Raw genomic sequence first — 288,358 nt, forward strand, 5'->3', positions numbered from 1 at the left:
CAACTTGATATATTTGGAGTGTACAGATCGGGAAAGGGTAGCACTGATGCGGATTCGGAATTATTTGATAGGATAGTCAGCTATGTGGGAAACGACATGGAAAGAAATGTGATTGTAGCGGGAGATCTGAATTTGCCAGATGTAAATTGGGAAGGAAATGCGAACGGCAGGAAGCATGACCAACAAATGGCAAATAAGTTAATATGGGAAGGACAGCTGATTCAGAAAGTGATGGAACCAACCAGAGGGAAAAATATCCTGGATGTGGTGCTGATAAAACCAGATGAGCTCTATAGGGAAATTGAAGTAATAGATGGTATTAGTGATCATGAAGCTGTTTTTGTGGTAGTTAAAAATAAATGCGATAGAAAGGAAGGTCTTAAAAGTAGGACTGTTAGGCAGTACCCTATGGCTGATCAAGCAGGTATGAGGCATTTTCTAAAAAGTAACTACGATCGGTGGAAAACGGTAAATAAAAATGTAAACAGACTCTGGAATGGGTTTAAAGAAATTGTTGAGGAATGCGAAAACAGGTTTTTACCTTTAAGGGTGGTAAGGAATGGTAAAGACCCACCTTATTATAATAGAGAAATAAAGAGACTAAGAAGGAGGTGCAGACTGGAAAGAAATAGAGTTAGAAATGGCTGTGGAAGTAAGGAGAAATTGAAGGAACTTACTAGAAAATTGAATCTAGCAAAGAAGGCAGCTAAGGATAACATGATGGCAAGCTTAATTGGCAGTCATACAAATTTTAGTGAAAAATGGAAGGGAATGTATAGGTATTTTAAGGCTGAAACAGGTTCCAAGAAGGACATTCCAGGAATAATTAATGAACAAGGGGAGTGTGTATGTGAGGATCTTCAAAAGGCAGAAGTATTCAGTCAGCAGTATGTAAAGATTGTTGGTCACAAGGATAATGTCGAGATAGAGGAAGAGACTAAGGCCAAAGAAGTAATGAAATTTACATATGATAACAATGACATTTACAATAAGATACAAAATTTGAAAACTAGAAAAGCGGCTGGAATTGATCAGATTTCTGGGGATATACTAAAGACAATGGGTTGGGATATAGTACCATATCTGAAGTACTTATTTGATTATTGTTTGGTCGGAGGAGCTATACCAGATGAATGGAGAGTTGCTATAGTAGCCCCTGTGTATAAAGGAAAAGGCGATAGACATAAAGCTGAAAGTTACAGGCCAGTAAGTTTGACATGCATTGTATGTAAGCTTTGGGAAGGCATTCTTTCTGATTATATTAGACATGTATGTGAAATTAATAACTGGTTCGATAGAAGGCAATTCGGTTTTAGGAAAGGTTATTCCACTGAAGCTCAACTTGTAGGATTCCAGCAAGATATAGCAGATATCTTGGATTCTGGAGGTCAAATGGACTGTATCGCTATTGACATGTCTAAAGCATTTGATAGGGTGGATCATGGGAGACTACTGGCAAAAATGAGTGCAATTGGACTAGACAAAAGAGTGACTGAATGGGTTGCTATATTTCTAGAAAATAGATCTCAGAGAGTTAGAGTAGGTGAAGCTTTGTCTGACCCTGTAATAGTTGAGCGGGGAGTTCCTCAGGGCAGTGTTATCGGACCTTTATGTTTTCTTATATATATAAATGTAATGAGTAAAGGAGTGGAATCGAGGTAAGGCTTTTTGCGGATGGTGTTATTCTCTATACAGTGATAAATAAGTTACAAGATTGTGAGCAACTGCAACGTGACCTCGAAAATGTTGTGAGATGGACAGCAGGCAATGGTATGTTGATAAACGGGGCTAAAAGTCAGGTTGTGAGTTTCACAAATAGGAAAAGTCCTCTCAGTTTTAATTACTGCGTTGATGGGGTTAAATTTCCTTTTGGGGATCATTGTAAGTATCTAGGTGTTAATATAAGGAAAGATCTTCACTGGGGTAATCACATAAATGGGATTGTAAATAAAGGGTACCGATCTCTGCACATGGTTATGAGAGTGTTTAGGGGTTGTAGTAAGGATGTAAAGGAGAGTGCATATAAGTCTCTGGTAAGACCCCAACTAGAGTATGGTTCCAGTGTATGGGACCCCCACCAGGATTACCTGATTCAAGAACTGGAGAAAAACCAAAGAAAAGCAGCTCGATTTGTTCTGGGTGATTTCCGACAAAAGAGTAGCGTTACAAAAATGTTGCAATGTTTGGGTTGGGAAGAATTGAGAGAAAGAAGAAGAGCTGCTCGACTAAGTGGTATGTTCCGATCTGTCAGCGGAGAGATGGCGTGGAATGATATGAGTAGACGAATAGGTTTGAATGGCGTTTATAAAAGTAGGAAAGATCACAATATGAAGATAAAGTTGGAATTCAAGAGGACAAGCTGGGGCAAATATTCATTTATAGGAAGGGGAGTTAGGGATTGGAATAACTTATCAAGGGAGATGTTCAATAAATTTTCAATTTCTTTGAAATCATTTCGGAAAAGGCTAGGAAAGCAACAGATAGGGAATCTGCCACCTGGGCGACTGCCCTAAATGCAGATCAGTATTGATTGATTGATTGACATGGAAAGTCGTCGTGAGCTGACACCGTTCGAACGGGGTATGGTGGTCGGTGCCGGACGGATGGGAAGTGCGATTTCGGTACTGGTGCGGGAATTCGGCTTCACAGGATCAATCGTGTCCAGGATGTATCGTGAATGGTTGAATGCGGGTGTCACCGTCCACAAGAGACGAACGACCGGCCGTCCAGTCACCCTTGATGACCGTGACTGGCGACATCTGAGACGCATTGTCAATAGTGACCGACGGGCAACCGTGCAACAAATCATGGCTCAGTTCAACACAGGCCGTGCTAGACACGTCTCCCAGTGGGCAATCCGTAGGAATATGGGTTCTATGGGGGTATGGAAGCCGGCGCCGCACACGGGTGCCACTGTTAACCCAACGTCATCGGGCACAACGAATCGCATTTGTCGCCAGTCATCAGGGATGGACTCTGGAACTATGGCGTAACGGGATATGGTCGGACGAATCACGATTTCAACTGCACCATGCTGATAGGAGGCACCGTGTATAGCGCAGACCACATGAAGCGATGGATCCCGCCTACCTCGAAGGTGTGGTCCAGCGCGCTGGTGTGTCTGTTATGGTTTGGGGTGCATTTTCCTGGTATGGAATGGGTCCCCTAGTTGTTCTGGAAGAGGTTTTGATGGTACGCTGTGTGTTGAGCTGCTCGGAGACAACCTCCACCCATTTGTGTCCTTCCAGCGCCCAGACGGTTCTTCAGTGTTTCAAGATGATAACGCGCCGCCACATCGCTTCCACGTCGCCCGGGAATGGTTCCAGGAACATGCAGCGGAGGTGCAACGACTGCCATGGCCACCCAGGAGCCCCGGTATGAACCCTATCGAGCATATCTGGGATGTCCTGGAACGCAGGCTCCGTGCCATGGATCCTGCAGCCACGAACAGACTAGCATTGGCGGCTGCTCTGCAAACGATTTGGTGTCAGCTGCGTCCAGAGGACTACCAGGGACTTGTCGACTCACTTCCACTGCGTCTCACTGCAGTTCGCAGGGCCAGAGGAGGCCGCACACGCTATTAGGTGACTATCCCATGACATTTGCTAAGTCAGTGTAGTCTATGAATTGGCTATTAGAAAAGTTTAGTCTAGGGGAAATATTGTAACAGACGCGTCGAGATTCAAGGATTCCTTGGATTTACCTATTAGTATTCCTGTGTACGGAGAAAAGGAAGATGATGACGCTTTATCCACGATCACCGCCGATATTGCTGACCTTGCTTCTGCCTTGAGTTGAACCCTCCGGTAACCAGCTTAAATGCGTTCAGGCCAGATTCTTTCATTTGTATGATAGCGTAGGGGATCTATTGTCTCTTAAAATCAGTGATGAATACTCTAGTATGGCTAACTCCCTGGCTGAACGTATTTCTAAACTGTCTAATAAAGTTGCCCAGATCTGCGATTGGGAAGAGTGACTACAGTATGCTGCCCCATTAAATCTCAATACGGAAGAGGAACTGAACAACTCGTCAGATTGTGGGAATCAGTCGAGCAACAATAAGCTTCTGCCCCACCCGAACAAATTGAAAACTCTGTTGGTAATCCACAGCATCTTCCGCCATTTTTCATTAGTAATGCTGCCTTCGAAACTCCTCGACATTTGCCGCCATCTCCGGTCATATCGGCAGGCTTTAGCAGCTTACTCCCCCCTTTAGCTTAAGGAGATTTTGAAATTTTCCGTGAATTCCACCAATTATGTAAGAGTAGTCTTAAGATTTCTAGTAGAATTTCAGGACCATGCCTTATGTTTGTCCTCTCACATTCACAAATCCTTACGCAGTTGGTGTTCTATCAGATAAGATCGGAAGGGAGTTCAATTGAAACATTTCATGCTAACTTGTTGGCGAACTTCATTCCTGCGAGCGCTCCATCATCTCTGATTCCGAAATATTACTTCCGGGTTCGAAGGCTAGATGAAAATCTATCTGACTTTATACAAGGCATTACGTTTTACAGTAGAGTTTTCGTCTTGTATTATTCCGAAGGTCAAATTGTACAGACTATCGCTGAAGGGATTTCGCCATCTTATAGTTCACATTTATGTTTTGCGACCCGTCCGCAAACGTTTACGAAACTTGAGGCTATATCCGTGTTTGCGGAATGAGCAAGATATGCAGATTCTCTCCGAGTCCCTCGTGAACCACCACCTTGTTCTAATTTTTCTCGGCCACAACCTCACCTAACTTTCACGCAACGCAAATATTACGCGTGTTGTTCGAGGCACCAGCTAATCGATAAGTGTCCTCTATTAAAAAACCAACCGATCTATAAATCTTCTCTGGGATGTTAGAAATATGGGTCATTCACACACATGGGTAAGAACTGTAACTCATCAAGTACAACACCTACGTGTTCTACCAACAGCAACTCAATTTGACTAAACTACCTGGCTGAGTCCTCTTCCCTAGGCTCAGCCCAGTTTAAACCTGAGAGTACTATGTCACATAATCAGGAAGCAGACTGTCTGAGACCATTTTTGAGGGTCCTAAAGAATACCTGAAAATTGCCTCCGATACTCCAGGATTTGTTCCGTTCCTCAGAGTTGAGATAAAGTGCGAACCGTTTACGGCCCTTTTAGATTCCGGAAGTATTGTGTCCATAATTTGGTATTCCAAGTTGAAGTACTGTTGTAAATTTCCTGAATATGTTTCTTCTTCTGTAAAATATGTTTCGGCTAATTCTTCTGCCCTAGAAATTTTAGGATTCGTATTTCAAAATTTAAGAGGAAATCTAGGTTATACGAGGGTTGGGGCAAAACTCATGGCAACTACTTTTTTCTTGAAGATACCAGTCCGGATGGAAAGTGTGACATATACAGAGGAGAGGACAAGGTGTTATCTACATGTGTGGACAACGAATAGCACTCAAATATCGTAACACACAAATTTATTACGGTAGTATACAGGGCATTATGGCCTTCCTGGTGCAAAATAATGACAACACAGTACACATAAAGTTGACATGACAAACCTGGGCCTAAGGACCCTCAAAGTAGTCCCCTGCTACTGACAGCACTAGTGCCAACGATGTGGGAGGCGCTGAATACCATCTGCCTCAGCATTTGTGAATCGGGTCACCTGTTGGCGCACAGATTTAGCAATGTCCTCTCGTGTTGCAAACCGCCTACCGCATAGTGGTTCCTTAATCTTTCGAATGAGATCAAATTCACAGGGCGAAATGTCGGGAGAGTACGGAGGGTGCTCCAATTCTTCCCATCCCCAATGTCGTAGTAGCTGCCCTACACACTCTACTTTATGTGGTTTTGCATTGTCGAGCAGATTGTCCACAAGATCCGAACGTTTCTCCCGAACGCTACGTCGCACCAGGAAGTCCCTGAAGTACTGTGCGGTCACTGTTCTGCCATGTGGAACAATGACACCCCTGATGTCATACTCGAAGATCACCATCAACTTGACTCGTGAACGATTCTGACGGACCTTCTGTCTCCTTGGTGATCCAGCAAGTCGCCACTCCGCGGACTGATGTTTCAGTTCTGGTTCGTATGTCCTGACCCAAAATTCATCGATGGCGATTACACTGTGCAACAGCGAAAAAACATTTTTTCAGAAAATTACGTGTACTTTATGTACTTCTGCCTCCTGAATTAAAAAATGACGCTGAAAATATCGTGTCGTCCACAGTTTTGGCACAAAACGTATACTTTGTTAATAATGATACCCCATATTGAAGTAGTACATATATATATCAGGTGGCCCTGAACGCCGTACTTCAGGCCCCGCATGCACAAATGATGAATGGGATGTCTACCAACTGATTTTCACAGGGGAACTACTGCCAGCGGGCAGGTTACGTAAGAATATGAAGATATAAGGAACAGAGTGTCGCTTGCAGCATGTTACTCAGCGCTACTGGTCTTAGTAAATATCGTTTTCGACCGCATTGTTCTAGACCGGTGTTTGCTACAGCCGCACTATATTTGGTGTCTGCATATCGGCAATGGCTAGTGTGCTCAGCAGCGGTGAATACACAGACATTATTTTAAGCTGGACAACCTGGTCGGAGTGCAACAGAAACTCCAAACAGACGTAAGCCTTCTACACACATATTTCGCCGAACAGTATTAGGTTTTGTTCCACGCAATCAACTCTTTTATCAAGTTGAATGTCTACACGTGTATAGATTAGTAACTTATCAGATTCCATTTACTGCATCTTTGGCGTGTCTTCAAACAGTAGCGGCGATTAGGGGGTGGGGACAGTCCCTCCCACCCCCACTTTGTACAGTAAATATTACATTTTATTCCACTTTAGCCAGCTGGAACTAGGAATTATTTTAGAAAAGCTATTTTTGCAAGCCTTTTTGTCTTATATGCTAAATCTTTCCTTTATTGTATAGCGCTACGGCAAGTAGTGGAGACTTTGCATGTGCTGTGAGGGAGGGTAGTAGGGGTACATATTTTTTGCTGAGGTCGTGGCCACTGAGTTATAATTTAGGAACGTTGGTATTAGCTACCGTTGAAATACGATTACAACTGAATTTGTTTACGTCGCATCGACATAGATAGGATTTATGGCGAACGGTGAGACAGGAAAGGACTACGCGTGGAAAGGAAGCGACCGTAGCCTTAAATAGGGTACAGCCCCAGCATTCGCCTGGTGTGAAAATGCGAAACCACGGAAAACCATCTTCGGGGCTGCTGACAGTGGGATTCGAAACTACTATCCCCCGAGTGCTAGCTCAGAGCAGTGCGTCCGTAATCCCACGGCTACCTCGCCCGGTATAATTAAATAGAAGTACGGCATGATTATGCAATTAAAATCATTTAGTATTTGAATACTCACTAAGAAACTAACAGACACCAAAGAGGCTGCCAGACTGATTAATGCGCGCGGCAAATGGGTGAATTATAACTCAGTGGCCACGACGTTGGCAAAACAATATGTACCCCTACTACCCTTCCTCACAGCACATGCAAAGTCTCCACTACTTGCCGTCGTGCTATACAAATTGGTTATCCGCGACGAAAAGAAAATAAACGAAGGAATTGACAGATAAGATAGCAAGGTTTTTACAAACAGCTTTTTAAAAATAGTTCCTAGTTCCAGCTGGCTAAAGTGGAATAAAAATGTAATGTTTACCCCCACAAAGTTGGGATGGGGCGAGAATGTCCGTTACAGTTTGTAGACACGCCAAATATGCAGAGAAGGAAATCTAATAACTTATTAATTTATACACGTGCAGATATTCCACTCGATGGGAGAGTTGATTGTATGAATCAAAAACTAATACCGTTCGGGGAAATACGTGTGTAGAATTCATACGCTTGTTTGGAGCTTCTGGTGCATTCCGATTAGATTGTCCAGATTAAAACAATGTGTATTTGTCGCTGCTGAACACACTATCCATTGCCGATATGCAGACAGCAAATATAGTGCGGCTAAACCATACACCAACCTAGAAATATGCGGTGGAAAACGATATTTACTAATACAAGGTGTGCATTATAGACTTGTAGCGCTGAGTAACATGGTGCGAGCGACACTCCGTTCCTTATCTCTTCATATTCTGACGTAACCTGCCCGCTGGCAGTAGTTCCCCTGTGAAAATCGGTAGGTAGACATCCCATTCATCATTTGTGCATGCGGGGCATTTATAAGTAGAAAGTACGGGGTTCGAGAGCCACCTGGCATATATGGCACAAGAATCATGCTGAACTGGAATACAAGTTTAAACCAACAACATATAGAAATATGCACACATTGAACAAATGCATACGGAGAATATGGTAAAAACATGCATTAACGTAGTTAATTCCGTGCTTTCTGAGTTGTCATGGCGTGGCCTCTTCTTTTCCTCTTATGGGGCATTTCTATGTGCACACGGTGAAGCATCCAGGAGTAGTCGCCCATCATCCGAACATCCCAAGTTCCTTAGTATCATAGTTCCATGTCCTTTATATCCTGATGCAATCTTTACCTTGGTCCTCACTTGCAGCGCCCCGGTTTGGGTGTTTAAAAGTCAAGGTGAGAATGTAAAAAATGTCACTGCAAACTCATTGAGCATCCCAGCATTTTCAACTTCGTCAGCATGTTCTCCACTATGTCGACATACTCTGGGCTGCGATTGTTTCCCAGGAAGTTTTGAACCACACACTTAAAGGCAGTCCAGGTTCTCGCTCCATGGCATTCATTGAATTAAGAAAACTTCATCTAGCATTACTCTCCGAATATCGGGACCATTGAACAGCTTAGCATCTGACAGGTTCGGGATCTTGTTACATATATATTTGGAATGGTTTGACAAACTGCTTCATTATGCCCAGTTTGAGGTGCAGAGGTGACACTTTCCAGTAGAGGGTCGCACTTGATATTTTTGTCCCCTGGAACCAATTCCAACGTCAGGGCCACTGTTTTTGCATCCAATGTTTGTCGCGAGCACGACTGCCCCATTCACAGATGAAACAAGGAAACGTGGTATATCCGGTCTGTTGTCCACACACCATCCAATTGTGATTCTCATAAGCACCTTCATGTTTCCTTCAGGTGCACAGAATGGTCGACTGGTATTGAGGCATGCATATTACCATTGTGCAGCAGAACTGCCTTCAAGATGAAGTCTCCAGTCACCGGGTGCGTAAGTCTATCAGCTCAATCTTGTCTCGCATATGTTCAAGTTCCTGTCCTACTGAGTTCAACTTGTTCTGGTTTTTCTGGCTAATTACTGCCCAAACTCAATGCTAGCTCCCAATTATTGATTGTTGGCCCTTGCTGTCTCTCGGTCGGTCATAATCATTTTCTTCAAATCTTTCCCTTTTTCAGCTACTTCTTCCTATATATCCACTCTCAGTTGCTTCTCCATCTCCATCACATTTTTCTCGATTTCCCGTTACTTTCCTTTGATTCTGATTTCTATTTTATCCTCGGGTCTTCTGCTGAGCATTCGCGATCTGAGTACTTATTTCAGCTGACATGTTCTCGAAGAGAGTCTCTGCATCTTCAGACAATTTATTAATAGTGCTCCGATTTAACCCTATCTTGGTTCGAGCTTCACCCAATCTTGAAGTCAATTTTTGTAACCGCTTGTCCGTGCTTGAAGTATTATCCTCCACCCTGCTTTCTAATTCCTCAACAGAATCATGTATCTAGCCGTTTCTCTAATATCTCCATGCCTCCTGTTTTAATTGTGCTCTCACTTCCTCTGCCCTTTCAGCTGTCTTATTCATGCGTTCGCTTAACTCCACATTCCTTTCCGCTACGTGCTTAAATTGTTCATCCTTTCGTTCCCGCAATTCCTCTCCTAACATTCCTACTGCTGGATCCATATGCAGCTGCTAAGTCCATTCGCGCCAACAAATCGGCTAACGTCGCTGACATTGCTAACGCTCTCCATGCTCCTGACCTATACGTAACATCGCATTTCCATGTACTATCATTAATTTTAATATTCAGGCTTCTATTATCCTACGTTAATCACACAATCAGCAAACAATGTGGCTCAATAACTCTCCACCTAGAAGCGTTCTACTGGACCAGACTTATAACATCGCGATACCATCATAGAGAATATATCGTGACAAAATACTTTAGAAAAGAGCTTTACTAATTTTTATAGTGCCAAATATTTTATACAAAATCTCTAAATTTCACAAATTTTGGGGTCAAAGTTAGGTGCTAGACAACAGCACATGACCATGTTTACATTATATTTCCGGCTTGAGGTCCGAGCAGAGGTTTATCAGCCCCACACCTTTAATATAAACGTAACGATCGGCATATAATTAACATGTGACTGAGGTCATCTCGCGTATCTAACCTTACTCTACAAACATAGCTTTCTAAGATACTTGCAACACTAATTTGTTATGCAAGACAAATTCTAGGCTGTGTCTGTGCCAATTCATACCTGAAGGATACGTCATCGTCCACCTTTACCTCATACTGAGAAATCATTTCATTGTTCCCAAACTCCAATGGACGCCTTGCTTATCGGCTACATATTCCTAATTTCTCCTAACACTAGACTCCATACCCAACGTTATCTTATGTATTTACAGATCATTCCTAAACACACGATTTCAATCCAAATATCATCCTTTTATGTCCGCATGCTAACACATGTATACTCGAACGTAGGACTAAACGTTAGGCTGCCCGGTTTGAAGTTATCTATACCTACATTACATTTGAATGCCTGGCATGTTGCCAACTAACAACTGCAAATGTCTGGCCCCTGGGTACCAACTGTGGTCATCCCAGACATCGAACCAACATCCTAACATCTGTCCACCATACAATTGGCCATGAATACCAGACTGCCACACATGCATTGGGTACTACAATAACATACACTACCATGGACACAAATCACGCCCAATGACGTCAAATTGGCCCTAACACGTACGCGATCATAATACAAAAACAGTCCGCACTTATGGGTGATACGATAGATAATATAGCCCAAACTTGCCTACCCAAAATAAAATGGCCACACGTATAGGGCGTCATGTCCTTAAATCTGACTAACTCAGGGGGATGGTAGAGCGCGCGGTACTCTCCAAAACTCTAAATAAACTTATACAAAAGAGTATATGGGCAGGAGATATGGAAGCATATCTTGAAATAAGAAATCATGTAAAGGGGTAGAACGGATTTATTGGTCCAAAACATAAATATGGTCCATAATAATTTCAAAATAAAAAAATATAATTCAAATATTGACCACAAAACAACCTAAAACTGCGATATGCGCAGGAATGAAATTACTTAACCACAAACAAAATCTAGACCAAAGCGGTAACGACACGAAAAACAAGGTTACAACATTTATTTACATGCAAATTTTTTATCCGTCTTACGTATTAATTTATAGTTGCGTCAGATAAGTAATAACATCCAATTTTGTCTGGGGCCAGCGACGTGCAATATCCATCTCACTACATTTACATTTCGACATACACGGACACAAATAAAGAAGCTTTTTGGCACAAGGAGGCTCCCTTATCTGTATGAGTTCGTACGTTTACGCAAAACTTACACCAGGCAGAACTGGTTACCAAAAGAATTCAGCTATCGAGTTGATATACCCAAAATAAAACAATGCAGGACAAATAACAATCAAACACACATACATAGCACACGCGAAAAGAACACACCTGTGGACAAATACACACATACAATCATGTACATGAAAGAGATATCGGGGATCGAACCCGACGTCAGCTGGCTATGTAGGTTTGCGCCTGAGAACAGACAAAACTGGTCGAACACTCTCACTCTCTCCGTACTTCGGTCGATCAGCTGTTGTGGAATCATGCACGGAAGTTGATAACTCGGGGAAGCATAACGGGCTCTCATTAAACGAGGAAACAATATTCACTCAGCGGTCGCTTTGTTAAGCAACTCCTCAGCTGGCTAATTATCGCATATTCAGACATGGCTCCCAGCAAGCACACGGCTTACCTTTCCTAATCACTCATAGTTGGCCCTCAAAAACATCACTCTGGCATTTCCAGCCTTTCACTTTGCATATCCCTGGTTCTATCCCGTGCTTGTTCCCTGACTTGCCTTCTTGCAAATACAGATGATCCTCCTATGTCCCAATGTTAGACACATAGTCACAGCACATCTTGTAGTAGCAGAAAATAATATAATCAACATCCACAGAAGGATACCTGAATAAAATTTACTTTAAACTGTCGTAATTTTTACCTAAGCAGAGGGCGTATAGCCAGGTTGAATTTTAAGGAACTCTATCCGATAATCTCTATGAAAATGACATGAAATATATCAGAATGCACTAAGCATGCAAATAAATTAACTACGACACTCCTAACATTTTCCCTCTTTCCCATCTATCTACAATATACATACACATCGCCTGGGCTACAACATGCACACCATCCCCAGCCAAATGAACTTGAACTATACTCTTGCCAAAGTGGCTGACATTTAATTACTCAAAACATTTTGAAAATTTTCATATCCTAATATATTAGCCTTTGCGGAACATGCTAACAACTACCTGTCATTCACCACGGGTTACATATCCGCAGTGCCACCTCTGCTCAGCTCATCGTGACCGGGGTGAGCGAAGGTTGACTGGTCCTGGCGTCGACTGCACGTACCGCCATGGTGTCTCCTTCACGTCCGTGGAAAAGTCAGTAGCGATGCTGTGGATTAAGGTCTCCTCTTCACCGCTTTGCGTGTACGAGTACACAATTGACTTAGCCTACGCGCAAGTGATCGCCCATCATCATTAGTCTTTCAAAACGGCTCAGAATAAGCGAAACGCCCACGAGTTGTACATGTCTCGCGAGAGTGTACTCTGGTTACTATTTGAATAGTACTTTCATTTCACTCGCAGGTCTCGAGATGTTACAAATCTCAGATTAATGAAGATATTACATTCGCACGGTACCAAACCGCACTTGGTATTTCAAAGTATTGAATTTGAAATAATACTAGGATATAAGTAACTATCCTTTGAAAGTATTGCTAGAGATAAGCAAAATGTTAATTACAAATGCGCACATAGCCTGTAACTGACATTGATCAATGCAAAGAAATATCACTCACGCACAACGTGAAATTAACACAAAATACTTCTGGCAAATAGGGCCGCTTCCCCCACCATGGGAGTTTAAATGGACACGCAGCCCCTTTGTAGCATCCAGTGATTCCTCTAGTAACAGAGGGGATGGCTTGCTAACGGCTCTCCTTCAGTCCAAAGGGTTTTCAGTTCAAATAAGTTTAATATCAGCGCGCTCAAGTAACCATTACTTTTACATACAAGTGAATGATAAATATACCCCCAATTTCTTATTTACTCGGACCTGTGGAATTTTAGCTACGTGGCGAATATTTCTCTATAAATTCAGAGATCCCTGTCCTGCGAAGATAAAGTTGGTCATCCTAAATTTCTTGTCTTGGGGTTCCCGACGTTCAAATGTTTTCTCCTCCTAGATCGCATCGATGGAATTTGAAAGGTGAAGTGGGTTCGGCTGGCCTAGATACCTAGCCAACAGCTCGATTTGAATTTGAAAAGTTCGCTGCTTTCTGAAAAACTACAGGGTGTGCCGCGCCTACATCGGCGTTCAACGGACTCCCTGACTTCATAACCAGCTCGTTGCGTATGTAGAAAAAGATGTTTCCACAGTGTTATAGCTCAATATGTTCCAGCATACACTTCACCCAATCAACGTGCACATGATGTAGGCCTACTATACCGTGGGTTTAAAACACCTCTAGAACCCAAGAGGGAACATTTGAGAAGAGGGTGACATAAAATCATAATGGAAAACAATCAATATTGGTGTCGAATCCAAAGTTTTCTCTGTTGAGATGAATAGTGAAAATCCGGTTGTCTTATAAGTCAAAGTTCAGACGCCATCGGCGCAGAGACTTGAGAACAGATGCAGAAGAATATCGTAAATGGCTAAGGGTGTGGATGTACGTATGTTCCGGCATATTACTCAACTAATCTCGGTACATATGACTTACTATCTGAGAAAATACTGAGGATACAGGACTCTCATAGAAATGCTAGACGAGGGTTTGAAATGTAGAAGTTTTCAAAAATCTGTGGTGAATTCATAGTTTTAGGGTCGCCAGGCTGATTGGCGATAGTCCCGGTGGATACATACAGTCATAACTTACTTATGTTATTTATATGAATAAATCATCTATTTCTCAGATGATCTGGGCTTCGAGAAGAACGACGATTAACTAAATACTAAACAATGTCAATCTAAACTTAGGCACATAACAAAAATAAAAATCTACAAAAGTTTTCGTACAATATCATCGTCACGATAACGAAATACACAAAACTTCACCTCAGACATGTCACCACAAATCATAAGTCAACATTTAAAAGAGTGCTCATAATATTACGACGCTTTCATTCATATATACACCTATAAAAAACCCTCTTTACTAAACACACCAAGAGCCTGCACCGCAGTAAAACATAGACGAGAGCGTATATGTGAAGGGTACGTTACTCTACAAAATATTGCGAAAGGTTATAAAAATTTTGAATAGTAAAGTTTCAAATAGCATTACAACATCACTTTATCAACAGGAGCCTGTATTGTATAAATGAATTGCAAATCAGAATGTCCACTTTTTATTCTTAGATAAATGATAATATATATTTTTATTAAATAAGGAGAACCGCATGACAAATGTCAAGTTCTATAGAAAATAAAAACAATTTCATATTGAAATGACATGTCAGCAAATGGCAGAATATCAAGCACAGAATGATCAGCAGACCAACTAAATGATTCGCCGAGGAGGAAAGCAATCCCAAATCAACGTATGTTAATTTGCAAAGTGCTCAATATAAAATTTTACATTTTCTCAGTTAAGGTAGTCCCCTCATTTTTTATTAGTAATACAATTTATTTGCTGAACATAACAGGCATCCGCCCAAATACATGTTCCCATTCAAACCAAATATTAAATTAAAATGAAATGAAATAAAATAAATTAAAATTCCAAATCTACTATGTGGGCACTCACATGGACGGAAACCATGTCTAATGGGAGCTCCACCCCTATGACTCTAAATATCTTAAGTTAATCGTGTGACCCGTCACATAGGCGGTAACCAATCCACACCTACAGCTACTGACCGGGTGTTCTGTTCTGAGGATAAAAAGGAACCACTCTCCCCGGAACAATATGTCCGGCCCCCATGCAGTTGTTAGAGTTAGATCTTCACCATTCTGTCTGGCAGCAGGTCACACGGGTACTGGCGCCCAGTTCCACATGCACCCTCTCTCTCTCTCTCTCTCTCTCTCTCCTTTCTTAACCTCCACCTACTAACACTTGTCAACCACACTAGGGATATGACCGCTCTATCCTTCCCTCTAATGACGTTCCCTCCACCCTCCCCTTCTTACAATACAAAAATTAATAAATACAAAACAATACAATAAACAAAAAGAAAAGATGTATATTGAATCTACTGTGTGGTCACTCACATGTTAGCGCCATCCCTATAACTAACTTACTCTAAACTGCTAGCTTATTAAATGACACCTCACACCAGCCACCATGCGAGGTGCGATCCCTAAAACTACTGCCCGTCCGTGTTCGCAATGCCCAAAATAATAATAATAATAATAATAATAATAATAATAATAATAATAATAATAATAATAATAATAATAATGATTTAATATAACTGTTAAAATTATATACAATAGAACTGATGACAATAATTGAATAAATAATTGAATACCCTACAATCCAGTCCTAAGTAAATCGAATATAGCCTTTCTCCATCCTTAAATACTACACGCAGCAATTATACCAGGTCATTGCTGCAAAATCCGTCGACATCACATTTCAACATTTTCGGCACATGTCCTTCCTTGTCTGCTCAGCTATTGAGTTCGCATTTCTTGTCCACTGACCTACTTACTACTGGATGAATTCCAGTGCAGTGTTTGTCAACAGTTACATAATAACCTGCCGTATCACGATTGATAAGGCCTCCTACTGTTGCAAAATCTAGACAGCTTCCTAACGTAATTCATTACATTCACCTTCCTTTCTTCCAAGACTTCCATACACCTCTAACTTTACATCCCTTACACATCCACTTATTCATCCTATGTGTTCTCTTTCATCTTTCTCTCACAAGATTTTTTAATCGCACATAAGTACCTGTTCAACTCTCCACCATCTTCCCATTGCCTAATAATCCACATTAAATTATTCTGCTCATCCCCTTTTCCTAATAATTCACGATGTTTGGGACTCAATAAACTATTCCTTATCTTACTTGTTTCTTTACAATTACTGATTAAGTGAAAATTGTCTCATACTACCCACATAGTACACATATTGTCTTATCTCTACCCTTTAACCAAACCTTATTCTTGTGTAGTAACATCAACCACCATACCAACCCACCCCTGTTTAACCTATAAACATACCTGATATTTATCCCAATTACTTCCACTAATTAAAAAAACTAAAGGAACTTCTTAGCCTAATTTCTTCTAATAAGTTCTGCCTAATCCTCCTCGAAGGCACCTTCATCCCCCTGGCATATGACTTCGTCCACACCTCCGCCCACATGTACCCCAAGCCTACCTTTAGCCAGCTTCCCTTATACATGTTGCTTGTACGCAGCTTGCAACACATTCCCGCCTTCTTCCCTCTTCAATATCGTCCAATATTTAACTATTCTTTTCACAAACTCAACTACCGTTTCTTCCCTACACCTTAATTCAACCCCTGCATTCGCTGTGCACTGAGGGAGCCGCATCACCGACTTACCAACATTACCAATAATTTGTCTTAAGTCCACTCTTTTTTGATTCAACCCCCACACTTCTGCCCCATATATTACCCTACCGAATATAACCGACTTGAAACTAACCTCAAGGTCTTATAGCTAATACACGGATATTTAGCCAACAAGTTTTTGACTGAGGCTAGGGCGGCCACCCCCTTGCTTCTCGCTCTTCTAATTTGATCCTCCCAAGTCCCTTTCCCGTTAATAATCACTCCTGAATATTCCAACTTACTTACTTGTTCTAATCCATCTTCCTGCACCATCCAATTCCCACCATTCTTCCTTCCTTTGTGTGCCTGCGCAACTAGCACTTTAGATTTGTTCTAGCTAATTTTCAAGGCCCATTTCTTCAAGAAATCCGACACTGCTTTTATGCTCTTCTGCATCCCACCTGCCGTTAGAGCCATCAATATCACATCATCTGCAAAGATCAGTCCCGGTATCACCAACCCATTAATCACCGGCACGGACCTGTTGTTCCTCTGTGTCCATCCAAGATATCGTTAATAAATAAAATAAACAATAAAGGCGCTAATTTACACCCACCTTAGAATCTATGGGTCTGCTCAACCTGTCGTCTCCCAATTTTACACAGCACCTGACCACCTTATACATCGCCTCATCTGCTCGTATCATCTTTTCTGAGACCCACAACCAACCCAATATTTCTAATAGAGCCGCTATATTTACCTTATCAAAAGCCTTTCCAAAGTCAATTGCCGCTACATTCACCTTACCTCTTGACAAAACCTCTAAAACATTCTTCACTATCATTATATTGTCCACTGTTCTTTTCTTTTTATATATCCCCCTTGGTAATCTGACAATACTCCCTTTCTTTCGGCCCATTCACTTAACCTGTTCGCTAACACCCCTGTATAAATTTTACATAAGGAATCTAACAGATATATACCTCTATAATTATTCATACAGTTTTTGCTACCGATTTCCTTATGCATTGGACATACAATTCCAGTTTCCCACTCCTTAGGGTACTTCCACTCATCAAAAATCTTATTGAATAATTTTACTATGCCTTCTATCATTGCCCCATTTTTGCTAATTTCTTTCCAAATTTATTTTTGATACCATTGCAACCCACGCCGACCTGCCCTTGATCCCTCTTATCACTCCAATAGTTTCTTCTCTTGTAATTTCTCTGTCTAGTTCGTATATTGCGACTCTTCTATTCCTCCCAATTGCTTCTTCTCCCATCTCACTCAAACATTCCTCCCCTTTCTCCCCGAGTAATTCACTGAAGTAGCTCACCCACTGTACATCCTCAATACACGTTTCCTCTAATCTCCTTCCACCCTTATTTATTCTGTTTATCCTTTCCCAAACTTTTTGAATACTGTTCAACCTACATATTTTATTTATCGCTTCACTTTTTCCTTCTATCCACGCCTTTTTCATCTCACAAATTTTCTTTTTGTAATATTTCCTTATCTTACAGAATGCCTCTCTTTCTGCGCTCCCACCTGTTTTCGTATACTCTCCTAACGCTCCCAGCACCCTCTTTCGCATTCCTTCACTCTCTCTTTTAAACCATTCTTCTCCCTCTTTCTTTTTTCTCCTTCTACCTTTTTCAGTCTGAGCTATCCTCTTTATTGGATGTAGCAGCAATTCCAAGGCTTATTCAATATTATTTTCCTCCAACGCCCCATCCCATTCATATTGTAGTAAGTGTAATTCTTCTTTTGCTACCATATCCCAATACCGTTCCACCATGTCCATTTTTACTTAGTATATCCACTCCCTAGTTCATCCTTCATCTAACGTATTTCTTTGTATCCTTCTCCTCCGCGTTTTTAACAGCACCCACACTGGGAAATGGTGCGATTCAATCCAGTATCCTACTTTCACCCTTACAATATCCTCTAACACTCCTTCCGAGCTCAAAACTATATCAATCACACTACCTCCCTGCTCTGAAACATAGGTCAATTTCCCCGTTCTGTCACCCTCCTTCCATCCATTCAGAATATATAAATTCCCCGCTGCGCACATCTCTAAGAGCTTCTCCCCATAGCTGTTTATGATTTTATCCTCACTTCTTCTACTTTTCAACAATCGCCTCCCTTCTTCCCTACTATATACTGTGCTCTGTTCTCCTATTCTCGCGTTCCAATCTCCAAATAGCAACATGTTTTCTTCTTCTGAAAACTTCTCTCTTATCATACTAATATCCATACACAGCTCTACAAAGGGATGTTTATTTGTATATACGGAACTTCTAGGATGGCAATACACGAAAGCTAGACATATTTTCTTCATCCTTCCCTCTACCCACCCCATATAAAATCTAATCCAGAGAGCTTCTTGCATGTCTGTCTCGATATCCTCTACTAGTTCACTAATTTCTTCCTTGATTAGTACTACTATTCCTCCTGCGGCGCAATCCTTATTCCTCTCCTTTCTTCTATATCTATATTTAACCACAAACCCCTTCCCTGTTTCCAGTCACGTCTCCAAAGGTGCCACATTATCAAAACGTTCTACTACACCCATAACCTTTTCGTTTCCTAATTTGCTTAATAACTAATCAATATTCACACATCCTCTTTTCCAATACAGTTATAAATTCTCCTCCCTCCCTTCCAAATTTCCTCCCTTATTCTTACTCCTTGTAGCTCTACTCCCCTCACTTTCTGTTTCCATTCCTCCTTTTTAAACATTTTTTGCCGTTCCATGCCCTCCACATTCTCCATTCCGTTACACACTTTACCCCACAAGTCTCTTAGGCTCCTACTTCTTCCTCTGTTCATAACAGCTTTACCTTTGTGTCGATCACTCTTCTCACCTCCTTTCTTGTTCTCTAAACCACTGCACTCCGCTCCCACCAGTTCTTGCAGCTCTCCCTTACTCACCCCTTCACTGCTCAGTTCTACTGTATACACACTGCATTGTCCACTTCCACCTGGGTTGGTCTCCACTCTTTCCCCCACTTTATCCCTAGTTGTTTCTGCTTCCTTCCTTCTTGAACTACCATCACTCCCACCTCGGTACTGGCGTGTTCGTCTATCTCTTTCAGTATCGACACCATGTGCTCTCTAACCCATCTTCAATTCGTCACCATTAGTCTCTGACCTCTTCTGCCGGCTTTTAGCCCTTGCTAATTCGCTCTCCAAAGATGCCTGTTCAATATCTTCATAGTTTCACCACCTTCTTTTCACCCATACCTTCCGACCCTCTAAATTGTTGCCACTTCTTAACACAATTTCTGCCATTAGGGTAGAGAAAGACTTTACCTTAACAGGTCACCATCATTTAGCCTTGAACCGCTCTCTACATCGTCTATGTTAGCTACACTGAAATGTATCTCCATCCTATTCTGTATGACCTCTACCAATATGACTGTGTCAATCTTGCCCTCCTTCTCACCTTCTTGCACACGATATATAAATATAGCTTCCTTCATTCTCTCCTGACTATGCCCCTCTGCTTCCTTTTTGCTCTTCATGACCTCCTCTTCTAGATGTTTTACCCTTGCTCTTAATAACACTATTTCTTTCTCGTTGTTACACGTGCTGTTATTCGACTCTTCAGTCTTTGTTTCTAACCATTTCTTCATGTTCCCTATCTCATTTCTCTAATCTTCCATCATGTCCTTGCACCTTATCCCATTGGCAATTTTCTTGTATTACTTCCCTCACTAACACCTTAAGTGCTGCCAAATCTTCAACGCTGAATTTGCCACTGGTATCTGGGCCTGGGATTAATTCCGCCCGCCCCGTGACCAGTAGCACATCTAACATTGCTATCAGCACCGCTTCTTCCACCTCTTCTCTTATTACCAGTCCATTCTTGAACTCCTTCCACTGCTTCCACTACCACCTCCCAATGGAGGCCCACCATGTTCACGGCACGCATTGCGCAATGCCACCTCGCTCCTCCCTTGCTCAAGCTGGACTGTATTCCCGTCATTTGGAAACTGTTATATGCCTACTGGGGGCAGCAACTTTGGAGCACAACTTGAGTTACAACACCAGATGCTATAACAACTACATCAAATTGAGCCTAAATTTGGAAATAATTCCATCAGTATCGCATTCAAAAATGTGACGTCTCAAATTAACTTGTGCCGTATTTCAGCTTAAATCTATTCCACACACTCCTTTAACAAAACAAATCTTTTCTACATGGGTGTAGCTTATTTTGTAATGGTCACCTTCAGGTAAAGTTAACACATGCGTTAAAAAAAATGTACTAGTCGCGCAAACGTATTCTTGCACCATTGAAAACATTATAGTCTCTCCATAATCAGTGAACGTGTGTTCCTGGACATAAACGTTTAGAGAAAAATTACTACTACACAGAGCAAATGCTAAGTCTTTCCCTGAAAGTTAAAATATTATCATTAATTTGAGAATACTTCTACAGACCGAAAATTAGCGCGGCCTTTGACCTTGGTGAGATAAGATATGGCTTTCGAGACGGTACTTGCGTGAAAACGTACAACTGCACAGAGCACAGTGGTAGGGCCTTTCCTCCGAGTGAAGTAGCATGTGTGCTTTTAGTGGACCTCTCAGAGAAAACTTCTTACCGCACTGCGCACAACAGTATGGCCTTTCGCCGCTGTGTGTATGCATATGAGTACGTAGATAGCTGCGAAGGGCAAATGTGCTGTTACATACATCACAGCGGTGCGGCTTCTCTCCGGAGTGAATAAGTAAATGCGTTTTGAGAGTCGCCCTGATAGCAAACGTCTTGTTACAGATATCACAAGAATACGGCCTTTTTGCAGAGTGAGTTATCATATGGGTTCGGAGGTGAACTCCTTGGGTAAAAGTCGCACTGCAGACGTCACAACGGTGTGGCTTCTCAGCAGAGTGGGTCAAGATATGTGTCCGAAGGTGTGTTCGCAGAGTAAATTTTTTATCGCATATGTTACATCGGTGATCCTTTTTTCCAGAATGTATTAATAAGTGGGTTCTGAGGTGACTCCTTTGAACAAATGTAGCATTGCAAGTATCACATTGATAGGGCCTTTCTCCACTATGAAGGAGAATATGTGCCTTCAGAGTCGAGCTTAATGAAAACGTACTGTTACAAATATGACAACGGTGTGCCCTTTTTGTGGAGTGAGTTACCATGTGCGTCCTTAGGGAGTTGCTATACACAAAGGTGGCACCACAAACAGTACAACAATGTGGCCTATCACCGGAGTGTTTCAAGATATGTAGTCTCAGTTGAGATTTTACCGAATACCTGTTATTACATACATTACATTGGTATGGTTTTTGCCCGGAGTGGGTAAACATATGTATTTTTAAAGACTTCTTGCATGATAATGTCTTACTACAGACTGTACAACGGTGAACGGTTTTATCCATATGAAGTTGGATATGGCTCTTCAGGGGCCCTTTTCGTTTGAATGTCTTACTGCATGTATCACATTTATACACCGGTCCCTTGATCAATTTTTCACCATTCTCCTCACTGAAATTATAAATAATTGTTTACAATATCTGAGGACCAACAAATTATTAGAAGGAAAAACAGGTATCAGTATCTTATTAGAATGAATCTGCATTTTCTTAACATCTTTTAGACAGTGTAATATTCTTATAACTGTTACACAAATCAATGTGTTGGTTTGCTTGCACCTTTCACATAAACTCTCTACATTGACACAACTTAGCATAATCAGCAATATTTCCTTGCAAGTCCTTTCATGCTAATTAGGTGGAGTCAAGTGAACAATTTACGCAGTAAAGGAAAATTCATCATTAAATGTTGTTACAGCAGCGTTTTTCCAGTTCGCTCAACAACTTTGCATAAATATCAAAATACTAAGACCCATCTAACTGGCTTCTATAATACCTAATTTTTTGGCCCATTATGGGATATATTCAATTTTCCAGCTAGCTCATTCCTGGTTGCCAGCTTTTTGCCCCAGTGTGCAAAAAAGTGCTCTATATCAACTCATGGCCAGGCAGAAATCAATTTTTGAAAATGAGACAGTCTCTCAAGGTGCATTGGAATTTCCCATGGCTCCATGTTGCCTATGCAGTGGCCTCTATGGTCTGCACTATCCACAGAGCTTGGTTGGTGTACTATTTACCAACCGATGGACCGAAATTAGCACACTGGGGTGAAATGTGGCAACCAGGAATAACGTAGCTGCATAATTTGTAATGTCCAACAATGTGCCAACTATATTGGTATTATGAATTTACTCAATCAGGACAAATATATCAGGTTCCCTGTGGGAATCAAAATCTATATTACATAATTAACTTTTATCAACTAACATTTTTACGAAATGTTCTATCATGTATCGTAACAGACTTTTAAAATAGCTTGTACCAAATAGTAAATTGGGCACTTATATGGATTTAAAATCTTCCTGCAGCATCTTCAGGCAGTCATGGAGTCCAACGGTGATGACAGGGTTATCTGGGAGGCAACAACCACTACACTACCCTATAGTGAAAGAAAGTAGTTACATTTGGCTACGTTACAATTTAGGATATGCTTGAGCTTCATGATAATCCAATAGGTTCTAGAAAAAATCATTTATCACAAATCAATGGTAACCCACTGGATATAATAACCCAAAAATGAAATAATTTGGTTATCACTCCCAAAAGAGTAAATAATACAAATTCAGCCGAGTGAAAAGTAAACCCACGAAACAAAAGGGGTTAAATTTGTCACGAGGAACAAGGATAATAAACTCGATAGAAATCGAGTGACCAACAATGCATACAAAAGGGGTGGGGAGGAATTATACAGTTTTGAGAAGTCCCAGGGAAGTAAGGTATCTGGAGTGAAGGCAAATATTTAGAGATACGAAGTATTTAATGCCTTAGAAAAATACCTTCTCTACTGGTATAGTATCTATCGTTTCAAGTAAACAAATAGGAACATTGAGTTCCAAAAACATGGGAAGTAAGTACCAATATAAATATAACAATATAATAAGAGTAGGGCCAGAATTCAGGTTTCAAATGACCAACATGATTCAATAACAACGGGAGTTTATTATCAGACTTATTCAATATAATAAAGAAAGAGATAACAGATAGTATTTTCACAAGTGATATTCCATAATGAAAAGACCTAGGTAAGAAACTCAATATATAAACCCTAATCTACAAGATCGAAATAAGTTGACACAAGGGATATTATAGAGACTGCCAGTAACAAGACTAGAATTAAAGGTGAGTTGATCGCTGAAACAATCGACTGAGAGACAGCTAGGAGCAGTTATAAGATTCGATTATTCACGTAGAAGCAGAAATAATAGCAAAAAGGGAAACAGTAAGAAAAAGAGGGAGTATGACTTCCTTAATTTGATGCCTGAAAGTGAAAGCAAAGAACGACTAGAAGAAAACGTGAACCAGACCCAAGACACAGCAGCGAAGATCAGAGCGTCATAAGCAATAAGTATGCTCCTTTGTAAAAGAACAGACTTTTTCAAGAAACCCAACAAAATGACTTATGTGAAAAAGTGACATCGTCTTCCCTCTCTTACTTGTCATTTAAAGGTAGAGAGGGCTGAAGGTCCAAATTCACTTCCATATCAGTAGTGAGAATACAATCGTTATACAATATTAGCCTTGAATATGAAATTTACAATCGTTGGGTACAGTATGGGAAGAAACAAAATGAACAAACAGTTCACGAATGAAAAGTGCTACGTGCTCACTCGATATCCAAGGAAGGTTAAGATGTCCTTGCGAAAATAAGGAAGTGAAGCGTTTGTTAGATGCTATTTCATATAATTACTCAAGGTAAATGAAGATATAGTGTCTCACATATGAAAGGTGTAACTTTAACCAGTCACCAAGGTGAAGACTTTCTCGGAGAACGCGAGAATTTTTGGACGAATCACGGTGAAATAGTTAGGTCAGAGCACTTAGTATTACACTGTTTCTTGGGCTTTTAGAACAGTCAATCCATGAGCTATCCTAATAGGGATGTATAGAACTAGCACCGATAGAGCGCAGTGCTGTTGTACTGGGTAAGCGCAAGGCGCGCTTCATTTGTCTCCTGTGTACTCATGCCGCTAATATCCACGAATTTAAGTTGTTTAAATTGTTATTTTCGTGACTATGCCGAGCTATTGCAGTGTTCCTCTTTGTAAAAATCAGGGAGGCTCGTTTTCGTTTCATCAGTTTCCACAAAATAAAGAAATGAGGAAGAAATGGTTACATACTATTAGAAGGAAACATTTCAGTGAGAAGAATCTGACCGAAAATATTAAAGTGTGTTCCCATCATTTTCAACCCGGAGACTTCACGAAAACTTTGTTGGGTAAGTGCGACTTACGAACGGAAATAATTCGTATTTTCTACCTATAAAGTGATTAGGCATTTCGATAACAACCACAGAATTTTTGTTTCTATTTAAAGGTGAGAGAGCAAGATTAAAACCGGGCGCTGTTCCATCGCTTTTTCCATGGACCACGAACACAACAAAAAGAAGGAAGAGGCCATACACAAGAAAATCGCCGGATTACTACGATAAGCTTACAATATTGGAATCTTCAGAAATCATCCCCATTGAAGTACGGGAAGAAATCGTGAATATACCCGAAGAAGTGAATGTAACATCTGTGACTCCCATTTTCATAGACGTCAGTACTCAGACAAATACTACAGGTAATTTGGTTGTTGAGCAAATAATGAATAATCCTGATGCCGTATTGCTTTATACAGGGTTTGCAGACGTCCAACATTTTAATTTGGTGTTTGCTGTTTTGGGAGAAAACAGATACAATTTACAGATATTCCCTCTTGAACCCAGACTGTGTTTCTTATTGACAGTTATGAAGCTAAGGACTAACAAATCTGACCAGGAACTAGGCCTTAACTTTGGAATCCATAAAACTACTGTTGGAAGAATATTTAATGTTTGGATTAATTTCATGTACTGCCAATTTAAAGAGTTGAACATATGGCCTGATAGAGAAACTGTCCTTGAAAACAGCCCCCTTGCTTTTAGACAGAAATACCCCTCGACTAGAGTAATAATTGATGCAACTGAGATTACAATAGCAAAACCTAAGAACCCTACAGCACAGCAAGCTACATTTTCTACATACAAAAATGCAAACACAACAAAGGTATTAATAGGTATAAATCCATCTGGTTTCATAAGTTTCATATCTGATGCATATGGTGGGGCAATATCAGATAGGCAGTTATTTATCAGATCAGGAATGTTGGATCTCTTGGAAGAAGGAGATTCAGTTATGGCAGATAGGGGGTTCAACATTCAGGATCTGTTATGCACTAAAGGTGTAACATTAAATATCCCACCATTTCTGAAAGGCAAAAGGCAGTTTACTCCATCAGAAAACATTGAAACAAGGAGGATAGCCTCTAAAAGAATACACATAGAACGGGCTATAGGACTTGCTAAAACATACAAAATACTGCAGTCAAAATTGCATGTCAGTAAAATTCGTCTTTCAGGGAGGATAATATTTGTATGTTTTATGTTATGCAATTTCAGGAAAACCATTATGTCAGGTTAGGATGACTGGAACAAAATATTCATGGTAAAACTTGTCTAATTTTGCCACCATTTCATGAATGAAAATGTCATCTCTCTCTATTTCCAACACTAGCATGTCAACAGCAGTGTACACAACAAAGCTACAATAATGTCTGCCTATAACAAACAGCTGGCCTTGCACTTGGAAGTAATGGTTGTGATTTTTCTTGAGTATCACTGCACCACTGCTCTCACCCAAGTATGGAACACATTTGATTGAAATAGCTTCATTTTTATTACTTGGCAACCCTTTAAGTTCCAAGACTCTATCCTGTCCAATTAATCCATCACAAGATGCTGCCAGATAATGTCTGACAGGATGAATAATGAGGCCACACTTTTGGACTACATGGCCTGTTAGCTGAGAATATATGTTCCTTGCTGAGTCTTCCATTTGAAGTCCCCATTTCATATCACTGGAGCAAAACAAACTTCCCTTGAATTAGGATTTTGCTAGGGCTTTAGGTGTTTTTGAGTGACAGATTTTCCCAAAATTACTTGCTGTCAAACGATATTTCCTCTCTTTGAACCATAGACTTTGCTGGGATTGTTGTCTAGTATTTTCCTCAATTTTCTTCCTTTCCTCATCATTGACTCTTACAAGATTTTCAGCTTGTGTCGCACATGGATCCACACCATAATGGTGGTCATGAATGACATCAAAGCAGCTGGCCTGTTCTTTTTTTAGAGCAAAAGAAAAAGCAAGCTTATGTTGGGAACTTTTCACAATACCTTCAACATATTGCTGATATCCAGGCTGATTAACTCCTGACAATGGCCTAACATCATGGCAGGGTTCCTGGAAAACTTGTTCCAAGGGCAAACATTCCACTTTCATAGGGCTAACTGGCCTCAACCGTTTGGAAGGGGGATGGTGAAAAGTTTGTAAATTTTGGGTGCATGTTTCTGAACACTGAACAATACCAGTCTTGGAGAAGTGCTCTAATGCATAGCTTACAGCAGCAATATGCTTACAACATGCCTTGGGGCCTGCTCCAGCAACACATTCACATTCTGCTCCTATAATGTCACCAGGTACTCCTAAAATAAGCTTCACATTATAGCTCTTATGTTTTGTGTACTCGGATTTCACAGCACTACATATTAGAATTTCATCCGATTGAAAAAAACATTTTATAAACAAAACAAACTTTTCACTGAAAAGTCTGTATCCAGCATCACACAATGATTTGTAGTTGGAAACAGGTGCTCCATCTATTTCCGATTTTCTAAATACAAAATAATCCATCAAATGCACATTTGTGATGGTGATCTTCACCTTATGGCTGATAGTCAATTCTTCAAAGGAACCGGTACTAGGAAACTGAAGAAATTCACATGCCTTTGGTGGTGGACAAGGCTGTATCTGCAGTTTCATGTAAGCCATCAACCTAAAAAAATACGTGAATTGAAGACTATATGCAAGTAGAGTAAATGCGTATTTAAATCTCTATTTATGGTTTAAGTCTTGTGGAGGTATATTTATATATTTCTCAATGTACAATAATCAAGTAATTGTATTCTTTAGGAAAAGGCATGCTGACTCCTATTTATTATTTAGATAATAAAGCGTGTTAGAATTTTGTAATTACCGCTGTACTAATTCTTCCTTCCTCCCGCTAGTTTTAGCGTCTCTGGTCCGTAGCTCATTTTGCAGCTGTTTAACGCTTAAACGCTGAAAATCGTCCATAATATACTAGGGGATATACCTGTACAAATAATTAATATAGTCTTGGAGTAAAATTAGAGAATATATAGTAGGCTTTAGCTTAGGAAACTCGGTCACAATCTGTATATTTCTCGCAGCTGACTGGGAGAAACATAAGACGATCGCCTTGCGCTTACCCAGTAGTACACGAGCGCTATCTGGCGCGAACTTTCTCCGCCTACATCCCTATTCCTATGAAAATGTACTTGCCTTAAGATATTTTGATTCAAAGAGAACTCATATGTGATCTATAAACAAGATGAAATGAATTTGTATTGTAGAGAACTTTGTTGATCAGCGTTTGCAGAGTTCTCTTCGGCCTACAAGTGGTACAGCTCTGCACTCCGACTAAAACAAACAAGAAGAGGACGGGAGGCCAAGGCCATACCACTGCATTCGAGTGAAAGAGAGGTCTGTCTCCAAAGTCGGCTGACCTGAGAATTTGTTTCCGTGCTTGCCCATTCCCATGCACTAAGGACAGTTACTAGTATAGGTCAAGGCCACCAACCGCCTCCTTTCTAAACTTCGCATTGAGCGAAATAAATCTCCCTGACCTGAGAGACGCCATTACCATCTAGGAGGCCCGACAACCCCTTCAGGGAATGAAAACAAAGGCTCGGCTGGATGGCAGCAACTCATTCCTGAGTTTTGAGGACAAAGTCCCACCCTCCTTGATGCGGTCCCTCAGTCTATGGTATGAACACCACATTATATACTGCAGCCATGTAAGACAGGCTATGAGTGTCGGGTGGTCTGACGTAATAAGAACATGGGACATATGCTTCCAGACGGTTCAGAAGGTGGAACATAACTTGTCAAGGAGGCGAAGAAATGTTGCAATATGGGATAGCACACAAACCTCGCATGACGTAAATGATACATGAGCTGGATGTACGAGTATCAAGTATGACTTAGTGTTACCGCACATGAACGTACCATTTGTTGGTCATTTTCGCTGTTTTTCTAAATCTATGTTATATGTTGTTCTTACCTTAATTACTTTTTCGGTCTGGCTACTTTTCATTAATTGATTACAAGTTTCCTTCGACGTGCAATCATGTCACAGGCTAAACGAACTCTGTTCGTATATTTTCCTTCCCTTCTTTGCTGTCCTACGTCATTCCTTCTTTGTTTTTGATTGGTTGCAGCACCTTAACATGACTGCTTACGTCACTGGCAACTTTTCTCTTGATTGGTACCGAAAGTGTATCCTTCCACGCTTTCTTGTCCTTTCATTGGTTCCTTTCGTTATTTGCATTTAGTATTTGTTATATTTATTAATTGTAAATTTTTTAAGATATTCTTTCAGGGCTCCCTTTTTCTTACTATTTTGTTATTTTTTGTTAAGATTTCCATGCACAGTTTGTAAATTACTTCTGTTAGTTTTACAGCACTATGTTGCGTCCCATTTGGAATCTTCCTTAGTGTTATTTAAGGGACAAGCCTATGGGAATGCTTTGCCATCGCCTTCTCATTTCGGGTCTGGCCGGAATCGCCGCTGGTGCTCTACAGCAGCTCCTATGCTGCACTTTCATTAGCAACATATTCGCTGCACGCATGGAATAGCTACTTTTCGTCACCGTGCACCTCGCTGCAGTCCACTCGAGGTCATTCACCTCGCCTTCTTCGCTCATGTGTGGTGCGCTCCAAGCATGACTTTCAACCAGCGGAGCTGCAGTGATGTGGCCCTTGTCGGCCTTGTGTTTTCCACTTGGATATGAAAATAATACCAGCCTAGAGTTTGGTCTTTTTGCAGCAAGATCTACTGAATGTTTTAATGACCATTTTAGCTAGTTGTGTCTATACACACATTTTATCCATAGTTCGGCTGGTTCGTCTACAAGAGTTACTAACTGCAGCTCTCCAATGAATAATCAAGTTACTGGACAAAAGGTCTCTTTTTCTTTGAACCTATTACTCCCCGGCGGACTATTGTGTACTAAAATTAAATTAAAGAACTGTTGCGCTACAGTATAAAATTTTCAAATCAAAAGTTCCTACATTTAACCTTGTTATTTTGATAGCTTTAATCTTACTAATTGTTCATAATTATTCAACTTAATTCGGTCTGGTTTTTAACCAGCCTTCAAAGTAATTCAATTATTCAGAGATTGTATTCTGATTTTCGCAGCTGTCGTAAGACAACAGTCTTACTTAATTGCCTTTTATACGCACAGCTTGTGGCAACTTTTTTGCTCAAGGCCAAGTGCTGAAATATAATGTTAAAAAAAACATTAATTATTGTTAAAATTTTCCTAGTTCTTGTTATTTCTACATCATTTATATAATAAATTTTGTAACTGCTTATTTCCTTTCCTTTTTCCCGAGAAACCTTGGAAACCCCCTCCGGCTTTTCCACTGTTTTCTCCAACCACCATTACGTCCGATGTGTAATCAACAATTTTGAAATTTCAAATCAGTTACAATAATTGTTAAATATACCGAGATGGCCACTCCAGCAACTATCATTTAGACAATTACTGTCTTTGATTCAAGGTGGTACTTTATTCGGAAAGCCAACAGTACCCCATAGATGAAAATTCCGTCTGCGTCAACATCTTCAGTCTGCAAATTCAAAGTAGGACTAACGATCTTCCCACTACCGATGTAGGCTTATCTGTGATATCAGCCTTCTGGCTGTTGTCAGAATACAAGATTCTAGGGACTTCTCCGCAGAAGATGAATCCCTTCTCCTTCCAGACGTTGGTAATGACTTTGTTTATACTGATGTGCTTTCATATTGACTTTGCTGTACCGGAGTACAACGTGGGTGGAATCAGGATACACATATGAAATAAGGAGGAATGTCTGTTGTGAGGTGGGCATTTAAAGGAAGAGATAAAGGCTAAAAGTCTGGTATAAATTCCATGGATGAAACTCTATGTATAACCCAGCTCCGGTGAAGCGGTGATAGGATGAACATTGGCTAACTGGGAGCCATAGAGGGTAAGGGAAACAGGAGTCAACCAAGGTGGCGATTGTTAAGACTCAGTCTTTCATGGTTTGATGAGAAAAGGTGTGGAAATAAACGAGGCCACAAAGCTGCTTAGTTAATTCACAGAAGCTTGCAGACTTAATTCTGTAAATGAATACTTACGATACTTAATAAGGTATTTTTGCTAGTGGCTTCACATCGCACCGACAGGGATAGGTCTTATGGAGACGGTGGGATAGGAAAGGCCTAAGAGTTGGATGGAAGCAGCCGTGGCCTTACTTAACTTACAGCCCCAGCATTTGCCTGGTGTGAAATGGTAAACCACGGAAAACCATCTTCAGGGCTGCCGACAGTGGGATTCGAGCCCACTATCTCCCGGACGCAAATACACAGCCGGGCGCCGCTAACCGCACGTCCAACTCGCCCGGTTTATAAGGATTTGATGCTATTTGAGTTACATCAACACGGTTACTTGAATTGATGAAACTCAAGTAAATACCTGTTAAATAACATTTTTAACATCCCTTCAATTTATTGTGCAAAATTTTCAGTGTGATAATCAGAATTATGTCCCACATGAATTCGCAGACACGCCACAAAGCAATGACACGGAGTTTTTCTATTTTAACCCTTCCCAAATCCTCGAGCAGAAGATCTATATTTAATAATCCAAATTTCTCAAATTTTCCAGATGATGCCGAACTACTGCCTTAGACTGATACATGGTTGTAATTTCAGTTTTGTCAGGTAATGAGTTTGTTTCAGAAGTAACTATTAGAATATGCTAGCAGAGAGTTGCAAGAGACCAGCGTGTCCTGTGTTTCTAAGTCATTAGAAAACATGAGAAATGAAGGAGAAAGTGACTAATGATAATGACGATTACGATAATATATTTGTTGAAGGTTCGAAAAAGAGAGTGAGAAGCAGAATTGTAGAAAATTGATATATTAAATGAAGCAAGCTGGGGAAGAGCTGTTGGACAGGTCGGAGTCCTCCTAGCATCTATCCACTGTATATGAACTTTCTTTAGCTTTTCTTCACACTCTTATCAGCTTCCACATATTCCTTTTGTGCTGCGGCTTTTCTTGTCTTGATTTACACATACTAATCTTTGCCTTAACTAGCTTCTTAGCCTCCATTTTTTTCCAAGTACCATCCGACATCCATTCCTTTTTTGAGATAATTGTGAAATACAAGTACCTTCCCACCAACTTCAAAATACGTGTCCTTAACTTCCTTCCACGATAATTCAACATCCATCATAGGTTCTGGTTCAACAGCAAGAGCTTCAAGGCGGTTTCTTAACCCTGTCTGGAATTCTTTCCTGTTGTCTTCATCTTGCAGTTTAACTAAATCAAATTTCTTGTTTTGCCTTTCGAATTTCCTTCCACTTGCCAAAATTTTCATTCTAAACTCTGCAACTACCAAGTGATGATCACTTCCAATATCTGCCCCTCTTTTATTTCTCACATCAGTCATCGACATTCTAAACTTTCTACTTACGGCGATGTGATCCATCTGGTTTTCCGTAACATGATCGGGCGACACCCATGCAATCTTATGGCACAGTTTATGAGGGAATAGTGTGCCCCCACTACCAAATCATGGCTAGCACAGAAATCAATGAAAAGTTCCCCATTTTCGTTACAGTCACCAACTTCACGCATTCTCATAACTTGTTCCAGCCCCTCATATTTAGAACCAACCTTTACATTTAAATCACCCATCACAATAATAATGTCCCTCTTTCCCATTCTCTTAATAGTCTCATTTAGCTGGCAGTAGAATTCTTCACTTTTCCCAATCTCTGACATATCTGTGGGAGCTTAACACTGGATCACGGTCACATTGCGAATCCGGGTCTTGACTAGAGCTGTCATCAGTCTTTCTGAGATGGGTTTCCAATCGAGAAGGCTCCTCACTGCGGGTTCATTAAATAAACAGAGTAGCATTACAAAAATGTTGCAAAGTTTGGGCTGCAAAGACTTGGGAGAAAGGACACGAGCTGCTCGACTATGTGGTATGTTACATGTTACAAACCCTCCGTCCACCTCCTCTTCTCCATTACACTCCTCTTCCATAACTCCACATCTTCAACAGCCAATAGCGCGCAAGCTCAACGCTCCGCCTATTTCCGTTCATCCATCACACCCCCCTCCTGCAGTTCCACACAGATACAACACACGCCATTCAAACTTCACTCGTTCCGAGACCATACAGGCAACTAGTTCATACCGCAAAAACCGAGAACGTAAGTAATTGAATTTATATCAATTCCCTTAATTTAACCGTTTTTCCTCTAAACTCCTTACCTTTTTATTCTCCTTTTCATTACAGATTCTGCACTATATTTCTTCAATAGTCAATCCACATTAAAAACTACAGCCAACATGTAAGAATGTTCCCATTTAACCATCGTTATACGACCTGACAAAATCTGTACTGCGGCACTTATTAGTTAACTTCTCACAGCTCCTTCAACAAAAATACAGAGACCGCGATATCACTTCGTAAAATATGAGATTAATGGATTGATTGGACACAACTTTATAATCTACATGTGCCATACTACAGTTTCATTACGACTTTTCAACGAGAGAGGTTTTATGTTGTCTTGAGTGGCTATTGGATTCTATTAACCTTTTCCTCTCCATTTAAAATCAGGTTGCTTCCAGCCGAATTTCACGAACCTTGATACGGCAAATTTAGCCATAGACTTTCTTATTATTTATTTGGTTAAAGCCTAGTTTGTTCAGTTTTATAAGATCATTTTAAGATTGCTGATGTAATTATCGTACCAACTCCCATTTCTTCGCAAACATTTTAAATGATATTTTAATTGTTAATTGTCATTTAAGAATTCATGATTGCACATATTGTATAATATTCATTCTAATTTTTATTCTCATTTTATATTTTTTTCTTATATGGACCATCAGGATCCTTTTATCTTTAGGATGAGTGTGGAAAGGCTGATGATGCCCTTTTAAAGGGCGAAACATGTCCCTTTAGACCTTAGTTTAATAGGATGTTAAGTCCTAACTTTGCAAATATCATTTGTATTGAATACGTTGACTAATAAAATTTTAATAATCTTAAATTTAAGTGGTATGTTCCGAGCTGTCAGTGGAGGGATGGTGTGGGAGGACATCAGTAGACGAATACGTTTGAATGGTGTCTTTAAAGTAGGAAGATCACAATATGAAGATAAAGTTGGAATTCAAGAGGACAAATTGGGGCAAATATTCGTTTATAGGAATGGGAGTTAGGGATTGGAATAACTTACTAAGGGAGATGTTCAATAAATTTCCAGTTTCTTTGCAATCATTTAAGAAAAGGCTAGGAAACAAGAGATACAGAATTTGCCACCTGGGCGACTGCCGTAAATGCAGATCAGTAGTGATTGATTGATTGACTGATTAATTGATTGATTGATTGATTGTTTGATTGATTGATTGATTGATTGATTGATTGATTGATTGATAACAATCGTACACCTTCTCTATGTATTGCATCCTCCCCCATTTGCCCAGAATAAAGGATTGTGCGCTTACTTTGTGTATTATTGGCGGTATGAAAGGTTTAATAATTTTAAGAACGAGAATACTCTGGAGCAAATAGTTGTAGATTATATTAGATACGATGAATAAATGATGCCATATGATGCAGCACCAGTGGAAAAATAAACATTTTCTCTGGCTGCTGACAGGTTATATGAAGAAACCCAACTTTTGAAATATATTGAACAACCTTAGACATATTGGTACACATTTCTTCAATAAACTTATATCAAGAAATCGATTTAACCTACTCTTTAAACGTAAGAGAGAGCTTAGTACAGCGGTAATTGGCATTTGGTCACTCAGTCGTTCTTGGATCAGCGATAAGGTGGGCAACCCTCAACAACGAATAACAATTGTCAATGACGTTATTCGTTGCGTGTCAGATGAACATTTAGAGGAAGTTGAGGATCAAAGTTAAGAGAAAAAAAGAGAATGGGAGTAAAGACGGATAACCAGAACAAAAACAATTCCCTTTAAATAATTAGGCGAGGAGGAACGACAAGAACAGCCGAGCTGAATGGATCCTGCCTCAGTCCGGTGGTATTCGAAAACGCTCAAATACGCCAGCTTCGCGTCGGTAGATTTAATGGCATGTACAATAACTCCTGCGGGACAAAATTCCGGCACCTCGGCATCTCCGAAACCGTAAAAGCAGCTGTTCGTCGGACGTAAATTGAATAACACTTATTTGTTAAACTTGCGAAGTAACATTTTATGAGTTACTGCATAAAGTTGGACTTTTGATACAAAAGACAGATACATGCATAGTGCATTTTAGTATCCCAAGTGCACTCGTTCTGAACATATTCACGAAAGAATTTCAGAAAGTTATCCTCTGCCCATGTGGCAATTTTTCTCACCAATTAGAAAGAACGATCAAAAGAAAAACAAACTCACAGCGATGATCAACACCGTAACTTCACCCAGAATTTTATAACTTGACTAAATTGCACCTGTTGATAAGTAGCAAGTGCAGTGCTATCCCCACTACCCCAATATGTGCGCGCGCAGCTTGTGAAAGGTATACTTGAAAGGAAAAATAGACAGGATTCAACTTGACTAAGTTGTTACTTTATCATTTACTTCCCACATTCCACTAAATTAACAGTTCACATGCTACAAGTCACTTAAAATTAAGTTAAATTTTTTGTTACTACTACTGAATTACTCTCTGTATGTAAAGAGACTTTTACAGAAGAAAAGTTTTAAAAAAAGTTGATTAGGGAAGACATTAGTGGTTAACTTCCCCTTCATTATACTGCCAATCTTTCAAATGAGAAGGCAACATGGATGACATCTATACACAAAGATAATATTCATCCGGTAGGCAAGCACATCATTTGTAAAATTAAAAACAAAACTTACTCTATTGTTTCTGTCTGTCCTCGAGCTTGTGACCTTGCTGTAACACCTTTTCTGTGGGCGCGGGAAGATTCACGAGTTCGATGTCGAACTTCAGGTTCACGTTCTTCTCTTTGACTGGAACAAACATTAGTAAATTCTGAACCAGAGGGCCTTAAACAGGGTAGATATTCAGCAGCACCTATTTACTCCAACCTACAGTTTATGAAATAAAGTGAAAACATGCCCCCTGACAAGTTCTTGTGTGGCTATATGTCTTGAAATACGTATTCGTTGCTGACGAACCAGCAAGAAGGAGGTAATATTGAATGAACGCATAGAATTGTGGCTAACGCTCAGTGTTCATCAGAAACTAGGTTGACACTGGCAGGTACCACAGACTTCTCCGTATCTGCAGTGGCTGACGGCCAACTATTCGGAGGTTCAAACATGTCCAGGAAGAATACACCTATAACTTTTTGTCAACCCCATGAGGTGAGACAATTTGAAACTGAATTTGGAAAAGATCAAAAAATGTAGGAACACCTGAAGCATTGCGTCCGACCACGGAGGATGGAATTAAGAAAGATAAGCCCAAGTTCGTAGATCTATAATGATGATTGGACCAAGCTATTTGAGATTCTGAAGGATGCAGAACGAAACATTACTTACAATCTGTACAAAAAGAACACTACAATTTACATATGTTGCTAACCTCACGGCGACACAACGAATCAAAGAGCAAGCACACACAACTGTTCCTCCACTATGCTCCTTGAGAAGAGTTTTAAATTATGGACATCGTAATTCATGCAAGTCAATAGTTACAACATGTTGTAGATACTCACGCAACCATTCCTTTATTTAGCAACAAAAATGACCTGCATTTGACAAATGGACGTTCATGACCATACTTAGAAAGGCATAAGGTACTCCTTTTCTTCCCACTGCGGTCCTAATTTTTATCAACTATGTCTGATTTTTTCTTCATCTATTTAACTCCACAGTCGCTCAGATCCGAGACCTTGAAGTACCTCCTATATAGTCGCCATCGTGTCTAGTTAGGTTATGCTTCTACACTTGGATATACAAATAATGTTGAGGACTTGGAGCTGAACTTGGAACAATATGGCGGCTATAAGGCTGAATAAATATGCTCTTAGCCCTCAAGTTTGATACCCGTGCTAACTGCAGGCCTAATCTTACGCAGACCACGCATTAACAACATTTAACCTAACAGAACATGGAGATGAACTAGGAACAAGATTGCGAATATAAGGCTTGATCTGGATGCTTTTAGAGTTCAAGTTCGATACCTGGGCTAACTGCAGTTCAGGACGGAATTCCGTCACTTCGGCGACTCTAAAACGTATTCAGTAGGATGTAAAGCCCATATCGTTTTTAACAGTTGACCCAAACAGTGATCGAGTCTGGGACTCCCTTGAACAAGAGAAGAATGACTGCAGGATTAAATTCCGGCACTTAAGTATTTCTAAAACCAATTAATAGGACATGAAGGCAATAACATCATTAATAATATTAGACTCAAAGCAGAGATCGAGTCAGAGGGCACCCTTGAACAAAATTAACAATAGTCAAAATATCTAAACAGCACAACTAATGAAGAACGGTCACCAAAATAGGAACTCTCTTAGACTGAAGCTCAACATAACCAGGATATCGAACGCTAGCTTTTTCTTGGACCGAAGACTCGTGCAACCTAACAGGTCAATACGCTACAGAAAAAAAGGAATGCTGAGAAAAGTATTATGAAGCGAACAATGTCACGTATCAGCAGAATTGTTTCTGTAAGCAGCGAGGGTTACTGACCTAGGAAGAATGTGTGAATGTAGTTGAACGTAGGCTGATTGTAATAACTACACCAGCTCGGACATAACTTTACACTCTAGGCTTAACCGCACGCTGACCATGGATTAACCTAACGGTTCACCATCACCACACGAGCTTAGCGGCTAAACGTTGTACTAACATGGGTAGGGGAATGGTGTAAGACCTAATGCATATGCTTTATTCATACGGGCATAATGCTGAAAGGCGATCTTAGGTCTTGGAGCTGAGCGACCGCAGAAATAGCAAAAGACCTAAATGTCGAAAGGGAAGAACGGCTAAATGATTAAAGAGGAGAAGGACAAACAGGCTAAATGGAAAAAGGGCAGAAGGACAAAAGGGCAAAATGGAGTGAACTATGGTCTAGGGCTTAGTGCTAAACATGGAACAAGATGGTGCCACGGGAGCCAGAGGATGGTGTAAGGTTTAATATATCTGCGTTATTCATAGGGACATAACTTTAGAAAGTAATGCTACTTCAAGGTCTTGAATCTTAGCAGCTGCAGGGTCAAAGACGCTAGTATCTGAGCTGATGCATAACGCGCGGTTGTTTTTCAGTTTTCGGAACATTAAATATTTGAATTTAACATTTTCGAGCTTATAGACTTGAACTCTGTAGACTTATATGATTGTAAATAAAGGGAACAGATCTCTGCACATGGTTTTGAGGGTATTTAGGGGTTTTAGTAAGGATGTAATGGAAAGGGCATACACGCCTTTCGAATGACCACAACTAGAGTATGGTTCCAGTGTATGGGACCCTCACAAGGATTATTTCATTCAAGATGTGGAAAAAATCCAAAGAAATCAAGCTCGATTTGCTCTGGACAATTTCCGACAAAAGAGCAGCGTTGCAAAAATGTTGCAAAGTATGGGCTGGGAAGACTTGGGAGAAAGGAGACGAGCTGCTTGACTTAGTGGTATGTTCCGAGCTGTCAGTGGAGAGAATGATATGAGTAGACGAATAAGTCTAAGTTGTGTCTTTAAAAGTAGATTTTTTTGCTAGGGGCTTTACGTCGCGCCGACGCAGATAGGCTTATGGCGACGATGGGATAGGAAAGGCCTAGGAGTTGGAAGGAAGCGGCCGTGGCCTTAATTAAGGTACAGCCCGAGCATTTGTCTGGTGTGAAAATGGGGAAACCATGGAAAACCATCTTCAGGGCTGCCGATAGTGGGATTCGAACCTACTATCTCCCGGATGCAAACTCACAGCCGCGCGCCTCTACGCGCACGGCCAACTCGCCCGGTTTTAAAAGTAGAAAAGATCTCAATTTGAAGATAAAGTTCGAATTCAAGAGGACAAATTGGGGCAAATATTCGTTCATAGGAATGGGAGTTAAGGATTGGAATAACTTACGAAGGGAGATGTTCAACAAATTTACAACTTATTTGCAATCATTTAAGAAAAAGCTAGGAAAACAACAGATAGGGTACCTGCCACCTGGGCGACTGCCCTAAGTGCAGATCAGTATTGAATGATTGATTGATTGATTGAATCTGATGATGTTCTTTCAAGAAAGAGACATACACTGACTGACAGAGCAAATGCAACACCAAGAAGGAGTGGTCAGAACTTTATGCCAATTGCAGGGTAGACTGACGTCACTGAGGTATGCTCATGATGTGAAATGCGCAGCTGTGCTGCGCACGTAGCGAACGATAAATGGGACACGGCGTTGGCGAATGGCCCACTTCGTACCATGATTTCTCAGCCGACAGTCATTGTAGAACGTGTTGTCGTGTGCCACAGGACACGTGTATAGCTAAGAATGCCAGGCCGCCGTCAACGGAGGCATTTCCAGAAGACAGACGACTTTACGAGGGGTATGGTGATCGGGCTGAGAAGGGCAGGTTGGTCGCTTCGTCAAATCGCAGCCGATACCCATAGGGATGTGTCCACGGTGCAGCGCCTGTGGCGAAGATGGTTGGCGCAGGGACATGTGGCACGTGCGAGGGGTCCAGGCGCAGCCCGAGTGACGTCAGCACGCGAGGATCGGCGCATCCGCCGCCAAGCGGTGGCAGCCCAGCACGCCACGTCAACCGCCATTCTTCAGCATGTACAAGACACCCTGGCTGTTCCAATATCGACCAGAACAATTTCCCGTCGATTGGTTGAAGGAGGCCTGCACTCCCGGCGTCCGCTCAGAAGACTACCATTGACTCCACAGCATAGACGTGCACGCCTGGCACGGTGCCGGGCTAGAGCGACTTGGATGAGGGAATGGCGGAACGTCGTGTTCTCCGATGAGTCACGCTTCTGTTCTGTCAGTGATAGTCACCGCAGACGAGTGTGGCGTCGGCGTGGAGAAAGGTCAAATCCGGCAGTAACTGTGGAGCGCCCTACCGCTAGACAACGCGGCATCATGGTTTTTGGCGCTATTGCGTATGATTTCACGTCACCTCTAGTGCGTATTCAAGGCACGTTAAATGCCCACCGCTACGTGCAGCATGTGCTGTGGCCGGTGGCACTCCCGTACCTTCAGGGGCTGCCCAATGCTCTGTTTCAGCAGGATAATGCCCGCCCACACACTGCTCGCATCTCCCAACAGGCTCTACGAGGTGTACAGATGCTTCCGTGGCCAGCGTACTCTCCGGATCTCTCACCAATCGAACACGTGTGGGATCTCATTGGACGCCGTTTGCAAACTCTGCCCCAGCCTCGTACGGACGACCAACTGTGGCAAATGGTTGACAGAGAATGGAGAACCATCCCTCAGGACACCATCCGCACTCTTATTGACTCTGTACCTCGACGTGTTTCTGCGTGCATCGCCGCTCGCGGTGGTCCTACATCCTACTGAGTCGATGCCATGCGCATTGTGTGACCTGCATATCGGTTTGAAATAAACATCAATTATTCGTCCGTGCCGTCTCTGTTTTTTCCCCAACTTTCATCCCTTTCGAACCACTCCTTCTTGGTGTTGCATTTGCTCTGTCAGTCAATGTATTATCGTATTTTAATATAGTTGAATATTTTCCCAATTTGTCCTCTTGAATTCCATTGACCTTTCACAACCCACGCCCCCCGCCCTGGCTAGGCCAACGACACGCTGTACTTTACCATTAGGTGTATTATTTTAGTGCTGCCCTTATTATTACAGGCAGCGCGCGGGGCTACGATTTTTTAAAATATCGCCTTCTATGCTCCAGTGGAGAGTAAACAGGAATTCATTAAGATGAATTCCAAATTTCAAGCGAATAAGTACTTAAGGTAAATAAACATAAAGGTTTATACTTCTCTGAATATCTTAGTGTGATTTGACAGAATCTGATGATGTTTATTTAAGAATGAAATGTTTCATTCCATTTTAATTGTTGTCTTGTTTTAGGTATAATGCTGTTACCATACGTGATCTTGGAGGTAGTTTATAAATATATCACTCGAAAGTAGTTTCAGCAGGGTGAACAACCTAACAAAAATAAATTAACTGAGTCCAAACTGAGTCGTACGAGTATTACGAACATCTTATAATAGACAACGTATTTAGTGATGCGTCACCAGTTGTTAATTTACATTCAATCAGAATAGTTCATAAGTAGTGCTGGTAATTTTGTAATGAATTCTTACTTACCCTCTTTGACGCCTGGGAGATTTTACTGCTGTTCTCTTTACTGGCGATACGTCTACAACTTGGAGGGTGTCACCAGGATCGCTACCAGCATCTGACCTGGAAACAACACTCCTTCGTTAGATTTTATGAACGTAACTTTCTGGTATGAAAATTATATGACTGTAAGGTGTAATTCGAATAATTATGAAGACAAGACCTTTGGAGAAGTAATGATAGTTTACTAAATTTTAAATCGCAATTAATGGCGCATTGGAATAATTAAAAATATAGGGGCATGTTCACTCAAATCATAAGGACATTGAGAACACCAACACGTCATTCCGAGGTCAGTAAATCTCTGGAATAGCAATAAAAATGGGTGTATAATAACGGCCGACAAATATTAGCTTCGGTGCTGAATACATGCAATTAGCAATCGGCAGTACAATACGAGTGAAAAACAGTTTCTGGGAACATTAATGTAAATTTTATACATGTATGCCACGAAGTTATGCATTCTTAAGGGGAGGTATGACTGAATTTTCCATATTTTGAGCCACAAACTCGGTTTTCCTATTTGTTATACAACATAGCCCCATTCTTCCTCTTTTAGAAAATTTTATATTTTAGTAATTCCGGCTTGTTTAAAGCTTTAGAAGCCATTTCATATGAGCCCGCAGAACATTTAAAAGCCCAGAACAACACCCACTTCTCCTATAACGGCATAATGATAGTTCACTGTGTGTTTTTCGCTCGACATTAAAGTCTTTCGCGGCGTATTTGCCGTAGAAGTACACTTCGGCATGCTGATTACGTAATCAATACAATTACGTTATGTTAGGAAATATTGTAATAATAATAATAATAATAATAATAATCGTATGGCCTCAGTAATTTGAACTGACGGAGGGAATGTTGTACCTCTTCCAAATAGTACTCAATTTATATCTGCCACACATGTATACTTTGATAGTTTAAATATAATATGTATTTGTGTTATTTACATTTAGGAATTCGTGTTTGTGTTAATCGTAGTAGTACAAGCATGGCTGCCTTGTTTGTTTATATTTTACTAACGTGCAGAAGTAACATGTGGTTTCAATTCAGCGAGTGATATATCTAAACTAGTGATTTTTCACTGATGTATTTCATCTTAATTCCTTTCTAAATGTGTGGGGTATTGCAATAAAACAGCACAGAACACCCGTGGAACCACAATCAGGAGGCCTGGCGTCACTGAACTAAGCATAAACAAACCAAGCATGTTCCTCGTGGTCTACTGCACCGTGTGCTCGCTGCCATCTTACTACGCCAGTCATCTTCTATTCGGCTTACTGCTACCCAAGCTACCAGCCATGCATGTATAGAGATCAGTGTTGCACACAGATCATCAATCCGGTTGATTAGTCCTAGCTACTAGACTGACTGATCCCTCGGTGAAGCTGGTCGCGTTCCCCTCCAGTCTCCCGTGGAATTCCGCAAGGCTCTCTTTAATCACCTTCGGGCCTAGGTGTCCTGTATTGCCGGTTAGGTTTGAGGGGGGTGAAGGTGTGGTGAGAGGTCTGTTCGAATTAATCTATCTTCTACCACATGAAGGACGGTCCGTCTCATGTTCACAACATCCCCCTTGATGGTCGAAATCCGGTTTTTTAACATTACTTCAAGGGCAGAAATACGGCTCCCACAATATAAGGCTTAAAAGAATGTTATTAGACTTCAAGTCCGATACCCGGGCTAACTATAGGCCTTACGTTACGCTGACCACGCGTTAACATAAATTAACCTCCGGGGAGAGGAGCTGAACTTGTAACAAGATTGCGGCTATAAGGATAATGTGTATGCATTTAGACTACATGTTCGATATCCGGGCTACCTGCAGGCTTAAAGTTAAGCTGGCCACGCGATAACGTAATTTAACTTTCCAGGACTTGGAGCTAAAGTAGGAACATGATGGCGACTATAAAGCTTAATGCGTATGCTATTAAACTTCATCGATACCCAGGCTAACTGCAGGCCTAAGGTTACGCTGAGCAAGTATTAACCTATCAAATCAAATCAAAATCTCTTTATTTGCAAATGAGATGTCTACCTTGGTGGCAAATGGTACACTAAAATACATTATTGTCCAGCACTAAATTTTAAATTAACAAGAGAAGATTTTCCTAGAACACAAGAATATACAATTTACGCTAACATTTTTTCTATTAAACTCACAGCTCATCCTTAATAAATTTATATTGTTTACAAAATTCTACTTATAATATCTCCTGTACTTACAAACATAGTCAACTCATATACAGTATATGAAATAACTTCTAATAATACTATACAACTGGTATGATATTCAATTTAACATTACATTTATTTACTTGTTTATTTTTTACCCATTTTGGAACCTAAGTAGCATAACGACCTGCTGCGTCTCAACCAGAGCCCCTTTTGCCACCACTTTTCAGAGTTTCTGAAGGGCCTTCACAGCTACCGTACTGATTCCAGGGCCCTCGAAGTCCCCACTGTACTTCACCCCTACAGTCAGTCCCCTACTTGGGCTGCCCAAACTCCATAGAACAGGGGATGGAATTAATTTAATCACAATTTTATTTACAATATCCTGCACTGGTCGAATGCCCTCTAACATTTAACTTATTTTCTCTGTTGCTGTTTATTCTCTTCTTGAATATCTGTACAGATTATGGAAAAGGATCAAGCACTACCCCTGGTAAACTGTTCCACTCCTTCATGCCCTTCCCAATGAATGAAAATTTACCCCAATCGCTTCTGCTGACATTCCTTCTAATTTTATACTTGTGGTCAGTTCTGCCGATACGATATAATTATTTTCCAACTGAAGCCTCTCATGGATTTCTCCCCATGCTTCTTCTCCTGTATATCCTCTATATAATCCTATAAGTCTAGTTTTCTCCCTTCTCTTACTTAAAGTGTCCCACCCAAGTTCCTCTAACATTTCTGTAACACTACTTTTTCTCCTGAAATCCCCTGTTACAAACCTTGCTGCTTTCCTCTGCACACCATCTAGTTCTTTTATTAGGTATTCTTGGTGAGGATCCCAAACACTGTTTGCATATTCCAATAATGGACAAACCATACTTAAGTAACTTTTTTCTTTTAATTCTTTGTTGCATCCTTTAAGTAGCCTTATTTTGACATGTAATGATCTGTATGCTTTCCCAACAATGTCATCCACATGACCCTTCCAGTGCAAATTACTTTCAAATCTCACACCTAAGTATTTGCACTTGCCATCTTTTGGGATAACTACCTCATCCAAAGTATACTCAAAGTCCTGTTTGTTAATGTTGTAACAGTTGATTTGCCTCCATTAACCTTCATATTATTTTCTTCAACCCAATGTTGGATACTCTCAAGGTCCCTTTGTAATTCTGAACAATGCTCAATGTTATTTATTTCCCTATAAACAATTATGTCATCTGCATACAATCTTACATTTGATGTTATATTGTTCCCTAAATCACTTGCGTATATTAAGAAAAGTAACAGACCGATTATACTACCCTGTGCAATTCTCTTCAAAACTTTCCCTTCCAGTGATATATTATTTCCTACTTTCTCTTTCTGAACCCTTGAATTTAGAAATGTTCTTATCCAACATATAACCCTTACGTCCAATCCTATTCCCTCCAATTTCTTGAATAGTATTCCATGTTCCACTCTCTCGAAGGCTTTGGAAAGATCTATGGCTATGCAATCCAACTGGCCTGCTGAATGCAACTGATCTGATATGTCATGCTGATATCCCACCAGTTGTGCCTCACAGGAAAATTTCTTTCCAAATCCATACTGGCTTCTCATGAACCAATTTTTATCATCACATATCCCTCTGATGTACTTTGCTATTAAACTCTCCAGTATTTTAAAAACTATACTGGTCAGGCTGATTGCTCTGTAGTTCTCTGGTTTCCTTTTATCACCCTTTCCTTTATAAATTGGTATTATTATAGATTCCATCCATTCCTTTGGTATTACACTATTATTTATGACATATTGACCCCATTGTCTTGAATACCTCCCCAGTAATTTGATCACTTCCTGCTGCTTTTCCTTGCTGAAGCAGTTGGATTTCTCTGAAAATATATTCATTTGTGAAGGAGGAGCTTCTTGTTTCTGTATGTGTCTCTCCCTCTCTATATTCTGTTATGGTTTCCAACTCCTGACAATCTTCTACTGAATCTTTGAATTCTCTACTAAATAGATTTGCTTTCTGAGTATCTGTTAAATAGTGTTCACCCCTTCTCCAACCATTGTAGGAATTTGGATTCCTTTTCCTTTTTGATTCCTAATATATGAATACAGCTTTCTCCATTTCCCTTTGTGGTCATTACCCTCTTGAAGTATGCCATTCATATAACTTTTGCTTCCTTTTTCACTATTCAGTTCCCTCATTAGCTGTTTTCTAGTTTCTCTAGTCTCCCTACCCTCTTTGATTTTCCTGTTTACTATTCTACATTTTCTTTTTAATTTTCTTATTGCCCTTGTATGATAAACAGGGTCTGAGGACATTTTTACCCTTCTTAACAGGTACAAATCTCTTCTCTCTTTCCCAAATGATTCCTTAAATTTAGCCCAAAGTGTATCCACATTACTCCCTTCACTTATCCAACAACTGAATTGTGAGTTAAGGTATGTCTCAAATTCATTAACTTAAGTTTTTCTGTATAATTTCTTGTCTTGTATAACCTTCTTATTAAGCATTTTTGGTATGAGTCCTACATCCATTATTACAGCCTTATGGTCTCCTATTCCTTCAATTACCTCAGTTTTACCAACAACTTCCCATGGTTTAACCAAGAATACATCTAGTAAGTTATTCAGACAAGTCAGTTCTTGTACTACTTGTGTAAATCCGCCCTCCCAAATTAAATTATTTGCCTGTTTCTGTTCATCGGCTTCACTTGCAGCTCCATTCCATTCAACTTCAGGCAAGTTTAGATCTCCCCCAATTATTACCGTATCATTATTATTGTTTTTATGAGTTTAATCTATTATTTTCTCAAATATTTCCACGTCACTTTCCTCTCTTCCAGGCCCATATGTTCCTATAATTCTCACCTCCTTCATATTAGCAGAAACTAATTTTAACCGTAATATTTCATCCCTTTCATCTGTAAACCATTCATGTGTACAATAAGTTGCCTTCACCAGAATAAACACCCCCGTCCTCCCATTTTATATCCTCGGTCTCTACGATAGACTGTGTACCCTTCTGGAAATATTTCTCTATTACCCACCCCTTCTCTCAACCATGATTCCACTCCTATCACCACATCAGTCTCATAAGATTCCATCAATGTACCGAATTTTAATTGTTTATTTACTACACTATGACAGTTTACCAAGAGCAATCTCAGGATCCCTTCCTCCCTAAAACTTAACTGTTGCGATTGGGTAACATTTGACTCATTTGAGAACTTTCCTGGAACCCAGATCCTTGTACAAAGATCTTGATTTAAGGATCTGGGTTTTCTGGCAATTTCCCTGTAAGTGCCAGTTTAGAGGTATGAGTTTTCTGAAGTGCAGATTTGTTTGCAAATCTCTGTTGATAATTGTAGCAATTTGTCTACAGAGAGTAGCTTTTCCGTTACCATTCAGATGTAACCCATGCCTAGTGAACATTTGCCTGCCAAGACCTGAAGTATCTACTATAAGGACGTTTCTAAAACCCTTACATAATCTCTTGATTTTTATGTTTATATCATGTACAGCTTTGTTCACACACGAGTCCTCTAAACGGTCATCCCTGGGTGGCACATTAACTACAATTAATTTTGAGTCAGGTAGTTCGGATATCTTACCGCTGAGGGTCATAATTAGTTCCTCACCTTCATTTGCAGCATTTCAGTTTCTCTTGCTGCTGACAGGTTTTATGAAGAAACCCAACTTTTGAAATATATTGAACAACCTCAGACATATTGGTACACATTTCTTCAATAAACTTATATCAAGAAATCGATTTAACCTACTCTTTAAACGTAAGAGAGCGGTAAATGGCATTTGGTCACTCAGTCGTTCTTGGATCAGCGATAAGGTGGACAACCATCAACAACGAGTAACACTTGTCAATGACGTTATTCGTTGCGTGCCAGAGGAAGTTGAGAATTAGATAAGAGAATGGGAGTAAAGATGTATAACCGGGATTAATAATCTCGCAGCAAGATTGAGGAGGAACGACAGGAACAGCCGAGCTGAATGGATCCTGCCTCAGTCCGGTGGTATTCGAAAATGCTCAAATACGCCAGCCTCGTGCCTGTAGACTTAATGGCACGTACAATAATTCCAGCGGGACAAAATTCCGGCACCTCGGCATCTCCGAAACCGTAAAAGCAGCTGTTCGTCGGACGTAAATTGAATAACACTTATTTGTTAAACTTGCGAAGTAACATTTTATGAGTTACTGCATAAAGTTGAACTTTTGATACAAAAGACAGATACATGCATAGTGCATTTTAGTATCCCAAGTGCACTCGTTCTGAACATATTCACGAAAGAATTTCAGAAAGTTATCCTCTGCCCATGTGGCAATTTTTCTCACCAATTAGAAAGAACGATCAAAAGAAAAACAAACTCACAGCGATGATCAACACCGTAACTTCACCCAGAATTTTATAACTTGACTAAATTGCACCTGTTGATAAGTAGCAAGTGCAGTGCTATCCCCACTACCCCAATATGTGCGCGCGCAGCTTGTGAAAGGTATACTTGAAAGGAAAAATAGACAGGATTCAACTTGACTAAGTTGTTACTTTATCATTTACTTACCACTTTCCACTAAATTAACAGTTCACATGCTACTTAAAATTAAGTTAAAATTTTTGTTACTACCTACTGAATTACTCTCTGTATGTAAAGAGACTTTTACAGAAGAAAAGTAAAAAAAAAAGTTGATTAGGGAAGACATTAGTGGTTAACTTCCCCTTCATTATACTGCCAATCTTTCAAATGAGAAGGCAACATGGATGACATCTATACACAAAGATAATATTCATCAGGTAGGCAAGCACATCATTTGTAAAATTAAAAACAAAACTTACTCTATTGTTTCTGTCTGTCCTCGAGCTTGTGACCTTGCTGTAACACCTTTTCTGTGGGCGCGGGAGGATTCACGAGTTCGATGTCGAACTTCAGGTTCACGTTCTTCTCTTTGACTGGAACAAACATTAGTAAATTCTGAACCAGAGGGCCTTAAACAGGGTAGATATTCAGCAGCACCTATTTACTCCAACCTACAGTTTATGAAGTAAAGTGAAAACATGCCCCCTGACAAGTTCTTGTGTGGCTATATGTCTTGAAATACGTATTCGTTGCTGACGAACCAGCAAGAAGGAGGTAATATTGAATGAACGCATAGAATTGTGGCTAACGCTCAGTGTTCATCAGAAACTAGGTTGACACTGGCAGGTACCACAGACTTCTCCGTATCTGCAGTGGCTGACGGCCAACTATTCGGAGTTTCAAACATAGAGTTGTAGAGGTAGCATTGGCGCCACCGTCTATGGGAGAGCTCAGTCCGCTGTACTCATCAATGTAAATGGGGGACTTACATGTAAATATTCTCAGATACTACAGTATAAAGCCCAAACAGCATGGATACTGGACTAAATGCGTGATAAAAGAGGACGCTGTTAAGGTCCAGTTAAGTAACACAAAATCAATTTACTGTTCGCATTAGGTCTTCTAAAAACATACGTTTAGAACGAGGGCACGTATATTTCGTTATTTTTTGTGTAAATGACCAGGAATTTGGTGTAATTCTGCCCTCCCTCGCACGAAGCCGATCAGCGAGTTTTTAGGCCTAAAAACGTTGGCGAGATTTTGGGATAACGTAGACGAAGTATTATCATCGCCTGCTTAGACCCTACCTTTCTGAGCCCAAGTTGGCAGGTTCGAGCCTGGTTCAGTCCGGTGATACTTGAAGGTGCTCGAATATGTCAAACCTTGTAGATAAACTTAACGGCACATGAATGAACTCCAGTGGGAAAGACAGCGTCTCCGAAAACCGTACAAGTACTTAGTAGGACGTAAGGCCATTATTATTATTATTATTATTATTATTATTATTATTATTATTATTATTATTATGTAAAAGGAAATCATCCTGGTGGTGTTGCAAACAGCCAAGCTCATGGGGAGGAGGAAAATGATGTTGGTGAAATTATGCTTGAGGAAGTGGAAAGGATAGTAAATAAACTCCATTGTCATAAGGCAGCAGGAATAGATGAAATTAGACCTGAAATGGTGAAGTATAGTGGGAAGGCAGGGATGAGATGGCTTCATAGACTAGTAAAATTAGCGTGGAGTGTTGGTAAGGTACCTTCAGATTGGACAAAAGCAGTAACTGCACCTATCTATAAGCAAGGGAAAGGGAAGGATTGCAATAACTATCGAAGTATCTCATTGATTAGTATACCAGGCAAAGTATTCACTGGCATCTTGGATGGGAGGGTGCGATCATTGGTTGAGAGGAAGTTGGATGAAAACCAGTGTCGTTTCAGACCATGGAGAGGCTGTCAGGATCAGATTTTCAGTATGCGCCAGGTAATTGAAAAATGCTACGAGAGGAATAGGCAGTTGTGTTTATGTTTCGTAGATCTAGAGAAAGCATATGACAGGGTACCGAGGGAAAAGCTGTTCGCCATACTGGGGGACTATGGAATTAAAGGTAGATGATTAAAATCAAACAAAGGCAATTGGGCTTCAGTGAGAATTGATGGTAGAATGAGTTCTTGGTTCAGGGTACTTACAGGGGTTAGACAAGGCTGTAATCTTTCACCTTTGCTGTTCGTAATTTACATGGATCATCTGCTGAAAGGTATAAAATGGCAGGGAGGGATTCAGTTAGGTGGAAATGTAGTAAGCAGTTTGGCCTATGCTGACGACTTGGTCTTAATGGCAGATTGTGCCGAAAGCCTGCAGTGTAATATCTTGGAACTTGAAAATAGGTGCAATGAGTATGGTATGAAAATTAGCCTCTCGAAGACTAAATTGATGTCAGTAGGTAAGAAATTCAACAGAATTGAATGTCAGATTGGTGATACAAAGCTAGAACAGGTCGATAATTTCAAGTATTTAGGTTGTGTGTTCTCCCAGGATGGTAATATCGTAAGTGAGATTGAATCAAGGTGTAGTATAGCTAACGCAGTGAGCTCGCAGTTGCGATCAGCAGTATTCTGTAAGAAGGAAGTCAGCTCCCAGACGAAACTATCTTTACATCGGTCTGTTTTCAGACCAACTTTGCTTTACGGGAGCGAAAGCTGGGTGGACTCAGGATATCTTATTCATACGTTAGAAGTAACAGACATGAAAGTAGCAAGAATGATTGCTGGTACAAACAGGTGGGAACAATGGCAGGAGGGTACTCGAAATGAGGAGATAACGGCTAATTTAGGAATGAACTCGATGGATGAAGCTGTACGCATAAACGGGCTTCGGTGGTGGGATCATGTGAGACGAATGGAGGAGGATAGATTACCTAGGAGAATAATGGACTCTGTTATGGAGGGTAAGAGAAGTAGAGGGAGACCAAGACGACGATGGTTAGACTCGGTTTCTAACGATTTAAAGGTAAGAGGTATAGAACTAAATAAGGCCACAACACTAGTTGAAAATCGAGGATTGTGGCGACGTTTAGTAAATTCTCAGAGGCTTGCAGACTGAACGCTGAAAGGCATAACAGTCTATAATGATAATGTATGTATGTATGTTATTATTATTATTATTATTATTATTATTATTATTATTATTATTATTATTATTATTATTATAAAACGCGATTACAATTGAAAATATGACACTCGGTTGTGGTTTCAGCCTATTATGGAGTTTTTATTTAGCTTTGCCTGAAATGTATGATTTGCTTTAAGATTTTAAAAGATTGTAAAATGATTTCCGGTAATGGAAAGGGAGAGTGGTAAATTATATGAATGAAGAGAAATACATACAATTTGCTTTACATCGCACCGACACAGATAGGTCTTATGGGGACTATGGGACAGGAAAGGGCTAGAAATGGGAAGGAAACTACTGTGGCCTTAATTAAGATACAGCCCCAGCATTTGCCTGGTGTAAAATTTGGAAACTATCTTCAGGGATGCCGACAGTGGTGTTCAAACCCACTATCTCTTGAATGCAAGCTGACAGCTACGTGACCTAAAGCCTGAAGCCACTTGCACATGGCCATACAGTGAAAGGAAAATATCACCTCTTATATTTCCTAAAACATTAATTCAGTTTTGAAGGAAAGTTCCAAAGAATTTCATTCACCCCTCCAGGGGAATCAGTCGCGAAGTCAGCCCAAGTATACCAATTCACATGACAATAAGTGTCACGCAAATTATTATTTTATTCGCACGGAAATGAATTTCAAGGAAAATATCTGTGATATTACACGCCATTGCCCTTTATGAACCTCTCTATGCAGCCATAAGCTGCACAGGAGACTGGCATTTTCCTTTATAGAAGTATATACTTCAATTTATCGGGAAGCTCCAGCAGTGACAGCGCCAAACAATCCAGCTTTTGCCAAACAGCGCGCTTGTTCAACTTCGCACGCGATTGCAGCGACAATGCTACCTCTAACTATATGGGCTCAAACACGTCCAGGAAGAATACACCTATAACTTTTTGTCAAACCCATGAGGTGGGACAATTTGAAACTGAATTTGTAAAAGATCAAAAAATGTAAGAACACCTGAAGTATTGCGTCCGACTACGGAGGATGGAATTAAGAAAGATAAGCCCAAGTTCGTAGATCTATAAGATGATTGGACCAAGCTATTTGAGATTCTGAAGGCTGAAGTACGAAACATTACTTACAATCTGTACAAAAAGAACACTACAATTTACATATGTTGCTAACCTCACGGCGACACAACGAATCAAAGAGCAAGCACACACAACTGCTCCTCCACTATGCTCCTTGAGAAGAGTTTTAAATTATGGACATCGTAATTCATGCAAGTCAATAGTTACAACATGTTGTAGATACTCACGCAACCATTCCTTTATTTAGCAACAAAAATGACTTGCATTTGACAAATGGACGTTCATGACCATACCTATAAAGGCATAAGGTACTCCTTTTCTTCCCACTGCGGTCCTAATTTTTATCAACTATGTCTGATTTTTTCTTCATCTATTTAACTCCACAGTCGCTCAGATCCGAGACCTTGAAGTACCTCCTATATAGTCGCCATCGTGTCTAGTTAGGTTATGCTTCTACACTTGGATATACAAATAATGTTGAGGACTTGGAGCTGAACTTGGAACAATATGGCGGCTATAAGGCTGAATAAATATGCTCTTAGCCCTCAAGTTTGATACCCGTGCTAACTGCAGGCCTAATCTTACGCAGACCACGCATTAACAACATTTAACCTAACAGAACATGGAGATGAACTAGGAACAAGATTGCGAATATAAGGCTTGATCTGGATGCTTTTAGAGTTCAAGTTCGATACCCGGGCTAACTGCAGTTCAGGACGGAATTCCGTCACTTCGGCGACTCTAAAACGTATTCAGTAGGACGTAAAGCCCATATCGTTTTTAACAGTTGACCCAAACAGTGATCGAGTCTGGGACTCCCTTGAACAAGAGAAGAATGACTGCAGGATTAAATTCCGGCACTTAAGTATTTCTAAAACCAATTAATAGGACATGAAGTCAATAACATCATTAATAATATTAGACTCAAAGCAGAGATCGAGTCAGAGGGCACCCTTGAACAAAATTAACAATAGTCAAAATATCTAAACAGCACAACTAATGAAGAACGGTCACCAAAATAGGAACTCTCTTAGACTGAAGCTCAACATAACCAGGATATCGAACGCTAGCTTTTTCTTGGACCGAAGACTCGTGCAACCTAACAGGTCAATACGCTACAGAAAAAAAGGAATGCTGAGAAAAGTATTATGAAGCGAACAATGTCACGTATCAGCAGAATTGTTTCTGTAAGCAGCGAGGGTTACTGACCTAGGAAGAATGTGTGAATGTAGTTGAACGTAGGCTGATTGTAATAACTACACCAGCTCGGACATAACTTTACACTCTAGGCTTAACCGCACGCTGACCATGGATTAACCTAACGGTTCACCATCACCACACGAGCTTAGCGGCTAAACGTTGTACTAACATGGGTAGGGGAATGGTGTAAGACCTAATGCATATGCTTTATTCATACGGGCATAATGCTGTAAGGCGATCTTAGGTCTTGGAGCTGAGCGACCGCAGAAATAGCAAAAGACCTAAATGTCGAAAGGGAAGAACGGCTAAATGATTAAAGAGGAGAAGGACAAACAGGCTAAATGGAAAAAGGGCAGAAGGACAAAAGGGCAAAATGGAGTGAACTATGGTCTAGGGCTTAGTGCTAAACATGGAACAAGATGGTGCCACGGGAGCCGGAGGATGGTGTAAGGTTTAATATATCTGCGTTATTCATAGGGACATAACTTTAGAAAGTAATGCTACTTCAAGGTCTTGAATCTTAGCAGCTGCAGGGTCAAAGACGCTAGTATCTGAGCTGATGCATAACGCGCGGTTGTTTTTCAGTTTTCGGAACATTAAATATTTGAATTTAACATTTTCGAGCTTATAGACTTGAACTCTGTAGACTTATATGATTGTAAATAAAGGGTACAGATCTCTGCACATGGTTTTGAGGGTATTTAGGGGTTGTAGTAGGGATGTAAAGGAGAGGACATACACGTCTCTCGTAGGACCGCAACTAGAATATGGTTCCAGTGTATGGGACCCTCACAAGGATTATTTCATTCAAGATGTGGAAAAAATCCAAAGAAATGAAGCTTGATTTGTTCTGTGCGACTTCCGAAAATACAGCAGGGTTGCAAAAATGTTGCAAAGTAAGGGCTGGGAAGACTTGGGAGAGAGGAGATGAGCTGCTCGACTTAGTGGTATATTCCGAGCTGTCAGTGGAGAGATGGGGTGGAATGACATCAGTAGAGGAATAAGTCTAAGTTGTTTCTTTAAAAGTAGGATGATCACAATATGAAGATAAAGTTCGCATTCAAGAGGACAAATTGGGGCAAATATTCGTTTATAGGAAGGGGAGTTAAGGATTGGAATAACTTACCAAGGGAGATGTTCAACAAATTTCCAATTTATTTGCAATAATTTAAGAAAAAGCTAGGAAAAGAACAGATAGGGTACCTGCCACCTGGAAGACTGCCCTAAATGCAGATCTGTATTGATTGATAGATAGAATCTGATGATGATCCTTCAAGAAAGAGACATATTATTGTATTTTCATTAAGTTGAATATTTTCCCAATTTGTCCTCTTGAATTCCAACTTTATCTCCATAGTGTGATCTTTCCTACATTGAAAGGGGCCACTCAAACTTATTCGTCTACTAATGCCATTCTACTCCATCTCCCAGCTGACAGTTCGGAACGTACCACTTATTCGGGTATCTCGTCTTCTTTCTCGCAGTTCTTCCCAGCGGAAACTTTGCAAAATTTTCGTAACGCTATTCTTTTGTCGCAAATCACCCAACCGGGCGAGTTGGCCGTGCGCGTAGAGGCGCGCGGCTGTGAGCTTGCATCCGGCAGATAGTAGGTTCGAATCCCACTATCAGCAGCCCTGAAGATGGTTTTCCGTAGTTTCCCCATTATCACACCAGGCAAATGCTGGGGCTGTACCTTAATTAAGGCCACGGCCGCTTCCTTCCAACTCCTAGGCCTTTCCTATCCCATCGTCGCCATGAGACCTATCTGTGTCGGCGCGACGTAAAGCCCCTAGCAAATCACCCAGAACAAATCCAGCTGCATTTCTTTGGATTGTTTCCAGAATCCTGCTGATGGTCCCATACACTCTAAATGGGGTCTTACCAGAGACTTATATGCCCTCTCCTTTACATCCTTACTACAATCCCTAAATACCATCATAACCATGTGCAGAGATCTGTACCCTTTATTTACAATCCCTTTTTCCAATCTCTCACAAATATTTAGAAATGCATAAGTAATTTATGTTTAATTATTTTTAAATAATAGAAACATGAAGTCTAAAACTCATCTTAATGGAGTCCTGTTTCTCTCCACTCAACATGGAATGCGATGTGCTGAAACACCGTCGCTATGTCATTGGCTAGCAAGTCCATTGACCTTTCACTACCCACGCCCCCCGCCCTGGCTGTACTTTACCATTAGGTGTATTATTTTAGTGCTGCCCTTATTATTACTGGCACCGCGCGGGGCTACGATTTTTTAAAATATCGCCTTCTATGCTCCAGTGGAGAGTAAACAGGAATTCATTAAGATAAATTCCAAATTTCAAGCGAATAAGTACTTAAGGTAAATGAACATAAAGGTTTATACTTCTCTGAATATCTTAGTGTGATTTGACAGAATCTGATGATGTTTATTTAAAAATCAAATGTTTCGTTCTAATTTAATTGTTGTTTTTGTTTTAGGTATAATGCTGTTACCATACGTGATCTTGGCGGTAGTTTATAAATATATCACTCGAAAGTAATTTCAGCAGGGTGAACAACCTAACAAAAATAAATTAACTGAGTCCAAACTGAGTAGTACGAGTATTACGAACATCTTATAGTAGACAACGTATTTAGTGATGCCACACTAGTTGTTAATTCACATTCCATCAGAACAGTTCGTAAGTACGATACTATTAGTAACCTTGTAATGAATTCTTACTTACCCTTTTTGACGCGTGGGAGATTGTACTGCTGTTTTCTTTACTGGCGATACGTCTACAACTCGGAGGGCGTCATCAGAATCGCTACCAGCATCTGACCTGGAAACAACACTTCGTTAGATTTTATGAACTAACTTTCGGGTATCAAAATTATATGACTGTAAGGTGTAATTCGAATAGTTATGAAGGTAGGACCTTTGGAGTATTTAATAATGACTACAACATGAAATACAACATGGTTGAAAGTAGTGAGCTAGGCCGGTCTCATTTCCACTCACGCTCACCAATTACAGCGGTCGATATTTTCGTTAAGTCTTAGTACAGTCTGAGGAACTGTAAATTATTCTTCCCTGTTAGAGCTTTTACGGAATGTAAATGTTTCGTATTGTACCAGGAAGGCATAGGCCCTGGCACATACGAGCTATACATTTTATTTTATAATCATATAATTCAGTTCCGATGCATGAACAGCTGTGTGAGAGAATGTTCTGCGCTACGCGAGGGAGAACGCAAGTCAGGCTAGGTCAAGTGACGTCACCGCCGCCTGTAGCTTACCTCTCCTACGGAATTTTCTCGATTATTTTTATAAACGTTTTAACGCGTGGGCCGATTAACACGAGACCAACGCAGAATTGTAGCTAATGTTCTGGAATTAAACCCCTGCAAATTTTAAGTCAATCCGTCCAGTGGTTTCCGAAATATGACAATTTAAAATTTGGAAGGAATCCTCGCCCCTTCGTCACCTGATTCCAAGCGCTGCTCGCCAGACCTGAATAAATAGGCCACCGGGCCAAGGCCATAACTCTGTGTGCACAGTGTGTGCAGAAAGTATGCTCCGTCGCGATTCGCGAGGACATAATCGTTGCCGCACTCGAACCCTGTTGAAGTAGTACAAGAACGTCGTACCGTACGTAAAGTTTCTGCCGCGCCGCGACGACGGTAAAATTCTAGGCGTTTCTCAAGCTGAATTATCGTAATATGATACTTGTAAATTTATTATCCGAGTAAAGCTATAATTGGAAGTGAGAATTGATGTGTCCTATATTTTACTGACCAGTATACGACATTGCGAACTTTACTAATTTCACATAATTCTGAACTGTGATAATATTTTAAGTCATTGCGTGTGGTAAACTGAAAAGACCTTTTCGATCAATCTAAAACATATTTCTCTTACGATAATCTATCAGTGAACTGTGTGAGACTTTATTTCACTCGACATTCGTCCCATAGCAGGGCTAGAACTGACTATTTTTCTTGTGCACTTCCTCGATTCTCCGATCATCACTGTGAGAAACCCAGTGAACATTAAGGACTTTTTATGACTATATTAAGTAGTACAGACTAGTGTCGTGTAAATCCAGGCATAAAATCGCCTTAACCTGTGAATAATATTATTTCACAGATGGTGGTAGAGACTGCTATAAATCACATTTTTCAAGTGCTTATGGACTGTGTTCATTACTTTACAATCGAATCTCATACATAATTAGTGACAATTGTGAACTGTGTTAAATCTCAAAACCATGAACTGTGTGTTTTCCGTAGTATGGACTGTGAGTTCTAATTCAACACCGCAAAATTAATATAATAATAGAACTGTGCATTACAACTTATGTCAGTGTATAGTAATAATATCCGTGATATTTGTGAATTCAATAGTGCCAATTGAACTTCCCGTGTTCCGACATTACCTCCAAGAACAACGGAAATCTTGGCAAAGTGCTACGAGATCCTGCTACATCGAACGTCGCTTCCAACGAGGGATTTACGTGGTTTCTTCAGTTATGGTACCCATCGAGGGACGTCGACGAGGGAGACTGACGAGGTATCTTCACTGAACGCCGCCGGTGCTGAGTTCGAGCCTTGGCCGCACTCTGCGGAATGTTCCAGACACCAAGTCGCCGTACAGCATAACTCCACCATTTGTAAGCAGATCTTCTCGTATTCTGAGTGCGTAATCACAACTGACTGACTTTTTACAAAGCACTTAGTCTAGTACAGTGCTCTTAAAGTGCTTCGTGTGAATATCAACTCATAACTTATCATCATTTAACCTCCTCAGACCCACTGTCCCCTATATGGGACATTTAATTTTGTAATATCCTTGTTATTGTTTCTACTTCCACTGTTGTGTTCTTGCATTGTTGCCTTTCTGAAGAATGCAGCTCTGTAACACAAAAGTATTTTAGCACCAAATATTAACCATTGTTGGATGGTAACATACTCAATTCAGAAGAAATGTCTGGTAGCCGAACATGTGCTGCAAGCAGAGGTAAATATCACATTTTCTCTATTTCACACTATTGAATATTTACTTATGGCAACACAAATCACTCTATTAGTTTTGGTGTAATATACGTAGGCAGCAATATAATTGATACTAAATCTTACTTTGGATCTAGTACATGTTAAGTTTTGATGTCCCCTATAGGGGACATTGGGTCTTGGGCGTAGTTAATGTACTGATCATTGTTTCTTTGTTCTGTGTCTAGTTGGAGAGAATTGTGGGCTATGAGCAGTGTGTATGTATGTGGGATGTGTGTGTGATAACCCCATTTATTATAATATTTTATCACAAGTTTCGTTGTTCATTAGGCTTGTCGGAAAAGGACATCATTGAAACTCTCAATGGTGATATATCAGATTATGTAATTTAATTTCCGGGTTGAACCGTGTTGTAGTTGTATTCACATCACGTACAGTTTGCCGACGTTTCGAATACATTGCAGTATTCTTTGTCAAGGCGACTGAAATACCCCTACTCGATCCGAGGTAATCAGTCTCCCAGGCAGAGTTACACTACTAGAGTGGCCTTCATCTTGGCCTTTTATATCCTAGCCTATCTGGCTGACGTAAGCCCTGGCTGTCTCGCGAGAATTCTGGAAATTATGCCTCACAGTCAGGTAGTGGGAACTTGCCTGCGCTGTTATGTAATGGAGTTGCGGCCCGTGTGTTTATGTTGTGGTCTGTATGTCTTAAACTATGAATGATGGGCATCCAAGAATTACTGATTTTATATCCTTCTTCTAAATTTATGTTGTTCGGATGTTTCTTGATTTCGATAGCCTCGCGGATTTTCCTTTCCAGATTCCAAGGGATAGCTGCTAGGATCTTGGTCTTGTCAAATGATATTCCGTGCCTAGTTTCGTAGGAATGCTTGGCTACTGCTGAAATATCTGTGTTTTGGTTCTTGGTGTGACGGATATGTTCTTTTAGGCGGGTGGAGATCAGACGTTTTGTCTCACCTACATAACAAGCTCCGCAGCTACATTCAATGTGATACACTCCAGGGGTCTGTAATTCTATTGTGTCTTTTACTGGTGGCAGATAACGGGCTAGCTTACGGTGAGGTTTATAGATAGTTTTTATGTTGTATTTGTCCAGTATCTTGCCGATCCTGTCTGTAGTGTTTTTAATGTATGACAGAATCGCTGTTTTCTGGCGCGTCAGTTCTTCTTTCCCGTTGTTTTCTCCTGCGGCGGCCTTTTTTTTTCTCTTCTGATTTTTTAAGGACTCGTCGGATGTTATTGAGCGAGTAGCCATTTTTCCTGAGGGTTCTCGTGAGGTGTTCTTTCTCTTCCTCGAGGTGCTCTGCGTCAGATATCGCTATGGCCCTGTTCACTAGTGATGTTAGGACAGCCTGCTTTTGTGATGGGTGATGATGAGACGAGGCGTGTAGGTACCTGTCTGTGTGAGTGGGTTTCCTGAATACTGCGCGACTCAGCGTCTCATTGGGGTTGCGTATTACTAGCACATCCAGGAACGGTAGTTTTCCGTCTACTTCTATTTCATTGTGAACTGAATATTTACGTGTATGGAGTTGAGATGGTCGAGAAATAGCTGTAGGTTATTGCTCCTGTGAGGCCAGATTACGAATGTGTCGTCCACAAAGTGGAGAAAACATTTCAGTTTCAGGGCAGATGTAGCTAAGGCTTTCTGTTCGAAGTGTTCCATATATATGTTTGCTATTACTGGAGAGAGTGGCGACCCCATCGCGGCCCCTTCTGTCTGTTCGTAGAACTCCCCGTTGAAATAGAAATAAGTGGCGCTAAGGCATTCTTTAGCTAGTGTTGACAGGTCTTCTGGAAGTTTCTGGGCTAATAGCGGAAATACTTCTGTTAGCGGCACCTTGGTGAAAAGTGACGTGACGTCAAAACTTACTAATAAGTCCGTACTATCAACTGATTGGTCCTTAAGGAGCTGGATGAAATGTCGGGAGTCCTTCACGTAGGTTTCAGTGTTTCCTGTATATGGCTGAAGTAGTCCAGCTAGGTAACGGGCGATATCGTGCGTGGGTGAGCCTATAGCGCTCACGATAGGTCGCAGAGGTATGCCTTCTTTGTGGATTTTAGGAAGGCCATACAATTTTGGAGGTATCGGGTCCGAGGATATCAGTTTCTTCTGTATTTCGGCTGGGATACTGGATTTTTTTTACTAGTGTGTGGAGTTTGTTCTTAATGCGGTTGGTAGGGTTCCTAATTTTCCTGTATGTAGAATCGGTGAGTAATTGTTCTATTTTCCGAGTGTAGTCTGTGCGTGTCATTATCACCGTAGCGTTGCCTTTATCTGCGGGTAGGATAATTGTTTCCGTATCTTGACGTAGTGTTTCTAGGGCATGAATTTCTTCTTTGATCAAATTGGATGGCGGCGGCTTTGTGGTTCTCAGTAGACATGATATATCCTGTCTGATCTCCTCTGCAGATTCGGTGGGAAGGTGCCGGATTGCAATTTCAACTTTGCTAATTATTTCTTCCACCGGTATACTATTCGGAGCTACTGCGTAGTTGAGTCCTTTTTTCAAGACCGAGGTAGTAGGTTCACTGAGTGGCTTGTCTGTGAGGTTAACTATCACACTCTTCTCCAGTGGGACAGGTGGTTTCGGTTTCTGTTTTTGTAAGAGGCGGTTGAATTTCTTGTTTTGCTTGGCAGAGGCTAGTTCCAGTGTACGCTGGGATTGTGTGTTGCTAATGCTGTCTAACGTGGTCCAGTCATTGAGCGACAAAGTGCTGGCAAGTTGCAGGTGGAGATGAAATAATTTATTGTTGAGGTAGTCCAGAGTCTGTCTTGTGTCACTGATCCGTTCTCTGAGGAGTTTTATGCTGGCTTCCTGAAGAATACGGTCTCTCCGTCGGTTGTTGGTGTGATATTTCAGTCTCACACATGCTGGTATAATGCTGTTGTCCCTGCAGCGTTTCAGAAAGGCGAGTCGAGCCAGGTAGTTACTCATTTTCTTTCGAAGGTTGTCGAACTGCCTAGCAGCTTTGAGAATATCCTCCCCGTAAAGGTTTCGTATCTTAGAAGTGAAGCTTCCACGGTGTGAATAATTATTTAATTTAATTTCCAGGTTGAACCGCGTTGTACTTGTCTGCACATCACGTACAGTTTGCCGACGATTCGAATACATTGCCGTATTCTTTGTCAAGGCGACTGAAGTACCCCTACTCGATCCGAGGTAATCAGTCTCCCAGGCAGAAATTACACTACTAGAGTGGCCTTGATCTTGGCCTTTTATATCCTAGAAGTAGAATAAAAACTACCGTTCCTGGATGTGCTAGTAATACGCAACCCAAATGGGACGCTAAGTCGCGCAGTATACGGGAAACCCACTCACACAGACAGGTACCTACACGCCTCGTCTCATCATCACCCATCACAAAAGCAGGCTGTCCTAACATCACTGGTGAAGAGGGCCATAGCGAAATCAGACACAGAGCACCTCGAGGAAGAGAAAGAACACCTCACGAGAACCCTTAGGAAAAATGGCTACTCGCTCAATAACATCCGACGAGTCCTTAAAAAATCAGAAGAGAAAAAAAAAGGCCGCCGCAGGAGAAAACAACGGGAAAGAAGAACTGACCCGCCAGAAAACAGCGATACTGCCATACATTAAAAACACTACAGAGAGGATCGGCAAGATACTGGACAAATACAACATAAAAACTATCTATAAACCTCACCGTAAGCTAGCCCGTTATCTGCCACCAGTAAAAGACACAATAGAATTACAGGCCCCTGGAGTGTATCACATTGAATGCAGCTGCGGAGCTTGTTATGTAGGTGAGACAAAACGTCTGACCTCCACCCGCCTAAAAGAACATATCCGTCACACCAAGAACCAAAACACAGATATTTCAGCAGTAGCCAAGCATTCCTACGAAACTAGGCACGGAATATCATTTGACAAGACCAAGATCCTAGCAGCTATCCCTTGGAATCTGGAAAGGAAAATCCGCGAGGCTATCGAAATCAAGAAACATCCGAACAACATAAATTTAGAAGAAGGATATAAAATCAGTAATTCTTGGATGCCCATCATTCATAGTTTAAGACATACAGACCACAACATAAACACACGGGCCGCAACTCCATTACATAACAGCGCAGGCAAGTTCCCACTACCTGACTGTGAGGCATAATTTCCAGAATTCTCGCGAGACAGCCAGGGCTTACGTCAGCCAGATAGGCTAGGATATAAAAGGCCAAGATGAAGGCCACTCTAGTAGTGTAAATTTCTGCCTGGGAGACTGATTACCTCGGATCGAGTAGGGGTATTTCAGTCGCCTTGACAAAGAATACTGCAAAGTATTCGAAATGTCGGCAAACTGTACGTGATGTGAATACAACTACAACACGTTTCAACCCGGAAATTAAATTACATAATTCTTCACACCGTGGAAGCTTCACTTATAAGATGTGATATATCAGACTTTGATATTTCGGATGGTGAAGATTATGGGGAAACAGATCTTACACTGCAACCACTTCAAGAGTCAGACTCAACTTCCAGTGAAAAAGAGCATGAAGAAGGTGAGGATGGTGAAACTCAAACTCACGACATCTCTTACGCTAAAAAAACACAGCGGGCTCGTTGGAAGCATACTGGCGATTTTGAACCTCTTCCTCCTGCTCCAGAGTATCAGCCAGATGTTCATCCATATCGAAAGCAATTACCCTTGGATTATGTCTTGAAATATCTTCCACTAGAATTTTATGAACTTGTGAGCGGGAAGACTATTCATCGCTATCATGTGAAGACGGGAAAACTACTGAATTCAACTCCACAGGAAATAAAAAATTTATTTGGAATTGTTATAACCATGTCGTACCTGCGATACCCACAAATGCGAATGTATTGGTTCAGTCGCACGAAGGTTTACGCAACTGCAGATAAAATGCCCCGAAACAGGTTCTTGCTTCTAAGGAACAACCTCAAAATTGTTGATGACGATTCTGTTTCTGAGAATGACAGAAGTAAAGAAATATTTTGGAAGGTGAGGCCCATGCTGAATTTTGTGAGAGAAGGCTGCCTGAAAAATTCCAGTAGTGCAACTGTTTCTGTGGATGAACAGATCGTACCATTTCATGGACATGTCAGCATGAGGCAATATGTTCGTGGCAAACCAAATCCTTGCGGATTAAAAGTTTTCCTTGCTTGTTCTCCAGATGGACTGCCGTTAGACTTTTTCTTGTATGATGGTAAAGGTGATTCAGTTTTTAATGATGATACTTTAGAAACAGAAACACTTGGAATAGGTGAAAAAGCTGTGATGCGTCTCACAACAACTCTCAGTGAAGGATCTACAGTCTACATAGATCGCAATTTTACATCAATTCCCCTTCTAGACCTTCTACATTCAGAAAGGAAACTGCAAGCAACGGGAACAATTCAGAATAACCGAATTCCTGAAGGAGCTCATCTGAAGACAGATAAGCAGATGAAACAGGAAGGTAGAGGAACAACAGATCAAGTGGTACGGAGCGATGGACAAGTGGCAATTGTGAAGCGGCTTGACAATAAATCTGTAACCTTGGCGTCCAAAAAGAAGCTTCGGAACCATCTGATGAGTGTCTCTGTTGGTGTAAAAAAGAAAAAAGGTATATCAAAGTCAACCGACCATTGATAGTGAAGAATTATAATTGCCAAATGCGTGGTGTTGACCTCTCCGACAGAATAATTGCATTCCATAGGATTATGAACAGGACAAGAAAGTGGACTGTTAGACTTATTATGCATACGTTGGACTTCGCAATTGCGGCAGGGTGGATTGAAATGTGAAGGGATGAAACAGCCAGGGAAACTCCTAAGAAGAACAAATATGGATTTTCGGACTTCAAGAAGTACGTTGCTGATAGACTTCTGCATTGTGAAAATGAGTTACAAATTGTTTCGGATGACACCAGTGAGGAAGAGAGAAACCAGGAAATGAACAGCAAAAGAAGAAAAGTTGTTCCACACCCATCCCCTCAACCATTAAGGAAAAGTGTGCTGCACATGCCCGAAATCGTGGACACTAAAGAACACAGATGCCGCCTGCCAACTTGCCAGAGCAAGAAAGCGGGGATAATGTGTACTACTTGCAAGGTTCATTTGTGTTTGGTTACAGGACGAAACTGTTTCAAGCAGTATCATGAAAAGCAGTGAAAGGCCAGTGTGATTGTTAGATAGAACGTAACCATGTAACAACCTTTAGGAAGAAAATGGTGATTATTGATTAACAATTGGAATTCATAGCTTAAAGCCCAATGTCCCCTATAGGGGACATGCCATTTTTCTGTCAAAAATATTTCAGACATCCATAATACATGTTTTATTGTTGTTTCATACACTAAATGGAAATAAATATCGAATAACTACTTTTAATTATATTTCCAATTGTCTGTGGGTCTGAGGAGGTTAAAAGAAGTTCATATTTTGTTATAAATTCCTTTTCAAAGTCATTAATTAATTGAATTCACTTTACCTAGATGAACTTTAGGGTTTTCAAGTGCTTTATTATTTTCACCTTTCAATTCAACACGAACTGTAGAGACATACAGCAAATGATCAAATATTTTATTTAATTTTTCATGACACTGTGTGTTCATTTTATGCTCTGAAAATTAGAAAGACTGTAGGTCAGCACCATAAATGATGAACTGATAATATCCAAGGTGCTAAGTGATATGTTTGTGTTGGCATTTAAATTTGATGAACTGTAGGTTGTACATGATCTATGAAAGAGTAATAATTATTTTGGACATTCTCAAGCAAATTGACGTCACAGAAGATCGTAACATAAATCTTTTATTTTGCATTTTTTTTGGCAAATATTAGCTAGAAATTCGAGTTTGCAATTGCAATGTGATATATCTGTGGATATTGTTAATAAATTTTACGAAAAAGATTTACCATCTATTATTCGCCCTCCGTCTCTGTACCTGCTCCAAAATAAACCGAACTCTACCCGAGATCTTTCCCATGCTTTAGCCCCACAATCATTTCCCGGTGCAGTATGTATAGATAGCAGCCTCCTGAAAGTCAACAATACACTAACATTTAAAATATTTAAGAGAAAGTGTATTCGTTTCACAACAGATAATGAGAGGTTCTATTGAGTGACAGAGGAGTTCTACTCCTCATAGGAACAAGACAGAGTAACTCAATGTACTTCTACTGGTAGAACAGATTTACGTCCCTCGACTACGCCTACATGGAAAGACGCTTACTGTGTATGAGTACAATGTGTATATCGCCGAGAATATTCAACTTAAGGTGACGTTTCATGTCTCAATTGGCAGAAAAAAGAAGAGGCTACCGATTAAAGAAGTGTGAAAATCTAACGTACTTATCATGAAACAGCGCTTCAAAGTGACGTCACACACATACTCCGCTGTAAGATGGCGCTGTGCTGAATCAAGCGCTCACTTGGAGGTAGATTTTCTCAAACTTTAATCTGAACGTTATGCCAAGCAACTATCCCAGCACATTGGGAAATTCTTTACAGGTCCTACTTTTACTCAATCCAGAACTCTGGAGGTATGTCTCTTATTTCTCCCATTAAAGACGGACAGTCTGCACACATTCCAAGTGTACCACGCTCTATTCAATAATGTTTATTATCCACGTTATATTTGTCTTTAACTTCACATACGTAAGTATATGACAATCTGCGGCCATTAAAATAGAGAAGGTCCACCCGGAAAAAAGACATTTCATATCACAAACAATTGTCGTGATGCGTACTGCTCCATAGTGTGGGTTACTGTCGTCACGTCCTAGGGTTTGAACCATGGACCTAGGGGACTAGTAAATAGCCCTGAGAGATGGGATGCCAGTTGATATGGAATATAACTTCCAAGTCGTTGGCTTACTAGTACATAGGCAGATTCTAAACTGTTACAGTGATGATCCTCACTGGGAGTAAGGCAGGAGAAGAGATAAACAAAGAACTAGGGAATTGTAAATGCGTGAGATCCGGGACCTTTAAATCAGTACAGAAATAGGTTATGTTTAGACAAGATGAGCAACAAGTCCCGATGACGTTGTGTGTTCCAAGTCCATAATACATAGAATCGAAGCACGGTGAAGTCCGTGTTAATTGTAGCAGCCTGCAATGTAAATCTTACTAGCAGCTGTGTTCGAGTACACGACCAGGCAGCGTCCTGACGACGTCGGTATCCCTAATCATAAACGTTCTTGGAACGTCTTCACATGTTCTGATCTCCTAATACTATCCATCTTACCAATTCACCTCCAAGCATTCAGTCGGGCCAGCACTCCTGTCACCGGACCACACTATACTCGACATAAGTGCCTAGTCCCTGAGTACGCTGAGTAATCCAGACTCAGATAGGGGTCCTATAGCCACCAACCGACACTTTCAAGGAGGAAGTGTCTAAGTTCATATTACAGCAGTATTCCACCACCCTCCCAACCACAAAGAAAGAAAATGCCACAGTTATTACATCACCCCACCAAGTACTGAGGTTGGTAAGGTCAGCCAGTTAGGAGGATTAGGCTGCCGAATTAGCCCAGTGTATACGCGTTAGATCCTTAAAGTTAGTCTCATAAAAACAATGTATAGCGGCCATCAAGACTCAGGAACACTAACGCAACTCTCCTGAGTTAGTCCCGTAAGAGGCAATGTATCCGCATTGGCCTCTTGATAACAACTTTGGTGCATTAGGTGTTTATGATATTCGGGTAAAAGGAGACAGCGAGGAAGAGTTGTTAAATGTACCTAACATGTGTTAGAATATAGTTTGAAATGCGATTCTTCTTCCGCAACGTAGTTTCTATCAGGAACGTAAATGTGCGAGTAATATGGGTAGATTTAACAGCTGCAGAAATAAGGACGACAGTGTATTTACCGTGTGAACATGAAGTTAATGTATTTTATGAAGCACTGAAAGCCATGATCATCAGGACAAGAGTGCTTTGTTCTAGATATTTACCGTGTGTTTCACAACATAACAACGGACTTATACATGATATTTACAGGTAATAATAAATGATATACTATTCATTACGTGTTCTTACTTTGAATAATGTCCTATTAATCAAGATACAGCGGAAGTATCGTGATATACTCTCGCATGTTCTGTTACAAAAGACAGATCATACAGTACACAAATAATGAATGATGGATCACGATTTATACCAAATAAACTCCCTAAAGAAGAGATTGTCATACATAACTACATAGATAATAATAATAATAATAATAATAATAATAATAATAATAATAATAATAATAAAATAACACCTACTAACCGAGCTGGATATTTTTACTATTTACGCATAGGTTTATAGAACCGGCTCCAAGTTATACTAGTCCATTGCACACTTGCATAAATATCCCCTCCCATAGCTTGAAGCGATTTCAACAGTCTATCACACTCGTCGTTGTAGGTTATACCTTCTCTCCTCATCGATATCGCTGAATGCGTTCTCCTCCTCTTGACCGGATCGTAGCCTCTCCTCCAGGTGGACCAGGCTTAATCTGTATGCGCAGCGGTCGGGTGACTCGTCGCAATTCTGATGCGTGCACCTTGACAGAAGGGTTGGTCCTTACTAAGAAGACACCATGGCCCAGCTGCTTATCGACCTCGGCGGGACCAAACCACTTTGGTGCCAGACCTGCGTAAAACCCTCCAATCTTATTACTGACTGGGTGGTTACGTCAATGTACTTGTTGACCTGGTACGAAGACCTGGGTCTCTTCGACTTCTCGAGCCTTGGCCTGAGTAAGGGATCTCTTCTCGGCCAACGTTTGCTTGTCCTTGATGTCCTACATCTGCTTATGCTGCCGCTCTGCTGGGGAAACAGCAGCATCAGCTTGACCACAAGTGAGTGCTGAACTAATCTACCAATCCGCGGTGCCCTATAGCTGTCGACCGCTGGGGAATAGCCAGTGACACGGTTGATGCGTCGTCACAGGGCAAAGAGTGTCTGCGCTACCTGAAGGACCCACAGTCGAGGTTTCTTTTCCATTAGGAGTTCTTTGTTCCGTCGTTCCGTTGGATTGGCCCTTAGGTTTTAGATAGGGGTGGTCCAGTGTTCCAAACCCTATTCAGTCATCATTTGTTGCCACTTCCTTGACATGATCTGACACGCGTAGTCTGATAGAATGCAGCGGCTGACTACCTCATCCTTCAGCAGGCAGGTTATGCGTCCCGTCGTGGCTTCTGGTTTCGAAGAGGCTACAATCCACCTTGTGAAATGGTCGGTGATTACAAGGAGTCTTGTTTTACCCCTTGGTGTTCAAGGGCAAGGACCCATCAAGTATAGGGCTATGACCTCTTCATCGCTGACACATCATTGCGAGTCCGGAGAAATCCATCGTGACAGGCGACCCTTAGACGTCTGCCTTTTCCCAAAACGACTTCATGGGCAACACAATTTAAGATCACCTTGTATTCTACCAAAAAAGCATGACCTAATATAATGTCAGGTATTAGGTTCTGAATCATTGCAACGTCAATTTCAATAGGTAGGTCCATCCATTTAGTGGTTATGTTATTCTGTCCTTGGATGGAATAGGTTACACTGTTAGCTGCTCCCATCACATTTCCGAGATGGCTAGACTTCATAGGCGACAATAATCTGGCAAGAGTCCCATTTACTAATGAGTGGCCTGCTTGGCTGTCGAGTATGGCTGAATAATTCTCATTGCCTATCCTCCAGATGATAGCTGGGCGAGGTTGGTCCGTTCTGCGCACAATCTGACCAATCCCTCTCCTACTTGCCCAGGGCTGCTTGTTTGTCTGGTCTTGATGCGCTTTCCTTTCCCGGTCCAACCCCACTCAATCTGGAATAGGCCGGACCTTGTTTTCTGACCCCAAAGTGGGGCATGTGTTCTTCAGGCGTCCCGTTCTTCCACACTGGTAGCATTTCCTAAACGAGCCGGTCTCTTCCGTGGCTTTACTCCTTTGTCCTTCCTGCAATTCGGCGATGATCGCACGCAGATCTTCAAGGATCTCCACTAGGGGTCTAATCTTGTCGTGGAATGGCTCTACGATGCCTGGTACGACCTCGTTCTCGTTTGCTTCAGGCTGCAGCCGAATAAAGAGTTTGAACTTGTGTAGGACGAACGCGCTACATCTCAAGACGATAGGTTGTGCAACAGTCAGAAGCTTCTTTTTCGCAGAGCTTAGGAATTAATCCTACCAAGGAATTCCCTCTTGAAGTCAGTCCAGTTTAGTTTCAATCCCTCCAAGTTGCAGCCTGCCCCCTTAACTGCGGTTTGAGGAGTTGAACGAAGATTAGTCCTCGATAGTAGACTGGCCGATCCCTCAGTGAAGCTGATTGCGTTCTCCTCCAGTCTCCCGTGGAATTCCGGGAGGCTCTCTTTAATCACCTTCGGGCCTATGTGTCCTGTATTGCCGGTTAGGTTTGAGGGAGTAGAAGGTGTGGTGAGAGGTCCTTCTACCACGTGAAGGACGGTGTCTCTCATGTTCTCAACATCTCCCTTCTAACGTGCCTTCAAGGGTAGAAATACGGGAATTCTTCCACCTCGATGAAAAACCTTTCGAGATCTTTACAGTTTTTAATGAGGTCTCCTTGTAGCTATGTCTTCAAAGATCTCTTAGTGCCGTTCGTCGGAAGATTTCTTTTGCGAGTTCGCCTTGAATTTCCCTCAACGGCAGGGATACGGCTTCCAAAATTTCCTTCGACGGGAGAAATTCTCCTCTGAATCTGTTGTTTGATGTCGGAAACCTGGATTTCCACCATCCCCCTGAGGTTCGAGATGCCCCCTTCCAGTTGGCTTACCCTACTATCGACCTGATCAACCTGCCCCAGTTTTAACGTAATGTCCTATATCTGCTGCGTTAAGTGGTTGGTGACGTGGCTAATTTCCGAATTGATCTGCGAAATGTGATCATTTACAATGGAAACTTTCGATTTTAGGCACTGTCCTACTTTGAAAAACTGCGTGTACACTTGAGATATTTGCCCGGTTAAAACTGTATTATTTTTAGAAGTTTATTCGGAAATATTTCCATTTACTTTCGAAATGTCGGGAATCTGCTTCTTTAACGCGGAATTAACTTGTGAAATCTGTTCTATTCAGGTTTAACTTTGTGTCTAATTCATGCTCATTATGTTGGATCATACTGTGGTCATATTTACCCCATCTTCCGATGATGTGTCCGGTTGTTCTTCCACCTCGATGAAAAACCTTTCGAGATCTTTACAGTTTTTAATGAGGTCTCCTTGTAGCTTAGTCTTCAAAGATCTCCTAGTGCCGTTCGTCGGAAGATTTCCTTTTGCGAGTTCGCCTTGAAGTTGTTTTATAGACACATTTTCCAGTGTCACTTTCATTTTATTCTGATTTCCACTTACACTTTTATTCACTACCGAAAATTAATCTCACGTCCTGTCACGTTCTCCACTTGTTGTCAATCAATCAATCAATCAATCAATCAATCAATCAATCAATCAATCAATCAATCAATCAATCAATCAATCAATCAATCAATCAATCAATCAATCAATCAATCAATCAATCAATCAATCAATCAATCACTCACTCAATCAATCAATCAAACAAACAATCAATCAATCGATCAATCAATACTCATCTGCATCTAGGGCATTCGCCGAGGTGGCAGATTCCCTATCTGTTGTTCTAGCCTATTCTTAAACGATTTGAAAGAAATTGGAAATTTATTGAACATCTTCCTTGGTAAGTTATTCCAATCCCTAATTCCCTTTCCAATAAACGAATATTTGACCCAATTTGTCCTCTTGAATTCCAACTTTATTCTCATAAAGTGATCTCTTCTTCTTTCAAAGCCCAAACCCAAACCAAACCCCATGGCACTACAGCCCTTGAAGGGCCTTGGCCTACCAAGCGACCGCTGCTCAGCCCGAAGGCCTGCAGGTTACGAGGTGTCGTGTGGTCAGCACGACGAATCCTCACGGCCGTTATTCTTGGCTTTCTAGACCGGGTCTTCTTTCAAAGACGCACTCAAAACTTATTCGTCTAGTAATGTCATTCCACGCCTACTCTCCGCTGACAGTTCGGGACATACCACTTAGTCCAGCAGCTCGTCGCCTTTCTCCCAAGTATTCTCAGCCCAAATTTTGCAACATTTTTGTAACGCTACTCTTTTGTCGTAAATCATCCAGAATAAATCTAGCTGCTTTTCTTTACATTTTGTCGGTTCTTGAATCAACTAATCCTGGTAAGGATCCCATACACTGGAACCATACTTCAGTTGGGTCTTACCAGAGACTTATATGCCCTCTCATTGACATCCTTACTACAACCCCTAAACACTCTCATAACCATGTGCACAGATCTGTATCCTTTATTTACAATCCCATTTATGTGATTACCCCAATGAAGATCTTCCCTTATATTAACACCTAGATACTTACAATGATTCCCAAAAGGAACTTTCAGCCCATCAACGCAGTAATTAAAACTCAGAGGACTTTTCCAATTTGTGAAACTCACAACGTGAATTTTAACCCCGTTTATCAACATACCATTGCCTGCTGTCCATCTCACAACATTTTCGAGATCACGTTGCAGTTGTTCACAATCTTGTAACATATTTATTACTCTATATAGAATAACATCATCTGCAAAAAGCCTTACCGCAGATAGCAGTTGTTTACACTTATCATATATATATATATATATATAAGAATACATACAGGTCCAATAATACTGTCCTGCAGAAATCCCCTCTTAAATAATACAGGGTCAGATAAAGCTTCGCCTACTCTAATTCCCCGAGATCTATTTTCTGGAAATATAGCAACCCATTCAGTCACTCTTTTGTCTAGTCCAATTGCACTCATTTTTGCCAGTCGTCTCCCATGATCCACCCTATCAAATGCTTTAGACAGGTCAATCGCAATACAGTCCATTTGACCTCCTGAATTGAAGATATCTGCTATATCTTGCTGGAACCCTACAAGCTGAGCTTCAGTCGAATAACCTTTCCAAAAACCGAACTGCCTTCTATCGAGCGAGTTATTAATTTTGCAATCATGTCTAATATTATCAGAAAGAATGTCTTCCCAAAGCTTACATACAATGCATGTCAAACTGACTGGCCTGTAATTTTCAGCTTTATGTCTATCACCCTTTCCTTTATAGCAGCAACTCTCCATTCATTTGGTATAGCTACTTCTACCAAACAATAATCAAATAAGTACTTCAGATATGGTACTATATCTCAACCCATTGTCTTCAGTATATCACCAGAAATCTTATCAATTCCAGCCGCTTTTCTAGTTTTCAACTTTTGTATCTTATTGTAAATGTCATTGTTATCATATGTAAATTTTAATACTTCTTTAGCCTTAGTCTCTTAGTCTATCTGGACATTTTCCTTGTAACCAACAATCTTTACATACTGCTGACTGAATACTTCTGCATTTTTGAAGATCCTCACATACACACTCCCCTTGTTCATTAATTATTCCTGGAATGTCCTTTTTGAACCTGTTTCTGCCTTGAAGTACCTATACATACTCTTCCATTTTTCAATAAAATTGTATGACCACCAGTTATGCTTGCCATCATGTTATCCTTAGCTGCCTTCTTTGCTAGATTCAATTTCCTAGTAAGTTCTTTCAATTTCTTCTTACTTCCACGGCCATTACTAACACTTTTCCTTTCAAATCTGCATCTCCTTCCTAGTCTCTTTATTTCTCTATTATAAACAGGTGGGTCTTTACCATTCCTTACCACCTTTAAAGGTACAACCTTTTTACACATTCGTCAACAATTGGATTAAAACCATTCCAGAGTCTGTTTACATTTTTATTTACCGTTTTCCACCGATCATAGTTACTTTTTAAAAACTGCCTCATGCCTGCATTATCAGCCATATGGTCTGCCTAATAGTTCTACTTTTAAGACCTTCCTTTCTAACACATTTATTTTTAACTACGACATAAACAGCTTCATGATCACTAATACCATCTATTACTTCAGTTTCTCTATAGAGCTCATCTGGTTTAACCAGCACCACATCCTGGACATTCTTCTTTCTAGTAGGTTCCATCACTTTCTGAATTAGCTGTCCTTGCCATATTAGGTTATTTCCCATTTGTTGGTCGTGCCTCCTGTCGTTCGTATTTCCTTCCCAATTGACATTTGGTAAATTCAGATCTCCCGCTACAATCACATTCCTTTCCATGTCGTTTCCCACATAGCTGAAATTATCTTATCAAATAATTCTGAATCCGTGTCAGCGCGACCCATTCCTAGTCTGTACACTCCAAAGACATCAAGTTGCCTATTATCTTTAGAAATCAGCCTTACACCTAGAATTTCATGTTTCTCATCTTTAACTTCTTCGTAACTTACAAATTCCTCTTTCACTAGAATAAATACTCCCCTTCCCACCATTCCTATCCTTTCTCTACGATACACTCTCCAGTTCCGTGAGAAAATTTCTGCATCCATTATATCATTTCGCAGCCATGGCTCAATTCCTATTACAATATCTGGTAAATATATATTTATTAAATTACTTAACTCTATTCCTTTCTTTACAATACTTCTAGAGTTCAACTCCAACATTTTTATGTCAGCCCTACTTGATTCCCAGTTCCCTGTTCCCTCACCACCGATCCTTGGACAACCCCGTTTCCCTGAATGTACCTCCCTATTACCCTTCCAAACGAATTTCCTAACTTATACATACCACTGTGGTTTAAATGAAGGCCATCTGAGCGCAGATCCCCATCTCCTACCCAGCCATTAGGATCTAGAAATTTCACTCCCAGTTTTCCACATACCCACTCCATAGTCTCATTTCAATCCCCAATCAGCCTACAGTTAGTATCCCTCCGACACAGTATTCCACTAATAACAATCTCCGCTTTCTTAAACTGCACCCGTGCTGCATTTACCAGATCCCAGACATCACCAACTATATTGGTACTTATATCAACTTGCCTTACGTTGTTGGTACCAACGTGAAACACTACCACATTTTCCTTCCCCTCCTCCCTCTCTACTACTTTCCTCAACATTTGCCTCAACCTAATTCCTGGATAACACTCTACGCTGGTTCCCTTTCCTCCACACACTTTCCCCACATATCTAACGATGAAATCCCCCATTACCAGAGCCTCAAACCTACCCATCTCATTTGATCCCCTCCCCTCCTCGTCAGCCCTATCTTCTCTCACTGCTGCAGAAGCTACTTCCTCCTCCCCTCTCTCCCTCCCATGACCCTTTTCCTATGCCCTACTCTACATTTCCCTTTCCTTCCTTTTCCCTTTCTCCTACTCTCACAAATCTCAGCAACAATTCCCTGTCCCTCATCTTCCCTCTGTTTTTATACCTGGAGTGATTCGTACCGATTTCGCACAGACACCTGTCCTGAATTCCGATCCTGAAAAGAGCTTGTAGCCTCCAATCTCGTTCCCCTTAGAACATTAGACCATCGGTCTTCTACAACTCCCCCACTTACCTTCCTCTCGCTGTTGTACACCTACCATAACCTATACATTGTTTGAAGGAGGCCTATCTTCATTCCTGTCTTCTGTGAGAATCCTAATTATCTCCCTCAAACTCTCCAACTCTTCCCTCATACCCTTCGATGCCTCGCCACACCCATAGTCCCTACGCTTGCACTCCTTAGTCATTCCTTACGGAAAAGATGAAAGTAAAAGGAAAAATAAAATAACTTATGTTCAAATAAATTAATGGAGGGATATACTGTCTGGGATAGTACTCAACGATCACCCACCACAATAAGGTAATTAATATACGACTACACTACAATACTACTTAGTCAAACTCTATTATTATCCTAGAACACCCTAACAGAATAAAAACTGGTGTTAATTACTGAATACCGAAAGGAATACACAGGAATTACACAATTATAAACTGTAATTAAGCTTATCCTAATTACAACAACAGGATTTTAGTCAGAGAGTTTCTACGGATACCTCTACTACACTGGTACAATACAAATATTTTACAATAATAAAATAAACACGCTAAATTCTAATAGGATATTACTTATATACTACTGTACAGTACACTACAATAAGTTTAAACTACGTTCAGACGTATCCTAATTACAATACCGGTGCCGTATGTCACTAGTAAGCACAAACAGAAATGAAAATTGCCAATTTGCAATTCCCAAGAACTACTGTACTCAAAGATTATGAACAAAGCTAAATGCTTAGAGAGGTTATTATTAGTACTATGCTCTAATAGATTCACAAAGAAGATACACACGAATATAGCAGGCAAGATACGGTACTATCTAAATATACTGTATCTACACTACAATTCTCAGCTGTAATGTCACTACTCCCAATTTCTACAAACAAGCACTAAACACCAATATATAAATGGAACACACAATAGGTTTTAACTACTTTATCACTACAATAATGCAAGAGCTCTCTCAACAGGCAGCCGTTCACAAACGCATGCAACAATGCCTTCCCTATTCACAAAGAGCACACATGAGATTCTGCCACTTGTGTACAGCTTCATACACATTAAGAGTTGCTGAGCTCAATCGACTGGACATTAGCATGTCTACCAACTACTGAACACAACATAACCACTATATGAGTTCACAGACATGACTAACTATTCGCACTAACATTCCAACTCAACAAACCAAGACCGTTCTTTTATATACTTTGCCTGTCCGGAAAGTATGACACAACATGCTTTCTCGTATCTCCTCGAGTCTCCAGTATCCTATAACAAATGAACAGTAGAACATTCTGTAAAGCTCGAGACAACGGTTCAATGATGTGCAGCTAATTACGTGTTGTTACATTAAATAAACATAACCTCACACAAAGCATATAATACACCATAAGGCAACGATTTTTACCATACCAAATAAAGTGCGTACTGACAATCTGTCATACAAAACTACGTAAATAATAATAATAATAATAATAATAATAATAATAATAATAATAATAATAATAATAATAATAATAATAATAATAATAACAGACCTAAACAACTTCATAAACCGAATTACGGGCGTATATAGCCACACCTCACAAGTCATAATAATAATAAACATAACAATAGCACCTACGAATCGAGCGCGATATTTTCATTATTTACCCATAGGTTTAGAGAATTGCTTCCAAGTTATACTAGTCTATTACACACTCGCATAAACTGTTAGTTGACAGGTTTTCTTTAAACAAGGTAACACCTTTTGAGGAAGCTGACAGACCTTTAAGTAATTGTCTTATTTCCTTAGGATCGGAAAGACCATTTTCGGAATTGAATAAGCTGACACAAGGTGAAAAGTGCAGATTTTGCAGGCAGCTATTACTCTTCCCAGAGAGATGCGTACTTCCTAAAATGTAAGAGTTTGTATTTATTTGTAGAGTCACAAGGTCGCTGATCAGTTGTTGAGCAGCCGACTTCGAATTGAACAAATCTGTTAGGAATGTGCGGGTATTCCGGGGATTTTTCGATGATGAAGATCTGTGTCTCATCTGCAGTAAAGTAAATATCTCTAGACCTGGAATAGAAAAAAATACAATTTGTCTGCAGATGAATGAGTGGGCCATATGAATAAACATGGAAGAAATACTCATGAACAAAAATAGAAGTAAAATCATGTGCTTAGAGCAAACGTAGGAGTACAAGAATTTCCTCGTCTTGGTATGCATATAATGATTAGCTTCTACTTGCAAGCAAATTCATCCTGGAGAAAAGTAAATGGTTCACCGGTGCATATGTTAAAACTAGTCAAGAGTATCACTATAGAGTGTGTGAGGAAAATATAAGAGGACGTGTGCTACACGTCACTCCACAGCAGCAGATGGCTACTGCATGACGTGTGCTACACGTTACTCCACAGCAGCAGACAGCTACTGCATAACGTGTGCTACACGTTACTCTACAGCAGCAGACAGCTACTGCATAACGTGTGCTACACGTCACTCCACAACAGCAGACAGATACTGCATAACGTGTGCTACACGTCACTCCACAGCAGCAGACAGCTACTGCATCACGTGTGCTACACGTTACTACACAGCAGCAGACGGATACTGCATAACGTGTGCTACACGTCACTCCACAGCAGCAGACAGATACTGCATAACGTGTGCTACACGTCACTCCACAGCAGCACACGGATACTACATGACGTGTGCTACACGTCACTACACAGCAGCAGACGGATACTGCATGACGTGTGCTACACGTCACTACACAGCAGCCGACAGCTACTGCATGACGTGTGCTACACGTCACTACACAGCAGCCGACAGCTACTGCATAACGTGTGCTACACGTCACTACACAGCAGCAGACAGCTACTGCATAACGTGTGCTACATGTCACTACAGAGCAGCAGACAGATACTGCATGACGTGTGCTACACGTCACTACACAGCAGCAGACAGCTACTGCATAACGTGTGCTACATGTCACTACAGAGCAGCAGACAGACACTGCATGACGTGTGCTACACGTCACTCCACAGCAGCAGACAGATACAGCATGACGTGTGCTACACGTCACTCCACAGCAGCAGACAGATACAGCATGACGTGTGCTACACGTCACTACACAGCATCAGACAGCTACTGCATAACGTGTGCTACACGTTACTCTACAGCAGCAGACAGCTACTGCATGACGTGTGCTACACGTCACTACACAGCAGCAGACAGCTACTGCATAACGTGTGCTACACGTCACTCCACAGCAGCAGACAGATACTGCATGACGTGTGTTACACGTCACTCTACAGCAGCAGACGGGTACTGCATGGCGTGTGCTACACGTCACTCTACAGCAGCAGACGGGTACTGCATGACGTGTGTTACACGTCACTCTACAGCAGCAGACGGGTACTGCATGACGTGTGCTACACGACACTCCACAGCAGCAGACGGGTACTGCATGGCGTGTGCTACACGTCACTCCACAGCAGCAGACAGATACTGCATGGCGTGTGCTACACGTCACTACACAGCAGCAGATGGCTACTGCATAACGTGTGCTACACGTCACTCCACAGCAGCAGACAGATACTGCATAACGTGTGTTACACGTCACTGCACAGCAGCAGATGGCTACTGCATGACGTGTGCTACACGTCACTCTACAGCAGCAGACGGGTACTGCATGGCGTGTGCTACACGTCACTCCACAGCAGCAGACGGATAGAGCATGACGTGTGCTACACGTCACTCTACAGCAGCAGACAGATACTGCATGACGTGTGCTACGCGTCACTCCACAGCAGCAGACGGATACTGCATGACGTGTGCTACACGTCACTCTACAGCAGCAGACAGATACTGCATGACGTGTGCTACACGTCACTCTACAGCAGCAGACGGATACTGTATGACGTGTACTACACGTCACTCCACAGCAGCAGACAGATACTGCATGCCGTGTGCTACACGTCACTCCACAGCAGCAGACGGATACTGCATGACGTGTGCTACGCGTCACTCCACAGCAGCAGACAGCTACTGCATGACGTGTGCTACACGTCACTCCACAGCAGCAGACGGATACTGCATGACGTGTCTTACACGTCACTCCACAGCAGCCCCTTACTTCCAGACATATTACAAATTGAGGAGTTTTTATTATAACGGCAGGAAACTTCCCTACAACCAATCAAAATTGGATTGTGCAGCTATCATTATAATGACGGGACCCTTTTCCTACTGCCAGCCAGCTTACTGCAGTCACAGCAAGTTGGTGAGTTTCCATCAAAATAGCAGGTCACTATGCCTAATGCAGTCAGATTTTATATGAGTACGTTTGTTAATAATGACGGGAACGCTTGCCTATAGCCAAACACAATCGGGTAAGGGGAGTTTTGAACAAAACTGCATGCTCCCTTGCCTTCTGTAAGCCAAATCGAGAAGTGAATTATTCATTACAATGGTAGGCCTCGCTTATTAATGCCAGTTACTCAGGAATTGGAGAAGGACCCTTTCCTACTGCCAGTCAAAGTCGGTTATGTAAGTACTGATTAAAATAGCAGACACACCCTTTATAGATCGCTACAAAGTCGACATCAGTGAATATATATATATATAGTTAGACCTACGAAAGTATGTGCTTGTTTACAATATGCAAACCTTCATTTACAGATTAACTGCTGCTAAACGGTACATCATATCGAGAAAGGATTGTACCATAAGCCGCCGGATTTAGCGGCCTAAATTGCTCGTCTTATGATATCTCATCTATTCATGGGTCAGATTGAGTTAGAAACGTGGAATAGGGTGAAATTTGTGTAAGATTATCTCACATTGCATTGCTTTTCGGATAATTAAGTGACGGCTACATACATCGCATTTGGCTCACATATGGCTACTGGGTGGACCAATTTTCGTGTAGAGTATGATGATTCTATCTTTCCTATAAGTGATGGAAGGTATGAATTATGTATGTGAAAAGTCCAAATTTACTTAACATCGATTAAACAGAAAAATCAAACGTGTAAAAGGGATAGAAATACGATAAGTAGTATAATAGGGGGATTCGGCCGCCTCCTCCTCCGCCCGCGGCGCGGGAAATTTGAATTCTGGCGGGAAATTTGAATTTTGGCGGGAGATTTGAATTTTGGCGCGAGATTTGAATTTGTAAACAAAGCCACGTGCTTTTTGACAGCTGTCATCGACAACAACGCATCGCTAACCTCACTGCTGCCATCTTGACGGGCCTAAACCTCACTAGTGCCAACTTAACCTAACTAGCATGAGGTAAACAAAGCCACGTGTTTTTTGACAGCCACGTGCTTTTTGACAGACAACAACGCATCGCTAACCTCAGTACTGCCATTTTGACGGGCCTAAACCTCAGTAGTGCCAACTTAAAATAACTAGCGCGAGATGAACAAAGCCACGTGCTTTTTGACAGCCACGTGCTTTTTTGACAGCTGTCATCCGCCATCTTTAAACCACAGAGCACTGTGCTGCCCTCTTTATCGTAGTAGATGTAAAATTCGTCACCTGTCATCGGCAGTGCTGCCATCTTGACGGGCCTAAACCTTAGTGGTACCAACTTAACCTAACTAGTGCGTGGTAAACAAAGCCACGTGCTTTATGACAGCCACGTGCTTTTTTGACAGCTGTCATCCGATATCTTTAAACTACAGAGCACTGTGCAGCCCTCTTAAGATGTAAAATTCGTCACCTGTCATCGGCAGTGCTGCCATCTTGGCGGGCCTAAACCTTAGTGCTACCAACTTAACCTCACTAGCGTGAGATAAACAAATCCACGTGCAGCTGTCATCCGCCATCTTTAATCTATAGAGCACAGTGCTGCCCTCTTTAGCCACATACCTTTGAAATGTGGTGGCGGATAATTTGAAAAATGCTTTTTGACAGCAGCCATCTTTGAGCACCGTGCTGCCCTCTTAAACAAACTCACGAGCTTTTTTCTGACAGCTATCATCCGCCATCTTGGACCACAAACCTCAGTGCTGCACTCTTTAGCTAGATACCTTTGAAATGTGGTGGCGGCAATTTGAAAAATTCTACATTCTCTTGTTTGGAAACAAACCCAGGCGCTTTTTTGACAGCTATCATCCGCCATCTTTAGTCCAGAGAGCACCGTGCTGCCCTCTTTAGCTACTTACCTTTGAAATGTGGTGGCGGCAAATTCCACGTGCTCTTGTTTGGAAACAAAGCTATGTGCTTTTTTGACAGCTGACATCCGTCATCTTTAATCTATAGAGCACAGTGCTGCCCTCTTTATCGTAGTAGATGTAAATTCGTCACAGCTGTCATCGGCAGTGCTGCCATCTTGGCGGGCCTAAACCTTAGTGCTACCAACTTAACCTCACTAGCGTGAGATAAACAAATCCACGTGCAGCTGTCATCCACCATCTTTAATCCATAGAGCACAGTGGTGCCGTCTGTAGCTACATACCTTTGAAATGTGGTGGCGGATAATTTGAAAAATGCTTTTTGATAGCAGCCATCTTTGAGCACCGTGCTGCCCTCTTTAGCTAGATACCTGCGGTGGCAGGCAATTCCACATGACAGCAGCCATCTTTAATCAAGAGGGCACCGTGCTGCCCTCTATGTGGTGGCGGCAATTTGAAAAATTCTACATGCTCTTGTTTGGAAACAAACTCACGTGCTTTTTTCTGACAGCTGTCATCCGCCATCTTGCATCACAAACCTCAGTGCTGCGCTCTTTAGCTAGATACCTTTGAAATGTGGTGGCGGCAATTTGAAAAAATTCTATGTGCTCTTGTTTAGTAAACAAAGCCACGTGCTTTCTTTGACAGCTGTCATCCACCATCTTTAATCAATAGAGCACTGTGCTGCTATCATGCGGGCAATTTCGTCGGCTGTCATCCGCCATCTTTAATCTACAGAGCACCGTGCTGCTCTCTGTAGTAGCGGGCAATTTGAAAAGTTCTGTTAGCTGTCATCCGCCATCTTTAATCAAGAGAGCACCGTGCTGCCATCGTTGGCTAGATACCTTTGAAATGTGGTGGCGGCAAATTGAAAAATTCCACGTGCTCTTGTTTAGTAAACAAACTCACGCGCTTTTTTGTCAGCTGTCATCCGCCATCTTTAATATATAGAGCTCAGTGCTACACTCTTTAGGTACATGCCTTTGAAATATGGTGGCGGATAATTTAAAAAGAAAAATTCTACATCAGCCATCTCTCAACGCTAATTGCACAAGATGGTGGCTATACATGACTCCTCAAAGGTGCTTATGCAAGATGACCGCTATACATAGGTTCTTATGAGATGCCCTTGGGATGCTTGCGCAAGATGGCGGTTATACAAGGCTCCTTATGAGACGCCCTAGAGATGCTTGCGCAAGATGTTGGTTGCTCTTATGAGGCGGCTTAAGGGTCCTTGCACAAGATGACGAGAGACGCCCTAAGGCTGCTTGCGCAAGATGGCAGACGCAAGATGGCGGCTATACACGACTCCTTATGAGACGCCTTAAGGGTGCTAGCGCAAGATAGCTGCTGCTCTTAGCTTAGAGACTAACGTGTCGTGCAAGTTCGATTCATTAAATTTGGGGCTTAAATGCATAATGTTAAATATCTCGAAAACGGTGCATCGTAGAGCAAAACGGACAAAATTTTTCTACCCAATACCTCGGTTAGCAGTATGGGGAACAAGTAAAACATAGTCTAATGATGAGATCAACGGTTCGGTTCTAACTTGGGCCCTTTGGCATTAGCTCTGTTTCAGCTTGTAATGAAGCAAGTCTTCGTAACATGATCAGGTCTAGCTATGGTAGAGAGTATAACGTACCGTGCAGGTTCGATTCATTACATTTGGGGCTTAAATGCAAAATGTTAAATATCTCGAAAACGGACAAAATTTTTCCACCTGATACCTAGGTGTGCAGTATCAGGAACAAGAAAAAAACGTAGCCTAATGATGAGATCAACGGTTCGATTCCTACTTAGGCCCTTTGGCATTGGCAGCTATCTATTTCTATAAGATGGCGGCTATACATAGCTTCTTATGAGACAGCTTAAGAGCGCTTGCACAAGATGGCTGCTGCTCTTATGAGACGCCCTAGGGGTGCTTGCGGGAGGTAGTAGCGACAAGACGATGACTATACACAGCTGCTTATGATACGACCTAGACGTGCTTACACAAGATGGTGGCTGCTCTGATGAAGAAAGCTAGCTTTGCATCGTGCAGGTATTTTTACAGCACTAAACCTCATACCTTTGAAATGTGGTGGCGGGTAATTTGAAAAATTCGACGTGCTTTTTCTTCACAGCGGCTATCTTTAGACAATAGCGGCTATACATAAGCTGTTAAGGCCTCCTCTTATGTCAAGGCATAGCTCTATCGAACAAGTTTAAACCTGCATCGGAATAGCTAGAGTAAGCACGTGCTGCAGTGATGACGTCATTAAGCATGTTTAGACTTGCAAATCACAGAAGAAACGTAACAAGGCTGGAATCGAAAACTGCACTCTATGCCGTTAACTTTATCATGTGATCGGAACATTGATTGAAGTGTTTAGAACACTAAATAAGTAGAACCGAACACTGTACTCGATACAACATGTCAGGGGATATCTTTGTTGTAAGAAGATTAGTTTACCGCACATTCCTTGGCTAAAGGGCTAATGGGCTAAAGGGCTAATGGGCAAAAGGGCTAAAGGGCTAAAGGGCTAATGGGCTAAAGGGCTAAAGGAGCAACAACCTCATCGATCGCTATCAGCAAGAACGCTTGTACTTTGTTAAGTGTAGAAAATTAATCTTTATTTGTAAATGGTTTCATGTTCAGAACAAGGAAAGGAACCTAGGGGTTACGTCTTACCTAATAAAATCCCCGAGGTGCGATGAGTTACGTTTTTCGAACTAGTGTTTGGAACACTGAACTTTTCAACATGATAGCAGAGAGTGTAGCAATGTTCCGTTGTTGGATTATAAATTCCGCGCTACAACATGCATAAGGTAGCAGCCCTTGAGGTTTACTGCCGTAAAGATTACAAGAGTGAGGTTAACAATGTTCCGTTGTTGGATTTTAAATTCCGCGCTATAACATGCATAAGGTGGCAGCCTTGAGGTTTACCGCCATAAAGATGACAGCAGTGAGGTTAGCGACGCTCTATTGTCCTTCAAAGTCAGGTTAGGGTTCGTCAAGAAGACAGCTGTCAAAAAAGCACGTGGCTATGTTTACCAAACAAGAGCACGTTGCTGTGACGTCACGGTCACGTAGTATGCTGCCCCAGCATGCAAAGTTCAATGTCTACACCTACGTAGTAAACATTCTGCTATGTTCACAAGATTTTTTACACATAACTATTCTTTATGCTTTAAGTTCATGCACATAGGCTATGCTAAGATAGCAGCACAAACACAAGCGAACTTTGTACATTCTAATGGAATAAGTTTAATACTGCGTGCATCATGGATACATGATGTGTACACGCATTTAAACATGGCTATACTTAATGCTGCTGCTTTGTTTACAAGATTTTTATACATTGCTATTCTTTATGCTCTAAGTTCGCGCACACACAAGCGATAGTCGTACGCTCTGGCAGGAGAAGTTTAGTACGATATTCGATACATACATTATCGATAGGTGATATGTACACGCTTTAGAACATAGCTCTTCTTTGTGCTTTAAGTTCGAGCATATGGGTTAGGGATACACACAAGCGATTGCTACATGCTCTAGCGGAAGAAGTCTAGTATGATAGTCGATGCATGTAAAATCGATAGGTTATGCTAAGATAGCAGCACACTTACACGATTTTAGCACAATCTAGTGGAAAAAGTTTAGTATGATAGTCGTTTCATGCAAAATCATTAGGTAATGTGTACACGCTTTGAAACAAGGCTATTATTTGTACTTTAAGTTCATGCGTACATGTTATGCTAAGATAGCAGCACAATCTAGCGCAAGAAGTTTAGTACGATATTTGATGCATGCAAAATCGATAGGTGACGTGTACACGCTTTAAAACATGGTCCTTCTTTGTACTTTAAGTTCATGCGTATAGGTTAGGCTAAGATAGCAGTACAATCTAGCGGAAGAAGTTTAGTACGAGAGTCGATGCTTGCAAAATCGATAGGTAATGTGTACACGCTTTGAGACATACAGTAGCTATTCTTTGTACTTTAAGTTCATGCGTCTTAGTTATGCTAAGATAGCAGCACAATCTACCTGCAGAAGTTTAGTACGAGACTCGATACATGCAAATTCGATAGTTGGTGTGTACACGCTTTGAAACATGACTATTCATTGTACTTTAAGTTCATGGGTATAGGTTATGCTAAGATAGCAGCACAATCTAGCGGAAGAAATTTAGTACGAGATTCGATGCATGCAAAATCAATAAGTAATGTGTACACGCTTTGAAACATGGCTATTCTTTGTACTTTAAGTTCATGGGTATAGGTTATGCTAAGATAGCAGCACAACCTAGCGGAAGAAGTTTAGTACGATATTTGTTGCATGCAAAGTCGATAGGTGATGTGTACACACTTTGAAACATAGCTATTCTTTTTACTTTAAGGTCACGCGTATAGGTTATGCTAAGATAGCAGCACAATCTAGCGGAAGAAGTTTAGTACGAGAGTCGACGCATGCAAAATCGATAATTAATGTGTACACGCTTTGAAACATGGCTATTCTTTGTACTTTAATTTTATGGGTATAGGTTATGCTAAGATAGCAGCACGATCTAGCGGATGAAGTTTAGTTCGATGGTCGATGCATGTAAAATCGACAGGTGATGTGTACACGCTTTGAAACATGGCTATTCATACTGCTGCTCTGTCCCCAAGACTTTTAAGCATAGCTAATCCTAATGCTGCTCTTAACGACGCCGAGCTAAGGATTGATTACGTGACCGTGACGTCACGACCACGTGCTCTTGTTTGGTAAACATAGCCACGTGCTTTTTTAACAGCTGTCTTCTTGACGAACCCTAACCTCACCTTGAAGGACAATAGAGCGTCGCTAACCTCACTGCTGTCATCTTTATGGCGGTAAACCTCAAGGCTGCCACCTTATGCATGTTATAGCGCGGAATTTAAAATCCAACAACGGAACATTGTTAACCTCACTCTTGTCATCTTTACGGCAGTAAACCTCAAGGGCTGCCACCTTATGCATGTTGTAGCGCGGAATTTATAATCCAACAACAGAACATTGCTAAACTCTCTGCTATCATCCTGAAAAGTTCAGTGTTCCAAACACTAGTTCGAAAAACGTAACTCATCGCACCTCGGGGATTTTATTAGGTAAGACGTAACCCCTAGGTTCCATTCCTTGTTCTGAACATGAAACCATTTACAAATAAAGATTAATTTTCTACACTTAACAAAGTACAAGCGTTCTTGCTGATAGCGATCGATGAGGTTGTTGCTCCTTTAGCCCTTTAGCCCTTTTGCCCATTAGCCCTTTAGCCCATTAGCCCTTTAGCCAAGGAATGTGCGGTAAACTAATCTTCTTATAACAAAGATACCCCCTGACATGTTCTAAACACATGTTGTATCGAGTACAGTGTTCGGTTCTACTTATTTAGTGTTCTAAACACTTCAATCAATGTTCCGATCACATGATAAAGTTAACGGCATAGGGTGCAGTTTTCGATTCCAGCCTTGTTACGTTTCTTCTGTGATTTGCAAGTCTAAACATGCTTAATGACGTCATCACTGCAGCACGTGCTTACTCTAGCTATTCCGATGCAGGTTTAAACTTGTTCGATAGAGCTATGCCTTGACATAAGAGGAGGCCTTAACAGCTTATGTATAGCCGCTATTGTCTAAAGATAGCCGCTGTGAAGAAAAAGCACGTCGAATTTTTCAAATTACCCGCCACCACATTTCAAAGGTATGAGGTTTAGTGCTGTAAAAATACCTGCACGATGCAAAGCTAGCTTTCTTCATCAGAGCAGCCACCATCTTGTGTAAGCACGTCTAGGCCGTATCATAAGCAGCTGTGTATAGTCATCGTCTTGTCGCTGCTACCTCCCGCAAGCACCCCTAGGGCGTCTCATAAGAGCAGCAGCCATCTTGTTCAAGCGCTCTTAAGCTGTCTCATAAGAAGCTATGTATAGCCGCCATCTTATAGAAATAGATAGCTGCCAATGCCAAAGGGCCTAAGTAGGAATCGAACCGTTGATCTCATCATTAGGCTACGTTTTTTTCTTGTTCCTGATACTGCAAACCTAGGTATCAGGTGGAAAAAATTTGTCCGTTTTCGAGATATTTAACATTTTGCATTTAAGCCCCAAATGTAATGAATCGAACCTGCACGGTACGTTATACTCTCTACCATAGCTAGACCTGATCATGTTACGAAGACTTGCTTCATTACAAGCTGAAACAGAGCTAATGCCAAAGGGCCTAAGTTAGAACCGAACCGTTGATCTCATCATTAGACTATGTTTTACTTGTTCCCCATACTGCTAACCGAGGTATTGGGTAGAAAAATGTTGTCCGTTTTGCTCTACGATGCACCGTTTTCGAGATATTTAACATTATGCATTTAAACCCCAAATTTAATGAATCGAACTAGCACGACACGTTAGCCTCTAAGCTAAGAGCAGCAGCTATCTTGCGCAAGCACCCTTAAGGCGTCTCATGAGGAGTCGTGTATAGCCGCCATCTTGCGTCCGCCATCTTGCGCAAGCATCCTTAGGGCGTCTCTCGTCATCTTGTGCAAGGACCCTTAAGCCGCCTCATAAGAGCAACCAACATCTTGCGCAAGCATCTCTAGGGCGTCTCATAAGGAGCCTTGTATAACCGCCATCTTGCGCAAGCATCCCAAGGGCATCTCATAAGAACCTATGTATAGCGGTCATCTTGCATAAGCACCTTTGAGGAGTCATGTATAGCCACCATCTTGTGCAATTAGCGTTGAGAGATGGCTGATGTAGAATTTTTCTTTTTAAATTATCCGCCACCATATTTCAAAGGTATGTACCTAAAGAGTGTAGCACTGAGCTCTATAGATTAAAGATGGCGGATGACAGCTGACAAAAAGCGCGTGAGTTTGTTTACTAAACAAGAGCACGTGGAATTTTTCAATTTGCCGCCACCACATTTCAAAGGTATCTAGCCAACGATGGCAGCACGGTGCTCTCTTGATTAAAGATGGCGGATGACAGCTAACAGAACTTTTCAAATTGCCCGCTACTACAGAGAGCAGCACGGTGCTCTGTAGATTAAAGATGGCGGATGACAGCTGACGAAATTGCCCGCATGATAGCTGCACAGTGCTCTATTGATTAAAGATGGTGGATGACAGCTGTCAAAGAAAGCACGTGGCTTTGTTTACTAAACAAGAGCACATAGAATTTTTTCAAATTGCCGCCACCACATTTCAAAGGTATCTAGCTAAAGAGCGCAGCACTGAGGTTTGTGATGCAAGATGGCGGATGACAGCTGTCAGAAAAAAGCACGTGAGTTTGTTTCCAAACAAGAGCATGTAGAACTTTTCAAATTGCCGCCACCACATAGAGGGCAGCACGGTGCCCTCTTGATTAAAGATGGCTGCTGTCATGTGGAATTGCCTGCCACCGCAGGTATCTAGCTAAAGAGGGCAGCACGGTGCTCAAAGATGGCTGCTATCAAAAAGCATTTTTCAAATTATCCGCCACCACATTTCAAAGGTAAGTAGCTAAAGAGGGCACCACTGTGCTCTATGGATTAAAGATGGTGGATGACAGCTGTCAAAAAAGCACGTGGATTTGTTTATCTCGCGCTAGTGAGGTTAAGTTGGTAGCACTAAGGTTTAGGCCCGTTAAGATGGCAGCACTGCGGATGACAGCTGTGACGAATTTACATCTACTACGATAAAGAGGGCAGCACTGTGCTCTATAGATTAAAGATGACGGATGTCAGCTGTCAAAAAAGCACATAGCTTTGTTTCCAAACAGGAGCACGTGGAATTTGCCGCCACCACATTTCAAAGGTAAGCAGCTAAAGAGGGCAGCACGGTGCTCTCTGGACTAAAGATGGCGGATGATAGCTGTCAAAAAAGCGCCTGGGTTTGTTTCCAAACAAGAGAATGTAGAATTTTTCAAATTGCCGCCACCACATTTCAAAGGTATCTAGCTAAAGAGTGCAGCACTGAGGTTTGTGATGCAAGATGGCGGATGATAGCTGTCAGAGAAAAGCACGTGAATTTGTTTAAGAGGGCATCACGGTGCTCAAAGATGGCTGCTGTCAAAAAGCATTTTTCAAATTATCCGCCACCACATTTCAAAGGTAAGTAGCTAAAGAGGGCAGCACTGTGCTCTATAGATTAAAGATGGCGGATGACAGCTGCACGTGGATTTGTTTATCTCACGCTAGTGAGGTTAAGTTGGTAGCACTAAGGTTTAGGCCCGCCAAGATGGCAGCACTGCCGATGACAGGTGACGAATTTTACATCTAAAGAGGGCAGCACAATGCTCTGTAGTTTAAGGATGGCGGATGACAGCTGTCAAAAAAGCACGTGGCTGTCAAAAAGCACGTGGCTTTGTTTACCACGCACTAGTTAGGTTAAGTTGGTACCACTAAGGTTTAGGCCCGTCAAGATGGCAGCACTGCCGATGACAGGTGACGAATTTTACATCTACTACGATAAAGAGGGCAGCACAGTGCTCTGTGGTTTAAAGATGGCGGATGACAGCTGTCAAAAAAGCACGTGGCTGTCAAAAAGCACGTGGCTTTGTTTATCTCGCGCTAGTTAGGTTAAGTTGGCACTACGAGGTTTAGGCCCGTCAAGATGGCAGTGCTGAGGTTAGCGATGCGTTGTTGTCTGTCAAAAAGCACGTGGCTGTCAAAAAACACGTGGCTTTGTTTACCTCATGCTAGTTAGGTTAAGTTGGCACTAGTGAGGTTTAGGCCCGTCAAGATGGCAGCAATGAGGTTAGCGATGCGTTGTTGTCGATGACAGCTGTCAAAAAGCACGTGGCTTTGTTTACAAATTCAAATCTCGCGCCCAAATTCAAATCTCCCGCCAAAATTCAAATTTCCCGCCAGAAATCAAATTTACCGCGCCGCGGGCGGAGGAGGAGGCGGCCGAATCCCCCTATTATACTACTACGATAAAAAGTCGTAAGGCCAAGGTTGTAGATCAATCCAAATTGAACGGGGATTGTGCCATCCGTTATGTGATAATACTTCCGGAAGGTCTGCACCATCATTCAAATTGCCTCCATATTTCGATATTCTTCGGGATAAAAAGGAAAAAATTTAGAGATCTTGGATGTTTTCCGTCGGTTACAGGCTAAAACGTATAATTTTACCAAATTTCAATATCCTTCTTCGACTGGCAGATTATGCCGCAATCTGGGTTTGCGGTGAGGAGTGTAAAAATTAGGACTTTCAAGAAATTAAACCAAATAAATATGCAGATGGTCATTATTACCCCTTAAACGTGTAGCTATACGAAAATTTCGCGAAAATAGTCAATGTACAGGCACACAGTCGTTGTGATTTTATTTACATAGATAGATAAGGAACCTGCTCCACGTATAACACCTTTTGGGCTATATCCGCTGGACTTAACCTGAAAAACGGACCGTTTATGATATCTCCTTTATTAATCCTTCTGTCGAAAAAATGCACATGAAAAAAGTTTTAGAAATGGATTTCCATCAAGTTTGGTCGATTTCCACTAAGGTTGGTCTTGTACTGTATATATTGTGTAAGAGTAAAATCACCATTTCGGTTCCCTATAAACCGCCAGTCCATTCCGGGAACATGAAATGTTATTGACGATTAACACCTAACTTTGGACAGGTGGATGTTAATGTAAAGTTTCAAACATCTTCAGTAGTTTTCAAGTTGTAAAAAATACGCTTTACACGCACCCGCTCTTCAATCAATCAATCAATCAATCAATCAATCAATCAATCAATCAATCAATCAATCAATCAATCAATCAATCAATCAATACTCATCTGCATTTAGAACAGTCGCCCAGGTGGCAGATTCCTTATCTGTTGCTTTCCTAGCCTTTTCCTAAATGATTTCAAAGAAATTGGAAATTTATTGAACGTCTCCCTTGGTAAGTTATTCCAATCCTTAACTCCCCTTCCTATAAATGAATATTTGCCCCAGTTTGTCCTCTTGAATTCCAACTTTATCTTCATATTGTGATCTTTCCTACTTTTATAAACGCCACTCTAACTTATTCGTCTACTAATGTCATTCCACGCCATCTCTCCGCTGACAGCTCGGAACATACCACTTAGTCGAGCAGCTCTTCTTCTTTCTCTCATTTCTTCCCAACCCAAATACTGCAACATTTTTGTAACACTACTCTTTTGTCGGAAATCACCCGGAGCTAATCGAGCTGCTTTTCTTTGGATTTTTTCCAGTTCTTGAATCAGGTAATCCTGGTGAGGGTCCCATACACTGGAACCATACTCTAGTTGGGGTCTTACCACAGACTTATATGCCCTCTCTTTCACATTCTTACTACAACACCTAAACACCCTCATAACCATGTGCAGAGATCTGTAGCCTTTATTTACTATCCCAGTTATGTGATTACCCCAATGAAGATCTTTCCTTGTATTAACCCGCCAGTGCACGGGTCACAAAAATTTACATGAGTAAACGGGTTGGGTCTCACAGACCCATCCAGTACTCATTCTCTCCTATTGATGATTAACACTGACTTAACATTCTCTAACTGCTGCAAATTTACACACAATATTTTATTTGATCACAAAATTCAGGACTTACCAAGTCAAAATTTATGATATCGTCATGACCTAATCTGCACGATCCCAAAAGTTCACTGGAACATTCACATTTCAGCTTTACATTCACTGGGCACAAATACGGAGTGTTCAAGACACATTAACTTTCTGCACAAACAGCACGAGTATCGGTCTTTCTGTCTCTACAGTATGCACGACGTCCTCTCTAATTTTCTGTATTTTCACATCCTGTTTCTGCCGTCAACCCAGATATCCTTCTTGCAGTATCAAGAATGCTCTTAGGAAGATATCTTGAGACAGCTCTTTCCCTTATTTGTTCTTCAGTTAGAAGAAACAAGAGTTTCTTCAAAAAATTTATTCTGTTCCTAGCGTCTGGAGAGTTAGGGTTGTTGACTCTTAATATTAAATATGTGTTAAAGCCTGCAATATTCAGAAATGCATAGAAGACCACCATTGTCCAACGTCTGGTGTTTCGGGCCGACCTTTCGTCGACACAGCCTACACCACCCTTAGCTGAATTATAGAATGTGAATATTTCAGCCTTCCTCTTTCCTCCTGTACTTTCCTCAGTTTTATCATCTCTGTGCATCGACAACAGGAAAACAACAATTCTTCCTTTATTTGGAACATAGGAAACCAACGTCATGTCCTCTTGGAACCCAAATAAACTCCTGTGAAATTTTCGTTTTGCAGCTACAACAAAGCTTATGGGCAACTCTCTCTTATTTTTATGAACAGCACAGACCAGTGTAGTATTATGTTTATGCTTCATTTTTTTGACAATAGGGTACGAGGTAAACCAGTTGTCAACCGTCAAATCACGTCCACTTTCGGACACAGGGATGCACATTCTCTCTACAACCACAGTAAATTTCATCATCTGATAATGGTTCCTCCAATAAAGCGGCAACTCATTATATATCAAGTGGATTGCTGACATCATAACACTCCTTTTTCTTAGACCTACGATGAAACGAACTCATTAGCCCAGCCCAACCCAGTTTCAGTGTCACATCTGTACTAAAAATCCAAGTAACTAAGGTGAAAGAGAGCCAGGCTAGCTAAATCACGGATTTGGACAAGCCGGTGAGATATAATCACCCTATAATCTTCTTTGTGTACACGGTTAAAATTGAAAGACTAAAATGCTTGTGATAAAAAACTTACATGACTGCACGGGTTGGGTCTCACAGGCCCACAGAGCACTTTAACTTACCAGTGTCCACGTTCTAAAGCAATCACTTCCATGTTTGTCTGCAGGAATACTACACCGGTGAAAACAGGAAGGTAGGAGAAGCCGGAAGTATGCAGCTATCACCGTCTATCAGAAAATGTTGGAAATACCAGTGCCGCCCGTGCATTGGCGGGTTAACACCTAGATACTTACAATGATCCCCAAATGGAACTTTCACCCCATCAATGCAGTAATTAAAACTGAGAGGATTTTTCCTATTTGTGAAACTCACAACCTGACTTTTAACCCCGTTTATCAACACACCATTGCCTGCTGTCCATCTCACAATATTTTCGAGGTCACGTTGCAGTTGCTCACAACATTGTAACTTATTTATCACTGTATAGAGAATAACATCATCCGCAAAAGGCCTTACCTCCGATTCCACTCCTTTACCCGTATCATTTATATATATAAGAAAACATAAAGGTCCGATAATACTGCCTTGAGGACTTCCCCTCTTAATTATTACCGGGTCAGATAAAGCTTCATCTACTCTAATTCTCTGAGATCTATTTTCTAGAACTTTAGCAACCCATTCAGTCACTCTTTTGTCTCGTCCAGTTGCACTCTTTTTTGCCAGTAGTCTCCCATGGCCCACCCTATCAAATGCTTTAGACAGCTCAATAGCAATACAGTCCATTTGACCTCCAGAATCCAAGATATCTGCAATAACTTGCTGGAATCTTACAAGTTGAGCTTCAGTGGAATAACTTTACTTAAACCGAACTGCCTTTTATCGAAACAGTTATTAATTTCACAAACATGTCTAATATAATCAGAAAGAATGCCTTCCCAAATCTTACATACAATGCATGTCAAACTTACTGGCCTGTAATTTTCAGATTTACGTCTATTACAACTTGCTGGAATCCTACAAGTTGAGCTTCAGTGGAATAACTTTACTTAAACCGAACTGCCTTTTATCGAACCAGTTATTAATTTCACAAACATGTCCAATATAATCAGAAAGAATGCCTTCCCAAATCTTACATACAATGCATGTCAAACTTACTGGCCTGTAATTTTCAGATTTACGTCTATCACCCTTTCCTTTATACACAGGGGCTACTATAACAACTCTCCATTCATCTGGTATGGCTCCTTCGGCCAAACAATAATCAAATAAGTACTTCAGATATGGTACTATATCCCAACCCATTGTCTTTATTATATCCCCAGAAATCTGATCAATACCAGCCGCTTTTCTAGTTTTCAACTTTTGTATCTTATTGTAAATGTCATTGTTATCATACGTAAATTTTGTTACTTCTTTGGCCTTAGTCTCTTCCTCTATCTCGACATTATCCTTGTAACCAACAATCTTTATATACTGCTGACTGAATACTTCTGCCTTTTGAAGATCCTCACATACACACTCCCCTTGTTCATTAATTATTCCTGGAATGTCCTTCTTGGAACCTGTTTCTGCCTTAAAATACCTATACATACCCTTCCATTTTTCACTAAAATTTGTATGACTGCCAATTATGCTTGCCATCATGTTATCCTTAGCTGCCTTCTTTGCTAGATTTAATTTTCTAGTAAGTTCCTTCAGTTTCTCCTTACTTCCACAGCCATTTCTAACTCTATTTCTTTCCAGCCTGCACCTCCTTCTTAGTCTCTTTATTTCTCTATTATAATAAGGTGAGTTAAGTCCGGTGGGACTTGTACCGGTAAACAGTCGTTTAATGATATCTCCCTTATTAATCCTCGTATTGAAATGATGCACATGAGGAAAAAGGCTTAGAAATTAATTTCCATTAAGGCAGGTAAATTTACATTAAGTTTGGTTGTGTATATTTTGAGGGAATACAAAATCACAGTTTAGATTTCGTATAATCCCCCAGTCAATTCAGGGATTTAGAAACAATATTTTCCCTAAAACCTACCAAAGGACAGGTGGATTCTAAATATCAAGTTTGGTGGAAATATATCCAATAGTTTCCAAGTTATAGACAAGCAGACAAACAAACAAACAAACAGACAGACAGACACCAAAACTGTATATATGCAGATGGTCATTATTACACCTGAAACGGATAACTGTACGGTAATTTTGCCAAAATTGTCAATGTACGGACACACTCTAGAAGGGCAGACCTTTATTTCGATAGTTACTGCTTTGAAACTGTGTGACCTATCCATAAACGGACTTCACCATCAGACGCCCCTTTCAGTGCTCTACATGGTTGGTTCTATGACATCTTTCTGTATCTCCTATATTTATGGGTTAGATTGAGTTAGAGTCATTGAAAGGGGTGAAATTTTGTACAATTTTCACATACTACTTTATATTTTTGATACTCATGTGACAGCTACAATCATAAAATTTGGCTATAACATGGCCAATGGTCATGTCAATGTGCGTGCCGAATGTCATGATTCTACCTTTCCTATAAGTGTGCCAAGTGATAACATATACATGTAAAAGTACAAAATCAACTTGAAATCGAGAAATACAGCTGTATTTAACGTATTAGGGATAGAAATACGACGAAAAGTCATAGGACAAAAGTTGTAGATCTCTCAAAAATAAAACGCCATTTGCTTTCTGACTTGTGATACGACTTACTGATTAGCCATCAATTACCCCGAAACGAAGGTCTGCACCGTCGTTAAAATTGCATCCATATTTCGGAATTTTCCTGGGCCAAAAGTTGTACATTTGCATAGCTTCGAATATTTCCTCAAAGAAAAGAGTGTCCAGCATTTGGGATTAGCACTCGCATACATACGTGGTAATTAAGGAAGAAAATAATACAGTTTAGTAAGTTGAAATTAATAGAAAATGGATTATAACTGAGGACATCCGGATGACGACAAATATGTAAATACCAAGTGAATGTATTGGAAAATCAAATATTCCTCAATAAATTATGCCGGTGTGAATTATGGATATAAGAAAGAGGTAATCGGGGAGAAATTTAGGCGCAGGGATTCTTAGGTAATCAGATAAGAAGATGAATATTTGTGTTATTACTTAAGCTATTAGAGGACGGTTATAACCTCCAATGATATTCTGCCAATATCCCGCAGAATGGCCGACTGACGACTCTCTTGCTTTCTACCCAAGGAACAACCACGAATTTAAAAGCATGATGAGTAAAATGGCAATACGTTACTTCCCTGCTGGCAAGCAGTCAGAGACGTTGCTATGGTAACCTGTAGGTTCGTTGTCGGTCTGTCGGTCACTCAATGCACAGCATGGTATCGGCAGAAAATAGTAAATTTCTCCGTCATTTGAAGAGTAAGGTAAATAATGAACATAACGAAAGTTGTTTATAATGAAGAGACCTTTCACATACGGTCCACAGAGTTCACAGAAAATCAATAGTATAAGAGAAAATGGAGGAAAACCGTTGTGGTTTTCCTATAAAACCTCTGTCTTTCCAACGATTTTAAAATGATATGCACATTGAAACATTCCTCGGGATGAGTATACTCTAAATATGAAGTTTGATTGAGATCTATCCAGCCGTTTTGACGTGATGGTGGAACAGACGAACAAACAAACAGACACGAAAATTAAAAAAAACACCGATTCGGGCTTGAGTTGACCTAAAACGGATAAATATTTGAATTTTTTTTCAAAACAAAAGGAATTACAGACAGTGGACCCCCTACAACTTTATTTATAAGATTGTGATCTTTCCTACTATTAAAGACACCATCCAAACTTATTCGTCTAGTGATGTCCTCCCACGCCATCTCTCCACTGACAGCTCGGAACATACCACTTAGTCGAGCAGCTCGTCTCCTTTGTCCCAAGTCTTTCCAGCACAAAGTTTGCAAACATTTTTGTAACGCTACTCTTTTGTCGAAAATCGCCCAGAACAAATCGAGCTGCTTTTCCTTGGATTTTTTCCAGTTCCTGAATCAAGTAATACTGGTAAGTGTCCCATACACTGGAACCATACTCTAGTTGGGGTCTTACCAGAGACAAATAAGCTCTCTCCTTTACATACCTACTACAACCCCGCATTCAGGAGATAGTGGGTTCGAACCCCACTGTCGGCAGCCCTGAAGGTGGTTTTCCGTAGTTTCCCATTTTCACACCAGGCAAATGCTGGGGCTGTACCTTAATTAAGGCCACGGCTGCTTCCTTCCCAGTCCTAGGCCTTTCCTCTCCCATCGTCACCATAAGACCTATCTGTGTCGGTGCGACGTAAAGCCAATAGCAAAAATAATACTACAACCCCTTAATACTCTCATAACCATGTGCAGAGATCTGTACCCTTTATTAACAATCATATTTATGTGATCACCCCAATGAATATCGTTGCTTATATTAATACCCAGGTATTTACAATGATCCCCAAAGGGAACTTTCACCCCATCAACGCAGTAATTAAAACTGAGAGGACTTTTCCTATTTGTGAAATTCACAGGCTGACATTTATCCCCGTTTTATCATCATATCATTGCTTACCGTCCAACTCACAACATTATCGAGGTCATTTTGCAGTTGCTCACAATCTTATAACTTTAGAAAATCAGAGATCAAATATTACCTCATAAGCAAGGAATAAAATCATATAAATGGCAAGTTTACAAAGATACTTGTCGTGTGGTGTGAGTAGGTAATGATGAATTATGCCTTCAGCTTCCATGTGCAGGCCTCTTACGTCAACGCCATCTGGCTGCCTGCTTATGAAATCCGATGTTCCATTTCACTTCAGACCTACTAGATGACGGAGTGACTTGAATCTCTGTTGGGTGTCTGTGGCTGAGTTGTGTTGGGTAAACGCAAAATGTCTCCCAGATATCTTTCTCATCCCTCACTGTTGATCGGATCTTTTATCCACTCTCAAAAATCCTACCACCTCTGTTAGTTTTGAACCTGTGATCACGGGATCCAGAGGGTGACACACCACCACTGGTCCAGAAAGGGTAAGTGTTGGGGCTTACAGTTTAACTTTACTTGTCTACGAAGGAGCTTGTTTATGGGTGTACAACTAAATTGTACTTACGTGTTTTCTACTTTGACATGAGGGACCAGTTCTTCTATGATTAATTCCTTCTTAATGTCTGTGGTAGGCTGTAAATAAGGAAGGTAGTAAATTAAGAAGTGTTAGGAAGTAACAATACACAAATAAGTAGGAAAAATCACAAGATAAGTTTCTTAGTAGCATAAAAACTATTATTAATTTACCTTCCAATGTGAAAATATAAGTAATGGAGAGGAAGTTACAAGTCATAATTACACAGAGAAATCAACACACAATAGGATATACATAATGATATGAAGAGAGAGGGACAAGGACGATCTCCACATCTAGTCTTCCCTATTTCTATGTGCTGACATGAGGAACATTCACTTCATGAGTGCTCATCTACTCCTCCTTGTAAGCTTATTATACACTGAAAATTTGAACTTCTTCCTTACCATGGACGTGAGCACTGCTAGATTCTAAATCTCATTGAGCTCTAATAGATAAATAGAGGTAGCACTGCATAATGGGAAACTATGACGACAGAGTTTGTGGTCCACCACGACAGTCAATATACGTCTGTTTCTTTCTTACTCGTGTCTTGCATATTATAACCTTTCAATGGATTTCGGATAGAAAATAAAAGAACCACTGAAGGTTGTGATATTACAGAAGTTGACGGACATCATGTAAAAGCATACGTCCAGTCGGTTTACGTCCAGACATATGGATAACTTGAAACAACTTGCTCAACTGAGTAATAAACTTAATACAAAGGGAATATATAGGAACGTACAAGCTCAGAACTCTGTGGTGTCTATGTAATGTACGTCCAGAAATCTGATGTCGAAGTACAAGCAATTAATGTTAAATGAAAATGTTACATTCGAAGGGAGAGTAAAATGATTCTTTACATATGACGTTTAGTTCCAATAATGGTACGTACAGAACTACAGAGGCCATGGATACATGTCAAGTTCCACTTCATCTGCGCTGGTTATGCATTATCTAACTAATGTAAACATCTATGAGTAATCGAGAATTCGCTTATGAAACAATCGATTGGAACATACTGTAGTTCAAGACGACGTGAAATTATAAAGCGCGTTCCTTTATCAGAGTTCCCATTTGTGAGAGTGTCTTGTGTCAAAGGTAGAGTTCCTCAAACGTCAAAAATATATAAAAGTAGGTTACGTGGATACAGAAAATGTTAAATATCGACGTCCTTGATTGCATAAAACAACAAACAGAACTGCTCTTTATTATAAAACAAAAGGAAACTCAATACCTTGGACATTTATGAAGAGCAAATTATAACAGTTATTACAGCTAATTACTGAAGGAAAGATACATGGGAAAAAGTCCATTGAGTGAGGGAGAAATCCATATGAAGATGGCAAGGATGTACTGTGCATCAGATAAGTCTGTTCACCCTGCATTGTTAAGATCGCCAACCTCCTCTCGGAGACCGTGACTGTCCAGAGACTCTCCAGCTCCTGACATGGTGCACTCTCTTTGCAAGAGTATGGCCTAAACTACTACATATTCACCTCCTATCCCAAGTGCTAAAACATCAGATGAGCTCAGTCAGCATTACAAGGTTCAGCATATCAATCTTCCGTAAGCTCTAAAAACAACATCAGTGTACGATAATGCACATCTCCTGGTACACAACAAGGTGAAACATGCATGCCTTCAACAAGAAACAAAGATCTGAGGGAGGATTTCATTCTTTTGAGAACAAAATAATACAATATTAAGCTTTCAGCAACTCCTGTGCAACATCACATCCACAAAGTAGCAGGACATAGTTTTTTAAAGAGGTTTTCTCCATCAAGTTATTATAACTGAATTATGCCACACTTACCACTGGTATGGGTTCTTGAAACGCTAAGACATGGAAATAATGCCCTACAAGAGGTCTACCAATATGAGCCTGGTGTCTTCCAGCACCTTTAATACCTCCTGGTTGACCACGGCCTTTTATGTGCCAGTAAATCCACCAATATGAGTCTGGTGTGTTTGAGCACCTATAATATTTCCAAGCTGATCAGGGACTGAAAGTGTCAACCCCCTATAACATGAGCAAGAGATAACTTATGTGCCAGGAAAGCTACCAATATGAGCCTGGTGCCTTTCAGCAGCTCTAATACCTCCAGGTTGATCAGGGACTCAATGTGCCAACCATTTACAACACGATCAAGACGTATTTCATGAGCCAGTAAATCTACCAATATGAGCCTGGTGCCTTTCAGCAGCTCTAATACCTCCAAGTTGATCAGGGACTGAATGTGCCAACCATTTACAACACGATCAAGACATATTTCATGAGCCAGTAAATCTAAAGATATGAGCCTGGTGCCTTTCAGCAGCTCTAATACCTCCAGGTTGATCAGGGACTCAATGTGCCAACCATTTACAACACGATCAAGACGTATTTCATGAGCCAGTAAATCTACCAATATGAGCCTGGTGCCTTTCAGCAGCTCTAATACCTCCAAGTTGATCAGGGACTCAATGTGCCAACCATTTACAACACGATCCAGACATATTTCATGAGCCAGTAAATCTAACAATATGAGCCTGGTGCCTAAAAGCAGCTCTAATACCTCCAAGCTGATCAGGGACTGAATGTACCAACCATTTACAACACGATCAAGACGTATTTCATGAGCCAGTAAATCTACCAATATGAGCCTGGTGCCTTTCAGCAGCTCTAATACCTCCAGGTTGATCAGGGACTGAATGTGCCAACCATTTACTACACGATCAAGACGTATTTCATGAGCCAGTAAATCTACCAATATGAGCCTGGTGCCTTTCAGCAGCTCTAATACCTCCAGGTTGATCAGGGACTGAATGTGCCAAACCTCCACAACACGACCAAGAGGTCTCTTATCTGCCAGTAAATCTACAAATATGAGGATGGTGTGTTTGAGCACCTTTAATACCTCCAGATTGATCAGGGACTGAATGTGCCTACACGATCAAGACATATTTTATATGCCAGTAAATCTACCAATACGAGGCTTGTGTGTTTGAGCACCTTTAATACCTCCAGATTGATCATGGACTGAATGTGCCAACCCTCTACATCATGAGAATGATGTCTTTTATGTGCCAGTAAATCTACCAATATGAGGCTAGTATATTTGGATATCTTTAATACCTCCAGTTTGATCAGGGATTGAATGAGGCCAACCCTCTACAACTAGAACTACTTCTTGTGCAATTCCATAATAATAAATTAAGTTTACAGATATGATGATGCAGAATAACACACTTACTCAAAATTCTGCATTTCCACAATTTATGTAATGATATAAATAATTTTATGCCAATTTGAGATTAGTATAATAAGCTAGTATTTTCTCAGGTACACGGAGAAGCATGTTTTAGGTTTAAAATCGCAAAACTAATTTCCTTTTGCCTCTGCAGTGCTCGGAGTTTCCTGTTAAACATGATTTGCCGTTGCTTTGTTTATAGTCTGCCTTTCCACGTCTAATATGTTGAACATCAACATTTTCCACGAACATGGTGTTGTTCTTCCATCGATATGAATACACTGGTTAAGCTGTCGGCCTTTTGTCATGCTAATTTCAGCCCAAGAAACATAACCATGCTAAAATGTACAGGTACACGTAGAGTTATGTGACCAGCCAAGCTTAATCAACTGCTAACTCTTAAATTCTAACCACTGTATAGAATGATAACTTACAAGTGAAGTATTTCCTGTTTCCTGAAGACGTACAGGTTCCCGCTCGTTCCCTGCTTCCAACTCCATTTCACAAAGTTATAGACGGAGCAGGGATGTACAACACTTGCACTGACCTTGTGCTGAAACATGAACGAAAAACATTTCATTACTGTTATTGTTGTTTGAGTCAATACTGTAGACTTGGCTGAAAGTTGGTATTATTTAATGTCAAGAATTTCATTACTTGTTCCGTATTGAATCGAAATTTACAGTTATGGAAAAGGATAAGGTTTCCGCATGTTCAATACAATAAAATAGTGAAATTGTTAAAATATCACATATTCATTATCTGTCATTTGGGGCCAGTTTTGGCACCTTTCTGTGCCATCATCAGCTTAGGAAATTGTTGCAAGCGTTTCTTATGAGCTACATGAATTACTTGTACCAGTGTAAGAACATGCTAAGTTGTAAATTTTACATTTGCATATATGACTTAAAATCTGTATGAAAATGCAGAGATTAAATCAATCCTTGTGGGATAATAGACTCATCATAAAACATTTATTTACACTTTTAAGCTCTTTTGTATTACCGATTTGTTGTAACTATTACAAAACTAATGATATCACCCAGTGTTAAAATCTTTCTTTAGGGCAAAACTCAGACAGTTATAAATTATGCACCTTTTCATCTCATTGAGCCCAAAAACTATGGATTTGACACTATTGTCGATTATGATCACATCTCACTCTCTCACCCCCAACTCCCATGAGGTAAGTCTTCTGATAGCAAGTCGTATGTGTATCAAGTTCGGTTGAAGTCACTCCAGTAGTCCTCAAAACTATGAATTCGTCACTAACATCGGTCGTTTTTAGTTACAATTATATTTCTTTCCCTCCCCTGGGAGCTTTAGGGGTGTCTTGCCACAGCAGAATTTTTCGCAGATAGTTATATTCGTACCAAATTAAGTCAACAGCCATGCTGGAAAATATACACATAAATTCATAATCTCGGTCATTTTTGTCATTTTATGTTTCCACGCTTTCTCACCCCCTATGCCAAAGGAAGCTGAACTTGGACTTTAAAAATATCCATAGTGTCAATATTGATGTCAGCTACCCCGAAAACTATGGATTCAAGACTATTTTCGATTATATTTATATCTCACTTCCCCCTCGCCCCCACCCTAAAGTGGCCGAAAATTGACTTAAAAAATCTGAAGAGCCACTATTCATCTCAGCGACCCCTAAAACTATGGATTTGATACTATCTTCGATTATATTTATACCTAGCCCTCTGACCCCCCACCTAAAGGTGCTAGGGATGACTTAAACCCCACAGTGTTCGTCTCCAGATAGTAAGTCATAAGTCTAACAAGTTTGGTTGAAATTGCTCAATTGGTTTAGGAGAAGATGTGTCATTCACTCACGTACATCCATTTTTATACAGTAGTAACATTTGCTCTTTGGTAATTTTACTTCAGTTTGTTTCAGTACTATTTTTTGTGTGCTCCCCGTCGCGCAATTCACCGAATATAAGGAGCTTACCCATCTTGTCTCCGGGTCTATCCATCGAACTGATGGCTAGTCTCTCTCTCGGCGCTTGCCGGACTTGACCTTCACTCTTCGGGCTTGCTAACTAGGCATGCGGCCCAACCCACAACTCTACCTTGACAGATGCTTCAAGGACTTAACATGAATTACAAGATATTGTTTGCCTTATCTACATTTCCTATCAAGGCTTGCTGATTTGTAATGACCTGCGGCAAGAAGAGTTTGATCAAGCACATTTATCTACTTTCTTCAATATAAAATCATACCCTTTAGGGATTAAATCAATGGTTATGGATCACTAGTGATTCCTTTTGATGGCCTTTGCCATTCTTTCAGAATTATGTAGGCTTGGCCTATTTACTTCTTAACTAGTGTTACTATTTGAATTCAGAATGTATTAGGCTGTGCCTATGTTATTTGCGTTTCAATGGGTATTATCCATTATTGTTGTTGGAAATGATAAGAATGAATTGGACTGTGCTCATTTTCCAATCTTATCTTCTAAACTTTCACAGGTACATGATTACATACTTACATTCCTCTAATTCATTTCAGTTCCGAGCTTTAAATAACACTGTAAGCTAACCTGATGTTTTGGTATGTTAAGTTACAGGTTTAACTCCTATTATTCATGTGATAATTGCCTTTGATGGCTCATGTTAAATTAAATTGCACCTTCTCTGGCTTTAAATGTCAGGCTTAGCCTCTATTAATGAATTTATTCATTTTCCTATATGAAATGGTCTTTTAACGCCTCAGATTACTGTTATTAATCTGTGGTTCAAATCTTCGTTCCAATTTTCCAATCCTATTCACAATCACTGGGTGGACAACCATTCCTTACCGTGAAGGAATTCTGGCTCGAATCCTTAACAAATCCCTCCATTAACAATTAGCCAAAATGAAATGATTCTTTTGAAGTTCTGAATTTTATAAAGCTCTACATTTTTCATCCTTTCCTAAAATGGAACACTGCTATATTTTTGTTTCACAGCGCATTTACTTGGTGGTTTCATTTCCTTGAACACTGTGATAAAGGGTATTGTGCCACGCTTTCTTTAGACAGGTTAGGAAGCAGCTTGCTAGTCGACACCAGTACACTGACCTGCCTTGAACACTGTGATAAAGGGTATTGTACCACGCTTTCTTTAGACAGGTTAGGAAGCAGCTTGCCAGTCGACACCACCACACTGACCTGCCGTGAACACTGTGATAAAGGGTACTGTGCCACGCTTTCTTTAGGCAGGTTAGGAAGCAGCTTGCTAGTCGACACCACCACACTGACCTGCCTTGAACACTGTGATAAAAGGTATTGTGCCACGCTTTCTTTAGACAGGTTAGGAAGCAGCTTGCTAGTCGACACCACCACACTGACCTGCCTTGAACACTGTGATAAAGGGTATTGTGCCACGCTTCCTTTAGGCAGGTTAGGAAGCAGCTTGCTAGTCGACACCACCACACTGACCTGCCTTGAACATTGTGATAAAGGGTATTGTGCCACGCTTTCTTTAGACAGGTTAGGAAGCAGCTTGCTAGTCGACACCACCACACTGACCTGCCTTGAACACTGAGATAAAGGGTATTGTACCACGCTTTCTTTAGACAGGTTAGGAAGCAGCTTGCTAGTCGACACCACCACACTGACCTGCCTTGAACACTGTGATAAAGGGTTTTGTACCACGCTTTCTTTAGACAGGTTAGGAAGCAGCTTGCTAGTCGACACCACCACACTGACCTGCCTTGAACACTGTGATAAAGGGTATTGTACCACGCTTTCTTTAGACGGGTTAGGAAGCAGCTTGCTAGTCGACACCACCACACTGACCTGCCTTGAACACTGTGATAAAGGGTATTGTGCCACGCTTTCTTTAGGCAGGTTAGGAAGCAGCTTGCTAGTCGACACCACCACACTGACCTGCCTTGAACACTGTGATAAAGGGTATTGTGCCACGCTTTCTTTAGACAGGTTAGGAAGCACCTTGCTAGTCGACACCACCACACTGACCTGCCTTGAACACTGTGATAAAGGGTATTGTGCCACGCTTTCTTTAGGCAGGTTAGGAAGCAGCTTGCTAGTCGACACCACCACACTGACCTGCCTTGAACTGACTGGGGATTTATACGAAACCGAAACCGTGATTTTGCACTCCCACAAAATATACGCAACCACTCTTAATGGAAATCTACCTGCCTTAATGGAAATTAAATTATAAACCTTTTTTTCTCGTTTGCATCATTTCGATACGAGAATTAATAAGGGAGATATCGTTAACGGTACGTTTTTCGGTACAAGTCCCACCGGATTTAACTCAAGAGCGGGTGCGTGGTAAGCTTATTTCTTACAACTTGAAAACTAATGAAAATATTTGAATCAAACTTTATATTTAGCAGCCACCTGTCCAAAGGTAGGTTTTAAAGGTCAATAACATTTCATGTTCCCGGAATGGACGGACGGTTTATAGGGAACTGAAATGGTGATTTTACTCTTCCACAATATATACAGTACAAGACCAAGCTAATTGGATATCGACCCAACTTCATGGAAATCCATTTCTAAAACTTTTTATTTTCATGTGCATTTTTTTCGACAGGAGGATTAATAAGGGAGATATCATGAATGGTAGGTTTTGCAGGTTAAATGCAGCGGACATAGCCCAAAATGTGTTGTACGTGGAGCAGATTCCTTACTATCTACATAAATAAAATCGTAACGATTGTGTGCCTGTACATTGACTATTTTTCGAAATTTTCGTTCAGCTACTCGTTTAAGGGGTAATAATGACCTTCTGCATATTTTTTTGGTTTTGTTTCCTGAAAGTCCTAATTTTTACCCTCCTCGCCCAAAATCCAGATTGCGGCATAATCTGCCAGACGAACAAGAAAATTGAAATTTGACAAAAGTTATACGTTTTAGCCTGTAACGGTCCGAAAATTTCCAAAATCATTAATTTTTTCACTTTTTATCCCCGAAGAATATCGAAATATGGAGGCAATTTTAAAGATGGCGCAGACCTTCGGGAAGTCCTATCACATAGCGGATGGCACAATCTCCGTTCAATTTGGAGTGATCTACAACCTTGGTCTTATGACTTTTTGTAGTATCTGTATCCCTTCTACGTTTGATTTTTCTATATTTCTCGATGTTACGTAAAGTTGGACTTTTCACATGCATAATTAATACTTTCAATCATCACACTTTACACGAAAAGTAGCCCACCTAGTAGCCATATGTGAGCCAAATGCTATGTATGTCGCTGTCACATTATTATCCGAAATGGAACGCAATGTGAGATAATCTTACAAACAATTTACCATATTCGATGTTTCTAACTCAATCTGACCCATGAATAGATGATATATCTTAGGACCAGCCATTTAGGCTGGTAAATCCTGCGTCTTATGGTACAATCCTTTTGTCGATATGACGTACCGTTTAGCAGCAGTTAATCTGTAAATGAAGGTCTGCAATATTTTAAACATGCATATACATTCGTATGTCCATCTATATATTCACTGATGTCGATTTGCAGCGATCGAGGAAGGGTGTGTCTGCTATTGTAATCAGTACTCCCCACACCGAATTTGACTGGCAGTAGGAATGGGGTCCTTCTCCAACTCCTGTGTAACTGGCATTAGTAAGGAAGGTTTACCTTTGTTACCTTTGTAATGAATAATTCACTTCTCGATTTGACTTACAGAAGACAAGAGAGCATGCAGTTTTGTTTACAACGCCCCTACCCGATTATGTTCAGCTGTAGGCAAGGGTGCACGCCATTATAAACAAATGTACTCACATAAAATCTGACCGTATTAGGCATAGTGGCCTGCTACTTTGATCGAAACTCACCAACTTGGGGTGGCTGCAGTAAGCTGGCTGTCAGTAGAAAAAGCGTCTTGGCATTATAATGATAGCTGCACAATTCAATTTAGACAGGTAGTAGGGAAGTTGCGTGCCATTATAATAAAAACTCCTTAACTGTAATCTGTCTGTAAGTAGGAAAGGGAGCCTGCCATTTTAACGAAAACTCCCCAAATTGACTGTGACCGCGTAGTAGGTAATGGGGCCTGCAATTATAAAGTAAACTTCCCAACTCGATTGTGAATGGCAGTAGGCAAGTGAACCTGCCGTTGTCATCACAAATCCGTAACAAACACTTTACATTGGAAACAATGTATAGGGACCTCCCCATGCTGTTTCTCGGATAACGCTAAGAGCCATGCAATTTTAAAACAACCTTATTTACTGCATGTACAGTATTAACTTCGATATTCGAATACAATGTAGAATACCATTGCGAAGCACGGGTACATTTGCTAGTATAAGATATGTTTACAAAATTAATAACTGGTTTGATAGAAGACAGTTCAGGTTTAGGGAAGGTTATTCCACTGAAGCTCAACTTGTAGGAATCCATCAAGATATAGCAGATATCCTGGATTCAGTAGGCCAAATGCACTGTATCATAATTGTCCTATCGAAGGCATTTGATAGGGTTGATCATGGGAGAAACGAAAATGAAAACCTACAACCTCTTTTCCAGTCATTGACCAGGTCAGGGATGGAATGATTGAAGCCCTCATCTTGCGGCGAGGATATGAATTATGCCGGCTGCCGAGGCCTGTCGCACTTCTCTGGGGGCAACGATTAATAACTGACAGATGAAATGAAATGACAGTGGAGTGTGTTGCTGGAATGAAAGATGACAGGGAAAACCGGAGTATCCGGAGAATAACATGCCCCCCAACGCTTCCTCCAGCAGAAATCTCACATGGAGTGACCGGGATTTGAATGACGGAATCCAGCGGTGAAAGGCCGACGCGCTGCTGCCTGAGCCACGGAGGCAGATCATGGGAGACTACCGGCAAAAAAATAGCCTATATATATCAATGATATGTGTAATGAAGTGGAATTATAGATGAGGCTGTTTGCAGATGATGTTATTCTATACAGAGTAATAAATAAGTTACAAGATTGTGATCTACTACAAAATTACCTCGAATGTTGTGAGATGGACAGTAGGCAATGGTATGAGGATAAATAGGGTTGAAAGTCAGGTTGGAGTTTCACTAATAGGACAACTCCTCTCAGATTTAATTACTGCGTTGATGGGGTGAAAGTTAATTTTGGGGATCATTATAAGCATCTAGGTGTTAATATAAAGAAAGGCCTTCATTGGGGTAATCACATAAATAGATTGTAAATAATGGGTACATATCTCTGCACATGGTTATAAGGATATTTAGGTGTTGTAGTAAGGTTGTAAAGGAGAGGGCATATAGGCCTAAATCTCTGGTAAGACCCCAAGTAGAGTATGGCTCCAGCATATGGGACCCTCACCACCAGGATTACCTGATTCAAGAACTGGAAAATATGCAAAGAAAAGCAGCTCGATTTGTTTTGATTTTCGACAAAAGTGTAGTGTTACAAAGATGTTGCGAACTTCAGGCTGGGAAGACTTGGGAGAAAGGAGACGCGCTGCTCGACTAAGTGGTATATTCCGAGCTGTCAGTTGAGAGATGGCATAGAATGACATCAGTAGACGTATAAGTTAGAGTGGTGTCATTGAAAGCAGGAAAGTTCCAATATGGAAGATAAAGATGGAATTCAAGAAGACAAATTGGGGCAAATATTCGTTTCTAGGAACTGGAGTTGGTGACTGGAATAACTTACCAAGGGAGATGTTCAATAAATTTCCAATTTCCTTGCCATCATTTAAGAAAAGGCTAGGAAAACAAAAGATAGGGAATCTGCCACGTGCGAGGCTGCCCTAAATACAGATCAATAGTGACTGATTGATTGATTGACTGCCCCTTTTGACATTTAAAATGAATATATACTATTTATTACTATTAGGAATGCTCTCTGGGTAATATTTAATGTAGATAGCCAACAACAGCCCCAAAAAATGATATATTTACTGTTGTTCTTTTGTATGAAATTATGTACTGAACAATTAAGCTTACCTGATTTCTTATGAGGTCACGTAAGGTGTGAAGTTCTTGGTTGACATCTGGGAGCCTAAAACAGTAAATGTCTTAGACTCGAACTTTATCAGCAGTGTATCAAAAGGCTGTGGTCACAATAGAAAATGAAAGGAATCACATTTACTTGATAAAATCTGAGAAAAATAGCAAAACCCTCGGAATAAAAATGCGGATATTCTCGCGCCATGCGATGCCAACCACTTCAAAAGCAAGCCCGAAAAGGTCAATAGCCCTTCTCATCTTAGTGTGCGCATATCGCCACCTCGTCCATGCTGCGGCGTGAGGCCAACATCACGATCAGAAATATGTTCTGAGAGGTTAGGAGGAGAATTGTCAAAAAATTACATTCGGAAAGGCCTCGAAATCAGAACATGATAGGTACCGGTACAATGCTTGGCTGTTGTGGTTAGGCGTAAATTACAGTACAAACGTGGACATAAATGGGTATCGGTAATAAGACGGAAATCCTTAAAACCGAAAGGGACCTACGATAGGATACAACCTCATTACAATCGTATTTTTGGAAGTATTGCATCCCCGTGAGTGCACTAGGTATATTTGTTTAATGTGAATTCTTTATTATAATGTAAGGGACAAATCAAGTTACTACATCATATTGGAATTAATAGCTGAAAGGTAACCCTAGTTGTCCATAAGGACGTGTAGCCTAATTTCAAATACTAATGCGACGGACATCTACAATAAACACTCCATAAGATTCACAAACAGCTGTAAAATACTGTATTTACCATGCTTGGTGAACTTTTGACTGAAATAGGTCTACATCAAAGCAATGCCCATGCTGATGCGGATTCGGAATTATTTGATAGGATAGTCAGCTATGTGGGAAACGACATGGAAAGAAATGTGATTGTAGCGGGAGATCTGAATTTGCCAGATGTCAATTGGGAAGGAAATGCGAACGACAGGAAGCATGACCAACAAATGGCAAATAAGTTAATATGGGAAGGACAGCTGATTCAGAAAGTGATGGAACCAACCAGAGGGAAAAATATTTTGGATGTGGTGCTGATAGAACCAGATGAGCTCTATAGGGAAACTGAAGTAATAGATGGTATTAGTGATCATGAAGCTGTTTTTGTGGTAGTTAAAAATAAATGTGATAGAAAGGAAGGTCTTAAAAGTAGGACTGTTAGGCAGTACCATATGGCTGATAAAGCAGGTATGAGGCAGTATCTAAAAAGTAACTATGATCGGTGGAAAACGGTAAATAAATATGTAAACAGACTCTGGTTTAAAGAAATTGTTGAGGAATGCGAAAACAGGTTTGTACCTTTAAAGTTGGTAAGGAGTGGTAAAGACCCACCTTATTATAACAGAGAAATAAAGAGACTAAGAAGGAGGTGCAGACTGGAAAGAAATAGAGTTAGAAATGGCTTTGGAAGTAAGGAGAAATTGAAGGAACTTACTAGAAAATTGAATCTAGCAAAGAAGGCAGTAAGGATAACATGATGGCAAGCATAATTGGCAGTCATACAAATTTTAGTGAAAAATGGAAGGGTATGTATAGGTATTTTAAGGCAGAAACAGGTTCCAAGAAGGACATTCCAGGAATAATTAATGAACAAGGGGAGTGTGTATGTGAGGATCTTCAAAAGGCAGAAGTATTCAGTCAGCAGTATATAAAGATTGTTGGTTACAAGGATAATGTCGAGATAGAGGAAGAGACTAAGGCCAAAGAAGTAACAAAATTTACGTATGATAACAATGACATCTACAATAAGATACAAAAGTTGAAAACTAGAAAAGCGGCTGGTATTGATCAGATTTCTGGGGATATACTAACGACAATGGGTTGGGAAATAGTACCATATCTGAAGTACTTATTTGATTATTGTTTGGCCGAAGGAGCCATACCAGATGAATGGAGAGTTGCTATAGTAGCCCCTGTGTATAAAGGAAAGGGTGATAGACATAAAGCTGAAAATTACAGGCCAGTAAGTTTGACATGCGTTGTATGTAAGCTTCGGGAAGGCATTCTTTCTGATTATATTAGACATGTTTGTGAAATTAATAACTGGTTCGATAGAAGGCAATTCGGTTTTAGGAAAGGTTATTCCACTGAAACTCAACTTGTAGGATTCCAGCAAGATATAGCAGATATCTTGGATTCTGGAGGTCAAATGGACTGTATCGCGATTGACATGTCTAAAGCATTTGATAGGGTGGATCATGGGAGATTACTGGCAAAAATGAGTGCAATTGGACTAGACAAAAGAGTGACTGAATGGGTTGCTATATTTCTAGAAAATAGATCTCAGAGAGTTAGAGTAGGTGAAGCTTTGTCTGACCCTGTAATAGTTGAAAGGGGAGTTCCTCAGGGCAGTGTTATCGGACCTTTATGTTTTCTTATATATATAAATGATATGAGTAAAGGAGTGGAATCGGAGGTAAGGCTTTTTGCGGATGATGTTATTCTCTATAGAGTGATAAATAAGTTACAAGATTGTGAGCAACTGCAACGTGACCTCGAAAATATTGTGAGATGGACAGCAGGCAATGGTATGTTGATAAACGGGGCTAAAAGTCAGGTTGTGAGTTTTACAAATAGGAAAAGTCCTCTCAGTTTTAATTACTGCGTTGATGGGGTGAAAGTTCCTTTTGGGGATCATTGTAAGTATCTAGATGTTAATATAAGGAAAGATCTTCACTGGGGTAATCACATAAATGGGATTGTAAATAAAGGGTACCGATCTCTGCACATGGTTATGAGGGTGTTTAGGGGTTGTAGTAAGGATGTAAAGGAGAGTGCATATAAGTCTCTGGTAAGACCCCAACTAGAGTATGGTTCCAGTGTACGGGACCCTCACCAGGATTACCTGATTCAAGAACTGGAAAAAATCCAAAGTAAAGCAGCTCGATTTGTTCTGGGTGATTTCCGACAAAAGAGTAGCGTTACAAAAATGTTGCAATGTTTGGGTTGGGAAGAATTGAGAGAAAGAAGAAGAGCTGCACGACTAAGTGGTATGTTCCGAGCTGTCAGCGGAGAGATGGCGTGGAATGACATTAGTAGACGAATAGGTTTGAATGGCGTCTATAAAAGTAGGAAAGATCACAATATGAAGATAAAGTTGGAATTCAAGAGGACAAACTGGGGCAAATATTCATTTATAGGAAGGGGAGTTAGGGATTGGAATAACTTACCAAGGGAGATGTTCAATAAATTTCCAATTTCTTTGAAATCATTTAGGAAAAGGCTAGGAAAGCAACAGATAGGGAATCTGCCACCTGGGCGACTGCCCTAAATGCAGATCGTATTGATTGATTGATTGATTGATTGATTGATTTTCACAAGAAACAAAGAGTGTCACATAGCCTACAGGACCATTATGAAAGAAAAGAACGGAAGTTTCATAACTCAGTAAACCATACACCACCAAACAGTTGGCAACAAAATTTAACTCTCAATGGCAAAAGATAAACAGGTAGCAATAAGTTTTCTCTTATCATAAGTTGGAAAAATTCACAATACAGTAGGGTCAGCTGCAGATCAATTGGTACTGGTTGTAGTACGTATCCGTATATGTTGCAAGAGTCTTTTGTTGCTTCAAACTGCCTAGCTATGGGGTTGTTATGACCACAATGACTCCTACTGTCACTAAAAAGCACTTCCAAGTCATCCTGATTATGTTTATAAGTGAGCAGAAAATGGATCTTCAGTTGTGGCATGTTCAAAATTGAGTCACACTCTCCTAAGACAGACTATAGACACACAATCAAACCTACGAAACGAGTTTTCCTAGAGTACCGTACTTCACTAGATGAACACTAACACCCATCTCCTGCAATGATTGTACATATTCAATAACCTCCTGTATATAGGCCCTCGTTCTCTACTTTCAATGGTTTCTATCATCCCTTTGAATGAAGATTACACTGTTCAAGATGGCAAATATATTGTTCATAAGCCTAACAAATTGTACATTTTCCTCACGCCCTTGAGGAAATGTAAATCTTTGTCACAAGATGTCAAGGCACATGTAACAATTTTACACTTTCTCTCAATGTTTCTGTGGTGAGCTTTATTTTCATGGGTTCTTTCTCCCAGTAAATGTGCCATCTGGTAAATTTTGTCCCGAGATAAAGACCCTCGCTGATCTGAAGTTTCCCTAGCTCTTCGAAATACCTCCAATCTACGACATTCACCGATGGCAGAAGTTCCCTTAGCCCCTGAAGTATTAATGACTAATTTTATACTATGGCAAGCATCTAGAGGAATAAACACTTAAAGGTCATTTCAGGGATTTACAGACAAGTTCACCATATTATTTTCATCAAAAGAAGCACCCAGACAATGGGCCATGGATAAATTAGAAGCAGCATCATAAAAAGTAAGTGACACAATAATTGCATTTAGGTCATTTAAAAATTTTAGGCACTCAATAAGTTTGCTCACTCCAAGCCACTTAAACCATTAATAAATAAAAACTAGAAATTTGCAGTGTCCATTTAGTGAGACCACCATAAACACTAAAGCCTCCCTTGCATCGGGTAAATACTGATCCACGATATCATTACTACAATTTACATGAACAAGAAAGCATTTTCCAACAATCAATCAATCAATCAATCAATCAATACTGATCTGCGCCCGGCTCCATGGCTAAATGGTTAGCGTGCTGGCCTTTGATCGCAGGTGTCCCGGGTTCGATTCCCGGCACGGTCGGGAATTTTAACCATCATTGGTTAATTTCTCTGGCATGGGGCTGGGTATATGTGTCGTCATCATCATCATTTCATCCTCATCATGACGCGCAGGTCGCCTACGGGAGTCAAGTAGAAAGACCTGCACCAGGCGAGCCGAACATGTCCTCGGACACTCCCGACACTAAAAGCCATACGCTTTTTCATTTTTTACTAATCTGCATTTAGAGCAGTCGCCCTGGTGGCAGATTCCCTATCTGTTGCTTTCCTAGCCTTTTCCTAAATGATTTCAAAGAAATTGGAAATTTATTGAACGTCTCCCTTGGTAAGTTATTCCAATCCCTAACTCCCCTTCCTATAAATGAATATTTGCCCCAGTTTGTCCTCTTGAATTCCAACTTTATCTTCATATTGTGATCTTTCCTACTTTTATAAACGCCACTCAGATTTATTCGTCTACTAATGCCATTCCACGCCATCTCTCCGCTGACAGCTCGGAACATATCACTTATGATACAGTTTTTTAATAATTTTGTTAATTACCACCTATTCAATACAATAAAAACGTAATATAAACATATTTATTAAGAAGTTGATATGGTACATGTTTCGCTCCTTTTTCGTGAGCATCATCAGCCAATTATTATTTACTTAAGGTTATATAAGATTTTGAAACAATTCTTTTGGATTAAGATTATGCCTGAAAACCTGATTGACAAATGTTATAATATTTTACAAGTCATATAACAATAAAATTATGACCTTAAGTTAAAACATGTTTCTCTAAAATTTATTTAAGCCTAACATTTTTTTGACGAAACTCATCTGGTGAGCATCCTTTAAAATTATTTAAAAAAGAAAAACCTTTTGAGATATGGCTAATTGTAATAATTCTATGTTGCTTAACTTGTATGATTGTCGTTGAAATTTCGTTAAATATATTGACAATTTTCTGCAGTTGAAAATTGTCTATGTTATGGACATTTATCTTGTTCTCGTTGTTGCTGGAGTAACAATTGTACAAAATGTATTGGCATTAATTTTATGTTGTCAATACGAGAATATTGTTCATGAACGAACTTGTTGATGAATGAACACTTTCTAATGTGATGTAGAATTTGAATTGTTCTCGGATGTTCCAAAATGGGCTTGTTGGTATATTTTTCTTTATGCTTGTATTATATAATACAAGGAGTGCAAACAGAACAACAAGTAGTTCTCAAGAAGCTAGGAGTAATACTAGACAATTACGCAGCACTTTTTCGAGCCACCTTGTCTTATTCATCGCCCCAGTCTAGGGTGTGGTTGTGAGGGGAGGCGGAGGTTGCCGCTTTCGTCATCGAGTTGTCCTCCATCTCAAGGTAATGGCACTCATGGTTAACTAAGTAAATGTGTTTGACAGCTAGCTTGAGGGGAAGGTTTCAAATCTGTATAAAGTACAATTTTCCTAATTTCAAATGTCGAACTAGTCAAAGAAACTTAGCAGTAATCAGGGAAGAGAGAGAGTGTGTGATACCCTCTCGAAACCCCTTCAATTAAATTTTGAGGTGACTATGTTTTTGTACGTGCCTGCTGTCATTTCTTGATGGATACAGTACGTTTGCAACCATCTCTTGGCACAGGCCAGAGTAAAGTGTAGCTTCCACCCAAATTCCAGTCAACATCCATGGCTGTGACTATATGGAAGCTGCTGGGGTATGGATGGTGCTGAGTAATGACATTCCGAGCTCGACTACTGCATCAGAGTGTTATGAAAGGTGCTGCTCATAGGGTCAGTCATGCTGCAATAGTACTTTCTGACCCAGTGAGGAAAGCAATGGCAAACTACCTCACTCCTCTTCTTGCCTAGTACTCCTCATTTTGGTGCTGCCATTGGTCTTTGGGGTTTCCGTATAACAGCATAAACTTTGGCGATGCTATTTGAGGATCGAACCAGCCTCTGGGTTGATGACTTAACAGAGAGACAGATGTTTTTGTAACCGTTTTCTATTTATAATCTGGTGATTAAATATTCTATCTAGTCGGCTCAGTAGTATAGGGTTAGCCTGTGTATTTTCGGCCCAGAAGCTCAAATGGGGTTTTAAGCTGTTAAGGGCACCCGGAAGGGGTGAAATCGAAATATTTTTTTGCAGTTTTATATACCTATGACTTTCTTCTTTCGAATACTTGTTGTTTCAGACCTCTGCGACGTTTGAAAGGGTGTTAATTTTTATATTATCTGGAGTGCTGCAGAACTGATGTGACATAACATTACTTTCCACTTGTCAGCGGTGACAAAGACTCTGTTGAATGTGTTCATGTTTCAGAATGTGGTCATTTTCTGCGAGAGGATATTACCTGTGCTGCAGGAAAGTACAACTTTCAATTGTTGGCCAACCTGGACGGCAGAACGATTGAGAACATAACTTATTGTTTGTTTTGGCGGCTTCTTTTACAGTGTTCAGCTGCTTTTTTTTCGGTTGGTTTCATACATTGAACAAGAAGCCTAGACATAGTAATGGGATTTTCTAGCTGCGAAAGAATGTGGGAAAGAGGAAAATCACTGTTATTTTTCCGAACATTACAAGTGAGTGTGCAAATGTGTGTTCCCCAACTGACTACAAAAAAGATGCAGAATGAACAACCACAGCACGGTTTGTGTCCAAAAGAAGAGGACACGTGGTGCAAATACCATAAAAATTAAGGAAACTGCGACCACGACCACAAGCACAGTCTCAGGTATGCAGTCGTGGAATCCATAAGGCCAGTCTTCAGAGACTTATCCTATGAAAAACTCCTACAGAAATGCCTTCTCGGTAAAGCCCAAAACCCTAACGAGTGCTTAAATAACTTGATCTGGACTCGCATACCCAAGAGAGTATTTGTGAGTATAAAAACACTCCACTTTGCTGTTTATGAAGCCGTGGCAACGTACAATGGGGGCAATATCTCGAAGAGCGAAGTTCTACAAAGACTTAATACACCTCCAGGGCACAACACTGAAACAAATGTCAATTACAGATAAGGAAAGAGAAAGGAAAGCAGACGCAGCAGAAAGGTATCTGGTGAAGCTCGGAAGACAGAAGAAAAGAAGTGTAAATAGAAGATTACAAGATGGAAGAGAACCCAGATGATCCTCTGTATGAAGGTGGACTTTGAGGCTCGTTTTCTGAAAAGTAGTTTTTTCTGTATCTAAGGAACATTTATTCGCAGTCCATTGAACGTTCATTAACCAAACTTGTAGGTCGTATGTAAATAAATCATTCTACGTATTTTAACAAGAGATTTTTAATATCAATGGTACAATATCTGAATTATGGAACAAAATGTCTCATTTTAAAACCTAAAATTTTGATGTTCACTTAAAAAGGTATATTTTAAAAAAACAGAAGATATTACAAAATGATGTCGTCTAACTACGTGCGAGGTTCTAATAAATATATGTATAAAAATGAATTTCCTTGGTTCATAACTTTATGAGAAAATGTTCCTTAAAAACGCCCATTTTAACATTGCAAACATGGCCCCTTCCGGGTGCCCTTTTGCAAAGTTCAAGGAGTGCAAGTGTCCACCTCGTGTAACTTTATCCTGTTGCTTTCCACAAAGGCCCGGTAGAATGGGTACTCAATACCCCTGTAAAATTCTATTTTTATAAATATGTCAGACTGTTGAGCATCGAAGATAGTTATACGGATTTGTTAAATGTAGGTTGTGCCTAGGAAGGCCTTGAAAGTGTACAATTTGTAGAGCAAAGATGCTCTGGTTACCACTGTAAAAGTTGAATATTGCCTTTAGAAGGTTTGGAGCGCAGTCTGCTAGAGAGTGAAGATGCTCTCCTTGCAGCGTCAGTGCTCATGAAGAGCTTAAAGTTCACACTTGTTAATTGACTGTTACTCGATTTTCTAAAATTGTTACCCAATCTTATGACCTAATTTTTCTAGAGTCTTATTTCTGAAAAAAAAAAAGAAAAGAAAAAGTCTTAAATCAATCTTCTGATTTTCTTATCTTGACCCATTCATGCCCGAACCTTCTTTCCCCTCTGTAAACCACGGAATCCGCGTAAAAATTATAATAATTAATGAAGACTCGTAACATCGACCGTATTGGCGAAGTTTGACAAGTATAAAGTGCGGAGCGACAAAACTTAACTAAATCTCTAAAACCAGTGATGATAATCAAAATGGCATTGTTTGAATGATCTTTAGAAAGCATGACCCTGACTTTGAAACGTCGACGAACGTGAGCATGTGAAGTCCCGGATGATAACAATCAAGATAATAATAATAGAGACAGTACTCCACTTGCAGTACGTGCGAAGGAAACCACGGACGGCACATACGAGCATAGTGAACAGCCTTCCCGTACGTTATTGTCGTACAGATAAGCTTTGAGTTGACGAGCTATTCCTGGCGTGCTCGTCAATCTGGATGTGTATGCTAGGGTCTGTCCCTCCAATTAGTTCCCCTTTTAGATACGATAACATTTCCAAGGTGAGGATTCGGCCTATCGGAATGTAAATACCTGGAGGTGACTCATCACATGGAATGTGAAAATTACGGTAATCCAAGTTCACGTCTCCTCATAGGACTGTCAGTGGTGCAATCTCCACTCATATGGATGTCGGTTCGATCCCGAGAGATCAGCTGGTCAGACTCATATAATGTTATCCACGCCATCAGAGATGGAACAAAAACACATGTACTGCTTTAAGAATGGACATTGTAACGTGTGAAACTGTCATTAATTGAAATTTTGCCACATGACGTTAATAAATTGCTCCTTATTGCAATTTCAAAAGGAATCACTTGTCATAGTTTTTTATTGCAGTTAGTTAAGTATGCCCATGGAATTTAAATTGTCACTTCCCAGTCCTAGTGTGGAGTTCGCTAATCTGTGTATATGAATGAGCCTTCCGCTAACTTAATTTGCATGTCCCCTTCATCCCTGTGTTCATTTGAGCACCGATATTCACATTATGATTTATTCTGACATCTATTAAAGAACCGGACACCCCTCAGATTAATGCTGGCCTGCGAGTCACGGGTGCAATAAACTTAGGACACCACGAGAGACAGTGCTAAGATTTATATTATAAAACCGGGCAGCTCTCCATATCCCCCGCCTACCCGGCATGGGGTAAGTTCACCCCAGACTTTAAAAGTAGATCCAAATTCAATGCCACACACACACACACACACACACACACACACACACGCGCGATTCAGTTCAATCATGGTACACGCTGTACTCCAGTCTTTACAGTGTGTGTTCAATCCGCCAGTGCGCGCCGGTGTGCTTTGTATCCAAATGACCATGGCAATGTGACGCAACGCGACTAATATGGTACTACGACATGTGAATGGGGGACTATAAACTATTATTCTTATTGCTGTTGTTCGGAATACTGACTATAACTAAACTTGATCCAATGAGTGCCACACGTACACCGAACTATATGAATTTCTTGCGTAATTAGTCTGCAAAGTGCGGAGCCGTCTTAAGGGAAGTCATACACTAGCCATGCATTGCTACTTACAACGTGACAAAAATATAGCTAAACCTATATTATTTCCAATAGGACATTGAAACTTATTATGGTGGTATATTACATCCTAATCTATTGTTTGATAGAGCACAAATCAAAATGTAATATAAAGTAGCCGCACTATTAAATAATATATTTAATAAAATTATTAACCACACGATATAATAAGAAACCTGATAACTCTTTAAATATGAGCTTAATTGTAGTGTTCTTTCTTTTGAATTGAAACTCACAGAATATTATAGAGGTTGGACAGAGATGGCTTCTCTTAGTGCTTTCAAATTAATTTGGCAGATCTTAAAACTATATGTATATAATTTTTACATTTTTGTGACCAATTTATATCATTATATTAAGCCTTCATTTTGTCTCAGTTCCAGTATTTTAGTTCAACGTCTATAGAATTCATATTTGAACAACCGTGCAAGGTTTCATTTAGATCAACCAAATGGTTCTTGTGATATTATGTTTTTTGTTTAAAAATGTAAGTTTTCAGGAGAATTCAGGTAAAGTTGTATCTGACTTTTCGAACCAGAGTACACCTTACAAGGCTCCATTGGCATATATTATACCCTTTGTCTAGGTGTTCTTCTAGTTTTCTTCCCATCTGAGTCTGCCTAGACCTCCTAGCCTAAAAAGTCGAGTTTCTTACATTTTTCCATCTAAATTTTCCCTTCCCTCGTCGAATTTTCATACAACTTCCACAGTATTCTTTCCACATTTGATATCCAATGTTCCAGAACTTGTAGGCTACTGCTGGCTCCATCATTAAAACTGGGCAATGCACTGCGGTTTGCTATTTCAACAATTTTATTACCATTGTATTACGTTTTAAGGCATATGGATCAACTTTATTGTTGAATGACTCATTTGCATTTTGATTTCTCCATATTAGACATCTTCCCAGTAACTCGGTTTTGCTACGACGCTTAAAAACAGGCCTTATATGCCCATTGTAGGTGGGTGCTTGTAAGTATTAACTTTCCCCTCAGATTCAGCTCGTCGATAGTTACACCAAGATTCTGAGCACTTGGGACAAAAGGAGACCAGCACTCTGTCCCATTTTTCTTCTCTGATGCACTAGGCATAGTCATTACCTCAGTAATAACATCACCATTATTACTCCTCTCTCGATTGAAAAAGCGATTATCAGCAAATCTCCTCTTTTTTCAACCTTAACATTCATAATCTCAGGACTGCTTTTCCGAGAGATTACGGCGTGATCTATTTGGAACTCGTCAATGGTTGGGATAGGAGATCGCCATGTTGTCTGCTTTCCGGGAAGATGGCGAAATTGGCTTGGGATGATCTGCAAGTTATGGTTTTCGCAAATGGTGACAAAATCTAGTGACGTTTTGATTGGTTATTTTGTGGGCAGGAGAGTTTCTTGTACTTTTGTTCTCGGCCAAGTTGGGCATTAAGATATCCTATAAGAAGTTTCACATGGTGTTCGGGAATTTTGGCGAGTTTTCATCCAGTAGATCCCACAAGTTATTCACTTCGTACGTATCAGATCTGTTCTTGTCATTTTGTGGGAGCTTGTGCGCTGAACCATGCTGGGCTCAAGAAAAATGGAACAACTTGCCAAATGTAACAAGACTTAACGTGGTCCTAGATGGCCCCAACATATATAATACTCGTGAATTCACTATTTTTAAATACTTGTGAATATTATCACTTAACTCTCTATCATTCTCAAGTTTACTCTACGTAAACAATTCTGTACCTATATACGCTTGTTGTAAGTATCTGATAGAATCTGAGGATGTTCCTGTAGGAGGAGACAAGTGTGTATTTTTACAGGTACGCTTACAGTGCTGTGTGTTTGAATGACTGGAAGGTTTCATGTTACACCAAACATACTATAGATAATACTGGACTCTTCCGCACTAAACTGCGAGACATGTTGACAATGGCGCACCTGGCGGCGCGACCTGAAACGTCAGGTGGTAAGATTGAAAGTACACAAGCTCAATGTTAAAACTGTTAGTACTAAATAATTACGTTTGCGTTGTTCTCCTGCGAAAGTTGAATGTTAACGCTGATAGAAATAATTAAACTCAATAAAGATTTCGTTTTGTCCGAATTCTTCGCTGAATTTTCAGCGTTGAGGCCTTCTGTTCAGAAGGTCACGGATTCGATTCCTGGGAGGATCGGAGATTTTAGTCGCGTGTAATTAATTCTCCTGGTTCGGGGACTTGGTGTTTGTGTTTGTTCCAACACAGATAACACACTACACTTCCGACCACCACAGAAACATGCAATGACGATTAAAGTCCTCGCACTTCTAGGTGCCAGAATGTTATCTCCCTAAAATAGGCTCTCAAATACTTTCTAAAATATTTAAAGCATTTTCAATTATACGTATCATAGGCAACAATTAAAATACCACGTTTATTTTCCTAAATTAATAATAACTCGTTAGTTGAAACGTAAAACAAGTTTCACTCACCTCTTTGCTGCAAACGTCACTGAATATAATTTTATCATCCCATCTGAAATGGGGACACTCATGTAACTTTTTAATTAAAGGCGACCTTTAACCTGAAGCTTTCCGCATAATTCCCACACTGAACAAACGGGAATACCGAAATGTTCTCACAGAATGAAATGGAGTTTTTCAGTGGATACTGTCTCCAGCCTCGTGACAAAGTACAGAAGTGTTCGCTGCGGGAGGTTCTTATGGCTGTCCGGGGTGTGTGCGTTACAGCTTTCCGACTTTAAGATTTTGTTCAAGATATTGAAAACCAGTCAGCAAATATTACATTTTCTCGGAATATATTAAAAGCCTGTTTGTCCGATTTTAGGGATGAAAGTAGGAATTATAGGATTATAGGCAAATTTTGGTTCTAACGTCAATTCAAGCACCTTTAGGCACTACAGAACAACCGTTCCTAGATTATAAATACATGAAACGTGTAAATAAAACTTTATCTTAAGTTCTTGGCTTCAAGAACAAAATAGGCTTTTCGTTAAAATTCGAGGTTTGCTGATTATATCCCTAGATAAGGGTTGGCGTGAGGAAGGGCATCCGGCCGTAGAAAAGGGCCACATCCACATATGCCACACAGCTCGCACCCAAGACCCCACAGATCTGGGAAAGGTGGTAGAAAAAGAATTTTTGTCCTATGTATTTTATTTTGTCTTCATGTAATTAATCTGAGATAAGAATAATTGTCAACTAAATGTTATAACCAATGTGATGTGTGCACTAACATTTTACAATATTGGGATTTATTTACAATGTTTTGTCTCGCGGAGAGCAGAAGAAATACTTCAAATTATTGCAGCCAAAAACAGCATAAACGTTACCAAACATGGTTCTGTGCTTGCATGATTGTAATTCCAAAAACTCTTGTCACCGGATGAATTGAATTTTCACGAACATCTTCTTCTTAACGAAAATCCAAGATCAAAATTTCACACTGCATAAGCTGATTGGTATTTCTACTTCACTAAGTTTTGAGGTCGTCCCGTTAGGTGCACTGGCAATCAATGTCTTGCGATATCTCTCAAAGTGTCACGTATTTGGTTACACCATGTAACAAGAGTCATAATAGAAAGGCTTGATCTAAGGGTAAGGGAGTTCAGTACACAAAAAGAAAGGTATAGGCCAAAAAAATCAAGAAAATACCGGGCTGAGTGAGTCATACGGTTGGGGCGCTGGTACCGATGAGGAAGCTCAATCAGCCGAGTTTCCGTCTTTAGAGAAGACCCATTTAAAAATCAGGTGAAGGAATAAAATACCACTACCTTTCTTGGGTTATTTGGAGTTCCATGACGACATGGCCTCAATTCTCACCTCGGTTACCACTGCACTCTGTATGAGGGTATAGCACACAGAGCGTAGCCAATGGAGAAACATCAGGAGCTTCGAAGGTTGCAGGTTTGCCATGTCGTACCATGGAGAGCTGCTAGCAGATTATGGTAAGGTTTGCTGATTCACAGCTATGATAGCCGAAGTGGTATGAGATTTTCTGTCAAATCGGGCTGAAACATCACTGACTGCGGGACATTCGCCCCATGTGAAGAACGCGCAATTTCATGGTTCTTCGGTAGCGTGTTTTTAGTATGCGATGAGGCAAGTACGAGGTGTTCGCTGATTCTTGAAAAAGGGCCAGTTCAACACGTCGCTTTATTAATGAAGTCTTGTTTCTGGATCCCATACGCGAACCTTAGGGCTTCTTTTCAGTGCTATGAATAACTTTTCTGCAGTGTGAATATTGCTGGTAGTAGGGGAGCAAAGAGAGTTCTATATCCACCACATTGACTGCGCTTCGGCCGCCGCCGCCACCACACGCTCTCGGAAGAGGCCTCCACAGCATTGACTGCGCTGGCTAAGACTGCATGCTTAACCTCAAACCCGCCATATTGGAGGAGCTTAACCTAACTTTTTACGCGCAAGAGAGCAAGCCTAACCACACTTTTACGGCCAGATGCCCTTCCCGACGCTATCATGAGTAGTAGAGCAATGGGTATTCTCGAGACGTTATTTTGAATAGTAGGGCAATGGATATTTACATAAAAGAGCACGCCTAACTGCATGGAGGAGTCTAACCTAAGTTTTACGGCAGGATGCCCTTCCCGACGCAATTGCACAATATGGCGGCTATAGACAGCTCCTTATGAGACGGCCTAGGGGCGTTTGCACAAGATGGCTGATGCTCATATGAGAAGCCCTAGGGCCGCTTGCGCAAAATGGCTGCTGCCTAATTCTACAAGATGGAGGCTATACACCGTTCTATATGAGACTGCTTAAGGGCGCTTGCGCAAGATGGCGGCTATCTAATTGCACAAGATTGCTGCTGCTCTTATGAGACGTCCTAGGGATGCTTGCGCAAGATGGCGGCTATACATGGGCTCTTATTAAGAAAGCTAGCTTAGAGGCTACTGCACAAGATGGGGCTATACACAGCTCCTTGTGAGACGGTCTTGAGGTACTCGCAAAAGATGGCTGCTATACATAGGCTCTTATGAGATACCCAAGAGACTCTTGCGCAAGATGGCGGCTATACGCAGGTTCTTATGAAGAAAGCTAGCTTAGAGGCTACTCCACAAGATGGCGGCTGCTGTTATGAAGATCCTTAAGCATGCGGTGGGGGGCAATTTTAAAATCCACGTGCTCTTGTTTGTAAACAAAGCCATGTGCTTTTTGACAGTGGCCATCTTTAATAAGCAGAGCAACGTGCTAACATCTTTAGCTACTACCTTAGAAAATGAGGTGGCGGGTAACTTGAAAAATTCACGTGCTTTTTTGACAGCTGACAGCTACCATCCTTAATCAACAGAGCACCGTGCTGCTATCTTTACAACACTAAACCTGACGGCTACAACCTTAGGCACGTGGTGGCGGGTAATTTTAAATTCCACGTGCTCTTGTTTGTAAACAGACCCACGTGCTTTATGACATCTGATAAACTGACAGCAGACAACTTTAATCAACAGAGCACCCTGTTGCCATCTTTAGCTACTACCTTTGAAATGTGGCGGCGGGCAATTTGAAAAATTCCACGCAGTTTTTTGACGGCTGTCAGCCACTATCTATAACTTTATCCACATGGCTTGTTGCTATCTTGACGGAAGTAAACTTTATAGCGCGGGACTTAGCCGCGCCACAAGCAAGCAAGCTGCCCTTCTCAACTTACTACGATCTTATAGCAAGCTGCCCTTCTCAACATACTATTAACTTAAAAACCAAGATGCTGTTAGAGGTGCCAACTATGGACGATTCCACAAGATAGCGGCTGTACATGAGCTTTTATGAGACGCCTAGCGAACGATTGCGCAAGATGGCAGCTATACAAAGGATCTTATGGAGAAAGCTGGCTTAGAGGCTACTGCGTAAGATTGCGGCTGCTGTTATGAAGAAATCTAGCTTAGAGGCTACTGCACAAGATGGCGGCTATACATAGGCTGTTATGACCTCCTCCTCCTCCTCAACCTCTGTCAAAAGATGGCTCTATCGAACAAGTTTAAACATGCATCGCGAAGGTAAGAGTGTGCACGTGTTTTTAACCTGCAGCGATTACGTCATCAGAGTTGTGCATGTTTAGACTTGCAGATCACAAAAGAAGTGATTGAAACATAACAAGACTAGAATCGAACACTGTACTCGATGTCGATCTCTTCCTCCTCCTACAGAACGCTAGTGCTATAATAAATACACTCCTTACATTTATGTCCCTAGCAGTCGAACAAATTATCGGAATAACATGTAACTTGAAATTTAAGTTCAGAAATATACTATTTGGATCTGTTGGCATGTGTTACACGCATGTAGCTTGTGCAGGAGAGGGCTACTAAGCAAGATGATTGCAAAATGCTGTAGCTAAAATTAATCGTGCTACACACATGATAGGGAATGGGACCAAGATGTCACGTCTTAACAGAAGGGCAAAAGGATAAAAGGATGAAAGAAATCTTCCTCCTCCTCCTCTCCTCCTCCTAGGGCTAAGTAGCTAAAGGGCTAATGGGCTGATAGGCTAAAGGGCTAACGGGCTAAAGGGTAATAATAATGTTACTTGTTTTACGTCCCGCTAACCACTTTTTAAGGTCTTCGGAGACGACGAGGTGCCGGAATTTAGACCCGCAGGAGTTCTTTTACGTGCCAGTAAATCTACCGACACGGGGCTGTCGTATTCGAGCACCTTCAAATACCACCGGACTGAGACAGGATCGAACCTGCCAAGTTGGGGTTAGAAGACCAGCGCCTTAACCGTCTGAGCCACTCAGCCAGGCACGGGCTAAAGGGCTAATGGGCAAGACGGCTAATGGGCTAAAGGGCTCCTCCCCTTCTTCGTACCCTCCTCCTAGGGCTAAAGGGCTAAAGGCAAAAAGGCTACTCCTCATTTCCTACCTTGCCGGGACCTCCTCGTTAGCAGGAGTTAGTACATTTTTGACAGCAGCAACCCCCTCATCGATTGTTATCCGCAAGGACGTTTCTACTTTGTTAGATGTAGCAAATTAATCTCTATTGTAAATGGTTTATCTCTTCTAACTTACGACTCGAGACGATGTGTAACTTCTCCTAGCCAGCGGAACGATAGAAATAGGGTAGAGATGCACTTCCTTATAAAACATGAATCACTAATATTGATGTTATTAGAGCGAACAAGCTGTACGATATGAATCCACAGCAACATAGTAGGACGATATCGACACTTACATCAGATGTTTAGAACACACTATGTTTAAAATCATCTATGAAATATAGAATTAAACGTTACATTTCTCTTAAAACAATAATCACTACTACTACGATTAACATTCAGTTTGAACCGACTATCTTACGATCCGGAGGCTAACACGTCGCCATCCTTACAGTTTAAACTTGATTACAGCTAAGATACAACTTCTATTATTTGCCTGGTGTGACTCGAATCAGCGCGCTCCAAGCTGATAGCTACATGCAGTAGCATGTGGATAAACGGTAACACGATAATCACTGCTTACTGTTACTCTGCATCGTAAAACTAAACAAGATGCATCCAGTTTTCGAAGGCGTTGACGTGTAAATTATTAGCACTGCACAGTAGAAACACACACACCTGCTTGAGAAAAGGAAAATGACAGGTCTGCATTTAACACACACACAACATTCAAAGTAAATATTTGCATGCAGCGAGCTTGCTGACTCGCGAACGGAAATAAGCATTAAAATACTAATGACACAGCAGTGTGCGTCGACTGCATGTCGTGGCTTATAGAGGAACATTGTACCGAATTAAGATAACGTAGATTTTAAGTTGCCCGCTACCACATGCCTAAGGCGGCAACAGTGAGGTTTAGCCCGTTAAGATGCCTACACTGATGTTTGCGATGTTCTGCTGTTTAAAATTCCGTGCCCGCGTAGTTAAAGATGGCAGCTGTTAGCTGATAAAAATGCACATGGATGTTAAATTCAGCGCTACGACGGTGCATAAGATGGCAGCAATGAGGTTTAGCGTCGTGAGGATAGCAGCAGTGAGGTTAGCGATTCTCTATTGTCCTTAAAAGTGAGATTAGGGTCCGTCAAGATGAGAGCTGTCAAAAAACACGTGGCTTTGTTTACAAACAAGAGCACGTGGTGATGACGTCACGGTTCAGTGGTATGCTGCGTCGGCACGCGAAATTTAAAATCCACGCCCAACGTAGTTAGAACTCGTTAAAAGCACAACGATTTTTAAATTCTGTACTCTACGTCGTTAAGAGTTGCATTAGGAATAGCTAAGTATGACCTATGCGCACGAACTTAAAGCACAAAGAATAGCAATGTTTAAAAATCTCCCGAACATAGCAGCAATAATAATACCAATGTTTGAAAGAGTGTACACATCACGTATCGTTGATGCATGCATCGACTATTGTACTAAACTTCTTCCTCCAGAGCATGCAGCAACCGGATGTGTGTGCTGCTATCTTAGCATGACCTATGTGCATGAACGTAACGACGTAGGCGGAAAATTTAACATCTATGAGCTTTTTGACGAGTTCTAACCACGTCGGTGTGGATTTTAAACTTAGGGTGCTGACGCAGCATACCACTGAACCGTGACGTCATCACCACGTGCTCGTGTTTGTGAACAAGGCCACGTGGTTTTTTGACAGCTGTCATCTTGACGGAACCTAACCTCACTTTTAAGAACAACAGAGCATCGCTAACCTCACTGCTGCCTTCTTCACGACGCTAAACCTCATTGCTGCCATCTTATGCACCGTCGCAGCGCGGAATTTAACATCCATGTGCATTCTTATCACCTAACAGCTGCCATCTTTAACTACGCGGGCACGGAATTTTAAACAGCAGAACATCGCAAACATCAGTGTAGGCATCTTAACGGGCTAAACCACACTGTTGCCGCCTTAGGCATGTGGTAGCGGGCAACTTAAAATCTACGTTATCTTAATTCGGTACAATGTTCCTCTATAAGCCACGACATGCAGTCGACGCACACTGCTGTGTCATTAGTATTTTAATGCTTATTTCCGTTCGCGAGTCAGCAAGCTCGCTGCATGCAAATATTTACTTTGAATGTTGTGTGTGTGTTAAATGCAGACCTGTCATTTTCCTTTTCTCAAGCAAGTGTGTGTGTTTCTACTGTGCAGTGCTAATAATTTACACGTCAACGCCTTCGAAAACTGGATGCATCTTGTTTAGTTTTACGATGCAGAGTAACAGTAAGCAGTGATTATCGTGTTACCGTTTATCCACATGCTACTGCATGTAGCTATCAGCTTGGAGCGCGCTGATTCGAGTCACACCAGGCAAATAATAGAAGTTGTATCTTAGCTGTAATCAAGTTTAAACTGTAAGGATGGCGACGTGTTAGCCTCCCGATCGTAAGATAGTCGGTTCAAACTGAATGTTAATCGTAGTAGTAGTGATTATTGTTTTAAGAGAAATGTAACGTTTAATTCTATATTTCAGAGATCGATTTTAAACATAGTGTGTTCTAAACATCTGATGTTCCGATATCGTCCTACTATGTAGCTGTGTGTTCGATACGTAGTATCACATAGCTTGTGCGCGCTAATCGCATCAATAGTAGTGATTATTGTTTTATAAGGAAGTGCATCTCTACCCTATGTCTATCGTTCCGCTGGCTAGGAGAAGTTACACATCGTCTCGAGTCGTTAGAAGAGATAAACCATTTACCGATAGAGTTTAATTTGCAACATCTAACAAAGTAGAAGCGTTCTTGCAGATAACAATCGATGAGTGTGTCGCTTCTCTCAAAAATGTACCAACTTCAGGTAACTCTTTCTGGGAGGAGAAGACATTTTGCCCATTAGCCCTAGGAGGAGGAGGAGTAGGAAGGTGCGGTAAGGAGGGGAGCCCTTTAGCCCTTTGAGGAAGAGTAGGAGGAGGGTGCGGTAAGAAGAGGAGGAGCCTTTAGCCTATTAGCCCTCTAGCCCATTAGCTACTTAGCCCTAGGAGAAGAGGGGGAGGAAGATTTCTTTCATCCTTTTGCCCCGAGGAAGATTTCTTTCATCCTTTTGCCCTTCTGTTAAGACGTGACCTCTTGGTCCCATTCCCTATCATGTGTGTAGCACGATTATTTTTAGGTATAGCATTTTGCAATCATCTTGCTTAGTAGCCCTCTCCTGCACAAGCTGCATGCTTGTAACACGTGCTAACAGATTCAAATAGTATATTTACGAACTGAAATTTTAGGTTACAAGCTATTCCGATAATTTGTTCGACTGCTAGGGACATAAATGTAAGGAGTGTATTTATTATAGCACTAGCGTTCTGTAGGAGGAGGAAGAGATCGACATCGAGTACAGTGTTCGATTCTAGTCTTGTTATGTTTCAATCACTTCTTTTGTGATCTGCAAATCTAAACATGCACAACTCTGATGACGTAATCGCTGCAGGTTAAAAACACGTGCACACTCTTACCTTCGCGATGCATGTTTAAACTTGTTCGATAGAGCCATCCTTTGACAGAGGTTGAGGAGGAGGAGGTCATAACAGCCTATGTATAGCCGCCATCTTGTGCAGTAGCCTCTAAGCTAGATTTCTTCATAACAGCAGGCGCAATCTTGTGCAGTAGCCTCTAAGCCAGCTTTCTCCATAAGATCCTTTGTATAGCCGCCATCTTGCGCAATCGTCCCCCAGGTCGTCTCATAAGAGCTCATGTACAGCCGCCATCTTGTGCAATCGTCCATAGTCGGCATCTCTAACAGCATCTTGGTTTTAAAACTAAGTTAATAGTATGTTCAGAAGGGCAGCTTGGTAAGTATGTTGAGAAGGACAGCTTGCTTGCTTGTGGCGTGGCTAAGTCCCGCGCTATAAAGTTTACTTCCGTCAAGATAGCAATAAGCCATGAGGATACAGTTAAAGATAGCGGCTGACAGCCGTCAAAAAGCGCGTGGAATGTTTTCAAATTGCCCGCCACTACATGCCTAAGGTTGCAGGCATGTGGATGTACACCCTGTCACCACTGAAGTTTTGTTGTTTAAAGATGGTCGATGACAGCTCTCGAAAGAGCACGTGGAATATTTCAGATTGCCAGCTACCACATTTCAAAGGTAGTAGCTTAAGATGGCAGCACGGTGCTCTGTTGATTAAAGATGGCGGCTGTCAAGAACCACCTGGCTTTGTTTAAAAACACGAGCACGTGGAATTTCAAATTGCCCTCCACCGCATGCATAAGGATCTTCATAAGAGCAGTCGCCATTTGTGCAGTAGCCTCTAAGCTAGCTTTCTTAATAAGAGCCCATGTATAGCCGCCATCTTGCGCAAACATTCCTAGGGCGTATCATAAGAGCCGCAGCCATCTTGTGCAATTAGATAGCCGCCATCTTGCGCAAACATCCCTAGGGAATCTCATAAGAGCAACAGCCATCTTGCGCAAGCGCCCCTTGGCCGTCTCATAAGGAGCTGTGTATAGCCGCAATCTTGTGCAGTAGGTGTCTGGAAGGGCATCCGCCCATAAATCTGAACTTGGGCTCCTCGATGCGGTTAAGCGTGCTCTCTTATGCGAATCTCCATTGCCCTACTACTCAAAATAACGTCTCGAGAATACCCATTGCCCTACTAATCAAGATACCGTCGGGAAGGGCTTGCTGAGGTTAGGCTTGCTGTCTCGCATAAGAAGTTGCGTTAAGCCACACCAAGATGGCGGATGTGAGGTTATGCTCGCTCTCTTAGGCGTTAGGAAGGGCACCCAGCCGTAAATCTGAGGTTAGGCTCCTACATGAGGTTAGGCTTGCTGTCTTGCGCGTAAAGTGTTAGGTTAAGCCTCTCCAAGATGGCGGATGTGAGGTTAAACATGCAGTCTTAGGCAGCGCAGTCAATGCGGTTCATATAGAACTCTCCTTGCTCTCCTGCTGCTGGACAAAGATTGTCATCTTCCCGGGACGATACAAATCTCGCTACTGGACTTCAATGCAGGCGGAAATGTCTTATCGCTTACAATTTACAAATTAATCTGGATACCACTGCATGAGCTTGAGATCCTCCGTGGCTGAGGTGGAAGTGCGTCGGTCTCTCACCGCTAGGTTCCTTGGTTGAAATCCCGGTCACTCACTCCATGTGAGAATTATGCTGGACAAAGCGGAGACGGGACAGGTTTTTCTCCGGGTACTTCCATCAACACTCTCCAATATCATTTCACCAGTCAGTCAAAGGAGTGCGACAGGCTTTTGCAGCCGGCACAATTCCTATTCTTGCCGTAAGATGGGGCTACATTCATTCCATCCGTGACCCGGCCACCGACAGGAAAACAGGTTGTAGGTTTTCGTTTTAATCTCTACGCGAGTGTGAGGTAACGGAACAGCTCTATGAGGACGACTGTGTATTACTTTGAGCTCTAGCCTGACGTACCGATATAATTCGCGTAGTGAGTGAGCTTATTGAAAACTGAGTGTCATAGCGCGTACTCGTTTGGAGGTAAGAGAACTTCGGGGGTAGAACGCCAACATAACAAGCAGAGGTTGATTCCACTAAAGTAATATACATACATACATACATACATACATACATACATACATACATACATACATACATACATACATACATTATCATTATACACTGTTATGCCTTTCAGCGTTCAGTCTGCAAGCCTCTGTGAATTTAATAAACGTCGCCACAATCCTCGATTTGCAACTAGTGTTGTGGCCTCATTTAGTTCTATTCCTCTTATCTTTAAATCGTTAGAAACCGAGTCTAGCCATCGTCGTCTTGGTCTCCCTCTACTTCTCTTACCCTCCATAGCAGAGTCCATTATTCTCCTAGGTAACCTATCCTCCTCAATTCGCCTCACATGACCCCACCACCGAAGCCGGTTTATGCGTACAGCTTCGTCCATCGAGTTCATTCCTAAATTAGCCTTCATCTCCTCTTTCCGAGTACCCTCCCGTCATTGTTCCCACCTGTTTGTACCAGCAATCATTCTTGCTACTTTCATGTCTGTTACTTCTAACTTATGAATAAGATATCCTGAGTCCACCCAGCTTTCGCTCCCGTAAAGCAAAGTTGGTCTGAAAACAGACCGATGTAAAGATAGTTTCGTCTGGGAGCTGACTTCCTTCTTACAGAATACTGTTGATCGCAGCTGCGAGCTCACTGCATTAGCTTCACGACACCTTGATTCAATCTCAATTAATATATTACCATCCTGGGAGAACACACAACCTAAATACTTGAAATTATCGACCTGTTCTAGCTTTGTATCTCCAATCTGACATTCAATTCTGTTGAATTTCTTACCTACTGACATCAATTTAGTCTTCGAGAGGCTAATTTTCATACCATACTCATTGCACCTATTTTCAAGTTCCACGACATTAGACTGTAGGCTTTCGGCACAATCTGCCATTAAGACCAAGTCGTCAGCATAGGCCAGACTGCTTACTACATTTCCACCTAACTGAATCCCTCCCTGCCATTTTATACCTTTCAGCAGATGATCCATGTAAACTACAAACAGCAAAGGTGAAAGATTACAGCCTTGTCTAACCCCTGTAAGTACCCTGAACCAAGAACTCATTCTACCATCAATTCTCACCGAAGCCCAATTGTCAACATAAATGCCTTTGATTGCTTTTAATAATCTGCCTTTAATTCCATAGTCCCCCAGTATGGCGAACATCTTTTCCCTCGGTACCCTGTCATATGCTTTCTCTAGATCTACGAAACATAAACACAACTGCCTATTCCTCTCGTAGCATTTCTCAATTACCTGGCGCATACTAAAAATCTGATCCTGACAGCCTCTCTGTGGTCTGAAACCACACTGGTTTTCATCCAGCTTACTCTCAACGACTGATCGCACCCTCCCTTCCAGGATGCCAGTCAATACTTTGCCTGGTATACTAATCAGTGAGATACCTCGATAGTTGTTGCAATCCTTCCTGTTCCCTTGTTTATAGATAGGTGCGATTACTGCTTTTGCCCAATCTGAAGGTACCTTACCAACACTACATGCTAATTTTACTACTCTATGAAGCCATTTTATCCCTACCTTCCCACTATACTTCACCATTTCAGGTCTAATTTCGTCTATTCCTGCTGCCTTATGACAATGGAGTTTATTTACTATCCTTTCCACTTCCTCAAGCATAATTTCACCAAAATCATTTTCCTCCTCACCATGAGCCTGCTGTTTCCAACACCACCAGGATGATTTCCTTTTACATTGAGATGTTCAAAATATTCCCTCCACCTCTCCAGTGATTCCCTGGGATCTATTATGAGTTCACCTGAATTACTCAAAACACTGTTCATTTCCTTTTTCCCTCCCTTCCTAAGATTCTTTATTACTGTCCAGAAAGGTTTCCCTGCTGCTTGACCTAGACTTTCCAGGTTGTTACCAAAATCTTCCCACGACTTCTTTTTGGATTCAACAACTATTTGTTTTGCTCTGTTTCTTTCATCTACATACAACTCCCTGTCTGCCTCGGCCCTTGTTTGGAGCCATTTATGATAAGCCTTCTTTTTACGTTTACAAGCTGCTCTCACTTCATCATTCCACCAAGAAGTTCGCCTTTTCCCATCTTTACACACAGTTGTTCCTAGGCATTCCCTTGCTGTTTCTACTACAGCATCCCTGTATGTCACCCATTCACTTTCTATATACTGAACCTGCTTACTGTCTACTGTTCGAAACTTCTCACTAAGCATATCAATGTACTTCTGTCTAATTTCCTCGTCCTGGAGATTTTCTACCCTTATTCGTTTGCAGACAGATTTCACTTTCACTACCTTAGGCCTAGAGATACTTAGTTCACTACAGATCAGATAGTGGTCTGTATCATCGAAAAATCCCCGGAAAACTCGTACATTCCTAACAGATTTCCTGAATTCGAAGTCTGTTAAGATATATTCTATTATGGATCTGGTACCCCTAGCCTCCCATGTGTAGCGGTGAATAGCCTTATGCTTGAAGAATGTATTCGTAACAGCTAAACCCATACTAGCACAGAAGTCCAGCAAACGCTTCCCATTCCCATTAGCTTCCATATCTTCCCCACATTTACCAATCACCCTTTCGTATCCTTCAGTTCTATTCCCAACTCTCGCATTGAAATCGCCCATTAGCACTATTCTATCCTTGCTGTTGACCCTGACCACGATGTCACTCAATGCTTCATAAAACTTGTCAACTTCATCCTCATCTGCACCCTCACATGGCGAAAACACGGACACAATTCTAGTCCGAATTCCTCCAACTGACAAATCTACCCACATTATTCGCTCATTTACGTGCCTAACAGAAACTATGTTCCGTGCAATGGTATTCCTGATAAAGAGCCCTACCCCAGACTCTGCCCTTCCCTTTCTAACACCCGTCAAGTACACTTTGTAATCTCCTATCTCTTCCTCGTTATCTCCCCTTACCCGAATATCACTTACTCCTAGCACATCCAGATGCATCCTCTTTGCTGACTCAGCCAGTTCTACTTTCTTTCTTCCATAAGCCCCATTGATATTGATAGCTCCCCATCGAATTCCATTTCGTTCGCCAAGTTGTTTCCAAGGAGTCCCTCGCCTGTCAAATGGGAGTGGGACTCCGTTACTCCCATAGGTCCGAGGCTTGCTTAAAATGTTCTGAGCTCGGTCGATTCATGAAGCAGGATGCTACCCTACTTGCACATAGTTCAAGTGAGGATCTCTCCTCTAACGGGTTATGGACCACCGGTGGATTGTATAGTCCTAGCCGCCTGAGCACAAGGAGGGCCAGGACTCAGAATATGTCCGAGATGCCCACTCCCATTCGATAGCAACTGGTATCCCGACTCTCAGAACCACTTACTAGGCCACTCAGCCGTTGCCCATGGTTCACGAACTAGGACGTCACTACAGTAATCCACAAACATGAATAAAGTAATAGTGGTAGAGAAAAATCAGCCAGATGTGGAGTATTCCGAGTCATAGCAAATTGACCTAAGGTGGTGATTCCTGCTCTGGGAATAACAAGCGCTTCTTCCTTGGTGCAATTCTTGCATTCATGTATTAAATGGCAGCACTGTTCGAAGAATAAAAGAGGGGTCCAGTGAACCTGCAGTATTATGACTCAATCCCTGAAGTGGTGTGAATATTAAAATAGGCTACAGATGGAATGATACTCAGCGAGTCAAACGGACTTCCTAGAGTTTTTGCAATGGTAAGGGCTCTAGGCTTTTTTGCTCTAATAGCTTCATAACCTTGAGTATGTGTTCCACAGATAGCTGTCTGTGACATGGATGATCCAGCGTCTCCTAGTTTCGAATGGAAATGAGTTACATCTCCAAGGCGAGAATCCCGTCGTTAACAGTAAATGTGACCACGCCGTGTTCGCGATGCAAGACAACGGTTGTGATCAAAGAGTATATTAGGTTTTTGTCATGTGCGGAGTAACGCTTCCTACTCTGGCTGTCTTTTTTCCTAAGTGTAGGAATATGCAATAATCTCTGTTACATCACCTGTGAAGAAAACACGTTTTATTCATTACATCCCTTATTACACTCTCTAATGGTTTTCGAATAAAAGCTATTGTGATAATGTCAAGCAAGTGGAGCAATGATCTATGTTGCCCGACATACTTATTTATAATGCAAATCAACTTCTCTACAAATAAAAGCACAGTCCTGGTGACATTAGCGAAACCAATCTACCAAGTCTGACTTCGAATGACTTTCGACACGTATACGGGAAAAAAGATTTCCTGAATACATGAGTAAGGAATGCTTCTGAAAGCTAATCTCATATTTCACGGTCGTACAACACAATGCAAAAAAAAGACAAGCTATTTCAATAAGCAAATGTCACCTACGAAAGATTTGAAAAGCATTTGTGTCTCGCAGAAAATATTCGATGGTTCAACACTTAACTGAAATCTTCCCCTTCATGAATCACACTGTTACGTATATTACTGCTTCACACAAGCAAAAGGCAGGCTTTCATTACTTAACACATTTTCAAAAATACAGCTAAGGACAGATTTTTAATGGGTGTATTCTCATTATTTCCAAAATCTTACGTCGTACTGAAGTATATCCCCAAAGCGAATCCTTTTTTAAATGAAAGACAGGCCCTGTTCATAGCGCACGAAATCGAGTGGACTTAGAGGATCGACGAATTTGTAAAGCGAATTACTGAAAATCGAGCAAGAGAAACTTACTTAAAATGTGTCCGCACTTTTTTATTCTCCACTTGAATATTTTTTAAAAACGGAATATATAAATTACCCTCCTCCTGTGGGCTGTATACGTCTTCAAAGCTTGTCCGCCAAACCGGATGCAGTATAGTATAACACTTCTGCCTCCAGAGCGAGATACAACGTGGGTATTAAGATGGAGTTAGAAGCAGTATCAGTGCATACTGAGTAAGGTTACGACCTTCGTCCACGGTGAGTCCCCTGGTGGCGTTTAAGACCCCCACTTCTCGAAAATGTACTATTGTATACCGAACAACGAAAGGGCCTTTGTCCGTAGTGAGTTTTCAGGTGATATTCAAGATATCCCTTTCTAGCAAATTTACTATCGCAAACAGAACAATCGTATGGCCTGTGCTCAGAGTGACTACGTAAATTAATTACACGTTTTTGTTTCATAACAAATGCATCGTTGCATACAGAACATTGGAAGGAGAATCCTGCAGAGTGATTTTCCAAGTGACTTCGAAGATCTGCCTTCCTAATAAATCTACTGTAGCATACAGAACAGGCAAAAGGCCTCTCTTCAGAATGAAGACTCATGTGACTTATTAGCTCCTTCAATGTGTAGAATTCATCGCCACATACAGAACAAACTGAATTCATTACCCTAGAATGAACCCTCATGTGACTTGTAAGGTAATCGCTCCTGCTATACTATCCTCCACAAACAGAACACTGGAACGATCTCTTTTGATTATGAATTAGCATATGTCTCTGAAGATAAGAGTTTCGAGTAAACTATTTATTACACACGGTACTTTTAAAGGTACTCAGTCCAGAATGAGCCCTCATGTGCCTCTTGATTTCACCCTTCCACTTAAATTTACTATCACTTACAGCACACCAAAAGTAACTTTCCGCGGAGTGAACCAGAGCGTGTATTTCAAGTTTCTGCTTACTTAAACACGTATATTCGCATTCTGTACAAGTTAATGTTTTCTGTAAGGTTTCACGGTGGGCTTTTTGAACAGGAGAATCACTGAATGTTTTGCACTGCTCGGTCTCCGTGTAAAGTGCGGTTGCGAATTGGATGTTAGATGCGTTCTGGGTGTAAATGTTTTGTTACTATTTGAAAGGCACGCCCGTCGTCCAGTATCAGTTAGCGAGTGACGATTCAGATGAATTTTCTTTTTCATAATCTTATCCCACGAGAGCACCGGACGATTATTCAATACTCCAATACCCTCCACACTAGAATAAAGAGAAAACACTTTATCATTTCAGACGAACAGAGTACGGAACCACAGATTCAATCAATATAAGTACCAGTAACTTTGCTACATACTGCTCAAAAACTTGGAAGAACAAGGTATTTTTAAACTTAAACATTTTGTATAAACAAGAGCGGTGTCACCATCGAGTACAGGCACATGAAGTAACACGGAAACACTTCAGTGCCCGTTATGGCTTTCATTTGCCTGTATGACTGCAGGACATCTAAAAGGCATGTTTCTCAATAGCCGACGAACATCCAACTGGGTGACGTTCTCCCATTCTTTGACCGGAATATCATCACATTTGGGTGGCTCTTGGACGCTGATGGACTTGTCGTTCCAGCTGGTACTATTAGTGTTCGATGGGAATAAGATCGGTACTGCTAACGGTCCAATCCATGATTTGTATCCAGATTTCCTAGAGGGCAGTACTGGTGGCAGGTGTTGCATTCCCTCTTGTTCCAGGACAAACTTAACCCTGCATTGAGCATACAAATGTGACTCCTACGTTCGTGCCTGATGACGTCGATGTCCATTCGGCCTTCAAGAAAATGCGACCACAAACCATGTACACATCCTGGATTTCTGTCTGTATTCAACCATATCAAGCAGCGATCCCAGGACCAGATTTTGGACGTAATCACTGAACTAAAGATACTTCACAGGTTGCGATCTGTGAGGCTTCATCGGGGACGACACAGTTTCCGCTAACGTTGCGAACAGAGGGGAATGCGGACAGCCGGGAAAGACTAGGCAATATATACTGGCAGAGCAAATGTCATGGGATAGCGGAGCACTGTTGCGCATGTGCGTTGTCTGCGCACCACACGCCTCCTGTGCCAGCGGCAGTTGTATAGGATACCTTGTGAGCAGTAGCTGCGCATATGACAGGTGTAACGTGGAACGTCGTCGTGAGCTGACACCGTTCGAAAGGGGTATGGTGGTCGGTGCCCGACGGATGGGAAGTGCGATTTCGAATGTGGTGCGGGAATTCGGCTTCACACGATCAACCGTGTTCAGGTTGTTTCGCGGATGGTTGAAAGGGGGTGTCACCGTCCACAAGAGACGAACGACCGGCCGTCCAGCCACCCTCGATGACCATGATCGGCAACATCTGAGACGGATAGTCAATAGTGACAGACTGGCAACCGTGCAACAAATCACGGCTCAATTCAACACAGGCCGTGCTAGACACGTCTCCCATTGGACAATCCGCAGGAACATGTGTTCTATGGGGTATGGGAGCCGGCGCCGCACACGGGTTCCACTGTTAACCCAACGTTATCGGGTATAACGACGCGCATTCGTGGCCAGTCACCAGGGATGGACACTGAAACAATGGCGTAACGGGATATGGTCGGACGAATTACGATTTCAAGTGCAACATGCCGATGGGAGGCACAGTGTATGGCGCAGACCACATGAAGCGATGGATCCCGCCTGCCTCGAAGGTGTGGTCCAGGGCGCTGGTGTCTCTGTTACGGCCTGGGCTGCATTTTTCTGGTTCAGAATGGGCCCCCTACTTGTTCTGGAAGAAACTTTGAATAGTATGCGGTATATTGAGCTGTTCGGAGACCATCTCCACCCATTTTTGGCTTTCCAGCGCCCAGACGGTTCTGCGGTGTTTCAAGATGATAACGCGCCGCCACATCGCTCCCACGTCATCCGAGAATGGTTCCAGGAACATACAGCGGAGGTCCAACGACTGCCATTGCCACCCACGAGCCCCGATATGAACCCTATCGAGCATATTATCTGGGACATCCTGGAACGCAGGCTCCGTGCCATGGATTATGCACCCACGAACAGACTATCATTGACGGCCGCTCTGCAAACGATTTGGTACCAGCTGCGTCCAGAGGACCACCAGAGATTTGTCGACTCACTTCCACGGCGTCTCGCTGCAGTTCGCAGGGCCAGAGGAGGCCCCACACGCTATTAGGTGACAATCCCACGACATTTGCTAAGTCACTGTATTTTCAAATATAGACGCGCTGCAGTTATACTCGGGGGGGGGGGGGAAACAATAACCAACTGCTGAACAGCAAAGATGACGAGATATAGCGCTGGAATTCCCAGTCCTAGGAGTTAAGGTGTTCAGTTAAATGGAGCACGGAACCACATGGTCGCATTGATTATGACATGAACAGTAGTTTATATTTCACATAAATTAATACCTTTTACTTGTCCTTTGCTTTAGATCAATTAAGATTTTATCCCCTACATCGATATAGTCCTCATTCAGATATATGTTGACCCACGGTTACTAGACTAGACGGTAGGGGTCACGCGCAGGCTCGCTTTGGCTGGTGAGGTCATATGGCCTCCACTGCCGAACTTGCAGTGGGCAAGACCCATTGTAATTGTGCGTTTCTGTTAATGATTTGCTTGTTTTTATTTAAGCACTTGATTAATATTTTTCAATTTTGTCAAATATAATTGCCAGTTGTTATGTGTAGATAATTATGTTGTAATTTATTTCAGTATTTTTCAGAACATTACAAGTAATGTAATAACACTGCTTAACACGAACAATTCTATTAGCTTTCTCAGTACTAAATCATCTTTCGCCACGCAAATAAAGTATTTACGTTTCGTTTTTCGTATTTTCTAATCCAGTGATTTTAGAACGATTTTAAACGCATTTTTATTTCTAAAACTGCTTACTAAAAATAAAGAAACATGGCCAATCGCACGGGATGCTTTTTACCGCAGTTTTGGCGGATTTTTAGTATTAAGTAGTATTGTAAAAACCTAACATTATATTATTGTATAAGTAATTATTTATAAATGTGTATTGGCCGGTGGAATGTTGGAGAAAAGCCCCTGAAGAAACGTCAACCTCTTCCAACATGCCAGGGTCACTCGTTTTTAGGGGAAAGAGACTTTCCATGGTGAAAATTAATTTGAATAATTTGTCAAGAGCATGATTTTGTTGTTCTACACAACTCCCATAGGCACATAGCTGTTTGTACCACACACGTGGACACGGGAGTTTAGTAAGTCAAATCCTTTATTAATAGTGATTACAGTCTCTCCTACATATCTGAGCTCTGGAAAGTTGTGGCATATTGCTTTACCCACAGTCAGTGATAACAATTCAGCGGCTTTCCAAACATTTTACCTCTCCGTTCCAGTCACAAGAATATGCTTCATTGAAAGAGTATGCTCATATTGCAGGTCTTCGCCCTCGCTTTGCATTTCAATTAATTTTGTAAATGCTTCTTTTGTAACAGATTGCCCACTTTTCAGTTGATATCCTTCCGCAGTAATTCAAGTGCATGAGGCACATCGCAAGAAAACCACATGTTACGTTCTTTACTTGATGGGTTTTCCAACAAGGGTTTGTCCAACGAAATACTCAGATCAGTCATACATTTCCTACTTGAAGGTCCCATGTCACATACAACTGCTCTGGCTTTAAATGCAGTGGTTTCTACGACTTGAATTACTTCTACTAACAGTTCTCCTGACATCGCCGTATCAAAGTTGTAGTAGATAGGTTGTATCCACTTTTGAGCTAAACTTCTCATTACAATGCATTGGACATTATCGTGGGATCCTCTAATCATTTCTTCATTTTACCGGGCGAGTTGGCTGTGTGGTTGGGGTGCGTGGCTCTGAGCTTGCATCCGGGAGATAGTGGGTTCGAATCCCACTGTCGGCAGTCCTGAAGACGGTTTCCCGTGGTTTCCCATTTTCGCACCAGGCAAATGCTGGGGCTGTACCTTAATTAAGGCCACGCCCGCTTCCTTCCCATTCCTAAGCCTTTCCTCTCCCCCATCGTCGCCATAAGACCTGTCTGTGTCGGTGCGACGTAAAGCAAATAGAAAAAATATATATAGAGCGTAAGGTGACTGCCTTAGTAATGTCCTCAGATGACCACCATGAGCTTCTGCCGTTTGCTAACGCTTGCTTTTGACTTTTAGGAAAAGTACCCTCAAAAACTTGAACATTACTTTTTAATGTTATTATCTCGGTATTAGCTACACTAAGACGGACCTGAAGATCCTTATTTTGCTGTTTTAAGTTACAGTTTCCTAGTCTGACTCCAATTCTGCAGTCACATCAACAATTTTCTCATCACAGAAACATTGATGTTTACTTTTGTTATGTAATTCCTTCCTGAAGATAGCTTTATTAACATTTTCTGCTTCAATTGGTGCCTGCAATCGTAAAATTTGCCTATCTCCTTACGATCATTTCGCTTTTGTGCACTTTTGTGCCCTTATTTCACGATCTTTAGTGGACTGACACGCTAAATCATTACCTACTACTCAGTGGCAAATATAAATGTGGTACTGCGTCACGCCTTAAGTCACGTCTAATTGGAAGGTTTAATAACTCACTCTTCAAGTTCCTTATGTAGTCCGAGCCGTCAAAGTGTACAGAGCATACACGAGCATTTTCAACAGTAAACGAATCAGCCCGTTTACAGGCATTAATCCACTTTAATTTAATGCCACTGTTCTTTGGAAAACGATGACATTTCATGTATAAGTCCTTCTGGTGTCTGAGCGACAGCACAACACACCATGGCACAGCGCAGAAAGATTAAACTCTTACACTGTTACGAAGGTAAACACCATCAGTAGACTAATGGAACTCTGCTTGGTTTAGCGAACATGGGTACAGCGTGACGCCAGGAGGCGTGGCCTGCTACTGCGCACCCAACTGATGACCCCTACCTTCTAGTCTAGTAACCGTGTGTTGACCCTTTCCAGTCCATCTAGAGTAAGTGAGATTCAGAGGGCGGTTCGGGCGGTCCACGACTCTGACGCTAAAGGGCTTAGCCATGCAAAATTAGGACGGGTAGTTGGCGACCAAAGTGGTGAACAGTAAAATGTCTTTCCTTACGGGAACGGCCACACTCAGACACACACAACTTGAAGACTATGGAATGGCAAAGACAATGAAAAAGCTCGTAGAAATATAGAGCAATATTCCGGGTAAATAAATTGGATAAAGTTAATTAAGAAAGCCTAAATTCAAACCTATACAGGGTGACTAAAAATAAATCACGGAAATAGTAAGAGGATATAAACCTGAAATACAAAAAATATTTCTAACATTTTTTATTCCGCCAAGTAAGAGCTTACCGGAAGATCAACAAATAATCTATGTTCAGTCGTGAGAAACTTCTGTGTCAGCCTATGCAGCTGTATTGCGAAGTGCGGCACCAAGTGTCGCTCACCCACGTGGAACCTTGAGAGCAGCATCTTGTCATCATGGACGGATAACATAGCGCCTTTGTTCTGTTTACTTTGCGCTAAGGTATCCTGAACACACTAGCGTACAAATATGAAATCTTATTTTTCTTCTTCTACTTCTCCTACCGCTTTTCCCGCACATGTGGGTTACCGGTGTACAAAAATTTAAATCGTAGTAGTAAAACTCCTCCCGTTTGCATTTGTTTTATGAAGCATACCGGTAAACACAGTACTTTTCGTGCATGTCGGTGTGGGCCACGCTACAAAATAATTATGGAAATGAATACCCGCGTAAGTAAATATTGCAATGACATGTATTAAATGCTAAGTTTAGAACAGATATACGCTAATGACACTAACGTTATCATTGTGTTTCGGTAGGTATTCATCAGTATTGTGCACCACCGTTAATGGTAATCATCTTCTTTACGTTATTTATACTTCCTGACGTAACAGGCTGGGCATGTCCAGCTCGAATTAATAGTCAATCAAAATAAATCACTCCTGATCTGCATTTAGCGCAGTCGCCAAGGTGGCCGATACCCCGTTGTTTTCCTGGTCTGTTCTAAAATGACTGCAAAGAAATTGGAAACTTATTGAGCATCTCCCTTGGTAAGTTATTCCAATCCCTAACCCCCCTTCCTATAAACGAATATTTGCCCCAATTTGTCCTCTTGAATTCTAAATTTATTTTCATATTTCCTACTTTTACAGACACCACTCAAACGCATTCATCTACTGATGTCCTCCCACACCACCTCTCCACTGACAGCTCGGAACATACCACTTAGTCAAGAAGCTCGTCTCCTTTCTCCCAAGTCTTCCCAGCCGAAACTTTGCAACATTTTTGTAACGCTACTCTTTTGTCGGTAATCGCCCAGAACAAATCGAGCTTCTTTTCTTTGGATTTTTTTCCAGTTCCTTAATCAAGGAATCCTGGCGAGGATCCCATACACAGGAAACATACTCTAGTTGAGGTCTTACCAGAGACTTAAATGCCCTCTCCTGTACATCCTAACTACAACCCCTAAATACCCTCATAAACATGTGCAGAGATCTGTACCCTTTAATTACCATCACACTTATGTGATTGCCCGAATGAAGAATTCTCCTTAAATTAATACCTAGGTATTTTGAATGATCCCCACAGGAAACTTTCACCCCATCAACGCAATAATTAAAAGTGAGAGGATTTTTCCCATTCGTGAAACTCACAGCCTGGCATTTATCCCCGTTTATCATCATACCATTGCCTACCGTCCATCGCACAACATCATCGGGGTCATTTTGCAGTTGCTCACACTCTTGTAACTTATTTATTACTCTGTACAGAATAACATCATTTGCAAAACGCCTTATCCCTGATTCCACTTCTTTACACATATCATTGATATATATATATATATATATAAGAAAACATAAAGGTCCAATAATACTGCCTTGAGGAATTCCCCACTTAATTATTTCAGGGACAGATAAAGCTTCGCCTACTCTAATTTTCTGAGTTCTCTTTTCTAGAAACAGAGCCAACAATTCAGTCATTCATTTGTCAAGTCCAATTGCACTCGTTTTAGCCAGTAGTCTCCCATGATCTACCCTATCAAATACCTTAGACAGGTCAACAGCGATACAATCCAATCGACCTCCTGAATCCTGGATATCTGCTACATCTTGCTGGAATCCTACAGGTTGAGCTTCAGTGGAATAACCTTTCCTGAACCCAAACTGCCTTCCATCAAACTAGTTATTAATTTCGCAAACACGTCTTATATAATCAGAAAGAATGCCTTCCCAAAGCTTACATACAATGCGTGTCAAACTTACTGGCCTGTAATTTTCAGCTTCATGTCTATCACCTGTTCCTTTATACACAGGGGCTACTATAGGAACTCTCCATTAATTTGGTATAGTTCCTTCATGCAAACAATAACCAAATAAGTACTTCAGATATGGTATTACATCCCAACCCACTGCCTTTAGTATATCCCCCGAAACCTTATCAATTCCAGCTGCTTTTCTAGTTTTCAACTTTTATATCTTCCTGCAAATATCATCCCTGTCATAGATACATTTTAATAGTTCTTTAGTATTAGTCACCTTCCCTATCTGGATATTATCCTTGTAACCAACTATCTTTACATACTGCTGACTGAATATTTCTGCATTTTGAAGATCCTTGCACACATTCCCCTTGTTCATTAATGATTGCTGGAATATCTTTCTTGGAACCTGTTTCTGCCTTAAAGTACCTATAAATACTATTCCACATTTCACTAAAATTTGTACGACCACCAATTATGCTTGCCATCATGTTATCCATAACTGACTTCTTTGCTAGATTCAATTTCCTAGTAAGGTCCTTCAATTTCTCCTTATTTCCAAAGCCATTTCTAACTATTTCTTTCCAACCTGCACCTCTTTCCTAGTCTCCTTAACTCTGTGTTATAATATAGTGGATCTTTACAATTTCATACCACCCTTAAAGGCACAAACCTGTTTCCACATTCCTCAACAATTGCTTTAAACCCATCCCTGAGTGTGTTTACATTTTTATTTACCGTTTTCCACCGATCATACTTACTTTTTAAACCTTCCTCATGCCTGTTATATCAGCCAAATGGTACTGCCTAACAGTCCTAATTTTAATCTCTTCCTTTCATTCACATTTATTTTAACTACCACAAAAAGCTTCTTGGTCACTAATACCATCTATTACTTCGGTTTCTGTATAGAGCTCATCTGGTTTTACCAGCACCATATCAGGAATATTCTACCCTCTAGTTGGTTCCATCACTTTCTGAATCAGTTGTCCTTCCCATATTAACTTATTTGCCATTTGTTGGTCATGCTTCCTGTAGTTCGCATTACCTTCCCAATTGGCATTTGGTAAATTAAGATCACCCCCTACAATCACGTTCCTTTCCTTATCGTTTCCCACATAGCTGATTATCTTATCAAATATTTCTGATTCAGCGCCTGCGCTACCCTTTTCTGGTCTGTACACTCCAAAGACATTAAGTTGCCTATTATATTTAGGGAGGAGCCTTACACCCAGAATTTCATGTTTTTCATCCTTAACTTTTTCGTAGCTTACAAATTATTTTTTCACCAGAATGAATACTCCCCCGCCTACCATTCCTGCCCTACCTGTACGATACACCTCCAGTTCCGTGAGAAAATTTCTGCATCCATCATATCATTTCATGGCTATGATTCAACTCCTATTACAATATCCGGTAAGTGTATATCTATTAAATTACTTAATTATATTCCTTTGTTTTTACAATACTTCTACAGTGAAGCACTAAAATGTTTTATGTCATCCCTAGTTGATTTCCAGTTCCTGTTCTCTTAACACCTCTCCCTAGGCCACCCCGTTTCCCTGAATATATCTCCCTATAACCCTTCTAAACTAATTTCCTAACTTATATGTACCACTGCGGTTTAATGAAGTCCATCTGAGCGCAGATCCCTATCTCCTACTCACCCATTAGGGTCTAGAAATTTCACTCCCAGTTTCCCACATACCCACTCCATAGTCTCATTTAAATCTCTAATCACCCTCCAGTCAGTATCCCTCCTGTACAGTATTCCAATAACAATCTCCTCTTCCTTAAACTTCACCCGTGCTGCATTGACCAGGTCCCACACATCCCCAACTATGTTGGTTCTTATGCCTGCTTGTCTTACGTTGTTAGTACGAACGTGAAACACTACCACCTACTCCTTTCCTTCCTCCTTCTCTTCTACTTTCCTCAACATCTGCCTTAACCGAATTCCTGGACAACACTCTACCCTGGTTTCCTTTCCTGCACACACTTTCCCGACATGTCTAACGATGGAATCCCTCATGATCAGAGCCTCGACCCTACCCAGCTCATTTGATTCCCTCTCCTCCTGGTCAGCCCTATCTTTCCTGACAGCTGAGAAGTTACTTTCTCCTCCATTTTCTCTAACCCATGACCCTGTTCCACATGTCATTACCTATCCACTACTCCACATGTCCCTTTCCTATTTCTTCCCTTTCTCCTATGTCCATGCTTCTCAGCAACAGTTCCCTGTTCCTCATCATCCCTCGGTTGTTTTTTTTCTAGTTGCTTTACGTCGCACCGACATGGATACGTCTTATGGCGACGATGGGGCAGGAAAGGGCTAGAAGTGCGAAGGAAGCGGCCGTGGCCTCAATTAAGGTACAGCCCCAGCATTTGCCTGGTGTGAAAATGGGAAACCACGGAAAACCATTCTCAGGGCTGCCGACAGTGGGGTTCGAACCTACTATCTCCCGAATACTGGATACTGGCCGCACTTAAGCGACTGCAACTATCGAGCTCGGTTCGGTTGTTCTATCTGCAGTGAATCGTACCGATTTCTCCCAGACACCTGTCCTGAATTCTCATTCTGAATGGAGCCCTTAGCCCGCAATCTCCTTCCCCTTAAAACATCAGACTACCAGTCTTCTACAATTCCCCCCTTTCCTTCCCATCCCCCTTTTACATCTAGTGTATCCTGTACATTGTTTGAGGGAGGCCTACTTTCCTTTCTCTCCTCTGAGATGATCCTAATTATCTCCCTCAATCTCTCCAACTCCTCCCTCTTACTCCTTAATGCCTGGCCATACAACAGTTCCTACACTTGCGGTTCTTAGCTATCTTTACTGAATTATGAAAAGAAAAGGAAAAGTAAGGTAACTTATTCTGTGCAAAATAAAAACGAAAGGAAAGAAATATTGTGTGGTTGTTCACAAAGATCACACGACAAAAAGTTTATTAACATAGGCTACTGTGTTATATTGCTGTTAGGGAAGATATGTTTAGTGATAATTGAATTCAGTGAATTGTTTATGTGTAATACATAATGCGACCATTAATATTTTATTTCACTGATTGCAGTGCGTTTCACACGGTAACGGAACAAACGTGTTGAGTCACGTTACTGTGTTGATAGCCAACTCCCGTCGTGTTGAGTCACGTTACTGTGTTGATAGCCAACTTCCGTCGTGTTGAGTCACGTTACTGTGTTGCTAGCCAACTCCCGTCGTGTTGAGTCACGTTACTGTGTTGCTAGCCAACTCCCGTCGTGTTGAGTCACGTTACTGTGTTGATAGCCAACTCCCGTCGTGTTGAGTCACGTTACTGTGTTGATAGCCAACTCCCGTCGTGTTGAGTCACGTTACTGTGTTGATAGCCAACTCCCGTCGTGTTGAGTCACGTTACTGTGTTGATAGCCAACTCCCGTCGTGTTGAGTCACGTTACTGTGTTGATAGCCAACTCCCGTCGTGTTGAGTCACGTTACTGTGTTGCTAGCCAACTCCGTCCCCTACACGTGCTGAGTCACTGTGTTGATAGACAACTCCCGTCCCCTACACGTGTAGAGTCACGCAATGCACACTACTGTACTGCACAGCTCATGTCTGCACTTAGTAGGATTGTGATCATTTTTGCGTGCCATGCGGACGTCAAGTCGAGTTCCAGGACAACAGTACTGGGAACTAGGAAGGTGAAGGAAGAACATCAACAAACTTATTTATGTAACCATTCCCAGCATGCTTCCTCACATTTTTCTGCGACAGCTTGCTTACTATTTTCGCAGCGATGATAAGTGTTTATAAGCGAAGACAACTCGTTAGTTTTAGGTCCGTGATACAGTTTAATGAGTTAACATATACGGCACTGTCTCACTGAAAGTCTTCTAGCTAAACTCACCTGTTCATGATATAAACTACATGTTTGAAGCTCTGGCAAAACAGGATCTTGAGTCCACTCACGAGGCACCTTATCCCAGGTCTTCCTTACTGCATTCGCAGCTACATTGAGCAAAAATGCCTTTGGTAATGCATTCAACACTTTTTCAGTAAAATTATTTAGTGTCTTTTTGCAAGCCTAAAATTTTTACGATTGCCTTTTCAACTGCGCTATCCTTAACATCAGATATAATTTACAAGGTGTGTTTACACTAACGTCATTTTGACATTGTATTTTACAGATGTTGTTCACCTCCCGGCGTGAACTGTGACACAACCAATCATACGTGACGAGAACTGTTTCTCCAGCAGGCTCCTTGGGACATCCTAATTCATTCGTGTCGATATGTTGTTGGTAGATACTCACGCAACCATTCGTTCTTTCACATTCCTTTAAAGAAACAAGATCTGCTCTTGATAAATGTGCGATAAGGCAGTCCTTTCTCCTCCCACTGCAGGCCTACTGAGTCTGCTTTTTGTCATCATCTGTTTGCAAACAGTAAGAGAAAGGTGTGCTAAATATTAAACTGACGAGTTTTGGCACCCACAATAGAGTGCAATCCAACACAGCCAGCTCACTAGCTTGTGATGTCATTATCTACAATCAGCTCACTAGCTTGTCATGTCATTATCTACAATCAGCTCACTAGCTTGTGATGTCATTATCTACAATCAGCTCACTACCTTGTGATGTCATTATCTACAATCAGCTCACTAGCTTGTGATGTCATTATCTACAATCAGCTCACTACCTTGTGATGTCATTATCTACAATCTGCTCACTAGCTTGTGATGTCATTATCTACAATCAGCTCACTACCTTGTGATGTCATCATCTACAATCAGCTCACTACCTTGTGATGTCATTATCTACAATCAGCTCACTACCTTGTGATGTCATTATCTACAATCAGCTCACTAGCTTGTGATGTCATTATCTACAATCAGCTCACTACCTTGTGATGTCATTATCTACAATCTGCTCACTAGCTTGTCATGTCATTATCTACAATCAGCTCACTACCTTGTGATGTCATTATCTACAATCAGCTCACTACCTTGTGATGTCATTATCTACAATCAGCTCACTAGCTTGTGAGGTCATTATCTACAATCTGCTCACTAGCTTGTAGAGTCATTATCTACAATCAGCTCAATACCTTGTCATGTCATTATCTACAATCAGCTCACTACCTTGTGATGTCATTATCTACAATCTGCTCACTAGCTTGTGATGTCATTATCTACAATCAGCTCACTAGCTTGTGATGTCATTATCTACAATCAGCTCACTAGCTTGTGATGTCATTATCTACAATCAGCTCACTAGCTTGTGATGTCATTATCTACAATCAGCTCACTAACTTGTGATGTCATTATCTACAATCAGCTCACTAGCTTGTGATGTCATTATCTACAATCTGCTCACTAGCTTGTAGAGTCATTATCTACAATCTGCTCACTAGCTTGTGATGTCATTATCTACAATCAGCTCACTAGCTTGTGATGTCATTATCTACAATCAGCTCACTACCTTGTGATGTCATTATCTACAATCAGCTCACTACCTTGTGATGTCATTATCTACAATCAGCTCAATAGCTTGTGATGTCATTATCTACAATCAGCTCACTAGCTTGTGATGTCATTATCTACAATCTGCTCACTAGCTTGTGATGTCATTATCTACAATCTGCTCACTAGTTTGTGATGTCATTATCTACAATCAGCTCACTAGCTTGTGATGTCATTATCTACAATCAGCTCACTACCTTGTGATGTCATTATCTACAATCAGCTCACTAGCTTGTGATGTCATTATCTACAATCAGCTCACTAGCTTGTGATGTCATTATCTACAATCAGCTCACTAGCTTGTCATGTCATTATCTACAATCAGCTCACTAGCTTGTCATGTCATTATCTACAATCTGCTCGCTAGCTTGTGATGTCATTATCTACAATCTGCTCACTAGCTTGTGATGTCATTATCTACAATCAGCTCACTAGCTTGTCATGTCATTATCTACAATCAGCTCACTAGCTTGTGATGTCATTATCTACAATCAGCTCACTAGCTTGTCATGTCATTATCCACAATCAGCTCACCAGCTTGTGATGTCATTATCTACAATCTGCTCACTAGCTTGTGATGTCATTATCTACAATCAGCTCACTAGCTTGTCATGTCATTATCTACAATCTGCTCGCTAGCTTGTGATGTCATTATCTACAATCAGCTCACTACCTTGTGATGTCATTATCTACAATCAGCTCACTAGCTTGTGATGTCATTATCTACAATCAGCTCACTAGCTTGTGATGTCATTATCTACAATCAGCTCACTACCTTGTGATGTCATTATCTACAATCTGCTCACTAGCTTGTAGAGTCATTATCTACAATCAGCTCACTAGCTTGTGATGTCATTATCTACAATCTGCTCACTAGCTTGTGATGTCATTATCTACAATCAGCTCACTACCTTGTGATGTCATCATCTACAATCAGCTCACTACCTTGTGATGTCATTATCTACAATCAGCTCACTAGCTTGTGATGTCATTATCTACAATCAGCTCACTACCTTGTGATGTCATTATCTACAATCTGCTCACTAGCTTGTGATGTCATTATCTACAATCAGCTCACTACCTTGTGATGTCATCATCTACAATCAGCTCACTAGCTTGTGATGTCATTATCTACAATCAGCTCACTAGCTTGTGATGTCATTATCTACAATCAGCTCACTACCTTGTGATGTCATTATCTACAATCTGCTCACTAGCTTGTGATGTCATTATCTACAATCAGCTCACTACCTTGTGATGTCATCATCTACAATCAGCTCACTACCTTGTGATGTCATTATCTACAATCAGCTCACTACCTTGTGATGTCATTATCTACAATCAGCTCACTAGCTTGTGATGTCATTATCTACAATCAGCTCACTACCTTGTGATGTCATTATCTACAATCTGCTCACTAGCTTGTCATGTCATTATCTACAATCAGCTCACTACCTTGTGATGTCATTATCTACAATCAGCTCACTACCTTGTGATGTCATTATCTACAATCAGCTCACTAGCTTGTGAGGTCATTATCTACAATCTGCTCACTAGCTTGTAGAGTCATTATCTACAATCCCTTGTCATGTCATTATCTACAATCAGCTCACTACCTTGTGATGTCATTATCTACAATCTGCTCACTAGCTTGTGATGTCATTATCTACAATCAGCTCACTAGCTTGTGATGTCATTATCTACAATCAGCTCACTAGCTTGTGATGTCATTATCTACAATCAGCTCACTAGCTTGTGATGTCATTATCTACAATCAGCTCACTACCTTGTGATGTCATTATCTACAATCAGCTCACTAGCTTGTGATGTCATTATCTACAATCTGCTCACTAGCTTGTAGAGTCATTATCTACAATCTGCTCACTAGCTTGTGATGTCATTATCTACAATCAGCTCACTAGCTTGTGATGTCATTATCTACAATCAGCTCACTACCTTGTGATGTCATTATCTACAATCAGCTCACTACCTTGTGATGTCATTATCTACAATCAGCTCAATAGCTTGTGATGTCATTATCTACAATCAGCTCACTAGCTTGTGATGTCATTATCTACAATCTGCTCACTAGCTTGTGATGTCATTATCTACAATCTGCTCACTAGTTTGTGATGTCATTATCTACAATCAGCTCACTAGCTTGTGATGTCATTATCTACAATCAGCTCACTACCTTGTGATGTCATTATCTACAATCAGCTCACTAGCTTGTGATGTCATTATCTACAATCAGCTCACTAGCTTGTGATGTCATTATCTACAATCAGCTCACTAGCTTGTCATGTCATTATCTACAATCAGCTCACTAGCTTGTCATGTCATTATCTACAATCTGCTCGCTAGCTTGTGATGTCATTATCTACAATCTGCTCACTAGCTTGTGATGTCATTATCTACAATCAGCTCACTAGCTTGTCATGTCATTATCTACAATCAGCTCACTAGCTTGTGATGTCATTATCTACAATCAGCTCACTAGCTTGTCATGTCATTATCCACAATCAGCTCACCAGCTTGTGATGTCATTATCTACAATCTGCTCACTAGCTTGTGATGTCATTATCTACAATCAGCTCACTAGCTTGTCATGTCATTATCTACAATCTGCTCGCTAGCTTGTGATGTCATTATCTACAATCAGCTCACTACCTTGTGATGTCATTATCTACAATCAGCTCACTAGCTTGTGATGTCATTATCTACAATCAGCTCACTAGCTTGTGATGTCATTATCTACAATCAGCTCACTAGCTTGTGATGTCATTATCTACAATCTGCTCACTAGTTTGTGATGTCATTATCTACAATCAGCTCACTACCTTGTGATGTCATTATCTACAATCTGCTCACTAGCTTGTGATGTCATTATCTACAATCAGCTCACTAGCTTGTCATGTCATTATCTACAATGTGCTCGCTAGCTTGTGATGTCATTATCTACAATCTGCTCAATAGCTTGTGATGTCATTATCTACAATCAGCTCACTAGCTTGTCATGTCATTATCTACAATCAGCTCACTAGCTTGTGATGTCATTATCTACAATCAGCTCACTAGCTTGTGATGTCATTATCTACAATCTGCTCACTAGCTTGTAGAGTCGTTATCTACAATCTGCTCACTAGCTTGTGATGTCATTATCTACAATCAGCTCACTAGCTTGTGATGTCATTATCTACAATCTGCTCACTAGCTTGTAGAGTCATTATCTACAATCAGCTCACTAGCTTGTGATGTCATTATCTACAATCTGCTCGCTAGCTTGTGATGTCATTATCTACAATCAGCTCACTACCTTGTGATGTCATTATCTACAATCAGCTCACTAGCTTGTGATGTCATTATCTACAATCTGCTCACTAGCTTGTAGAGTCATGATCTACAATCTGCTCACTAGCTTGTCATGTCATTATCTACAATCAGCTCACTAGCTTGTGATGTCATTATCTACAATCAGCTCACTACCTTGTGATGTCATTATCTACAATCAGCTCACTAGCTTGTGAGGTCATTATCTACAATCTGCTCACTAGCTTGTAGAGTCATTATCTACAATCCCTTGTCATGTCATTATCTACAATCAGCTCACTACCTTGTGATGTCATTATCTACAATCTGCTCACTAGCTTGTGATGTCATTATCTACAATCAGCTCACTAGCTTGTGATGTCATTATCTACAATCAGCTCACTAGCTTGTGATGTCATTATCTACAATCAGCTCACTAGCTTGTGATGTCATTATCTACAATCAGCTCACTACCTTGTGATGTCATTATCTACAATCAGCTCACTAGCTTGTGATGTCATTATCTACAATCTGCTCACTAGCTTGTAGAGTCATTATCTACAATCTGCTCACTAGCTTGTGATGTCATTATCTACAATCAGCTCACTAGCTTGTGATGTCATTATCTACAATCAGCTCACTACCTTGTGATGTCATTATCTACAATCAGCTCACTACCTTGTGATGTCATTATCTACAATCAGCTCAATAGCTTGTGATGTCATTATCTACAATCAGCTCACTAGCTTGTGATGTCATTATCTACAATCTGCTCACTAGCTTGTGATGTCATTATCTACAATCTGCTCACTAGTTTGTGATGTCATTATCTACAATCAGCTCACTAGCTTGTGATGTCATTATCTACAATCAGCTCACTACCTTGTGATGTCATTATCTACAATCAGCTCACTAGCTTGTGATGTCATTATCTACAATCAGCTCACTAGCTTGTGATGTCATTATCTACAATCAGCTCACTAGCTTGTCATGTCATTATCTACAATCAGCTCACTAGCTTGTCATGTCATTATCTACAATCTGCTCGCTAGCTTGTGATGTCATTATCTACAATCTGCTCACTAGCTTGTGATGTCATTATCTACAATCAGCTCACTAGCTTGTCATGTCATTATCTACAATCAGCTCACTAGCTTGTGATGCCATTATCTACAATCAGCTCACTAGCTTGTCATGTCATTATCCACAATCAGCTCACCAGCTTGTGATGTCATTATCTACAATCTGCTCACTAGCTTGTGATGTCATTATCTACAATCAGCTCACTAGCTTGTCATGTCATTATCTACAATCTGCTCGCTAGCTTGTGATGTCATTATCTACAATCAGCTCACTACCTTGTGATGTCATTATCTACAATCAGCTCACTAGCTTGTGATGTCATTATCTACAATCAGCTCACTAGCTTGTGATGTCATTATCTACAATCAGCTCACTAGCTTGTGATGTCATTATCTACAATCTGCTCACTAGTTTGTGATGTCATTATCTACAATCAGCTCACTACCTTGTGATGTCATTATCTACAATCTGCTCACTAGCTTGTGATGTCATTATCTACAATCAGCTCACTAGCTTGTCATGTCATTATCTACAATGTGCTCGCTAGCTTGTGATGTCATTATCTACAATCTGCTCAATAGCTTGTGATGTCATTATCTACAATCAGCTCACTAGCTTGTCATGTCATTATCTACAATCAGCTCACTAGCTTGTGATGTCATTATCTACAATCAGCTCACTAGCTTGTGATGTCATTATCTACAATCTGCTCACTAGCTTGTAGAGTCGTTATCTACAATCTGCTCACTAGCTTGTGATGTCATTATCTACAATCAGCTCACTAGCTTGTGATGTCATTATCTACAATCTGCTCACTAGCTTGTAGAGTCATTATCTACAATCAGCTCACTAGCTTGTGATGTCATTATCTACAATCTGCTCGCTAGCTTGTGATGTCATTATCTACAATCAGCTCACTACCTTGTGATGTCATTATCTACAATCAGCTCACTAGCTTGTGATGTCATTATCTACAATCTGCTCACTAGCTTGTAGAGTCATTATCTACAATCTGCTCACTAGCTTGTCATGTCATTATCTACAATCAGCTCACTAGCTTGTGATGTCATTATCTACAATCACCTCACTAGCTTGTGATGTCATTATCTACAATCAGCTCACTAGCTTGTGATGTCATTATCTACAATCAGCTCAATAACTTGTGATGTCATTATCTACAATCATCTCACTAGCTTGTGATGTCATTATCTACAATCTGCTCACCAGCTTGTAGAGTCATTATCTACAATCTGCTCACTAGCTTGTCATGTCATTGTCTACAATCAGCTCACTACCTTGTGATGTCATTATCTACAATCAGCTCACTACATTGTGATGTCATTATCTACAATCAGCTCACTAGCTTGTGATGTCATTATCTACAATCAGCTCACTACCTTGTGATGTCATTATCTACAATCTGCTCACTAGCTTGTAGAGTCATTATCTACAATCTGCTCACTAGCTTGTCATGTCATTATCTACAATCAGCTCACTAGCTTGTGATGTCATTATCTACAATCAGCTCACTAGTTTGTGATGTCATTATCTACAATCAGCTCACTAGCTTGTGATGTCATTATCTACAATCAGCTCACTACCTAGTGATGTCATTATCTACAATCAGCTCACTAGCTTGTGATGTCATTATCTACAATCTGCTCACTAGCTTGTAGAGTCATTATCTACAATCAGCTCACTAGTTTGTGATGTCATTATCTACAATCAGCTCACTAGCTTGTGATGTCATTATCTACAATCAGCTCACTACCTTGTGATGTCATTATCTACAATCAGCTCACTAGCTTGTGATGTCATTATCTACAATCTGCTCACTAGCTTGTAGAGTCATTATCTACAATCTGCTCACTAGCTTGTGATGTCATTATCTACAATCTGCTCACTAGCTTGTAGAGTCATTATCTACAATCTGCTCACTAGCTTGTCATGTCATTATCTACAATCAGCTCACTACCTTGTGATGTCATTATCTACAATCAGCTCACTAGCTTGTGATGTCATTATCTACAATCAGCTCACTAGCTTGTCATGTCATTATCTACAATCAGCTCACTAGCTTGTCATGTCATTATCTACAATCTGCTCGCTAGCTTGTGATGTCATTATCTACAATCTGCTCACTAGCTTGTGATGTCATTATCTACAATCAGCTCACTAGCTTGTCATGTCATTATCTACAATCAGCTCACTAGCTTGTGATGTCATTATCTACAATCAGCTCACTAGCTTGTCATGTCATTATCCACAATCAGCTCACCAGCTTGTGATGTCATTATCTACAATCTGCTCACTAGCTTGTGATGTCATTATCTACAATCAGCTCACTAGCTTGTCATGTCATTATCTACAATCTGCTCGCTAGCTTGTGATGTCATTATCTACAATCAGCTCACTACCTTGTGATGTCATTATCTACAATCAGCTCACTAGCTTGTGATGTCATTATCTACAATCAGCTCACTAGCTTGTGATGTCATTATCTACAATCAGCTCACTACCTTGTGATGTCATTATCTACAATCTGCTCACTAGCTTGTAGAGTCATTATCTACAATCAGCTCACTAGCTTGTGATGTCATTATCTACAATCAGCTCACTAGCTTGTGAGGTCATGATCTACAATCTGCTCACTAGCTTGTAGAGTCATTATCTACAATCAGCTCAATACCTTGTCATGTCATTATCTACAATCAGCTCACTACCTTGTGATGTCATTATCTACAATCTGCTCACTAGCTTGTGATGTCATTATCTACAATCAGCTCACTAGCTTGTGATGTCATTATCTACAATCAGCTCACTAGCTTGTGATGTCATTATCTACAATCTGCTCACTAGCTTGTAGAGTCATTATCTACAATCAGCTCACTACCTTGTGATGTCATTATCTACAATCAGCTCACTAGCTTGTGATGTCATTATCTACAATCTGCTCACTAGCTTGTAGAGTCATTATCTACAATCTGCTCACTAGCTTGTGATGTCATTATCTAAAATCAGCTCACTAGCTTGTGATGTCATTATCTACAATCAGCTCACTACCTTGTGATGTCATTATCTACAATCAGCTCACTACCTTGTGATGTCATTATCTACAATCAGCTCAATAGCTTGTGATGTCATTATCTACAATCAGCTCACTAGCTTGTGATGTCATTATCTACAATCTGCTCACTAGCTTGTGATGTCATTATCTACAATCTGCTCACTAGTTTGTGATGTCATTATCTACAATCTGCTCACTAGCTTGTGATGTCATTATCTACAATCAGCTCACTACCTTGTGATGTCATTATCTACAATCTGCTCGCTAGCTTGTGATGTCATTATCTACAATCAGCTCACTACCTTGTGATGTCATTATCTACAATCAGCTCACTAGCTTGTGATGTCGTTATCTACAATCAGCTCACTAGCTTGTGATGTCATTATCTACAATCAGCTCACTAGCTTGTGATGTCATTATCTACAATCTGCTCACTAGTTTGTGATGTCATTATCTACAATCAGCTCACTACCTTGTGATGTCATTATCTACAATCTGCTCACTAGCTTGTGATGTCATTATCTACAATCAGCTCACTAGCTTGTCATGTCATTATCTACAATGTGCTCGCTAGCTTGTGATGTCATTATCTACAATCTGCTCACTAGCTTGTGATGTCATTATCTACAATCAGCTCACTAGCTTGTCATGTCATTATCTACAATCAGCTCACTAGCTTGTGATGTCATTATCTACAATCAGCTCACTAGCTTGTGATGTCATTATCTACAATCTGCTCACTAGCTTGTAGAGTCGTTATCTACAATCTGCTCACTAGCTTGTGATGTCATTATCTACAATCAGCTCACTAGCTTGTGATGTCATTATCTACAATCTGCTCACTAGCTTGTAGAGTCATTATCTACAATCAGCTCACTAGCTTGTGATGTCATTATCTACAATCTGCTCGCTAGCTTGTGATGTCATTATCTACAATCAGCTCACTACCTTGTGATGTCATTATCTACAATCAGCTCACTAGCTTGTGATGTCATTATCTACAATCTGCTCACTAGCTTGTAGAGTCATTATCTACAATCTGCTCACTAGCTTGTCATGTCATTATCTACAATCAGCTCACTAGCTTGTGATGTCATTATCTACAATCACCTCACTAGCTTGTGATGTCATTATCTACAATCAGCTCACTAGCTTGTGATGTCATTATCTACAATCAGCTCAATACCTTGTGATGTCATTATCTACAATCATCTCACTAGCTTGTGATGTCATTATCTACAATCTGCTCACCAGCTTGTAGAGTCATTATCTACAATCTGCTCACTAGCTTGTCATGTCATTGTCTACAATCAGCTCACTACCTTGTGATGTCATTATCTACAATCAGCTCACTACATTGTGATGTCATTATCTACAATCAGCTCACTAGCTTGTGATGTCATTATCTACAATCAGCTCACTACCTTGTGATGTCATTATCTACAATCTGCTCACTAGCTTGTAGAGTCATTATCTACAATCTGCTCACTAGCTTGTCATGTCATTATCTACAATCAGCTCACTAGCTTGTGATGTCATTATCTACAATCAGCTCACTAGCTTGTGATGTCATTATCTACAATCAGCTCACTAGCTTGTGATGTCATTATCTACAATCAGCTCACTACCTAGTGATGTCATTATCTACAATCAGCTCACTAGCTTGTGATGTCATTATCTACAATCTGCTCACTAGCTTGTAGAGTCATTATCTACAATCAGCTCACTAGTTTGTGATGTCATTATCTACAATCAGCTCACTAGCTTGTGATGTCATTATCTACAATCAGCTCACTACCTTGTGATGTCATTATCTACAATCAGCTCACTAGCTTGTGATGTCATTATCTACAATCTGCTCACTAGCTTGTAGAGTCATTATCTACAATCTGCTCACTAGCTTGTGATGTCATTATCTACAATCAGCTCACTAGCTTGTGATGTCATTATCTACAATCTGCTCACTACCTTGTGATGTCATTATCTACAATCAGCTCACTAGCTTGTGATGTCATTATCTACAATCTGCTCGCTAGCTTGTGATGTCATTATCTACAATCAGCTCACTACCGTGTGATGTCATTATCTACAATCAGCTCACAAGCTTGTGATGTCATTATCTACAATCTGCTCACTAGCTTGTAGAGTCATTATCTACAATCTGCTCACTAGCTTGTCATGTCATTATCTACAATCAGCTCACTACCTTGTGATGCCATTATCTACAATCACCTCACTAGCTTGTGATGTCATTATCTACAATCAGCTCACTAGCTTGTGATGTCATTATCTACAATCAGCTCACTACCTTGTGATGTCATTATCTACAATCAGCTCACTACCTTGTGATGTCATTATCTACAATCAGCTCACTAGCTTGTGATGTCATTATCTACAATCAGCTCACTACCTTGTGATGTCATTATCTACAATCCGCTCACTAGCTTGTAGAGTCATTATCTACAATCTGCTCACTAGCTTGTCATGTCATTATCTACAATCAGCTCACTAGCTTGTGATGTCATTATCTACAATCAGCTCACTAGCTTGTGATGTCATTATCTACAATCAGCTCACTAGCTTGTGATGTCATTATCTACAATCAGCTCACTAGCTTGTGATGTCATTATCTACAATCTGCTCAATAGCTTGTAGAGTCATTATCTACAATCTGCTCACTAGCTTGTGATGTCATTATCTACAATCAGCTCACTAGCTTGTGATGTCATTATCTACAATCTGCTCACTAACTTGTAGAGTCATTATCTACAATCAGCTCACTAGCTTGTGATGTCATTATCTACAATCTGCTCGCTAGCTTGTGATGTCATTATCTACAATCAGCTCACTACCTTGTGATGTCATTATCTACAATCAGCTCACTAGCTTGTGATGTCATTATCTACAATCTGCTCACTAGCTTGTAGAGTCATTATCTACAATCTGCTCACTAGCTTGTCATGTCATTATCTACAATCAGCTCACTACCTTGTGATGTCATTATCTTCAATCACCTCACTAGCTTGTGATGTCATTATCTACAATCAGCTCACTAGCTTGTGATGTCATTATCTACAATCAGCTCACTACCTTGTGATGTCATTATCTACAATCAGCTCACTACCTTGTGATGTCATTATCTACAATCTGCTCACTAGCTTGTAGAGTCATTATCTACAATCAGCTCACTAGCTTGTGATGTCATTATCTACAATCTGCTCACTAGCTTGTGATGTCATTATCTACAATCAGCTCACTACCTTGTGATGTCATCATCTACAATCAGCTCACTACCTTGTGATGTCATTATCTACAATCAGCTCACTAGCTTGTGATGTCATTATCTACAATCAGCTCACTACCTTGTGATGTCATTATCTACAATCTGCTCACTAGCTTGTGATGTCATTAATTACAATCAGCTCACTACCTTGTGATGTCATCATCTACAATCAGCTCACTAGCTTGTGATGTCATTATCTACAATCAGCTCACTAGCTTGTGATGTCATTATCTACAATCAGCTCACTACCTTGTGATGTCATTATCTACAATCTGCTCACTAGCTTGTGATATCATTATCTACAATCAGCTCACTACCTTGTGATGTCATCATCTACAATCAGCTCACTACCTTGTGATGTCATTATCTACAATCAGCTCACTACCTTGTGATGTCATTATCTACAATCAGCTCACTAGCTTGTGATGTCATTATCTACAATCAGCTCACTACCTTGTGATGTCATTATCTACAATCTGCTCACTAGCTTGTCATGTCATTATCTACAATCAGCTCACTACCTTGTGATGTCATTATCTACAATCAGCTCACTACCTTGTGATGTCATTATCTACAATCAGCTCACTAGCTTGTGAGGTCATTATCTACAATCTGCTCACTAGCTTGTAGAGTCATTATCTACAATCAGCTCAATACCTTGTCATGTCATTATCTACAATCAGCTCACTACCTTGTGATGTCATTATCTACAATCTGCTCACTAGCTTGTGATGTCATTATCTACAATCAGCTCACTAGCTTGTGATGTCATTATCTACAAGCAGCTCACTAGCTTGTGATGTCATTATCTACAATCAGCTCACTAGCTTGTGATGTCATTATCTACAATCAGCTCACTACCTTGTGATGTCATTATCTACAATCAGCTCACTAGCTTGTGATGTCATTATCTACAATCTGCTCACTAGCTTGTAGAGTCATTATCTACAATCTGCTCACTAGCTTGTGATGTCATTATCTACAATCAGCTCACTAGCTTGTGATGTCATTATCTACAATCAGCTCACTACCTTGTGATGTCATTATCTACAATCAGCTCACTACCTTGTGATGTCATTATCTACAATCAGCTCAATAGCTTGTGATGTCATTATCTACAATCAGCTCACTAGCTTGTGATGTCATTATCTACAATCTGCTCACTAGCTTGTGATGTCATTATCTACAATCTGCTCACTAGTTTGTGATGTCATTATCTACAATCAGCTCACTAGCTTGTGATGTCATTATCTACAATCAGCTCACTACCTTGTGATGTCATTATCTACAATCAGCTCACTAGCTTGTGATGTCATTATCTACAATCAGCTCACTAGCTTGTGATGTCATTATCTACAATCAGCTCACTAGCTTGTCATGTCATTATCTACAATCAGCTCACTAGCTTGTCATGTCATTATCTACAATCTGCTCGCTAGCTTGTGATGTCATTATCTACAATCTGCTCACTAGCTTGTGATGTCATTATCTACAATCAGCTCACTAGCTTGTCATGTCATTATCTACAATCAGCTCACTAGCTTGTGATGTCATTATCTACAATCAGCTCACTAGCTTGTCATGTCATTATCCACAATCAGCTCACCAGCTTGTGATGTCATTATCTACAATCTGCTCACTAGCTTGTGATGTCATTATCTACAATCAGCTCACTAGCTTGTCATGTCATTATCTACAATCTGCTCGCTAGCTTGTGATGTCATTATCTACAATCAGCTCGCTACCTTGTGATGTCATTATCTACAATCAGCTCACTAGCTTGTGATGTCATTATCTACAATCAACTCACTAGCTTGTGATGTCATTATCTACAATCAGCTCACTAGCTTGTGATGTCATTATCTACAATCTGCTCACTAGTTTGTGATGTCATTATCTACAATCAGCTCACTACCTTGTGATGTCATTATCTACAATCTGCTCACTAGCTTGTGATGTCATTATCTACAATCAGCTCACTAGCTTGTCATGTCATTATCTACAATGTGCTCGCTAGCTTGTGATGTCATTATCTATAATCTGCTCACTAGCTTGTGATGTCATTATCTACAATCAGCTCACTAGCTTGTCATGTCATTATCTACAATCAGCTCACTAGCTTGTGATGTCATTATCTACAATCAGCTCACTAGCTTGTGATGTCATTATCTACAATCTGCTCACTAGCTTGTAGAGTCGTTATCTACAATCTGCTCACTAGCTTGTGATGTCATTATCTACAATCAGCTCACTAGCTTGTGATGTCATTATCTACAATCTGCTCACTAGCTTGTAGAGTCATTATCTACAATCAGCTCACTAGCTTGTGATGTCATTATCTACAATCTGCTCGCTAGCTTGTGATGTCATTATCTACAATCAGCTCACTACCTTGTGATGTCATTATCTACAATCAGCTCACTAGCTTGTGATGTCATTATCTACAATCTGCTCACTAGCTTGTAGAGTCATTATCTACAATCTGCTCACTAGCTTGTCATGTCATTATCTACAATCAGCTCACTAGCTTGTGATGTCATTATCTACAATCACCTCACTAGCTTGTGATGTCATTATCTACAATCAGCTCACTAGCTTGTGATGTCATTATCTACAATCAGCTCAATACCTTGTGATGTCATTATCTACAATCATCTCACTAGCTTGTGATGTCATTATCTACAATCTGCTCACCAGCTTGTAGAGTCATTATCTACAATCTGCTCACTAGCTTGTCATGTCATTGTCTACAATCAGCTCACTACCTTGTGATGTCATTATCTACAATCAGCTCACTACATTGTGATGTCATTATCTACAATCAGCTCACTAGCTTGTGATGTCATTATCTACAATCAGCTCACTACCTTGTGATGTCATTATCTACAATCTGCTCACTAGCTTGTAGAGTCATTATCTACAATCTGCTCACTAGCTTGTCATGTCATTATCTACAATCAGCTCACTAGCTTGTGATGTCATTATCTACAATCAGCTCACTAGCTTGTGATGTCATTATCTACAATCAGCTCACTAGCTTGTGATGTCATTATCTACAATCAGCTCACTATCTAGTGATGCCATTATCTACAATCAGCTCACTAGTTTGTGATGTCATTATCTACAATCTGCTCACTAGCTTGTAGAGTCATTATCTACAATCAGCTCACTAGTTTGTGATGTCATTATCTACAATCAGCTCACTAGCTTGTGATGTCATTATCTACAATCAGCTCACTACCTTGTGATGTCATTATCTACAATCAGCTCACTAGCTTGTGATGTCATTATCTACAATCTGCTCACTAGCTTGTAGAGTCATTATCTACAATCTGCTCACTAGCTTGTGATGTCATTATCTACAATCAGCTCACTAGCTTGTGATGTCATTATCTACAATCTGCTCACTACCTTGTGATGTCATTATCTACAATCAGCTCACTAGCTTGTGATGTCATTATCTACAATCTGCTCGCTAGCTTGTGATGTCATTATCTACAATCAGCTCACTACCTTGTGATGTCATTATCTACAATCAGCTCACTAGCTTGTGATGTCATTATCTACAATCTGCTCACTAGCTTGTAGAGTCATTATCTACAATCTGCTCACTAGCTTGTCATGTCATTATCTACAATCAGCTCACAACCTTGTGATGCCATTATCTACAATCACCTCACTAGCTTGTGATGTCATTATCTACAATCAGCTCACTAGCTTGTGATGTCATTATCTACAATCAGCTCACTACCTTGTGATGTCATTATCTACAATCAGCTCACTACCTTGTGATGTCATTATCTACAATCAGCTCACTAGCTTGTGATGTCATTATCTACAATCAGCTCACTACCTTGTGATGTCATTATCTACAATCCGCTCACTAGCTTGTGATGTCATTATCTACAATCTGCTCACTAGTTTGTGATGTCATTATCTACAATCTGCTCAATAGCTTGTGATGTCATTATCTACAATCAGCTCACTAGCTTGTGATGTCATTATCTACAATCTGCTCAATAGCTTGTAGAGTCATTATCTACAATCTGCTCACTAGCTTGTGATGTCATTATCTACAATCAGCTCACTAGCTTGTGATGTCATTATCTACAATCTGCTCACTAACTTGTAGAGTCATTATCTACAATCAGCTCACTAGCTTTGATGTCATTATCTACAATCTGCTCGCTAGCTTGTGATGTCATTATCTACAATCAGCTCACTACCTTGTGATGTCATTATCTACAATCAGCTCACTAGCTTGTGATGTCATTATCTACAATCTGCTCACTAGCTTGTAGAGTCATTATCTACAATCTGCTCACTAGCTTGTCATGTCATTATCTACAATCAGCTCACTACCTTGTGATGTCATTATCTTCAATCACCTCACTACCTTGTGATGTCATTATCTACAATCAGCTCACTAGCTTGTGATGTCATTATCTACAATCAGCTCACTACCTTGTGATGTCATTATCTACAATCAGCTCACTAGCTTGTGATGTCATTATCTACAATCTGCTCACTAGCTTGTAGAGTCATGATCTACAATCTGCTCACTAGCTTGTCATGTCATTATCTACAATCAGCTCACTACCTTGTGATGTCATTATCTACAATCAGCTCACTAGCTTGTGATGTCATTATCTACAATCAGCTCACTAGCTTGTGATGTCATTATCTACAATCAGCTCACTACCTTGTGATGTCATTATCTACAATCTGCTCACTAGCTTGTAGAGTCATTATCTACAATCTGCTCACTATCTTGTCATGTCATTATCTACAATCAGCTCACTAGTTTGTGATGTCATTATCTACAATCAGCTCACTAGCTTGTGATGTTATTATCTACAATCAGCTCACTAGCTTGTGATGTCATTATCTACAATCAGCTCACTACGTAGTGATGTCATTATCTACAATCAGCTCACTAGCTTGTGATGTCATTATCTACAATCTGCTCACTAGCTTGTAGAGTCATTATCTACAATCAGCTCACTAGTTTGTGATGTCATTATCTACAATCAGCTCACTAGCTTGTGATGTCATTATCTACAATCTGCTCACTAGTTTGTGATGTCATTATCTACAATCAGCTCACGAGCTTGTGATGTCATTATCTACAATCAGCTCACTACCTTGTGATGTCATTATCTACAATCTGCTCACTAGCTTGTGATGTCATTATCTACAATCAGCTCACTAGCTTGTGATGTCATTATCTACAATCTGCTCACTAGCTTGTGATGTCATTATCTACAATCAGCTCACTACCTTGTGATGTCATTATCTACAATCAGCTCACTACCTTGTGATGTCATTATCTACAATCTGCTCACTAGTTTGTGATGTCATTATCTACAATCAGCTCACTAGCTTGTGATGTCATTATCTACAATCAGCTCACTACCGTGTGATGTCATTATCTACAATCTGCTCACTAGCTTGTGATGTCATTATCTACAATCAGCTCACTAGCTTGTGATGTCATTATCTACAATCAGCTCACTACCTTGTGATGTCATTATCTTCAATCTGCTCACTAGTTTGTGATGTCATTATCTACAATCAGCTCACTAGCTTGTGATGTCATTATCTACAATCAGCTCACTACCTTGTGATGTCATTATCTACAATCAGCTCACTAGCTTGTGATGTCATTATCTACAATCTGCTCAATAGCTTGTAGAGTCATTATCTACAATCTGCTCACTAGCTTGTGATGTCATTATCTACAATCAGCTCACTAGCTTGTGATGTCATTATCTACAATCTGCTCACTAACTTGTAGAGTCATTATCTACAATCAGCTCACTAGCTTGTGATGTCATTATCTACAATCTGCTCGCTAGCTTGTGATGTCATTATCTACAATCAGCTCACTACCTTGTGATGTCATTATCTACAATCAGCTCACTAGCTTGTGATGTCATTATCTACAATCTGCTCACTAGCTTGTAGAGTCATTATCTACAATCTGCTCACTAGCTTGTGATGTCATTATCTACAATCAGCTCACTAGCTTGTGATGTCATTATCTACAATCTGCTCACTAGCTTGTAGAGTAATTATCTACAATCAGCTCACTAGCTTGTGATGTCATTATCTACAATCTGCTCGCTAGCTTGTGATGTCATTATCTACAATCAGCTCACTACCTTGTGATGTCATTATCTACAATCAGCTCACTAGCTTGTGATGTCATTATCTACAATCTGCTCACTTGCTTGTAGAGTCATTATCTACAATCTGCTCACTAGCTTGTCATGTCATTATCTACAATCAGCTCACTACCTTGTGATGTCATTATCTACAATCAGCTCACTAGCTTGTGATGTCATTATCTACAATCAGCTCACTAGCTTGTGATGTCATTATCTACAATCAGCTCACTACCTTGTGATGTCATTATCTACAATCAGCTCACTAGCTTGTGATGTCATTATCTACAATCTGCTCACTAGCTTGTAGAGTCATTATCTACAATCTGCTCACTAGCTTGTCATGTCATTATCTACAATCAGCTCACTACCTTGTGATGTCATTATCTACAATCAGCTCACTACCTTGTGATGTCATTATCTACAATCAGCTCACTAGCTAGTGATGTCATTATCTACAATCAGCTCACTACATTGTGATGTCATTATCTACAATCAGCTCACTACCTTGTGATGTCATTATCGACAATCAGCTCACTAGCTTGTGATGTCATTATCTACAATCAGCTCACTAGCTTGTGATGTCATTATCTACAATCAGCTCACTACCTTGTGATGTCATTATCTACAATCAGCTCACTAGCTTGTGATGTCATGATCTACAATCTGCTCACTAGCTTGTAGAGTCATTATCTACAATCTGCTCACTAGCTTGTCATGTCATTATCTACAATCAGCTCACTAGCTTGTGATGTCATTATCTACAATCAGCTCACTAGCTTGTGATGTCATTATCTACAATCAGCTCACTAGCTTGTGATGTCATTATCTACAATCTGCTCACTAGCTTGTGATGTCATTATCTACAATCAGTTCACTAGTTTGTGATGTCATTATCTACAATCAGCTCACTAGCTTGTGATGTCATTATCTACAATCAGCTCACTACCTTGTGATGTCATTATCTACAATCAGCTCACTAGCTAGTGATGTCATTATCTACAATCTGCTCAATAGCTTGTAGAGTCATTATCTACAATCTGCTCACTAGCTTGTGATGTCATTATCTACAATCAGCTCACTAGCTTGTGATGTCATTATCTACAATCTGCTCACTAACTTGTAGAGTCATTATCTACAATCAGCTCACGAGCTTGTGATGTCATTATCTACAATCTGCTCGCTAGCTTGTGATGTCATTATCTACAATCAGCTCACTACCTTGTGATGTCATTATCTACAATCAGCTCACTAGCTTGTGATGTCATTATCTACAATCTGCTCACTAGCTTGTAGAGTCATTATCTACAATCTGCTCACTAGCTTGTCATGTCATTATCTACAATCAGCTCACTACCTTGTGATGTCATTATCTTCAATCACCTCACTAGCTTGTGATGTCATTATCTACAATCAGCTCACTAGCTTGTGATGTCATTATCTACAATCAGCTCACTACCTTGTGATGTCATTATCTACAATCAGCTCACTAGCTTGTGATGTCATTATCTACAATCTGCTCACTAGCTTGTAGAGTCATGATCTACAATCTGCTCACTAGCTTGTCATGTCATTATCTACAATCAGCTCACTACCTTGTGATGTCATTATCTACAATCAGCTCACTAGCTTGTGATGTCATTATCTACAATCAGCTCACTAGCTTGTGATGTCATTATCTACAATCAGCTCACTACCTTGTGATGTCATTATCTACAATCTGCTCACTAGCTTGGAGAGTCATGATCTACAATCTGCTCACTATCTTGTCATGTCATTATCTACAATCAGCTCACTAGTTTGTGATGTCATTATCTACAATCAGCTCACTAGCTTGTGATGTTATTATCTACAATCAGCTCACTAGCTTGTGATGTCATTATCTACAATCAGCTCACTACGTAGTGATGTCATTATCTACAATCAGCTCACTAGCTTGTGATGTCATTATCTACAATCTGCTCACTAGCTTGTAGAGTCATTATCTACAATCAGCTCACTAGTTTGTGATGTCATTATCTACAATCAGCTCACTAGCTTGTGATGTCATTATCTACAATCTGCTCACTAGTTTGTGATGTCATTATCTACAATCAGCTCACGAGCTTGTGATGTCATTATCTACAATCAGCTCACTACCTTGTGATGTCATTATCTACAATCTGCTCACTAGCTTGTGATGTCATTATCTACAATCAGCTCACTACCTTGTGATGTCATTATCTACAATCTGCTCACTAGCTTGTGATGTCATGATCTACAATCAGCTCACTACCTTGTGATGTCATTATCTACAATCAGCTCACTACCTTGTGATGTCATTATCTACAATCTGCTCACTAGTTTGTGATGTCATTATCTACAATCAGCTCACTAGCTTGTGATGTCATTATCTACAATCAGCTCACTACCGTGTGATGTCATTATCTACAATCTGCTCACTAGCTTGTGATGTCATTATCTACAATCAGCTCACTAGCTTGTGATGTCATTATCTACAATCAGCTCACTAGCTTGTGATGTCATTATCTTCAATCTGCTCACTAGCTTGTGATGTCATTATCTACATTCAGCTCACTACCTTGTGATGTCATTATCTACAATCAGCTCACTAGCTTGTGATGTCATTATCTACAATCAGCTCACTAGCTTGTGATGTCATTATCTACAATCAGCTCACTAGCTTGTGATGTCATTATCTACAATCAGCTCACTACCTTGTGATGTCATTATCTACAATCACCTCACTAGCTTGTGATGCCATTATCTACAATCTGCTCACTAGCTTGTAGAGTCATTATCTACAATCTGCTCACTAGCTTGTGATGTCATTATCTACAATCAGCTCACTACCTTGTGATGTCATTATCTACAACCTGCTCACTAGCTTGTGATGTCATTATCTACAATCTGCTCACTAGTTTGTGATGTCATTATCTACAATCTGCTCACTAGTTTATGATGTCATTATCTACAATCAGCTCACTAAATTGTGATGTCATTATCTACAATCAGCTCACTAGCTTGTGATGTCATAATCTACAATCAGCTCACTAGCTTGTGATGTCATTATCTACAATCAGCTCACTAGCTTGTGATGTCATTATCTACAATCTGCTCACTAGCTTGTGATGTCATTATCTACAATCTGCTCACTAGTTTGTGATGTCATTATCTACAATCAGCTCACTACCTTGTGATGTCATTATCTACAATCTGCTCACTACCTTGTGATGTCATTATCTACAATCAGCTCACTACCTTGTGATGTCATTATCTACAATCTGCTCACTAGTTTGTGATGTCATTATCTACAATCTGCTCACTAGTTTGTGATGTCATTATCTACAATGTGCTCACTAGTCTGTGATGTCATTATCTACAATCAGCTCACTACCTTGTGATGTCATTATCTACAATCTGCTCACCAGCTTGTGATGTCATTATCTACAATCAGCTCACTAGCTTGTCATGTCATTATCTACAATCTGCTCGCTAGCTTGTGATGTCATTATCTACAATCTGCTCACTAGCTTGTGATGTCATTATCTACAATCAGCTCACTAGCTTGTCATGTCATTATCTACAATCAGCTCACTACCTTGTGATGTCATTATCTACAATCAGCTCACTAGCTTGTGATGTCATTATCTACAATCTGCTCACTAGCTTGTAGAGTCATTATCTACAATCTGCTCACTAGCTTGTGATGTCATTATCTACAATCAGCTCACTAGCTTGTGATGTCATTATCTACAATCTGCTCACTAGCTTGTAGAGTAATTATCTACAATCAGCTCACTAGCTTGTGATGTCATTATCTACAATCTGCTCGCTAGCTTGTGATGTCATTATCTACAATCAGCTCACTACCTTGTGATGTCATTATCTACAATCAGCTCACTAGCTTGTGATGTCATTATCTACAATCTGCTCACTTGCTTGTAGAGTCATTATCTACAATCTGCTCACTAGCTTGTCATGTCATTATCTACAATCAGCTCACTACCTTGTGATGTCATTATCTACAATCAGCTCACTAGCTTGTGATGTCATTATCTACAATCAGCTCACTAGCTTGTGATGTCATTATCTACAATCAGCTCACTACCTTGTGATGTCATTATCTACAATCAGCTCACTAGCTTGTGATGTCATTATCTACAATCTGCTCACTAGCTTGTAGAAGCATTATCTACAATCTGCTCACTAGCTTGTCATGTCATTATCTACAATCTGCTCACTAGCTTGTAGAGTCATTATCTACAATCAGCTCACTAGCTTGTGATGTCATTATCTACAATCAGCTCACTACCTTGTGATGTCATTATCTACAATCAGCTCACTACCTTGTGATGTCATTATCTACAATCAGCTCACTAGCTAGTGATGTCATTATCTACAATCAGCTCACTACATTGTGATGTCATTATCTACAATCAGCTCACTACCTTGTGATGTCATTATCGACAATCAGCTCACTAGCTTGTGATGTCATTATCTACAATCAGCTCACTAGCTTGTGATGTCATTATCTACAATCAGCTCACTACCTTGTGATGTCATTATCTACAATCAGCTCACTAGCTTGTGATGTCATTATCTACAATCTGCTCACTAGCTTGTAGAGTCATTATCTACAATCTGCTCACTAGCTTGTCGTGTCATTATCTACAATCAGCTCACTAGCTTGTGATGTCATTATCTACAATCAGCTCACTAGCTTGTGATGTCATTATCTACAATCAGCTCACTAGCTTGTGATGTCATTATCTACAATCTGCTCACTAGCTTGTGATGTCATTATCTACAATCAGCTCACTAGTTTGTGATGTCATTATCTACAATCAGCTCACTAGCTTGTGATGTCATTATCTACAATCAGCTCACTACCTTGTGATGTCATTATCTACAATCAGCTCACTAGCTTGTGATGTCATTATCTACAATCTGCTCAATAGCTTGTAGAGTCATTATCTACAATCTGCTCACTAGCTTGTGATGTCATTATCTACAATCAGCTCACTAGCTTGTGATGTCATTATCTACAATCTGCTCACTAACTTGTAGAGTCATTATCTACAATCAGCTCACTAGCTTGTGATGTCATTATCTACAATCTGCTCGCTAGCTTGTGATGTCATTATCTACAATCAGCTCACTACCTTGTGATGTCATTATCTACAATCAGCTCACTAGCTTGTGATGTCATTATCTACAATCTGCTCACTAGCTTGTAGAGTCATTATCTACAATCTGCTCACTAGCTTGTCATGTCATTATCTACAATCAGCTCACTACCTTGTGATGTCATTATCTTCAATCACCTCACTAGCTTGTGATGTCATTATCTACAATCAGCTCACTAGCTTGTGATGTCATTATCTACAATCAGCTCACTACCTTGTGATGTCATTATCTACAATCAGCTCACTAGCTTGTGATGTCATTATCTACAATCTGCTCACTAGCTTGTAGAGTCATGATCTACAATCTGCTCACTAGCTTGTCATGTCATTATCTACAATCAGCTCACTACCTTGTGATGTCATTATCTACAATCAGCTCACTAGCTTGTGATGTCATTATCTACAATCAGCTCACTAGCTTGTGATGTCATTATCTACAATCAGCTCACTACCTTGTGATGTCATTATCTACAATCTGCTCACTAGCTTGTAGAGTCATTATCTACAATCTGCTCACTATCTTGTCATGTCATTATCTACAATCAGCTCACTAGTTTGTGATGTCATTATCTACAATCAGCTCACTAGCTTGTGATGTTATTATCTACAATCAGCTCACTAGCTTGTGATGTCATTATCTACAATCAGCTCACTACGTAGTGATGTCATTATCTACAATCAGCTCACTAGCTTGTGATGTCATTATCTACAATCTGCTCACTAGCTTGTAGAGTCATTATCTACAATCAGCTCACTAGTTTGTGATGTCATTATCTACAATCAGCTCACTAGCTTGTGATGTCATTATCTACAATCTGCTCACTAGTTTGTGATGTCATTATCTACAATCAGCTCACGAGCTTGTGATGTCATTATCTACAATCAGCTCACTACCTTGTGATGTCATTATCTACAATCTGCTCACTAGCTTGTGATGTCATTATCTACAATCAGCTCACTAGCTTGTGATGTCATTATCTACAATCTGCTCACTAGCTTGTGATGTCATTATCTACAATCAGCTCACTACCTTGTGATGTCATTATCTACAATCAGCTCACTACCTTGTGATGTCATTATCTACAATCTGCTCACTAGTTTGTGATGTCATTATCTACAATCAGCTCACTAGCTTGTGATGTCATTATCTACAATCAGCTCACTACCGTGTGATGTCATTATCTACAATCTGCTCACTAGCTTGTGATGTCATTATCTACAATCAGCTCACTAGCTTGTGATGTCATTATCTACAATCAGCTCACTAGCTTGTGATGTCATTATCTTCAATCTGCTCACTAGTTTGTGATGTCATTATCTACAATCAGCTCACTAGCTTGTGATGTCATTATCTACAATCAGCTCACTACCTTGTGATGTCATTATCTACAATCAGCTCACTAGCTTGTGATGTCATTATCTACAATCTGCTCAATAGCTTGTAGAGTCATTATCTACAATCTGCTCACTAGCTTGTGATGTCATTATCTACAATCAGCTCACTAGCTTGTGATGTCATTATCTACAATCTGCTCACTAACTTGTAGAGTCATTATCTACAATCAGCTCACTAGCTTGTGATGTCATTATCTACAATCTGCTCGCTAGCTTGTGATGTCATTATCTACAATCAGCTCACTACCTTGTGATGTCATTATCTACAATCAGCTCACTAGCTTGTGATGTCATTATCTACAATCTGCTCACTAGCTTGTAGAGTCATTATCTACAATCTGCTCACTAGCTTGTGATGTCATTATCTACAATCAGCTCACTAGCTTGTGATGTCATTATCTACAATCTGCTCACTAGCTTGTAGAGTAATTATCTACAATCAGCTCACTAGCTTGTGATGTCATTATCTACAATCTGCTCGCTAGCTTGTGATGTCATTATCTACATTCAGCTCACTACCTTGTGATGTCATTATCTACAATCAGCTCACTAGCTTGTGATGTCATTATCTACAATCTGCTCACTTGCTTGTAGAGTCATTATCTACAATCTGCTCACTAGCTTGTCATGTCATTATCTACAATCAGCTCACTACCTTGTGATGTCATTATCTACAATCAGCTCACTAGCTTGTGATGTCATTATCTACAATCAGCTCACTAGCTTGTGATGTCATTATCTACAATCAGCTCACTACCTTGTGATGTCATTATCTACAATCAGCTCACTAGCTTGTGATGTCATTATCTACAATCTGCTCACTAGCTTGTAGAGTCATTAGCTACAATCTGCTCACTAGCTTGTCATGTCATTATCTACAATCAGCTCACTAGCTTGTGATGTCATTATCTACAATCAGCTCACTACCTTGTGATGTCATTATCTACAATCAGCTCACTAGCTTGTGATGTCATTATCTACAATCAGCTCACTACCTTGTGATGTCATTATCGACAATCAGCTCACTAGCTTGTGATGTCATTATCTACAATCAGCTCACTAGCTTGTGATGTCATTATCTACAATCAGCTCACTACCTTGTGATGTCATTATCTACAATCAGCTCACTAGCTTGTGATGTCATTATCTACAATCTGCTCACTAGCTTGTAGAGTCATTATCTACAATCTGCTCACTAGCTTGTCATGTCATTATCTACAATCAGCTCACTAGCTTGTGATGTCATTATCTACAATCAGCTCACTAGCTTGTGATGTCATTATCTACAATCAGCTCACTAGCTTGTGATGTCATTATCTACAATCTGCTCACTAGCTTGTGATGTCATTATCTACAATCAGCTCACTAGTTTGTGATGTCATTATCTACAATCAGCTCCCTAGCTTGTGATGTCATTATCTACAATCAGCTCACTACCTTGTGATGTCATTATCTACAATCAGCTCACTAGCTTGTGATGTCATTATCTACAATCTGCTCAATAGCTTGTAGAGTCATTATCTACAATCTGCTCACTAGCTTGTGATGTCATTATCTACAATCAGCTCACTAGCTTGTGATGTCATTATCTACAATCTGCTCACTAACTTGTAGAGTCATTATCTACAATCAGCTCACTAGCTTGTGATGTCATTATCTACAATCTGCTCGCTAGCTTGTGATGTCATTATCTACAATCAGCTCACTACCTTGTGATGTCATTATCTACAATCAGCTCACTAGCTTGTGATGTCATTATCTACAATCTGCTCACTAGCTTGTAGAGTCATTATCTACAATCTGCTCACTAGCTTGTCATGTCATTATCTACAATCAGCTCACTACCTTGTGATGTCATTATCTTCAATCACCTCACTAGCTTGTGATGTCATTATCTACAATCAGCTCACTAGCTTGTGATGTCATTATCTACAATCAGCTCACTACCTTGTGATGTCATTATCTACAATCAGCTCACTAGCTTGTGATGGCATTATCTACAATCTGCTCACTAGCTTGTAGAGTCATGATCTACAATCTGCTCACTAGCTTGTGATGTCATTATCTACAATCAGCTCACTACCTTGTGATGTCATTATCTACAATCAGCTCACTAGCTTGTGATGTCATTATCTACAATCAGCTCACTAGCTTGTGATGTCATTATCTACAATCAGCTCACTACCTTGTGATGTCATTATCTACAATCTGCTCACTAGCTTGTAGAGTCATTATCTACAATCTGCTCACTATCTTGTCATGTCATTATCTACAATCAGCTCACTAGTTTGTGATGTCATTATTTACAATCAGCTCACTAGCTTGTGATGTTATTATCTACAATCAGCTCACTAGCTTGTGATGTCATTATCTACAATCAGCTCACTACGTAGTGATGTCATTATCTACAATCAGCTCACTAGCTTGTGATGTCATTATCTACAATCTTCTCACTAGCTTGTAGAGTCATTATCTACAATCAGCTCACTAGTTTGTGATGTCATTATCTACAATCAGCTCACTAGCTTGTGATGTCATTATCTACAATCTGCTCACTAGTTTGTGATGTCATTATCTACAATCAGCTCACGAGCTTGTGATGTCATTATCTACAATCAGCTCACTACCTTGTGATGTCATTATCTACAATCTGCTCACTAGCTTGTGATGTCATTATCTACAATCAGCTCACTAGCTTGTGATGTCATTATCTACAATCTGCTCACTAGCTTGTGATGTCATTATCTACAATCAGCTCACTACCTTGTGATGTCATTATCTACAATCAGCTCACTACCTTGTGATGTCATTATCTACAATCTGCTCACTAGTTTGTGATGTCATTATCTACAATCAGCTCACTAGCTTGTGATGTCATTATCTACAATCAGCTCACTACCGTGTGATGTCATTATCTACAATCTGCTCACTAGCTTGTGATGTCATTATCTACAATCAGCTCACTAGCTTGTGATGTCATTATCTACAATCAGCTCACTAGCTTGTGATGTCATTATCTTCAATCTGCTCACTAGCTTGTGATGTCATTATCTGCAATCAGCTCACTACCTTGTGATGTCATTATCTACAATCAGCTCACTAGCTTGTGATGTCATTATCTACAATCAGCTCACTAGCTTGTGATGTCATTATCTACAATCAGCTCACTAGCTTGTGATGTCATTATCTACAATCAGCTCACTAGCTTGTGATGTCATTATCTACAATCAGCTCACTACCTTGTGATGTCATTATCTACAATCACCTCACTAGCTTGTGATGTCATTATCTACAATCTGCTCACTAGCTTGTAGAGTCATTATCTACAATCTGCTCACTAGCTTGTGATGTCATTATCTACAATCAGCTCACTACCTTGTGATGTCATTATCTACAACCTGCTCACTAGCTTGTGATGTCATTATCTGCAATCTGCTCACTAGTTTGTGATGTCATTATCTACAATTTGCTCACTAGTTTATGATGTCATTATCTACAATCAGCTCACTAAATTGTGATGTCATTATCTACAATCAGCTCACTAGCTTGTGATGTCATAATCTACAATCAGCTCACTAGCTTGTAGAGTCATTATCTACAATCTGCTCACTAGCTTGTGATGTCATTATCTACAATCAGCTCACTAGCTTGTGATGTCATTATCTACAATCTGCTCACTAACTTGTAGAGTCATTATCTACAATCAGCTCACGAGCTTGTGATGTCATTATCTACAATCTGCTCGCTAGCTTGTGATGTCATTATCTACAATCAGCTCACTACCTTGTGATGTCATTATCTACAATCAGCTCACTAGCTTGTGATGTCATTATCTACAATCTGCTCACTAGCTTGTAGAGTCATTATCTACAATCTGCTCACTAGCTTGTCATGTCATTATCTACAATCAGCTCACTACCTTGTGATGTCATTATCTTCAATCACCTCACTAGCTTGTGATGTCATTATCTACAATCAGCTCACTAGCTTGTGATGTCATTATCTACAATCAGCTCACTACCTTGTGATGTCATTATCTACAATCAGCTCACTAGCTTGTGATGTCATTATCTACAATCTGCTCACTAGCTTGTAGAGTCATGATCTACAATCTGCTCACTAGCTTGTCATGTCATTATCTACAATCAGCTCACTACCTTGTGATGTCATTATCTACAATCAGCTCACTAGCTTGTGATGTCATTATCTACAATCAGCTCACTAGCTTGTGATGTCATTATCTACAATCAGCTCACTACCTTGTGATGTCATTATCTACAATCTGCTCACTAGCTTGGAGAGTCATGATCTACAATCTGCTCACTATCTTGTCATGTCATTATCTACAATCAGCTCACTAGTTTGTGATGTCATTATCTACAATCAGCTCACTAGCTTGTGATGTTATTATCTACAATCAGCTCACTAGCTTGTGATGTCATTATCTACAATCAGCTCACTACGTAGTGATGTCATTATCTACAATCAGCTCACTAGCTTGTGATGTCATTATCTACAATCTGCTCACTAGCTTGTAGAGTCATTATCTACAATCAGCTCACTAGTTTGTGATGTCATTATCTACAATCAGCTCACTAGCTTGTGATGTCATTATCTACAATCTGCTCACTAGTTTGTGATGTCATTATCTACAATCAGCTCACGAGCTTGTGATGTCATTATCTACAATCAGCTCACTAGCTTGTGATGTCATTATCTACAATCTGCTCACTAGCTTGTGATGTCATTATCTACAATCAGCTCACTAGCTTGTGATGTCATTATCTACAATCTGCTCACTAGCTTGTGATGTCATGATCTACAATCAGCTCACTACCTTGTGATGTCATTATCTACAATCAGCTCACTACCTTGTGATGTCATTATCTACAATCTGCTCACTAGTTTGTGATGTCATTATCTACAATCAGCTCACTAGCTTGTGATGTCATTATCTACAATCAGCTCACTACCGTGTGATGTCATTATCTACAATCTGCTCACTAGCTTGTGATGTCATTATCTACAATCAGCTCACTAGCTTGTGATGTCATTATCTACAATCAGCTCACTAGCTTGTGATGTCATTATCTTCAATCTGCTCACTAGCTTGTGATGTCATTATCTACATTCAGCTCACTACCTTGTGATGTCATTATCTACAATCAGCTCACTAGCTTGTGATGTCATTATCTACAATCAGCTCACTAGCTTGTGATGTCATTATCTACAATCAGCTCACTAGCTTGTGATGTCATTATCTACAATCAGCTCACTAGCTTGTGATGTCATTATCTACAATCAGCTCACTACCTTGTGATGTCATTATCTACAATCACCTCACTAGCTTGTGATGCCATTATCTACAATCTGCTCACTAGCTTGTAGAGTCATTATCTACAATCTGCTCACTAGCTTGTGATGTCATTATCTACAATCAGCTCACTACCTTGTGATGTCATTATCTACAACCTGCTCACTAGCTTGTGATGTCATTATCTACAATCTGCTCACTAGTTTGTGATGTCATTATCTACAATCTGCTCACTAGTTTATGATGTCATTATCTACAATCAGCTCACTAAATTGTGATGTCATTATCTACAATCAGCTCACTAGCTTGTGATGTCATAATCTACAATCAGCTCACTAGCTTGTGATGTCATTATCTACAATCAGCTCACTAGCTTGTGATGTCATTATCTACAATCTGCTCACTAGCTTGTGATGTCATTATCTACAATCTGCTCACTAGTTTGTGATGTCATTATCTACAATCAGCTCACTACCTTGTGATGTCATTATCTACAATCTGCTCACTACCTTGTGATGTCATTATCTACAATCAGCTCACTACCTTGTGATGTCATTATCTACAATCTGCTCACTAGTTTGTGATGTCATTATCTACAATCTGCTCACTAGTTTGTGATGTCATTATCTACAATGTGCTCACTAGTCTGTGATGTCATTATCTACAATCAGCTCACTACCTTGTGATGTCATTATCTACAATCTGCTCACCAGCTTGTGATGTCATTATCTACAATCAGCTCACTAGCTTGTCATGTCATTATCTACAATCTGCTCGCTAGCTTGTGATGTCATTATCTACAATCTGCTCACTAGCTTGTGATGTCATTATCTACAATCAGCTCACTAGCTTGTCATGTCATTATCTACAATCAGCTCACTACCTTGTGATGTCATTATCTACAATCAGCTCACTAGCTTGTGATGTCATTATCTACAATCTGCTCACTAGCTTGTAGAGCCATTATCTACAATCTGCTCACTAGCTTGTGATGTCATTATCTACAATCAGCTCACTAGCTTGTGATGTCATTATCTACAATCTGCTCACTAGCTTGTAGAGTAATTATCTACAATCAGCTCACTAGCTTGTGATGTCATTATCTACAATCTGCTCGCTAGCTTGTGATGTCATTATCTACAATCAGCTCACTACCTTGTGATGTCATTATCTACAATCAGCTCACTAGCTTGTGATGTCATTATCTACAATCTGCTCACTTGCTTGTAGAGTCATTATCTACAATCTGCTCACTAGCTTGTCATGTCATTATCTACAATCAGCTCACTACCTTGTGATGTCATTATCTACAATCAGCTCACTAGCTTGTGATGTCATTATCTACAATCAGCTCACTAGCTTGTGATGTCATTATCTACAATCAGCTCACTACCTTGTGATGTCATTATCTACAATCAGCTCACTAGCTTGTGATGTCATTATCTACAATCTGCTCACTAGCTTGTAGAAGCATTATCTACAATCTGCTCACTAGCTTGTCATGTCATTATCTACAATCAGCTCACTACCTTGTGATGTCATTATCTACAATCAGCTCACTACCTTGTGATGTCATTATCTACAATCAGCTCACTAGCTAGTGATGTCATTATCTACAATCAGCTCACTACATTGTGATGTCATTATCTACAATCAGCTCACTACCTTGTGATGTCATTATCGACAATCAGCTCACTAGCTTGTGATGTCATTATCTACAATCAGCTCACTAGCTTGTGATGTCATTATCTACAATCAGCTCACTACCTTGTGATGTCATTATCTACAATCAGCTCACTAGCTTGTGATGTCATTATCTACAATCTGCTCACTAGCTTGTAGAGTCATTATCTACAATCTGCTCACTAGCTTGTCGTGTCATTATCTACAATCAGCTCACTAGCTTGTGATGTCATTATCTACAATCAGCTCACTAGCTTGTGATGTCATTATCTACAATCAGCTCACTAGCTTGTGATGTCATTATCTACAATCTGCTCACTAGCTTGTGATGTCATTATCTACAATCAGCTCACTAGTTTGTGATGTCATTATCTACAATCAGCTCACTAGCTTGTGATGTCATTATCTACAATCAGCTCACTACCTTGTGATGTCATTATCTACAATCAGCTCACTAGCTTGTGATGTCATTATCTACAATCTGCTCAATAGCTTGTAGAGTCATTATCTACAATCTGCTCACTAGCTTGTGATGTCATTATCTACAATCAGCTCACTAGCTTGTGATGTCATTATCTACAATCTGCTCACTAACTTGTAGAGTCATTATCTACAATCAGCTCACTAGCTTGTGATGTCATTATCTACAATCTGCTCGCTAGCTTGTGATGTCATTATCTACAATCAGCTCACTACCTTGTGATGTCATTATCTACAATCAGCTCACTAGCTTGTGATGTCATTATCTACAATCTGCTCACTAGCTTGTAGAGTCATTATCTACAATCTGCTCACTAGCTTGTCATGTCATTATCTACAATCAGCTCACTACCTTGTGATGTCATTATCTTCAATCACCTCACTAGCTTGTGATGTCATTATCTACAATCAGCTCACTAGCTTGTGATGTCATTATCTACAATCAGCTCACTACCTTGTGATGTCATTATCTACAATCAGCTCACTAGCTTGTGATGTCATTATCTACAATCTGCTCACTAGCTTGTAGAGTCATGATCTACAATCTGCTCACTAGCTTGTCATGTCATTATCTACAATCAGCTCACTACCTTGTGATGTCATTATCTACAATCAGCTCACTAGCTTGTGATGTCATTATCTACAATCAGCTCACTAGCTTGTGATGTCATTATCTACAATCAGCTCACTACCTTGTGATGTCATTATCTACAATCTGCTCACTAGCTTGTAGAGTCATTATCTACAATCTGCTCACTATCTTGTCATGTCATTATCTACAATCAGCTCACTAGTTTGTGATGTCATTATCTACAATCAGCTCACTAGCTTGTGATGTTATTATCTACAATCAGCTCACTAGCTTGTGATGTCATTATCTACAATCAGCTCACTACGTAGTGATGTCATTATCTACAATCAGCTCACTAGCTTGTGATGTCATTATCTACAATCTGCTCACTAGCTTGTAGAGTCATTATCTACAATCAGCTCACTAGTTTGTGATGTCATTATCTACAATCAGCTCACTAGCTTGTGATGTCATTATCTACAATCTGCTCACTAGTTTGTGATGTCATTATCTACAATCAGCTCACGAGCTTGTGATGTCATTATCTACAATCAGCTCACTACCTTGTGATGTCATTATCTACAATCTGCTCACTAGCTTGTGATGTCATTATCTACAATCAGCTCACTAGCTTGTGATGTCATTATCTACAATCTGCTCACTAGCTTGTGATGTCATTATCTACAATCAGCTCACTACCTTGTGATGTCATTATCTACAATCAGCTCACTACCTTGTGATGTCATTATCTACAATCTGCTCACTAGTTTGTGATGTCATTATCTACAATCAGCTCACTAGCTTGTGATGTCATTATCTACAATCAGCTCACTACCGTGTGATGTCATTATCTACAATCTGCTCACTAGCTTGTGATGTCATTATCTACAATCAGCTCACTAGCTTGTGATGTCATTATCTACAATCAGCTCACTAGCTTGTGATGTCATTATCTTCAATCTGCTCACTAGTTTGTGATGTCATTATCTACAATCAGCTCACTACCTTGTCATGTCATTATCTACAATCAGCTCACTACCTTGTGATGTCATTATCTACAATCTGCTCACTAACTTGTAGAGTCATTATCTACAATCAGCTCACTAGCTTGTGATGTCATTATCTACAATCTGCTCGCTAGCTTGTGATGTCATTATCTACAATCAGCTCACTACCTTGTGATGTCATTATCTACAATCAGCTCACTAGCTTGTGATGTCATTATCTACAATCTGCTCACTAGCTTGTAGAGTCATTATCTACAATCTGCTCACTAGCTTGTGATGTCATTATCTACAATCAGCTCACTAGCTTGTGATGTCATTATCTACAATCTGCTCACTAGCTTGTAGAGTAATTATCTACAATCAGCTCACTAGCTTGTGATGTCATTATCTACAATCTGCTCGCTAGCTTGTGATGTCATTATCTACAATCAGCTCACTACCTTGTGATGTCATTATCTACAATCAGCTCACTAGCTTGTGATGTCATTATCTACAATCTGCTCACTTGCTTGTAGAGTCATTATCTACAATCTGCTCACTAGCTTGTCATGTCATTATCTACAATCAGCTCACTACCTTGTGATGTCATTATCTACAATCAGCTCACTAGCTTGTGATGTCATTATCTACAATCAGCTCACTACCTTGTGATGTCATTATCTACAATCAGCTCACTACCTTGTGATGTCATTATCTACAATCAGCTCACTAGCTTGTGATGTCATTATCTACAATCTGCTCACTAGCTTGTAGAGTCATTAGCTACAATCTGCTCACTAGCTTGTCATGTCATTATCTACAATCAGCTCACTAGCTTGTGATGTCATTATCTACAATCAGCTCACTACCTTGTGATGTCATTATCTACAATCAGCTCACTAGCTTGTGATGTCATTATCTACAATCAGCTCACTACCTTGTGATGTCATTATCGACAATCAGCTCACTAGCTTGTGATGTCATTATCTACAATCAGCTCACTAGCTTGTGATGTCATTATCTACAATCAGCTCACTACCTTGTGATGTCATTATCTACAATCAGCTCACTAGCTTGTGATGTCATTATCTACAATCTGCTCACTAGCTTGTAGAGTCATTATCTACAATCTGCTCACTAGCTTGTCATGTCATTATCTACAATCAGCTCACTAGCTTGTGATGTCATTATCTACAATCAGCTCACTAGCTTGTGATGTCATTATCTACAATCAGCTCACTAGCTTGTGATGTCATTATCTACAATCTGCTCACTAGCTTGTGATGTCATTATCTACAATCAGCTCACTAGTTTGTGATGTCATTATCTACAATCAGCTCCCTAGCTTGTGATGTCATTATCTACAATCAGCTCACTACCTTGTGATGTCATTATCTACAATCAGCTCACTAGCTTGTGATGTCATTATCTACAATCTGCTCAATAGCTTGTAGAGTCATTATCTACAATCTGCTCACTAGCTTGTGATGTCATTATCTACAATCAGCTCACTAGCTTGTGATGTCATTATCTACAATCTGCTCACTAACTTGTAGAGTTATTATCTACAATCAGCTCACTAGCTTGTGATGTCATTATCTACAATCTGCTCGCTAGCTTGTGATGTCATTATCTACAATCAGCTCACTACCTTGTGATGTCATTATCTACAATCAGCTCACTAGCTTGTGATGTCATTATCTACAATCTGCTCACTAGCTTGTAGAGTCATTATCTACAATCTGCTCACTAGCTTGTCATGTCATTATCTACAATCAGCTCACTACCTTGTGATGTCATTATCTTCAATCACCTCACTAGCTTGTGATGTCATTATCTACAATCAGCTCACTAGCTTGTGATGTCATTATCTACAATCAGCTCACTACCTTGTGATGTCATTATCTACAATCAGCTCACTAGCTTGTGATGGCATTATCTACAATCTGCTCACTAGCTTGTAGAGTCATGATCTACAATCTGCTCACTAGCTTGTGATGTCATTATCTACAATCAGCTCACTACCTTGTGATGTCATTATCTACAATCAGCTCACTAGCTTGTGATGTCATTATCTACAATCAGCTCACTAGCTTGTGATGTCATTATCTACAATCAGCTCACTACCTTGTGATGTCATTATCTACAATCTGCTCACTAGCTTGTAGAGTCATTATCTACAATCTGCTCACTATCTTGTCATGTCATTATCTACAATCAGCTCACTAGTTTGTGATGTCATTATTTACAATCAGCTCACTAGCTTGTGATGTTATTATCTACAATCAGCTCACTAGCTTGTGATGTCATTATCTACAATCAGCTCACTACGTAGTGATGTCATTATCTACAATCAGCTCACTAGCTTGTGATGTCATTATCTACAATCTTCTCACTAGCTTGTAGAGTCATTATCTACAATCAGCTCACTAGTTTGTGATGTCATTATCTACAATCAGCTCACTAGCTTGTGATGTCATTATCTACAATCTGCTCACTATTTTGTGATGTCATTATCTACAATCAGCTCACGAGCTTGTGATGTCATTATCTACAATCAGCTCACTACCTTGTGATGTCATTATCTACAATCTGCTCACTAGCTTGTGATGTCATTATCTACAATCAGCTCACTAGCTTGTGATGTCATTATCTACAATCTGCTCACTAGCTTGTGATGTCATTATCTACAATCAGCTCACTACCTTGTGATGTCATTATCTACAATCAGCTCACTACCTTGTGATGTCATTATCTACAATCTGCTCACTAGTTTGTGATGTCATTATCTACAATCAGCTCACTAGCTTGTGATGTCATTATCTACAATCAGCTCACTACCGTGTGATGTCATTATCTACAATCTGCTCACTAGCTTGTGATGTCATTATCTACAATCAGCTCACTAGCTTGTGATGTCATTATCTACAATCAGCTCACTAGCTTGTGATGTCATTATCTTCAATCTGCTCACTAGCTTGTGATGTCATTATCTGCAATCAGCTCACTACCTTGTGATGTCATTATCTACAATCAGCTCACTAGCTTGTGATGTCATTATCTACAATCAGCTCACTAGCTTGTGATGTCATTATCTACAATCAGCTCACTAGCTTGTGATGTCATTATCTACAATCAGCTCACTAGCTTGTGATGTCATTATCTACAATCAGCTCACTACCTTGTGATGTCATTATCTACAATCACCTCACTAGCTTGTGATGTCATTATCTACAATCTGCTCACTAGCTTGTAGAGTCATTATCTACAATCTGCTCACTAGCTTGTGATGTCATTATCTACAATCAGCTCACTACCTTGTGATGTCATTATCTACAACCTGCTCACTAGCTTGTGATGTCATTATCTGCAATCTGCTCACTAGTTTGTGATGTCATTATCTACAATTTGCTCACTAGTTTATGATGTCATTATCTACAATCAGCTCACTAAATTGTGATGTCATTATCTACAATCAGCTCACTAGCTTGTGATGTCATAATCTACAATCAGCTCACTAGCTTGTGATGTCATTATCTACAATCAGCTCATTACCTTGTGATGTCATTATCTACAATCTGCTCACTAGCTTGTGATGTCATTATCTACAATCTGCTCACTAGTTTGTGATGTCATTATCTACAATCAGCGCACTACCTTGTGATGTCATTATCTACAATCTGCTCACTACCTTGTGATGTCATTATCTACAATCAGCTCACTACCTTGTGATGTCATTATCTACAATCTGCTCACTAGTTTGTGATGTCATTATCTACAATCTGCTCACTAGTTTGTGATGTCATTATCTACAATGTGCTCACTAGTCTGTGATGTCATTATCTACAATCAGCTCACTAGCTTGTGATGTCATTATCTACAATCTGCTCACTAGCTTGTGATGTCATTATCTACAATCAGCTCACTAGTTTGTGATGTCATTATCTACAATCAGCTCCCTAGCTTGTGATGTCATTATCTACAATCAGCTCACTACCTTGTGATGTCATTATCTACAATCAGCTCACTAGCTTGTGATGTCATTATCTACAATCTGCTCAATAGCTTGTAGAGTCATTATCTACAATCTGCTCACTAGCTTGTGATGTCATTATCTACAATCAGCTCACTAGCTTGTGATGTCATTATCTACAATCTGCTCACTAACTTGTAGAGTCATTATCTACAATCAGCTCACTAGCTTGTGATGTCATTATCTACAATCTGCTCGCTAGCTTGTGATGTCATTATCTACAATCAGCTCACTACCTTGTGATGTCATTATCTACAATCAGCTCACTAGCTTGTGATGTCATTATCTACAATCTGCTCACTAGCTTGCAGAGTCATTATCTACAATCTGCTCACTAGCTTGTCATGTCATTATCTACAATCAGCTCACTACCTTGTGATGTCATTATCTTCAATCACCTCACTAGCTTGTGATGTCATTATCTACAATCAGCTCACTAGCTTGTGATGTCATTATCTACAATCAGCTCACTACCTTGTGATGTCATTATCTACAATCAGCTCACTAGCTTGTGATGTCATTATCTACAATCTGCTCACTAGCTTGTAGAGTCATGTTCTACAATCTGCTCACTAGCTTGTGATGTCATTATCTACAATCAGCTCACTACCTTGTGATGTCATTATCTACAATCAGCTCACTAGCTTGTGATGTCATTATCTACAATCAGCTCACTAGCTTGTGATGTCATTATCTACAATCAGCTCACTACCTTGTGATGTCATTATCTACAATCTGCTCACTAGCTTGTAGAGTCATTATCTACAATCTGCTCACTATCTTGTCATGTCATTATCTACAATCAGCTCACTAGTTTGTGATGTCATTATTTACAATCAGCTCACTAGCTTGTGATGTTATTATCTACAATCAGCTCACTAGCTTGTGATGTCATTATCTACAATCAGCTCACTACGTAGTGATGTCATTATCTACAATCAGCTCACTAGCTTGTGATGTCATTATCTACAATCTGCTCACTAGCTTGTAGAGTCATTATCTACAATCAGCTCACTAGTTTGTGATGTCATTATCTACAATCAGCTCACTAGCTTGTGATGTCATTATCTACAATCTGCTCAATAGTTTGTGATGTCATTATCTACAATCAGCTCACGAGCTTGTGATGTCATTATCTACAATCAGCTCACTACCTTGTGATGTCATTATCTACAATCTGCTCACTAGCTTGTGATGTCATTATCTACAATCAGCTCACTAGCTTGTGATGTCATTATCTACAATCTGCTCACTAGCTTGTGATGTCATTATCTACAATCAGCTCACTACCTTGTGATGTCATTATCTACAATCAGCTCACTACCTTGTGATGTCATTATCTACAATCTGCTCACTAGTTTGTGATGTCATTATCTACAATCAGCTCACTAGCTTGTGATGTCATTATCTACAATCAGCTCACTACCGTGTGATGTCATTATCTACAATCTGCTCACTAGCTTGTGATGTCATTATCTACAATCAGCTCACTAGCTTGTGATGTCATTATCTACAATCAGCTCACTAGCTTGTGATGTCATTATCTTCAATCTGCTCACTAGCTTGTGATGTCATTATCTGCAATCAGCTCACTACCTTGTGATGTCATTATCTACAATCAGCTCACTAGCTTGTGATGTCATTATCTACAATCAGCTCACTAGCTTGTGATGTCATTATCTACAATCAGCTCACTAGCTTGTGATGTCATTATCTACAATCAGCTCACTAGCTTGTGATGTCATTATCTACAATCAGCTCACTACCTTGTGATGTCATTATCTACAATCACCTCACTAGCTTGTGATGTCATTATCTACAATCTGCTCACTAGCTTGTAGAGTCATTATCTACAATCTGCTCACTAGCTTGTGATGTCATTATCTACAATCAGCTCACTACCTTGTGATGTCATTATCTACAACCTGCTCACTAGCTTGTGATGTCATTATCTGCAATCTGCTCACTAGTTTGTGATGTCATTATCTACAATTTGCTCACTAGTTTATGATGTCATTATCTACAATCTGCTCACTAAATTGTGATGTCATTATCTACAATCAGCTCACTAGCTTGTGATGTCATAATCTACAATCAGCTCACTAGCTTGTGATGTCATTATCTACAATCAGCTCACTACCTTGTGATGTCATTATCTACAATCTGCTCACTAGCTTGTGATGTCATTATCTACAATCTGCTCACTAGTTTGTGATGTCATTATCTACAATCAGCGCACTACCTTGTGATGTCATTATCTACAATCTGCTCACTACCTTGTGATGTCATTATCTACAATCAGCTCACTACCTTGTGATGTCATTATCTACAATCTGCTCACTAGTTTGTGATGTCATTATCTACAATCTGCTCACTAGTTTGTGATGTCATTATCTACAATGTGCTCACTAGTCTGTGATGTCATTATCTACAATCAGCTCACTACCTTGTGATGTCATTATCTACAATCTGCTCACTAGCTTGTGATGTCATTATCTACAATCAGCTCACTAGCTTGTCATGTCATTATCTACAATCTGCTCGCTAGCTTGTGATGTCATTATCTACAATCTGCTCACTAGCTTGTGATGTCATTATCTACAATCAGCTCACTAGCTTGTCATGTCATTATCTACAATCAGCTCACTACCTTGTGATGTCATTATCTACAATCAGCTCACTAGCTTGTGATGTCATTATCTACAATCTGCTCACTAGCTTGTAGAGTCATTATCTACAATCTGCTCACTAGCTTGTGATGTCATTATCTACAATCAGCTCACTAGCTTGTGATGTCATTATCTACAATCTGCTCACTAGCTTGTAGAGTAATTATCTACAATCAGCTCACTAGCTTGTGATGTCAATATCTACAATCTGCTCGCTAGCTTGTGATGTCATTATCTACAATCAGCTCACTACCTTGTGATGTCATTATCTACAATCAGCTCACTAGCTTGTGATGTCATTATCTACAATCTGCTCACTTGCTTGTAGAGTCATTATCTACAATCTGCTCACTAGCTTGTCATGTCATTATCTACAATCAGCTCACTACCTTGTGATGTCATTATCTACAATCAGCTCACTAGCTTGTGATGTCATTATCTACAATCAGCTCACTAGCTTGTGATGTCATTATCTACAATCAGCTCACTACCTTGTGATGTCATTATCTACAATCAGCTCACTAGCTTGTGATGTCATTATCTACAATCTGCTCACTAGCTTGTAGAGTCATTATCTACAATCTGCTCACTAGCTTGTCATGTAATTATCTACAATCAGCTCACTACCTTGTGATGTCATTATCTACAATCAGCTCACTACCTTGTGATGTCATTATCTACAATCAGCTCACTAGCTAGTGATGTCATTATCTACAATCAACTCACTACATTGTGATGTCATTATCTACAATCTGCTCACTAGCTTGTAGAGTCATTATCTACAATCTGCTCACTAGCTTGTCATGTCATTATCTACAATCAGCTCACTAGCTTGTGATGTCATTATCTACAATCTGCTCACTAGCTTGTGATGTCATTATCTACAATCAGCTCACTAGCTTGTCATGTCATTATCTACAATCTGCTCGCTAGCTTGTGATGTCATTATCTACAATCTGCTCACTAGCTTGTAGAGTCATTATCTACAATCTGCTCACTAGCTTGTCATGTCATTATCTACAATCAGCTCACTAGCTTGTGATGTCATCATCTACAATCAGCTCACTACCTTGTGATGTCATTATCTACAATCAGCTCACTAGCTTGTAGAGTCATTATCTACAATCAGCTCACTAGCTTGTGATGTCATTATCTACAGTCAGCTCACTACCTTGTGATGTCATTATCTACAATCAGCTCACTAGCTTGTAGAGTCATTATCTACAATCTGCTCACTACCTTGTGATGTCATTATCTACAATCAGCTCACTAGCTTGTAGAGTCATTATCTACAATCAGCTCACTACCTTGTGATGTCATTATCTACAATCAGCTCACTAGCTTGTGATGTCATTATCTACAATCAGCTCACTAGCTTGTGATGTCATTATCTACAATCTGCTCACTAGCTTGTGATGTCATTATCTACAATCAGCTCACTACCTTGTGATGTCATTATCTACAATCAGCTCACTAGCTTGTGATGTCATTATCTACAATCAGCTCACTAGCTTGTGATGTCATTATCTACAATCAGCTCACTAGCTTGTGATGTCATTATCTACAATCAGCTCACTAGCTTGTGATGTCATTATCTACAATCAGCTCACTACCTTGTGATGTCATTATCTACAATCAGCTCACTAGCTTGTGATGTCATTATCTACAATCTGCTCACTAGCTTGTAGAGTCATTATCTACAATCTGCTCACTAGTTTGTGATGTCATTATCTACAATCAGCTCACTAGCTTGTGATGTCATTATCTACAATCTGCTCACTAGCTTGTGATGTCATTATCTACAATCACCTCACTAGCTTGTAGAGTCATTATCTACAATCAGCTCACTAGCTTGTGATGTCATTATCTACAATCAGCTCACTAGCTTGTGATGTCATTATCTACAATCTGCTCACTAGCTTGTCATGTCATTATCTACAATCAGCTCACTACCTTGTGATGTCATTATCTACAATCTGCTCACTAGCTTGTGATGTCATTATCTACAATCTGCTCACTAATTTGTGATGTCATTAGCTACAATCTGCTCACTAGTTTATGATGTCATTATCTACAATCAGCTCACTAAATTGTGATGTCATTATCTACAATCAGCTCACTAGCTTGTGATGTCATTATCTACAATCAGCTCACTAGCTTGTGATGTCATTATCTACAATCAGCTCACTAGCTTGTGATGTCATTATCTACAATCAGCTCACTACCTTGTGATGTCATTATCTACAATCAGCTCACTAGCTTGTGATGTCATTATCTACAATCTGCTCACTAGCTTGTAGAGTCATTATCTACAATCTGCTCGCTAGCTTGTGATGTCATTATCTACAATCAGCTCACTAGCTTGTGATGTCATTATCTACAATCAGCTCACTACCTTGTGATGTCATTATCTACAATCAGCTCACTACCTTGTGATGTCATTATCTACAATCTGCTCACTAGCTTGTAGAGTCATTATCTACAATCTGCTCACTAGCTTGTGATGTCATTATCTACAATCTGCTCACTAGCTTGTGATGTCATTATCTACAATCTGCTCACTAGTTTGTGATGTCATTATCTACAATCAGCTCACTACCTTGTGATGTCATTATCTACAATCAGCTCACTACCTTGTGATGTCATTATCTACAATCAGCTCACTACCTTGTGATGTCATTATCTACAATCTCCTCACTAGTTTGTGATGTCATTATCTACAATCTGCTCACTAGTTTGTGATGTCATTATCTACAATCTGCTCACTAGTCTGTGATGTCATTATCTACAATCAGCTCACTACCTTGTGATGTCATTATCTACAACCTGCTCACTAGCTTGTGATGTCATTATCTACAATCAGCTCACTAGCTTGTGATGTCATTATCTACAATCAGCTCACTAGCTTGTGATGTCATTATCTACAATCAGCTCACTAGCTTGTGATGTCATTATCTACAATCTGCTCACTAGCTTGTGATGTCATTATCTACAATCAGCTCACTACCTTGTGATGTCATTATCTACAATCTGCTCACTTGCTTGTAGAGTCATTATCTACAATCTGCTCACTAGCTTGTCATGTCATTATCTACAATCAGCTCACTACCTTGTGATGTCATTATCTACAATCAGCTCACTAGCTTGTGATGTCATTATCTACAATCAGCTCACTAGCTTGTGATGTCATTATCTACAATCAGCTCACTACCTTGTGATGTCATTATCTACAATCAGCTCACTAGCTTGTGATGTCATTATCTACAATCTGCTCACTAGCTTGTAGAGTCATTATCTACAATCTGCTCACTAGCTTGTCATGTAATTATCTACAATCAGCTCACTACCTTGTGATGTCATTATCTACAATCAGCTCACTACCTTGTGATGTCATTATCTACAATCAGCTCACTAGCTAGTGATGTCATTATCTACAATCAACTCACTACATTGTGATGTCATTATCTACAATCTGCTCACTAGCTTGTAGAGTCATTATCTACAATCTGCTCACTAGCTTGTCATGTCATTATCTACAATCAGCTCACTAGCTTGTGATGTCATTATCTACAATCAGCTCACTAGCTTGTGATGTAATTATCTACAATCAGCTCACTAGCTTGTGATGTCATTATCTACAATCAGCTCACTACCTAGTGATGTCATTATCTACAATCAGCTCACTAGCTTGTGATGTCATTATCTACAATCTGCTCACTAGCTTGTAGAGTCATTATCTACAATCAGCTCACTAGTTTGTGACGTCATTATCTACAATCAGCTCACTAGCTTGTGATGTCATTATCTACAATCTGCTCACTAGTTTGTGATGTCATCATCTACAATCAGCTCACTAGCTTGTGATGTCATTATCTACAATCAGCTCACTACCTTGTGATGTCATTATCTACAATCTGCTCACTAGCTTGTGATGTCATTATCTACAATCAGCTCACTAGCTTGTGATGTCATTATCTACAATCTGCTCACTAGCTTGTGATGTCATTATCTACAATCAGCTCACTACCTTGTGATGTCATTATCTACAATCAGCTCACTACCTTGTGATGTCATTATCTACAATCAGTTCACTAGCTTGTGATGTCATTATCTACAATCAGCTCACTAGCTTGTAGAGTCATTATCTACAATCTGCTCACTACCTTGTGATGTCATTATCTACAATCAGCTCACTAGCTTGTAGAGTCATTATCTACAATCAGCTCACTAGCTTGTGATGTCATTATCTACAGTCAGCTCACTACCTTGTCATGTCATTATCTACAATCAGCTCACTAGCTTGTGATGTCATGATCTACAATCAGCTCACTAGCTTGTGATGTCATTATCTACAATCAGCTCACTAGCTTGTGATGTCATTATCTACAATCTGCTCACTAGATTGTGATGTCATTATCTACAATCAGCTCACTACCTTGTGATGTCATTATCTACAATCAGCTCACTAGCTTGTGATGTCATTATCTACAATCAGCTCACTAGCTTGTGATATCATTATCTACAATCTGCTCACTAGCTTGTGATGTCATTATCTACAATCAGCTCACTACCTTGTGATGTCATTATCTACAATCAGCTCACTAGCTTGTGATGTCATTATCTACAATCAGCTCACTAGCTTGTGATGTCATTATCTACAATCAGCTCACTAGCTTGTGATGTCATTATCTACAATCAGCTCACTAGCTTGTGATGTCATTATCTACAATCAGCTCACTACCTTGTGATGTCATTATCTACAATCAGCTCACTAGCTTGTGATGTCATTATCTACAATCTGCTCACTAGCTTGTAGAGTCATTATCTACAATCTGCTCACTAGTTTGTGATGTCATTATCTACAATCAGCTCACTAGCTTGTGATGTCATTATCTACAATCTGCTCACTAGCTTGTGATGTCATTATCTACAATCACCTCACTAGCTTGTAGAGTCATTATCTACAATCAGCTCACTAGCTTGTGATGTCATTATCTACAATCAGCTCACTAGCTTGTGATGTCATTATCTACAATCTGCTCACTAGCTTGTGATGTCATTATCTACAATCAGCTCACTACCTTGTGATGTCATTATCTACAATCTGCTCACTAGCTTGTGATGTCATTATCTACAATCTGCTCACTAATTTGTGATGTCATTATCTACAATCTGCTCACTAGTTTATGATGTCATTATCTACAATCAGCTCACTAAATTGTGATGTCATTATCTACAATCAGCTCACTAGCTTGTGATGTCATTATCTACAATCAGCTCTCTAGCTTGTGATGTCATTATCTACAATCAGCTCACTAGCTTGTGATGTCATTATCTACAATCAGCTCACTACCTTGTGATGTCATTATCTACAATCAGCTCACTAGCTTGTGATGTCATTATCTACAATCTGCTCACTAGCTTGTAGAGTCATTATCTACAATCTGCTCGCTAGCTTGTGATGTCATTATCTACAATCAGCTCACTAGCTTGTGATGTCATTATCTACAATCAGCTCACTACCTTGTGATGTCATTATCTACAATCAGCTCACTACCTTGTGATGTCATTATCTACAATCTGCTCACTAGCTTGTAGAGTCATTATCTACAATCTGCTCACTAGCTTGTGATGTCATTATCTACAATCTGCTCACTAGCTTGTGATGTCATTATCTACAATCTGCTCACTAGTTTGTGATGTCATTATCTACAATCAGCTCACTACCTTGTGATGTCATTATCTACAATCAGCTCACTACCTTGTGATGTCATTATCTACAATCAGCTCACTACCTTGTGATGTCATTATCTACAATCTGCTCACTAGTTTGTGATGTCATTATCTACAATCTGCTCACTAGTTTGTGATGTTATTATCTACAATCTGCTCACTAGTCTGTGATGTCATTATCTACAATCAGCTCACTACCTTGTGATGTCATTATCTACAACCTGCTCACCAGCTTGTGATGTCATTATCTACAATCAGCTCACTAGCTTGTCATGTGATTATCTACAATCTGCTCGCTAGCTTGTGATGTCATTATCTACAATCTGCTCACCAGCTTTTGATGTCATTATCTACAATCAGCTCACTAGCTTGTCATGTCATTATCTACAATCAGCTCACTACCTTGTGATGTCATTATCTACAATCAGCTCACTAGCTTGTGATGTCATTATCTACAATCTGCTCACTAGCTTGTAGAGTCATTATCTACAATCTGCTCACTAGCTTGTGATGTCATTATCTACAATCAGCTCACTAGCTTGTGATGTCATTATCTACAATCTGCTCACTAGCTTGTAGAGTAATTATCTACAATCGGCTCACTAGCTTGTGATGTCATTATCTACAATCTGCTCGCTAGCTTGTGATGTCATTATCTACAATCAGCTCACTACCTTGTGATGTCATTATCTACAATCAGCTCACTACCTTGTGATGTCATTATCTACAATCTGCTCACTAGCTTGTAGAGTCATTATCTACAATCTGCTCACTAGCTTGTAGAGTCATTATCTACAATCTGCTCACTAGCTTGTCATGTCATTATCTACAATCAGCTCACTACCTTGTGATGTCATTATCTACAATCAGCTCACTAGCTTGTGATGTCATTATCTACAATCAGCTCACTAGCTTGTGATGTCATTATCTACAATCTGCTCACTAGCTTGTGATGTCATTATCTACAATCTGCTCACTAGCTTGTAGAGTCATTATCTACAATCTGCTCACTAGCTTGTCATGTCATTATCTACAATCAGCTCACTACCTTGTGATGTCATTATCTACAATCACCTCACTAGCTTGTGATGTCATTATCTACAATCAGCTCACTAGCTTGTGATGTCATTATCTACAATCAGCTCACTACCTTGTGATATCATTATCTACAATCAGCTCACTAGCTTGTGATGTCATTATCTACAATCTGCTCACTAGCTTGTAGAGTCATTATCTACAATCTGCTCACTAGCTTGTCATGTCATTATCTACAATCAGCTCACTACCTTGTGATGTCATTATCTACAATCAGCTCACTACCTTGTGATGTCATTATCTACAATCAGCTCACTAGCTTGTGATGTCATTATCTACAATCAGCTCACTACCTTGAGATGTCATTATCTACAATCTGCTCACTAGCTTGTAGAGTCATTATCTACAATCTGCTCACTATCTTGTCATGTCATTATCTACAATCAGCTCACTAGTTTGTGATGTCATTATCTACAATCAGCTCACTAGCTTGTGATGTTATTATCTACAATCAGCTCACTAGCTTGTGATGTCATTATCTACAATCAGCTCACTACGTAGTGATGTCATTATCTACAATCAGCTCACTAGCTTGTGATATCATTATCTACAATCTGCTCACTAGCTTGTAGAGTCATTATCTACAATCAGCTCACTAGTTTGTGATGTCATTATCTACAATCAGCTCACTAGCTTGTGATGTCATTATCTACAATCTGCTCACTAGTTTGTGATGTCATTATCTACAATCAGCTCACGAGCTTGTGATGTCATTATCTACAATCAGCTCACTACCTTGTGATGTCATTATCTACAATCTGCTCACTAGCTTGTGATGTCATTATCTACAATCAGCTCACTAGCTTGTGATGTCATTATCTTCAATCTGCTCACTAGCTTGTGATGTCATTATCTACATTCAGCTCACTACCTTGTGATGTCATTATCTACAATCAGCTCACTAGCTTGTGATGTCATTATCTACAATCAGCTCACTAGCTTGTGATGTCAATATCTACAATCAGCTCACTAGCTTGTGATGTCATTATCTACAATCAGCTCACTAGCTTGTGATGTCATTATCTACAATCAGCTCACTACCTTGTGATGTCATTATCTACAATCACCTCACTAGCTTGTGATGTCATTATCTACAATCTGCTCACTAGCTTGTAGAGTCATTATCTACAATCTGCTCACTAGCTTGTGATGTCATTATCTACAATCAGCTCACTACCTTGTGATGTCATTATCTACAACCTGCTCACTAGCTTGTGATGTCATTATCTACAATCTGCTCACTAGTTTCTGATGTCATTATCTACAATCTGCTCACTAGTTTATGATGTCATTATCTACAATCAGCTCACTAAATTGTGATGTCATTATCTACAATCAGCTCACTAGCTTGTGATGTCATAATCTACAATCAGCTCACTAGCTTGTGATGTCATTATCTACAATCACCTCACTAGCTTGTGATGTCATTATCTACAATCAGCTCACTAGCTTGTGATGTCATTATCTACAATCTGCTCACTAGCTTGTAGAGTCATTATCTACAATCTGCTCACTAGCTTGTCATGTCATTATCTACAATCAGCTCACTACCTTGTGATGTCATTATCTACAATCACCTCACTAGCTTGTGATGTCATTATCTACAATCAGCTCACTAGCTTGTGATGTCATTATCTACAATCTGCTCACTAGCTTGTGATGTCATTATCTACAATCTGCTCACTAGCTTGTGATGTCATTATCTACAATCTGCTCACTAGCTTGTAGAGTCATTATCTACAATCTGCTCACTAGCTTGTCATGTCATTATCTACAATCAGCTCACTACCTTGTGATGTCATTATCTACAATCACCTCACTAGCTTGTGATGTCATTATCTACAATCAGCTCACTAGCTTGTGATGTCATTATCTACAATCAGCTCACTACCTTGTGATATCATTATCTACAATCAGCTCACTAGCTTGTGATGTCATTATCTACAATCTGCTCACTAGCTTGTAGAGTCATTATCTACAATCTGCTCACTAGCTTGTCATGTCATTATCTACAATCAGCTCACTACCTTGTGATGTCATTATCTACAATCAGCTCACTACCTTGTGATGTCATTATCTACAATCAGCTCACTAGCTTGTGATGTCATTATCTACAATCAGCTCACTACCTTGAGATGTCATTATCTACAATCTGCTCACTAGCTTGTAGAGTCATTATCTACAATCTGCTCACTATCTTGTCATGTCATTATCTACAATCAGCTCACTAGTTTGTGATGTCATTATCTACAATCAGCTCACTAGCTTGTGATGTTATTATCTACAATCAGCTCACTAGCTTGTGATGTCATTATCTACAATCAGCTCACTACGTAGTGATGTCATTATCTACAATCAGCTCACTAGCTTGTGATATCATTATCTACAATCTGCTCACTAGCTTGTAGAGTCATTATCTACAATCAGCTCACTAGTTTGTGATGTCATTATCTACAATCACCTCACTAGCTTGTAGAGTCATTATCTACAATCAGCTCACTAGCTTGTGATGTCATTATCTACAATCAGCTCACTAGCTTGTGATGTCATTATCTACAATCTGCTCACTAGCTTGTGATGTCATTATCTACAATCAGCTCACTACCTTGTGATGTCATTATCTACAATCTGCTCACTAGCTTGTGATGTCATTATCTACAATCTGCTCACTAATTTGTGATGTCATTATCTACAATCTGCTCACTAGTTTATGATGTCATTATCTACAATCAGCTCACTAAATTGTGATGTCATTATCTACAATCAGCTCACTAGCTTGTGATGTCATTATCTACAATCAGCTCTCTAGCTTGTGATGTCATTATCTACAATCAGCTCACTAGCTTGTGATGTCATTATCTACAATCAGCTCACTACCTTGTGATGTCATTATCTACAATCAGCTCACTAGCTTGTGATGTCATTATCTACAATCTGCTCACTAGCTTGTAGAGTCATTATCTACAATCTGCTCGCTAGCTTGTGATGTCATTATCTACAATCAGCTCACTAGCTTGTGATGTCATTATCTACAATCAGCTCACTACCTTGTGATGTCATTATCTACAATCAGCTCACTACCTTGTGATGTCATTATCTACAATCTGCTCACTAGCTTGTAGAGTCATTATCTACAATCTGCTCACTAGCTTGTGATGTCATTATCTACAATCTGCTCACTAGCTTGTGATGTCATTATCTACAATCTGCTCACTAGTTTGTGATGTCATTATCTACAATCAGCTCACTACCTTGTGATGTCATTATCTACAATCAGCTCACTACCTTGTGATGTCATTATCTACAATCAGCTCACTACCTTGTGATGTCATTATCTACAATCTGCTCACTAGTTTGTGATGTCATTATCTACAATCTGCTCACTAGTTTGTGATGTTATTATCTACAATCTGCTCACTAGTCTGTGATGTCATTATCTACAATCAGCTCACTACCTTGTGATGTCATTATCTACAACCTGCTCACTAGCTTGTGATGTCTATATCTACAATCAGCTCACTAGCTTGTCATGTGATTATCTACAATCTGCTCGCTAGCTTGTGATGTCATTATCTACAATCTGCTCACCAGCTTTTGATGTCATTATCTACAATCAGCTCACTAGCTTGTCATGTCATTATCTACAATCAGCTCACTACCTTGTGATGTCATTATCTACAATCAGCTCACTAGCTTGTGATGTCATTATCTACAATCTGCTCACTAGCTTGTAGAGTCATTATCTACAATCTGCTCACTAGCTTGTGATGTCATTATCTACAATCAGCTCACTAGCTTGTGATGTCATTATCTACAATCTGCTCACTAGCTTGTAGAGTAATTATCTACAATCGGCTCACTAGCTTGTGATGTCATTATCTACAATCTGCTCGCTAGCTTGTGATGTCATTATCTACAATCAGCTCACTACCTTGTGATGTCATTATCTACAATCAGCTCACTACCTTGTGATGTCATTATCTACAATCTGCTCACTAGCTTGTAGAGTCATTATCTACAATCTGCTCACTAGCTTGTAGAGTCATTATCTACAATCTGCTCACTAGCTTGTCATGTCATTATCTACAATCAGCTCACTACCTTGTGATGTCATTATCTACAATCAGCTCACTAGCTTGTGATGTCATTATCTACAATCAGCTCACTAGCTTGTGATGTCATTATCTACAATCTGCTCACTAGCTTGTGATGTCATTATCTACAAGCTGCTCACTAGCTTGTAGAGTCATTATCTACAATCTGCTCACTAGCTTGTCATGTCATTATCTACAATCAGCTCACTACCTTGTGATGTCATTATCTACAATCACCTCACTAGCTTGTTATGTCATTATCTACAATCAGCTCACTAGCTTGTGATGTCATTATCTACAATCAGCTCACTACCTTGTGATATCATTATCTACAATCAGCTCACTAGCTTGTGATGTCATTATCTACAATCTGCTCACTAGCTTGTAGAGTCATTATCTACAATCTGCTCACTAGCTTGTCATGTCATTATCTACAATCAGCTCACTACCTTGTGATGTCATTATCTACAATCAGCTCACTACCTTGTGATGTCATTATCTACAATCAGCTCACTAGCTTGTGATGTCATTATCTACAATCAGCTCACTACCTTGAGATGTCATTATCTACAATCTGCTCACTAGCTTGTAGAGTCATTATCTACAATCTGCTCACTATCTTGTCATGTCATTATCTACAATCAGCTCACTAGTTTGTGATGTCATTATCTACAATTAGCTCACTAGCTTGTGATGTTATTATCTACAATCAGCTCACTAGCTTGTGATGTCATTATCTACAATCAGCTCACTACGTAGTGATGTCATTATCTACAATCAGCTCACTAGCTTGTGATATCATTATCTACAATCTGCTCACTAGCTTGTAGAGTCATTATCTACAATCAGCTCACTAGTTTGTGATGTCATTATCTACAATCAGCTCACTAGCTTGTGATGTCATTATCTACAATCTGCTCACTAGTTTGTGATGTCATTATCTACAATCAGCTCACGAGCTTGTGATGTCATTATCTACAATCAGCTCACTACCTTGTGATGTCATTATCTACAATCTGCTCACTAGCTTGTGATGTCATTATCTACAATCAGCTCACTAGCTTGTGATGTCATTATCTTCAATCTGCTCACTAGCTTGTGATGTCATTATCTACATTCAGCTCACTACCTTGTGATGTCATTATCTACAATCAGCTCACTAGCTTGTGATGTCATTATCTACAATCAGCTCACTAGCTTGTGATGTCATTATCTACAATCAGCTCACTAGCTTGTGATGTCATTATCTACAATCAGCTCACTAGCTTGTGATGTCATTATCTACAATCAGCTCACTACCCTGTGATGTCATTATCTACAATCACCTCACTAGCTTGTGATGTCATCATCTACAATCTGCTCACTAGCTTGTAGAGTCATTATCTACAATCTGCTCACTAGCTTGTGATGTCATTATCTACAATCAGCTCACTACCTTGTGATGTCATTATCTACAACCTGCTCACTAGCTTGTGATGTCATTATCTACAATCTGCTCACTAGTTTCTGATGTCATTATCTACAATCTGCTCACTAGTTTATGATGTCATTATCTACAATCAGCTCACTAAATTGTGATGTCATTATCTACAATCAGCTCACTAGCTTGTGATGTCATAATCTACAATCAGCTCACTAGCTTGTGATGTCATTATCTACAATCAGCTCACTAGCTTGTGATGTCATTATCTACAATCTGCTCACTAGCTTGTGATGTCATTATCTACAATCTGCTCACTAGTTTGTGATGTCATTATCTACAATCAGCTCACTACCTTGTGATGTCATTATCTACAATCTGCTCACTACCTTGTGATGTCATTATCTACAATCAGCTCACTACCTTGTGATGTCATTATCTACAATCTGCTCACTAGTTTGTGATGTCATTATCTACAATCTGCTCACTAGTTTGTGATGTCATTATCTACAATGTGCTCACTAGTCTGTGATGTCATTATCTACAATCAGCTCACTACCTTGTGATGTCATTATCTACAATCTGCTCACTAGCTTGTGATGTCATTATCTACAATCAGCTCACTAGCTTGTCATGTCATTATCTACAATCTGCTCGCTAGCTTGTGATGTCATTATCTACAATCTGATCACTAGCTTGTGATGTCATTATCTACAATCAGCTCACTAGCTTGTCATGTCATTATCTACAATCAGCTCACTACCTTGTGATGTCATTATCTACAATCAGCTCACTAGCTTGTGATGTCATTATCTACAATCTGCTCACTAGCTTGTAGAGTCATTATCTACAATCTGCTCACTAGCTTGTGATGTCATTATCTACAATCAGCTCACTAGCTTGTGATGTCATTATCTACAATCTGCTCACTAGCTTGTAGAGTAATTATCTACAATCAGCTCACTAGCTTGTGATGTCATTATCTACAATCTGCTCGCTAGCTTGTGATGTCATTATCTACAATCAGCTCACTACCTTGTGATGTCATTATCTACAATCAGCTCACTAGCTTGTGATGTCATTATCTACAATCTGCTCACTTGCTTGTAGAGTCATTATCTACAATCTGCTCACTAGCTTGTCATGTCATTATCTACAATCAGCTCACTACCTTGTGATGTCATTATCTACAATCAGCTCACTAGCTTGTGATGTCATTATCTACAATCAGCTCACTAGCTTGTGATGTCATTATCTACAATCAGCTCACTACCTTGTGATGTCATTATCTACAATCAGCTCACTAGCTTGTGATGTCATTATCTACAATCTGCTCACTTGCTTGTAGAGTCATTATCTACAATCTGCTCACTAGCTTGTCATGTCATTATCTACAATCAGCTCACTACCTTGTGATGTCATTATCTACAATCAGCTCACTAGTCTGTGATGTCATTATCTACAATCAGCTCACTAGCTAGTGATGTCATTATCTACAATCAGCTCACTACATTGTGATGTCATTATCTACAATCAGCTCACTACCTTGTGATGTCATTATCTACAATCAGCTCACTAACTTGTGATGTCATTATCTACAATCAGCTCACTAGCTTGTGATGTCATTATCTACAATCAGCTCACTACCTTGTGATGTCATTATCTACAATCAGCTCACTAGCTTGTGATGTCATTATCTACAATCTGCTCACTAGCTTGTAGAGTCATTATCTACAATCTGCTCACTAGCTTGTCATGGCATTATCTACAATCAGCTCACTAGCTTGTGATGTCATTATCTACAATCAGCTCACTAGCTTGTGATGTCATTATCTACAATCAGCTCACTAGCTTGTGATGTCATTATCTACAATCTGCTCACTAGCTTGTGATGTCATTATCTACAATCAGCTCACTAGTTTGTGATGTCATTATCTACAATCAGCTCACTAGCTTGTGATGTCATTATCTACAATCAGCTCACTACCTTGTGATGTCATTATCTACAATCAGCTCACTAGCTTGTGATGTCATTATCTACAATCTGCTCAATAGCTTGTAGAGTCATTATCTACAATCTGCTCACTAGCTTGTGATGTCATTATCTACAATCAGCTCACTAGCTTGTGATGTCATTATCTACAATCTGCTCACTAACTTGTAGAGTCATTATCTACAATCAGCTCACTAGCTTGTGATGTAATTATCTACAATCTGCTCGCTAGCTTGTGATGTCATTATCTACAATCAGCTCACTACCTTGAGATGTCATTATCTACAATCAGCTCACTAGCTTGTGATGTCATTATCTACAATCTGCTCACTAGCTTGTAGAGTCATTATCTACAATCTGCTCACTAGCTTGTCATGTCATTATCTCCAATCAGCTCACTACCTTGTGATGTCATTATCTTCAATCACCTCACTAGCTTGTGATGTCATTATCTACAATCAGCTCACTAGCTTGTGATGTCATTATCTACAATCAGCTCACTACCTTGTGATGTCATTATCTACAATCAGCTCACTACCTTGTGATGTCATTATCTACAATCTGCTCACTAGCTTGTAGAGTCATTATCTACAATCTGCTCACTAGCTTGTCATGTCATTATCTACAATCAGCTCACTACCTTGTGATGTCATTATCTACAATCAGCTCACTAGCTTGTGATGTCATTATCTACAATCTGCTCACTAGCTTGTAGAGTCATTATCTACAATCTGCTCACTAGCTTGTCATGTCATTATCTACAATCAGCTCACTACCTTGTGATGTCATTATCTACAATCAGCTCACTAGTCTGTGATGTCATTATCTACAATCAGCTCACTAGCTAGTGATGTCATTATCTACAATCAGCTCACTACATTGTGATGTCATTATCTACAATCAGCTCACTACCTTGTGATGTCATTATCTACAATCAGCTCACTAACTTGTGATGTCATTATCTACAATCAGCTCACTAGCTTGTGATGTCATTATCTACAATCAGCTCACTACCTTGTGATGTCATTATCTACAATCAGCTCACTAGCTTGTGATGTCATGATCTACAATCTGCTCACTAGCTTGTAGAGTCATTATCTACAATCTGCTCACTAGCTTGTCATGGCATTATCTACAATCAGCTCACTAGCTTGTGATGTCATTATCTACAATCAGCTCACTAGCTTGTGATGTCATTATCTACAATCAGCTCACTAGCTTGTGATGTCATTATCTACAATCTGCTCACTAGCTTGTGATGTCATTATCTACAATCAGCTCACTAGTTTGTGATGTCATTATCTACAATCAGCTCACTAGCTTGTGATGTCATTATCTACAATCAGCTCACTACCTTGTGATGTCATTATCTACAATCAGCTCACTAGCTTGTGATGTCATTATCTACAATCTGCTCAATAGCTTGTAGAGTCATTATCTACAATCTGCTCACTAGCTTGTGATGTCATTATCTACAATCAGCTCACTAGCTTGTGATGTCATTATCTACAATCTGCTCACTAATTGTAGAGTCATTATCTACAATCAGCTCACTAGCTTGTGATGTAATTATCTACAATCTGCTCGCTAGCTTGTGATGTCATTATCTACAATCAGCTCACTACCTTGTGATGTCATTATCTACAATCAGCTCACTAGCTTGTGATGTCATTATCTACAATCTGCTCACTAGCTTGTAGAGTCATTATCTACAATCTGCTCACTAGCTTGTCATGTCATTATCTCCAATCAGCTCACTACCTTGTGATGTCATTATCTTCAATCACCTCACTAGCTTGTGATGTCATTATCTACAATCAGCTCACTAGCTTGTGATGTCATTATCTACAATCAGCTCACTACCTTGTGATGTCATTATCTACAATCAGCTCACTACCTTGTGATGTCATTATCTACAATCTGCTCACTAGCTTGTAGAGTCATTATCTACAATCTGCTCACTAGCTTGTCATGTCATTATCTACAATCAGCTCACTACCTTGTGATGTCATTATCTACAATCAGCTCACTAGCTTGTGATGTCATTATCTACAATCTGCTCACTAGCTTGTAGAGTCATTATCTACAATCTGCTCACTAGCTTGTCATGTCATTATCTACAATCAGCTCACTACCTTGTGATGTCATTATCTACAATCACCTCACTAGCTTGTGATGTCATTATCTACAATCAGCTCACTAGCTTGTGATGTCATTATCTACAATCAGCTCAATACCTTGTGATGTCATTATCTACAATCAGCTCACTAGCTTGTGATGTCATTATCTACAATCTGCTCACTAGCTTGTAGAGTCATTATCTACAATCTGCTCACTAGCTTGTCATGTCATTGTCTACAATCAGCTCACTTCCTTGTGATGTCATTATCTACAATCAGCTCACTACATTGTGATGTCATTATCTACAATCAGCTCACTAGCTTGTGATGTCATTATCTACAATCAGCTCACTACCTTGTGATGTCATTATCTACAATCTGCTCACTAGCTTGTAGAGTCATTATCTACAATCTGCTCACTAGCTTGTCATGTCATTATCTACAATCACCTCACTAGCTTGTGATGTCATTATCTACAATCAGCTCACTAGCTTGTGATGTCATTATCTACAATCAGCTCACTAGCTTGTGATGTCATTATCTACAATCAGCTCACTACCTTGTGATGTCATTATCTACAATCAGCTCACTAGCTTGTGATGTCATTATCTACAATCTGCTCACTAGCTTGTAGAGTCATTATCTACAATCTGCTCACTAGTTTGTGATGTCATTATCTACAATCAGCTCACTAGCTTGTGATGTCATTATCTACAATCTGCTCACTAGCTTGTGATGTCATTATCTACAATCACCTCACTAGCTTGTAGAGTCATTATCTACAATCAGCTCACTAGCTTGTGATGTCATTATCTACAATCAGCTCACTAGCTTGTGATGTCATTATCTACAATCTGCTCACTAGCTTGTGATGTCATTATCTACAATCAGCTCACTACGTTGTGATGTCATTATCTACAATCTGCTCACTAGCTTGTGATGTCATTATCTACAATCTGCTCACTAATTTGTGATGTCATTATCTACAATCTGCTCACTAGTTTATGATGTCATTATCTACAATCAGCTCACTAAATTGTGATGTCATTATCTACAATCAGCTCACTAGCTTGTGATGTCATTATCTACAATCAGCTCACTAGCTTGTGATGTCATTATCTACAATCAGCTCACTAGCTTGTGATGTCATTATCTACAATCAGCTCACTACCTTGTGATGTCATTATCTACAATCAGCTCACTAGCTTGTGATGTCATTATCTACAATCTGCTCACTAGCTTGTAGAGTCATTATCTACAATCTGCTCGCTAGCTTGTGATGTCATTATCTACAATCAGCTCACTAGCTTGTGATGTCATTATCTACATTCAGCTCACTACCTTGTGATGTCATTATCTACAATCAGCTCACTACCTTGTGATGTCATTATCTACAATCTGCTCACTAGCTTGTAGAGTCATTATCTACAATCTGCTCACTAGCTTGTGATGTCATTATCTACAATCTGCTCACTACCTTGTGATGTCATTATCTACAATCTGCTCACTAGTTTGTGATGTCATTATCTACAATCAGCTCACTACCTTGTGATGTCATTATCTACAATCAGCTCACTACCTTGTGATGTCATTATCTACAATCAGCTCACTACCTTGTGATGTCATTATCTACAATCTGCTCACTAGTTTGTGATGTCATTATCTACAATCTGCTCACTAGTTTGTGATGTCATTATCTACAATCTGCTCACTAGTCTGTGATGTCATTATCTACAATCAGCTCACTACCTTGTGATGTCATTATCTACAACCTGCTCACTAGCTTGTGATGTCATTATCTACAATCAGCTCACTAGCTTGTGATGTCATTATCTACAATCAGCTCACTAGCTTGTGATGTCATTTTCTACAATCAGCTCACTAGCTTGTGATGTCATTATCTACAATCTGCTCACTAGCTTGTGATGTCATTATCTACAATCAGCTCACTACCTTGTGATGTCATTATCTACAATCTGCTCACTTGCTTGTAGAGTCATTATCTACAATCTGCTCACTAGCTTGTCATGTCATTATCTACAATCAGCTCATTACCTTGTGATGTCATTATCTACAATCAGCTCACTAGCTTGTGATGTCATTATCTACAATCAGCTCACTAGCTTGTGATGTCATTATCTACAATCAGCTCACTACCTTGTGATGTCATTATCTACAATCAGCTCACTAGCTTGTGATGTCATTATCTACAATCTGCTCACTAGCTTGTAGAGTCATTATCTACAATCTGCTCACTAGCTTGTCATGTAATTATCTACAATCAGCTCACTACCTTGTGATGTCATTATCTACAATCAGCTCACTACCTTGTGATGTCATTATCTACAATCAGCTCACTAGCTAGTGATGTCATTATCTACAATCAACTCACTACATTGTGATGTCATTATCTACAATCTGCTCACTAGCTTGTAGAGTCATTATCTACAATCTGCTCACTAGCTTGTCATGTCATTATCTACAATCAGCTCACTAGCTTGTGATGTCATTATCTACAATCAGCTCACTAGCTTGTGATGTCATTATCTACAATCAGCTCACTAGCTTGTGATGTCATTATCTACAATCAGCTCACTACCTAGTGATGTCATTATCTACAATCAGCTCACTAGCTTGTGATGTCATTATCTACAATCTGCTCACTAGCTTGTAGAGTCATTATCTACAATCAGCTCACTAGTTTTTGACGTCATTATCTACAATCAGCTCACTAGCTTGTGATGTCATTATCTACAATCTGCTCACTAGTTTGTGATGTCATCATCTACAATCAGCTCACTAGCTTGTGATGTCATTATCTACAATCAGCTCACTACCTTGTGATGTCATTATCTACAATCTGCTCACTAGCTTGTGATGTCATTATCTACAATCAGCTCACTAGCTTGTGATGTCATTATCTACAATCTGCTCACTAGCTTGTGATGTCATTATCTACAATCAGCTCACTACCTTGTGATGTCATTATCTACAATCAGCTCACTACCTTGTGATGTCATTATCTACAATCAGTTCACTAGCTTGTGATGTCATTATCTACAATCAGCTCACTAGCTTGTAGAGTCATTATCTACAATCTGCCCACTACCTTGTGATGTCATTATCTACAATCAGCTCACTAGCTTGTAGAGTAATTATCTACAATCAGCTCACTAGCTTGTGATGTCATTATCTACAGTCAGCTCACTACCTTGTCATGTCATTATCTACAATCAGCTCACTAGCTTGTGATGTCATGATCTACAATCAGCTCACTAGCTTGTGATGTCATTATCTACAATCAGCTCACTAGCTTGTGATGTCATTATCTACAATCTGCTCACTAGCTTGTGATGTCATTATCTACAATCAGCTCACTACCTTGTGATGTCATTATCTACAATCAGCTCACTAGCTTGTGATGTCATTATCTACAATCAGCTCACTAGCTTGTGATGTCATTATCTACAATCTGCTCACTAGCTTGTGATGTCATTATCTACAATCAGCTCACTACCTTGTGATGTCATTATCTACAATCAGCTCACTAGCTTGTGATGTCATTATCTACAATCAGCTCACTAGCTTGTGATGTCATTATCTACAATCAGCTCACTAGCTTGTGATGTCATTATCTACAATCAGCTCACTAGCTTGTGATGTCATTATCTACGATCAGCTCACTACCTTGTGATGTCATTATCTACAATCAGCTCACTAGCTTGTGATGTCATTATCTACAATCTGCTCACTAGCTTGTAGAGTCATTATCTACAATCTGCTCACTAGTTTGTGATGTCATTATCTACAATCAGCTCACTAGCTTGTGATGTCATTATCTACAATCTGCTCACTAGCTTGTGATGTCATTATCTACAATCACCTCACTAGCTTGTAGAGTCATTATCTACAATCAGCTCACTAGCTTGTGATGTCATTATCTACAATCAGCTCACTAGCTTGTGATGTCATTATCTACAACCTGCTCACTAGCTTGTGATGTCATTATCTACAATCAGCTCACTACCTTGTGATGTCATTATCTACAATCTGCTCACTAGCTTGTGATGTCATTATCTACAATCTGCTCACTAATTTGTGATGTCATTATCTACAATCTGCTCACTAGTTTATGATGTCATTATCTACAATCAGCTCACTAAATTGTGATGTCATTATCTACAATCAGCTCACTAGCTTGTGATGTCATTATCTACAATCAGCTCACTAGCTTGTGATGTCATTATCTACAATCAGCTCACTAGCTTGTGATGTCATTATCTACAATCAGCTCACTACCTTGTGATGTCATTATCTACAATCAGCTCACTAGCTTGTGATGTCATTATCTACAATCTGCTCACTAGCTTGTAGAGTCATTATCTACAATCTGCTCGCTAGCTTGTGATGTCATTATCTACAATCAGCTCACTAGCTTGTGATGTCATTATCTACAATCAGCTCACTACCTTGTGATGTCATTATCTACAATCAGCTCACTACCTTGTGATGTCATTATCTACAATCTGCTCACTAGCTTGTAGAGTCATTATCTACAATCTGCTCACTAGCTTGTGATGTCATTATCTACAATCTGCTCACTAGCTTGTGATGTCATTATCTACAATCTGCTCACTAGTTTGTGATGTCATTATCTACAATCAGCTCACTACCTTGTGATGTCATTATCTACAATCAGCTCACTACCTTGTGTTGTCATTATCTACAATCAGCTCACTACCTTGTGATGTCATTATCTACAATCTGCTCACTAGTTTGTGATGTCATTATCTACAATCTGCTCACTAGTTTGTCATGTCATTATCTACAATCTGCTCACTAGTCTGTGATGTCATTATCTACAATCAGCTCACTACCTTGTGATGTCATTATCTACAACCTGCTCACTAGCTTGTGATGTCATTATCTACAATCAGCTCACTAGCTTGTCATGTGATTATCTACAATCTGCTCGCTAGCTTGTGATGTCATTATCTACAATCTGCTCACCAGCTTTTGATGTCATTATCTACAATCAGCTCACTAGCTTGTCATGTCATTATCTACAATCAGCTCACTACCTTGTGATGTCATTATCTACAATCAGCTCACTAGCTTGTGATGTCATTATCTACAATCTGCTCACTAGCTTGTAGAGTCATTATCTACAATCTGCTCACTAGCTTGTGATGTCATTATCTACAATCAGCTCACTAGCTTGTGATGTCATTATCTACAATCTGCTCACTAGCTTGTAGAGTAATTATCTACAATCAGCTCACTAGCTTGTGATGTCATTATCTACAATCTGCTCGCTAGCTTGTGATGTCATTATCTACAATCAGCTCACTAGCTTGTGATGTCATTATCTACAATCAGCTCACTAGCATGTGATGTCATTATCTACAATCAGCTCACTAGCTTGTGATGTCATTATCTACAATCAGCTCACTAGCTTGTGATGTCATTATCTACAATCTGCTCGCTAGCTTGTGATGTCATTATCTACAATCAGCTCACTACCTTGTGATGTCATTATCTACAATCAGCTCACTAGCTTGTGATGTCATTATCTACAATCTGCTCACTAGCTTGTAGAGTCATTATCTACAATCTGCTCACTAGCTTGTAGAGTCATTATCTACAATCTGCTCACTAGCTTGTCATGTCATTATCTACAATCAGCTCACTACCTTGTGATGTCATTATCTACAATCAGCTCACTACCTTGTGATGTCATTATCTACAATCAGCTCACTAGCTTGTGATGTCATTATCTACAATCAGCTCACTACCTTGAGATGTCATTATCTACAATCTGCTCACTAGCTTGTAGAGTCATTATCTACAATCTGCTCACTATCTTGTCATGTCATTATCTACAATCAGCTCACTAGTTTGTGATGTCATTATCTACAATCAGCTCACTAGCTTGTGATGTTATTATCTACAATCAGCTCACTAGCTTGTGATGTCATTATCTACAATCAGCTCACTACGTAGTGATGTCATTATCTACAATCAGCTCACTAGCTTGTGATGTCATTATCTACAATCTGCTCACTAGCTTGTAGAGTCATTATCTACAATCAGCTCACTAGTTTGTGATGTCATTATCTACAATCAGCTCACTAGCTTGTGATGTCATTATCTACAATCTGCTCACTAGTTTGTGATGTCATTATCTACAATCAGCTCACGAGCTTGTGATGTCATTATCTACAATCAGCTCACTACCTTGTGATGTCATTATCTACAATCTGCTCACTAGCTTGTGATGTCATTATCTACAATCAGCTCACTAGCTTGTGATGTCATTATCTACAATCTGCTCACTAGCTTGTGATGTCATTATCTACAATCAGCTCACTACCTTGTGATGTCATTATCTACAATCAGCTCACTACCTTGTGATGTCATTATCTACAATCTGCTCACTAGTTTGTGATGTCATTATCTACAATCAGCTCACTAGCTTGTGATGTCATTATCTACAATCAGCTCACTACCGTGTGATGTCATTATCTACAATCTGCTCACTAGCTTGTGATGTCATTATCTACAATCAGCTCACTAGCTTGTGATGTCATTATCTACAATCAGCTCACTAGCTTGTGATGTCATTATCTTCAATCTGCTCACTAGCTTGTGATGTCATTATCTACATTCAGCTCACTACCTTGTGATGTCATTATCTACAATCAGCTCACTAGCTTGTGATGTCATTATCTACAATCAGCTCACTAGCTTGTGATGTCATTATCTACAATCAGCTCACTAGCTTGTGATGTCATTATCTACAATCAGCTCACTAGCTTGTGATGTCATTATCTACAATCAGCTCACTACCTTGTGATGTCATTATCTACAATCACCTCACTAGCTTGTGATGTCATTATCTACAATCTGCTCACTAGCTTGTAGAGTCATTATCTACAATCTGCTCACTAGCTTGTGATGTCATTATCTACAATCAGCTCACTACCTTGTGATGTCATTATCTACAACCTGCTCACTAGCTTGTGATGTCATTATCTACAATCTGCTCACTAGTTTCTGATGTCATTATCTACAATCTGCTCACTAGTTTATGATGTCATTATCTACAATCAGCTCACTAAATTGTGATGTCATTATCTACAATCAGCTCACTAGCTTGTGATATCATAATCTACAATCAGCTCACTAGCTTGTGATGTCATTATCTACAATCAGCTCACTAGCTTGTGATGTCATTATCTACAATCTGCTCACTAGCTTGTGATGTCATTATCTACAATCTGCTCACTAGTTTGTGATGTCATTATCTACAATCAGCTCACTACCTTGTGATGTCATTATCTACAATCTGCTCACTACCTTGTGATGTCATTATCTACAATCAGCTCACTACCTTGTGATGTCATTATCTACAATCAGCTCACTAGCTTGTGATGTCATTATCTACAATCTGCTCACTACCTTGTGATGTCATTATCTACAATCAGCTCACTAGTTTGTGATGTCATTATCTACAATCAGCTCACTAGCTTGTGATGTCATTATCTACAATCTGCTCACTAGTTTGTGATGTCATTATCTACAATCTGCTCACTAGTTTGTGATGTCATTATCTACAATCTGCTCACTAGTTTGTGATGTCATTATCTACAATGTGCTCACTAGTCTGTGATGTCATTATCTACAATCAGCTCACTACCTTGTGATGTCATTATCTACAACCTGCTCACTAGCTTGTGATGTCATTATCTACAATCAGCTCACTAGCTTGTCATGTCATTATCTACAATCTGCTCGCTAGCTTGTGATGTCATTATCTACAATCTGCTCACTAGCTAGTGATGTCATTATCTACAATCAGCTCACTAGCTTGTCATGTCATTATCTACAATCAGCTCACTACCTTGTGATGTCATTATCTACAATCAGCTCACTAGCTTGTGATGTCATTATCTACAATCTGCTCACTAGCTTGTAGAGTCATTATCTACAATCTGCTCACTAGCTTGTGATGTCATTATCTACAATCAGCTCACTAGCTTGTGATGTCATTATCTACAATCTGCTCACTAGCTTGTAGAGTAATTATCTACAATCAGCTCACTAGCTTGTGATGTCATTATCTACAATCTGCTCGCTAGCTTGTGATGTCATTATCTACAATCAGCTCACTACCTTGTGATGTCATTATCTACAATCAGCTCACTAGCTTGTGATGTCATTATCTACAATCTGCTCACTTGCTTGTAGAGTCATTATCTACAATCTGCTCACTAGCTTGTCATGTCATTATCTACAATCAGCTCACTACCTTGTGATGTCATTATCTACAATCAGCTCACTAGCTTGTGATGTCATTATCTACAATCAGCTCACTAGCTTGTGATGTCATTATCTACAATCAGCTCACTACCTTGTGATGTCATTATCTACAATCAGCTCACTAGCTTGTGATGTCATTATCTACAATCTGCTCACTAGCTTGTAGAGTCATTATCTACAATCTGCTCACTAGCTTGTCATGTCATTATCTACAATCAGCTCACTACCTTGTGATGTCATTATCTACAATCAGCTCACTAGTCTGTGATGTCATTATCTACAATCAGCTCACTAGCTAGTGATGTCATTATCTACAATCAGCTCACTACATTGTGATGTCATTATCTACAATCAGCTCACTACCTTGTGATGTCATTATCTACAATCAGCTCACTAACTTGTGATGTCATTATCTACAATCAGCTCACTAGCTTGTGATGTCATTATCTACAATCAGCTCACTACCTTGTGATGTCATTATCTACAATCAGCTCACTAGCTTGTGATGTCATTATCTACAATCTGCTCACTAGCTTGTAGAGTCATTATCTACAATCTGCTCACTAGCTTGTCATGGCATTATCTACAATCAGCTCACTAGCTTGTGATGTCATTATCTACAATCAGCTCACTAGCTTGTGATGTCATTATCTACAATCAGCTCACTAGCTTGTGATGTCATTATCTACAATCTGCTCACTAGCTTGTGATGTCATTATCTACAATCAGCTCACTAGTTTGTGATGTCATTATCTACAATCAGCTCACTAGCTTGTGATGTCATTATCTACAATCAGCTCACTACCTTGTGATGTCATTATCTACAATCAGCTCACTAGCTTGTGATGTCATTATCTACAATCTGCTCAATAGCTTGTAGAGTCATTATCTACAATCTGCTCACTAGCTTGTGATGTCATTATCTACAATCAGCTCACTAGCTTGTGATGTCATTATCTACAATCTGCTCACTAACTTGTAGAGTCATTATCTACAATCAGCTCACTAGCTTGTGATGTCATTATCTACAATCTGCTCGCTAGCTTGTGATGTCATTATCTACAATCAGCTCACTACCTTGTGATGTCATTATCTACAATCAGCTCACTAGCTTGTGATGTCATTATCTACAATCTGCTCACTAGCTTGTAGAGTCATTATCTACAATCTGCTCACTAGCTTGTCATGTCATTATCTACAATCAGCTCACTACCTTGTGATGTCATTATCTTCAATCACCTCACTAGCTTGTGATGTCATTATCTACAATCAGCTCACTAGCTTGTGATGTCATTATCTACAATCAGCTCACTACCTTGTGATGTCATTATCTACAATCAGCTCACTAGCTTGTGATGTCATTATCTACAATCTGCTCACAAGCTTGTAGAGTCATTATCTACAATCTGCTCACTAGCTTGTCATGTCATTATCTACAATCAGCTCACTACCTTGTGATGTCATTATCTACAATCAGCTCACTAGCTTGTGATGTCATTATCTACAATCTGCTCACTAGCTTGTAGAGTCATTATCTACAATCTGCTCACTAGCTTGTCATGTCATTATCTACAATCAGCTCACTACCTTGTGATGTCATTATCTACAATCACCTCACTAGCTTGTGATGTCATTATCTACAATCAGCTCACTAGCTTGTGATGTCATTATCTACAATCAGCTCAATACCTTGTGATGTCATTATCTACAATCAGCTCACTAGCTTGTGATGTCATTATCTACAATCTGCTCACTAGCTTGTAGAGTCATTATCTACAATCTGCTCACTAGCTTGTCATGTCATTGTCTACAATCAGCTCACTACCTTGTGATGTCATTATCTACAATCAGCTCACTACATTGTGATGTCATTATCTACAATCAGCTCACTAGCTTGTGATGTCATTATCTACAATCAGCTCACTACCTTGTGATGTCATTATCTACAATCTGCTCACTAGCTTGTAGAGTCATGATCTACAATCTGCTCACTAGCTTGTCATGTCATTATCTACAATCAGCTCACTAGCTTGTGATGTCATTATCTACAATCAGCTCACTAGCTTGTGATGTCATTATCTACAATCAGCTCACTAGCTTGTGATGTCATTATCTACAATCAGCTCACTACCTAGTGATGTCATTATCTACACTCAGCTCACTAGCTTGTGATGTCATTATCTACAATCTGCTCACTAGCTTGTAGAGACATTATCTACAATCAGCTCACTAGTTTGTGATGTCATTATCTACAATCAGCTCACTAGCTTGTGATGTCATTATCTACAATCAGCTCACTACCTTGTGATGTCATTATCTACAATCAGCTCACTAGCTTGTGATGTCATTATCTACAATCTGCTCACTAGCTTGTAGAGTCATTATCTACAATCTGCTCACTAGCTTGTGATGTCATTATCTACAATCAGCTCACTAGCTTGTGATGTCATTATCTACAATCTGCTCACTACCTTGTGATGTCATTATCTACAATCAGCTCACTAGCTTGTGATGTCATTATCTACAATCAGCTCACTAGCTTGTGAGGTCATTATCTACAATCAGCTCACTAGCTTGTGATGTCATTATCTACAATCTGCTCACTAGCTTGTAGAGTCATTATCTACAATCTGCTCACTATCTTGTCATGTCATTATCTACAATCAGCTCACTAGTTTGTGATGTCATTATCTACAATCAGCTCACTAGCTTGTGATGTTATTATCTACAATCAGCTCACTAGCTTGTGATGTCATTATCTACAATCAGCTCACTACGTAGTGATGTCATTATCTACAATCAGCTCACTAGCTTGTGATGTCATTATCTACAATCAGCTCACTACGTAGTGATGTCATTATCTACAATCAGCTCACTAGTTTGTGATGTCATTATCTACAATCAGCTCACTAGCTTGTGATGTCATTATCTACAATCTGCTCACTAGTTTGTGATGTCATTATCTACAATCAGCTCACGAGCTTGTGATGTCATTATCTACAATCAGCTCACTACCTTGTGATGTCATTATCTACAATCTGCTCAATAGCTTGTGATGTCATTATCTACAATCAGCTCACTAGCTTGTGATGTCATTATCTACAATCTGCTCACTAGCTTGTGATGTCATTATCTACAATCAGCTCACTACCTTGTGATGTCATTATCTACAATCAGCTCACTACCTTGTGATGTCATTATCTACAATCTGCTCACTAGTTTGTGATGTCATTATCTACAATCAGCTCACTACCTTGTGATGTCATTATCTACAATCAGCTCACTACCTTGTGATGTCATTATCTACAATCTGCTCACTAGTTTGTGATGTCATTATCTACAATCTGCTCACTAGTTTGTGATGTCATTATCTACAATCTGCTCACTAGTCTGTGATGTCATTATCTACAATCAGCTCACTACCTTGTGATGTCATTATCTACAACCTGCTCACTAGCTTGTGATGTCATTATCTACAATCAGCTCACTAGCTTGTGATGTCATTATCTACAATCAGCTCACTAGCTTGTGATGTCATTATCTACAATCAGCTCACTAGCTTGTGATGTCATTATCTACAATCACCTCACTAGCTTGTGATGTCATTATCTACAATCTGCTCACTAGCTTGTAGAGTCATTATCTACAATCTGCTCACTAGCTTGTGATGTCATTATCTACAATCTGCTCACTAGCTTGTAGAGTCATTATCTACAATCACCTCACTAGCTTGTGATGTCATTATCTACAATCTGCTCACTAGCTTGCAGAGTCATTATCTACAATCTGCTCACTAGCTTGTGATGTCATTATCTACAATCTGCTCACTAGCTTGTGATGTCATTGTCTACAATCAGCTCACTACCTTGTGATGTCATTTTCTACAATCAGCTCACTACCTTGTGATGTCATTATCTACAATCAGTTCACTAGCTTGTGATGTCATTATCTACAATCAGCTCACTAGCTTGTAGAGTCATTATCTACAATCTGCTCACTACCTTGTGATGTCATTATCTACAATCAGCTCACTAGCTTGTAGAGTCATTATCTACAATCAGCTCACTACCTTGTCATGTCATTATCTACAGTCAGCTCACTACCTTGTCATGTCATTATCTACAATCAGCTCACTAGCTTGTGATGTCATGATCTACAATCAGCTCACTAGCTTGTGATGTCATTATCTACAATCAGCTCACTAGCTTGTGATGTCATTATCTAAAATCTGCTCACTAGCTTGTGATGTCATTATCTACAATCAGCTCACTACCTTGTGATGTCATTATCTACAATCAGCTCACTAGCTTGTGATGTCATTATCTACAATCAGCTCACTAGTTTGTGATGTCATTATCTACAATCAGCTCACTACCTTGTGATGTCATTATCTAAAATCAGCTCACTAGCTTGTGATGTCATTATCTACAATCTGCTCACTAGCTTGTAGAGTCATTATCTACAATCTGCTCACTAGCTTGTGATGTCATTATCTACAATCAGCTCACTAACTTGTGATGTCATTATCTACAATCAGCTCACTAGCTTGTGATGTCATTATCTACAATCTGCTCGCTAGCTTGTGATGTCATTATCTACAATCAGCTCACTACCTTGTGATGTCATTATCTACAATCAGCTCACTAGCTTGTGATGTCATTATCTACAATCTGCTCACTAGCTTGTAGAGTCATTATCTACAATCTGCTCACTAGCTTGTCATGTCATTATCTACAATCAGCTCACTACCTTGTGATGTCATTATCTTCAATCACCTCACTAGCTTGTGATGTCATTATCTACAATCAGCTCACTAGCTTGTGATGTCATTATCTACAATCAGCTCACTACCTTGTGATGTCATTATCTACAATCAGCTCACTAGCTTGTGATGTCATTATCTACAATCTGCTCACTAGCTTGTAGAGTCATTATCTACAATCTGCTCACTAGCTTGTCATGTCATTATCTACAATCAGCTCACTACCTTGTGATGTCATTATCTACAATCAGCTCACTAGCTTGTGATGTCATTATCTACAATCAGCTCACTAGCTTGTGATGTCATTATCTACAATCAGCTCACTACCTTGTGATGTCATTATCTACAATCTGCTCACTAGTTTATGATGTCATTATCTACAATCAGCTCACTAAATTGTGATGTCATTATCTACAATCAGCTCACTAGCTTGTGATGTCATAATCTACAATCAGCTCACTAGCTTGTGATGTCATTAACCACAATCAGCTCACTAGCTTGTGATGTCATTATCTACAATCTGCTCACTAGTTTGTGATGTCATTATCTACAATCAGCTCACTAGCTTGTGATGTCATTATCTACAATCTGCTCACTAGCTTGTAGAGTCATTATCTACAATCAGCTCACTAGTTTGAGATGTCATTATCTACAATCAGCTCACTAGCTTGTGATGTCATTATCTACAATCTGCTCACTAGTTTGTGATGTCATTATCTACAATCTGCTCACTACCTTGTGATGTCATTATCTACAATCAGCTCACTACCTTGTGATGTCATTATCTACAATCAGCTCACTAGCTTGTGATGTCATTATCTACAATCAGCTCACTAGCTTGTGAAGTCATTATCTACAATCAGCTCACTACCTTGTGATGTCATTATCTACAATCAGCTCACTACCTTGTGATGTCATTATCTACAATCAGCTCACTAGCTTGTGATGTCATTGTCTACAATCAGCTCACTAGCTTGTGATGTCATTATCTACAATCAGCTCACTAGCTTGCGATGTCATTATCTACAATCTGCTCACTACATTGTGATGTCATTATCTACAATCAGCTCACTAGCTTGTGATGTCATTATCTACAATCAGCTCACTACCTTGTGATGTCATTATCTACAATCAGCTCACTAGCTTGTGATGTCATTATCTACAATCAGCTCACTACCTTGTGATGTCATTATCTACAATCAGCTCACTAGCTTGTGATGTCATTATCTACAATCTGCTCACTACCTTGTGATGTCATTATCTACAATCAGCTCACTAGCTTGTGATGTCATTATCTACAATCAGCTCACTACCTTGTGATGTCATTATCTATAATCAGCTCACTAGCTTGTGATGTCATTATCTACAATCAGCTCACTAGCTTGTGATGTCATTATCTACAATCAGCTCACTAGCTTGTGATGTCATTATCTACAATCTGCTCACTACCTTGTGATGTCATTATCTACAATCAGCTCACTAGCTTGTGATGTCATTATCTACAATCAGCTCACTACCTTGTGATGTCATTATCTACAATCAGCTCACTAGCCTGTGATGTCATTATCTACAATCAGCTCACTAGCTTGTGATGTCATTATCTACAATCAGCTCACTAGCTTGTGATGTCATTATCTACAATCAGCTCACTAGCTTGTGATGTCATTATCTACAATCAGCTCACTACCTAGTGATGTCATTATCTACAATCAGCTCACTAGCTTGTGATGTCATTACCTACAATCAGCTCACTACCTTGTGATGTCATTATCTACAATCAGCTCACTAGCTTGTGATGTCATTATCTACAATCTGCTCACTAGCTTGTGATGTCATTATCTACAATCAGCTCACTACCTTGTGATGTCATTATCTACAATCTGCTCACTAGTCTGTGATGTCATTATCTACAATCTGCTCACTACCTTGTGATGTCATTATCTACAATCTGCTCACTAGCTTGTGATGTCATTATCTACAATCAGCTCACTAGCTTGTCATGTCATTATCTACAATCTGCTCGCTAGCTTGTGATGTCATTATCTACAATCTGCTCACTAGCTTGTGATGTCATTATCTACAATCAGCTCACTAGCTTGTCATGTCATTATCTACAATCAGCTCACTAGCTTGTGATGTCATTATCTACAATCTGCTCACTAGCTTGTGATGTCATTATCTACAATCTGCTCACTAGCTTGTAGAGTCATTATCTACAATCTGCTCACTAGCTTGTGATGTCATTATCTACAATCAGCTCACTAGCTTGTGATGTCATTATCTACAATCTGCTCACTAGCTTGTGATGTCATTATCTACAATCTGCTCACTAGTTTGTGATGTCATTATCTACAATCTGCTCACTAGCTTGTAGAGTCATTATCTACAATCTGCTCACTAGCTTGTGATGTCATTATCTACAATCTGCTCACTAGCTTGTAGAGTCATTATCTACAATCAGCTCACTAGCTTGTGATGTCATTATCTACAATCAGCTCACTACCTTGTCATGTCATTATCTACAATCTGCTCACTAGCTTGTAGAGTCATTATCTACAATCAGCTCACTACCTTGTGATGTCATTATCTACAATCAGCTCACTACCTTGTGATGTCATTATCTACAATCAGCTCACTACCTTGTGATGTCATTATCTACAATCAGCTCACTACCTTGTGATGTCATTATCTACAATCAGCTCACTAGCTTGTGATGTCATTATCTACAATCAGCTCACTAGCTTGTGATGTCATTATCTACAATCAGCTCACTAGCTTGTGATGTCATTATCTACAATCAGCTCACTACCTTGTGATGTCATTATCTACAATCAGCTCACTAGCTTGTGATGTCATTATCTACAATCTGCTCACTAGCTTGTAGAGTCATTATCTACAATCTGCTCACTAGCTTGTGATGTCATTATCTACAATCAGCTCACTACCTTGTGATGTCATTATCTACAATCTGCTCACTAGCTTGTGATGTCATTATCTACAATCTGCTCACTAGTTTGTGATGTCATTATCTACAATCTGCTCACTAGTTTATGATGTCATTATCTACAATCAGCTCACTAAATTGTGATGTCATTATCTACAATCAGCTCACTAGCTTGTGATGTCATAATCTACAATCAGCTCACTAGCTTGTGATGTCATTAACCACAATCAGCTCACTAGCTTGTGATGTCATTATCTACAATCTGCTCACTAGTTTGTGATGTCATTATCTACAATCAGCTCACTACCTTGTGATGTCATTATCTACAATCTGCTCACTACCTTGTGATGTCATTATCTACAATCAGCTCACTACCTTGTGATGTCATTATCTACAATCTGCTCACTAGTTTGTGATGTCATTATCTACAATCTGCTCACTAGTTTGTGATGTCATTATCTACAATCTGCTCACTAGTCTGTGATGTCATTATCTACAATCAGCTCACTACCTTGTGATGTCATTATCTACAATCTGCTCACTAGCTTGTGATGTCATTATCTACAATCAGCTCACTAGCTTGTCATGTCATTATCTACAATCTGCTCGCTAGCTTGTGATGTCATTATCTACAATCTGCTCACTAGCTTGTGATGTCATTATCTACAATCAGCTCACTAGCTTGTGATGTCATTATCTACAATCAGCTCACTAGCTTGTGATGTCATTATCTACAATCTGCTCACTAGCTTGTGATGTCATTATCTACAATCTGCTCACTAGCTTGTAGAGTCATTATCTACAATCTGCTCACTAGCTTGTGATGTCATTATCTACAATCAGCTCACTAGCTTGTGATGTCATTATCTACAATCTGCTCACTAGCTTGTAGAGTAATTATCTACAATCAGCTCACTAGCTTGTGATGTCATTATCTACAATCTGCTCGCTAGCTTGTGATGTCATTATCTACAATCAGCTCACTACCTTGTGATGTCATTATCTACAATCAGCTCACTAGCTTGTGATGTCATTATCTACAATCTGCTCACTTGCTTGTAGAGTCATTATCTACAATCTGCTCACTAGCTTGTCATGTCATTATCTACAATCAGCTCACTACCTTGTGATGTCATTATCTACAATCAGCTCACTAGCTTGTGATGTCATTATCTACAATCAGCTCACTAGCTTGTCATGTCATTATCTACAATCAGCTCACTAGCTTGTGATATCATTATCTACAATCAGCTCACTAGCTTGTGAAGTCATTATCTACAATCAGCTCACTACCTTGTGATGTCATTATCTACAATCAGCTCACTAGCTTGTGATATCATTATCTACAATCAGCTCACTAGCTTGTGATGTCATTATCTACAATCAGCTCACTATCTTGTGATGTCATTATCTACAATCAGCTCACTAGCTTGTGATGTCATTATCTACAATCAGCTCACTACCTTGTGATGTCATTATCTACAATCAGCTCACTACCTTGTGATGTCATTATCTACAATCAGCGCACTATCTTGTGATGTCATTATCTACAATCAGCTCACTAGCTTGTGATATCATCATCTACAATCAGCTCACTAGCTTGTAGAGTCATTATCTACAATCTGCTCACTAGCTTGTGATGTCATTATCTACAATCAGCTCACTAGCTTGTGATGTCATTATCTACAATCAGCTCACTACCTTGTGATGTCATTATCTACAATCAGCTCACTAGCTTGTGATCTCATTATCTACAATCTGCTCACTAGCTTGTAGAGTCATTATCTACAATCTGCTCACTAGCTTGTCATGTCATTATCTACAATCAGCTCACTACCTTGTGTTGTCATTATCTACAATCAGCTCACTACCTTGTGATGTCATTATCTACAATCAGCTCACTAGCTTGTGATGTCATTATCTACAATCAGCTCACTACCTAGTGATGTCATTATCTACAAACAGCTCACTAGCTTGTGATGTCATTATCTACAATCTGCTCACTAGCTTGTAGAGTCATTATCTACAATCAGCTCACTAGTTTGTGATGTCATTATCTACAATCAGCTCACTAGCTTGTGATGTCATTATCTACAATCTGCTCACTAGTTTGTGATGTCATCATCTACAATCAGCTCACTAGCTTGTGATGTCATTATCTACAATCAGCTCACTACCTTGTGATGTCATTATCTACAATCTGCTCACTAGCTTGTGATGTCATTATCTACAATCAGCTCACTAGCTTGTGATGTTATTATCTACAATCTGCTCACTAGCTTGTGATGTCATTATCTACAATCAGCTCACTACCTTGTGATGTCATTATCTACAATCAGCTCACTACCTTGTGATGTCATTATCTACAATCTGCTCACTAGCTTGTGATGTCATTATCTACAATCAGCTCACTACCTTGTGATGTCATTATCTACAATCTGCTCACTAGTCTGTGATGTCATTATCTACAATCTGCTCACTACCTTGTGATGTCATTATCTACAATCTGCTCACTAGCTTGTGATGTCATTATCTACAATCAGCTCACTAGCTTGTCATGTCATTATCTACAATCTGCTCGCTAGCTTGTGATGTCATTATCTACAATCTGCTCACTAGCTTCTGATGTCATTATCTACAATCAGCTCACTAGCTTGTCATGTCATTATCTACAATCAGCTCACTAGCTTGTGATGTCATTATCTACAATCTGCTCACTAGCTTGTGATGTCATTATCTACAATCTGCTCACTAGCTTGTAGAGTCATTATCTACAATCTGCTCACTAGCTTGTGATGTCATTATCTACAATCAGCTCACTAGCTTGTGATGTCATTATCTACAATCTGCTCACTAGCTTGTGATGTCATTATCTACAATCTGCTCACTAGTTTGTGATGTCATTATCTACAATCTGCTCACTAGCTTGTAGAGTCATTATCTACAATCTGCTCACTAGCTTGTGATGTCATTATCTACAATCTGCTCACTAGCTTGTAGAGTCATTATCTACAATCAGCTCACTAGCTTGTGATGTCATTATCTACAATCAGCTCACTACCTTGTCATGTCATTATCTACAATCTGCTCACTAGCTTGTAGAGTCATTATCTACAATCAGCTCACTACCTTGTGATGTCATTATCTACAATCAGCTCACTACCTTGTGATGTCATTATCTACAATCAGCTCACTACCTTGTGATGTCATTATCTACAATCAGCTCACTACCTTGTGATGTCATTATCTACAATCAGCTCACTAGCTTGTGATGTCATTATCTACAATCAGCTCACTAGCTTGTGATGTCATTATCTACAATCAGCTCACTAGCTTGTGATGTCATTATCTACAATCAGCTCACTACCTTGTGATGTCATTATCTACAATCAGCTCACTAGCTTGTGATGTCATTATCTACAATCTGCTCACTAGCTTGTAGAGTCATTATCTACAATCTGCTCACTAGCTTGTGATGTCATTATCTACAATCAGCTCACTACCTTGTGATGTCATTATCTACAATCTGCTCACTAGCTTGTGATGTCATTATCTACAATCTGCTCACTAGTTTGTGATGTCATTATCTACAATCTGCTCACTAGTTTATGATGTCATTATCTACAATCAGCTCACTAAATTGTGATGTCATTATCTACAATCAGCTCACTAGCTTGTGATGTCATAATCTACAATCAGCTCACTAGCTTGTGATGTCATTAACCACAATCAGCTCACTAGCTTGTGATGTCATTATCTACAATCTGCTCACTAGTTTGTGATGTCATTATCTACAATCAGCTCACTACCTTGTGATGTCATTATCTACAATCTGCTCACTACCTTGTGATGTCATTATCTACAATCAGCTCACTACCTTGTGATGTCATTATCTACAATCTGCTCACTAGTTTGTGATGTCATTATCTACAATCTGCTCACTAGTTTGTGATGTCATTATCTACAATCTGCTCACTAGTCTGTGATGTCATTATCTACAATCAGCTCACTACCTTGTGATGTCATTATCTACAATCTGCTCACTAGCTTGTGATGTCATTATCTACAATCAGCTCACTAGCTTGTCATGTCATTATCTACAATCTGCTCGCTAGCTTGTGATGTCATTATCTACAATCTGCTCACTAGCTTGTGATGTCATTATCTACAATCAGCTCACTAGCTTGTCATGTCATTATCTACAATCAGCTCACTAGCTTGTGATGTCATTATCTACAATCTGCTCACTAGCTTGTGATGTCATTATCTACAATCTGCTCACTAGCTTGTAGAGTCATTATCTACAATCTGCTCACTAGCTTGTGATGTCATTATCTACAATCAGCTCACTAGCTTGTGATGTCATTATCTACAACCTGCTCACTAGCTTGTAGAGTAATTATCTACAATCAGCTCACTAGCTTGTGATGTCATTATCTACAATCTGCTCGCTAGCTTGTGATGTCATTATCTACAATCAGCTCACTACCTTGTGATGTCATTATCTACAATCAGCTCACTAGCTTGTGATGTCATTATCTACAATCTGCTCACTTGCTTGTAGAGTCATTATCTACAATCTGCTCACTAGCTTGTCATGTCATTATCTACAATCAGCTCACTACCTTGTGATGTCATTATCTACAATCAGCTCACTAGCTTGTGATGTCATTATCTACAATCAGCTCACTAGCTTGTCATGTCATTATCTACAATCAGCTCACTAGCTTGTGATATCATTATCTACAATCAGCTCAATAGCTTGTAGAGTCATTATCTACAATCAGCTCACTACCTTGTGATGTCATTATCTACAATCAGCTCACTAGCTTGTGATATCATTATCTACAATCAGCTCACTAGCTTGTGATGTCATTATCTACAATCAGCTCACTATCTTGTGATGTCATTATCTACAATCAGCTCACTAGCTTGTGATGTCATTATCTACAATCAGCTCACTACCTTGTGATGTCATTATCTACAATCAGCTCACTACCTTGTGATGTCATTATCTACAATCAGCGCACTATCTTGTGATGTCATTATCTACAATCAGCTCACTAGCTTGTGATGTCATTATCTACAATCAGCTCACTAGCTTGTGATGTCATTATCTACAATCAGCTCACTAGCTTGTCATGTCATTATCTACAATCTGCTCGCTAGCTTGTGATGTCATTATCTACAATCTGCTCACTAGCTTGTGATGTCATTATCTACAATCAGCTCACTAGCTTGTCATGTCATTATCTACAATCAGCTCACTAGCTTGTGATGTCATTATCTACAATCTGCTCACTAGCTTGTGATGTCATTATCTACAATCTGCTCACTAGCTTGTAGAGTCATTATCTACAATCTGCTCACTAGCTTGTGATGTCATTATCTACAATCAGCTCACTAGCTTGTGATGTCATTATCTACAATCTGCTCACTAGCTTGTAGAGTAATTATCTACAATCAGCTCACTAGCTTGTGATGTCATTATCTACAATCTGCTCGCTAGCTTGTGATGTCATTATCTACAATCAGCTCACTACCTTGTGATGTCATTATCTACAATCAGCTCACTAGCTTGTGATGTCATTATCTACAATCTGCTCACTTGCTTGTAGAGTCATTATCTACAATCTGCTCACTAGCTTGTCATGTCATTATCTACAATCAGCTCACTACCTTGTGATGTCATTATCTACAATCAGCTCACTAGCTTGTGATGTCATTATCTACAATCAGCTCAGTAGCTTGTCATGTCATTATCTACAATCAGCTCACTAGCTTGTGATATCATTATCTACAATCAGCTCAATAGCTTGTAGAGTCATTATCTACAATCAGCTCACTACCTTGTGATGTCATTATCTACAATCAGCTCACTAGCTTGTGATATCATTATCTACAATCAGCTCACTAGCTTGTGATGTCATTATCTACAATCAGCTCACTATCTTGTGATGTCATTATCTACAATCAGCTCACTAGCTTGTGATGTCATTATCTACAATCAGCTCACTACCTTGTGATGTCATTATCTACAATCAGCTCACTACCTTGTGATGTCATTATCTACAATCAGCGCACTATCTTGTGATGTCATTATCTACAATCAGCTCACTAGCTTGTGATATCATTATCTACAATCAGCTCACTAGCTTGTAGAGTCATTATCTACAATCTGCTCACTAGCTTGTGATGTCATTATCTACAATCAGCTCACTAGCTTGTGATGTCATTATCTACAATCAGCTCACTACCTTGTGATGTCATTATCTACAATCAGCTCACTAGCTTGTGATCTCATTATCTACAATCTGCTCACTAGCTTGTAGAGTCATTATCTACAATCTGCTCACTAGCTTGTCATGTCATTATCTACAATCAGCTCACTACCTTGTGTTGTCATTATCTACAATCAGCTCACTACCTTGTGATGTCATTATCTACAATCAGCTCACTAGCTTGTGATGTCATTATCTACAATCAGCTCACTACCTAGTGATGTCATTATCTACAAACAGCTCACTAGCTTGTGATGTCATTATCTACAATCTGCTCACTAGCTTGTAGAGTCATTATCTACAATCAGCTCACTAGTTTGTGATGTCATTATCTACAATCAGCTCACTAGCTTGTGATGTCATTATCTACAATCTGCTCACTAGTTTGTGATGTCATCATCTACAATCAGCTCACTAGCTTGTGATGTCATTATCTACAATCAGCTCACTACCTTGTGATGTCATTATCTACAATCTGCTCACTAGCTTGTGATGTCATTATCTACAATCAGCTCACTAGCTTGTGATGTTATTATCTACAATCTGCTCACTAGCTTGTGATGTCATTATCTACAATCAGCTCACTACCTTGTGATGTCATTATCTACAATCAGCTCACTACCTTGTGATGTCACTATCTACAATCAGCTCACTAGCTTGTGATGTCGTTATCTACAATCAGCTCACTAGCTTGTAGAGTCATTATCTACAATCTGCTCACTAGCTTGTGATGTCATTATCTACAATCAGCTCACTAGCTTGTGATGTCATTATCTACAATCAGCTCACTAGTTTGTGATGTCATTATCTACAATGTGCTCACTAGTCTGTGATGTCATTATCTACAATCAGCTCACTAGCTTGTGATGTCATTATCTACAATCTGCTCACTAGCTTGTAGAGTCATTATCTACAATCTGCTCACTAGCTTGTCATGTCATTATCTACAATCAGCTCACTACCTTGTGATGTCATTATCTTCAATCACCTCACTAGCTTGTGATGTCATTATCTACAATCAGCTCACTAGCTTGTGATGTCATTATCTACAATCAGCTCACTACCTTGTGATGTCATTATCTACAATCAGCTCACTAGCTTGTGATGTCATTATCTACAATCTGCTCACTAGCTTGTAGAGTCATTATCTAAAATCTGCTCACTAGCTTGTCATGTCATTATCTACAATCAGCTCACTACCTTGTGATGTCATTATCTACAATCAGCTCACTAGCTTGTGATGTCATTATCTACAATCAGCTCACTAGCTTGTGATGTCATTATCTACAATCAGCTCACTAGCTTGTGATGTCATTATCTACAATCTGCTCACTAGCTTGTAGAGTCATTATCTACAATCTGCTCACTAGCTTGTGATGTCATTATCTACAATCTGCTCACTTGCTTGTAGAGTCATTATCTACAATCTGCTCACTAGCTTGTCATGTCATTATCTACAATCAGCTCACTACCTTGTGATGTCATTATCTACAATCAGCTCACTAGCTTGTGATGTCATTATCTACAATCAGCTCACTAGCTTGTGATGTCATTATCTACAATCAGCTCACTACCTTGTGATGTCATTATCTACAATCAGCTCACTAGCTTGTGGTGTCATTATCTACAATCTGCTCACTAGCTTGTAGAGTCATTATCTACAATCTGCTCACTAGCTTGTCATGTAATTATCTACAATCAGCTCACTACCTTGTGATGTCATTATCTACAATCAGCTCACTACCTTGTGATGTCATTATCTACAATCAGCTCACTAGCTAGTGATGTCATTATCTACAATCAGCTCACTACATTGTGATGTCATTATCTACAATCTGCTCACTAGCTTGTGATGTCATTATCTACAATCTGCTCACTAGCTTGTCATGTCATTATCTACAATCAGCTCACTAGCTTGTGATGTCGTTATCTACAATCAGCTCACTAGCTTGTGATGTCATTATCTACAATCAGCTCACTACCTAGTGATGTCATTATCTACAATCAGCTCACTAGCTTGTGATGTCATTATCTACAATCTGCTCACTAGCTTGTAGAGTCATTATCTACAATCAGCTCACTAGTTTGTGACGTCATTATCTACAATCAGCTCACTAGCTTGTGATGTCATTATCTACAATCTGCTCACTAGTTTGTGATGTCATCATCTACAATCAGCTCACTAGCTTGTGATGTCATTATCTACAATCAGCTCACTACCTTGTGATGTCATTATCTACAATCAGCTCACTAGCTTGTGATGTCATTATCTACAATCAGCTCACTACCTTGTCATGTCATTATCTACAATCAGCTCACTAGCTTGTGATGTCATTATCTACAATCAGCTCACTAGCTTGTGATGTCATTATCTACAATCACATCACTAGCTTGTGATGTCATTATCTACAATCTGCTCACTAGCTTGTGATGTCATTATCTACAATCAGCTCACTAGCTTGTGATGTCATTATCTACAATCAGCTCACTAGCTTGTAGAGTCATTATCTACAATCAGCTCACTACCTTGTGATGTCATTATCTACAATCAGCTCACTAGCTTGTGAGGTCATTATCTACAATCTGCTCACTAGCTTGTCATGTCATTATCTACAATCAGCTCACTAGCTTGTGATGTCATTATCTACAATCTGCTCACTACCTTGTGATGTCATTATCTACAATCAGCTCACTAGCTTGTGAAGTCATTATCTACAATCAGCTCACTACCTTGTGATGTCATTATCTACAATCAGCTCACTACCTTGTGATGTCATTATCTACAATCAGCTCACTAGCTTGTGATGACATTGTCTACAATCAGCTCACTAGCTTGTGATGTCATTATCTACAATCAGCTCACTAGCTTGCGATGTCATTATCTACAATCTGCTCACTACATTGTGATGTCATTATCTACAATCAGCTCACTAGCTTGTGATGTCATTATCTACAATCAGCTCACTACCTTGTGATGTCATTATCTACAATCAGCTCACTAGCTTGTGATGTCATTATCTACAATCAGCTCACTACCTTGTGATGTCATTATCTACAATCAGCTCACTAGCTTGTGATGTCATTATCTACAATCTGCTCACTACCTTGTGATGTCATTATCTACAATCAGCTCACTAGCTTGTGATGTCATTATCTACAATCAGCTCACTACCTTGTGATGTCATTATCTATAATCAGCTCACTAGCTTGTGATGTCATTATCTACAATCAGCTCACTAGCTTGTGATGTCATTATCTACAATCAGCTCACTAGCTTGTGATGTCATTATCTACAATCTGCTCACTACCTTGTGATGTCATTATCTACAATCAGCTCACTAGCTTGTGATGTCATTATCTACAATCAGCTCACTACCTTGTGATGTCATTATCTACAATCAGCTCACTAGCCTGTGATGTCATTATCTACAATCAGCTCACTAGCTTGTGATGTCATTATCTACAATCAGCTCACTAGCTTGTGATGTCATTATCTACAATCAGCTCACTAGCTTGTGATGTCATTATCTACAATCAGCTCACTACCTAGTGATGTCATTATCTACAATCAGCTCACTAGCTTGTGATGTCATTACCTACAATCAGCTCACTACCTTGTGATGTCATTATCTACAATCAGCTCACTAGCTTGTGATGTCATTATCTACAATCTGCTCACTAGCTTGTGATGTCATTATCTACAATCAGCTCACTACCTTGTGATGTCATTATCTACAATCTGCTCACTAGTCTGTGATGTCATTATCTACAATCTGCTCACTACCTTGTGATGTCATTATCTACAATCTGCTCACTAGCTTGTGATGTCATTATCTACAATCAGCTCACTAGCTTGTCATGTCATTATCTACAAGCTGCTCGCTAGCTTGTGATGTCATTATCTACAATCTGCTCACTAGCTTGTGATGTCATTATCTACAATCAGCTCACTAGCTTGTCATGTCATTATCTACAATCAGCTCACTAGCTTGTGATGTCATTATCTACAATCTGCTCACTAGCTTGTGATGTCATTATCTACAATCTGCTCACTAGCTTGTAGAGTCATTATCTACAATCTGCTCACTAGCTTGTGATGTCATTATCTACAATCAGCTCACTAGCTTGTGATGTCATTATCTACAATCTGCTCACTAGCTTGTGATGTCATTATCTACAATCTGCTCACTAGTTTGTGATGTCATTATCTACAATCTGCTCACTAGCTTGTAGAGTCATTATCTACAATCTGCTCACTAGCTTGTGATGTCATTATCTACAATCTGCTCACTAGCTTGTAGAGTCATTATCTACAATCAGCTCACTAGCTTGTGATGTCATTATCTACAATCAGCTCACTACCTTGTCATGTCATTATCTACAATCTGCTCACTAGCTTGTAGAGTCATTATCTACAATCAGCTCACTACCTTGTGATGTCATTATCTACAATCAGCTCACTACCTTGTGATGTCATTATCTACAATCAGCTCACTACCTTGTGATGTCATTATCTACAATCAGCTCACTACCTTGTGATGTCATTATCTACAATCAGCTCACTAGCTTGTGATGTCATTATCTACAATCAGCTCACTAGCTTGTGATGTCATTATCTACAATCAGCTCACTAGCTTGTGATGTCATTATCTACAATCAGCTCACTACCTTGTGATGTCATTATCTACAATCAGCTCACTAGCTTGTGATGTCATTATCTACAATCTGCTCACTAGCTTGTAGAGTCATTATCTACAATCTGCTCACTAGCTTGTGATGTCATTATCTACAATCAGCTCACTACCTTGTGATGTCATTATCTACAATCTGCTCACTAGCTTGTGATGTCATTATCTACAATCTGCTCACTAGTTTGTGATGTCATTATCTACAATCTGCTCACTAGTTTATGATGTCATTATCTACAATCTGCTCACTAAATTGTGATGTCATTATCTACAATCAGCTCACTAGCTTGTGATGTCATAATCTACAATCAGCTCACTAGCTTGTGATGTCATTAACCACAATCAGCTCACTAGCTTGTGATGTCATTATCTACAATCTGCTCACTAGCTTGTGATGTCATTATCTACAATCTGCTCACTAGTTTGTGATGTCATTATCTACAATCAGCTCACTACCTTGTGATGACATTATCTACAATCTGCTCACTACCTTGTGATGTCATTATCTACAATCAGCTCACTACCTTGTGATGTCATTATCTACAATCTGCTCACTAGTTTGTGATGTCATTATCTACAATCTGCTCACTAGTTTGTGATGTCATTATCTACAATCTGCTCACTAGTCTGTGATGTCATTATCTACAATCAGCTCACTACCTTGTGATGTCATTATCTACAATCTGCTCACTAGCTTGTGATGTCATTATCTACAATCAGCTCACTAGCTTGTCATGTCATTATCTACAATCTGCTCGCTAGCTTGTGATGTCATTATCTACAATCTGCTCACTAGCTTGTGATGTCATTATCTACAATCAGCTCACTAGCTTGTCATGTCATTATCTACAATCAGCTCACTAGCTTGTGATGTCATTATCTACAATCTGCTCACTAGCTTGTGATGTCATTATCTACAATCTGCTCACTAGCTTGTAGAGTCATTATCTACAATCTGCTCACTAGCTTGTGATGTCATTATCTACAATCAGCTCACTAGCTTGTGATGTCATTATCTACAATCTGCTCACTAGCTTGTAGAGTAATTATCTACAATCAGCTCACTAGCTTGTGATGTCATTATCTACAATCTGCTCGCTAGCTTGTGATGTCATTATCTACAATCAGCTCACTACCTTGTGATGTCATTATCTACAATCAGCTCACTAGCTTGTGATGTCATTATCTACAATCTGCTCACTTGCTTGTAGAGTCATTATCTACAATCTGCTCACTAGCTTGTCATGTCATTATCTACAATCAGCTCACTACCTTGTGATGTCATTATCTACAATCAGCTCACTAGCTTGTGATGTCATTATCTACAATCAGCTCACTAGCTTGTCATGTCATTATCTACAATCAGCTCACTAGCTTGTGATATCATTATCTACAATCAGCTCAATAGCTTGTAGAGTCATTATCTACAATCAGCTCACTACCTTGTGATGTCATTATCTACAATCAGCTCACTAGCTTGTGATATCATTATCTACAATCAGCTCACTAGCTTGTGATGTCATTATCTACAATCAGCTCACTATCTTGTGATGTCATTATCTACAATCAGCTCACTAGCTTGTGATGTCATTATCTACAATCAGCTCACTACCTTGTGATGTCATTATCTACAATCAGCTCACTACCTTGTGATGTCATTATCTACAATCAGCGCACTATCTTGTGATGTCATTATCTACAATCAGCTCACTAGCTTGTGATATCATTATCTACAATCAGCTCACTAGCTTGTAGAGTCATTATCTACAATCTGCTCACTAGCTTGTGATGTCATTATCTACAATCAGCTCACTAGCTTGTGATGTCATTATCTACAATCAGCTCACTACCTTGTGATGTCATTATCTACAATCAGCTCACTAGCTTTTGATCTCATTATCTACAATCTGCTCACTAGCTTGTAGAGTCATTATCTACAATCTGCTCACTAGCTTGTCATGTCATTATCTACAATCAGCTCACTACCTTGTGTTGTCATTATCTACAATCAGCTCACTACCTTGTGATGTCATTATCTACAATCAGCTCACTAGCTTGTGATGTCATTATCTACAATCAGCTCACTACCTAGTGATGTCATTATCTACAAACAGCTCACTAGCTTGTGATGTCATTATCTACAATCTGCTCACTAGCTTGTAGAGTCATTATCTACAATCAGCTCACTAGTTTGTGATGTCATTATCTACAATCAGCTCACTAGCTTGTGATGTCATTATCTACAATCTGCTCACTAGTTTGTGATGTCATCATCTACAATCAGCTCACTAGCTTGTGATGTCATTATCTACAATCAGCTCACTACCTTGTGATGTCATTATCTACAATCTGCTCACTAGCTTGTGATGTCATTATCTACAATCAGCTCACTAGCTTGTGATGTTATTATCTACAATCTGCTCACTAGCTTGTGATGTCATTATCTACAATCAGCTCACTACCTTGTGATGTCATTATCTACAATCAGCTCACTACCTTGTGATGTCACTATCTACAATCAGCTCACTAGCTTGTGATGTCGTTATCTACAATCAGCTCACTAGCTTGTAGAGTCATTATCTACAATCTGCTCACTAGCTTGTGATGTCATTATCTACAATCAGCTCACTAGCTTGTGATGTCATTATCTACAATCAGCTCACTAGTTTGTGATGTCATTATCTACAATGTGCTCACTAGTCTGTGATGTCATTATCTACAATCAGCTCACTAGCTTGTGATGTCATTATCTACAATCTGCTCACTAGCTTGTAGAGTCATTATCTACAATCTGCTCATTAGCTTGTCATGTCATTATCTACAATCAGCTCACTACCTTGTGATGTCATTATCTTCAATCACCTCACTAGCTTGTGATGTCATTATCTACAATCAGCTCACTAGCTTGTGATGTCATTATCTACAATCAGCTCACTACCTTGTGATGTCATTATCTACAATCAGCTCACTAGCTTGTGATGTCATTATCTACAATCTGCTCACTAGCTTGTAGAGTCATTATCTAAAATCTGCTCACTAGCTTGTCATGTCATTATCTACAATCAGCTCACTACCTTGTGATGTCATTATCTACAATCAGCTCACTAGCTTGTGATGTCATTATCTACAATCAGCTCACTAGCTTGTGATGTCATTATCTACAATCAGCTCACTACCTTGTGATGTCATTATCTACAATCTGCTCACTAGCTTGTAGAGTCATTATCTACAATCTGCTCACTAGCTTGTGATGTCATTATCTACAATCTGCTCACTTGCTTGTAGAGTCATTATCTACAATCTGCTCACTAGCTTGTCATGTCATTATCTACAATCAGCTCACTACCTTGTGATGTCATTATCTACAATCAGCTCACTAGCTTGTGATGTCATTATCTACAATCAGCTCACTAGCTTGTGATGTCATTATCTACAATCAGCTCACTACCTTGTGATGTCATTATCTACAATCAGCTCACTAGCTTGTGATGTCATTATCTACAATCTGCTCACTAGCTTGTAGAGTCATTATCTACAATCTGCTCACTAGCTTGTCATGTAATTATCTACAATCAGCTCACTACCTTGTGATGTCATTATCTACAATCAGCTCACTACCTTGTGATGTCATTATCTACAATCAGCTCACTAGCTAGTGATGTCATTATCTACAATCAGCTCACTACATTGTGATGTCATTATCTACAATCTGCTCACTAGCTTGTAGAGTCATTATCTACAATCTGCTCACTAGCTTGTCATGTCATTATCTACAATCAGCTCACTAGCTTGTGATGTCATTATCTACAATCAGCTCACTAGCTTGTGATGTCATTATCTACAATCAGCTCACTACCTAGTGATGTCATTATCTACAATCAGCTCACTAGCTTGTGATGTCATTATCTACAATCTGCTCACTAGCTTGTAGAGTCATTATCTACAATCAGCTCACTAGTTTGTGACGTCATTATCTACAATCAGCTCACTAGCTTGTGATGTCATTATCTACAATCTGCTCACTAGTTTGTGATGTCATCATCTACAATCAGCTCACTAGCTTGTGATGTCATTATCTACAATCAGCTCACTACCTTGTGATGTCATTATCTACAATCTGCTCACTAGCTTGTGATGTCATTATCTACAATCAGCTCACTAGCTTGTGATGTCATTATCTACAATCTGCTCACTAGCTTGTGATGTCATTATCTACAATCAGCTCACTACCTTGTGATGTCATTATCTACAATCAGCTCACTACCTTGTGATGTCATTATCTACAATCAGTTCACTAGCTTGTGATGTCATTATCTACAATCAGCTCACTAGCTTGTAGAGTCATTATCTACAATCTGCTCACTACCTTGTGATGTCATTATCTACAATCAGCTCACTAGTCTGTGATGTCATTATCTACAATCAGCTCACTAGCTTGTGATGTCATTATCTACAATCTGCTCACTAGCTTGTAGAGTAATTATCTACAATCAGCTCACTAGCTTGTGATGTCATTATCTACAATCTGCTCGCTAGCTTGTGATGTCATTATCTACAATCAGCTCACTACCTTGTGATGTCATTATCTACAATCAGTTCACTAGCTTGTGATGTCATTATCTACAATCAGCTCACTAGCTTGTAGAGTCATTATCTACAATCTGCTCACTACCTTGTGATGTCATTATCTACAATCAGCTCACTAGTCTGTGATGTCATTATCTACAATCAGCTCACTACCTTGTGATGTCATTATCTACAATCTGCTCACTAGCTTGTGATGTCATTATCTACAATCAGCTCACTAGCTTGTCATGTCATTATCTAGAATCTGCTCGCTAGCTTGTGATGTCATTATCTACAATCTGCTCACTAGCTTGTGATGTCATTATCTACAATCAGCTCTCTAGCTTGTCATGTCATTATCTACAATCAGCTCACTACCTTGTGATGTCATTATCTACAATCAGCTCACTAGCTTGTGATGTCATTATCTACAATCTGCTCACTAGCTTGTAGAGTCATTATCTACAATCTGCTCACTAGCTTGTGATGTCATTATCTACAATCAGCTCACTAGCTTGTGATGTCATTATCTACAATCTGCTCACTAGCTTGTAGAGTAATTATCTACAATCAGCTCACTAGCTTGTGATGTCATTATCTACAATCTGCTCGCTAGCTTGTGATGTCATTATCTACAATCAGCTCACTACCTTGTGATGTCATTATCTACAATCAGCTCACTAGCTTGTGATGTCATTATCTACAATCTGCTCACTTGCTTGTAGAGTCATTATCTACAATCTGCTCACTAGCTTGTCATGTCATTATCTACAATCAGCTCACTACCTTGTGATGTCATTATCTACAATCAGCTCACTAGCTTGTGATGTCATTATCTACAATCAGCTCACTAGCTTGTGATGTCATTATCTACAATCAGCTCACTACCTTGTGATGTCATTATCTACAATCAGCTCACTAGCTTGTGATGTCATTATCTACAATCTGCTCACTAGCTTGTAGAGTCATTATCTACAATCTGCTCACTAGCTTGTCATGTCATTATCTACAATCAGCTCACTACCTTGTGATGTCATTATCTACAATCAGCTCACTAGTCTGTGATGTCATTATCTACAATCAGCTCACTAGCTAGTGATGTCATTATCTACAATCAGCTCACTAGCTAGTGATGTCATTATCTACAATCAGCTCACTACATTGTGATGTCATTATCTACAATCAGCTCACTACCTTGTGATGTCATTATCTACAATCAGCTCACTAACTTGTGATGTCATTATCTACAATCAGCTCACTAGCTTGTGATGTCATTATCTACAATCAGCTCACTACCTTGTGATGTCATTATCTACAATCAGCTCACTAGCTTGTGATGTCATTATCTACAATCTGCTCACTAGCTTGTAGAGTCATTATCTACAATCTGCTCACTAGCTTGTCATGGCATTATCTACAATCAGCTCACTAGCTTGTGATGTCATTATCTACAATCAGCTCACTAGCTTGTGATGTCATTATCTACAATCAGCTCACTAGCTTGTGATGTCATTATCTACAATCTGCTCACTAGCTTGTGATGTCATTATCTACAATCAGCTCACTAGTTTGTGATGTCATTATCTACAATCAGCTCACTAGCTTGTGATGTCATTATCTACAATCAGCTCACTACCTTGTGATGTCATTATCTACAATCAGCTCACTAGCTTGTGATGTCATTATCTACAATCTGCTCAATAGCTTGTAGAGTCATTATCTACAATCTGCTCACTAGCTTGTGATGTCATTATCTACAATCAGCTCACTAGCTTGTAATGTCATTATCTACAATCTGCTCACTAACTTGTAGAGTCATGATCTACAATCAGCTCACTAGCTTGTGATGTCATTATCTACAATCTGCTCGCTAGCTTGTGATGTCATTATCTACAATCAGCTCACTACCTTGTGATGTCATTATCTACAATCAGCTCACTAGCTTGTGATGTCATTATCTACAATCTGCTCACTAGCTTGTAGAGTCATTATCTACAATCTGCTCACTAGCTTGTCATGTCATTAGCTACAATCAGCTCACTACCTTGTGATGTCATTATCTTCAATCACCTCACTAGCTTGTGATGTCATTATCTACAATCAGCTCACTAGCTTGTGATGTCATTATCTACAATCAGCTCACTACCTTGTGATGTCATTATCTACAATCAGCTCACTACCTTGTGATGTCATTATCTACAATCAGCTCACTAGCTTGTCATGTCATTATCTACAATCAGCTCACTAGCTTGTGATATCATTATCTACAATCAGCTCACTAGCTTGTAGAGTCATTATCTACAATCAGCTCACTACCTTGTGATGTCATTATCTACAATCAGCTCACTAGCTTGTGATATCATTATCTACAATCAGCTCACTAGCTTGTGATGTCATTATCTACAATCAGCTCACTATCTTGTGATGTCATTATCTACAATCAGCTCACTAGCTTGTGATGTCATTATCTACAATCAGCTCACTACCTTGTGATGTCATTATCTACAATCAGCTCACTACCTTGTGATGTAATTATCTACAACCAGCGCACTATCTTGTGATGTCATTATCTACAATCAGCTCACTAGCTTGTGATATCATTATCTACAATCAGCTCACTAGCTTGTAGAGTCATTATCTACAATCTGCTCACTAGCTTGTGATGTCATTATCTACAATCAGCTCACTAGCTTGTGATGTCATTATCTACAATCAGCTCACTACCTTGTGATGTCATTATCTACAATCAGCTCACTAGCTTGTGATCTCATTATCTACAATCTGCTCACTAGCTTGTAGAGTCATTATCTACAATCTGCTCACTAGCTTGTCATGTCATTATCTACAATCAGCTCACTACCTTTTGTTGTCATTATCTACAATCAGCTCACTACCTTGTGATGTCATTATCTACAATCAGCTCACTAGCTTGTGATGTCATTATCTACAATCAGCTCACTACCTAGTGATGTCATTATCTACAAACAGCTCACTAGCTTGTGATGTCATTATCTACAATCTGCTCACTAGCTTGTAGAGTCATTATCTACAATCAGCTCACTAGTTTGTGATGTCATTATCTACAATCTGCTCACTAGTTTGTGATGTCATCATCTACAATCAGCTCACTAGCTTGTGATGTCATTATCTACAATCAGCTCACTACCTTGTGATGTCATTATCTACAATCTGCTCACTAGCTTGTGATGTCATTATCTACAATCAGCTCACTAGCTTGTGATGTCATTATCTACAATCTGCTCACTAGCTTGTGATGTCATTATCTACAATCAGCTCACTACCTTGTGATGTCATTATCTACAATCAGCTCACTACCTTGTGATGTCACTATCTACAATCAGCTCACTAGCTTGTGATGTCGTTATCTACAATGAGCTCACTAGCTTGTAGAGTCATTATCTACAATCTGCTCACTAGCTTGTGATGTCATTATCTACAATCAGCTCACTAGCTTGTGATGTCATTATCTACAATCAGCTCACTAGTTTGTGATGTCATTATCTACAATGTGCTCACTAGTCTGTGATGTCACTATCTACAATCAGCTCACTAGCTTGTGATGTCATTATCTAGAATCTGCTCACTAGCTTGTAGAGTCATTACCTACAATCTGCTCACTAGCTTGTCATGTCATTATCTACAATCAGCTCACTACCTTGTGATGTCATTATCTTCAATCACCTCACTAGCTTGTGATGTCATTATCTACAATCAGCTCACTAGCTTGTGATGTCATTATCTACAATCAGCTCACTACCTTGTGATGTCATTATCTACAATCAGCTCACTAGCTTGTGATGTTATTATCTACAATCTGCTCACTAGCTTGTAGAGTCATTATCTAAAATCTGCTCACTAGCTTGTCATGTCATTATCTACAATCAGCTCACTACCTTGTGATGTCATTATCTACAATCAGCTCACTAGCTTGTGATGTCATTATCTACAATCAGCTCACTAGCTTGTGATGTCATTATCTACAATCAGCTCACTACCTTGTGATGTCATTATCTACAATCTGCTCACTAGCTTGTAGAGTCATTATCTACAATCTGCTCACTAGCTTGTGATGTCATTATCTACAATCTGCTCACTTGCTTGTAGAGTCATTATCTACAATCTGCTCACTAGCTTGTCATGTCATTATCTACAATCAGCTCACTACCTTGTGATGTCATTATCTACAATCAGCTCACTAGCTTGTGATGTCATTATCTACAATCAGCTCACTAGCTTGTGATGTCATTATCTACAATCAGCTCACTAGCTTGTGATGTCATTATCTACAATCTGCTCACTAGCTTGTAGAGTCATTATCTACAATCTGCTCACTAGCTTGTCATGTAATTATCTACAATCAGCTCACTACCTTGTGATGTCATTATCTACAATCAGCTCACTACCTTGTGATGTCATTATCTACAATCTGCTCACTAGTTTGTGATGTCATCATCTACAATCAGCTCACTAGCTTGTGATGTCATTATCTACAATCAGCTCACTACCTTGTGATGTCATTATCTACAATCTGCTCACTAGCTTGTGATGTCATTATCTACAATCAGCTCACTAGCTTGTGATGTCATGATCTACAATCTGCTCACTAGCTTGTGATGTCATTATCTACAATCAGCTCACTACCTTGTGATGTCATTATCTACAATCAGCTCACTACCTTGTGATGTCATTATCTACAATCAGTTCACTAGCTTGTGATGTCATTATCTACAATCAGCTCACTAGCTTGTAGAGTCATTATCTACAATCTGCTCACTACCTTGTGATGTCATTATCTACAATCAGCTCACTAGCTTGTAGAGTCATTATCTACAATCAGCTCACTACCTTGTCATGTCATTTACTACAGTCAGCTCACTACCTTGTCATGTCATTATCTACAATCAGCTCACTAGCTTGTGATGTCATGATCTACAATCAGCTCACTAGCTTGTGATGTCATTATCTACAATCAGCTCACTAGCTTGTGATGTCATTATCTACAATCTGCTCACTAGCTTGTGATGTCATTATCTACAATCAGCTCACTACCTTGTAATGTCATTATCTACAATCAGCTCACTAGCTTGTGATGTCATTATCTACAATCAGCTCACTAGTTTGTGATGTCATTATCTACAATCAGCTCACTACCTTGTGATGTCATTATCTAAAATCAGCTCACTAGCTTGTGATGTCATTATCTACAATCAGCTCACTACCTTGTGATGTCATTATCTACAATCTGCTCACTAGCTTGTGATGTCATTATCTACAATCTGCTCACTAGTTTGTGATGTCATTATCTACAATCAGCTCACTACCTTGTGATGTCATTATCTACAATCAGCTCACTAGCTTGTGATGTCATTATCTACAATCAGCTCACTAGCTTGTGATGTCACTATCTACAATCAGCTCACTAGCTTGTGAGGTCATTATCTACAATCTGCTCACTAGCTTGTCATGTCATTATCTACAATCAGCTCACTAACTTGTGATGTCATTATCTACAATCTGCTCACTACCTTGTGATGTCATTATCTACAATCAGCTCACTAGCTTGTGATGTCATTATCTACAATCAGCTCACTACCTTGTGATGTCATTATCTACAATCAGCTCACTAGTCTGTGATGTCATTATCTACAATCAGCTCACTAGCTAGTGATGTCATTATCTACAATCAGCTCACTAGCTAGTGATGTCATTATCTACAATCAGCTCACTACATTGTGATGTCATTATCTACAATCAGCTCACTACCTTGTGATGTCATTATCTACAATCAGCTCACTAACTTGTGATGTCATTATCTACAATCAGCTCACTAGCTTGTGATGTCATTATCTACAATCAGCTCACTACCTTGTGATGTCATTATCTACAATCAGCTCACTAGCTTGTGATGTCATTATCTACAATCTGCTCACTAGCTTGTAGAGTCATTATCTACAATCTGCTCACTAGCTTGTCATGGCATTATCTACAATCAGCTCACTAGCTTGTGATGTCATTATCTACAATCAGCTCACTAGCTTGTGATGTCATTATCTACAATCAGCTCACTAGCTTGTGATGTCATTATCTACAATCTGCTCACTAGCTTGTGATGTCATTATCTACAATCAGCTCACTAGTTTGTGATGTCATTATCTACAATCAGCTCACTAGCTTGTGATGTCATTATCTACAATCAGCTCACTACCTTGTGATGTCATTATCTACAATCAGCTCACTAGCTTGTGATGTCATTATCTACAATCTGCTCAATAGCTTGTAGAGTCATTATCTACAATCTGCTCACTAGCTTGTGATGTCATTATCTACAATCAGCTCACTAGCTTGTAATGTCATTATCTACAATCTGCTCACTAACTTGTAGAGTCATGATCTACAATCAGCTCACTAGCTTGTGATGTCATTATCTACAATCTGCTCGCTAGCTTGTGATGTCATTATCTACAATCAGCTCACTACCTTGTGATGTCATTATCTACAATCAGCTCACTAGCTTGTGATGTCATTATCTACAATCTGCTCACTAGCTTGTAGAGTCATTATCTACAATCTGCTCACTAGCTTGTCATGTCATTATCTACAATCAGCTCACTACCTTGTGATGTCATTATCTTCAATCACCTCACTAGCTTGTGATGTCATTATCTACAATCAGCTCACTAGCTTGTGATGTCATTATCTACAATCAGCTCACTACCTTGTGATGTCATTATCTACAATCAGCTCACTACCTTGTGATGTCATTATCTACAATCAGCTCACTAGCTTGTCATGTCATTATCTACAATCAGCTCACTAGCTTGTGATATCATTATCTACAATCAGCTCACTAGCTTGTAGAGTCATTATCTACAATCAGCTCACTACCTTGTGATGTCATTATCTACAATCAGCTCACTAGCTTGTGATATCATTATCTACAATCAGCTCGCTAGCTTGTGATGTCATTATCTACAATCAGCTCACTATCTTGTGATGTCATTATCTACAATCAGCTCACTAGCTTGTGATGTCATTATCTACAATCAGCTCACTACCTTGTGATGTCATTATCTACAATCAGCTCACTACCTTGTGATGTCATTATCTACAACCAGCGCACTATCTTGTGATGTCATTATCTACAATCAGCTCACTAGCTTGTGATATCATTATCTACAATCAGCTCACTAGCTTGTAGAGTCATTATCTACAATCTGCTCACTAGCTTGTGATGTCATTATCTACAATCAGCTCACTAGCCTGTGATGTCATTATCTACAATCAGCTCACTACCTTGTGATGTCATTATCTACAATCAGCTCACTAGCTTGTGATCTCATTATCTACAATCTGCTCACTAGCTTGTAGAGTCATTATCTACAATCTGCTCACTAGCTTGTCATGTCATTATCTACAATCAGCTCACTACCTTGTGTTGTCATTATCTACAATCAGCTCACTACCTTGTGATGTCATTATCTACAATCAGCTCACTAGCTTGTGATGTCATTATCTACAATCAGCTCACTACCTAGTGATGTCATTATCTACAAACAGCTCACTAGCTTGTGATGTCATTATCTACAATCTGCTCACTAGCTTGTAGAGTCATTATCTACAATCAGCTCACTAGTTTGTGATGTCATTATCTACAATCTGCTCACTAGTTTGTGATGTCATCATCTACAATCAGCTCACTAGCTTGTGATGTCATTATCTACAATCAGCTCACTACCTTGTGATGTCATTATCTACAATCTGCTCACTAGCTTGTGATGTCATTATCTACAATCAGCTCACTAGCTTGTGATGTCATTATCTACAATCTGCTCACTAGCTTGTGATGTCATTATCTACAATCAGCTCACTACCTTGTGATGTCATTATCTACAATCAGCTCACTACCTTGTGATGTCACTATCTACAATCAGCTCACTAGCTTGTGATGTCGTTATCTACAATCAGCTCACTAGCTTGTAGAGTCATTATCTACAATCTGCTCACTAGCTTGTGATGTCATTATCTACAATCAGCTCACTAGCTTGTGATGTCATTATCTACAATCAGCTCACTAGTTTGTGATGTCATTATCTACAATGTGCTCACTAGTCTGTGATGTCATTATCTACAATCAGCTCACTAGCTTGTGATGTCATTATCTACAATCTGCTCACTAGCTTGTAGAGTCATTACCTACAATCTGCTCACTAGCTTGTCATGTCATTATCTACAATCAGCTCACTACCTTGTGATGTCATTATCTTCAATCACCTCACTAGCTTGTGATGTCATTATCTACAATCAGCTCACTAGCTTGTGATGTCATTATCTACAATCAGCTCACTACCTTGTGATGTCATTATCTACAATCAGCTCACTAGCTTGTGATGTTATTATCTACAATCTGCTCACTAGCTTGTAGAGTCATTATCTAAAATCTGCTCACTAGCTTGTCATGTCATTATCTACAATCAGCTCACTACCTTGTGATGTCATTATCTACAATCAGCTCACTAGCTTGTGATGTCATTATCTACAATCAGCTCACTAGCTTGTGATGTCATTATCTACAATCAGCTCACTACCTTGTGATGTCATTATCTACAATCTGCTCACTAGCTTGTAGAGTCATTATCTACAATCTGCTCACTAGCTTGTGATGTCATTATCTACAATCTGCTCACTTGCTTGTAGAGTCATTATCTACAATCTGCTCACTAGCTTGTCATGTCATTATCTACAATCAGCTCACTACCTTGTGATGTCATTATCTACAATCAGCTCACTAGCTTGTGATGTCATTATCTACAATCAGCTCACTAGCTTGTGATGTCATTATCTACAATCAGCTCACTAGCTTGTGATGTCATTATCTACAATCTGCTCACTAGCTTGTAGAGTCATTATCTACAATCTGCTCACTAGCTTGTCATGTAATTATCTACAATCAGCTCACTACCTTGTGATGTCATTATCTACAATCAGCTCACTACCTTGTGATGTCATTATCTACAATCTGCTCACTAGTTTGTGATGTCATCATCTACAATCAGCTCACTAGCTTGTGATGTCATTATCTACAATCAGCTCACTACCTTGTGATGTCATTATCTACAATCTGCTCACTAGCTTGTGATGTCATTATCTACAATCAGCTCACTAGCTTGTGATGTCATGATCTACAATCTGCTCACTAGCTTGTGATGTCATTATCTACAATCAGCTCACTACCTTGTGATGTCATTATCTACAATCAGCTCACTACCTTGTGATGTCATTATCTACAATCAGTTCACTAGCTTGTGATGTCATTATCTACAATCAGCTCACTAGCTTGTAGAGTCATTATCTACAATCTGCTCACTACCTTGTGATGTCATTATCTACAATCAGCTCACTAGCTTGTAGAGTCATTATCTACAATCAGCTCACTACCTTGTCATGTCATTTACTACAGTCAGCTCACTACCTTGTCATGTCATTATCTACAATCAGCTCACTAGCTTGTGATGTCATGATCTACAATCAGCTCACTAGCTTGTGATGTCATTATCTACAATCAGCTCACTAGCTTGTGATGTCATTATCTACAATCTGCTCACTAGCTTGTGATGTCATTATCTACAATCAGCTCACTACCTTGTGATGTCATTATCTACAATCAGCTCACTAGCTTGTGATGTCATTATCTACAATCAGCTCACTAGTTTGTGATGTCATTATCTACAATCAGCTCACTACCTTGTGATGTCATTATCTAAAATCAGCTCACTAGCTTGTGATGTCATTATCTACAATCAGCTCACTACCTTGTGATGTCATTATCTACAATCTGCTCACTAGCTTGTGATGTCATTATCTACAATCTGCTCACTAGTTTGTGATGTCATTATCTACAATCAGCTCACTACCTTGTGATGTCATTATCTACAATCAGCTCACTAGCTTGTGATGTCATTATCTACAATCAGCTCACTAGCTTGTGATGTCACTATCTACAATCAGCTCACTAGCTTGTGAGGTCATTATCTACAATCTGCTCACTAGCTTGTCATGTCATTATCTACAATCAGCTCACTAACTTGTGATGTCATTATCTACAATCTGCTCACTACCTTGTGATGTCATTATCTACAATCAGCTCACTAGCTTGTGATGTCATTATCTACAATCAGCTCACAACCTTGTGATGTCATTATCTACAATCAGCTCACTACCTTGTGATGTCATTATCTACAATCAGCTCACTAGCTTGTGATGTCATTATCTACAATCAGCTCACTAGCTTGTGATGTCATTATCTACAATCAGCTCACTAGCTTGTGATGTCATTATCTACAATCTGCTCACTACCTTGTGATGTCATTATCTACAATCAGCTCACTAGCTTGTGATGTCATTATCTACAATCAGCTCACTACCTTGTGATGTCATTATCTACAATCAGCTCACTAGCTTGTGATGTCATTATCTACAATCAGCTCACTACCTTGTGATGTCATTATCTACAATCAGCTCACTAGCTTGTGATGTCATTATCTACAATCAGCTCACTAGCTTGTAGAGTCACTATCTACAATCAGCTCACTACCTTGTGATGTCATTATCTACAATCAGCTCACTACCTTTGATGTCATTATCTACAATCAGCTCACTAGCTTGTGATGTCATTATCTACAATCAGCTCACTACCTTGTGATGTCATTATCTACAATCAGCTCACCACCTTGTGATATCATTATCTACAATCAGCTCACTAGCTTGTGATGTCATTATCTACAATCAGCTCACTAGCTTGTGATGTCATTATCTACAATCAGCTCACTACCTTGTCATGTCATTATCTACAATCAGCTCACTAGCTTGTGATGTCATTATCTACAATCAGCTCACTAGCTTGTGATGTCATTATCTACAATCACATCACTAGCTTGTGATGTCATTATCTACAATCTGCTCACTAGCTTGTGATGTCATTATCTACAATCAGCTCACTACCTTGTGATGTCATTATCTACAATCAGCTCACTAGCTTGTAGAGTCATTATCTACAATCAGCTCACTACCTTGTGATGTCATTATCTACAATCAGCTCACTAGCTTGTGAGGTCATTATCTACAATCTGCTCACTAGCTTGTCATGTCATTATCTACAATCAGCTCACTAGCTTGTGATGTCATTATCTACAATCTGCTCACTACTTTGTGATGTCATTATCTACAATCAGCTCACTAGCTTGTGAAGTCATTATCTACAATCAGCTCACTAAATTGTGATGTCATTATCTACAATCAGCTCACTAGCTTGTGATGTCATAATCTACAATCAGCTCACTAGCTTGTGATGTCATTAACCACAATCAGCTCACTAGCTTGTGATGTCATTATCTACAATCTGCTCACTAGCTTGTGATGTCATTATCTACAATCTGCTCACTAGTTTGTGATGTCATTATCTACAATCAGCTCACTACCTTGTGATGTCATTATCTACAATCTGCTCACTACCTTGTGATGTCATTATCTACAATCAGCTCACTACCTTGTGATGTCATTATCTACAATCTGCTCACTAGTTTGTGATGTCATTATCTACAATCTGCTCACTAGTTTGTGATGTCATTATCTACAATCTGCTCACTAGTCTGTGATGTCATTATCTACAATCAGCTCACTACCTTGTGATGTCATTATCTACAATCTGCTCACTAGCTTGTGATGTCATTATCTACAATCAGCTCACTAGCTTGTCATGTCATTATCTACAATCTGCTCGCTAGCTTGTGATGTCATTATCTACAATCTGCTCACTAGCTTGTGATGTCATTATCTACAATCAGCTCACTACCTTGTCATGTCATTATCTACAATCAGCTCACTAGCTTGTGATGTCATTATCTACAATCTGCTCACTAGCTTGTGATGTCATTATCTACAATCTGCTCACTAGCTTGTAGAGTCATTATCTACAATCTGCTCACTAGCTTGTGATGTCATTATCTACAATCAGCTCACTAGCTTGTGATGTCATTATCTACAATCTGCTCACTAGCTTGTAGAGTAATTATCTACAATCAGCTCACTAGCTTGTGATGTCATTATCTACAATCTGCTCACTAGCTTGTGATGTCATTATCTACAAACAGCTCACTACCTTGTGATGTCATTATCTACAATCAGCTCACTAGCTTGTGATGTCATTATCTACAATCTGCTCACTTGCTTGTAGAGTCATTATCTACAATCTGCTCACTAGCTTGTCATGTCATTATCTACAATCAGCTCACTACCTTGTGATGTCATTATCTACAATCAGCTCACTACCTTGTGATGTCATTATCTACAATCAGCTCACTAGCTTGTCATGTCATTATCTACAATCAGCTCACTAGCTTGTGATATCATTATCTACAATCAGCTCACTAGCTTGTAGAGTCATTATCTACAATCAGCTCACTACCTTGTGATGTCATTATCTACAATCAGCTCACTAGCTTGTGATATCATTATCTACAATCAGCTCACTAGCTTGTGATGTCATTATCTACAATCAGCTCACTATCTTGTGATGTCATTATCTACAATCAGCTCACTAGCTTGTGATGTCATTATCTACAATCAGCTCACTACCTTGTGATGTCATTATCTACAATCAGCTCACTACCTTGTGATGTCATTATCTACAATCAGCTCACTATCTTGTGATGTCATTATCTACAATCAGCTCACTAGCTTGTGATATCATTATCTACAATCAGCTCACTAGCTTGTAGAGTCATTATCTACAATCTGCTCACTAGCTTGTGATGTCATTATCTACAATCAGCTCACTAGCTTGTGATGTCATTATCTACAATCTGCTCACTACCTTGTGATGTCATTATCTACAATCAGCTCACTAGCTTGTAGAGTCATTATCTACAATCTGCTCACTAGCTTTTCATGTCATTATCTACAATCAGCTCACTACCTTGTGTTGTCATTATCTACAATCAGCTCACTACCTTGTGATGTCATTATCTACAATCAGCTCACTAGCTTGTGATGTCATTATCTACAATGAGCTCACTACCTAGTGATGTCATTATCTACAAACAGCTCACTAGCTTGTGATGTCATTATCTACAATCTGCTCACTAGCTTGTAGAGTCATTATCTACAATCAGCTCACTAGTTTGTGATGTCATTATCTACAATCAGCTCACTAGCTTGTGATGTCATTATCTACAATCTGCTCACTAGTTTGTGATGTCATCATCTACAATCAGCTCACTAGCTTGTGATGTCATTATCTACAATCAGCTCACTACCTTGTGATGTCATTATCTACAATCTGCTCACTAGCTTGTGATGTCATTATCTACAATCAGCTCACTAGCTTGTGATGTCATTATCTACAATCTGCTCACTAGCTTGTGATGTCATTATCTACAATCAGCTCACTACCTTGTGATGTCATTATCTACAATCAGCTCACTACCTTGTGATGTCACTATCTACAATCAGCTCACTAGCTTGTGATGTCGTTATCTACAATCAGCTCACTAGCTTGTAGAGTCATTATCTACAATCAGCTCACTAGTTTGTGATGTCATTATCTACAATCTGCTCACTAACTTGTAGAGTCATTATCTACAATCAGCTCACTAGCTTGTGATGTCATTATCTACAATCTGCTCGCTAGCTTGTGATGTCATTATCTACAATCAGCTCACTACCTTGTGATGTCATTATCTACAATCAGCTCACTAGCTTGTGATGTCATTATCTACAATCTGCTCACTAGCTTGTAGAGTCATTATCTACAATCTTCTCACTAGCTTGTCATGTCATTATCTACAATCAGCTCACTACCTTGTGATGTCATTATCTTCAATCACCTCACTAGCTTGTGATGTCATTATCTACAATCAGCTCACTAGCTTGTGATGTCATTATCTACAATCAGCTCACTACCTTGTGATGTCATTATCTACAATCAGCTCACTACCTTGTGATGTCATTATCTACAATCAGCTCACTAGCTTGTCATGTCATTATCTACAATCAGCTCACTAGCTTGTGATATCATTATCTACAATCAGCTCACTAGCTTGTAGAGTCATTATCTACAATCAGCTCACTACCTTGTGATGTCATTATCTACAATCAGCTCACTAGCTTGTGATATCATTATCTACAATCAGCTCACTAGCTTGTGATGTCATTATCTACAATCAGCTCACTATCTTGTGATGTCATTATCTACAATCAGCTCACTAGCTTGTGATGTCATTATCTACAATCAGCTCACTACCTTGTGATGTCATTATCTACAATCAGCTCACTACCTTGTGATGTCATTATCTACAATCAGCGCACTATCTTGTGATGTCATTATCTACAATCAGCTCACTAGCTTGTGATATCATTATCTACAATCAGCTCACTAGCTTGTAGAGTCATTATCTACAATCTGCTCACTAGCTTGTGATGTCATTATCTACAATCAGCTCACTAGCTTGTGATGTCATTATCTACAATCAGCTCACTACCTTGTGATGTCATTATCTACAATCAGCTCACTAGCTTGTGATCTCATTATCTACAATCTGCTCACTAGCTTGTAGAGTCATTATCTACAATCTGCTCACTAGCTTGTCATGTCATTATCTACAATCAGCTCACTACCTTGTGTTGTCATTATCTACAATCAGCTCACTACCTTGTGATGTCATTATCTACAATCAGCTCACTAGCTTGTGATGTCATTATCTACAATCAGCTCACTACCTAGTGATGTCACTATCTACAAACAGCTCACTAGCTTGTGATGTCATTATCTACAATCTGCTCACTAGCTTGTAGAGTCATTATCTACAATCAGCTCACTAGTTTGTGATGTCATTATCTACAATCAGCTCACTAGCTTGTGATGTCATTATCTACAATCTGCTCACTAGTTTGTGATGTCATCATCTACAATCAGCTCACTAGCTTGTGATGTCATTATCTACAATCAGCTCACTACCTTGTGATGTCATTATCTACAATCTGCTCACTAGCTTGTGATGTCATTATCTACAATCAGCTCACTAGCTTGTGATGTCATTATCTACAATCTGCTCACTAGCTTGTGATGTCATTATCTACAATCAGCTCACTACCTTGTGATGTCATTATCTACAATCAGCTCACTACCTTGTGATGTCACTATCTACAATCAGCTCACTAGCTTGTGATGTCGTTATCTACAATCAGCTCACTAGCTTGTAGAGTCATTATCTACAATCTGCTCACTAGCTTGTGATGTCATTATCTACAATCAGCTCACTAGCTTGTGATGTCATTATCTACAATCAGCTCACTAGTTTGTGATGTCATTATCTACAATGTGCTCACTAGTCTGTGATGTCATTATCTACAATCAGCTCACTAGCTTGTGATGTCATTATCTACAATCTGCTCACTAGCTTGTAGAGTCATTATCTACAATCTGCTCACTAGCTTGTCATGTCATTATCTACAATCAGCTCACTACCTTGTGATGTCATTATCTTCAATCACCTCACTAGCTTGTGATGTCATTATCTACAATCAGCTCACTAGCTTGTGATGTCATTATCTACAATCAGCTCACTACCTTGTGATGTCATTATCTACAATCAGCTCACTAGCTTGTGATGTCATTATCTACAATCTGCTCACTAGCTTGTAGAGTCATTATCTAAAATCTGCTCACTAGCTTGTCATGTCATTATCTACAATCAGCTCACTACCTTGTGATGTCATTATCTACAATCAGCTCACTAGCTTGTGATGTCATTATCTACAATCAGCTCACTAGCTTGTGATGTCATTATCTACAATCAGCTCACTACCTTGTGATGTCATTATCTACAATCTGCTCACTAGCTTGTAGAGTCATTATCTACAATCTGCTCACTAGCTTGTGATGTCATTATCTACAATCTGCTCACTTGCTTGTAGAGTCATTATCTACAATCTGCTCACTAGCTTGTCATGTCATTATCTACAATCAGCTCACTACCTTGTGATGTCATTATCTACAATCAGCTCACTAGCTTGTGATGTCATTATCTACAATCAGCTCACTAGCTTGTGATGTCATTATCTACAATCAGCTCACTACCTTGTGATGTCATTATCTACAATCAGCTCACTAGCTTGTGATGTCATTATCTACAATCTGCTCACTAGCTTGTAGAGTCATTATCTACAATCTGCTCACTAGCTTGTCATGGCATTATCTACAATCAGCTCACTAGCTTGTGATGTCATTATCTACAATCAGCTCACTAGCTTGTGATGTCATTATCTACAATCAGCTCACTAGCTTGTGATGTCATTATCTACAATCTGCTCACTAGCTTGTGATGTCATTATCTACAATCAGCTCACTAGTTTGTGATGTCATTATCTACAATCAGCTCACTAGCTTGTGATGTCATTATCTACAATCAGCTCACTAGCTTGTGATGTCATTATCTACAATCTGCTCACTACCTTGTGATGTCATTATCTACAATCAGCTCACTAGCTTGTAGAGTCATTATCTACAATCTGCTCACTAGCTTTTCATGTCATTATCTACAATCAGCTCACTACCTTGTGTTGTCATTATCTACAATCAGCTCACTACCTTGTGATGTCATTATCTACAATCAGCTCACTAGCTTGTGATGTCATTATCTACAATGAGCTCACTACCTAGTGATGTCATTATCTACAAACAGCTCACTAGCTTGTGATGTCATTATCTACAATCTGCTCACTAGCTTGTAGAGTCATTATCTACAATCAGCTCACTAGTTTGTGATGTCATTATCTACAATCAGCTCACTAGCTTGTGATGTCATTATCTACAATCTGCTCACTAGTTTGTGATGTCATCATCTACAATCAGCTCACTAGCTTGTGATGTCATTATCTACAATCAGCTCACTACCTTGTGATGTCATTATCTACAATCTGCTCACTAGCTTGTGATGTCATTATCTACAATCAGCTCACTAGCTTGTGATGTCATTATCTACAATCTGCTCACTAGCTTGTGATGTCATTATCTACAATCAGCTCACTACCTTGTGATGTCATTATCTACAATCAGCTCACTACCTTGTGATGTCACTATCTACAATCAGCTCACTAGCTTGTGATGTCGTTATCTACAATCAGCTCACTAGCTTGTAGAGTCATTATCTACAATCAGCTCACTAGTTTGTGATGTCATTATCTACAATCTGCTCACTAACTTGTAGAGTCATTATCTACAATCAGCTCACTAGCTTGTGATGTCATTATCTACAATCTGCTCGCTAGCTTGTGATGTCATTATCTACAATCAGCTCACTACCTTGTGATGTCATTATCTACAATCAGCTCACTAGCTTGTGATGTCATTATCTACAATCTGCTCACTAGCTTGTAGAGTCATTATCTACAATCTTCTCACTAGCTTGTCATGTCATTATCTACAATCAGCTCACTACCTTGTGATGTCATTATCTTCAATCACCTCACTAGCTTGTGATGTCATTATCTACAATCAGCTCACTAGCTTGTGATGTCATTATCTACAATCAGCTCACTACCTTGTGATGTCATTATCTACAATCAGCTCACTACCTTGTGATGTCATTATCTACAATCAGCTCACTAGCTTGTCATGTCATTATCTACAATCAGCTCACTAGCTTGTGATATCATTATCTACAATCAGCTCACTAGCTTGTAGAGTCATTATCTACAATCAGCTCACTACCTTGTGATGTCATTATCTACAATCAGCTCACTAGCTTGTGATATCATTATCTACAATCAGCTCACTAGCTTGTGATGTCATTATCTACAATCAGCTCACTATCTTGTGATGTCATTATCTACAATCAGCTCACTAGCTTGTGATGTCATTATCTACAATCAGCTCACTACCTTGTGATGTCATTATCTACAATCAGCTCACTACCTTGTGATGTCATTATCTACAATCAGCGCACTATCTTGTGATGTCATTATCTACAATCAGCTCACTAGCTTGTGATATCATTATCTACAATCAGCTCACTAGCTTGTAGAGTCATTATCTACAATCTGCTCACTAGCTTGTGATGTCATTATCTACAATCAGCTCACTAGCTTGTGATGTCATTATCTACAATCAGCTCACTACCTTGTGATGTCATTATCTACAATCAGCTCACTAGCTTGTGATCTCATTATCTACAATCTGCTCACTAGCTTGTAGAGTCATTATCTACAATCTGCTCACTAGCTTGTCATGTCATTATCTACAATCAGCTCACTACCTTGTGTTGTCATTATCTACAATCAGCTCACTACCTTGTGATGTCATTATCTACAATCAGCTCACTAGCTTGTGATGTCATTATCTACAATCAGCTCACTACCTAGTGATGTCACTATCTACAAACAGCTCACTAGCTTGTGATGTCATTATCTACAATCTGCTCACTAGCTTGTAGAGTCATTATCTACAATCAGCTCACTAGTTTGTGATGTCATTATCTACAATCAGCTCACTAGCTTGTGATGTCATTATCTACAATCTGCTCACTAGTTTGTGATGTCATCATCTACAATCAGCTCACTAGCTTGTGATGTCATTATCTACAATCAGCTCACTACCTTGTGATGTCATTATCTACAATCTGCTCACTAGCTTGTGATGTCATTATCTACAATCAGCTCACTAGCTTGTGATGTCATTATCTACAATCTGCTCACTAGCTTGTGATGTCATTATCTACAATCAGCTCACTACCTTGTGATGTCATTATCTACAATCAGCTCACTACCTTGTGATGTCACTATCTACAATCAGCTCACTAGCTTGTGATGTCGTTATCTACAATCAGCTCACTAGCTTGTAGAGTCATTATCTACAATCTGCTCACTAGCTTGTGATGTCATTATCTACAATCAGCTCACTAGCTTGTGATGTCATTATCTACAATCAGCTCACTAGTTTGTGATGTCATTATCTACAATGTGCTCACTAGTCTGTGATGTCATTATCTACAATCAGCTCACTAGCTTGTGATGTCATTATCTACAATCTGCTCACTAGCTTGTAGAGTCATTATCTACAATCTGCTCACTAGCTTGTCATGTCATTATCTACAATCAGCTCACTACCTTGTGATGTCATTATCTTCAATCACCTCACTAGCTTGTGATGTCATTATCTACAATCAGCTCACTAGCTTGTGATGTCATTATCTACAATCAGCTCACTACCTTGTGATGTCATTATCTACAATCAGCTCACTAGCTTGTGATGTCATTATCTACAATCTGCTCACTAGCTTGTAGAGTCATTATCTAAAATCTGCTCACTAGCTTGTCATGTCATTATCTACAATCAGCTCACTACCTTGTGATGTCATTATCTACAATCAGCTCACTAGCTTGTGATGTCATTATCTACAATCAGCTCACTAGCTTGTGATGTCATTATCTACAATCAGCTCACTACCTTGTGATGTCATTATCTACAATCTGCTCACTAGCTTGTAGAGTCATTATCTACAATCTGCTCACTAGCTTGTGATGTCATTATCTACAATCTGCTCACTTGCTTGTAGAGTCATTATCTACAATCTGCTCACTAGCTTGTCATGTCATTATCTACAATCAGCTCACTACCTTGTGATGTCATTATCTACAATCAGCTCACTAGCTTGTGATGTCATTATCTACAATCAGCTCACTAGCTTGTGATGTCATTATCTACAATCAGCTCACTACCTTGTGATGTCATTATCTACAATCAGCTCACTAGCTTGTGATGTCATTATCTACAATCTGCTCACTAGCTTGTAGAGTCATTATCTACAATCTGCTCACTAGCTTGTCATGGCATTATCTACAATCAGCTCACTAGCTTGTGATGTCATTATCTACAATCAGCTCACTAGCTTGTGATGTCATTATCTACAATCAGCTCACTAGCTTGTGATGTCATTATCTACAATCTGCTCACTAGCTTGTGATGTCATTATCTACAATCAGCTCACTAGTTTGTGATGTCATTATCTACAATCAGCTCACTAGCTTGTGATGTCATTATCTACAATCAGCTCACTACCTTGTGATGTCATTATCTACAATCAGCTCACTAGCTTGTGATGTCATTATCTACAATCTGCTCAATAGCTTGTAGAGTCATTATCTACAATCTGCTCACTAGCTTGTGATGTCATTATCTACAATCAGCTCACTAGCTTGTAATGTCATTATCTACAATCTGCTCACTAACTTGTAGAGTCATGATCTACAATCAGCTCACTAGCTTGTGATGTCATTATCTACAATCTGCTCGCTAGCTTGTGATGTCATTATCTACAATCAGCTCACTACCTTGTGATGTCATTATCTACAATCAGCTCACTAGCTTGTGATGTCATTATCTACAATCTGCTCACTAGCTTGTAGAGTCATTATCTACAATCTGCTCACTAGCTTGTCATGTCATTATCTACAATCAGCTCACTACCTTGTGATGTCATTATCTTCAATCACCTCACTAGCTTGTGATGTCATTATCTACAATCAGCTCACTAGCTTGTGATGTCATTATCTACAATCAGCTCACTACCTTGTGATGTCATTATCTACAATCAGCTCACTACCTTGTGATGTCATTATCTACAATCAGCTCACTAGCTTGTCATGTCATTATCTACAATCAGCTCACTAGCTTGTGATATCATTATCTACAATCAGCTCACTAGCTTGTAGAGTCATTATCTACAATCAGCTCACTACCTTGTGATGTCATTATCTACAATCAGCTCACTAGCTTGTGATATCATTATCTACAATCAGCTCACTAGCTTGTGATGTCATTATCTACAATCAGCTCACTATCTTGTGATGTCATTATCTACAATCAGCTCACTAGCTTGTGATGTCATTATCTACAATCAGCTCACTACCTTGTGATGTCATTATATACAATCAGCTCACTACCTTGTGATGTCATTATCTACAACCAGCGCACTATCTTGTGATGTCATTATCTACAATCAGCTCACTAGCTTGTGATATCATTATCTACAATCAGCTCACTAGCTTGTAGAGTCATTATCTACAATCTGCTCACTAGCTTGTGATGTCATTATCTACAATCAGCTCACTAGCTTGTGATGTCATTATCTACAATCAGCTCACTACCTTGTGATGTCATTATCTACAATCAGCTCACTAGCTTGTGATCTCATTATCTACAATCTGCTCACTAGCTTGTAGAGTCATTATCTACAATCTGCTCACTAGCTTGTCATGTCATTATCTACAATCAGCTCACTACCTTGTGTTGTCATTATCTACAATCAGCTCACTACCTTGTGATGTCATTATCTACAATCAGCTCACTAGCTTGTGATGTCATTATCTACAATCAGCTCACTACCTAGTGATGTCATTATCTACAAACAGCTCACTAGCTTGTGATGTCATTATCTACAATCTGCTCACTAGCTTGTAGAGTCATTATCTACAATCAGCTCACTAGTTTGTGATGTCATTATCTACAATCTGCTCACTAGTTTGTGATGTTATCATCTACAATCAGCTCACTAGCTTGTGATGTCATTATCTACAATCAGCTCACTACCTTGTGATGTCATTATCTACAATCTGCTCACTAGCTTGTGATGTCATTATCTACAATCAGCTCACTAGCTTGTGATGTCATTATCTACAATCTGCTCACTAGCTTGTGATGTCATTATCTACAATCAGCTCACTACCTTGTGATGTCATTATCTACAATCAGCTCACTACCTTGTGATGTCACTATCTACAATCAGCTCACTAGCTTGTGATGTCGTTATCTACAATCAGCTCACTAGCTTGTAGAGTCATTATCTACAATCTGCTCACTAGCTTGTGATGTCATTATCTACAATCAGCTCACTAGCTTGTGATGTCATTATCTACAATCAGCTCACTAGTTTGTGATGTCATTATCTACAATGTGCTCACTAGTCTGTGATGTCATTATCTACAATCAGCTCACTAGCTTGTGATGTCATTATCTACAATCTGCTCACTAGCTTGTAGAGTCATTACCTACAATCTGCTCACTAGCTTGTCATGTCATTATCTACAATCAGCTCACTACCTTGTGATGTCATTATCTTCAATCACCTCACTAGCTTGTGATGTCATTATCTACAATCAGCTCACTAGCTTGTGATGTCATTATCTACAATCAGCTCACTACCTTGTGATGTCATTATCTACAATCAGCTCACTAGCTTGTGATGTTATTATCTACAATCTGCTCACTAGCTTCTAGAGTCATTATCTAAAATCTGCTCACTAGCTTGTCATGTCATTATCTACAATCAGCTCACTACCTTGTGATGTCATTATCTACAATCAGCTCACTAGCTTGTGATGTCATTATCTACAATCAGCTCACTAGCTTGTGATGTCATTATCTACAATCAGCTCACTACCTTGTGATGTCATTATCTACAATCTGCTCACTAGCTTGTAGAGTCATTATCTACAATCTGCTCACTAGCTTGTGATGTCATTATCTACAATCTGCTCACTTGCTTGTAGAGTCATTATCTACAATCTGCTCACTAGCTTGTCATGTCATTATCTACAATCAGCTCACTACCTTGTGATGTCATTATCTACAATCAGCTCACTAGCTTGTGATGTCATTATCTACAATCAGCTCACTAGCTTGTGATGTCATTATCTACAATCAGCTCACTAGCTTGTGATGTCATTATCTACAATCTGCTCACTAGCTTGTAGAGTCATTATCTACAATCTGCTCACTAGCTTGTCATGTAATTATCTACAATCAGCTCACTACCTTGTGATGTCATTATCTACAATCAGCTCACTACCTTGTGATGTCATTATCTACAATCTGCTCACTAGTTTGTGATGTCATCATCTACAATCAGCTCACTAGCTTGTGATGTCATTATCTACAATCAGCTCACTACCTTGTGATGTCATTATCTACAATCTGCTCACTAGCTTGTGATGTCATTATCTACAATCAGCTCACTAGCTTGTGATGTCATGATCTACAATCTGCTCACTAGCTTGTGATGTCATTATCTACAATCAGCTCACTACCTTGTGATGTCATTATCTACAATCAGCTCACTACCTTGTGATGTCATTATCTACAATCAGTTCACTAGCTTGTGATGTCATTATCTACAATCAGCTCACTAGCTTGTAGAGTCATTATCTACAATCTGCTCACTACCTTGTGATGTCATTATCTACAATCAGCTCACTAGCTTGTAGAGTCATTATCTACAATCAGCTCACTACCTTGTCATGTCATTTACTACAGTCAGCTCACTACCTTGTCATGTCATTATCTACAATCAGCTCACTAGCTTGTGATGTCATGATCTACAATCAGCTCACTAGCTTGTGATGTCATTATCTACAATCAGCTCACTAGCTTGTGATGTCATTATCTACAATCTGCTCACTAGCTTGTGATGTCATTATCTACAATCAGCTCACTACCTTGTGATGTCATTATCTACAATCAGCTCACTAGCTTGTGATGTCATTATCTACAATCAGCTCACTAGTTTGTGATGTCATTATCTACAATCAGCTCACTACCTTGTGATGTCATTATCTAAAATCAGCTCACTAGCTTGTGATGTCATTATCTACAATCAGCTCACTACCTTGTGATGTCATTATCTACAATCTGCTCACTAGCTTGTGATGTCATTATCTACAATCTGCTCACTAGTTTGTGATGTCATTATCTACAATCAGCTCACTACCTTGTGATGTCATTATCTACAATCAGCTCACTAGCTTGTGATGTCATTATCTACAATCAGCTCACTAGCTTGTGATGTCACTATCTACAATCAGCTCACTAGCTTGTGAGGTCATTATCTACAATCTGCTCACTAGCTTGTCATGTCATTATCTACAATCAGCTCACTAACTTGTGATGTCATTATCTACAATCTGCTCACTACCTTGTGATGTCATTATCTACAATCAGCTCACTAGCTTGTGATGTCATTATCTACAATCAGCTCACTACCTTGTGATGTCATTATCTACAATCAGCTCACTAGTCTGTGATGTCATTATCTACAATCAGCTCACTAGCTAGTGATGTCATTATCTACAATCAGCTCACTAGCTAGTGATGTCATTATCTACAATCAGCTCACTACATTGTGATGTCATTATCTACAATCAGCTCACTACCTTGTGATGTCATTATCTACAATCAGCTCACTAACTTGTGATGTCATTATCTACAATCAGCTCACTAGCTTGTGATGTCATTATCTACAATCAGCTCACTACCTTGTGATGTCATTATCTACAATCAGCTCACTAGCTTGTGATGTCATTATCTACAATCTGCTCACTAGCTTGTAGAGTCATTATCTACAATCTGCTCACTAGCTTGTCATGGCATTATCTACAATCAGCTCACTAGCTTGTGATGTCATTATCTACAATCAGCTCACTAGCTTGTGATGTCATTATCTACAATCAGCTCACTAGCTTGTGATGTCATTATCTACAATCTGCTCACTAGCTTGTGATGTCATTATCTACAATCAGCTCACTAGTTTGTGATGTCATTATCTACAATCAGCTCACTAGCTTGTGATGTCATTATCTACAATCAGCTCACTACCTTGTGATGTCATTATCTACAATCAGCTCACTAGCTTGTGATGTCATTATCTACAATCTGCTCAATAGCTTGTAGAGTCATTATCTACAATCTGCTCACTAGCTTGTGATGTCATTATCTACAATCAGCTCACTAGCTTGTAATGTCATTATCTACAATCTGCTCACTAACTTGTAGAGTCATGATCTACAATCAGCTCACTAGCTTGTGATGTCATTATCTACAATCTGCTCGCTAGCTTGTGATGTCATTATCTACAATCAGCTCACTACCTTGTGATGTCATTATCTACAATCAGCTCACTAGCTTGTGATGTCATTATCTACAATCTGCTCACTAGCTTGTAGAGTCATTATCTACAATCTGCTCACTAGCTTGTCATGTCATTATCTACAATCAGCTCATTACCTTGTGATGTCATTATCTTCAATCACCTCACTAGCTTGTGATGTCATTATCTACAATCAGCTCACTAGCTTGTGATGTCATTATCTACAATCAGCTCACTACCTTGTGATGTCATTATCTACAATCAGCTCACTACCTTGTGATGTCATTATCTACAATCAGCTCACTAGCTTGTCATGTCATTATCTACAATCAGCTCACTAGCTTGTGATATCATTATCTACAATCAGCTCACTAGCTTGTAGAGTCATTATCTACAATCAGCTCACTACCTTGTGATGTCATTATCTACAATCAGCTCACTAGCTTGTGATATCATTATCTACAATCAGCTCACTAGCTTGTGATGTCATTATCTACAATCAGCTCACTATCTTGTGATGTCATTATCTACAATCAGCTCACTAGCTTGTGATGTCATTATCTACAATCAGCTCACTACCTTGTGATGTCATTATCTACAATCAGCTCACTACCTTGTGATGTCATTATCTACAACCAGCGCACTATCTTGTGATGTCATTATCTACAATCAGCTCACTAGCTTGTGATATCATTATCTACAATCAGCTCACTAGCTTGTAGAGTCATTATCTACAATCTGCTCACTAGCTTGTGATGTCATTATCTACAATCAGCTCACTAGCTTGTGATGTCATTATCTACAATCAGCTCACTACCTTGTGATGTCATTATCTACAATCAGCTCACTAGCTTGTGATCTCATTATCTACAATCTGCTCACTAGCTTGTAGAGTCATTATCTACAATCTGCTCACTAGCTTGTCATGTCATTATCTACAATCAGCTCACTACCTTGTGTTGTCATTATCTACAATCAGCTCACTACCTTGTGATGTCATTATCTACAATCAGCTCACTAGCTTGTGATGTCATTATCTACAATCAGCTCACTACCTAGTGATGTCATTATCTACAAACAGCTCACTAGCTTGTGATGTCATTATCTACAATCTGCTCACTAGCTTGTAGAGTCATTATCTACAATCAGCTCACTAGTTTGTGATGTCATTATCTACAATCTGCACACTAGTTTGTGATGTCATCATCTACAATCAGCTCATTAGCTTGTGATGTCATTATCTACAATCAGCTCACTACCTTGTGATGTCATTATCTACAATCTGCTCACTAGCTTGTGATGTCATTATCTACAATCAGCTCACTAGCTTGTGATGTCATTATCTACAATCTGCTCACTAGCTTGTGATGTCATTATCTACAATCAGCTCACTACCTTGTGATGTCATTATCTACAATCAGCTCACTACCTTGTGATGTCACTATCTACAATCAGCTCACTAGCTTGTGATGTCGTTATCTACAATCAGCTCACTAGCTTGTAGAGTCATTATCTACAATCTGCTCACTAGCTTGTGATGTCATTATCTACAATCAGCTCACTAGCTTGTGATGTCATTATCTACAATCAGCTCACTAGTTTGTGATGTCATTATCTACAATGTGCTCACTAGTCTGTGATGTCATTATCTACAATCAGCTCACTAGCTTGTGATGTCATTATCTACAATCTGCTCACTAGCTTGTAGAGTCATTACCTACAATCTGCTCACTAGCTTGTCATGTCATTATCTACAATCAGCTCACTACCTTGTGATGTCATTATCTTCAATCACCTCACTAGCTTGTGATGTCATTATCTACAATCAGCTCACTAGCTTGTGATGTCATTATCTACAATCAGCTCACTACCTTGTGATGTCATTATCTACAATCAGCTCACTAGCTTGTGATGTTATTATCTACAATCTGCTCACTAGCTTGTAGAGTCATTATCTAAAATCTGCTCACTAGCTTGTCATGTCATTATCTACAATCAGCTCACTACCTTGTGATGTCATTATCTACAATCAGCTCACTAGCTTGTGATGTCATTATCTACAATCAGCTCACTAGCTTGTGATGTCATTATCTACAATCAGCTCACTACCTTGTGATGTCATTATCTACAATCTGCTCACTAGCTTGTAGAGTCATTATCTACAATCTGCTCACTAGCTTGTGATGTCATTATCTACAATCTGCTCACTTGCTTGTAGAGTCATTATCTACAATCTGCTCACTAGCTTGTCATGTCATTATCTACAATCAGCTCACTACCTTGTGATGTCATTATCTACAATCAGCTCATTAGCTTGTGATGTCATTATCTACAATCAGCTCACTAGCTTGTGATGTCATTATCTACAATCAGCTCACTAGCTTGTGATGTCATTATCTACAATCTGCTCACTAGCTTGTAGAGTCATTATCTACAATCTGCTCACTAGCTTGTCATGTAATTATCTACAATCAGCTCACTACCTTGTGATGTCATTATCTACAATCAGCTCACTACCTTGTGATGTCATTATCTACAATCTGCTCACTAGTTTGTGATGTCATCATCTACAATCAGCTCACTAGCTTGTGATGTCATTATCTACAATCAGCTCACTACCTTGTGATGTCATTATCTACAATCTGCTCACTAGCTTGTGATGTCATTATCTACAATCAGCTCACTAGCTTGTGATGTCATGATCTACAATCTGCTCACTAGCTTGTGATGTCATTATCTACAATCAGCTCACTACCTTGTGATGTCATTATCTACAATCAGCTCACTACCTTGTGATGTCATTATCTACAATCAGTTCACTAGCTTGTGATGTCATTATCTACAATCAGCTCACTAGCTTGTAGAGTCATTATCTACAATCTGCTCACTACCTTGTGATGTCATTATCTACAATCAGCTCACTAGCTTGTAGAGTCATTATCTACAATCAGCTCACTACCTTGTCATGTCATTTACTACAGTCAGCTCACTACCTTGTCATGTCATTATCTACAATCAGCTCACTAGCTTGTGATGTCATGATCTACAATCAGCTCACTAGCTTGTGATGTCATTATCTACAATCAGCTCACTAGCTTGTGATGTCATTATCTACAATCTGCTCACTAGCTTGTGATGTCATTATCTACAATCAGCTCACTACCTTGTGATGTCATTATCTACAATCAGCTCACTAGCTTGTGATGTCATTATCTACAATCAGCTCACTAGTTTGTGATGTAATTATCTACAATCAGCTCACTACCTTGTGATGTCATTATCTAAAATCAGCTCACTAGCTTGTGATGTCATTATCTACAATCAGCTCACTACCTTGTGATGTCATTATCTACAATCTGCTCACTAGCTTGTGATGTCATTATCTACAATCTGCTCACTAGTTTGTGATGTCATTATCTACAATCAGCTCACTACCTTGTGATGTCATTATCTACAATCAGCTCACTAGCTTGTGATGTCATTATCTACAATCAGCTCACTAGCTTGTGATGTCACTATCTACAATCAGCTCACTAGCTTGTGAGGTCATTATCTACAATCTGCTCACTAGCTTGTCATGTCATTATCTACAATCAGCTCACTAACTTGTGATGTCATTATCTACAATCTGCTCACTACCTTGTGATGTCATTATCTACAATCAGCTCACTAGCTTGTGATGTCATTATCTACAATCAGCTCACAACCTTGTGATGTCATTATCTACAATCAGCTCACTACCTTGTGATGTCATTATCTACAATCAGCTCACTAGCTTGTGATGTCATTATCTACAATCAGCTCACTAGCTTGTGATGTCATTATCTACAATCAGCTCACTAGCTTGTGATGTCATTATCTACAATCTGCTCACTACCTTGTGATGTCATTATCTACAATCAGCTCACTAGCTTGTGATGTCATTATCTACAATCAGCTCACTACCTTGTGATGTCATTATCTACAATCAGCTCACTAGCTTGTGATGTCATTATCTACAATCAGCTCACTACCTTGTGATGTCATTATCTACAATCAGCTCACTAGCTTGTGATGTCATTATCTACAATCAGCTCACTAGCTTGTAGAGTCACTATCTACAATCAGCTCACTACCTTGTGATGTCATTATCTACAATCAGCTCACTACCTTTGATGTCATTATCTACAATCAGCTCACTAGCTTGTGATGTCATTATCTACAATCAGCTCACTACCTTGTGATGTCATTATCTACAATCAGCTCACCACCTTGTGATATCATTATCTACAATCAGCTCACTAGCTTGTGATGTCATTATCTACAATCAGCTCACTAGCTTGTGATGTCATTATCTACAATCAGCTCACTACCTTGTCATGTCATTATCTACAATCAGCTCACTAGCTTGTGATGTCATTATCTACAATCAGCTCACTAGCTTGTGATGTCATTATCTACAATCACATCACTAGCTTGTGATGTCATTATCTACAATCTGCTCACTAGCTTGTGATGTCATTATCTACAATCAGCTCACTACCTTGTGATGTCATTATCTACAATCAGCTCACTAGCTTGTAGAGTCATTATCTACAATCAGCTCACTACCTTGTGATGTCATTATCTACAATCAGCTCACTAGCTTGTGAGGTCATTATCTACAATCTGCTCACTAGCTTGTCATGTCATTATCTACAATCAGCTCACTAGCTTGTGATGTCATTATCTACAATCTGCTCACTACTTTGTGATGTCATTATCTACAATCAGCTCACTAGCTTGTGAAGTCATTATCTACAATCAGCTCACTAAATTGTGATGTCATTATCTACAATCAGCTCACTAGCTTGTGATGTCATAATCTACAATCAGCTCACTAGCTTGTGATGTCATTAACCACAATCAGCTCACTAGCTTGTGATGTCATTATCTACAATCTGCTCACTAGCTTGTGATGTCATTATCTACAATCTGCTCACTAGTTTGTGATGTCATTATCTACAATCAGCTCACTACCTTGTGATGTCATTATCTACAATCTGCTCACTACCTTGTGATGTCATTATCTACAATCAGCTCACTACCTTGTGATGTCATTATCTACAATCAGCTCACTAGCTTGTGATGTCATTATCTACAATCAGCTCACTAGCTTGTAGAGTCACTATCTACAATCAGCTCACTACCTTGTGATGTCATTATCTACAATCAGCTCACTACCTTTGATGTCATTATCTACAATCAGCTCACTAGCTTGTGATGTCATTATCTACAATCAGCTCACTACCTTGTGATGTCATTATCTACAATCAGCTCACCACCTTGTGATATCATTATCTACAATCAGCTCACTAGCTTGTGATGTCATTATCTACAATCAGCTCACTAGCTTGTGATGTCATTATCTACAATCAGCTCACTACCTTGTCATGTCATTATCTACAATCAGCTCACTAGCTTGTGATGTCATTATCTACAATCAGCTCACTAGCTTGTGAAGTCATTATCTACAATCACATCACTAGCTTGTGATGTCATTATCTACAATCTGCTCACTAGCTTGTGATGTCATTATCTACAATCAGCTCACTACCTTGTGATGTCATTATCTACAATCAGCTCACTAGCTTGTAGAGTCATTATCTACAATCAGCTCACTACCTTGTGATGTCATTATCTACAATCAGCTCACTACCTTGTGATGTCATTATCTACAATCAGCTCACTAGCTTGTGATGTCATTATCTACAATCAGCTCACTAGCTTGTGATGTCATTATCTACAATCAGCTCACTACCTTGTGATGTCATTATCTACAATCTGCTCACTAGCTTGTAGAGTCATTATCTACAATCTGCTCACTAGCTTGTGATGTCATTATCTACAATCTGCTCACTTGCTTGTAGAGTCATTATCTACAATCTGCTCACTAGCTTGTCATGTCATTATCTACAATCAGCTCACTACCTTGTGATGTCATTATCTACAATCAGCTCATTAGCTTGTGATGTCATTATCTACAATCAGCTCACTAGCTTGTGTTGTCATTATCTACAATCAGCTCACTAGCTTGTGATGTCATTATCTACAATCTGCTCACTAGCTTGTAGAGTCATTATCTACAATCTGCTCACTAGCTTGTCATGTAATTATCTACAATCAGCTCACTACCTTGTGATGTCATTATCTACAATCAGCTCACTACCTTGTGATGTCATTATCTACAATCTGCTCACTAGTTTGTGATGTCATCATCTACAATCAGCTCACTAGCTTGTGATGTCATTATCTACAATCAGCTCACTACCTTGTGATGTCATTATCTACAATCTGCTCACTAGCTTGTGATGTCATTATCTACAATCAGCTCACTAGCTTGTGATGTCATGATCTACAATCTGCTCACTAGCTTGTGATGTCATTATCTACAATCAGCTCACTACCTTGTGATGTCATTATCTACAATCAGCTCACTACCTTGTGATGTCATTATCTACAATCAGTTCACTAGCTTGTGATGTCATTATCTACAATCAGCTCACTAGCTTGTAGAGTCATTATCTACAATCTGCTCACTACCTTGTGATGTCATTATCTACAATCAGCTCACTAGCTTGTAGAGTCATTATCTACAATCAGCTCACTACCTTGTCATGTCATTTACTACAGTCAGCTCACTACCTTGTCATGTCATTATCTACAATCAGCTCACTAGCTTGTGATGTCATGATCTACAATCAGCTCACTAGCTTGTGATGTCATTATCTACAATCAGCTCACTAGCTTGTGATGTCATTATCTACAATCTGCTCACTAGCTTGTGATGTCATTATCTACAATCAGCTCACTACCTTGTGATGTCATTATCTACAATCAGCTCACTAGCTTGTGATGTCATTATCTACAATCAGCTCACTAGTTTGTGATGTAATTATCTACAATCAGCTCACTACCTTGTGATGTCATTATCTAAAATCAGCTCACTAGCTTGTGATGTCATTATCTACAATCAGCTCACTACCTTGTGATGTCATTATCTACAATCTGCTCACTAGCTTGTGATGTCATTATCTACAATCTGCTCACTAGTTTGTGATGTCATTATCTACAATCAGCTCACTACCTTGTGATGTCATTATCTACAATCAGCTCACTAGCTTGTGATGTCATTATCTACAATCAGCTCACTAGCTTGTGATGTCACTATCTACAATCAGCTCACTAGCTTGTGAGGTCATTATCTACAATCTGCTCACTAGCTTGTCATGTCATTATCTACAATCAGCTCACTAACTTGTGATGTCATTATCTACAATCTGCTCACTACCTTGTGATGTCATTATCTACAATCAGCTCACTAGCTTGTGATGTCATTATCTACAATCAGCTCACAACCTTGTGAAGTCATTATCTACAATCAGCTCACTACCTTGTGATGTCATTATCTACAATCAGCTCACTAGCTTGTGATGTCATTATCTACAATCAGCTCACTAGCTTGTGATGTCATTATCTACAATCAGCTCACTAGCTTGTGATGTCATTATCTACAATCTGCTCACTACCTTGTGATGTCATTATCTACAATCAGCTCACTAGCTTGTGATGTCATTATCTACAATCAGCTCACTACCTTGTGATGTCATTATCTACAATCAGCTCACTAGCTTGTGATGTCATTATCTACAATCAGCTCACTACCTTGTGATGTCATTATCTACAATCAGCTCACTAGCTTGTGATGTCATTATCTACAATCAGCTCACTAGCTTGTAGAGTCACTATCTACAATCAGCTCACTACCTTGTGATGTCATTATCTACAATCAGCTCACTACCTTTGATGTCATTATCTACAATCAGCTCACTAGCTTGTGATGTCATTATCTACAATCAGCTCACTACCTTGTGATGTCATTATCTACAATCAGCTCACCACCTTGTGATATCATTATCTACAATCAGCTCACTAGCTTGTGATGTCATTATCTACAATCAGCTCACTAGCTTGTGATGTCATTATCTACAATCAGCTCACTACCTTGTCATGTCATTATCTACAATCAGCTCACTAGCTTGTGATGTCATTATCTACAATCAGCTCACTAGCTTGTGATGTCATTATCTACAATCACATCACTAGCTTGTGATGTCATTATCTACAATCTGCTCACTAGCTTGTGATGTCATTATCTACAATCAGCTCACTACCTTGTGATGTCATTATCTACAATCAGCTCACTAGCTTGTAGAGTCATTATCTACAATCAGCTCACTACCTTGTGATGTCATTATCTACAATCAGCTCACTAGCTTGTGAGGTCATTATCTACAATCTGCTCACTAGCTTGTCATGTCATTATCTACAATCAGCTCACTAGCTTGTGATGTCATTATCTACAATCTGCTCACTACTTTGTGATGTCATTATCTACAATCAGCTCACTAGCTTGTGAAGTCATTATCTACAATCAGCTCACTAAATTGTGATGTCATTATCTACAATCAGCTCACTAGCTTGTGATGTCATAATCTACAATCAGCTCACTAGCTTGTGATGTCATTAACCACAATCAGCTCACTAGCTTGTGATGTCATTATCTACAATCTGCTCACTAGCTTGTGATGTCATTATCTACAATCTGCTCACTAGTTTGTGATGTCATTATCTACAATCAGCTCACTACCTTGTGATGTCATTATCTACAATCTGCTCACTACCTTGTGATGTCATTATCTACAATCAGCTCACTACCTTGTGATGTCATTATCTACAATCAGCTCACTAGCTTGTGATGTCATTATCTACAATCAGCTCACTAGCTTGTAGAGTCACTATCTACAATCAGCTCACTACCTTGTGATGTCATTATCTACAATCAGCTCACTACCTTTGATGTCATTATCTACAATCAGCTCACTAGCTTGTGATGTCATTATCTACAATCAGCTCACTACCTTGTGATGTCATTATCTACAATCAGCTCACCACCTTGTGATATCATTATCTACAATCAGCTCACTAGCTTGTGATGTCATTATCTACAATCAGCTCACTAGCTTGTGATGTCATTATCTACAATCAGCTCACTACCTTGTCATGTCATTATCTACAATCAGCTCACTAGCTTGTGATGTCATTATCTACAATCAGCTCACTAGCTTGTGAAGTCATTATCTACAATCACATCACTAGCTTGTGATGTCATTATCTACAATCTGCTCACTAGCTTGTGATGTCATTATCTACAATCAGCTCACTACCTTGTGATGTCATTATCTACAATCAGCTCACTAGCTTGTAGAGTCATTATCTACAATCAGCTCACTACCTTGTGATGTCATTATCTACAATCAGCTCACTAGCTTGTGAGGTCATTATCTACAATCTGCTCACTAGCTTGTCATGTCATTATCTACAATCAGCTCACTAGCTTGTGATGTCATTATCTACAATCTGCTCACTACTTTGTGATGTCATTATCTACAATCAGCTCACTAGCTTGTGAAGTCATTATCTACAATCAGCTCACTAAATTGTGATGTCATTATCTACAATCAGCTCACTAGCTTGTGATGTCATAATCTACAATCAGCTCACTAGCTTGTGATGTCATTAACCACAATCAGCTCACTAGCTTGTGATGTCATTATCTACAATCTGCTCACTAGCTTGTGATGTCATTATCTACAATCTGCTCACTAGTTTGTGATGTCATTATCTACAATCAGCTCACTACCTTGTGATGTCATTATCTACAATCTGCTCAATACCTTGTGATGTCATTATCTACAATCAGCTCACTACCTTGTGATGTCATTATCTACAATCTGCTCACTAGTTTGTGATGTCATTATCTACAATCTGCTCACTAGTTTGTGATGTCATTATCTACAATCTGCTCACTAGTCTGTGATGTCATTATCTACAATCAGCTCACTACCTTGTGATGTCATTATCTACAATCTGCTCACTAGCTTGTGATGTCATTATCTACAATCAGCTCACTAGCTTGTCATGTCATTATCTACAATCTGCTCGCTAGCTTGTGATGTCATTATCTACAATCTGCTCACTAGCTTGTGATGTCATTATCTACAATCAGCTCACTACCTTGTCATGTCATTATCTACAATCAGCTCACTAGCTTGTGATGTCATTATCTACAATCTGCTCACTAGCTTGTGATGTCATTATCTACAATCTGCTCACTAGCTTGTAGAGTCATTATCTACAATCTGCTCACTAGCTTGTGATGTCATTATCTACAATCAGCTCACTAGCTTGTGATGTCATTATCTACAATCTGCTCACTAGCTTGTAGAGTAATTATCTACAATCAGCTCACTAGCTTGTGATGTCATTATCTACAATCTGCTCACTAGCTTGTGATGTCATTATCTACAATCAGCTCACTACCTTGTGATGTCATTATCTACAATCAGCTCACTAGCTTGTGATGTCATTATCTACAATCTGCTCACTTGCTTGTAGAGTCATTATCTACAATCTGCTCACTAGCTTGTCATGTCATTATCTACAATCAGCTCACTACCTTGTGATGTCATTATCTACAATCAGCTCACTACCTTGTGATGTCATTATCTACAATCAGCTCACTAGCTTGTCATGTCATTATCTACAATCAGCTCACTAGCTTGTGATATCATTATCTACAATCAGCTCACTAGCTTGTAGAGTCATTATCTACAATCAGCTCACTACCTTGTGATGTCATTATCTACAATCAGCTCACTAGCTTGTGATATCATTATCTACAATCAGCTCACTAGCTTGTGATGTCATTATCTACAATCAGCTCACTATCTTGTGATGTCATTATCTACAATCAGCTCACTAGCTTGTGATGTCATTATCTACAATCAGCTCACTACCTTGTGATGTCATTATCTACAATCAGCTCACTACCTTGTGATGTCATTATCTACAATCAGCTCACTATCTTGTGATGTCATTATCTACAATCAGCTCACTAGCTTGTGATATCATTATCTACAATCAGCTCACTAGCTTGTAGAGTCATTATCTACAATCTGCTCACTAGCTTGTGATGTCATTATCTACAATCAGCTCACTAGCTTGTGATGTCATTATCTACAATCAGCTCACTACCTTGTGATGTCATTATCTACAATCAGCTCACTAGCTTGTGATCTCATTATCTACAATCTGCTCACTAGCTTGTAGAGTCATTATCTACAATCTGCTCACTAGCTTTTCATGTCATTATCTACAATCAGCTCACTACCTTGTGTTGTCATTATCTACAATCAGCTCACTACCTTTTGATGTCATTATCTACAATCAGCTCACTAGCTTGTGATGTCATTATCTACAATGAGCTCACTACCTAGTGATGTCATTATCTACAAACAGCTCACTAGCTTGTGATGTCATTATCTACAATCTGCTCACTAGCTTGTAGAGTCATTATCTACAATCAGCTCACTAGTTTGTGATGTCATTATCTACAATCAGCTCACTAGCTTGTGATGTCATTATCTACAATCTGCTCACTAGTTTGTGATGTCATCATCTACAATCAGCTCACTAGCTTGTGATGTCATTATCTACAATCAGCTCACTACCTTGTGATGTCATTATCTACAATCTGCTCACTAGCTTGTGATGTCATTATCTAAAATCAGCTCACTAGCTTGTGATGTCATTATCTACAATCTGCTCACTAGCTTGTGATGTCATTATCTACAATCAGCTCACTACCTTGTGATGTCATTATCTACAATCAGCTCACTACCTTGTGATGTCACTATCTACAATCAGCTCACTAGCTTGTGATGTCGTTATCTACAATCAGCTCACTAGCTTGTAGAGTCATTATCTACAATCAGCTCACTAGTTTGTGATGTCATTATCTACAATCTGCTCACTAACTTGTAGAGTCATTATCTACAATCAGCTCACTAGCTTGTGATGTCATTATCTACAATCTGCTCGCTAGCTTGTGATGTCATTATCTACAATCAGCTCACTACCTTGTGATGTCATTATCTACAATCAGCTCACTAGCTTGTGATGTCATTATCTACAATCTGCTCAATAGCTTGTAGAGTCATTATCTACAATCTGCTCACTAGCTTGTCATGTCATTATCTACAATCAGCTCACTACCTTGTGATGTCATTATCTTCAATCACCTCACTAGCTTGTGATGTCATTATCTACAATCAGCTCACTAGCTTGTGATGTCATTATCTACAATCAGCTCACTACCTTGTGATGTCATTATCTACAATCAGCTCACTACCTTGTGATGTCATTATCTACAATCAGCTCACTAGCTTGTCATGTCATTATCTACAATCAGCTCACTAGCTTGTGATATCATTATCTACAATCAGCTCACTAGCTTGTAGAGTCATTATCTACAATCAGCTCACTACCTTGTGATGTCATTATCTACAATCAGCTCACTAGCTTGTGATATCATTATCTACAATCAGCTCACTAGCTTGTGATGTCATTATCTACAATCAGCTCACTATCTTGTGATGTCATTATCTACAATCAGCTCACTAGCTTGTGATGTCATTATCTACAATCAGCTCACTACCTTGTGATGTCATTATCTACAATCAGCTCACTACCTTGTGATGTCATTATCTACAATCAGCGCACTATCTTGTGATGTCATTATCTACAATCAGCTCACTAGCTTGTGATATCATTATCTACAATCAGCTCACTAGCTTGTAGAGTCATTATCTACAATCTGCTCACTAGCTTGTGATGTCATTATCTACAATCAGCTCACTAGCTTGTGATGTCATTATCTACAATCAGCTCACTACCTTGTGATGTCATTATCTACAATCAGCTCACTAGCTTGTGATCTCATTATCTACAATCTGCTCACTAGCTTGTAGAGTCATTATCTACAATCTGCTCACTAGCTTGTCATGTCATTATCTACAATCAGCTCACTACCTTGTGTTGTCATTATCTACAATCAGCTCACTACCTTGTGATGTCATTATCTACAATCAGCTCACTAGCTTGTGATGTCATTATCTACAATCAGCTCACTACCTAGTGATGTCACTATCTACAAACAGCTCACTAGCTTGTGATGTCATTATCTACAATCTGCTCACTAGCTTGTAGAGTCATTATCTACAATCAGCTCACTAGTTTGTGATGTCATTATCTACAATCAGCTCACTAGCTTGTGATGTCATTATCTACAATCTGCTCACTAGTTTGTGATGTCATCATCTACAATCAGCTCACTAGCTTGTGATGTCATTATCTACAATCAGCTCACTACCTTGTGATGTCATTATCTACAATCTGCTCACTAGCTTGTGATGTCATTATCTACAATCAGCTCACTAGCTTGTGATGTCATTATCTACAATCTGCTCACTAGCTTGTGATGTCATTATCTACAATCAGCTCACTACCTTGTGATGTCATTATCTACAATCAGCTCACTACCTTGTGATGTCACTATCTACAATCAGCTCACTAGCTTGTGATGTCGTTATCTACAATCAGCTCACTAGCTTGTAGAGTCATTATCTACAATCTGCTCACTAGCTTGTGATGTCATTATCTACAATCAGCTCACTAGCTTGTGATGTCATTATCTACAATCAGCTCACTAGTTTGTGATGTCATTATCTACAATGTGCTCACTAGTCTGTGATGTCATTATCTACAATCAGCTCACTAGCTTGTGATGTCATTATCTACAATCTGCTCACTAGCTTGTAGAGTCATTATCTACAATCTGCTCACTAGCTTGTCATGTCATTATCTACAATCAGCTCACTACCTTGTGATGTCATTATCTTCAATCACCTCACTAGCTTGTGATGTCATTATCTACAATCAGCTCACTAGCTTGTGATGTCATTATCTACAATCAGCTCACTACCTTGTGATGTCATTATCTACAATCAGCTCACTAGCTTGTGATGTCATTATCTACAATCTGCTCACTAGCTTGTAGAGTCATTATCTAAAATCTGCTCACTAGCTTGTGATGTCATTATCTACAATCAGCTCACTACCTTGTGATGTCATTATCTACAATCAGCTCACTAGCTTGTGATGTCATTATCTACAATCAGCTCACTAGCTTGTGATGTCATTATCTACAATCAGCTCACTACCTTGTGATGTCATTATCTACAATCTGCTCACTAGCTTGTAGAGTCATTATCTACAATCTGCTCACTAGCTTGTGATGTCATTATCTACAATCTGCTCACTTGCTTGTAGAGTCATTATCTACAATCTGCTCACTAGCTTGTCATGTCATTATCTACAATCAGCTCACTACCTTGTGATGTCATTATCTACAATCAGCTCACTAGCTTGTGATGTCATTATCTACAATCAGCTCACTAGCTTGTGATGTCATTATCTACAATCAGCTCACTAGCTTGTGATGTCATTATCTACAATCTGCTCACTAGCTTGTAGAGTCATTATCTACAATCTGCTCACTAGCTTGTCATGTAATTATCTACAATCAGCTCACTACCTTGTGATGTCATTATCTACAATCAGCTCACTACCTTGTGATGTCATTATCTACAATCTGCTCACTAGTTTGTGATGTCATCATCTACAATCAGCTCACTAGCTTGTGATGTCATTATCTACAATCAGCTCACTACCTTGTGATGTCATTATCTACAATCTGCTCACTAGCTTGTGATGTCATTATCTACAATCAGCTCACTACCTTGTGATGTCATTATCTACAATCAGCTCACTAGCTTGTCATGTCATTATCTACAATCAGCTCACTAGCTTGTGATATCATTATCTACAATCAGCTCACTAGCTTGTAGAGTCATTATCTACAATCAGCTCACTACCTTGTGATGTCATTATCTACAATCAGCTCACTAGCTTGTGAGGTCATTATCTACAATCTGCTCACTAGCTTGTCATGTCATTATCTACAATCAGCTCACTAGCTTGTGATGTCATTATCTACAATCTGCTCACTACTTTGTGATGTCATTATCTACAATCAGCTCACTAGCTTGTGAAGTCATTATCTACAATCAGCTCACTAAATTGTGATGTCATTATCTACAATCAGCTCACTAGCTTGTGATGTCATAATCTACAATCAGCTCACTAGCTTGTGATGTCATTAACCACAATCAGCTCACTAGCTTGTGATGTCATTATCTACAATCTGCTCACTAGCTTGTGATGTCATTATCTACAATCTGCTCACTAGTTTGTGATGTCATTATCTACAATCAGCTCACTACCTTGTGATGTCATTATCTACAATCTGCTCACTACCTTGTGATGTCATTATCTACAATCAGCTCACTACCTTGTGATGTCATTATCTACAATCAGCTCACTAGCTTGTGATGTCATTATCTACAATCAGCTCACTAGCTTGTAGAGTCACTATCTACAATCAGCTCACTACCTTGTGATGTCATTATCTACAATCAGCTCACTACCTTTGATGTCATTATCTACAATCAGCTCACTAGCTTGTGATGTCATTATCTACAATCAGCTCACTACCTTGTGATGTCATTATCTACAATCAGCTCACCACCTTGTGATATCATTATCTACAATCAGCTCACTAGCTTGTGATGTCATTATCTACAATCAGCTCACTAGCTTGTGATGTCATTATCTACAATCAGCTCACTACCTTGTCATGTCATTATCTACAATCAGCTCACTAGCTTGTGATGTCATTATCTACAATCAGCTCACTAGCTTGTGAAGTCATTATCTACAATCACATCACTAGCTTGTGATGTCATTATCTACAATCTGCTCACTAGCTTGTGATGTCATTATCTACAATCAGCTCACTACCTTGTGATGTCATTATCTACAATCAGCTCACTAGCTTGTAGTCATTATCTACAATCAGCTCACTACCTTGTGATGTCATTATCTACAATCAGCTCACTAGCTTGTGAGGTCATTATCTACAATCTGCTCACTAGCTTGTCATGTCATTATCTACAATCAGCTCACTAGCTTGTGATGTCATTATCTACAATCTGCTCACTACTTTGTGATGTCATTATCTACAATCAGCTCACTAGCTTGTGAAGTCATTATCTACAATCAGCTCACTAAATTGTGATGTCATTATCTACAATCAGCTCACTAGCTTGTGATGTCATAATCTACAATCAGCTCACTAGCTTGTGATGTCATTAACCACAATCAGCTCACTAGCTTGTGATGTCATTATCTACAATCTGCTCACTAGCTTGTGATGTCATTATCTACAATCTGCTCACTAGTTTGTGATGTCATTATCTACAATCAGCTCACTACCTTGTGATGTCGTTATCTACAATCTGCTCACTACCTTGTGATGTCATTATCTACAATCAGCTCACTACCTTGTGATGTCATTATCTACAATCTGCTCACTAGTTTGTGATGTCATTATCTACAATCTGCTCACTAGTTTGTGATGTCATTATCTACAATCTGCTCACTAGTCTGTGATGTCATTATCTACAATCAGCTCACTACCTTGTGATGTCATTATCTACAATCTGCTCACTAGCTTGTGATGTCATTATCTACAATCAGCTCACTAGCTTGTCATGTCATTATCTACAATCTGCTCGCTAGCTTGTGATGTCATTATCTACAATCTGCTCACTAGCTTGTGATGTCATTATCTACAATCAGCTCACTACCTTGTCATGTCATTATCTACAATCAGCTCACTAGCTTGTGATGTCATTATCTACAATCTGCTCACTAGCTTGTGATGTCATTATCTACAATCTGCTCACTAGCTTGTAGAGTCATTATCTACAATCTGCTCACTAGCTTGTGATGTCATTATCTACAATCAGCTCACTAGCTTGTGATGTCATTATCTACAATCTGCTCACTAGCTTGTAGAGTAATTATCTACAATCAGCTCACTAGCTTGTGATGTCATTATCTACAATCTGCTCACTAGCTTGTGATGTCATTATCTACAATCAGCTCACTACCTTGTGATGTCATTATCTACAATCAGCTCACTAGCTTGTGATGTCATTATCTACAATCTGCTCACTTGCTTGTAGAGTCATTATCTACAATCTGCTCACTAGCTTGTCATGTCATTATCTACAATCAGCTCACTACCTTGTGATGTCATTATCTACAATCAGCTCACTACCTTGTGATGTCATTATCTACAATCTGCTCACTAGCTTGTGATGTCATTATCTACAATCTGCTCACTAGTTTGTGATGTCATTATCTACAATCAGCTCACTACCTTGTGATGTCATTATCTACAATCTGCTCACTACCTTGTGATGTCATTATCTACAATCAGCTCACTACCTTGTGATGTCATTATCTACAATCAGCTCACTAGCTTGTGATGTCATTATCTACAATCAGCTCACTAGCTTGTAGAGTCACTATCTACAATCAGCTCACTACCTTGTGATGTCATTATCTACAATCAGCTCACTACCTTTGATGTCATTATCTACAATCAGCTCACTAGCTTGTGATGTCATTATCTACAATCAGCTCACTACCTTGTGATGTCATTATCTACAATCAGCTCACCACCTTGTGATATCATTATCTACAATCAGCTCACTAGCTTGTGATGTCATTATCTACAATCAGCTCACTAGCTTGTGATGTCATTATCTACAATCAGCTCACTACCTTGTCATGTCATTATCTACAATCAGCTCACTAGCTTGTGATGTCATTATCTACAATCAGCTCACTAGCTTGTGAAGTCATTATCTACAATCACATCACTAGCTTGTGATGTCATTATCTACAATCTGCTCACTAGCTTGTGATGTCATTATCTACAATCAGCTCACTACCTTGTGATGTCATTATCTACAATCAGCTCACTAGCTTGTAGAGTCATTATCTACAATCAGCTCACTACCTTGTGATGTCATTATCTACAATCAGCTCACTACCTTGTGATGTCATTATCTACAATCAGCTCACTAGCTTGTGATGTCATTATCTACAATCAGCTCACTAGCTTGTGATGTCATTATCTACAATCAGCTCACTACCTTGTGATGTCATTATCTACAATCAGCTCATTAGCTTGTGATGTCATTATCTACAATCAGCTCACTAGCTTGTGATGTCATTATCTACAATCAGCTCACTACCTTGTGATGTCATTATCTACAATCAGCTCACTAGCTTGTAGAGTCATTATCTACAATCAGCTCACTACCTTGTGATGTCATTATCTACAATCAGCTCACTACCTTGTGATGTCATTATCTACAATCAGCTCACTAGCTTGTGATGTCATTATCTACAATCAGCTCACTAGCTTGTGATGTCATTATCTACAATCAGCTCACTACCTTGTGATGTCATTATCTACAATCAGCTCATTAGCTTGTGATGTCATTATCTACAATCAGCTCACTAGCTTGTGATGTCATTATCTACAATCAGCTCACTAGCTTGTGATGTCATTATCTACAATCTGCTCACTAGCTTGTAGAGTCATTATCTACAATCTGCTCACTAGCTTGTCATGTAATTATCTACAATCAGCTCACTACCTTGTGATGTCATTATCTACAATCAGCTCACTACCTTGTGATGTCATTATCTACAATCTGCTCACTAGTTTGTGATGTCATCATCTACAATCAGCTCACTAGCTTGTGATGTCATTATCTACAATCAGCTCACTACCTTGTGATGTCATTATCTACAATCTGCTCACTAGCTTGTGATGTCATTATCTACAATCAGCTCACTAGCTTGTGATGTCATGATCTACAATCTGCTCACTAGCTTGTGATGTCATTATCTACAATCAGCTCACTACCTTGTGATGTCATTATCTACAATCAGCTCACTACCTTGTGATGTCATTATCTACAATCAGTTCACTAGCTTGTGATGTCATTATCTACAATCAGCTCACTAGCTTGTAGAGTCATTATCTACAATCTGCTCACTACCTTGTGATGTCATTATCTACAATCAGCTCACTAGCTTGTAGAGTCATTATCTACAATCAGCTCACTACCTTGTCATGTCATTTACTACAGTCAGCTCACTACCTTGTCATGTCATTATCTACAATCAGCTCACTAGCTTGTGATGTCATGATCTACAATCAGCTCACTAGCTTGTGATGTCATTATCTACAATCAGCTCACTAGCTTGTGATGTCATTATCTACAATCTGCTCACTAGCTTGTGATGTCATTATCTACAATCAGCTCACTACCTTGTGATGTCATTATCTACAATCAGCTCACTAGCTTGTGATGTCATTATCTACAATCAGCTCACTAGTTTGTGATGTAATTATCTACAATCAGCTCACTACCTTGTGATGTCATTATCTAAAATCAGCTCACTAGCTTGTGATGTCATTATCTACAATCAGCTCACTACCTTGTGATGTCATTATCTACAATCTGCTCACTAGCTTGTGATGTCATTATCTACAATCTGCTCACTAGTTTGTGATGTCATTATCTACAATCAGCTCACTACCTTGTGATGTCATTATCTACAATCAGCTCACTAGCTTGTGATGTCATTATCTACAATCAGCTCACTAGCTTGTGATGTCACTATCTACAATCAGCTCACTAGCTTGTGAGGTCATTATCTACAATCTGCTCACTAGCTTGTCATGTCATTATCTACAATCAGCTCACTAACTTGTGATGTCATTATCTACAATCTGCTCACTACCTTGTGATGTCATTATCTACAATCAGCTCACTAGCTTGTGATGTCATTATCTACAATCAGCTCACAACCTTGTGATGTCATTATCTACAATCAGCTCACTACCTTGTGATGTCATTATCTACAATCAGCTCACTAGCTTGTGATGTCATTATCTACAATCAGCTCACTAGCTTGTGATGTCATTATCTACAATCAGCTCACTAGCTTGTGATGTCATTATCTACAATCTGCTCACTACCTTGTGATGTCATTATCTACAATCAGCTCACTAGCTTGTGATGTCATTATCTACAATCAGCTCACTACCTTGTGATGTCATTATCTACAATCAGCTCACTAGCTTGTGATGTCATTATCTACAATCAGCTCACTACCTTGTGATGTCATTATCTACAATCAGCTCACTAGCTTGTGATGTCATTATCTACAATCAGCTCACTAGCTTGTAGAGTCACTATCTACAATCAGCTCACTACCTTGTGATGTCATTATCTACAATCAGCTCACTACCTTTGATGTCATTATCTACAATCAGCTCACTAGCTTGTGATGTCATTATCTACAATCAGCTCACTACCTTGTGATGTCATTATCTACAATCAGCTCACCACCTTGTGATATCATTATCTACAATCAGCTCACTAGCTTGTGATGTCATTATCTACAATCAGCTCACTAGCTTGTGATGTCATTATCTACAATCAGCTCACTACCTTGTCATGTCATTATCTACAATCAGCTCACTAGCTTGTGATGTCATTATCTACAATCAGGTCACTAGCTTGTGATGTCATTATCTACAATCACATCACTAGCTTGTGATGTCATTATCTACAATCTGCTCACTAGCTTGTGATGTCATTATCTACAATCAGCTCACTACCTTGTGATGTCATTATCTACAATCAGCTCACTAGCTTGTAGAGTCATTATCTACAATCAGCTCACTACCTTGTGATGTCATTATCTACAATCAGCTCACTAGCTTGTGAGGTCATTATCTACAATCTGCTCACTAGCTTGTCATGTCATTATCTACAATCAGCTCACTAGCTTGTGATGTCATTATCTACAATCTGCTCACTACTTTGTGATGTCATTATCTACAATCAGCTCACTAGCTTGTGAAGTCATTATCTACAATCAGCTCACTAAATTGTGATGTCATTATCTACAATCAGCTCACTAGCTTGTGATGTCATAATCTACAATCAGCTCACTAGCTTGTGATGTCATTAACCACAATCAGCTCACTAGCTTGTGATGTCATTATCTACAATCTGCTCACTAGCTTGTGATGTCATTATCTACAATCTGCTCACTACTTTGTGATGTCATTATCTACAATCAGCTCACTACCTTGTGATGTCATTATCTACAATCTGCTCACTACCTTGTGATGTCATTATCTACAATCAGCTCACTACCTTGTGATGTCATTATCTACAATCAGCTCACTAGCTTGTGATGTCATTATCTACAATCAGCTCACTAGCTTGTAGAGTCACTATCTACAATCAGCTCACTACCTTGTGATGTCATTATCTACAATCAGCTCACTACCTTTGATGTCATTATCTACAATCAGCTCACTAGCTTGTGATGTCATTATCTACAATCAGCTCACTACCTTGTGATGTCATTATCTACAATCAGCTCACCACCTTGTGATATCATTATCTACAATCAGCTCACTAGCTTGTGATGTCATTATCTACAATCAGCTCACTAGCTTGTGATGTCATTATCTACAATCAGCTCACTACCTTGTCATGTCATTATCTACAATCAGCTCACTAGCTTGTGATGTCATTATCTACAATCAGCTCACTAGCTTGTGAAGTCATTATCTACAATCACATCACTAGCTTGTGATGTCATTATCTACAATCTGCTCACTAGCTTGTGATGTCATTATCTACAATCAGCTCACTACCTTGTGATGTCATTATCTACAATCAGCTCACTAGCTTGTAGAGTCATTATCTACAATCAGCTCACTACCTTGTGATGTCATTATCTACAATCAGCTCACTAGCTTGTGAGGTCATTATCTACAATCTGCTCACTAGCTTGTCATGTCATTATCTACAATCAGCTCACTAGCTTGTGATGTCATTATCTACAATCTGCTCACTACTTTGTGATGTCATTATCTACAATCAGCTCACTAGCTTGTGAAGTCATTATCTACAATCAGCTCACTAAATTGTGATGTCATTATCTACAATCAGCTCACTAGCTTGTGATGTCATAATCTACAATCAGCTCACTAGCTTGTGATGTCATTAACCACAATCAGCTCACTAGCTTGTGATGTCATTATCTACAATCTGCTCACTAGCTTGTGATGTCATTATCTACAATCTGCTCACTAGTTTGTGATGTCATTATCTACAATCAGCTCACTACCTTGTGATGTCATTATCTACAATCTGCTCACTACCTTGTGATGTCATTATCTACAATCAGCTCACTACCTTGTGATGTCATTATCTACAATCTGCTCACTAGTTTGTGATGTCATTATCTACAATCTGCTCACTAGTTTGTGATGTCATTATCTACAATCTGCTCACTAGTCTGTGATGTCATTATCTACAATCAGCTCACTACCTTGTGATGTCATTATCTACAATCTGCTCACTAGCTTGTGATGTCATTATCTACAATCAGCTCACTAGCTTGTCATGTCATTATCTACAATCTGCTCGCTAGCTTGTGATGTCATTATCTACAATCTGCTCACTAGCTTGTGATGTCATTATCTACAATCAGCTCACTACCTTGTCATGTCATTATCTACAATCAGCTCACTAGCTTGTGATGTCATTATCTACAATCTGCTCACTAGCTTGTGATGTCATTATCTACAATCTGCTCACTAGCTTGTAGAGTCATTATCTACAATCTGCTCACTAGCTTGTGATGTCATTATCTACAATCAGCTCACTAGCTTGTGATGTCATTATCTACAATCTGCTCACTAGCTTGTAGAGTAATTATCTACAATCAGCTCACTAGCTTGTGATGTCATTATCTACAATCTGCTCACTAGCTTGTGATGTCATTATCTACAATCAGCTCACTACCTTGTGATGTCATTATCTACAATCAGCTCACTAGCTTGTGATGTCATTATCTACAATCTGCTCACTTGCTTGTAGAGTCATTATCTACAATCTGCTCACTAGCTTGTCATGTCATTATCTACAATCAGCTCACTACCTTGTGATGTCATTATCTACAATCAGCTCACTACCTTGTGATGTCATTATCTACAATCAGCTCACTAGCTTGTCATGTCATTATCTACAATCAGCTCACTAGCTTGTGATATCATTATCTACAATCAGCTCACTAGCTTGTAGAGTCATTATCTACAATCAGCTCACTACCTTGTGATGTCATTATCTACAATCAGCTCACTAGCTTGTGATATCATTATCTACAATCAGCTCACTAGCTTGTGATGTCATTATCTACAATCAGCTCACTATCTTGTGATGTCATTATCTACAATCAGCTCACTAGCTTGTGATGTCATTATCTACAATCAGCTCACTACCTTGTGATGTCATTATCTACAATCAGCTCACTACCTTGTGATGTCATTATCTACAATCAGCTCACTATCTTGTGATGTCATTATCTACAATCAGCTCACTAGCTTGTGATATCATTATCTACAACCAGCTCACTAGCTTGTAGAGTCATTATCTACAATCTGCTCACTAGCTTGTGATGTCATTATCTACAATCAGCTCACTAGCTTGTGATGTCATTATCTACAATCAGCTCACTACCTTGTGATGTCATTATCTACAATCAGCTCACTAGCTTGTGATCTCATTATCTACAATCTGCTCACTAGCTTGTAGAGTCATTATCTACAATCTGCTCACTAGCTTTTCATGTCATTATCTACAATCAGCTCACTACCTTGTGTTGTCATTATCTACAATCAGCTCACTACCTTGTGATGTCATTATCTACAATCAGCTCACTAGCTTGTGATGTCATTATCTACAATGAGCTCACTACCTAGTGATGTCATTATCTACAAACAGCTCACTAGCTTGTGATGTCATTATCTACAATCTGCTCACTAGCTTGTAGAGTCATTATCTACAATCAGCTCACTAGTTTGTGATGTCATTATCTACAATCAGCTCACTAGCTTGTGATGTCATTATCTACAATCTGCTCACTAGTTTGTGATGTCATCATCTACAATCAGCTCACTAGCTTGTGATGTCATTATCTACAATCAGCTCACTACCTTGTGATGTCATTATCTACAATCTGCTCACTAGCTTGTGATGTCATTATCTAAAATCAGCTCACTAGCTTGTGATGTCATTATCTACAATCTGCTCACTAGCTTGTGATGTCATTATCTACAATCAGCTCACTACCTTGTGATGTCATTATCTACAATCAGCTCACTACCTTGTGATGTCACTATCTACAATCAGCTCACTAGCTTGTGATGTCGTTATCTACAATCAGCTCACTAGCTTGTAGAGTCATTATCTACAATCAGCTCACTAGTTTGTGATGTCATTATCTACAATCTGCTCACTAACTTGTAGAGTCATTATCTACAATCAGCTCACTAGCTTGTGATGTCATTATCTACAATCTGCTCGCTAGCTTGTGATGTCATTATCTACAATCAGCTCACTACCTTGTGATGTCATTATCTACAATCAGCTCACTAGCTTGTGATGTCATTATCTACAATCTGCTCACTAGCTTGTAGAGTCATTATCTACAATCTGCTCACTAGCTTGTCATGTCATTATCTACAATCAGCTCACTACCTTGTGATGTCATTATCTTCAATCACCTCACTAGCTTGTGATGTCATTATCTACAATCAGCTCACTAGCTTGTGATGTCATTATCTACAATCAGCTCACTACCTTGTGATGTCATTATCTACAATCAGCTCACTACCTTGTGATGTCATTATCTACAATCAGCTCACTAGCTTGTCATGTCATTATCTACAATCAGCTCACTAGCTTGTGATATCATTATCTACAATCAGCTCACTAGCTTGTAGAGTCATTATCTACAATCAGCTCACTACCTTGTGATGTCATTATCTACAATCAGCTCACTAGCTTGTGATATCATTATCTACAATCAGCTCACTAGCTTGTGATGTCATTATCTACAATCAGCTCACTATCTTGTGATGTCATTATCTACAATCAGCTCACTAGCTTGTGATGTCATTATCTACAATCAGCTCACTACCTTGTGATGTCATTATCTACAATCAGCTCACTACCTTGTGATGTCATTATCTACAATCAGCGCACTATCTTGTGATGTCATTATCTACAATCAGCTCACTAGCTTGTGATATCATTATCTACAATCAGCTCACTAGCTTGTAGAGTCATTATCTACAATCTGCTCACTAGCTTGTGATGTCATTATCTACAATCATCTCACTAGCTTGTGATGTCATTATCTACAATCAGCTCACTACCTTGTGATGTCATTATCTACAATCAGCTCACTAGCTTGTGATCTCATTATCTACAATCTGCTCACTAGCTTGTAGAGTCATTATCTACAATCTGCTCACTAGCTTGTCATGTCATTATCTACAATCAGCTCACTACCTTGTGTTGTCATTATCTACAATCAGCTCACTACCTTGTGATGTCATTATCTACAATCAGCTCACTAGCTTGTGATGTCATTATCTACAATCAGCTCACTACCTAGTGATGTCACTATCTACAAACAGCTCACTAGCTTGTGATGTCATTATCTACAATCTGCTCACTAGCTTGTAGAGTCATTATCTACAATCAGCTCACTAGTTTGTGATGTCATTATCTACAATCAGCTCACTAGCTTGTGATGTCATTATCTACAATCTGCTCACTAGTTTGTGATGTCATCATCTACAATCAGCTCACTAGCTTGTGATGTCATTATCTACAATCAGCTCACTACCTTGTGATGTCATTATCTACAATCTGCTCACTAGCTTGTGATGTCATTATCTACAATCAGCTCACTAGCTTGTGATGTCATTATCTACAATCTGCTCACTAGCTTGTGATGTCATTATCTACAATCAGCTCACTACCTTGTGATGTCATTATCTACAATCAGCTCACTACCTTGTGATGTCACTATCTACAATCAGCTCACTAGCTTGTGATGTCGTTATCTACAATCAGCTCACTAGCTTGTAGAGTCATTATCTACAATCTGCTCACTAGCTTGTGATGTCATTATCTACAATCAGCTCACTAGCTTGTGATGTCATTATCTACAATCAGCTCACTAGTTTGTGATGTCATTATCTACAATGTGCTCACTAGTCTGTGATGTCATTATCTACAATCAGCTCACTAGCTTGTGATGTCATTATCTACAATCTGCTCACTAGCTTGTAGAGTCATTATCTACAATCTGCTCACTAGCTTGTCATGTCATTATCTACAATCAGCTCACTACCTTGTGATGTCATTATCTTCAATCACCTCACTAGCTTGTGATGTCATTATCTACA

This window comes from Anabrus simplex, chromosome 5 (assembly GCF_040414725.1).
Source record: "Anabrus simplex isolate iqAnaSimp1 chromosome 5, ASM4041472v1, whole genome shotgun sequence".
NCBI classification, from domain to species: Eukaryota; Metazoa; Arthropoda; class Insecta; order Orthoptera; family Tettigoniidae; genus Anabrus; species Anabrus simplex.